Below are 243,793 nucleotides of genomic sequence, written 5' to 3' on the forward strand. Positions count from 1 at the left end.
TCCTGGGAATAAAGAAATAAAGAAGATCCAGTCCCTTCAGAGTTCATGATCCTTTTATGTTTTAGCTTTAATTCGATGCCTCATAAGCCTCTATTTCTCTCCCCACCGAGGAGATGTCTTCCTTTTCCCATTCTTTCCTGGTGGAACAGAACACAAAGGCACAGTTTCCTTGTGTAGCATGAGTATGGAAATTGCCCACGTTTCAGTCTGTGAGGAGCCTGACCATTCTTGTGGCAGATAAATTGGGTTGGAAGACAAATAGGAATTTGACCAGCAGCTACACTTGACGTTGTTCCTACATCATGAATGAGTGTTCTAAGGGTTCTAGTTACACAGACCATCAGAAAGTTTCCAAGGGAAGAGAAACTGAACCAATGAGGATATGAACCTCACCCAAAAGGAGCATTTTGTCTGGAACACTAAATGGCTCCTTTAATATTAAAATAGAGGAAAAGAAAACATTTATGCATTCTCAAAGGTTTAAGCTTTTTTTTTTTTTTTTTCACTGTGCCATCTCTGAAAATATTGCATTAACCCAAGGGTCATAATAACATTTTTTGGTTTGAGGACTATTTTGATTATAGGAAAGATGATCTTATACAGTGAACAGTGTGGGGTCATATAGCAGATGCATAATAAATTCAATGATGGAAACTCATGATTAATAGTGCTAAACACTTAAATAAGACTTTCAGCTTTCTCAAACCACATTCCTTTTAACCTTGTAAGAACCCTGTGGCTAAATAGAGAGCAGGTAGCCATGTGACAACTGGAGAAAACTAAAGCACAGACATCTCAGTAAATTGTTTTAAGTCTTGATAGCTATACTGGAATTAAAAGCCAAGTCTGTGAACTTCCAGACTGTATTTTTTCTATTAAATTATATTCATGGGGTAGAGTCAACAAAAGCACAAGCTCAGAACATGGGCAGATCTAGGTACAGTCCTTTTTGCATACCGATTTATTTGTACCTTTAATATTCAGTATCCTAGTAAAACAATAAAGTATAGAAAATTTTTTTTAAAGGAAATTTTATTTTATTTTTAAAGATTTTATTTATTTATTTGACAGACAGATCACAAGTAGGCAGAGAGGCAGGCAGAGAGAGAGGAGGAAGCAGGCTCCCTGCTGAGCAGAGAGCCCGATGCGGGGCTCGATCCCAGGACCCTGGGATCACGACCTGAGCTGAAGGCAGAGGCTTTAATCCACTGAGCCACCCAGGCGCCCCAAGTATAGAAAATTTTTTAAAAAATTAAAATCCTGGTGATTTTCTATAATCTGTATCTAAGTTCAGTCTTACTAGCTTTTGATTTGTGTTAAATGTTGCTTTTTTCTTTATCTGGGATAGAGAGCCAGAAATTTGGGGTCAGAGATTTTAGAATGATATTAATTCAACTTTTTAGATACGAACTCGAATTCATGTGACGAATGGAGGGACCACTCACATGTATCTTCGAGCTACACTGCAGTGATAGAGAAGTCCTAGAGAAGAGAGTCTTGAGTTCATGTCCTGACTCATTTTTCCTCTGTGAACTTGGTCAAGTGACTTAATATTTCCACACTTAAGTTTCCACATATATAAAAATTGTAAGTCTCTGCTGTGTGAGATTGCAAGGACTAACCAATAGAATATATGGAAGATGCTTGAGTAAGTGCCTATCATATACTTGATTCTCAATAAATGGCAGTTAATATTGTAAATATTGTATTTATATTAAAGTAGCTATTACCCTCACATGTGACATAGCCACATAACTCTAGTAACTGGAAGTTTTCTTTTAATTTTAATTATTTTTGTCATATTTAATTATTTCCCAAATAAAACCACACAATGGCAGCTAGTCCTCAGATAGTCCGTCTTCTATTTACCTATCCATATAACTACCCCTGCCTTATAGACTTTAGACAATTGACAATAGTAAAGTCAGTCGACTTTGTTTTAGGAAGTAATCTTCCTTTTTAAAACAAATTCAATTTCCTTGGACATTTTCGCTTTACTCTGTTATGAGAATACATCATGCCAAGGCCATACTTGGAAAATATTTATGCATGCTGAATTTTTCTTGATTCAGTTCATTCAATAAACAACAACTGAGCACCTGATGGTCCCTTCCCTAAAGAAATTAATAGTCCAACCGGGAGCAAAGCATATCAATAAATAATTCTAACATGTATTTCCCTCTTACAACTGACTTTGTGATAAAGCCTTGCATGCAAGTGGTTTGTGAATATGAACCAGGAAGTAGGGTGAAGGACAGAGGGACTGAACAGGGGAAGAGAAAAAAAAAATGAAGCATGTATTAGAAAGTTGGCCATTGCTTCACGCGCATCTTGCTTGATTTTGGGGATGGTCCAAAAAATTTTATGAAATAATGTCTCAGACTTATCTGCTCAGGAATCTAAAGGGAGATGCATTTTTGTCCATTAGCTCCTATATTACATTTGTCAAGAGTATCCCAGCAACCTCAGTGTCCTGCAGTTTTTAATTGTACACTGTGGGTGTAGAGCAAATATCCACGGACATTCCATACTCTGTGTCAGAGGAACCATGGAGCCAAATGCAGGAGGTACACATCATGAAGTCCAAAATGAGTCACTGTCAAATTTCACCTCCATGGAGCTTGCCAAAATCTATGCAAATCTGCTTGCCACTACAATGGCTGTTGTACAATGTGAGGCTTAGAATGTATGAAACTGTGCACGAGGGTTGTCTGATACAATCCACCTGTTGCATCCCTCCAATCTGCTCAAGCTCTTCATTTAATCCAGTGTGTCACAAGGTCTGCCAGCCACAATAGCTGCAAAGACTTAATACAAGGGAATTAGGTGGGAAAAAACTGAAGTCCTAGTTATTGCAACTGGCCCCAAGGCAATTCACTATCTCCCTCCTCCACTATTTGTTTTATATTTTTCTTGCCTTTGTCATCTCCCCCAGCTTATGTATATTTCCTGGAGAAGTGATCTAGATTAGCATCCTTGAGACATCTAAACCCTTGTCTTTCTCTTGTTAGTAAGTGAATGCTATCATCGCTCATTCATTTCTAATGCTGGGCAGAGAAAGAGCACAAGGGTCACCTGATGAGTGAGTTCCAGACATCCTCTTCTCTATCTACGTTTTGTAGAAACAACTAACTCTAACTCTCTCTAGAAATCAAGCTCACCACTGCCATCTTTTTAGTCATTTTGTTCTTTGCCTGCTGGTCTGATGGCATGTAGAACCAATGGAATTCTCATTCTGTCTTCTGGTAAAAGCCTCTCTCCCTTGGGAACTAGGGCTTCTGATCAAGCAGAAGTTAAGGTTTTAAAGGTAATACAAGTTCCACAAGTGGTATTCAAAAGTGAGAAGGGGACCAATCTTCTCCCATTTCTTGGTTATGTGACCTGTCTAGTCAACCTACTGAAGGATATAGCCCCCCATACACTTACTGTTGATTCAACACACATAATATATCCTAGAAGACAGCACTCCAACCCAATACCCAACACCTGGTAGCACCAAGCTGGCACCAAAGTTGAACTTTGAATTGGACATTCCACAATTCTGATATGCCGTTTGGTTCAGGATGATGAGATATATGGCTAGATAAGTAGTCCATTGCCATATACTAAGTATTGTACCTCTCTTACCATAAAAGAGGCCACTGGGTCTAAAACAACATGTGTGGGAGAGCATCTCGATGGATAACTTATTCTATAAGCTCTCATATGGTGGTGTTGGCCAAGCCACTATGAATAGAGAAGGAAAACCCAAATGCAGAATAGATCATTTTGTTGAGGATGAATCACTGCCATTTTATAGGGTAGAAGGGATCTGATATAATTAACTCATTTCAAATAGAAAGTTGATTGTACCATATTAAAAGCCTAGTATTGGCCTCTTTGCTGGCAGATTGGAAATGCCACCATGGCAATAGCTAAATCCATCCTGATTAGTGGGATCCCATGCTTCAGAACCATGCATAACCTCCATTACTGCCACCATAACTACCTTTATGGGTCCTCTGTGCAAAAGATGGGATGCCTGAGGATAGATACTGGCTGACATGCACTGTTAGTCTACCTGACATTTAATTGTTTTCTCAGTGGTAGATGCTCTTTATGGGTATTAATGTTAATATAAATTTCTCAGACTTTGTGCCCATTCACCAAAAAAAAAATTAAAACAAAAAAATATATACCTTCATGCTGCTTTCCCAGATTCCATGGCCTTGTATCTTGCTCCTTCTAATCTACTTTCCACCGGCCAGCATTCTTCTTCCATCTTTACCATGAGCTGCTTCTATAACCACACAAAGGAAATGCCAAGTGCACCTCTCAAAGGTTTACCCACATGATGGATGTCCCCACCACTGTCTTAGGATGTTACTGAGTGGGGCTTCAGTTATACAACATTCAAATTGCAACTGGAACATTTCCATAAACCTATCTGGGAACTAATCCCTAATTTCTCTCTCTTTCATTAATTGGCATTAGGAAGCCTTCCATGAGGCATACTGTGGGTTGACGAAGAAACATTTATTCCATAGATGTGGGTGTATGGGAATCTGGGATACCAATTCAAGGAACTTATTTGTGCATTCTGGACCTGCCTAGGTCCAATCTTAGATATGCACAATGCATGTTTCTATGCCCATCTGATTTTGTTACTTCATGAGTATCCAGTGCATGATAAGCATATTGGTGCCCCATGACCTGACATTCACTATTTCCATGGGTCTGGTATGGCACAAGGACCTGCTTTTCAAATGATGGGAATTCCCTACCAGAGAAAAGATAACCTTCCTTCTAATGCCTAAGGGTATAAACTCCAGGTTTCTTACCAGAACTTGCTAAAGACCCCACACTGTAACCCACCATAGGATACTGTATTAGTTATCTACTTGCCCCATATTGCTACATTACTAAATACTCCAAAATTTCATGGCTGCAATTATTTTATCTTCCAACTACCATTTATTTTAAATCAAATGTCCCTACCTCCCAGTAAGTCCATAGCATACCCATATTGCTGGAACCGATATAGTCTTAGTGCCTTCTCCCTCACCCATTCTCATTTACATGGAATGGGAATTGAAAGGTAAAGACACAGGACTCTCTCATCCACTATGGAGTAAATCATGTAGTAAGACATTTGCTACAATGTGGCTAAATTTAGCCAGGCGTGGTGGGTAGCTCCACTCTTCCTTGTGGATATGATATGTGCTCCTCCTTTAATCCAACACAACGGATTGGCTATTGATTCCTACTGTGAGGTTTTCATCTCTTCAAAAATGGCTATTAATTATAGTTCCTGTATTAACCCAAATATATTTTTCTCTCAGCGTGCTCAGCTATATCCAGAGCCAGGCATCCATACATGGATAACTAATTCTAAGTAAGAGTCTTAACAATGGCTCCCCAGGGAACTGCTTATACCCATCAATGAAGTAGTTCACTTGCTTAACTGTATATTCTCTAGTTTCCCATATTTATCCTGCCTTTGATAATTACAGGTCAAACAAGAGTAGCTTCATCTCTAAAATTTTATCTGCTTAAATTCCCTTGACTGGAGCTTCATTTGCTGGCCAAGCATGAAAAAAGTTAATCTAGGTAATCTCTCATCTGGCAGCAATGCAGTGACTAACAAAATTCACACTTGGCCATCAATCTACATATCCTTCTTAGTTCATTTTTTCTATTTCCCTAGGCTCCAAATGTATTATCTCTAAGTCCCATTAAGTTTTCCCCAACACAAAGCACAGTTTCTCCCTTTCAAACCAAGGATGACTTAGTAACCATTTCAGGCACAAAAAGCTCATTTTCATTTCTTCTCATCTGTATCAGTCTGCTCATGGTGCTAGAACAAAACAGCACGCTGAGCAGCTTAAACAACAGAAGTTTATTTCTCACAGTTTAGAAGACAGGAAATTCCAAGAGCAGGTGCAGCAGAGCTAGGGTCCACTGAAAGCATGCTCTTCTGGCTTGTAGGTGGCCACCTTCTTCCTGTGTGTTTACCTAGCCTTTCCTCAGTGTGTGCACATGGAGAGAGAGAGTGTGTGTGAGCAAGCTCTGGTCTCTCCATGTCTTATAAGGAAACTAATCCCAAACTGAGGGCCCTACTCTCAAGACCTCCTTTAAACTTAATTACCCCCTAAAAGTCTCACCTCCAAATACAATGACATTAGGAGTCAAGGTTTCAATATATGAATTTTGAGGGACACAAGCATTCAATCCATGACATCATCTTCATTCTTTTTCCCCCAAAACTGTCTTAGCTACTTCTCCATATAAAGTGAGTCAGGAATCTTTTTAGGCATTCTGCTTCTGACACCAACAGCACTAATTTATGTTCATGGCACCTTTTTCAATGAATTATTTATGCAAACATGTTCTAGCCATGTCACCAGCCTCAAACACTGAAACCCCCAGGTTCTACTGAAACCAGCTGCAAAGTCATAATTGGTAAATCCAATTACTATTACTAAACAATGTTAACGAGTAATTGCATTCCATCCCCAAACAACTTACAGATTCATGGTTATAAAATATAATTCATCTCAGTTAGCAAACTCTGAAGCTTTAGTCAAGGGACACAGTACCATTCTCCAGGCAACTCTGGGAATAAGTATGCAGTCTGGCTGAGATTACCCCAAGCTATATACTAGGAGCCGACCAACTTCCTCTGTAAGGGACAAGATAGTGAATATTTTAGGATGTGTGGGCCATATGTTCTCTGTTGCAACTACTAAACGCAGCTGTCGTAGCATAAAAACAGCCATAAACAATGCATAAATGAGTGTGCATGGCTGTGTTTCAATAAAACTTTATGTACCAAACTAGGCAATGGATCAGATTTAGCCCACAGTTGACAGTCAGCCAAGCCCTGCCTTACACCATCTCCTCCTCTGATTTTAACACAGGCAAGCATCTTAGGAACTGTAATGTTCTCTCTGGCCAGCAGTTATGGCCATCCTAGAGATCCCCAATGCACTTACCACTGACAATGCCATCTTTACTGTTCCTGACTGGTGAGGGAGCCAGCTCTATCATCCAATTCTGATCATTGGTTTTTAAGGACCAAGTCTATGCCAATTGTCTTAATTTGGGCTTCCTCAGAGCATTGTCTGAGACAGGGACTAGGATGAGGATAGTTTTTTGGGATACAAACCTAAGACAGAGGAGTGAGGTAGGGGAGGATGAGACAAGGAAGGAGGATCATTACCAAAGTCTCTGCAGTGGGCAATGAGGGCATCAAGAGAAGCCCGCAAGGTATTTCCTAGAATTGTCTCTCACTGGTATGAAGAATAGTTGGGTGTGGTCCTTATATACTAGCTCTCCGCCCACCTGTATTGACAAATACTAACTACCCTGGATTTCTGGACTGAGCTTGTGCCCAAGCCAAGCAGGATCTTACAGGCCCCTTCAGAGTGGGAGAAAGCCCTGGAACAGAAAGCGAAGAGACATGTGGTGTACTTGGAAATCGGATGCTGTCAGTTCAAGGGGACTTGAAGGTTGTGCTGAACTTCCACCACAATGAGGCCTGAAATCAGAGGCAGGCCAAGGCCAGTGACCCAGGTTGCCAGATATATAAAGTAGTGATATGGCCCATAAAGGAGAATCCACTTGTAGTACTAAGCAAAAACCATCTAAGGACACAGAAGCTTCAGAGGACTGAAGTCCTGGGTAAAGAAGAAGGGTAGCATCGCCCATGGAAGGGATGGGAAAGCCACTTCCCCCGGGGCAGCAGCCAAAGCTCAGACCAACTGTCTAAACTGGCTTTCACCTCCCAGAGCACAATTACGCCCAGTGATCTGACCCAATGTCTTAAGCCACTTTTCTTTTTTTAAAAGATTCTCTTTATTTGTCAGAGACGGAAAGAGAGAGGGCAAGCACAAGCAAGGGGAGCAGCAGGCAGAGGGAGAAGCAGGCTCCCCACTGAGCAGGGAGTCCAATGCGGGGCTCGATCCCAGGACCCTGGGCTCATGACCTGAGCCAAAGGCAGATGCTTAACGACTGAGCCACCCCAGCCTCCCATGCTACTTCAAAACAGACCAGATTCAGGGCAGTTTCTACCTCAGGGTTCACAATGAGGAGTGCCTATTTTCTTCTCAACTGTCTGCATGAAGCCAGAGATGCTCAGACCTGTCCTACTGCCCAGAGGGGCTGCTTGCCTTTCCCAAATGAGGCATCCCTGAGAGTCAACACCTTACAGCCTCTCTCCTGGAACCAATAAGAACCCACTTTGACATACAAACCCAAGATAAGGCCAAAAATAAACAAACCCCCAAACTCATTAAGAATAATATATTTAGTATAACTTTACGTTTAAAACTGAAAAAAAAAAAAACTGTAACAAATCTAAATGTCAAAATTTAAATGAATTGGCACACGCATTGTTGTGTCATCGGTCATGTTTTAAAATCTTACACACTATCCAACTCATATTTTTAAAAACAAGGATATTAAAAATGCTCAGTATAAACTCAAGTGTGAAAAGGGAGAGTATGAAAGTGTATATACGAGTATAGTGACTTCCTTTTCAGTGAAGAAGGTGGTGTAGACTCTTTTTATGATAGGCTTCTTACTGAGGGCCTTCCAAGAACACCATGATGAAGCAGAAGGAGATTGTTCACAGGAACGATCACCTAAAGAAGGTGGAGCCAAGGGACCTTACTGGTGGCTTCCTGGACTCATATGTCTCTGAGATTAAAGAACTGAAACATTTTTTCCTGGCCACTGACCACAAACCAGAGGGAGGTAAAGAAGGTACAAAGCCATAGATGACTCAGAACAAGGCACTTCAGAAATGTCCACTAAGCTTATCAAACTTTTTGTGGCACAGAATGGATGATCATACAGGAGCGTGATGACTTGTTGTCCTAAATAATGCTGAGAAAACTGGGACACTTTCGTAAATATAGTAACAGAAGTTATAAAAGTCTTTCATAGCATAGGAATGCAGCTAGCAGTGACTAATGTCTTGTGGTTCTTTCTAGGATAATAAAATGTAATGTCTATGGAGTTTGGCCTGAAAATGATTTCAGCTATTTCAAGACACAGTCTTGGACAATTTGTTGACACCCTGGCAAAAGAAGGATCATTAAACGGTCTTCAGAAGGTAAGGAATCTCGATTTCTTGAAATAAAGACAGCGTCACAGATCTGAAGGGAATCTAAGCCTGAACAAGGAGAAAGGGAAGACAAATCTGTAGGCTAGGATTTTGGAAAAATGACTGGATGGAAATTTTGTAATCAGAAGATCCTCATTTGTTGGGGGGGAAGGGAGCCGGGCAGGATTCAGTTGCATTTTGAATTCTTGGAGTGATCTAAACTGTCTCCCTCTTAATTTGACTTTTTCCAGCATCCTTCTTGGGGTTTCACGCAGTCTCAGGAGTACTGATAGTACCAGAGGGGCAAACAGCAGGCCTCAGGCCTCTGATGGAAATTCTCCTTTAGTTAGATCTGGCATCCCTTTAATTCAAGAAAAATTTGAGGCTTTGGTAGAATGTTTAACAATTATATTATTCCTGGCCTAGAATCATGGAATTTCTAGGTTCTGTGGGTGAAAAAAAAAAAAAAACCTGCATCCGAGACAATAAAAAGAAATCTATTTTTTAAAATACAAAGTTTGTCTTTTGAAATCATTGAAGTGTCAGGATAGACATGTTCTAAGTGAAGGAAAATTGAAATGACCATGTATTTGTATTACATTTTTAAAAAACTAATATTAAATTAAAATATTAATGTTTTGTTCATGTTCATAATGATTGAAAAGACCACGTCAATTTTTGTATGAGCAACATCTTTAGACAGCAGGACGTGGGAGTGTTATGTCCTTGAGCTGTCCTTAGAACCACTGAACCACCAGTAGTTCTCTGGTCAATGGCTAGCTCTCATCTTTCGACAGAGTGGCTATTTCATTTAGTGTGATTCTGTTTTGAGCTAATTTTCAGGGAAGGACAGGCACCATTATGAGTCTTCTCACTCAGAGCAAATGAGCTACAAGGGGAAAAAAGTGACATGTTATTAATATTATATAGAAACACTATAGTCTTATGAAGTCATCTACTTTCTTGGTGAAGAATGAAGAATCCAGTTTAACCACAAGCCATCACCAAATGGAAGAACTGCTACAATGGAACCAAAAAGCACCAGTCATAACAAGTTATCAAATTCACAATTTAGTTCCCTGAGAACTAAAGAAATGAGTGGCTGTCATATTTTACTGCCAAATGCTCAGAATTTTTGTTTATGCTCTATTCCAGAGAATACAGTCCTTCATTTATTATTTTCAGTGATATCTCTAAAATGTAACAGCAGCAACGACTCAAACATAAAATGTCAGAAGTAAGATGTTCATCACATATCACTTGGTGATGGTGCTTCAGGGGATTTGGGAAATTTTCCGATTGTTCAGGTCAGTGATTCCTCAAGGCACAGCATTACTCCATGTGTTCATTTATTCTGCATTTATCCACAAGGAGAGTGAAAAAGAGTAAAAATGAAACACATTTAAAAAAAAGTGGCTATAATGTGAGAGTTGTCCTGGGGGGTACTGCAGAGATGACTATCTGTCAGTCTCTGAGAAAAAGAAATTTAGGATTTAATATGGCTGGAACACTGTATCTACCATGCACCATACAAGCTAGCATATGGTTAGTGCCACAAAGAGAAACTCCAAATGATTTGTGCTAAGAGGGATAAACAAAGAAGGGAGTAATTTTCAATGGCAATGACCGATGAGCAAAATTTCAGTGAGGGCACTGTGGAGGGGGGCACACTCTGGGCAACGTTGTAGAAGCGGGAAAGTACACAGTACCTGGTAAGACTAGCCAAGAACGTCACATGGGTTTCTATAGGGAAGTAATAGGAGATAAGATGGAATGTGTATCGGTTGGTATTTACCCTTTTGGAAAAAACAAACAAACAAACAAACAAAACAAAACAAAAAAAAGCAAAACCAAAAAAGCAAAGAATCGAATTCAACTATTGCCTACTGGATGAATAGATAATATGTGAAATATGATGATGAGTTAAGTAAAAACTTTAGCTCTGGACCAAACTGTCGAGGGGATGAAATTCGTCGTTGGTTACCACACTCTTCCACCTTCAGGCCCAAATGCTTTCCTTAATCCTCTTAAAGATCTACCTGCAGCTCTGAATTTCATAGGTAATTGCAAAACGCTGGTTATCTTCCACTCTTATCTCAGAGATGCTCTGTATATGTTAACTAGAATAAAAGGGCTATTAAGGATGAAACAGGAAATTCGAGCATAAATTAGTGGATGAAGAAGAATTTGGGAAGATATTCATTAATCGTCCCAGATTCTTAAAACCAATTAGTACACGTAAGGTTGAAATCTGCTCTATCACCTGGGATCTTAACCTTTCAGGTAGAATTCATTTTTCTTCCACAGCTATGTAAATCCTCCTGGGAGGAAATTTCAGACTGTGCAGAAGACGAACAATCCATTTAAGGAAGAAATTCTTAAATACGTGGTAGGGGATACTGGAGTATTTACTGCTGTTTGGTTAGCTCATATCCATTATGAACTAACTTTGTCCCTTCCACAGAAGCTAAAGCTCATAAACTGATTTATCTAACCTCCCTTATAGCTACAGATGACTGTGTCACATCCTTCTGGCCAAAGAGACTGAAGTGGAAGTCTGCTGGGGAACAAGTGGGAAACTTGGGCCTCATTGATAAAGGGGACAAGGATAGCCAGCAAGGCCTCTTCAAGACTAAAGCATGAACCCAATGCCTAGAGCAGTGGCAGTAGTCTTGTTAAAAATGAAGATAAAGTCAAGAGAGCTTTGAATTGCTGAACCAACACCAGTTGCCACATACGTCTTGTTATGTGAGAAAAACATACTCTTTTTATTTTTTTAAGATTTTATTTATTTATTTATTTGACAGACAGAGATCACAAGTAGGCAGAGAGAAAGGCAGAGAGAGAGGAGGAAGCAGGATTCCTGCCTGGCAGAAAGCCTGATGCAGGGCTCGATCCCAAGACCCTGGGATCATGATCTGAGCCAAAGGCAGAGGCTTTAACCAGCTGAGCCACACAGGCACCCCCAAAACATACTCTTTTTATTTGAACCATTGCTAGCTGGATTTTTTGTTACCCAGAGCCAGAAGTACTCCTAACAATGAAAGGCCAACAGCAGAATCCACTGTGAACCTTTTACTGAGAACTTGTCTTTAAATATATTTATCTCAGGGTTGGGATCAGAAGGCATTAGAAATGAGGCATATTACACAAAAGCATGAACATACAATTCCAACTCATACAGCCCCTCACTTAATCATTCTATCTATAGATTAAATTTTGGCACAGAGAGGAGTATCCCAGTTTTTACCAAAATCTTATCAAAGGTTCCCATTCTAAGTTGTCCAGACCAGCTCAGAAATATCCCACTGTATTATGAAGCACATTTATAAACATCATTCGTAAGCACAATTGGGGGAGAGACAATTAATTATTGAATACCTCCTAGGTACAGATATTTTGCTATTAGTTTTATTTATATTATCCCATAGGTTTCATAGAGCTTTGTGAGATATCTTCACCATGCTCTCCTGCTCCTCTCCTGATGAAGATTCTGAGAGCCAAGGGGTTAAATGATTTGTCCTTATTTCTCAGGTCAGAGGCAGAATTCAGATGTGCTTATACTCTTTCCATTACCATAATGTCTCCTCCATCATTTTAAGATTTTATTTATTTGTATTTATTTGAAAGAGAGAGAGAGAGAAAGCAAGCAGGGGGAGGAGCAGAGGGAGAGAATCTTAAGCAGACACCATGCTGAGCACAGAGCCCACAGAGCACATAGAACCATGGGGTTCTATGTCAGGACCTTGAGACTGTGACCAAAGCCGAAACCAAGAGTTGGAGGCTTGACTGACTAAGCACCCCACTTCTCCAGTCACCCCACTCCTCCATAATTTTAAATCTTGATGCTTTAATTGTTCATAGCCTTTGAGTTATAAAATATTAGAAAATATAAAAATTTGCAAATCATAAGATCTTTTAAAAAGAAAATGAAAACAGTATACTAGATAAACTTAGCTTCCAAACTAACTCTTTTTGCTCCAACTTTCTTTCTTTCTTTCTTTCTTTTTTTTGAGGTTTTTTTTTTTTTAATTAACGTATAATGTATTATTTGCCTCAGGGGTACAGGTCTGTGAATCATCAGGCTTACACATTTCACAGCATTCACCATAGCACATACCCTCCCCAGTGTCCATAACCCAACCACCCTATCCTTACTCCCCCACCCCCCAGCAACCCTCAGTTTGTTTTGTGAGGTTAAGAGTCTTATGGTTTGTCTCCCTCCCGATCCCATCTTGTTTCATTTCTTCCTTCCCTACCCCTCACAACCCTCGACCCTACCTCTCAAATTCCTCATATCGGAGAGAGCATATAATAATTGTCTTTCTCTGATTGACTTATTTCACTCAGCATAATATCCTCTAGATCCAATCACGTCATTGCAATTGACAAGATTTCATTTCTTTCAATGTCTGTATAGTATTCCATTGTGCATATAAAGCACATCTTCTTTATCCATTCATCTGTTGATGGACATCTAGGTTCTTTCCATAGTTTGGCCATTGTGGACATTGCTGCTATAAACATTCGGGTACACGTGCCCCTTCGGATGACTACCTTTGTATCTTTAGGGTAAATCCCCAGTAGTGCGATTGCTGGGTCATAGGGTGGCTCTATTTTCAAAATTTTGAGGAGCCTCCATGCTGTTTTCCAGAGTGGCTGCACCAGCTTGCATTCCCACCAACAGTGTAGGAGGGTTCCCTTTTCTCCACATCTTCGCCAGCATCTGTCATTTCCTGACTTGTTAATTTTAGCCATTCTGACTGGTGTGAGGTGGTATCTCACTGTGGTTTAGATTTGTATTTCCCTGATGCCAAGTGATGTTGTTGCTCCAAGTTTCTTAAAATCAATATTCTAGTAGCTTTATGTTTCAATACAATTGATAATGCCATTCACTTTCTGATATTTCAGGTCACAAATGGCTCCTTAATCAATTCAATAAAAATTGGGGAAACATGATATGGCAATCTGTCTTTGACTGTAAAATTTGTGACCCATAGAGCTCTTTTTAGAGCTTAATTTTGAAAGGGAGAAACTGAGCTCCAGAGAGTTTCGGTGAATAGTTATAGGGCCCAGAGATATTTCGTAATATAACTAATTTATAACAAGTTTCTTGAGATCTAGATTAATACTATTTTTATTGTGTCATAATTCTGGATCTTCTACTTGTCTGTGTACTTTTGGCAAGCTAATTAACCTCTTAAACTTCCTTTTTTCCCCTTCTCTCAAAGGGGATGATAGTAATAATATTTTTTGTGGTATATATTGTGAGAGCTCTTCCTTTTCTCTCTCCAAAATAAACCTTTGATTTCAATTTCTTCCACATAGCTTTAGTAACAGCCCCACTCTCAGGAATGTAACCTTAACAATCTAAATCAAGCTTAGAGAACTATCCCATTTATATATGTAAATGTGTGTGCATAGGTATATATAGGATATATATGTACAATATTATACATAATGGTAAGATTAATTTTCTCCCTAAGATCAGGATTCCAATCTCATCACTATTCATTGAGTATTATAATGTGATTCCAAGCTTGTAATAAGAGAAGGAAAAGAAGGCAGGCATATAGATTACAAAAGAAGAGGCAAAACTGATGCTATTTTCAGATTAATGTCATTAGGTATATAGAAAATCCTGAGGAACCTATGAAACTACATATAGAACTAATAACTAAATTTAAAAGGTCATAGGATACAAGATTAAAATATAAAAAATTCAATTTCATTTTTAGATACCAAGAGAAATGATTGAAGATTAAATTAATATTCCATTTACAATAGTATCAAGTAACATAAAGCATTTAGGAATAAATTAAACAAAAGATATGTAAAATGTTGTCACTGAAAAGAACATGATATCGCTGAGAAAATACAAAGAAGACCCAAATAGATGGAGATACATACCATGTTCATAGATTAGAATACTCATTATTATAAGGATAAAAATTCTCATCAAATTATCTATAAATTCAACACAATCCAGGTCACAAATCTAGCAGGATTTTTTGGTAGAAACTCAAACACTGGTTATAAAACATGCACAGAACTGCAAAGAACCTAGACTACTCAAAGCCTGAAAAAGAACACATTTGTAGGATTTACATTATCTGATTTCAAGACTTACTGCAAATGTGCAGTAATAAAAAGAGTATGGTATTGGCCAAACCAGAGAAAAATAGATCAATGGGATAAAATAGAATGTTCCAAAATAAATCCACACTTACATAGACATTTGATTTTCCACAAAGGTGCCAAAACAATCCAAGGGGGGAAAGAATGGCTCTTTAAAACATAGTTCTGGAACAACTGAACATTCATATGGAAAAAGAATCTTGACTGTTTTTTTACACCACACTCACAGATTAATTAGAGATTAAAGGAAAACATAAGAGAGCATATTAGTTATTAGTTTGGTGTAAGCAACAGTTTCTCAGGAAAAACACAAAAGCAATGACCCAATAGTGCAAGACAATTTAGATTTTACCAAGAACATATGCATAACAAAAGATGCCATAACAAAAATGAGTAGGCTAGTCTAGAAAAACTATTCAAAAGGCTGACATTTACAGTATATAAAGAAACCGCACAACTTTATAATGAAAGGACAAACAAAAATTTTTTAATCAACAAAAATTTGAATATTTAACAAAGTAATATATACAAATAACCAATAAGTAAATTTTAAACACATTTGACATTATTAATGACTTGACATTATTAGCCTGGAAAGAAATGTAAATTAAAGTCACAATGAAGTAGATCCACCAGCAAAGACAACATTAAAAAATAAAAATAAAAAAAGGCACGAAGTGTTGGTGAAGCTGTAATGAAACTAGAATTTTCTCACATTCTTTCATTGTTACACAATTACTATAGAGGGAAAAGGAGGTCTGGAAGACTATTACAGAACTAAAGACACAGCTTTAACAGAATTAAAGACACAGCTGTGACCCTGTGATTCTACCCTTAAGTTTTACCAGAGATATCAAAGACAAATCTGTAGAAAGACTTGGATAAGACTGTTCGCAACAACTCTACTCATAGTGGCCAGAAATTAGGAATAGTTTGAGTGTTCATCAACAGAAGATTAAATCAACAAAAGGTGACTTATTTAAACAATGGAATGCTACTCAGAAATTTTAAAAAGGAATGAACTATTGATACAAGATGAATCTCAAAAACATCATTCTGAATAAAAACAAGAATACATATTGTATAATCCCATCCTTATGAAATCCTAAAATAGCCAAAGTGAACCTATTATAGAACAAAATCCAAGCAGAGGTTGGACATGGAACAGAGGTAGGAATTAGCTGGTAGGAGACATGAGAGAATTTTCTGGAAGGAGGGTAATATTCTGAGTCGTGACAGATGTTTGAGTTACATGGATATATTCCTTGGTCCAACCTTAAATGTTCCCTTAATATTTGCAAATTTGTTTGTTTATAAAGGATGTCATGGAAGTAAATAAACTGTTAAACAGATTTTGAACTCTAAAGAGAGTGTGCAGAAGTACTTAGGGAGAAGTATACTGATGTAGACTTTTTACCTGGACATGCATCCCCAAACCAGATGAACTGATGGATGAAGAGTAGAATGGATAGACAGATGAATAGGCAATAAGGGCTAGAAGGCTGATGATAGAATCTAGATGATGGGCAATAGCATCTCATGTGTCTAACCTGGATATAAGCCAGCATCAGAAAGCTTTGTTTAACTTGTCACTGAAACCTCTCTTTGAGCAGCACATCTTTTCAGGCTTCACAACCCGGAGATGCCTGTCACTGCTCAACATGTCAGAATCTCCATTTAAGCACAGAGTCATTTTTGGTGGCATCCAATGAGCAAGATATGATCCCAGACCTAGCACTAGTACACCACCCAGGACTATTCTATTCTAATAAGCAGGCTCATTGCTAAATGCCAGCTAAAGACAGAACCATCTGGAAAGCAGAGTGTAGAATGATCTCTATTTTTCCAAGCATCAAAGCAAGGTGGAACATTTCTGAATGAAACCATGGATGTTATTCATAAAATCTGGGCCACATGAGGTTAGAGGCATATTGATTTCCAGTCTAAGGATGAATTGGCCATCTTTGGCCTTTCCAGAAAATGACCACAGATTAAAATGATGAAGAACAGATGCTACTATTTGAAGCTTCAATTAGAAAGCCCTAAATGCGTTTAATTGGCATGACAGCCATAACAACTGTGTCCTGCCACAGATTGACGGAAGGATGACAAATGTTTTAATGTGGTAAAGACAAATCCTGGGTCTAGCTTCTTCTGAATAAACAATCCGGTCAGTTTGAAAAGGTTTGAAGGAATCAAACTTGCCAATACTTACCAAGTTCCAGGAAGGTCTTAGATTAGTGTAATTCCATGTTAGAATTGGGCTTGAGGGGGGAAAAAAACTATTTTTTTAAAAAAAGTGTTTTCTTAGAAGAGCCCCTTAATGAGAAAATCTGTATCTAGCAGAGCTTAGAGAGAGCATAGCCATAGATCCGCCCCTGGCTTGTCTGGAAGGCTTCTGCCTCCCTTTTCCTACCTCTTCCTATCTCTCAGTAACCCTCCCCTTTCCATTACCCAAAAGCCTCATCTTCTCACAAAGTCACAGAAAATATATATTATATAATATATGTATATATATTCACACTAAATGACAGCTAACTGACGAATGTCAGACTATTTGTCTTTGTGGAAAAGTCTACAGTGCTTAAGACAGTAAAATGTATCACTAATGATTAGATTGTGGGCATCGGTGACAAGTTGGAAAAATATTAGAGGCAAAAAGCATTCAATACATAGTCATTTATTCATAAACTAGGTATTAACATCCCCTCTTGGAACAGTTTTTGTAAGTTACGATGAGAAATACAGTGAACTAGAAATCAAATTTCCTTCCCTCCGAGAGTCTACAAATAGAGGAGTTCAGTACATAAATAAATATTTGATTGATGCCTGATATAAATTATGTGATTATTAAATATCATGTATTCTCTAGAAATTCAAGGAATGGAAGAGAACTTCTAAGTAAGGTGTTCACAGAGGGCATCAGGGAAGAGGTTCATAATGAGTTATCCATGAAGGGCTCAACTCATTCAGCTGAGAATAAGGAAGGTAGGCTGCATGGGGAGAGTAAGCAATGGTATGGAAGAAAGGCAGATTTGAGGAATGAGCATCACTAATTCTTAGGTGAGTGTTCATCCAAGGGTGTCGACTTACACCAGCCTTTACAGATCAAGGAAACTGCTATGGACTATTTCCTATTCTCTGAATTGGCAACTCTATCACAGGCTAAATGTCCCTGTATTGTTCTTCAAACTATTACTTTTCATATGAGACTCAACATTTATTGGGAGCCAAGGTCTAATTTATATATGCCACATTATATTTTAAAATAGCAAATACACTTGAGGCAAAGCAGTCCTTTGAAAGCCTCTTTTGCTTTGTTTTGTTTTCCTTCTTTTTGCCAAAATTAAATAAGTTCTATACATTCCCTCTGAAGTTACCAACCCTTTGTTTTATTTCTTTAATAAAGAGAAAAACATTATGCTTAACTGAAGCCTCAAGATGATCCCCAGAGATTATCCAATCAACACTTCTTTTTTTTTTTCCTTTTTTAAAAAAGATTTTATTTATTTATTTGACAGAGAGAGAGACTGCAAGTAGGCAGAGAGGCAGGCAGAGGGGTTGCGGTGGGGGGGGGGACAGGCTCCCCGCTGAGCAGAGAGCCTGATGTGGGGATCCATTCCAGGACCCTGAGATCATGACCTGAGCCAAAGGCAGAGGCTTAACCCACTGAGCTATCCCGGCACCCCCTATCGCCCTCGCCCCGCAAGGACGACAAGAAGCCCCAGTTCGGATGCATCTTCTCTCTCTTTATTTCCGCAAGTCTACACACTTACATACGCTTACATGACTAATCAGCGAGCAGGGTACAGGAGGAAGCGAATCAGGCTGTGCACCTAAATGAACAACTTCGCTAGCAACCAATGCTGTTTATTTCCTCTTTGGGCGTTCTGCTTAGTCTCATGAGGCAATCCTAACCTGGCAACTAGCCAGGCGCCATCTTTTAATGGCGGAGGCCGCTCTGGCCAGGGGCCTGCCTCCGACATCTCCCCCTTTTTTCTTTTATGGCAGGGATCGTGCCTGTCTTAGGTTGTCAGTGGCGGGGAATATCCTTACCCGTCATCAGATGGCAGATATCAATGATCTGCGTCCTGTCTTAGGTTGGTATATTTCCCCCACCAATCTTACCCGTCGTTGACTACCGATCCAGCATACTTAGCCACACTTGGGGGGATGTTCCAGCCTCGATGGCTAACAAGGCCTGCACCATGGCTTGCTGTTGCCTAGGTTGCTGTCGCCTCCAAATTTGCAGTTTCCTTACTAGCAGAATCAAGCCCACTACGAGGATTATCATCAGACCAATTGCACTAGCCCATTGTTTCATAAAGGTTAACACATCTTACAATGTTTTGATTATCTCTGGGAGGGTTGCAAGCTCAACTCTGGTGTTATTTATCCTTGTTATGCCTAGTAGCAGGTGCTGAGTGTAGTTTTGGAATTCTGCGGACTAATTCCCCCACAAGTATTGGGAGAGCTGTCGGGAGACATTGACTATCAGGATTTCTGCTTGCAGATGTGCATTGATCTGAGTCTATGTTTGAAGGGCAGCCACCGTTCCTTCTGCAAGGGTGTTCACAGCTTCCGCAGTGGGTATAGTTGCAGCAAGCGAGACTGCTGCTGCCGTGGCAGCTGCTGTAGATATAGCCAATGCTGTCACAACAGCAGCTGTGATAACTTGTCCTCTGGAATGGAAACTGGGATAGGAACATGGGTAGGGATATGCATAATCACAGCCAGCTTGAAGGCCGTGACATTCCAGCACTGGGAAAGATAGCAATTCTTAGTGCAATTCAACGTATCATTCAGCTCGCTAGCATTTGTTACGAGGAAAAGGAATGGTGGCCAGACGCATATAAGAACAGTTGAGGAATTTGCCACCATTTAACATGGACACTGCTGAGATATCAGTACATGTTCCTAGCAAGTTACAGACCTGCCATGCATCAAAGGGAGAGGAGGGAATATGAGAGAAGAGTTAGTCACTCTGGTAAAGGATATGGCCATGCTTTAACCACTGCTCACAGCTCTCTGCCTTGAGTCTGCCGCAGGAGGTGTAGCATCCCCAGAGTTATCATCAGCATCTTCAGCATCATGACTGGTGTTCAGAGGCAAGGCTGCACGCACCAGCCGCTCTGGGATCCAAATTGGAGCCTCCTTTTCCTGTGGAAAAACACATACAGACCCCCTACTCCATACTAACACTGGACCTGGTCCATTCCACTTTCCTGTGAGGATGTCCTTCCAAAGTACAAAAGGCTTAGGGGAAGCAGCAGCATCACTTGCATGTCTGTCTGCAGCTGATTTACCCATTTTGTCCAACGTTAAAAAATTCAAAATAAAGAGAATGGTGTTGAGCTAATCTTTAGGGGACCTGAAGGTGTCCCCTATTCCCCCTTTTTGTTTATAAAGCGCATTTTTTATTGTAAGATGCGCACGCTCCACAACACCTTGTCCTTGTGGGTTATAGGGTATTCCATGTATCGAGTCAATGTCAGGTTGTTGTAGGAAGGCTTTAAAGGGTTGTGGGCTATAGGCTGGACCATTATCTGTCTTTAATTGGCGTGGCTATCCCCATGCCGCAAAAGCCTGTAGGCAATGGGCAATAACATCTCTGGATTTTTCCCCCGTATGCACTGAGGCGAAAATTATTCCAGAGCAGGTATCTACAGACATGAACATATCTTAACTTTCCAAATTCTGAAACATGTGTGACATCCATTTGCCATATATGATTAGGTAACAAACCCTTAGGATTAACCCCCAAGGTCGGTGCAGGTAGTAAGATCATGCAATTTCTGCAGGAGACTACTATGTCCTGTGCCTGTGCTTTTGTTATGTTAAATTTGAGGCGAAGAGTTAAAGCATCCTGTTTCTTCAAATTCTCCCCTAAATGGTCCCATTGAGGTATGTTTAGCAAGCCTTCATCTAGGAACCATGGAGCCGCCTTTTCCACTGTATTCAAAAAGGCCCGAGCAGTTTTTGTTTTTAATGGCGTGCCATTGGCCTTTAGAAGGTCCTTTAGGGAACCCTCTAACCTCGACTTTGACAGTCCAGATCCCATAATTAGAATCCCAACCTAATGGCTGTTCCGCGTATACTCGCCGCTAAATCCCGGCTCTAAGGCCGCCCCGCTTCTTATTGCGGGCTTGTACAAGATTCCCACTACTTTGATCGTGGTCCCTTCCCCGCTTACCTGAGGTTTCGATAAGAAAATCCCGGCTCTATGGCCGCCCAGCTTCTTGTTGCGGCCTTGTACAAGTTTCCCACCACCTTTGTCGTGGTTTTACCCCGCTTACCTGCGGACTTCTCTCCCTTGCAAGGTTTTTCTATTTTTACTCCCCGCTTTACCGCGGAATTCCCACTTTTGAACGTGGCTAATGTCCCCGCTTACCCGCGGACCTTTACTCCCCGCTTTCCTGCGGATTACCTTGCAAGATTCCTTTATTTAGTTCCCGGGTGCCGGCGCCATTTATCGCCCTCGCCCCGCAAGGACGACAAGAAGCCCCAGTTCGGATGCATCTTCTCTCTCTTTATTTCCGCAAGTCTACACACTTACATACGCTTACATGACCAATCAGCGAGCAGGGTACAGGAGGGAGCGAATCAGGCTGTGCACCTAAACGAACAACTTCGCTAGCAACCAATGCTGTTTACTTCCTCTTTGGGCGTTCTGCTTAGTCTCCCGAGGCAATCCTAACCTGGCAACTAGCCAGGCGCCATCTTTTAATGGCGGAGGCCGCCCTGGCCAAGGGCCTGCCTCCGACAGCCCCCAATCAACACTTCTCTTCTTAGGCATTAGTGTACTTATTTCATTTCATAAACAAAACGAGTAATACTAGTGATAATTAATAATAGTCTTATGAATAAATAACAACTCTGAATAATCCTGTCTTAACATAATAAATAGGAAATTGATGGAGCTCATTATTCCAATTATTTAGATAAGGATTTTCAATTTGCATGACAAGGATTCAAAGGCTTTGTCCTCTGCACTAACACCAGAATATCAGGGGATCATTTTTGAGAGGATAATTATCATTGTTGGTATCATTCCCAGTTCTGAAGACTTGAGTAAATCACAGCCATCACAGGTAGGACCTCTACAAAGGGAATGTTCATTCAATGTGTAAAAGACAGTGCCTACTTAGTTTCAGCCTATTTGTACCTTCCTGACCTGCACACGTGAACACTTCAAGCCTGAAAGGGAGTGGGCTGTAGAGGAAGGAAAAAGCTTGGGCTTGGCATCAGGCTCTCACTAGCTGTTTGATCTTTGGCAACTGACCCAACTTTTCTGAGCTCCATTTTTTTGTTCAACCCACAGTAGAGATCCAAGTGCCTATGCCATATGTGTGTTGGGAAGATTGGGAGATATCAAGTGTATAAAGCAGCTGCAGAGAACCCACACAGGCAAGCATTTCTGGGAAACTATTTTCTGAAGTTGATGATCATCAATGCTTAAGTCTCTGAATTAGTAACTTACTCAAGGATCTATTTTGAGAGTTACAGATGTGCCTAGGTCTACCTCTACGATCCCTCAGCCATCAGCCAATGGGAAAAGGGCTGATATATTGACACCTCATCTCACCACTTGAAATACAGTATTCACTCTACTAGACAATGAAGCACAAACACCTTGCCCAATGACTGGATGATGTGTTTTACATAAAATTTAGATATGTCTTTCACTTTGGGGAAGAAGGGGAAAAAAAAGCCTGTGAAAATAATGCTGGTGAAAGGAAATTTTCATAATATTATCTTTTCATAATCTTTTTCATAATCTCAAGTCTCAGAAGACTTGAGAATGATGCAATGTTATTGACATCTGCCTAGTGTTGTTTATTACACCACCAAAGACAGCTAGCTTTATTTCTTCCTTTTTCTCACTGATGTAATATTTTTAAACCTGTGATAAACATTCATGAAATTTAAAATCAGAAACACAGGATTATAGGTTTCCAAAACCTTCTATCTTCGTCACATAAAGTTATGTTTTCTGACATAATGTGGTAAAAACTCAGACTTGGACTTCCCCTTAACCTGCTCACGAGATTTATCAGAGCTCTGTATTCCCAATATAAACACATGGAGCCTAATAACTGAGTCTTACCAAATGCCTGCTTAATAGCTCTGATCATTCCTGCACTTAAATACTATATATGTACCAACACACATTTGTGTGATCCCAGACTTGTTTGTGCCAGTTAAACTTATTATTTATTATTTCACAACTTAAATATTACAAAAGCTTATGAAACATGAGTGAAAAAAAATAAAGTTGATGTTTCTATGAAAGTTAAATAGAATGCTTTGGGAAGACCCAAAAATATAAATGACAATAAAAAACTCAGGTGGAGGTAGACAAATATAAACAAATTAAGGAGAAATGTAATAAAAATCTAGGATTCTGCACTTAGAATATTTTCCCCTTTTTAAAGTCCTTGCTTCACAACAAAGAAACAAAACCTGAACATTGAAAGTGATACACAATGGACGTTGTTAATGGACAGGAGACAACACTGAACTTCAAACAGTGGACCCGTACTCAAAGATTTTAGATTTACAAAAAGAAAAAACTGTATATGGAGAGCCATTTATATGTTTTAAGTGTATGTAAAATGCATATTAGGTGTGAATATTTCAGTTTAACCCACTTTACCTAATAATCAACTGCAGTTCTAATATATCTAATTTTAGAAGCTTCGGTTGTACTGAAATACTCCAGTATTCTTCAATGGATTTTTATATGGTGACAAATCAATCTTATTTGTTAGATACTTTTAGCAGGAAACTAAGAGCATGAGATCTTAAGCATAAAAATAAGCTTAACAAAACTAAAGAAGTTAACACCTGATTGACAATGAGGTGTTTTTGTTTGTTTTTGATTGCCTGTCTTTAATGATTCCCCATGACAATGGACCTCCCTTGCTCCAGTGCTCTTCCTCCCTCCAGACATTAGTCTCCCTCTTGTCATGTTGCTTGTCATTGTAGCTGAAGCTATCCAAGATTCCCTCATGACTTAAATGACCATACATCCTGGGTGACAGAGGACAGTCCTGGTTTGGCTGGTGTCCTGACATAACTACTAAAAGCACTCTGTTTCACTTCCATTGGTGTTCCAGGCTGGATGATAGGTTATATCAGCTTTCTATTCCTACGGTATCTCATGCCACCTCGTTCTCTGAATCTTTTACTTATCCCCTGTCTTATTCCCTCTTGTCCCCTTTCTCTCCATGTACTCTGTATTGGTGCAGGGGCGGGGGAATGTAGTTGCTCAGACATTTATTCTTGGCTTGTAGATCATTTTGCCGCAAGAAGTAGATCTTATTCAAGATTTGCAACAGGAAGAGTTTTTTGGAAGGATATACGGATATATCACAGAACTCCTATAGAAGACAGCATTTTCATTCCAAACAGAAACCATTAAGCCAAAGACCTGCAGGAGCCGAATCAGTCTGCTTTTTCTCCCTTTCTTGGTCCCTGCATGATCTCTTGTCTCATCCTCTCCTATGACTGATTTATTCTCCTCTTTCTCTGCCCACTAGCTTTTTCTGCTTTACTTTCACTTAACCCAAATGTGGCCATCTTAGTCCTGACTTTTTATCATTTACCAGCTCAATTATTCAACCCAGACAATTTCAACTAACACGGCCCTCCTTAAAATTCTCACAAGAACAAATGTAAACTCATTTTTATCCTTTATGTGGTGTATCACATTGTTTTACTTGCCTGTGTTGAAACATCCTTGTATCCCAGGAATAAATCCCACTTGTGTATGATCATATTAATGTGCTCTCAAATTAAGTTTGTTAGTATTTTCTTGAGGACTTTTGTATCTATGTTCATCAGGGATATTGACTTGTAATTTTCTATCCTTGTGGTGTCTTTATCTGTCTTTGGTATGAGGGTCATGCTGACCACATAAAATGATTTTGGAAGTGTTCCTTCCTCTTCAGTTTTTTGGAAGAGTTTGAAAAGGATTGGGGTTAACTTTTTAAGTGTTCAACAGAATTAACTTGTGAAGCCGTGTGGTCTTGAACTTTTCTTTGTTGAAAGGATGTGCTTATTGCTTTAATCTCCATATTTGCTATTGGTCTGTTTCTATCTCATCATAAGTCTTGGTTGGCTTTATGCTTCCAATAATGTATCCATTTCCTTTAGGCTGTCCTGTGTGTTGTCATATCATTGCTTATATTTCATATTTCTGTGGTATCACATGTCTTCCCTTTTATTACATGTTTCCTCTATTTATAATTTTATATATTTGTGTCCTATTGTATTTCCCTTGGTTAGCCTACCAAAAAGTTTGTTAATTTTGTTTATCTTTTCAAAAAATCAACTCTTAGGGGCGCCTGAGTGGCTCAGTGGGTATTGCCTCTGCCTTCCGCTCAGGTCATGATCCCAGGGTCCTGGGATCGAGCTCCACATCGGGCTCTCTGTTCAGTGGGGAGCCTGCTTCCCACCCCTCCCCTGCCTACTGTGATCTCTGTCTGTCAAATGAATAAATAAAATCTTTTTTTTAAAAAGTCAACTTTTAGTTGATCTTGTCTATTCTTTCTAGTCTCTATTTCATTTATTTTTGTTCTAATCTTTATTTTTCTTTCCTTCTGCTTTGGGCTTAGTTTGTTCTTTTTCTAGGAGAAAGAATAAAGTTAGGTTAAAATGGCATAAAGTTAGGTTGTTCACTTGAAACTTTTTTCTTAATGTAGACATTTACCACTCTAAAACTCTAAGAACAATTTTTGCTACACTGTATAAGTTTTAGTATGTTGTGTTTCCATATTCATTTGTTTCAAGACACTTTTGATTTTTCTTTTGATTTCCTCTTTGACCCATTGGTTGTTTAGAAGTGTATTGTTTAATTTCACATATTTGTTAATAGTCCCATTTCCCTCTTACAATTGATTTCTAGTTCCACATATCATTTTGCCCAGAAAAGATACTTGATATGATTTTAACCTTTTAAAATTTGTTAACACAAGCTCTGTGACCCAACATATAATATACTCTAGAGAAATTGCATGTAGACTTGAGAGTAATGTGTATTCTGCTGCTGTGGAATGGAATGTTCTGTATATATCTGTTAGGTCAACCAGGTCTATAGCATTATTCAAGTCTGCTCTTTCCTTATTGATTTTCTGCCTGGATATTTTATCCTGTTGTGGTATTGCTGTGTTTCTCTCCTTGTTTCTGTTAACATTTTCTTTATTTTGTTGCTCCAATGTTGGATATGTATATACATATACATATATATATATATATATATATATATTTGCAACTTTTACATCCTCTTACTGCATTGACTCCTGTATCATTATATAGTGACCTTCTTTGTCTCTTGTGATGGATTTTGATCAAAAGTCTACTTGTCTGATAGAAGTATAGTCAACCCTGCTCTCTTTTGATCATGATTTACATGAAATATCTTTCTCCATCGCTTCATTTTCAGCCCATATGAGTCCTTAAAACAAAACTAAGTCACTTGTAGGCAAAAGATAGTTGGATCTTGTTTCTTTATCCATTCAGCCACTCCATGTTCTTGAGTAGAAAAATGAATTCATTACATTCAAAGTAATTACAAATAGGTAAAGAGTTACTGTTACCATCTTTTTCATTGTCTTCTGGCTGTTCTGTAGTCGCTTTGTTCCTATCTTCCCCTCCTGCTGCCTTCCTGTGTAATTTGTTGATTTTTTTGCAGTGGTGTATTTTGATTCATTTTCCTTCATCTTTTATATATTTACTAAAGAGTTCTCTTTACAGTTATTAAGTTTACCTGAAACGTCTTATAATTGAATGTCTATTTTCAACTCATAGCAACTTCAACCACACTTCTACTTCTTCCCCTCTCCCACATGTAATGCTACGAATGTCACACTTTGCATCTTTTTATATTGTGTATTCATCAACAAATTCATTATTTTTAATAGTTTTGTCTTACAACTTTTATACTAGAGATAAGTGATTTCTAAACCATCCTTATAGTACTAGAGTATTACAATTTTGTCTATATATTTACTTTTAGTTGGGAATTTTATACTTTTATAAGCTTTTGTATTGTTACTTAGAATCATTTCATTTTAACTCAAAGATCTCCCTTCAGCATTTTTCATAAGGCAAGTCTAGTGGTGATAAGCTTTGTGTGCCTAGAATAGATTTGTTTTTAACATGTCCAGTACCCATTTATTGAAGTGACTTATTTATTCCATCATATTGCCTTTGCTCCTTTGTCAAAAATCTGTTGATGGTATTTATGCAGCATTTATAAGCATTTCTGGGCTCACTATTCTTTTCCATTGATCTATTTGTCTATTCTTTTAGCAATATCACACTGTCTTCATTACTGCAGCAAGCCTTGAAGTTGGTAGTGTCAGCCCTCCAACTTTGTTCTTCTCCAATATTGAGTTGCTCATCTGGGTCTTCTGCTTCTCCATATACTCTTTGGAATCAGTTTGTCAATACACACACGCACAAAAAAAAAAAAAAAAAAAAAAAAAACTTGCTGAGATTTTTATTGAAATTGCATTGCATCTATAGATCAAATAAATTGTGAAGAACTGAAATCTTTTAATACTGAAAATTCCTAATCATGAACTTGAAACATCTCTCCATTTTTTAGTTCTTCTTCAATGCTTTTCATCAGAGTTTTATAGTCTTCCTCCTATAGATCTTACATATTTTGTTAAATTTGTGCCTAAGTATTTCTTTCTCTTTCCTTGGTGCCAATGTACATGCTAATGTTCCTTTATTTTTTATTTTTTTTTATTAAATTGATTTATTTATTTTCAGAAAAACAGTTTTCATTATTTTTTTCAACACACCCAGTGCTCCATGCAGTCCGTGCCCTATATAATACCCACCACCTGGTACCCCAACCTCCCACCACCCCCCCGCCACTCCAAACCTCTCAGACACATGAAAAAATGTTCATCATCACTAGCCCTCAGGGAGATTCAAATTAAAACCACATTGAGATATCACTTTACACCAGTTAGAATGGCCAAAATTAACAAAACAGGAAACAACATGTGTTGGAGAGGTTGTGGAGAAAGGGGAACCCTCTTACATGTTGGTGGGAATGCAAGTTGGTGAAGCCTCTTTGGAGAACAGTGTGGAGATTCCTCAAGAAATTAAAAATAGAACTTCCCTATGACCCTGCAATTGCACTCCTGGGTTTTTACCCCAGAGATACAGATGTCGTGAAAAGAAGGGCCATCTGTACCCCAATATTTATAGCAGCAATGGCCACAGTCGCCAAACTATGGAAAGAACCAAGATGCCCTTCAACAGATGAATGGATAAGGAAGATGTGGTCCATATACACTATGGAGTATTATGCCTCCATCAGAAAGGATGAATACCCAACTTTTGTAGCAACATGGACGGGACTGGAAGAGATTATGCTGAGTGAAATAAGTCAAGCAGAGAGAATCAATTATCATATGGTTTCACTTATTTGTGGAGCATAACAAATATCATGGAGGACAAGGGGTGTTAGAGAGGAGAAGGGAGTTGGGGTAAATTCGAAGGGGAGGTGAATCATGAGAGGCTAATGTGCTTTTAATTTCAAATTCTACTTCTGGATTGCTAGCACAATATTTTTAAACATTTTGTCAATGCTGGTTAACAAAGCTACTGATATTTAGACTTTGTAGCAGCAAAAAAGCACACCTGCTTTCACTTCAGGTGCCATTATGTTCCATGCATATTTTCTATTCTATACTTATTCTTTAGATACTGAACTTTCAGAGCTCAATAGATGAATTTTTCAGATATTTTAACATGAATTGATACCTGTTAATGTTCAGATCACCATGAGTGAAAGAGTTGTATTGATTACTGATTAACAACTTTGGAAATGATTAAGAAGCTACAATGAAATTACAATTCATTTTTACCATAAACATAGTGGACCTGAGAAAGACTGAAGGAGACCACAAAGTTTATAGAATTTAGGGCAAGTGGGATCTTAACCTTATTGTACCTGTATATCACATATATATGAGTTTATATATAGAAATGCCTTTTAACAATCTTCACACTTATCCAAAACAATTTTAAAAGCTTCTAAACACAAACGTTCAATTCTTCTATGTACAGAATATTCACTCCCCATAAGCCAGCCAGGTTATTGCTCCTACTGCTCTCTCCATGGCAAGAGATTACAGCAGAGAATCATAGTATCTTGAAAAAACTATCAAACATTCTGGATTAAAATGATTCCTACCAATCTACCTTCTGCCTGACCAAGCAAACAGAATTTTAAAGTGAGGAAATTTAAAACAAAAAATTGTAGGGATGCCTGGGTGGCTCAGTTGGCTAAGCATCTGCCCTCAGCTCAGGTCATGATCCCAGGGTTCTGGTATCCAGCCCCATATTGGGCTCTTTGCTTGATGGGGAGCCTGCTTCTCCCTCTGCCTCTGCCTGCTGCTCCTGCTTGTGCTCTCTCTCTCTTTGACAAATAAATAAAATCTTTTTAAATGGTAATACATGTTTTATTTATAATGTTGCATGTGCAATCAATAGTATTTACACATTACAAATGGGGAGTTTTCTACAGTCAGTGATAAGTGGGTAAGCAAAAGCAGTAAGTTAGCCCCCACATTGTTTTCCACATTTATTCTTCCAGAATCCATTTCTAGACAGCCCACATGTCACTGCTATTGTGTAAACAAATTGTTTACACATGTACGTGAACTGATTTATTGCAGCTACTCATTTTACCTGCTGATAAATAATCCTGTAAATATATCCAAAATGGTGTATAGAAGCACACAACTGAGAGCCAGAAAAGATCATAGAGGTTACGTGGTCCAATATGCTTGTTGCATAGATGAGGAGATGGAAGCTAAATAATAGTTAGAGGCTCACCCAATGTCACATAGTTTGAAGATATGATTATTTTTCAAATATCTTAAAATACAGCTATAAGATCATTTAATGCAAAGAGCAGGTAGGTATGGTGTGTTGAGAAAATTAGCACTTCAATTTATGTTCTCATATATTATGTGGCTTCATTTTAGTGGTCCACTGCATATCTTGATCCCTCTGAAAAACTTTCTAAGTCTGGTAATCATCTTCCGAAACCCTATTCAGGTTAAATGTCTTTCTGATAGTTTCCTGGACCCCACCCCAACACATTTAGCCATTCCTTGATTATTTCTATACTTGGTATTTGCATTATCTCCTATGATTCATGAGATATCTCTTGTCACTTATTTTCCGTGGAGATCCCCTTACTCCAGCCACTGCTGTTGGGATCCCTGCCATGAATCATGGACTAGCTTTGCACAAGTGCAAACTGGTAGTGCCTCACTTCATGCCTTTGTTATATACCTGTCACTACTTATCCTGGGGTTTCTTTGACGCAATGCATGGGTCACCTGTGGGTATCCACTCAGTAATCACACACATCAACTCATGGAAGTTAACCTGTATGTAATTATTCTTTGACCACTTGGAGATAAGCACCAAAGAATACATTCTCACCTCTTCATGCAATGGGAAGCCAATTCTTAGATGCTTTTTTTTTTAACTTTTATTTTTTAACAACTACATTTTTTTACTTTTATAAAATATAATTTTTCAGTGACTCATCAGTCTCATCTAATGCTCAGTGCTCATTACATCACATACCCTCGTTAATGTCCATCAGATGAATTTCTAATGGCTCTTCAGACAGGCCTGCAGGATTGAACACAGTTACACATTGCACAGTCAACTTGATAATGCAACACCCACCTTGTACTACCCTCATCCCTTCCCTGTTTTACTCCCTTTATTTCCCACTATTGCTTCCTGTGTTCACTTCCCAATATAACTACCTACATGCAAGCCGTTTTCACAATAGAAAATTACAGCAACTCAATAAAGACTGGACTATGGTCTCAGACATTGCAGGAATGAAGGTTTGTGAACTGCACCTATTCAGCTAAAATCTGGTGGAGCGTAAAGGAAATGTGAACCCAACAGTGGAATAAAAATTTGTGATAGTAATCTTTGGACTAGCAACCAGATACAAAGCCATGGACTGTACCAATTTTGTATATTTCATGTTGATTGATTATTTTTCTCCCCTTTCCCTGCTACCCTAAATGAAATATTGTGATGATGGTAAATATTATGATTAAAGTTCTCCTTGAAATCATGACTGAATGACATCATGCCATCACTATATGGTAGTAGATGGAACTTAGTGTCTCCTCGATGTCAGGGATGATGATTTCTTCTCTAAATAAAGGGCAAAAATGGATGCTGTGGCAAAACTAGTGAACACATCACTGCTTGTCCATTTTCTTGCTCAGAAGCATTCTCATCCCTTTCTTGACTTTTCTGTGCCAAGAAGGCTGACCTCTATGAATTGTATCTATGAATTGTATCCCCCAATGACTGGTGTCTAGTAGGTTTTGCCCAAAGAGGAACGGACAAATGACTGGAAGACAGAAGAAGAGAAATGTGGGGTTTCTTCCCGGTTTTCTCCCTGCCTGGCACATTATTTCTAGTGGTTGCTGCTTCCCTCTCAAGCACAGCTTCACCCCAGGCCCTGGTCACACTATGTCCTCTTCATGTGTCAAAAGAATAATAGTTTCTTGTTGTTGCTAGTCTGAATGCCAATCCATGCCTTGTTTGTCTTCTTAAGTGTGCTAACCCTTGCCTATTGAACTCTCTCATTTAAACCATCTGAATGAATTCTGGATTTTTTCCAGGTCCCTGGCTGATGAACACACACTTGCTTCCACACACAAGCTTGTGCACATACACACACAGATGCCAAGACACAGAACATTTTCATTTCCATGTAAATGACTCATCTATGAAGAATGGCAATCAAATATTTTATGAGAATAAAAGAGGAGAATATAATGAGGCACTGGGACAATTTATTTAAGTAAAAACTGCTAAGCATTTTCAGTTGCGTTGTCTGCTCCATTAACAACATTTTTATAGTGATTTCAAGCACATTATTTTGAATTGTCACCTCTTTCTCTTCCCTGGGCCTCCTTTGGAGAGGGAATGAAGATTGCATGGTGGTCATAATGTGATTGAAAGTAGAAAGTATTGCAAGTAAGGACAATAAGCCCCTGGAAAATTCGAATAGACTGAAAAGCAATCACTCCTATATTCAATTCTTTCCCCTTAGCTCCCTCTCTCTCATGTAAATCCCTGTAGGGCTCTCTCTTCTTATACCTTCTGCCCTGCCCGCTGATGGCCATAATGCACTTTCTCTCGCTTTACATTCAGATCCCGCACCCCCAGGCCACATAATTCACATACACGGTAGGACACAAGAACACAACAGCTCTTAGGACAAGACTGAGAGATCAATTTATAAATAATTTAAAGATGCTTATTTCGTGACATGTCATAGACAGAGGGAAATAACCAGACACTAATGTGCCATTTTTCACCCCAAATGCTAAAGCCCATATGATTATGGTATTTAACATAATGTGGTATCTAAGTTTACCAAACTTCATTTTAAATAAAGAGGTCCTATCTTCAAATTGAATCATCCCATTCCTCCTCTAAGCATGATAGGAATTTTCAGATCTGTGTTCTGACCATTTGCCAAGTGTTGAAATAAACAACATAGTGTTTTAAATGGACAGACAGGACCTCTTTATTTATTTTATTTTTTTTTAATTTTATTTTATTTTTTCAGTGTTCCAAGATTCATTGTTTATGTATGGGCCACTTTATTTAAAATAAAGCTTGGTAAACTCAGAAAGGGGCATAACAGTAAATAATATGAGAGAAAAGTGACCTTTACAAGTGTAGGAAATTAATTCCTGATCAGATTAACATTTTTTCCTACTAAAGTAAGGTAAATTCTGTGTGACAGAATGCTCCTGTGTTTGTTTACGTTACCTGGAGGCTGGTGCTATTGTCTGAAAAGGAGGAATTAAAGAAGTCGCTCACAATGTTCATTATTGACTCAGTGACACACTTCTCCAAGAAGGTGCCTGCGTGTTTCCTGTCCGTGGTTGTGTTGCAAACATGAAGAGAAAAATTAAACAACTCAATACACTTTACCACATCTTTGAAATATAAATCAATACCAGAAGCTTCTAAAAATTGTCCTGAAATAGTTATTTATAGCATTCCTTCTGCTTTTTAAAGTTGCTTCGAATAGAAACATTTCTGCCTAAAAATCCATTAAAATGTTATCACTCTGAAAAAAAAAATTAAAATTAACATTAAAAATAAAACAAATGTTAATCTCATCCCAAAACACCCTCACAGAACCATCAGAATAATCTTTGACCACCTGGTACACTGCCCACGTCCTTCTTACTTTATTTAATACAGCGTTAGATACAAGCCATACCCAAAGTCGACTTGGATTTCCAGTAGACATGCAAGAAATACAGAGATCCACAGGATGTTTTTCTGAAAACATCTCAAGAGATCTGAGAGCAGAGTGGTCAGAGAAACATGGTTGAAAGAGCTGATGAGGTCTAATTCCATTCTAATCTTTATTCTGCCATATTATCTCTGCCTCTATTTCAGTGGTCCTATTCTATGTTCCTTGAAGACTCTAGATGAGAACGCCATCTTGGGTGGAGAGGGAGTTCAGGATAGACCAGAGCTCCTCTGAGTGGTTGAATCACAGGCACCCATTAGAAAGCCTAGAAACAGGAGCTTGCAGAGCAGAGGTGGTCTAGCCAAGGTGCTGGCAAGAAACAGGTGCACACAGTCTGTAGTTCATTTTAAAACAGTCATATAACTGATTAAATGTTGGACTGCTTTTTATTATTGCCATATGCTGGTAATTCTAAACAAAGTCAATGATATAATAGCTTTGCCCACCAAAAAAAATAATAATAATAATTCTACAACCCATCTCTCTCACCACTCCTAGGACAGAGGCTTTTAGACTATCTGTAAATATAGTATAACATCAGCATCCTATGTCAACCTCAACACGAGCAGATGGGAAATTCTATTCAATCATAGCATCTGTCTCCCACACATGAATCCCTGCACCTCATGGAGGGAGGAGGGGGAGGGGGAAGGGAAGCAGGGGCAGACTCCAATTCACTTTACTAAAAGCAAACTAAAGCTCCAGAAAAGACAAAAAGGCCACGAGGACAAAATTCACAGTGGGAAGTTAACTTTGTTTCCCTTACTGAAACACCTACATGGGAGCATTCAAGCCTGAATGTATATACACAGAATAACTGCAATTTGTATCAGGGAGGAACCAGTCTACAAAATCAGGTGATCATTCCCTTGTGAAAAATGTTGAAACATCTACACAGGCTGAGCACTCTTCTATTTTGGAGTCTTCAATTACAGCAGTATGTGATATAGAGAAGTATGAAATGCACACAGGCCCTACTTCTTTCACTACGGAACCTGTTAAACCAAACACGCACACTCTTATCCAGCAGAGATACAAATTTCCAGTGACAGAACCATGTAAACCTATACAAGGAAGGAAATGTTTTCCTTTATTGCCTAATAACTCTTTAATGTCCTCTTCCCTGGAAACATCCAGATCCATTACCATTACCGTGCAGAACAGTGTTCAATTCTGTTCTCTTCCACCCGAGGGCCTGTGAGAAAAACAGAGGAACCACATTATCTCTCAACAGCTGCTACCTTGGTAAACTCAAAAAGGACTTCAGTTTTGCAGTTCTAATACGGACACAGATTATTTTTTTTTCTTCCATCTTCCATGGGGAGGAGGCATAGGGGAGGAAACAGAGAAAGCAGTGGTAAGTGAAGAAAGCCAGTGGTGATTTCTTCCAGTGTTTCATATAAATACACACGTTTGCACTGAGGGAAGAGAAAAACAAAAGAATGTTTCCGGTATAATAGACACATATTCCAGTCATGGTCATTGAAACTTAACATTACAAGACCTTTTGTCACTTGAAAGGTTCATTCTTGATCATTTTATGACTTACAGAGAATAAAATGCTGCAGAGCATTGAAGGTTGGTTACTGACTTTTTCCTCCAAAGCCAGAAAGAATTTCTCTTAGTTTGATTCAATTGAGACACCAAAAAGCACAATTTTGAATTGCTCCAAAGGAAAAAAACAGATGCAAAATAAGAACACCATGTAAGTTCCTGACGCCAGTTAGCTAGACTGTGCAAAGGTGAGCTCTGTTGGCCATTCAGTCCTTCATTTCTCCAGGACTGAAATGCACTACAGAAAGGTGCCCTTGTGATTAAATGTGACAATGGTTGGGACCATTAGAAAGGCTTCTCCAGATTCTGCCTCATTAAGAGCCTCCCAAATTCTGACATAACTTGGATGGTTCTGGACCATGCAGAATCCAAACATGTGTGCTATGTTACACTCAACAATGTTTTTGCCATTTCACTCTTTCTGCTGCCTTCGAATGATTTAAGTTGCTCTCGCGAAATCCACGCAAGTTCAATATCAGAGTAACGTAACCCCAATGATTACACAAAACACAGATCAAATTCAAACCTAGTATAGAAAAAAAGAGAAGGGCGCCTAGGTGGCCCAGAGGTTAAGCCTCCAGCTCATGATCTCAGCCCAGGTCTTGAACTCAGGGTCATGAGTTCAAGCCCCTCACTGGGCTCTATGCTGGGTATGGAACCTACTTATAAGACAATGTTTAAAAAAGAGAATCAGGAGGAATGTGTACCCCTATTTGTCAGGGCATTCTAATGCCTCAAGAGACAGTAATAGCCCTTAAAAGTAAATATCAATGGCAAGTGACCATTTTAATTTAGTGGGCAATCAGAGATGACATCATCTGATGCCCTTCCACCATATAAAAAAAGCACAAGTTCCTCTATGTTGATTAAACAAATGACTTGTAGATTTGAGGCCAACCCATATTCAGTAAGAAGTAGGACTGCCAAGAAGGAGAAATACTGTGCACACACTGGAAACACAGATGAAGAATTCTTCAACAAGTATCATTTCTATTGTCCATTTCGGACAAGATACGATGAACCTTTGTAACATCAAGATTTGAGGAAAGAGAATAAACAGTCAGGGAATGTAACTCTTCCATGACACCCATGGTGGTTGATTTTATATGTCAACTTAAGTGGATCAAGGGGAGCCCAGATATTTGGTCAAACACCCTTCTGGATGTGCATGTGAAAGTGTTTTTGGGTGAGATTAACATTTAAATTGGTCTACTGAGTAAAGCAGATTCCTCTTCCAAATGTGAGTGGGCCTTGTTCAATCAGTTGAACATCTGAATAGAACAAAAAGGCTGACCCTTCCCTGAATAAAAGAGAATTGCTCCTTCCTGCTGTCTTTGAACTGGCACGTCGACCTTTCCTTCCCTTCTGACTTGAACTGGAACATCCGTTCTCCTGGGTCTCGAGCTTGCTGGTCTTCAGACTGGAACTACTCCATGAGTCTCCGGTTTCTTGGGCCTTTGAACAAGGACTAGAACCACACCGTGCGCTCCCATAGATCTCCACACTTCCAACCAATAGATCATCCATCCAGTAGATCATCCAACCAATAGATCATCCATCCAATAGATCATCCTGCAGATCCTGAGCCTCGCTAACCACCATAATTGTGGGCACTGCTCCTTATAATAAATAAATGAATAAGTGAATAAATAAGTGAATAAGTGAATACATAAATACATACATACATAAACAAACACATAGACATATATATACCTCCTATTGATTCTGATTCTTTTTGAACCCTGACTAATGCAATGCCCAAGGGTACTTTTCTCAAGCACGAGTTAACTTTCTCCTTCCCTCCTTCCTTTCCTCCTTCCCTCCTTTCCTTCCACCAAAGAATAAGGTATTTACAGTTATCCCAAAATAGTCACTGAGTAGTGGATTGGATTTCTGGTGACCATTTTATCTTTTATTAAATCTCTGTATGCATGTAGGTCTATTTCTGGGTTTTCTGTTCCATTTCATGAGTTTATTCACTCATGTGTCCATACCACTCTCTTTATAAAAACTGTTGATGTTTTTAATTGTAGTACCACTCTTTTTTAATTATTGAGATTTTATGAATTTTAATATAAGGCCTCCCCCCTCCACTTTTTTATCAACTTTCTACAGGATATTCTTTTGTAAATTATTTTTAAAATTGAGATATATTTCATATATAGTGAAATGCATAATCTTAAATATAAGTTTGGTGATCTTGAAAAATATATACAATCACACTAATTTCAATATACAAAGTTGTGTTTTGATTTGTTTCTTTTATTTTGTTTTCAGAAGTGGTATCTTTATGTTGTTGAATCTTCCTATCCAAACATAAAGTATTTTTTTCATGTGCTCAAATTTGTTTTTGTGTCATCATATGGAAGGTCACTAACTGAGCATTTGTTTTGAGAGTGCAAAATAAACTTCTACTATGTTTAGCCACTAAGAATTTGGAGGTGTTTGTTACAGCAGTTAACCTATGCTGACCAATACAGTTAGACTTAATGTACCAGGTTTGGTTTATACTTTGCTGTCTTATATTTGACTATAAGATAGGGGTATACTGAGTGCTATTAATATTTAAGTATACTATTTCTCAGCATAAATGAATTTCTAGGAAGCACCACTAGGTGTCCTCTACTAATAATTTTCACTGAGCTGATGAAGGATAGACTGAAACTATTTTTCCCTATTCATGCATTCCTTTAGCTGTGTTGGCTGAATTTGTTAAAAGTTGGACCAAGGAGCACCCAGGTGGCTCAGTCATTAAACATCTACCTTTGGCTCCAGTCATGATCTCAAGGTACTGGGATCAAGCCTCCACATTGGGCTCCCTGCTCAGAGGAAAGACTGTTTCTCCCTCTCCCACTTCCCCTGTTTGTATTTCCTCTCTCTCTCTCTCTCTCTCTCTCTCTCTCTCTGTTAAATAAATAAATAAAATCTTTTAAAAGAATAAAAAATAAAATAAAATTTTACAAGAACGTTACCCTTTTGCCATCACTGTTAAAACACGGACAAAATCCTTAGAAAAATAGAAACTGTTCATTATTTTTAAAAACATTGCTTAATAGCTCATTCTTCTCAGGAATAAAAGTATGGCCTTTGTTACATTATAAAGATTAAGCCATTACAGGAACTGGTTGGTGATTTATCTTAGAGTTGCTGAAGAACAAATTTGGAAAAGACAATTTATACTGTACAGCTTCTTCATCTCCAGACTTTTTTTTTTTCTAGCACCATAATGCAACAAGAAAGCAGATTAGCCTTGAAAGAAGAAGCAATTACAGAGTGGGTGCATCTGGAAAAGAATTGTTGAAGTCATACCTCTTCACTTTATGTATTTGCTTGGAGGAAGGCATTGGAATTGGTTGAAAATCGTCTTACAGGGTTCTTGGTTAAGCCACCCCATTTCCTACTGACTTCAATATTCCTATTTAAAAAGAGAATAAAAATGAAGAGAAGGAGATCAAAGGCTGTTGAGGTAGAATAGATAAGAACCAATGTTATCTAGAATACACGCAGTGGCAGTGATCACTGAGAAAAGGAAATATATTTGAGAGGTATCCAAGAGAAAAAATCCACAAGATCTGGCCTCCTTTAGGTGTTTGGGGTGAAAGGGAATGAGATGTCTATAAAATCTTCAGAGTTCCAGAGTCAAGACACCTGGAAATAATGGTGCCTCTTCCTGAGGTAGGAAAAACTAAAGAAGGAAAAAATTGCGGTACAAGAAAAGAAGGAATATGTTTTCACTTTTTAATGTGTTGATTTTGATGTGTCTAGGGGACATCCAAGCAAAAATATCAGATAGACTGAAATCATTCCAAAAAAGATTTTTGGTTAAAGAAAAGGGCGTAGCAAAATTTTTACTCTTCTCCACTCCCTTAAACTCCGCCAAAAACAAACAAACAAAAAAGAGCGAAAATAGTCTATCTTCAATGAAACCTGGAAAAGGACATAACTACAGGCCACAAACTAAGAAATGTATTTGCCAAGTACCTGAAGTCTAGACTAAGATGAGCAAAGAGAGCCCGGAGAGCCAACCTTTGCCTCCTAGGATTTAGACCAAGATAACTAACTTCCCCAAAGTTCATGTCATCACCATAAAAATTACTTTGATTAGTGTATTGAGCTCTGGGTGTATAAGGAGTCCACAAAAAGGAGGAATGTCTTTGCAGAGACCAGGATGACATCTCAGAAGGCAGGGAAGGTACAGTAGGAGAACAAATGTTGACCCAGCGTGTATATGCCATGAAGGGTGGGGGAAAGGTAGCTATGTTTCTGTGTGTGTGTGTGTGTGTGTGTGTGTGTGTGTGTGTATGTGAGAGAGAGAGAGAGAGAGAGAAGAGGAAAGCATAAAAGGGAAGGGCAGGGAAGGGAAAGGAAGGGAGAGGAAGGGAGGGGAAGGGAAAAGATTCACAATATACTATTCTAGCCAAGGATGACCTCTGGAGGTGAAGTGGGGTGAAGGAGGAAAAGCATTTATAGCCAGACTACAACAGAGCTTGTGACTTAAAAGACTTTGCTGTTATCCTCAACCACTGTTAACCACAGTATGTATGTATGTATGTATGTATGTATGTATGTATTTTTAGCTGGTTCCTGGCTGCCTTTGGAAAATGAGTAATAATTAAGTAGAAACCAGCATGGGCCAATACATAAAAGCTTTGCCAGAGAGAGAAAGAGAGAGAGAACACACACATATGCAAAAGGCAGATATTACCCAAGGAAATAGAGGAGTTACCCAAAAAAGTAAATAAAGTGTAGCTCCCCATATGATATAAAAATGTTGTGATCTCTGTTTAGAAGAGACATGAATGAGCTAGGATTTGTCATAAATATTTGCTGGTCTGTTGCCTGGCAGCCACTTCCTCTTCTCTTAGTAACAGTACCAACCCTGCCCTCATGCAACTAAAGTGTTTGAAAGGAAACGACCCCACCCTCCTGGCTAGGGGTAACTTTTCAGCCAAAGTGGTTGGTACAGGAATGGACCTGTGATCTAAATTGGTCATATAATGAAGCCATTATTTCTGTGCAACATTTGGGTTAGAAAAACCTTTCACTCTTTTATTTCCGTATGAATGAAAAATGTTCTAGAAGCTGCTGCTAGCCATTTTACTACCACAAGGGGAGCTCTTGTCTAAGAATTGAGCCACCACAAAAGGAGCTAATTTGAGGGGGAGAGAGAGAGAGGATAAATGTGAACATGTAGTTTTAACACTGGATAAATTCATTCCCTGCTCTCTTCAAGATCCAATCAATTTTCTTTTATTATTTAACATTTATTGAAACACAGAGATCAAGAAAAGAAATTTAGTAGTAATAGATAATATTCATTGAATGCTTGTTGCCAGGCATAGCCGTAAACACTTGATGTAAACATCAAGGCCAGCCTCTATAGTAGGTACTATTATTACCTCCACTCATAAATGAGAAAACTAAGTGACCGGATGAGATAAATAATGTTTCCATAGTCACCAAGCTAGTAACAAATTGAGCAATAATTTGAACCAAGTGAATCTAACTCCAAAGACATACCAACACAGAAGCAAAAGATCATTTAGACAGCTTATGAAATTAAGTAGATATACCTAAAATGGAACATTTACCTAAAATTGAGCATTGTAAACTATGTCTTTTTTCTATTTCATCTGCTTTTGGTTTGTTTCTTGAATACTTACATGAAAGTTAGATCTCCTAATCATCTTCCATACGTATCATCTTTTCTACAAAAATGTTCATATCCTTGTTTTTTCTTCCAATTAATTTTGTGAAACCTCTTTAAGATTCTTTAAAGTATCTTGGTGTTGTTTATTGGGTTTATTGAAATTTTGGCTGTTTTGCTGTTCTGTTTATCTTCCTGTTCTGGATTTTCATCTCATCTTCATTCACAGATGTCATGATTGCCCATGTACAAAATGCTATAAAATCTGTGAGAAAACTACTAGAATTAATAAGTAAGTTTACTAAAGTCGATGGATACAAGGTTGATATCAATTGTATTTCTATATACTAACAATCAGCATTTGGAGATTGAAATTTGAAAGACAATACCATTTGCAACAGCATCAAACAATATAAAATAGAGATAAATTAAACAAAATATGTGTAAAACGTGTATATTCAAGACTATAAAACATTGCTGAAAGAAATTAAGGTCTTGAATAAATATAGAGAAATGCTATGTTCATGGATAAGAAGATTCAATAGTGTAAAGAAATCAGTTCTCCCTAAATTAATGTGTATATTTAATGGAATTCCAATAAAAATTCCCAAAGGCTTTTGTACAGAAATTGTTCAAAAAAATTGGGAGACTAATATTAACTAATTTCAATATACTATAGCACTACAATAAATAACATAATGAGGTCTTGACATGTAGATATAAATCATGCAACAAAATAGAGTACAGAAATAAAACCACAAATGTATAATGAATTGATTTTCAACAAAAGTACCAAGAAATTCAATGAATAAAATGACAATCTTTATAGCAAATCATTGAGAATAATTACATATAGGGTGCCTGGGTGGCTTAGTTGGTTAAGCGACTCACTTTGGCTCAGGTCATGATCCCAGAGTCCCAGAATTGAGTCCAGGGTCGGACTCCCTGCTCCATGGGGAGTCTGCTTCTCCTTCTGACATTCTCCCCTCTCATACTCTCTCTCTACCTCAAATAAATAGAGAAAATCTTTTTTTTTTTTAATAATAATAATTACATGTGATACCTGGGTGGCTCAGTGTGTTAAAGCCTCTGCCTTTGGCTCATGTCATGATCCAAGGGTCCTGGGATCGAGCCCCACATCAGCTCTCTGTTCAGCAGGGAGCCTGCTTCCTCCTCTCTCTCTCTCTGCCTGCCTCTCTGTCTACTTGTGATCTCTGTCTGTCAGATAAATAAATAAAATCTTTAAAAAAAAAAAAAGAAGAAGAAGAAGAATTACATATACATATACAATCAAATGAATCTCAACTCTAACTTTACACTACATACAAAAATGAAGATGAATTAGCTTGCCTAACTATATGTAAGAGCTAGGACTATAAAACTTCTAAAAGAAAACACAGGGGGAAAATCTTTGTGAACCTGGTATAGTCAGGATCACCAATCTTGACACAAATTTTCCTTTTTGAGAGAAAGAGCACATGACCAAAGGGGAGGGGCAAAGGGAGAGAAAGAGAAAGAACCTTAAGCAGGCTCCATGCCCAGTGCAGAACCTAATATGGAGGGTTGATCTCCCCTTCCCCCTCCGTGACAGGGGGGATCATGACCTGAGCTGAAATCAAGAGTCAGTCACTTAGCCAACCGAGCCACCCAGGCACCCCATGTATAAATATCTTATACCATGTGCACATATACCAAATAAATCATAATTTGAATTAAAATGTGTATCCTTCAAAAAACAATGTTACAGAAATGAAGAGACAGCCCCAGATTAGGGGGGAAAAAATATTGCAAAGCATTTATCTGAAAATGGACTAGAATCCAAACCTCCCCCTCTGCCAAAACAATGTTCACAACTCAACCATAAAAAAACAAACAACCCAACTTTTTCAGGGAAATTCAAAGTAAAACCACAGTGAGCTATTACTCCATGTTCACTAAAATCTCAAAAACTAAACAGATTGATAACACCGAGCATCGGCAAGGATGTGGAGCAACTGAATCTACTTATACAACATCAATAGAAATGAAAAATGATAGACACTTTGGGAAACAGTTAGAAAGCTCCTGAAACTATATACATGCAATGCCAATAAAGCACAGAAATTCATACCTGAGTATTTCCCAGGAGGGAAAAAAATGCCCTGCCCACAAAATTTATATAAAAATGTGAAGGATAAAAACTGGAAGCAACCCAAATGTCAATCAACTAGTGAATACATAAGAAAAATGTGTTATGGTCATAAAATGAAACACCACTCCACAATAAAACAGATATGTACAGGGGTGCCTGGGTGGTGTGGTCGATTAAGTGTCTGACTCTTGATATTGGCTCGGGTCATGACCTCAGGTCCTGAGAACGAGCCCCATGTCAGGCTCCCCACTCAGCAAGGAACCTGCTTAAGATTTTCTCTCTCTCCCTCAGCCCCTCCTCCCCACTTTCATGCTCTCTAAATAAAAACATAAAATCTTTAAAAAAAAGAAAAAGAGGGGTGCCCAGGTGGCTCAGTGGGTTAAAGCCTCTGCCTTTGGCTCAGGTCATGATCCCAGGGTCCTGGGATCAAGCCCCACACTGGGCTCTCTGCTCTGTGGAGAGTCTGCTTCCCCCTCTCTCTCTGCCTGCCTCTCTGCCTACTTGTGACCTCTCACTGTCAAATAAATGAATAAAATCTTTAAAAAAAAAAAAAAGAAAAGAAAAGAAAAAGAAAAAGAATGTACAACTATATACACAACAACATGGAGGAATCTTAAAAGCATTATGTCACATCAAAGAAGCCAGACATAAAAGACTATACACTGTGAAATTTCATTTATGTGAAATATTATAAATATTGCAAAGGCAACCTCTATATTACTATATAGAGTGACAGAACAGTGATGGCCAGGCTGTAGAATGAGAAATGAGGACTCACTACAAAGCATGAGAAAACTTTTGGGTGGTAATAGAAATGTTCTGTATGTCATGATTAGTTACAGTTGTTAACACATAGCTCTATGTTTTTGTTAAGACTCATAGAATTTTATATTAAAAACCACGGGATTTTTTAATGTAAATTATCTTTAATAAGATTCATTTTAAAAGTTGAAAAGACTCTTATCCACATATCATACCCATTATACATGTAAAGATGGTGAATATTTTAAATGGCTGTTAAAATCTCCAAATGAACAACAAAAAAATATATTTTGTTAAAGAAAAATCACACAAATGGCCAAAAGGTATATAAATGGGTATTCAACGTCACTAATCTCCAGGGAAATGTAAGTCCAAACCACAGTGAGCTATCCCTTCCCACCTATTAGGGAGGGCTAGTGTCAAAAAGTCAAAGATAACAGGGGTTGGTGAGGATATGGAGAACAGGGAACCCTGTGCATTGTTGGTAGGAATGCAAATTGGTATGGTCATTATGGAACATAGTATGGTGGTTGCTCAAAAATTAAAAATAGAAATACTATATGATCCAGCAATCCCACTTCTGGGTATTTACCTAAAGGAAATAAAATTAATATCTCAAGGAGGTATCTCCACTCCCTTGTTCATTGCAGCATTATTCACAATAGTCAAATATAGAAACAACCTAAGTGTCTATCAACAGATGAATGGATAAAGAAAATGTGACTGATACATATACACAAAAACATATATTCAAATGGAGTATTATTCACATTTTAAAAACGGGACTATCCTGCCATTGGCAACAACACGGATGAACCTGGAGGATGTTATGCTAAGTGAAATAAGCCAGACACAGAAAAATATCCCATGATCTCACTTATATGTGGGATCTAAAAAAAAAAAAAAAAAAAAAAATAGTGAAACTTAGAGCAGTAACACAGAATAAAATGGTGGTTACCAGAAGCTGAGAAGTGGAGGAATATGCAAGGTATTAATCAAAGTATTCAAACTTTCAGTTATAAGATGACTGGGTCCTAAGACCTAAGGTACATCATGGTGACTATAGTTAATAATAATGTATTACATACTCAAAATTTGCTAAGAGAAGAGATCTCAAAATTTCTCACCACAAAATAAAAGTTGATTGTGTGAGGTGATGAATATGCTAATGGTTTGATTACGGTAATTATTTTCACAATTTGATTATTTCACAGCATATAAACATATGAAAATATCACCTTGTGTACCTTAAATATATGCAATTTTTATTTGTCAAGCATGCTTCAGTCAAGTTGAATGGCAAAGTCAAACCAACAAAAAGCTCAGGGATCAGGTTATTGCATAGCAGAAATTGCTGCCACAGGAAGGGAAGTTCGCAAAATAAAATTTTGTAAAACTTCGATAGGTTGGCGAAATTCAGGAAATGATGATTGCTGCAAGTGCTGCCCAAAACAAGCAAAGCCCAGCATATAGTGAATGTTTTGTCATCATATGCACATATCAAATAAAAAGTCTGTGCTGGTTTCATCTGTCTTGTAAAAAAAAATACAAAAATTTCAACTTCGTCACTACACATTTCTTTCTTCACAGAGGGATTCTGGGTTCAAATACTTTTTGGAGTGAGAACAAAAAACCACCTGGATGATGTTACATGTTTAGCTCTACTGAACAAACACCACTTTGCTCAAGAACAGACCACTGTGAAAATTTAGACATAGATTTCCTGCTCCATACAGAAACCTGATGGCTTCACTGATGAAGAGTTCTTAACGAGTCATTTGCATTAGAAGATAAAGTCCAAAAGCAATTTCAAGAAGCTAGTAGACTAGATGCTGCATGCTTTGAAGATCAAGAATGGCTGCAGAAAGTAGCCTCCTTACTTTTTCAGCTGATACATGCGATGATAATGGCTGCTGGGAAGTCTAGTTTCTAATAGTATACTCTGTGTTAACTATCTGGAATTTAAATGACAACTTTAAAAGAACCCAGCTGAACAAGTCTCTACAAAGCCTGAAGAAAATATTTTTGCTTCACATGACCTGATTCGTGAACTTTAAAGACTACTCCGTCTTTGGGAAAATCATGTTGCAATATAGAATCTTTAAAATGTCCCACCATTGCTTGGACGTGAGAGTGAGAGAAGATATGGTCAATTGCTTGGACGTGAGAGTGAGAGAAGATATGGTCAAGTTTGAAGTACCAAAACCAGTCTGGAGAACCAAGGATTGGAATTGAATGACATCTTCAGTCTCTTCTCTCTGACTTTGACAAAAGAAAAGATTTACTAATCTGCCCTAGATAAGTCCTGGATTTCAGGGTAAGAAGATGATCGTGCAAGTCGTGGGAAAATAGTGAACACTCTGCTGTAGGTTTTAACATCTTAACATGTGTATTCAGGTCTGCCTTGTTTAAACAAGCATTAAGAGCAAGAACAGAAATCTCATTTCAGTTAAAAAGGATATGTATGTGCCTATCTCAAGTTTAACACAAGTTTTGTGCAACAAAAATCAAAGGTTCGCAAAAAAGAGGTAAATTTCATTCTTCACTTTTTAGTGTCAAAAATAACACCTTTTTATACATAAATATTCTATAAAAATCAAGAATGCTGATATAAGAATGTTTAAACACCTACATCTATGAGCCTTATCATGCTTACTTGTAAGACACTGTTTTCCAAAGTATTGTGTAGTGTCTTAAATTGTGTTTTCATTCCTATCACTTCAGTTTATGGCTTGGTCATTTTACTGCTCAACAGTAAACAGTAAACTGTTCAACAGGATAGTGAGGATAATTGCACAACAGTGTGAAAGCACTTAATACCACTGAATTATTCACCTAAAAACTATTAAAATGTAAAGTTCATGATATGTTCATTTTATCACAGTAAGAAAAGCAAAAAGAGGAAAAACTTGTCTTTGTGTTATTTAGCTTTATCTGTGTTTCCAGTGATGTTAAGTATGACCAAGCTGAACAATTATTTGAATAATCCTCATACCCAAGGATTGTGGTTGGATCTGGCATAAGATTTGACAAATAAGTGGACTTTCTCTTTTTCTCAGTCTTTTTGTTCAAAGGCCTAAAATTCAATGTGAAATGTTTTCTGTCACTGGACAACCCATAAGTTTCCTGATATGCTTCCCATTAAAACTGGAAAATTCAAAAGAGAACATCCTGTATGACAGACTACAAGTTGGTCTTGGGAGAATTGAATCCACAGTAATATTTATAAGAGTAGGGATAAAATTATAGTAAATTATAGACAATATCTGTGATCCAATTTTCTTCAAACTAGAACTTTTCCCTTTGTTCTGACACACGAAAAAAATATTCATACATCCTTAAACAGTACAACTTATTGGAACATTAAAATGTATTAGCTAGCCCCCATTATCTTGAATTTCTAAAGTGTTAAATCATTAGTAAAATGGTATAGAAACTTTGCTGTATATTTGGTTTAAAAAAAATGCTTCCATCCAACAGAAGCAGCACACTTATTCTCAAGTACACATGGAACATTTACCACAATAGATCATATGTTAAGACACAAAACAAATCTTAATAAATTGAAGAAGTTTGACATTATACCAAGCATTATTTTCTGGGCACAGTGGTATGAAACTCGATGTAAATTACAAGAAGAAAACTGGAAAATCACAAATACGTGGAGATTAAGTGAAATTCCCTTCAACAACCAAAGGGTCAAAGAAGAATGAAAAGAGAAACAAATTTGGTTGAAACCACAAAGAAACTGGATAGCCAAAACAATCTTAAGAAGAACAAAGGTATCACACATCCTGATTAATATATCATAAAGCCATAGTAATCAAAACAGGATGGTATTAGCATAATGACACATAGATCAATGGAATAGAATTGAGAGCCCAGAAATAAACCCATGCATACATGAACACTAAATTTTCTGATAAAAACCAAGAATATATAACAGGGAAAATAATAACCTCCTCAATAGTGCTAGGAAATTGAAATTCACATGCAAAGAAGTTAAAAATAGAACTTCCATATGACAATTTCACTTCTGGCTATCTATCTGAAAGACACAAAGTCATTATCTCAAAGATATATTTGCACTCCCATGTTCATCGCAGCATTATTTATGGTAGCTGAATCTGGAACCAACCTGTGCCCATTGACAGAGAAAAGGATAAAGAAAATGTGGTGTAGGTACGTAATGAAATATTACTTAGCCTTAAAACAGAAGGAAATCCTGCTTTTGAGAACAACATAGAGAAACCTGGAAGGCATTTTGCTAAGTGAAATAAGTCACACAGAAAGACAAGTATTGTATGGCATCACATTTATGTGGAATCTAAAAAATAGTCAAACTAAAGAAGCAGAGGATAATGGTGGTTGTCAAGGGTTTGTGGGCATGGGGAAACAGAGAGGCTGCTAAAGGGTACAGATGTCCGGTTACAGATGAAAATGGTGTGAGGATCTAATGTATAACATGGCGACTATAGTTTAAAGTACCGTATTGTGTAATTGAAATTTACTGAACAAATAGAACTTAAATATTCTCAAAAATAGGGTAAATATGTGAGGTGATGTTGTATGTTAACTCGGTGGAAATCCTTTCACAGTGCATGTGTATTAAATCACCACACTGTATGCTTTAAATATATAACAATTTTATTTGTGAATTATATCTCAATAAAGCTGGAGGGAAAAAGAAATAGCACATTTTCTCCTTACAATAATCCTCTTAGGAAATATCACTGTGGACTTTTTCCAGGCAAAGAAATTGGAGCTTAAAGGATGTTAAGCAATTTGCTTGGGATCAGTAGGTAGTAAACAGCAGAGTGAAGAAATGAATCAGGATCTTACTTCAAAGCTCTCACTGTGAATCATTACAAGATTTGCAAATATATCCATTGCGGTCCATGTCACAACCGGGTATAACTCCTTCTACATATATTTTTGTTTTTAAATGAAAAGACATAATGAACAAATGAACGATGTGTGGTTTCCTCTAGTTCTTAGCTTTATATTTCCCTTTGCTTGCCCAGCATTAGTTCAATCTGATGCCTGAATTCTCTTGTATCCTGCTTTCCTCCCCTTAATTTATCTTTTCTGGTGGAGAAGTAGAGTATATATATATATATATATATGTATATATATATATATATACTCACAAATCTTTTATCCAGAGACAGAAGTGATAGAAGAGAAAGTCCTAGTGCTTCTGACTCACCGTCAACTCAGGAACATCCTCACCAGCATTTGTCGTTATCAGTGTTTTGGATTTTGGCCATTCCAATAGGTGTGGAGTGGTGTCTCATTATTTTACTCTGAAATTCCCTGATGACATGGGGTGTTGAGCATCTTTTCACATACTATTTAACATCTGTATTTCATCTTTGGTGAGGTGCAGTTCTTTGGCTCACTTTTTGATTACATTGTTTATTTCTGTATTGTTGCCTTTTAAGAGTTCTTAATATATATTTGCATAATGGTCCATTATTAGATCTTTTGCAGAAGTGTTTTCCCAAGACTGTGGCGTGTCTTTTCATTCTTTCAATAGTGCCTTTTGCAGAGCAGAATCTCTTCATTTTAATGAGGTCCAGTTTATCAACTTTTTTCTTTCAGAGATTGTGTTTTTGGTGTTGAATCTAGAAAATCATGACCAAACCAAAAGTCACCTAGACTTTCTATATTGCCTTCTAAGAGTTTGATAGGTTTGTGTTTAACCCTTCAGTTTTTAAAGTACTATTTCCTACTACATTTGTCCTAATAGCTGAAAACTCCCGGCGGAGGCGGGGGGCGGGGGCGGTGGTGTTCTGGCCTGGCTTTTCCAGCTAATTATTCTCTACTTTCTTTTATGGATTTAGATAGTTTCAGTCTATGAATCTGTGAAAAATGAGTATTTTTGCTTGCAATGGTTTTCTAGTTTCCTTCTGTTAATGGTGTGAGTTAAAAATAGAGTGCAGAGGAGTGATAGAATTAGAGAGAACTATTATCTTTATAATAATGATGATATGCTTCCTGGCAAAACTTGACCTATACTCTAGTCATCTTTAGCACAACTGAACGATTGACTCTACCAAGGAGTCTGTGTTTGTCCAGGTACCATTTTCAAGGCTAGGACAGACCGGGTTGGAGCAAAAGCACATGAAAGCAGAGCAAGTGGAGGGAAACCCACCGAGAGGAAGTTTCTGAGGACAGGATCATTTGATAGTGTTGTACCCAGGACAGACATAGAAGAGTATGAAGTTAGGCTTTGTGGAGAGATGTGTCATTACTTTCTTTGGATATCATTTTAAACTCTCAATAATGCTTTTTATATTTTGAAACATTTGGAAGTAGTTCTATTTTTAAATGCAGAAAAATAAATAAAATTACAAAATATAAATACATAAAAAGATTTAAAAACAGAAATATTAAATATGTAAAAAAATAGGTAGAATAAAATGAACTACTCACATCTGTACTTCTCTTCATTGTCATCAGACAGACAAGGAAGGATACTGTGGGATGTGACGAAGCCAGCCAGAAATAATGGAGATTTTATTCAACATCTCTTGGCAGAGAAGCCTTTCAAATGTTGATAGAATCAGAGGTTACTAAAGGTATCAAAAGTTTCTCATCATCAGTGAACACATGGCAGAAATACTGATGCCATTCTTTGACTTTTTCTATATCTAACTTAACACAAGCTCATGCCAACTCTACAGCTTTGCCTCTTGAAAACTAGGATGCGTGACAATAAGGCCAGAATTGTGTCCTTTGTAGAAAACACCTAACTTCCCTTTACTTTTTCCATTCTGAGGGAGGGTTTGCTGTTTTGTTTTGTTTTGTTTTGTTTTGCTTTGCTTTGCTTTCTGTATATTTGCTGGAATAAAGCCAATATTTATGGTTTTAGTTGGAAGAGTGGTTAGATTATCTGCAAACATCATTACTATTCCTCATTATGTCACCCGTTTTTCATTTTTCTCCTCACTATGTGATGATCCTTGCTAAGATTTATAGACGACTGTATTTTATCAGGCATCGTGCTATGCCTGATGTGCATTGATTTTCTTGCTTAATTTTCATAGGAACTGCTAAAAGATCTTTATTTTCATGCCCATGTTACACATGAAGAAATGAAGGTTGGAGATTAATAACTTCCCTGGGGTCCCACAGTGGTGGCCCAGAATTCACTTGCAGACCCTCTGGTTCCAGAGCCGGTGCTCTTTACCACCTCAGTGCAGTATCTCCTCCTGAGTGGCACAAAATTAAAACTGAGGGATTCTTTCCAGTACCTCCAGATGTCTCCAGATCTCTAACTGGTCTCTTGCTTTCAGGCTCGCTCCTCTCAAATCTATCCCATAAACCCTTCAAAGCTTCGGCATCCCCCATAGAATGAGATCTAGTGTCCCAGCAGCCGAGAGCCTCCATGTGAGCTGATCCAGGCTTCCTATCCCTCAGCGTTCCCTTCCCACAGTGACACACGACTGCATGGAATGCTTTGTTTCTCACACACATGTTCCCTTGTCTCTAATACCGTTTCTGAGACACACAGCTATTTTTCCTGCATGGGGGGTTCTCCCATGCGAGGCCTCCTTCCATCAGAGATACACTGCCTGTTTCCGGCTCATGAGGGAAACAAAGGCAAAGAAAGATGCTGCTTAAATTAAATCTCCCCAGAGTCGGCAGCCCAATGATAGATGTCTGAGACATGCAGAGCATGACCTTCCTCAAGGAAGCTGTGGCCGCCTTAGTGACTTTATGTTTTATTAAAGACTAAACGTAACCTTATCTTAACATCAGCTAACCCCTCAAGGTCCTGAAAACCTTGTTTCCAAATCCCTTAGAGACTGAAATGCCATCCCCAACCCCACGAATGAAGAAGTTTAATCAGCCACTCGTCACAACCTCCAGTACAGCTCTTTCTGCCTACAGGCCCTGTCCTCACGCTCTAAGAAAACCACCAAAAAGTCTCAAGAATTCTCTTAGCCATTCGCTGACACACCCCAAAAGTTCCAAATTTCATCATCACCAAGAACTCTTTCCGCAGCACACACCCCTCTGAACTCCACACTCTACTGGGCGATGCGCCCTCTTCTGCACTAGCAGACTGTCCCCTAGAATTGTGTTGATGTCGCTGCCGTGGTATAGACTTCCTACAGGGGTCATCCTACAGGTTCTCTGAGGGCAGGCTAGGGCGCATTCACTTTGAATCCCATCAAAACCTTGGATAGTGAGGGAATGAGACTGAAGCTGGCAGGTGGGAAAGCGACCCAGTGATCTGCCTGGTCCTTGAACCAGGTTCTGGGGCATTCAACCCAAGTCATTGCTTTAAGAGGGAAGATTGGGGGCACCCCAACTGCCCTGAGCCAAGACTGAGGTCTGCAACCTCCTAGGAGCTCACGGAGCCTCCTTTGTGTTACTGGGTCCGGAGCTGTTTGCTATAGGTGGGACCGATCCTTAAAAAGAGGCGCTTGATGTGTATTAAGGCGGAGCGTTCTGGTTTCAAGAGAGGTCAAGGGCTGGGAAACACACAGACCCTGGCACGGAGTCAGTGTTACTGAAACTCCTCAATTGCACTATGCCTTCTTCAGAAAATTTTTAACTGAAAATACCCATGTTTTATTTTACATCACGGCCTTGCACATAACTGCCAAGGCTTTAATCTTAAGGCAACGGGCTTCCTGTTTCAGTCCAAAGCTGTCAGGTTAAAAAAAAAAAACAAACAAAAAAAAAACTACACACACACAAAAGCCAGCCACATTTTGTGAGCTACGGAGTTATTTTTCTCTTCAGTTCTTTTTAGAATGAAGTGTTATCTAATGACGCTTTCTCCTTTTGTGCAAACCTAACACTGCTCATTTACTTCTTGGTCTTAATAAGTCACTTGCTTCAGTGTGTCAATTTTTCCAAAGAGAAGAACAGCCCATAATAGAACAGTCTTGATAACTTAAAAATAAAGGCCAAGAAAACAATCTTTCAAGGCAAAATCCTGCTATTTTAAGTTCTTTGGAGCTATTGATGTCACATCTTGGTATTGATATTAACCCAGATGACTTTAATTTCAATTCATTCCTTCAATAAGAAAAATTGAGTCCCTACGTTTATAATACTGCTCTAAAACAGATTGAAAGGCTTGTTGTCAAGGGACTTGCAAAATAATCTCCTCAACTTGAAGGCATGAATAGCTCCTGATTTGTACTGAATAAAGAGAATTTGTAGAACTGGAATGTTTACTCTTCCTTTTTATCAGTCAGGAGGGAAAAAAATCAACCCTCTAGAGATGGGAAAATAAGTCAGAGAATGGAAACAATAGAGCGAGAAGGAGAAATAAAGACCACAGTAACTGCTGCCCTCAAGATATAGTCTGGAACCCAGGTACTCCCTGACCTCATAGCGATGACCCCACAGGAACAAAAGGCCCGGCTGCTGAGTCAGCATTTTCGGGGTTTTTTGTTTGTTTGTTTGTTTGTTTTCACAATAAAGTCTCAAATGAGAAATGTCCTGTTCAAACACCAGTGGAAAAGATATTTAAGAGCTGAAAAGATCTTTTCAACAGATTTTTTTATTAATCCCTCTCTTCTCTTGTTTGTGAAATAAGAGTTGTTAGGTCATTTTCAAAGACGATAACTGTGACAAAACCATAAATGTAGAAATGCAGTTTTTCTCACGTTTACACAAACTAACACACACACACCATGCAACATTTCAGGCTATTGAAGACACTACTATCATCCTCCACTACCATCAGTTTGGGGTTTTCTATCCTAACTATAATTCACCCCAATTAATTTTTTCAGTTATTTCAACTGTAAAGTGGGGATAATGATAGGACTTATTTCCTGGGGTTGTTGCATGAATTAAATAACAAATACATGAAAAGCACATATGATAATGCGCCGCACACTAAGTGTTATTTAAGGGTTAGCAATTATTTTTGATCCAGGAACTTTACTATTTTTTGAAGCTGAACATTTCCCCTAGATTTATGTCCACAACACAAACGGCATAAAAGCATGGACTGTAGGAAACCAAACCAAACCTGTCAATAACAAATAAGAGTTTATATGCAACTAAAAAGCTCATTTTCATAAAAAGATGATTATACAAGGAAGCTAGGGATGTATGTCTAGGTTGAATCTTAAATGTGTGAGGAACAGTCTTCATTATTTTTGAAAGTGACAAAAACCCATTTGTGCTACTCTGAAAATAAAGATGCATACTATGAAGAAGGTATTCTAAAGCCCTAAGTGATTTAGATTCAGTTAGGCCAATTGGAGGCCTACAAAGAAACCGGAGGTTGGGGAATAGAAAAAGAACAGATGAAGTACAGAATTTTTTTAAAAAGGGGAAGGGAGGATGAGGGAGAGAGAGAAGAAGAGACTGGACCCAGCAGGCCATAGGAGATGTATAGATGTATAGAGAAGGAGCCATAGGAGAGGAAAAGCAGATTACCAAACAGGGGGAAAAGAGGTAGGAAACCGAAAACTGAGGGTAGGAGAGAGGACAGAACATGTGGACAGCAGGTAGAACGAAGACATGGGAAGTGGGAAATGGCAATCTGAACTCACACAAGCTAACAACAGGATGACAGCAGGCCCTACCTTAGAAGCAAAAGAAAGGGGAGAGCAGGAGGGATGGTTTAAATCAAAATATCTGAGTAATCATGGCCCCCACAATAGGATCATGGACTGCTTCCCAACATGGTGAAATTGCCTGACCTGTTTGAAACTTTAACATGTTAGATTCTCTTACTAGTACCTATTTTGCGCCACAATATTCACACATAAGAATAAAATGTAATTGTGCATCAGTACCATCGTTGGATCTTATTTAATGGAAGCTGGCAGAAACAGAGCTCAGCCGTGCTTGGGGCAGATTAAGGATTAAGGAGAACACAACGGAAACAGAGAAAGTAGGGGCTGAATTGATGTCATTTATAAGATGGGGGAAAGCTGAATGAGTATTGAAAATAATTCATCTAAAAATGTCTCTCCCTTCTCTACTAGAAGGATGGTGACCCTGTTGACCATGATAGGTCATATAGAAGAAAAATCAGGTCTGGGGAAAGATCATGGTGAGTTTGGTGTGAACAGAAAACACTTTAATACCTGAAACAAGAAGTGTGGCTAGTAGTATCATCAGAGGATTGTTACAATCCTATGGAGAGAATCCAAAAATCCATTAGAACAGTAGAGACCATATGGCCAGCACCAAACTTAGACCTTTGCCTAAGGCACCAGGCAGGCAATGAGATCAACATGAAGCTCTGGAAATCTGCATGGCAGGGGAGGCTGTTCCCCTCTGACTAACTTCCATGCCCGGAGCTCCCTTTGGAGAAAAGTTGCAGTAGGTGAATCTTTTGTTGGGGCTGTCGCAAAGCCTTCGCTAATGTGACTTAGTCATAACCAAAGTCAAGGTTACCAGGAGTTGGTGCCCCAGTCAAAAGCAGCAGCGGATACTGGTGTTTTGGTACCAAATTCCACTCTTGAGGTCCTTTTATATAAGAATGTGACAAAATGTCCTCAGTCCCATTACTAGAAGTAAACTGTATTCAGAAAAAGCAGCAAGGTTAAAAGTTGCCTGTTCTGAGGGAACAGTAAAATGACTGGAGTAGTTGGGGAGCTGTTGTATCTTGTTCAGCAATGAGCTGTTGCTTGTGTTCTCCTTGCTATCTGCTATATGCGCCATCTGGTTCCAGAAGCCCTAGGATTCAGCCGAAATCCATAGCAGCTAAAGTTGATGCTTCTCACTTTTTGGTGAACCTCAGAAGCCCCCAGCGTTTTATAGAACAGGGGCAGTTCATTCCATGCAACCTTACGTTACTATAGGTAACCTAAGGACGAATGCACTGGGGAAGCCAGAGAACCAAAGTCTGAGGGAAAGCTTGTGTCAGAAACCAGAAGCCCACAGCCAAGAATGTTAGCACAGAGCCAAATGACAGGGGAAAAAACCTGAGTCATTAGTCACAACGAATCAGACCATGAAGACTGATAATGGGGAACGTAAGAAGAAGCACCAACAAAATTCATTTAACAGTGATTTGGGCAAGTTGCTTCTCTGTGCCTCATTTTTCTAATCTTGAAAATGGGGACAAACGTAGTACCATCTGCATAGGTTTTTTTTTAATGTATTTTTTTTAAAGATTTTATTTATTTATTTGACAGACAGAGACCACAAGTAGGCAGAGAGGCAGGCAGAGAGAGAGGAAGGGAAGCAGACTCCCTGCCAAGCAGAGAGCCTGGTATGGGACTTAATCCCAGGACCCTGGGATCATGGCCTGAGCCAAAGGCAGAGGCCCCAACCCACTGAGCCAGCCAGGCGCCCTGCATAGGTTGTTATGAAGACTAAATATGTTAAATGTGTGATGTCTTTAGAGCTAGTAACACAGTAAACATTATGCAACTGGCTGTTAAAAAATTAACTGTTCACTTTAAAAGAAAATGACTTTGGGGCACCTGGATGGCTCAGTCATTAAGTGTCTGCTTTCAGCTCAGGTCATGATCCCAGGGTCCTGGAATGAAGCCCTGCATCAGGCTCCCTGCTCACTAGGGAAGCCTGCTTCTCCCTCTGCCCCTGCCTGTGTTCTCTATCTCACTCTATCTCTCTCTGTCAAATAAATAAATAAAAATTTTTTTAAAGATTTTTTATTTATTTATTTGACAGAGAGAAATCACAAGTAGGCAGAGAGGAGGCAGAGAGAGAGAGAAGAGGAAGCAGGCTCTCTGCTCAGCAGAGAGCCCGATGCGGGACTCGATTCCCGGGACCATGACCAGAGCCAAAGGCAGCGGCTTAGCCCACTGAGCCACCCAGGTGCCCAATAAATAAAATTTTTAAAAAAGAAAAAAAAACAAACAAAGAAAATGACTTGAATCAGCCCATTTCTCCCTCCAGAAGGGTTTTAGACTCTGTGTTGTTTCTGACACACATCTAACAAGGTTAACCAATTGCTAAATGCACACCAAGATTAGGACATTTCTCTATGGAACTTGTGGTTAAGCTTTCTCAATTTGGTTTATTTAACGACGGTACTCAGGCACATTCTTGGTTTGGAGAACCTGAGAAAATAGCAAGTTGTGCCGACACTGGACCTTTTGTTCTCAAGGTTTCGCGTTGGGAGAAAACTACCGTTCTGGTCTGACATTGTCCCTAAAAGAGACACCGATCAGCAGTGAAAGAATATATTCCGAAGCAAAGAAACAACTATTAATAAAATTAATTGCTATATATTTGTCATGTCTTTTAGTTCCATAGTCTAGTTTTATATTTGATAATAAGCATCTGCTTTGATATTTTTCTATATGCTATGCAATTTCTGGTTCTAAATTTATTCTTCTAATTAATATATATGCAATTCATCTGGTACTTTTTTTTTTTTAAGATTTATTTATTTATTTTAGGGAGGGAGCGAGAGAGAGAGAGAGAGTGAGTGCTTGGGATGGGGGAGGGGTAAAGGGAGAAGGAAAGAAAGTCTGAAACAGACTGTTCTGAGCTTTCCATCTCACCACCATGAGATCAGGACCTGAGCTGCAACCAAGAGTTGCACATTTAACCAACTGTGTCATGCAGGTACCCCTAATTTGATACAGTTTTTACTTGGCCAGAGGGAAAAAAAGGCAATTTCCATTGAGAAGCTACTAGAGTTTATGTACTATGCTGTTTGTAATTACATACGTATTTTCCCTATTTAAATTTTCATGGGGAGCTTATTGAGTTAATATTGTCATCCCCATTTTTACAGGTGAGAAAAGAAAGTGAGAGCAAAAACAAAAGCAAGCGAGTTATGAGGGGCCTGGGTGGCTCAGATGGTATCTGAGTGTCTGTCTTTGGCTCAGGTCATGATCCCAGGGTCGTAGGCTGAGCCAGGACTCCCTGTTTGTCGCGGGAGCCCACTTCTCCTTCTCCCTCTACTGCCTCCCCCTGCTTGTGCCCTTTGGCTCTCCCTGTCAAATTAAAAAAAAAAAAAAAAGCAAGCAAGAGAAAAAGAGAAAGAGACAAGTTGGAACTATTGACTTCTTTTGTAATATTGCATCCAGAAGATTATGTTATATTTTTAAAACTGTTTTGGCCCACATTTTTGTAAATGATAAATTCTACATTAACAATGAAATAATTGAAATAGCGTGGTGTTTTGTTTTGAATTTCATATTTATCTACTGATTTTAGGTCTTTGTCTTCTAAGAACCTTCCAGGGAGTATTTGCTCTGCTTAACCCTGGTAAATGCTCGATTTGTGACATTTTTTTCTTCCTGCTGGACTCTTAGAGTCTTCCAAGAATGAGGGCACAGAACTGCTCCAGAGCAAGGATTTAATGTTGCTTTTGAACGTGATTCAATTCGAACCAATTTGGAGCCTGTTGATTTAAGGTTTAACAGAGAATCATGTGGGACATGTGCCTTCTTGTTTAAAAACACTTAGGGCTTTACTAATGCCACTGTTCCATTATAACCAAATACTTAACTGAAGCAACAAAAGGAGGAAAAGTTATCTAATTTTTAACCTTTTTATTTAACTTTGCAGATTTAGTTGAGAGGTATCCTTGCTTTTTAAGGATCTAATATTTATTGAAAAACTTCTTTACCTAGTATACTCAACGAAACAGATTCAAACTTCTTTGTTCAACAAAGTAAAAATGGTGACTGGAAATATCAAAATTATGATCCTCTTAACTCATCTTTCTTTGATATTTGTTCTTTGGTTAAGCCACCTAGAAACAACAAAACATATCTACTGCAGAAAGTTATCACCTGATAAATTACATTAGTTAAGGGGTTTTTTTAATTAAAATAAATGAAATCTACCTAACTTGAGCAAAATAATAATAATAAATAACTTTATGGGAGTACTGTGACATTTCCTGCAATCCAGGAAAGAATAAACAGTCCTTACGAAGGACAAGAACTTAGGAAACTCTGGGACCGAATAGCAGAAATTCGTGGAATTTCTCGAATGCTGTCCGGAATTAGTAAGCTTCCAGAAACTTGCAAAATCTATTTCCAGGAATTTCAAATTCCTGGAAAGAAAAATCTGATTGGTCTAGCTAAGGTCAGGGGATCACCCTCGGATAAGTCAGTTCCAACCACAAAGTCAGGGTCTTAAAATCCTGCTTAAAACCCTTACATTGGCACTGTTGTACTTCCCATCAAGTGTAAATATCCTACCAGGACCTCCTGGGCTTTCTGTCTTTTGATGCCTATCCATTCTCCAGATTCATCTCAAACCACAGACCCACAGGCTGAATACACTCCCCTCCTGAAATCTTTACGTGTTCTCTTGCCTAGAACTTTCCCTATTACTCTTTCTCTTTCCTTAAGTATCAACCTAAATGTCACTTGACAGAGTTGGTTGAACCTCCATATTTAAACCAGGTCTCCTCTGTTATTCTCTCTCATAGAGTTCTCCTCTGTTCTTTCATAGTACTTAACAAAATTTGTAAATGGAGATTTACTTCAGAGTTTGTTAAATTTGTCTTCTACCATCATTAACTTACAAGGGAGCAGAGATTTTAATTCTTTTGTCCCAGTTTTGAAACTAAGACAGTATCTGATCCCTAGAAAATGATCCATGAGTAGTCATGAATGAATGAATGTTAACAAAGGATCACCTTTTGTTTCAGGGGCAGTTTTCAAAAAGAGAACCTGGGCATTGCCTTGCACACTATCTAGCACCTGAACGTAAAGACAACTGACTGATTAACTCGAACTTTGAAGGTGAATCAGGGCACAATGTTACCCAAAAATGACTCATATGTAATATTTCATGAAATCCAAGTAATTTTTTTTTACTTTGTAGAGCCAATTTTTCTTCTAAAGAAAAGCAATATTTGGCAATACTTATATGGGGGGAATGTAGATAGAAACAAGATTCCTTTTGACTTAGACGTGCCAAACACTACAGTTAGGTGGCTGGAATAATGCAAAAGAAGTGTGAAGGTGAAGAAAATTCTCAAAATAAAATGTGTCTTTAAGTATTTGAAATTCATAAAAGCATGAAACAGTAATCATTAAGCAAACAACTGAAAATTTGGCTTCCATTTTCCTGCTCAGAAAAGATAGTAAAGGGGAAAGAGTAGAAAATTGTGTGGCTACACATTTAATAGCCCATCTGGTCTAAAGACAGGAGGACAAAAGGTGATGATTTATATTGATGTCTACTTATCAACTGGAATTCTAGGCCTGAGAAATTCAGGCCCAGATCAGAATATATTCTCCATAGCCTGTCTCAACCTTTAATAAGACACACTGGTGGGGGACCAGCCTGTTTATCCTTCCTCCTCATGCCTATTTTCAAAGGCTGACATATTCTAGGAGGGTATCAGGAGTGGGCGTAAGCAGAGTTGGTGCTATGGAAGGAACCACAATATGTACCATCCAATATGTATGAGAATGAGCCCAGCGGTCTTCTTCCACCCAAACCTACATTAAACCATCATGGAAGAAAACTGCACTGCCTGTGACCACAGCAACGAGCAAAGCAAAACTTGTATTACTATTGAACCTATTCTTTTGATGTTATCAGTTACTGTACAATAAGCTGGGTCCAAAGTTTTGCCTAGATTCTATCTGACTAAGGGTTTTCTTTGAGCAGGATTCAAAGCCTGGTAAACACCACTCATCTTTACCTCTCCTTGTCCCATCTACCACTTCTCAGGTTCCCATTATCCCAAGATGATGATTTAAAATTCATGCCTTTTAAAAAAAAAAAAAAAGATTTTATTTGTTTATTTGACAGGCAGAGATCACAAGTAGACAGAGAGGCAGGCAGAGAAAGAGAGAGGGAAGCAGGCTCCTTGCTGAGCAGAGAGCCCAATGCGGGACTCGATCCCATGACCCTGGGATCATGACCCGAGCTGAAGGCAGCTGCTTAACCAACTGAGCCACCCTGGCGTCCCTGTCTTTCTTTTATAAAGGCACTTAACATTGGGTTTAGGGCCCACCTGGATGGATAATCAGGATGAATTACTCTCAAGATCTTTAACTTAATTACATATGTAGAGACCCTTTCTTCCAAATGTCGTAACATTCATGGGCTCCAGGGACATACATACCTTTTAAGAGTCACCATTCAATCTATTACACTGTCTCTTTTTATTTTTACCTGTTTTGGGTTGAATCCTGCCCTTCTCCACCCACCTCCCCTGTTATATATTGAAGTCCTGACCCTTGTTACCTCAGAGTGACCTTATTTGGGAATAGGTTGTTGCAGATGTAATAAATTAAGCTCAGACGAGGTCATTAGGAGGAGCCCTAATCCAGAATGACTGCTGTCCTTATGAAAAGGGGAAATTTGGGCATCAGGGAGAACACTGTGTGAACATGAAGGCAAAGATTATATTTCTATAAGCCAAGAAAAGCCAAAAATTACCAGCATACCGCCAGAAGCTAGGTGGGAGGCCTGAAACATTCTTCTCACAGCCCGCAGAAGGAAGAATCCTGCAGACACTTGTTCTTAGACTTCTAGCCTCCAGAACTATAAGACAATAAATTTCTGTTGTTTCAGCCACTCAGTCTGTGTACTTCATTCAATATTACAGCACTAGCGGACCAATACATTATCTATACGTAAATGTCATTTAAATGGTGATAATCCAATTACAATTTTGTAATCTACAATAGTGTTGCATTTTAGTTGCCAACATTCCATTGAAAGGGTGTTTATTTTCTACCTTATAAATAATTTATAATAAACCTGTAACTTTGTCCATAAGGCATTTCCTTTTTTTGGATTATTTCCTTTGGATATATTCTAAAAAATGGGAATTCTTCATCAAAAGGTTCAGAACAATAAACATTTTTGAGTGACTGAACATTTTATGCCTTGGAAATGTGTTGCTAAATTGCTTTCCAAAGAGTTGTAAAAATTTACCTTCTATCCAATGTGATGAGGGATTACAACATAGTCTAACCAACATTTGACAGTATCATTTCAAGTACTGTCACACACATTTTGAGAATATATTACGATTTATTCTTCAGTGGGGGAAGGGGTAACCAAAAAAGTGTATTTACTTGGTCCTAACTTTTTCTCTCCTTCTCTTGCTTCTGGACAGTCACCAGAGGAAACTAGCCACAGTGCCTTTAGGCTACACTTTGCTTGTTATATTTAACCAAAGAAAGCCCCATAGAAGAGAATCCAAGATGGGTATGAATTCTTCTTAATGCAAAAGAAAAAAAAAAAAAGCTCATTTCATTATCTCCATCCTTCATGAATTAAATTTTATTTATCTGTATGTCAGTTGTTGTAATGAGGACCGTGAAGACAGCTTCTAGGGCAATATCCATTTTGTTTTATCTTAACACACCGTATTTATTTGGGAATTTATCTTCCACCTTGTTCTAGGAAATGGGTTGGGCGTTGGCCCACATTCAGCACTTCCCGAGCTGAGGACTAGGACAGCTGCACCCCCCGCCTGTCCGCCCCTCTACAAGTCTTCCCTCACGACGGATCCAGTTTTTCCGTTTAAATATTAACAATGACCAAACCAAATCTGCAAAAGCGCTACCAGGCTAAGAAGCAAAACGTCTTATTATTATTTTTTCCTTTTCTTTTTAATCTGTCGAAGCGCTGCTGTTTCTGCAGCGCGCATCTCTGGTCCTTTCTAGTCTTCTCGCCACCTGCCCACTCCCACCCCGGGGCCGGACAGCGCCTCAGGTCTGCCCTCCAAACCCTGGGTCTGAGTAGAGCCTGTCCCCCACTCCACCCCTCCTCCACCCCCCCGGATTTTAAAAAGGACGTTGCGCTGGCCGGTCATTGCAGGGCGCCTCCGCAGACTGGAGCAGATACAAGAGCATCCCTCCCACGGGGTGTGTGGTGCCCACAAGCTCAGCCAACTCGGATTTTGAGGCTGTATTTTCTGTTAGGGTGGGTGGGGGGAAAGTGTGTCCTCCAAGCATTCAGACCAGAACCTTAGACTTTCTGCCTCTCTCTTCCCGCACCCCACCCCCCACTTTCCTCCTCTCTTTCTCTCTCAAGGTGTGGGAGAGTTTCTTTCTCAGACCAGAGAGGGGCGCCTTTCTAGTTCCCTTTCCCCTTGCCCAGCTTAAGGAGAAAAAAAAAAAAAAAAAAAAAAAAAAAAAAAAAAAAAAAAAAGACAGAAAGGAAAAAAAAAAAAAAAAAAAAAAAAAAAGCCCGGGAGTAATAGCGAGCATCTGTGCTGGGTGCTCAATGAATGGAAGCCGCCGGGCGGGCCTGCGCGCACCGTGCCGTCCCCCCGCGGCCTGTTAAGGGCCCTCGCCAGCCCCGCGCCCTCCTCCCGCCGCGGGCTGAGGCTGCCGCCGCCACTGCGCCCCACGCCGAGGCCGCGGCGGCGACGGGGAAGGTCGGAGGGAGGGTGGTTTCCTCCCGCCCCACACCCAGTCTCGGAGCCGGATATATAGAGTGTCACGTTTGGGGGCCGAAAGCCGCGAGCGCTTTTCCCTGCGGCGGGAGTAGTTGCCGGAGCCTCGGGGAAGGAGCGGGGTTCCCGGGACCACCAGTTGAACCCCACCCGCGCCGGAGGAGCAGGTATTCCGGGGGCCGCAGCCCAGAGCTCAGAGAGCCCACGCCTCGGAGGCCACGCGGGGCGGGGGCGGCCGGGGAGGCAGGCTCGGCCGGTGCGCGGGAGGGGCGGGTCCCCGCGGACCCCGAGGGAGGGTGGGCTCGCGGCCAGGAGGCGGGAGGGGAGCGGTTTGGGAGGCGCTGCCCCTCTGCGGCCGCCCCCCACCCCCAGCCGTCGGCCGGCGCTCTGGGCGCCTGCACTGCCCGCCGAGGTGGCGCGCGCCGCGGGTGGCAGCGGCGGCGGGCCGCGCCGGGCGCGAGAGGGTTAACGCGCGAGTCGCTCGGGGCAGCCAGGACGGAGGGAGGTAGGCGCCCGGCCGGGTCTGGCGGCCGCTGCCTGGGGCCCTGGGGCTATTCCTGAAGTGAGCGCGGCGATTCCGGGCCACGTGTGGAGCGGCGCCGGGTCCGCGGCCCTCCCTGCGCCGGAGAGAGTCGGCGCGCTTCCCGGCCCCGCGGCGCGTGCTCGCTCGCCCCGAGCCCCGCGCCCGGCCGCGCGCCGGGACCCTCCCACTCCCTCTCCATCCCGGCATCGCGCAGGCCCCATCCCCGGCTGAAGGGCGCAGGGCCGGCCCGGGTGGGGTCTGGGGCTGTCGGAAGTTTGCCACCTCTCCCTGTGGCCTGGGCGTGCTGGGAAGAGCCGGGGAGCAGGTACCAGCAGATGGCTTGCAGGAAGGCTGCGCACACCCGGGGAGAGGAAGATTGCCCGAGGGGGCAATTCCATTCAATTAAAAGGATTAATAGCCAACTTAATCCTAGAAACCAGAGGAAAGCTGCTGTCACCTACTACTCACCTGCCAGCCTCCTGTTTCACCTTGCGGGATGGGTAGAATTAATGAACGCTTACTCTTGGATGGATTAGGTACCTAGTGTGAGCAACCAGGTCCTCGAGGGATGGGTCTGCAGGAGCTTTGGAGGCTGGTTGAATCATGCGGAGTGCCCCAGTGTACCCTGAGCAAGGACAGAGCAGGGACAGCAGGGTGACCAAGAAGCTCGGGTTAATCGTACTTTTCTACTTGTTCGAAGTGCATCATGAGAAGTTTGACACTGGGAGAAAAGAGATTTGAGAATTACCCTCTGGTTTCAGTTACTCATCTCCTTACCCCCATTTATGTGAGCTGGAGATCTGGCTGAGAAGCAAGCCTATTTAGTCTGAAAGGGCAAAGAGACTAAGTAAAATTTTAAGGCAACCACTCTAATTGGCAAGAGCAGGCTTTTGGCACCGGGCACATTTAGGGATAGTTGTGTGTGAGACTTCCAGGAGATGGCTGTGAGGTTTTACCAGCCAACTCGGGTGCTGAAGTGTTTCACCTGTAGTGTTTCTCGGGATGCTGGTCTTCAGAGAACACTTTCTATTTCTGAGGGCATTTTCTGCACCTGCTTTTTAAACAAATTCCTACCTGACTCCTACACTACAAGTTGGTAAATCTTGCTGTGAGGTATTTCTCCTTTATCTGAAGGAGGGAATGTGATATCTAATTACAGAAGAGGGAGAAGTTTTCTTTAAGGGGGTAAAATTCAACAAAAGAGCTCATATTTGGGTATCCCGTTGGGGTTTATAAAGAATATATGGTCATCTTGAACATGTCACTATTTGCTTCCCTGTCATCTGAAGATGCGTTTTGAGTGTATTTCTGACAACATCTGGGCAACCTTAAGAATTCTTTGGTTTTTGCATTTACTCCCATGCAGTCATGAAAACCCACTCATTCACAAGCTCAGTCTCCAGAAGGATCATGCACAGGAGCCAGCATGCTCGTTCCTGGCATTGTGGGCTCCGTGAGAACATTTTTTACTCTTGAAGAGGCATTCTTCTTGTTTTATTTTGTTAACAGACCACTTCAAGAATCTGGGGGGGGGGGAAGCTATGGGATATGAAACACAAACACATGCACATTAAGAAAAAATTTTGCCTACATTTTTAGAGTTCACAGCCTCCCTGATACCAAACCAAATGTTAGACGTGCAGAGGCCCTGGGCAGGGCCAGCTTCACAGAAACGCAAACTGTGCAGGGACACGGGACTCTGAACTTAGAAGGCCCCCGCACTTGGTTTAAAGTTCTGCTGTCACTGTCAGCTCTCAATAATTTTCAAAGAAGGAGCTCCAAGTGTTCATTTTATACTAGATCCCGCAAATTCTTTAGCCAGGCCTGACCCCAGGTTAACAATCCTGTTCTAGAATTTACTGAATAACGGGGTTGTGATAATAGTGATCCTACATTTTAGGTGAATTCTACAACACAAACCTGGAAGTTAGCCAATTAGTACGTATATCATTAAGGCCCTCTTTCTCATGCTCAGTTTCCTTATTGACTGATTCAAGATACAATGTCTAGTACTCTGTTCACCTTAAAAGGTTGTTGTGAAGATACACTAGGTAAACAGATCATTGTGAAAACGTCTACTTTCCTTGAACAGTTCTATGCTAACAAATATCATACTGTTATAGACTTAACTTTCCTGTTCCATGTTTCAGAAGTAGCTTGAGGAAGGTTGGTGGCAGAACTTTCATAATAACCCTTATATTTTGGTGAGGAAGAAAATAAAGCAAAAAGTAGCTAAGGTATTTAGCATTTTAAATATTCCTTAACAGCTGTTATTTGGACAACATTGGAATTGGCAAGCAAAAGACAGACTAACTTCTTGGGTCCCAGAGATACTTCCTTAATTAGATGGGTGTTTGAATCTAATTCATCCAAAAATCGCTTGCAGGAAGGCTGACAAGAGACTGAGCTAATGATTGAAATTTTCTTGTTTCACTTAAGTTCTAAAAATCCATATTTCCAAGTCTTGAGCAAGTCATTCTTCTAAATATTCTAGGAGATCCCCTAGCAGTATAAAGGATGCCTAGTCCTTTACCAAGTTGTCTTTACCTCTTTCAACACTTGAGGAGGAGATGAGAAACTTCAAGCAAGTTCTCTGTTCCCACTCTCCTCCCTTAACTACTCTTTATCCCGGCTTTCATTTCCAGTATGATGGCAACACACTCCAAAATGTTGGGGAAGAAAGCAGTGAAAGAAAACGAGTCAAATCCCCAGACTTAAGTGTTAAAATGGGGGCGCTACAGGTGCCGGACAGAGACTCCTTTCGTACAACTATGGACAACTCTGTGGAAGCATGCTGTGCACTTTAGGTTGTGAAGTACCAGGTCCTGTACTCGACAGACGTATGACATCATTGGTCAGACAAGCTGTAAAGATAAGGTGTTCATTAACAATAGTAGATGAGTTGTTACAAGGCAATGTAAGAGTACACACCAAATGAATGGTACAGAATATAAGTACAGTGAGTTCCCAAGAAGAGAATAAACTGAAATGGCTAGTGAAGCTTAAGAGTACAGCTATAGGAGACGTCCCTTAGAGCTCTGCTCCCCCACAGAGGTGAACGCATGTGTCTTTTGGGTGATTAGTGTGCAAAAAACGAAAATCTGGGTGGTGCTAAAGTTTCATGTAAGGAAAAGGAAGCAGATAAAACTATCAGAGAACTTTCCAATGGTGAGCTTCATTCATATAAAAATAATTATTAAGCCTCTTCTGTGACCAGACACAGTGCCAATTTTTCCACAGTTAGTGCTGAATAAAGCAGATGCGTTCCCCATCTTGTGGAACTTACGGACATTTAAAAAATAAACATGTAATAACAAATTGTTGGAAGTAAAATGAATAACAGGGTGCTATTTAAAAAAGGCAGGGGGGCAAAGCAGGAAAGGTGCTTGTGTGGCTCCATTGGTTATCCTCCAACTCTTGATTTCCGTTCAGGTCATGATTGCAGGGTCGTGGGATTGAGTCCCTCATCAGGCTCCCAGCTCAGCAGGGGGTCTGCTTGAGACTCTCTTCCTCTGTACCTCCTCTCTGCTCGTGTGCATGCTCTATTTCTCTCAAATAAATAAATCTTCAAAACAAAACAATAGGAACTGATTCAGATTTGGTGTTTTGGGAAGGTCTCTCGGACAATGAAAGATTTAAATTGATAGTTGAAATAAGAATAGGGCTTAGCTTGGGAAAAAAGTAAGAAAAAGCAATCTGGGCAGAGGAAGTAGCAGACGGGAAGGCTGTAAGGAGAGAAGACTGGAAATATTCAGGGGTCAGAGAGGAAGCACGTGTGGCTAGAGTTTGGTGAGGAGATGGCTGAGAGGCTGGACCCTGATCATGCAAAACCTCACAGACCTTGAAAAAGATTCTGAATTTTATTTTGATGGGAAGCCATTGAGGACTTTGAAGCCAGGGACCATTAATTTATGTTTTGAGGAACTCTTTATGGATGCAATAAGAGCAAAAGACAAGAAGGATAAAGGGATGCAAGACGGAAGACCAGTTAGGGCAGAGTGCCAGTGACTGTTCGGACAGGGGAGGTGGACAGACGTGGCATGTATTTTGAAGGTAGAATTGCTAGAACTTATTGATAGATTTGATATAAGAGGTATATGAGGCAAAAAGAAGTGTAAGAATGAATTCTTTTGGTAGATACTGCTGAAAGTTTATAATCCAAAGCAATAGACTCATGCCTATGATTTAGAGTTGCTACAAAAACTGAAAAATGAAATGGAAGCTGGTAACCCTGCCTAGTACGTCTAGAGAATATACCAGACTATTGGTGTAGAGGCAAGAGAGTGGCAACACACCATCAGTTGCTTTTCACACCATCATGTGTACTGTTAGGATTATTTTTAAACCATCACGTCTTTTATCACTTCTTAAAAAGTTACCACAACAAATGTGGCTGTATTAATTGGCTTGAGCACATGACTAAAATATAGGGTCATTTCCTAAAAATGACAAAAATCAGGAAAGAAAGGTCTGCTCCTTACCAAAGTGGTTGGTTCTAAAACATAATTCACTTCCCTACTTAAAACCTTTCCATTCTTTCCTCTTGTTTATATCAATGTTTCCCAAAATGTCGTCTGGATCATTAGTATTTTGGCATACAAATAACTGTTAAGTGAAGGAAAGGAAAAAAAAAAAAGGTTTCCTAAGAAAGATTGAGAAACACTTGACTTAACCTAGGTAAGCGGTTTTATTGCAAGAATCCTCAGAGCCTTTAATTTACAAATGCATGCTAAGAATCAAGAAAGAAGGGATATTTTATGACACACTTCCTAAACTTATTTGACCTTGAAATGCTTTTTTTGGCAGAACATCTAACAGTCAGCGTTCAGCATACCACGCTTTGGGAAATGTTGCCCTATATTAATAGAGTAAACCTTTTAACATTGACAGCTCTCTATTATCCATCAGCTTCTCTCATCCCTTTCATGCTACTTAGCTGGAAGGAAACAGGAGATCAGAACTGCCTCTGTTAATAAGCTTTAAGTTCATGATGAACTTTTTTGCTATTTTGCTGTATGGATAAAAGATAAAGAGATATTCATAAGCAAGATCGACAGTCTGATGAAAACTGAGTTTTTATTTGTGTTTTGCTGTTGTTGTTTGATTTCTACCTTCATGGCAAGGCTACAGGCAGGCCCTCCCTGAGGTGCGTTTTGTCAAGTCTAGATTTACACATGAGGAGCCATAAGCACAGGCAGTGGGGAAGTCTTCACAGAGCCTATCTTGTTCCATGGTAGATCTGGGCCTTATTTGATGTTTGTAATGTATCTCTTACAGGGCAACACAATGTGAATGCACCGGGTATCTGTAGGAGCAATGATTTTGCAGTGAATTTCATATATCTTCTCTCCAGGACCCTAGTGCATTTGCATGGGGATGGGCTGGAGGCAGGAATGCAATCTATGACCAAAGAACAATACAACCAAAAGAATAATAGAGAAGAAGAAAATTCATACAACTGTGGACTCTGATCTTGTGCTCTAGCACGGGGTGGGCAAACTATGGCCTAAGGGCCAAATCTGGCCCCTGCCTGTTTTTTATATATTTCTTGAACTAAGAATGGTTTTTATACCTTTCAATGGTTGAAAAAAAAATCAAGAGAAGAATAATATTCTGTAGCACAAGCAAATTATATGAAAAACAAATTTCAGTGTCCATAAATAAAGCTTTATTGGAGGGGTGCCTGGGTGGCTCAATGGGTTAAAGCCTCTGCCTTCAGCTCAGGTCATGATCCCAGGGTCCTGGGATCCAGCCCTGCTTCGGGACCCCTGCTCAGCAGGGAGCCTGCTTCCCCCTCTCTCTCTGCCTGCCTCTCTGCCTGCTTGTGATCCTTCAGTCAAATAAATTAATTAATTAAATCTTTAAAAAAAAAAAAAGCTTTATTGGAAAACAGCCAGGATCATGTATCTATCTATTCATCACATTATCTATGAACTTGAGTGTTCTACCCAGTGAGTAGTTGTAACCAGCAAAGCCTAATGCATCTGACCCTTTACAGAAATGCCAACCCTTGATCTAGACTATTAAACTCACTGGCCATAATATTAATAGATTTTTTTTCATTTGTTTTCCATATTAAGGGGTAGTCTTAGATCATTCAGGCTACCATAACAAAGTACCATAGATTGGGTGGTTTATAAAAACAGAAATTTATTTCTAACAGTTAGGGTGGCTGGGAGAGCCCACTTCCTGGGCTCATAGATGTTGCTGAGGCTGAGGTCTATTTTTCTTCTAGGAGTTTTATGGTTTCAGGACAAGAGATGTTTAATCCATTTTGAGATTATTTTGTGTATGGTGTTAAGAAAGTGCTTCAGTTCCATTCTTATGCCTTCCCAATATCATTTATCAAATCTTTTCCCCATTGTATGTCCTTGCCTCTCTTGTCATAGATCAATTGACCATACAAACACAGGTTTATTTCGGGGCTCCCTGACCTATTCCATTGTTTGCAAGTGTCCATCTTTTCATTGTAACCTCACATGGCAGAAGGGGCGAGGGAGTTCTCTGGAGTCTCTCTCTCTCTCTCTCTTAAAAAAAAATGTTATTATTGAAGTATAGTTGACATGCAATATTATATTAGTTTCAGGTGTATGACTTAGTGATTCTACAGTTCTATACATTAAACAGTGTTCACCATAATAAATGTAGTTACCATCTGCCACCATACATTATTACAGTAATGACTATATTCCCTGTGACTTTTTTATTGTATAACTGTAAGATTGTACCTCTGAATACCTTTCCTCTACTTTGCCCATCCCCCACCTTCCTCCCCTTTGACAACCACCAGTTTGTTCTCTGTATTTATGAGCCTATTTCTGATTTTTGTTTTTTGTGTCTTAGATTCCACATATAAGTGAAATCATATGGTATTTGTCTTTCTTTGCCTGACTTATTTCACTTGGCATGATGTCCTCTAGATCTATGCATGTTGTTGCAAATGGCAGGATCTCATTCTTTTTCATGGTTGAGTAATATTCCATTGTGGGGACACACACACACACACAAACACACACCTTATATAGCCATTCATCTATCAATGGGTACTTGGGTTGCTTCTGAATCTTGGTTATTGTAAATAATGCTGCAATAAACATAGGTATATGTATCCTTTTGAATTAGTGTTTTCATTTTCTTTGGGTATGTACTCAGGAGTGGAATTACTGGATCATATGGTATTTCTATTTTTAATTTTATGAAAAATCTCCATACTCCATATTCCAAACAAGGGAGTTCTCTAGAGTCCCTTATATATGGGTACTAATTGATTCATAAGCGCTCCACCCTCACAACATCATTATCTCCTAGAGGTCCTATCTCCAAACCATCACACTGAGGAGTAGATTTCAACACATAACTTTTTGGGGAGACTCATACATTCAGTCTATAAATTATAAACTGACTTCCTAGAAGCTCCTTCATTATTATTGGCAATGCTATTTGTTGTCTGACTATGGTAACTTCTGTTACATGCCAGTATGAGGAGCAGAAGATAGTGTGGAAGGTAGTCACTTTTGAGGGTTACTCAAACATTTGAACTCTTGTATAAAGGATGGGCACTCAGATACACATAGTGACAGCCCCAAGAAGTAGGGAGGGGAATTACCTCTGTTGAACTCTACTACCTCTGAGCACAAATTTACTAGAGTAAATTTACTAGAGTATCACCTTCAATTTTTATTTCAACAATGAGGCAAATCTATTATTTATGTGCATTTTTATGGATATTGATGGTTTCGGGGTGATAGTCTTAGTTTAGGGGTAACAGAAATACACATTTTATTGTCCCTACCCTATACTTCCTGAATCAGGATTTTTGGTACAACAATCCCCTGAGGCTTCATATATAACCAGCACAGTTCAGATACAAAATGTGGGAACAACTGATCCAGGTATTTTCCATGGGACCTAGAACCAGAAGATCGGGGGTGCCTGGGTGGCTCAGGGGGTTAAAGCCTCTGCCCTGGGCTCAGGTCATGATCTCAGGGTTCTGGGTTCGGGCCCTGCATTGGGCTCTCTGCTTAGCAAGGAGCCTGCTTCCCTTCCTCTCTCTCTGCCTGCCACTCTGCCTATTTGTGATCACTGTCTGTCAAATAAATAAATAAATAAATATTTTTTTTAAAAAAAGAATACTTGAAGGCTGGTACTTGGGTTTATTACTACTATTATGAAATCCTTCCAGGTCAGTGTATTCAGTGCGCATCAAACAGTATGAAATATGGGCTCCTTGCCAGGCACACTGAGCAAGACATTTTTTTTTTTTTTAATGGCTAACTCAGAGGCTTACCTTTAAAAAAAAAATTGATTTCAGATAACATCTCAATTCAGTAGACTTTTTTTTTTTAACTTTAACACCTATACCAATGCAAAGAATATTATATATTTCTTTGTGTAGTCAACAATGTGATTAAATAGACAGTAAAAAAATTGTTCTCAGTATAATTATCAAACACTAAGAATAGCACATGTGTATTGTTTTCATCATGGTTTATTTTAAAAGTCCTAGATAAGTTTGTATCCTTAACGTCTGTAGTCCAGCGAAAGCATTTCCAAGCCGTCATTCACAACATGTGGTTCCTGTGGCTTTTGGACATACTATTTTTTGTTGTTGTTTTTGAGGTATTTTAACATCCTAGGCTCCTCCAGACATGGCCTCAAACCACTTGAGGCAAGGAAGGGAAAGCAAAGACTTCCCTATGAATCTGTGTGGAGAAAACAAGACTGTGGCCTCTCCCACCCTCTCTGTGTTCTCCTACCTCAGCTGAGGAGTTGTTGGGTCAGTAATATTTGCTGGTGAATAACAGGATGACTTCAGGAGGCAAGAATCCTATTTCCTGAGCCAAGAAATGAGAAAAAGTCATTGTGAAAACACTGCACATTTTAGATCATTAAAAAAAAAAAAAAGAAAGAAAAAGAAAACAAAACAATGCTTTATTTATCACAGGTCAGTGAGGACATATCCCATAAACATCACACAAACCCTGGTATCTGTGAGGTCAGGATAGATGGAAATTAGGAAGCCCGTTAAATTCTGTGTCTGGTCCCAACACCTTTGAAACCATTTAAGTCCTTCTAGTGGAGTTCTATCTGCCAAAGCACACCACTGCCCAGAACCTGGAGGAATCTGCTGGGAGAATTTAATAAACTGACCAAAAGAAGCTGTGTGTAACAATTCAGTAGGTGTGTATGTATTGGAGGTTTAGCTAATTATTTTCAAGAAAGGACATTTAATATTAGAAGATGTGTGGATAGTAACAGCATAGTTTTTTTTTTTCCCAATAAGAAAATCATCTTTAAGATGAACAATAGTCATTGAATAAAACTAGAGCCATTTATTGAAAACATAAGAGAAATTATCCCCTTAATTTCACACAAAACCTAAGTTTAACCAGATAAGTATTAATGAAATCAATTTCTGGTCAGTCTGTATATTTTTTATTTCTTTTACACCCTGGCTGTTGTTTCATTCCAAATTGAATCGTGTTTCCGTTGTGTTGTGTTTATGCAAGACCTTCAAGACATATGTGCCCTGAAGATGAGCAGATGAGCTAAACGATGGGACTCGTTTCCTTACTGAAAGACTCAGAGAACCTTGAGATCCACTCCTGAGACTGTTCTCGAGGTGGTGGGAATCTCTGATGGTCTGAAAGGGTTAACTTCTCTCATCCAAATGAGCAGTTGTACTTGTCAAAACCCTCTCCCTAGCAGAATTCTGACATTGCCTCTCTCTTCTTTTCCTCCTACTATTTTGGTCCAGTCCTGCCTGCAGCAATAACTACGCAAGTGCCACTGAGTGCATTACAGATCACAGGACCTCACGTTAGGTAAATGTAGGTATCACTTTCCGAAGGACAGAGCAAAGCTTTCCCAAATTAGACTTCCACAAACTCTTAGACTATATGTCCGTCACATACCATCCCATCTTACCTACTATACAGAGTGGGCACTGCAGATAGCTTTTCCTTAACTATTAACTAATACTCATTAGTTAACTTATTAGCTAATTAATAATTACTACTAATAATTAACTAATTAACTAATACCCCTAAGTGTAGATTGTCTGAGCACCTTCTCTATATGGAGTATGCATTTTGTAGAAATGAAAAGTCAGTCCCAAAGACAGAGTGATCTGTCACACATCTATTTAATGGATGAATGAATGTACACTAGTATCCAAATCTTATGAACTACAAATCCCATGACCATTTCACTCATTTATGCCTTCATTCATTCATTCATTCACACAATTTTTGGAGTGTCTGCCATGTGCCAGGAGGGGTGGTTAGCTCTGCAAATATGATGATGAGCAAATTATAGGTCCCGCCTTTACACTTGAGTGCCTCCAACTCTTTGAGCAATGTTTAGCCAGTTGTAGCTTTGGGGTTTGTGGTCTTTGCAATAAAGATCTTCAGTGTAAAATATAAAATACTTGCATGTTTTTATTTCCCCCTCTTCACCCTCCAAACCAACCCCAGTCAATGACTTAGCTTCTCATAGTCCTGCACAGGTAATGTCAACTTAATTATGCTGGCAAATGGAGTTGAAATGAAATACTAGAAATTCCACAGGGAAGAGAATGAGAATTTTCTCCAAGGAAATGATATTCTTTGTTGTTCACCACAGGTGAGCACTGATCAGTCTGTGCTTCTATCCTCACTATTATTCCCTCTTTCCCCAAACCTGGCTGTGGACTGAGTTCCTTCCTCAGGCCTCCCCTTTCCTTTGTGCCCCAGAAGAGAGACATACATTCTCTTTGCATTTTAAGTAATTAACTGCTAGTCACTGCAAAGAAAAGATAGGGGAAGAGAAAAACCAACCCATGGGGGAAAAGTTACAAAGTTTCCAGAATGATACCTTTGAGTCTTGGCAGAGGACAAGTTGTTGCTAACTTCCTCTGAGATGACAGGTGAAATTGTCTTTAGCCATTATCTGTCGCCATCCATCTTTATTTCTAGAAGAGAGATCAAAAACCAACCCTCTGCCTTAAAAATCCTTACCTATACTCTTAAATCTGGATGAATATGGGCATTTATCTGATGAAGGGACTTTTGGCTTTCAACGGATTCTCTAAGAGGTCCTGACTAAAGCATGATTGGAACCACTGCTTTAGGAATAATCCGGGGGACCATTTTACCTCTTGAAAGTACTTCAGACCCAGGCCACTGCCAGGTCAGAAAAATTCTCTCTGAGGATTCTTGCCAGGGTCTCCAGAACTGTTTGGGAGGCTTAGGTTCTCATGTTCCATCTTCAGTGCATCACATGACTCCAAGCATTACATTGCTTCAAAATAGGAAAAAGATCATTCCCTTGCATAACGCATTCCATTATTCTTCCTTCCCTAGAGCAGCCTTACCAAGTGAGTGAGGGGCTAGTGAAGCAGTGGTGGTGTCCCTAAGCAGAAGAGCCTTTAACACCACCACACTTCCTGTTATCTGGCTGGGTATCCAGAGGCACGTTGCTTCCCCTTTTGGTTTTCCCAGCGTATTAGTTCGCTTGGGTTGCTATAACTAATTACCACAAACTGAATGGTTCAAATAAAAGAAATGTATTGTCTCACAAATCTGGAGTCTAGAAATTCAAGATCCAAGATCAAGATGTCAGCAGGGTTGGTTCCCTCTGAAGGCTGTGAGGCAGGGAGCTGTTCCAGGCCTCTTCTGTTGGCTTGTATATAGCTATCCTCTCCCTGGGTCCTCATCTCCCCTCTGTACATGCATAACTGTGTCCAAATTTCCTCTTTTACAAGGACACCAAGCATACTGGAGTAGGGGCCCGGCCTACTCCGGTAACACTTCCCTTTGACTTAGTTACATCTACAACAACCCTATTTCCAAGTAAGATCACATTCTGAGATATTGGTGATTTAGGACTTCAATTTATGAGTCTGGAGAGGACCCAATTCAATCCCTAATACCCAGAAAACTGACACTGGTCTCTTACTTACAATTTACAAATATATTCTATGTTACTAAAAAAAAACACAAACCAATATGCATTTTTATGTATGAAGTGATAATGAACATAAGTAATGGTTGTTGCCCTTCACCAAGACTTTCTTCTCCATGTAATTTTTATTATTTTTATAACTTACATGTGGAAAAGTAAATATGTCTTCAATATAAGGTGAAGATGTTCAGGCATCTCTCAGATTCCAGCTTCCAGATCAGAAGAACAAAACATCACGGGCATCCGTACACCCTCTTGATGCTCCCATGCAGTCCTTTTACTCCACCCCCCCCAAACTAACCACTCTCCTGACTTCTAAGTTATAGATTAGCTTTGCCAGTTTTTGGAGTTACTAAAGGAAGTCCTATAGTACGCATTCTTCTGTGTCTGGCTTCACTCAACATTGTATCTCTGAGATTCACCCAAATTATGTGAATTTGTAGATTTTTCATTCTCATTTTTGCATGGTGCTCCATACCGTGGCTATCCACATTTAATTTTTTTGCTCCACAGTTGATGAACACACGTGTAGTTTCCACTACAGGGTTCTTAGCAATACTGATGCCAAGAACACTCTCACGAATGTCTTTTGTTGAATGTGTATATGCATTTCCACAGGGTATACCTAGGCATGGAACTGCTTTATGTAGAGCATGTTAATGAAATCCGCCGAAGAATTCTCTGAAGTGACTGTGCACTTTATACTCCCAGGGGCAATAGTCAGAGACCCCATTGTTCCAGATTCTTATCAACACTTTTTTTTTTTAAAGATTTATTTATTTGCAAGAGAGAGAGCATGAGAAGGAGTGGCAGAAGGAGAGGGAGAGAGAATCTCAAGATGATTCCATGCTGGGGGCACCTGGGTGGATCAGTGGGTTAAACCTCTGCCTTTGGCTCAGGTCGTGATCCTAGGGTTCTGGGATTGAGCCCCACGTCAGGTTCTTCTCCCTCTCTCTCTGCCTGCCTCTCTGTGCCTACTTGTGATCTCTCTCTCTTTGTCAAATAAACAAATAAAATCTTAAAAAAAAAAAAAGATTATATGCTGAGTGTGGAGCCCAAAGTGGGGCTTCATCTCAGGACTCTGAGATCATCCCTGAATCATGATCTGAGCTAAAACCAAAAGTCAGACACTTAACTGATCACATCATCCAGGTGTCCTCAACACTTCTTGTTTTTTGTCCTTTTCATTTTAGCCATTTTGGTGGGAGAGTAATTGTCTGGCATTGTGGATTTCTTTGTCTTTCTTTGGTGACTGACAAGACTGCAAATCTTTTTTGTAGACTTATTGGCCATTTGGATTTCTTCTCTTGAGAAGTACCTAAGTCCTTGCCCACTCATTTTTCTTTTTCTTAATTAAGTGTGCATATACTTTATATATTTTAGATATAATTCCTTTGTTGGATACATGTATTGTGAATGTCTTCTTCTGACTGAGATTTCCTTTCTTAGTCTCTTAATTTTTTTTCTTTTGATGAACACTGCTTCTTTTTTTTGTTTTGTTTTGTGTTTTTTTTTTTAAGATTTTATTTATTTATTTGACAGACAGAGATCACAAGTAGGCAGAGAGGCAGGCAGAGAGAGAGAGAGAGAGGGAAGCAGGCTTCCTGCGGAGCAGGGAGCCCGATGCGGGGCTCGATCTCAGGACCCTGAGATCATGACCCGAGCCGAAGGCAGCAGCCCAAACCACTGAGCCACCCAGGCACCCCTGAACACTGCTTCTTAATGGAGTCCAATATACTAGTATTATTCTTATATAGTTAGCGCTTTTTGTCTACCCACAGATCAGAAAGATGCTCTCTTCTAAGGGCTTTATTGTTTCACCTTTTGTACTAAGCTCTGGTATACATCTGGGATTAATTTTTATATGACATAGAGAAATAATGCATTTTCCAATTGGATGTTTAATTGACTTAGCACTATTTGTTAGAATTCTTAGTACTGTTGCAAATCAGAGGACACAGTAGCAGTTTGGACACCTCAGAATGAACACATTTAAATATAAAATCATTTAAAACACATCTCCCTCGGGCACCTGAGTGGCTCAGGTGGGTTAAAGCCTCTGCCTTTGGCTCAGGTCAAAATCCCAGGGTCCTGGGATTGAGCTTGGGCTCTCTGCTCAGCAGGGAGCCTGCTTCCTCCTCTCTCTCTGCCTGTCTCTGACTACTTGTGATCTCTGTCTGTCAAATAAATAAATAAAAATCTTAAAAAAAAAAATCTCGCTGTAATGACATCTGAAACCCATGTGACTATGAATATTTGAGAACCTGCAGTGTTAAGGTCAAAGTATTTATTTGACCTGCTTATTTAGACCTAATTTCTGGTGTAATGGGCTAGGTAAAATAACATAAATTTATTTATTTCACACTCAAAAGTCAAAGTATAAAATTTAAAACAAATTTATATCTCAGATATGGATGGGAAAAACTACTATATTAGTAGAATGACAAGTTTATAACCAAGAGTTTAAGGAACAAAAAATCAAAAGGCTTATCTTTAGTTATTAAGGCAGATAACAAAGGGCTCACCTGTCTTCATAGAACTTACACATTAAATGTCTTACGAGTTACCCAAACTCACCTCAAGATACAAGAGAGCTGGAATAATGAAAAATTGAAGGAAAGAAGATTAATTAGGTGACCATCCATTCTTCTATGTGTTCATTCAACAAATATTTATGTGGTGATTACTATTAGGTATTCTGTCTAGTCCTGTGAATATTATGAACAATAAAACACAGTCACTGTCCTCAGGATGTTTGCAATCCAGTGGAGAAAGACCAATAAGTCATCAAGTATATATGATTTGTTATAGAATGGGGGATCTGAGGTTTGGGCAGATGAGACTTTCAACTCAGCCCAGAGTCAGGGGAGAATTGGGAACTGCTTCCCAAAGGATTTAAAACTAAGCCTCGCCCAGTGAAGGGTAGGGCAGGATGAAGCTGTATGGTCACGGCATCTTGTCTACAAATGTGTATGGCATGGCCTCTGGTCCACAAGCTTAGTGATCTGAGACAAATGGCCTGATCTGTGCTTTAGTATCCAATTTGTAAAACAGGGTTTAAATAGAACATACCATTGAGTTCTTGCACTGATGCCCATATTAATGCATGTGAACCATCTGGAAGACTGTTGATACAGAGGGAGTGTTTGGTGAGCCCAGTTATTGTCCTGTGCAACAGTTAGAAAGTTAAAATGGGTTGTGAATCTCTGGAGAAACAAAGAGGTATTATCCATAGCATGAATCCAATGTGAAAGCTGAAGCAGAGAAAGAAAAGCACAGAACTGTGGAATACAGACTCTCATCTGATCCTGGTCTGAGCACTCAGTGACTATGTCTGCCTTAGAACATGACTAGATTACCTGTATAGTTCCTTTCAGCTCTCGTGGCCTATGATTTTGCAGCTCCTGCTGACAGAGACTCAATACATATTTTTTATTCTTGTGGACTAGAAATGAAGAAAAGAAATAAAATTTGATTCTGAGATTTCCAGCTGAGTGACTGAGTGAGCAGTGATAGCATTTCAAAAGAAGTAGGCATGTCATGAACAGATTGGTGTGTAGAGACTGGGAATGATTGGGCACCAATTCGTGGAGAGAATTTTTAGGAGAAATTTTAATTCATTGTGGTGGAGAGGCAGTGTATTTCAGGAGTTAATAACAACCACAGAAACAGGAGCCTGGTTGCCTGGCCTAAAAGTTTGACACTTTCTAGCAATTACTTAAGTGCTCTACATCTAAGTTCCTTCATCTATAAAATGCAGACAAAATGCAGGCTGCACCAAGCACCATTGCCATTTGTAGGTCAAAATGGTTGACTTTTGGCAATTCCATGTGGTTCAGCCTATAATAGATACTTTCTAAGGGGCTGTACTGAGACTTAAATGAGTTTGTGTGCGTCACCTGCAGGAGACCGTGCTCAACACAATAAGGTAACATAGAAGTATTTTCTTTATTATTAGTGCTCTTTGTCTGGTTCATAATCTCCTACACCAAGTTTCACTGAGCCGGGACAGTTAGGCAGTGCATGGTATGGCTGTGTATGTCTCTTTCCCGAGTATATGTTTAGGCAGTCATGAGGCCTTGGTTAGGCCACTCGTCCATAGGATATGATTGTGTGCACCCTCCTTGAGGGAACCCATTGCACTTTCCTTGGTTTCTACTTCACAGGGAAATTTAACACCAAAGTTCCCAGGTTCCTCTCCCTATTCTTTTATCCTCCAAACCCCACCAACCCTCCACAGCCCAGTCCTTGGCTTCCATGGACCTAGGGTCCATCTTCCTCTTGTGGCGTAGGTACCAGCCCTGCACCATCTGAGGGCCCTCTGCATTCCAGACATCATGCTGGTCCTGCACGGAGGGTGAGAAGAGGGGGGACACCCAGGAGCAATCTGGGTAGGAGAGCCAGAAGAGGGGATACCTGAGAGGGGGGTAAAAGGAGCCCAGCCAACCCTAAGCCATGAACTAGGGAGCGGACATGAGTCAGAGCCTGCCGGGGAGCCACGCTCTGACTGCATGATTTTTGACGGGTATTAGTGGGTCTCTCTGAAGAGGATCCAACAGAATGTGAATGGAGATGCAGAGAGATGTTAGATAAGTAGCAAAAAAAAAAAAAAACCAACCCTAGAAACATGCCTTTCCTGAGTAAAAGTGGTACTAGTACAGAATCTTACAAAATTGTTTACTGGCTATCATCCAGTGTCACCCGTATATTAAGCATGATTCACATTATTGGGTTGATCTATGTCCTGGTTTATGACTTGTCTTTTTACATTCTTTTTGGTGTTTTTTGAAGGACAGATATTCTTACTATTAATGTTGGGGAATTTACCAAATGTCTTCTCTTTGTGTTGAGATTTTTGTGTCTTTAAATAGATCCTTCCCTACCCACTTCTTTTGTGAAGCAATTAGCTTGCGAACACCTCCTCCATTAGACTGTGCTCTAGGACTCAGGGCTGTCATGATCTATTTCCTTTTGTTGGTGTCAGCGTGATGAATGGTGTATTCACACAAAGGAGGGAAACACTCAAATGATGAAATGCAGGTTAAGAAATAATGGCTGATTAAAATCACTTCTACTGTTACTGAATCTTTGACAAGTCAAGCTACTGTGCTAGGTAGCCAGTTTAACACTATTTCGTATCAGTCCTGGGGATTGCCGTTTACAGATGAAGCAAATAAGGCCCGCCCTGTTTAAAATATAGTCATTAGGCAAGCATTAACGTAAAAATACAGTCATCACTGAAGCATAACTCTAGTCAAGAGAGACACTTCCTACTAAAAAATCTATTTTGAAGGGTGCTTGGCTGGTTCAGTCAGGAGAACACACAGCTCTTCATCTCAGGGTCATGAGTTCAGGTCCCACTTGGCCATCAAGCTTACTTAAAAAAGAAAAAATCTATTTTGAGAGCGAGTCTGAGGAATGCTTTTGGTGTTGAAACACTTCCATTGGTTGGATGTAGTAGACACGCTTGTATTGCGTATCATCACATTTTCCTGAAAATCAACGAGAAATGATTCTCTATTCATTTTTGATCGGCCGTTTCTCAGGAACAGAATTATGGATTTGTCTTTATCCCCAAGAGACCATTTATAAAATAATTGTGCCAGTAGGTAAATATTTGAAGCCTTGGAGAGGAAATTGGCTGTTGAAGATAGTCTTCTTGCAAATTCAGTATCTGAGCTCCTAAAGTTCTAATATTCTAAATAGAGTGGTTGAGGAAAAAAAAATAGAACTGAGAGTTATCAGGTGTTTCTGTGTTCTAGATGTTGTTATATAGGAAAAGCAGGAACCAAATGAACACCTGGTGAAAAGTTTTGTGTTTTGTTTTTTTCCACTCGCAACAGGAGTTAAGAGACTACTGTTTATTTGATCAAAATTTAAGTCTTGGCTCTGGCACTGGAATTGGCCTTAGCCAAATCACTCCATATCTCAGTTCCTCAGCTCCTACCTCTCTGGGTAATAACATCTACACTATTTACCTCCCAGATGGTTGTGAAAAAATACTAAAATGTGCACATGAAGTGCTTCAAAAACTGTTAATATAAAGTGTAAGATCTGACGAGAGTTGCAACTGTTAATAGTAAAGTAGGACTGATAGCATGTAAGACTAGTAATTTTGTAGTGCTGTGTGTGTGCAGGTTCTGATGTCTGTATGTATAATTCTGTACACAAATAATGACAGTAAATAATAACAATAGTAACTCTTTCCATTTGAGTTCTATTTTACACTCCTTGGAAGGCTTCTACATCCAATACTTCAGGTGACCCTCAGAACCTCTGCAAGGTGGCCCAAGTATTGTCCCACATTTCCATTTTGCTCATATGGAACTCTACATTCTCACCAAAGGAAAGCCTCTCCTCTTTTGAAACTTTTGTCAGCCCCTGTTCTAGTACCTTTCACCTCCAGATCCTTATCTGGTATTTGTCAAATCTGTAACTCACATGTATCTATTCCTTTCCAACTTCTAAGAGTCTCCTTAAGTTCCATACCCATGTGGAGCCCATGCACACTCTAGCACCTTGACCTCATGTCTTCATCAGCTTTCATGTCAAGCACTAAACCCCATATTTTTATTTTTTTTAAGATTTTTTTTTTTTTTGACAGAGATCACAAGTAGGCAGAGAGAGAGAGAGAGAGGAGGAAGCAGGCTCCCTGCTGAGCAGACAGCCCAGGGCGGGGCTCTATCCCAGGACCCTGGGATCATGACCTGAGCTGAAGCAAAGACTTTAACCCACTGAGCCACCCAGGTACCCCAAACCCCATATTTTTAGAAACCTACTTCCAAGACCCATATTTGGGACTTTGGTATTGTTCCAGACTGATAGATCTAAATCTAATGGTTCACCCATGGGCACATATGGAGAGCAACATTCTTTCCTTCCAGCTCTCTTACTTTCTTTTTCCCACCAAAGCTCTGATTCTAATACAGGAAGACCTCGGTCATTTTTTGCCTCCTCCCTGCTACACACACACACACACTCTCTCTCTCTCTCTCTCTCTCTCTCTTTCTCTCTCGCTCTCTCATAGTACCTTAGCTTTCTCCTGGCTTCCTTTTTTCCCTGCGCAGCGTAGGTCCATGACTTTACTCTGTTTTCAGCTTCCTCTACCACCTACTTTCTCCATTTGTTTCCTCCTCAATTCATTGTTCATGCCCACAAATTTGGATCTTGCCAACAGTCCATTTTCCCTGCTCCAACCACAGGCAGTCAGCTGTTGCTAGAGAAAAGCAGGTATTTGTGTGAAATAGGGATAGGGCAAACTCATCTTTAACCTCAGCAGAACTGAACTGCTGCTTTTAGCTTCTTTGCTGCTTTCTGTTCTATTTTCTTTCCTATCTAAAGCAGTGGTTACAAACAGTTACTCCTTTCCAGGAGTACCTTCCTTTATTTGCAGTGCTTTGAATGGACAAAAGATGACCTTGGCTCATGGTCATTAGAGGAGAAAAGAAGTTACCAAAGATCTATCTCAAGTTATGCTCCAACCTCCAAATTCATGTACCTCCCCACCCATTCTTACCTCTTTTCTTCTTATTTATTTACTTAAACACAAATTTTTAAGGCAATCTCTACACCTGAGCATAGGGCTTGAACTCATGACCAGGAGATCAAAAATTGCATGTCCCTCCAACTGAGCCAATTGTGTTCCCTCTTAACTCCTCCGGAGCCCCAGTTCCACTTATTCTCATTCTCTCCTTTCCTGCCTAATTCCTCTAAGACTTAGATGTTGCTCAAACATCCTATTTCACCAACAAATGAAGTTCCCACACATACCTTTATTTTCTGTCCTTCTATTCTCTTTTCGCTCCCCTGCCACCTTGTATCACTTTTCCATGGTCAAACTTTTCGCGGAGGTAATTTACTCTTGCTGTTCTAACCAAGTAATCTGCCCATCGTTGTCATATAAGTACTGGACTCAAAAAAGAGTTCATGAATTATTCCAACAACTGGGTATTTTGTCACTCTCTTCTTCCATGTTGATAGTTCACCTTACTTAAGAAGAATGCTTGCTTTGGATGAGTATGTGAACTTGACTAACGACTGGAGATGCTATTAAAGCACTGTGAAGCCTCGTGTTGAAAATGAGAACTGTAAGGATAGTGCTGGGGACCATGAAAAAAAATTCTGATTATCAGTTGCTGATGTGAAATTCTTGGAGAAATGGTGCATCAAAAATTAAAAAAAAAAAAAAAAGTCAAAAGAAATACCTATATCCTCATAGATGAAACACAAGTAGTGTTTATACTCGGGAGACCAGACGGTACTTGAAGGTGAGTTCTCGATGTGTCAGGGAGGATTAAACACAGATGTCAGAGGAAGCCTTTCTTTACAGTTTATCCTGGCTTGAAACCAGAAGCCAAGTGGGAGTTGTTGAACTTTGGTTCTTGTTCTATGAAAGGAGAGCATACGATGGGATGAACCCTTACCTTGATTGACAGAAATTAGTGAGATTTGTGATTCCAGGAGGGGTTGGTGGGATCTTTTACTGTTAGCAAGTGTCAGGTTACCCTGAAAGTATTCCTAGTCACTTCATTGTAGAGGGTAGAGAGTGGCGTATTTGCTGATGGAGTAGGCCCCCTGGGGCATGTCTACATGCTGCCGGAGCTCATTTCTGAAGAACAATCTCAGAAAGAAATGACGAGAATGTAATGCAAACTATAAGTAATAATAATTTAGAATTCATCTCATAAAAGTGTTAGAGTAAAAATTGAAATATAAAACAAAATACTAGAATTTAATATCAAGGGCAAAAACTAGATGACCTTAGTTTATGAACCTTAAAAGAACCAAACGTTTAAATATTACACCCCTTCACTTTTAGAAGACTGTGTGCCTAATAAGTTTTCAAAAGCATTAAACATAGGAGGCCACTTTGTATGTCCATTGTCAAATTTTAATTTCAGACTCCCTAAACTGCCCTTGCCTCTAATGAAAAATTTTGGGGAAATGTTAAGCAACTTTGTTGAAAGAGAAAATTTAATTTCTGATAGATAAAAGCTCTTTGTTCTTCAGTAATTGCCAAAAGTGATCATTGCTACTAAAGCAAGGTGGTGTTTGTTTTTCTCAGTCATTTTACCACTGGGGTGTGCATCGTGTCATCATGGCCATTGGCCTGCCACCAAGCTCTGTGACAGAGTCCTCGCAATGCCAGCTGAGTTTAGATGAAAACAGCAAAAGCAGACAAGTGATTTGCCAGTGGCAGAGACAATATTTTGAACATTTTTATTTGGTTTGCATTATTTTCTTCAACCTAGAAGAGAATGAGCTCTTTAAAGGAAAAAAAAAAAAAAACAACCTCATTTCTGTTTGAAGGAAATAAAGTTTAGATGAAGCAGTCGAAACCCTAGAGAAGAACTAAATAATAAGTATGGCTCAAACTGTCACTCTTGTAGTAGCAATTACGATAACTGAACAGAAACTCCGAGCTGTGTAATTGTGTATGATGAAGACTGAAGAAACGGTACTACAGATATGATATGCACCAAATGTAGGTGTGTCATCTTTACCCTAGATCTCTAATCCAGCGTGGAATCATCTAGGCTGTTTTGATTCTCTCATAGCCTCTGTGTTCACATGGACTTTTTCCCACAATGGTGTCATAGCCAATGATAAAAGGGGAATGGTACATTAATCACCTAAATCCGTTTTCAGAGAAAAAGTGGTAGATTTGGTGGTAGGGAAGACAGAGACCATTGGTGAAATTATTCTTTAACCAACTACTGGTGAATTTCATGTAGCTGTGTTGATATCCCACCCTTTATGGTCATAGTTAAGCAAAACAGACCTTCACACAGTGCTTACATCATAACATGAAGCAATGGCCAACCTTATCTAGACCTTTCTGAAGTGCATTTAACTTTTTAAATAATCCTGGGTGAGAGCCTGAAGATGTTTATGGTGATGCAACAATGACCAGAGCTAAATCACTTAGAGATGACATTGTGTGCCCTCAGAGGGCATCTGGACATTCAGACATTAGAGCAAACTTCATCAGTCTTATTCCAGTCTTTTCTGGCTGCACTGAATCCAGGGTAGCAATACTGGTGGAGAATCTGTGGCATGAATTTCCCCTCATTGGCAAAGCAGACAACTCTTGGCAGCTGTCTTGATTAGAGATTTTTAAGGGTGACTCTTTTTTCTTCTAATTATGCTTTTACTAGAACATATCATTATACAAATGTTTCAATGGAAAAATGTGGATAGAATAAAGAGGCCATTGAGAACGATGCCAGAAACTCTGTTCACCATAACAGGGACATTTCTCCACACAAGAATTGTGATATGACCACACTTTCTGTGGCTAGCATAGAAAGGGCTATCTTTGGGTTTTTCTCCTATAAATGGATGAGTAAAGAGGTATTTGCAAATAATCAAAATGCATTGGATTGAAAAAGCATGGAAATGGCATCACTATGACACAGCAGCTGAACTGTCATCAACTTCACACATTCATAGACCTCACAGCCAGACAGAACCTCAACTGGACATTGGCTTTGGGATCTAAAAGATATCACTATCTTCATTTTACCGATACATCCCAAGATTTCCCCAAGAGGACAGGTAATCATCAACCTTACAACTAAATAACAATTGTAATGTAAGCCTAAAATATTCAGTAGTTATATTTCTGTCCAGAAGATGGATTGCTTTTTTGAACAAGAAGCATGAAAAAAGAAGGAAGAAAAATTGAATTTATCTATGCAGCTACTATGATGTAAAAACAGTGGTGACATAAAAACAGTGGATAATCTACACCTTGCTTCCAAAGTCTCAAAATAAAATCAGTAACATCTCCAATAAGACAGTTGCCCGTGGTCTGCTACATGGACACTAAACCAGTAATTTTCATCTGGTGGTCAGTGTAAAATTAATGGCCCTCAGAACTAGTGGTCTGAGTGGATGCAGGTCTAGTTTTTTTTTTTTTTTTAAGATTTTATTTATTTATTTGACAGACAGAAATCACAAGTAGACAGAGAGGTAGGCAGAGAGAGAGGGGAAGCAGGCTCCCCGCTGAGCAGAGAGCCCAGTGCGGGGCTCGATCCCACGACCCTGGGATCATGACCCGAGCTAAAGGCAGAGGCTTTAACCCACTGAGCCACCCAGGCACCCTGATGCAGGTCAAGTTTGACAATGACAACAGTAAAAATAACTATGGAAAAAATTCTCAATAAAATGGATTCCTAATACTGCCACTCTTTCGCGTTCTTAAAACTTACATAAAGGAAAAATAAATATTTCTCTTAGAATAAAAAGGGAGGACAGCTTTGTTTTCCCAGCATGGTGAGGCCCAGGTTCTTTCATATTGCTTCTTGGAATATAAGATAAAGCTAGAGAAACCCTATGCTGGACAACTTATTGAAAGATCGTCTTGGCTCTGTTGCAGATGGATAGCACACTGGACTTCTGAAAGCTTATCTTTCCTTGTAGACAATGTATTCCTTGCTTTATATGCTTACTGAATTTGCAGACATCACTTCAACTCTATGAATTTGCCAGGGTTGTCATAGAAAGTAGCACAGACCGGGTGGCTTAAACAACAGAAATGTATTTTCTCATGGTTCCATAGGCTAGATGTCTAGGATCAAGATGCTGGCAGAATCGCTTCTGTTCAAGGGCTGGGAGGGAAGGATCTGCCATGGGCCTTTCTCTGCGGCTTGTAGAGTCTCGTAGATTGCCTTCTCTCCCTGTCTTCACATCATCGTCCCTCTGAATGCATTTGTATCTAAACTCCCTCTTTTTTAAGGACACCAGTCATATTAGAGCCTACCCTAATGACCTTATTTTAACTTAGTTACCTTCGTAAAGACCCTGTTTCCAAGTGTGGCCACATTCTGATGTACTGGGGATTAGGAATTCAACATTCGATTTGGGGGTAAGGCTACAGTTCAGCCATATATTTGCCTGTTACAAGGGGAAAACTGAGACTCAGAGAGAACCAAACCCAGCCTGGCCCTTCTGTCTCCTCTATTTGGGTGATCTGTCATCTGAGTCCATTAATCAGTTATAGACTGTAGTTATATCGGTCAATTATGAAGGTTTGCAGTAGGAGCTTGTTGATGGGAATGAAACAGGCCATTGTCCACATAAAATTTAAAACTCTGCTAGGTCTACTGCCAAGAAGAGAAAAAGGGCTAATGGAAAATACCGTGCTTTTCAAAGTAGGTGGGCTGAAGAGTAATAATATTTTTTAAAAGGATTATTGGTTTATTTGAGGTGGGGAGGGGCAGAGGGAGAGAATCTGAAGCAGACTCTCCGCTGAGTGTGGAGCCCTACATGGGGCTCAATCCCAGGACCCTAAGATCATGACCAGAGCCAAAATCAAGAGTTGGTACTTAACAGACTGAACCACTCAGGCACCCCCTGAAGAGTAATAATAGTAAATATTATTAATATTATTTAGTAATAATATTAAAAATTGAAGAGATTATCTCATATTTGCAATGGAAAATTCTCTTTAAGAGGTACTTTGAAGGGGCGCCTGGGTGGCTCAGTGGGTTAAGCCGCTGCCTTTGGCTCAGGTCATGATCTCGGGGTCCTGGGATCGAGTCCCGCATCGGACTCTCTGCTCAGCAGGGAGTCTGCTTCCTCCTCTCTCTATCTCTCTCTCTGCCTCTCCATCTACTTGTGATCTCTGTCAAATAAATAAATAAAATCTTTAAAAAAAAAAAAGAGGTACTTTGAAACAGTTAAGTAGTTTACAAGATCAGTCATGAAAAAGTGAAATCATCCAGCTTCAGAAGAACCAAACAAGAACATTTCCTTCAAAGATTCAGTATTAGCAGCAGAAGGTGTGATGGGTGTAGCTCACCTAAAGGCAAATTCACTGTTGCTGAACTAATGAGAGAATTCTTATGTGACACTATAGATATCAGTTTTCTTGATCCAAAAAAAGGAATACAGGAAGTGATATTCATAATATCCTAAATGTTTTACCAAGTAATAAGGGCTAAATAAAGGTTAAGTAGGCTTCTCTGTGAAAGCCTAGTACCACCAATTGTACCCTAGCTCATAAAGACATTCGAAGGGTTCAGAGTACCTCTGAGCTCTTCTTTGCTTCTTTCAAGATGGCTTTCCAGTGCCCTCATACTGCAAAGGACCCAGCCTCCCAAATTATTCTATCTCCAGGAAGTCCTTCACTCTACATTTTTGCCCTTCAGGGAGTTCCTCCATTTAAATTTATCCATTCACTCATGACCCTACTAAATGGACTCTTATTAAACTAATTGCAAAATTGTTATAACCAGAGTGCATATATACAATTTAACCAGAGACTTCATTATCTTCAAATAGTACTTTCAGACCCCACGGATGACTTCCCGGGGAGAAATACTTGGTTTGGGGAATATTTCCTCTCTTTAAATCATGTGTCTTTTCTTAAGGTCATATGTATTATTCAGTGGGTTTATTACAAGTTAGCTAGTTAGCTAAAATATGAAAGACTAGAAAGTCTAGGATTTACTGAGAGACCATTGGCTTTCTCATCCATGAATCCTTACACGTGCGGAAAGAATAGCAGCTTGTGATATATCCTATTCCTACATTTTTGGTGGGGGTCAGAAGACAGCTCCTTTCACTATCTTTTTCAAACATATATATTTTTGCATAGCCAAGGCTCATTATGTTTAGTTTCGTTACCATTACATGTTCATTAATTCTTATGTACTTCTCCATAAAATATATAATTGCATTTTATTGACTTAATGACTAATGTTTATCTTGTCATTATGCTTACCATTTTTCAAATATACCATATAATAACTGGTAAACATTGAAGGATAGACTTTTAGATTAGTTTTCTTGAAGCTTATGCACAAAATTACCCATTAAAGATTGAATTTTCTCTAATTAACAGTAATCACAATTTATTTGAAAGGTACCTTTTGGAATATAGTATGTTTATGCTTTTTTTAGAAGCTAAATTGAAGAGTGAGGATTTGTTCCCTAGGGCATTCTCTAGTTGGAATTTTACATTGGTGGTGAATAGCACCCTAACTTATTTGATTATCATCCATTTAGAAGCATAAACATGTATCACTCATGTACTAAGTGGTTGTTTTAATGCCAAATGAAAATTTAATGGAACCCTTCAGATTTCCAGTCTCTGTACCACATCATTATTTTACTAGGAAACCTCACTAGGACCCCTAAAGATTGTCCTAATTGCAAATATCAACACAGACTTGGAACTTGGTAAAGGTGATGGTTTTGTTCCATTGTGATGTATTGAATGCTACTGAATTGTACATATTAAAATGGCTTACTTTATGTTATATGAATTGTACCCCAATTAAAAAAAAAAAAAAAACTTTTTGACACAGAGGTAGAAAATCTCTGAGAGGTTTATCTCCCTCCTCCATAAAAGGACCTTACATAACTCTACCAGGATAATGTCTATCCAGGCCACAAAAATAAATTTGAATCTGCAGTTCTGGGAGAGATTAGGTCAGGCTTTAAATAAAGAAGTTGTAGGCAAGTTAAATTGTCACTGAATTCTTAAATACTACTCAGAGTCCAAGAACTGTTCTTCTTTGGAATTATTTGTTCCCAGGAACCATTGTAAAGCTTGATCTTCACCTTTGTTCTTAAAGGCCCCTAGAGAGAGGTGTTTTGTTTTTTTAAAAAAACTTTTGTGGTATTTTCTAGAATTTTGCTCTGACCCTCAAAGTTTGTGAAGCTCAGTTAAATCTCTCCCTCAACTTTTTAAATTCATTTCTTCTCTTTTAAATTCTCAGTGGGGATAGATAACAGCTGACCTGAATGCAGCAGGCACCACTTCAAAAACTCCCAGGAGTGTTGCTGGTCTTCATTCTCCAACGTTCATAAGCTTTTCCTCAAAGGTTTTTTTAAACCATCTTGATTATTCATTTCTTGCCTCTTTTCAGTATTTCCATTTCACACATCATTTCATAGGATTCCAAACTAGATATGTAATTGTTACCCAGATGCGTAATGGAAAAATTAATTTCTTCCAGCATGCTGTCCTCTTGTTCTCTAGATGGATAATAACTTCATATCATCAAGCACTATTGGTGCAATGAATTAAAATGTGTATTCACACCCATCCCTCATTTGTTCTGTGTCAGTCCTATGCTCTTTACTTGCAATAATGACACTAGCGTTGCGTTATTGTGTTATACTCTGCTTTAGGATTCAGTCTGAATTCTAAATCTTTGGCTGTAACTGATCTCTCTGAAATGGTTTTAATTCCCTGTGTGTTTGCTATTAAAATCCATTCTATTCCCTTCTTTCCAGCTCTGCTGACTCTTTTGAATGCTGATGTGGTTACCAAAACATCTGTCCACCTGAGTCCTTGCTGGGAAGGGTTATCCTTAAATGTCTTATTCAGTTGGATGTAGATGTATTGCTGACTGTGCATAGCTGGGAGCAGTACTGGAACAGAACAGAACAGGGAGGGGGGCAGGAAGACAGGTGAGGACGATCCAGGTCAGGGTCCCAACCAGAGGCTTAAGCTTGACAAGGAGACCATGTGTCCAGAAGAGCCACAAATACAGAGGGTAAACTCAAGTACAGCTACACCAGCTTCTTCACGGCTGGGGAGGGAAAATTCTGAGGCATGGTATGTTGGTTTGCTATTGTTGTCATAACAAAACACCACAGCTTGTGTAGCCTTAGCCTAAACAACAGACATCTATTTTCTTACAGTTCTGGAGGCTAAAAGTTGAAGCCCAAGTTTTTGGCAGGTCTGATTTCTTTTCTTTTCTTTTCTTTTTTTTTTTAAAGATTTTATTTATTTATTTGAGAGAGAGACAGTGAGAGAGAACATGAGCGAGGAGAAGGTCAGAGGGAGAAGCAGACTCCCCATGGAGCTGGGAGCCCGATGCGGGACTTGATCCCGGGACTCCAAGATCATGACCTGAGCCGAAGGCAGTCGTCCAACCAACTGAGCCACCCAGGCGCCCCGGCAAGTCTGATTTCTATGGGCCTCTTTCCTTGGCTTAAAGATGGCCATCTTCTCATTGCTATTCATGTGGTCTTTCCTCTGTGTGTGCACATTGCTGGTGTATCTTTGTCCACATTTTCTCGTCTTATAGAGACCTGAGTCACATTAGATTAGAGTCTAATGCCCTCATTTTAGCTTCATCACCTCTTTCAAGACCCTATCTCCAAATATAGTCATATTCTGAGGTACTGGGGTTAAAGTTTCAACATAGGAATTTTGAGAAGATACACATCAGCACATAACTGTTGGCTTTTATGGCATTTCCAGTGTTCTCCTGAGAAATTAAGGCCTGTTTGCATATAGTGGTAACTGGCTTGCTGTTATCCCTTAGTGGATGCTTTCCCATCCCTATATCACATCTCTATTCCCCTTCAGATGTTCTGTGTACCTCCCCAAGTTTCCACCCAAATCCTTCCCTTGGGGTCAACTTCTGTGGGAACCCCAAGTGGGACAGATACAAAGGAAGAGACATTACAGTGCTATAAAGTGACACAGAAACCATCAGTCCAGTGTCAGATGACCTGACTTCAAAATCTTCAAAAAAAAAAAAAAAAAAAGTACCTCTCAGTTTGAACTCACCTGTATCTGGTAGCTCCCACCTTGCAGTTCTAGGAGAGTCTGTGTCTTTTTCTACACCATCTTTGTCTTTCATACAAGATGCATCTGATAAGCAGCTGATTGGAAGACCTCAGTTGACTCCCGTCAACTATCCCTGTCACTGTAACATAGAAAGAAATGAGATTGGTCTGACTTCAGTGTTTTTCAGAAGGCCACAAGCGTGTTGGTTATTATTTTGTATTTTGTATCTTCTGAATCTTGTAAGCAGTTGAAAATTGATTTCTTGATGAGTCACTTGGGTATTTTTTTTAAAAAGGTATGAAGCTAAATTGACCATTTTATAATTCCAGCCTTGACTTTTTTTTCTGAAAATATGCAGTCCTTTGCTATTTGCCATAATTGCTTTCATTATTTGGGATATTACCCGAACACAAGTTTCCAGATTTCTTGTCATAATTTTACACAGCTTAGTTGTCCTTATGGCTTTGTTTTTTATAGTATTTTGTCTGAATTTCTCTTGCTGAAACTTCCAAAAGTATTACCACATTTCCTTCAGCTAGTGCAACTATTTCTTATTTTTTTCAACAAAATGAATTTAATGTATCACTAAGTTCCTTCTGGCATTCTTTCATGCTAAATTTGATATAGCCATTTGTCCCTTCTTCCTCATTTCTCTAAAGCTTGGTTATTAAATGATAAACATTTTGCTTGGGTGGCATATAATTATTTTTTGCAAATGTTTTATCTCTACTTGACTTTAAGAATATTCCTAAAGTAAAAAACACAAATATGCTTTTTAATATTTGGATTTCAAGTATAGGACATTTGAACTTTAAATCCAGTAAGATATAGATTTTAAAATGCATTGAACCTATACATCTGTGGCTTGGATTACTAGATAGAGGAAAATCCTATCAGCTTTTTCGAAAATTTTTTTTCTGAAAAATTTTAAGGGAATAACTTATCCACATTATAGTTGGAATTTGGAAACTCTATGGCCTAAAAGCAAACAAAAATAAGTGAATGGTTCTAGTCCAAGTTTTTTGTGTATTTTTTTTAATTGTCCATTTCCCAGTGAATATAGAGAGTTTATATTCCAGGCAATAGATCTATGTCTGCTTTTATTTAAGCTTTTTGGCTGAATTTTCTGTAAAGGTTCAGATCATAAATATTTTAGGTTTTGCCAACCCAGTGGTTTCTGTCATAACTATTCCATCTGCCCGTCACTCTAGCATGAAAGCAACCCTGGACAATATTTAAAGGTATTGGGGGTTTATTTACTTACAAAAGCAGACTTCATACTCTATTTGGCCCATGGACTATGGTCTGTTGGCCCTTGTTCTAGTTCTAGAATCATCCACTTCACTTTGACTGTATAGACTGGCTATTTGGTCTTCTATTATGATTCTGGCATCATGCTGAGTTGTTTTACTGAGCTTTGAATACAAAGTTCAGAGGTCACTAATTCTTGTCTGAATATGAAAATATATTTATTGTCTTTCTAGTTTTCCTGCTACATGTATTTAAAAATCATTTGTACCTCTGCTTTTAAAGTGAAATCTATCCAATGTTTATATTATTGGGGTTTTTTCCATAGTTCCCATAAAACCGCGCTCAGCTTTGTATCCATCACTTCCTGTCTTTCGGTCCTTAATTTTTATATATTTTCCACTTTGAGTCCATTTGCTGCATGGTGAATATTCCTAAATTTTCTGACTTACATCTTAGTGTACAAAAGCCTCCCAGTTTACCAGAGAGGATTTATCATAAGTGTTTCTCTATTAAAGTTAAGGACACATTAAAATGCTATTGGCTGAAAAGGGCAATAGCAAGATACATGTGGCTGAACCCATCATCACTTAAAGAGCGGGACCAATTTGAAGAGCTTTCAGAAAGTCAATAATCATATGGTTTCACTTATTTGTGGAACATAAGGAATAGCATGGAGGACAGTAGGAGAATGAAAAGAAAAATGTGAAGGGGTAGGGGGGCGGAGATCAGAGCTGGAGACGAACCACGAGAGACTATGGACTCCAGGAAACAAGCTGAGAGTTTTGGAGGGAGGGTGTTGGGAGGATGGGTGAGCTCCCTGATGGGTATTAAGGAGGGCATGGATTGCTTGGAGCACAGGGTGTTATACACAAACAATCAACCATGGACCACTACATCAAAAACTAATGATGTACTGTATGGTCACTAACATAACATAATTTCTAAAAGAAAAAGAAGAGCTCTCAGTAGTAGAACCTAAACACGATGCTTATGAAATACGTATATGAGTAAACCCAGCAAAAACAAATGCAACATAATAACCCAGACTTTTCAGTGACGGAAAGTCCCAGAGCTGCAGCAGAAATGTTTTCTCCAGCTATGGATACTCAGGTTGTTACTGTTGAAGTGGTGAGTGGCCAAGTTACAATTACTATAGGAACTGTAACTGAAACTTGACCTTTGATACATTTATATGTTCAACCATAACATTGTATCAACAGGCTCTTGCATTTCCTTGTGTTTATAAGTGACTTTGTTTCAGGCTCATAGAAATTAACTAGAAAAAAAATTGGGGGGAGGAAGAAAGCAGAAAGCTTGATTTTTATTTATTTTATTTATTCATTTATTTATTTTCCAGAATCTTACCCACTGCCAGCATCAGAGTTTCCTCCTGTAGAATCAGTTTGCGACAGTGCTTTCTGAGGCTAGGTAGTGAATTCCCCTAGAGGACTACTCCTTCAAAGTAAATAGTGGACTCTTTATTTATCAGAAAGGCAGTTGCCTGGTCCTTTGTGTTGGTTGATGAGAACATTGCTTCTGTCCTGTAAGCATGTAGATTTCCTGTGGCTTGTCAGAAAGCATGAGCAGAAAAGCAGAGGCCCCCATGAGGATCCATGAATGAGAAATATATTACAATCAATAATTCTTTCTGCTTGCTCTTTACATCAAATTAAAAAATGGGTGAGTCAACACACTAACTACCAGGTAGTAATTCTTCCTGGTTGTTTTGCTAGTGTATTTCCACAAATTAAACCAAAGAAACTGTCCTTTCTGGGTATGCCAATTTGAATGTTCTGAATAACTATGAATAATGAGGCTCCCGGAGACCTACAGCATTTCAAAAGTACCAAAACCCAAAGGACCAGACTAACTCAGAGATAAAAAGCAGTTAGTTTATTAAGCACTTCCCAGTGCCCAGTACTGTGATGGATACTTACCTATGAAATCTCATTTAACCCTTACAACATTCTTTGTGGATAGCTGAGTTGAACGAACTTTCCACAGTCACACAGTGATGGAGCCAACGCTTGAAACTTGGGAGTTCTGGATAACTCCCAAGTCCTAGAGTTCTTTAAAGACCACCCTTGTTTTTGCAAATTTCTAGTTCAGCAAAAAATATTTGTTATGCGTTTTCAGATAGCTCAAAGGTTCCATAAAATATGGCCCTTGTGCATGCAATACCATAGTCAACTAATATATCTAAATCTAAAGAGAGAGACCCACTTATTGAATGTCAACTTTTATAACAATGCCACGTAAGAGTCTGGTCAACATGAAATAAAAATGAAAATGGAATATAAAACAAGGGAGCATTGAAAGAAGTCCTTGGTTCCTTCAGTGGCACTCTCTTCTCATTTATATGTATAAACCTGTAAATTAGTATCTACATTGTGGATATCAAGAATTTTTTAAATTTAATTTGATAACAATGGGAATAAAATACTGGTGTTTCTAGTTATGCAGCATTTGAACCTTAGCATTTACAGCAGCAGCTCAGAAGCTTGCCATGTGTTATCTTTTAAAGGACAGTAAAGGATTTTTTAATAGACAGTGTTACAGAGCCAGGCTCTCCTGGGTTGTGATACAAAAGTTTAACCCATCTATTTCTCTTGCCTGCTCCGGTTAAGTTAACTACTGCCCCCCTGCAGGCATTCTAGTCTCCCTCCCATAAAGTAGAACTGTTCCTTCATAAGGAGTGTGTATTAGTTCTTACACATCATGTTTCTTACAATTGTGCTTCCATGCGATAGATGAAAGCAAAAAGAGAAGATATATTGAATGGTCCATTGGAGGTGTTACCATTCCCAAGACGAGTCTGCAACTTCTCAGTTTTTGACATTTAGTCTTGGCATCATGTTAGCATTGATTAGGTTTAATAGAATGGATTCCCAGTATATGAACTCATAAGAAATTGATGTTTTTAGGTTTTTCTTGGAGGCAGATTTCTTTCTCAGATTAGTACTAAGATGATTATGTCCTCATTGAAAGGGACCCTCCGTCCAGTATCATGGTGACTGGGTCTTGTGGCCATTCCACAGACTTGGGATGGATCATGACCCAAAATGTGGTTTGGATTTCCAAATCCGTGATGCTACAAACACACACACACACCCTCCCACCCACTATGAAAAGGTCTTTTATTCCCAGAATGAAGCTTTCTGGGGAGAGCAGGACAGGTCTCTCAAGTTGATCTGAAAATAGCTTGAAAGAACTGTTAAAGAAAAGAGACTGGCTCTAAGTTTTCATGGTAGTTAGGGGCTGGAACTGGAGTGAGGGTTTTAGTGCATGGTTTGAACTTACTGCTAGTGGCAAAGCACTTGAGCTTTCTTACCAGCTTGCCCAGATCTGAGGCAGAATGGGTAGAGGGCGGGATAAGTTTTGAAAAATACCTGTAATCAAACATCAAATAATGGAGAGAGACTCTTAATTACATTGTGTCCTCAGACTTTAAGAAAAAGATCATTTAGTTAACCTAGAATTAGTGCAGGGCACCTGGGTGGCTCAGTGGATTAAGTGGCTGCCTTCAGCTCAGATCATGATCTTGGGGTCCTGGGATTGAGCCCCACATTGGGCTCCCTGCCCAGTGGGGTGTCTGCTTCTCCCTCTCACTTTCCCTCTGTACTCTCTCTCTCTCAAATAAATAAATAAATAAAATCTAAAACCAACAACAAAACCATAATTAGTGCAACATGCAGTGAATATGCTTTAAATGGTTCAGACAGAGAAGTCTAAGCTGAAGCCCCCTGGGCTTCCAGTACATCGGGTTTTTATGTCTCTATCTTTTTACCACTGTTGGGGGAAAAAATCTAAATTCTTGTTCCTTACTTCTATTCATGAGATTTTGGTGAACACATTCTTTGTTATTAAAGAATTCAGTAAATTTTCTGACCCAGTCTTTCCTGCTTTTTAGCCAGTGAATTAACATATCTTTTTTGGTGATTTCTTCAGATTGGCAAAGCTCATGTGTTGTAGGCATAATTGCATTATTTTAATTCACAATATTCTAAGAAATTGTACTGTCACCACTTACAACCACTTTTTTTTTTCTTCCCTAAACTGGGTGATAGTGAATTTTCCTTCTATTGTTTATGAAGGCTCACCTTGCATGTTATTTCAAGAATGCTGACCTTATTCTCCGTATCATCATTTCTCTGCTGTTACCAAGATTGTGGAATCTTGGTAACAGCAGAGAAAACTCCTACAACTATTTAATGCATGCAGAGTAAAGCAACAACATTGAGATCAATTCTAAATGATAGTTACCAACTGTTCTGTACCTCCACTGAGAAGGGAACAAAAGAATATACTCAAAACTAGAAAAGATGCAGAGTACACTTATATCTGTAGAAACAAGGCAGATTCAGAGAAAACCCTCTTCTAAAGGGCTTTCTTTTAAAAATGTATTTTAAAATCTGTGTATAAGAAATAAAATAGATCATGTGACTATAATAGTCTAGAGCAGTGGTCCTTTTCTTAAATCTTTTTTTTTAATTCAAATTCAACTAGCCAATATAGAGTACATCATTAGTTTCAGATGTAGTGTTCAATAATTCATTGGTTGCATATAACACCCAGTACTCATCACATCATGTGCGCTCCATAATGCCTATCTCTCAGTTACCCCCATCCCCCTGACCCCCTCCCCTTCAGGGACCCTCAGTTTGTTTCCTAGATTTAAGAGTCTCTCATGGTTTGTCTCCCTTTCTGATTTCTTCCCATTCAGTTTTCCTTCCCTTCCCTAATGATTCTCTGCCCTATTTCTTATATTCCACGTATGAGTGAAACCATATGATAATTGTCTTTCTCCGATTGACTATTTTCACTCAGCGTCATCCCCTCCAGTTCTATCCATGCTGATTAAGTGGTAGCTGTTCGTCCTTTCTTATGGCTGAGTAATATTCCATTTTACATATGAGTCACATCTTCTTTATCCACTCATCTATTGATGGACATCTGAGCTCTTTCCATATTTTAACTTGTGGACATTGCTGCTATGAACATTGGGGTGCGTTTGTTTTGCTATATCTGTGTCTTTGGGATAAATACTAAGTAATGCAATTTTGGGGTTGTAGGGTAGCTCTATTTTTAACTCTTTGAGGACCCTCCACACTATTTCCAGAGTGGCTGCACAAGCTCACATTCCCATCAACAGTGTAAGAGTTCTCCTTTCTCCGCATCCTCGCCAGTATTCATTGTTTCCTGTCTTGTTATTTTTAGAGCAATGGTTCTTGATCTGTTTGGAGTCTTAGGCCTCAGGAAGAATTGCTGAAAGTCCTTGCTGGAGAGAAAATTCAGATGAAGCAGCATTTGACCTATAAGGTACATCATGTTATTCAGAAATAACTAAATGCTTTGTGACAAATAAAAATCATTCCAAAGAGCAAGAACTTATTTCATAAACTATTTGTCCCTTGCTGGAGCTGTTTCTCTTAATTGCCTGGCTGTATTCATTTACAATTTCCAGTGTGTCTCTAAACCTGTCTTTGTATTTTGTTACTGAACTCTTAACCCGTTTTTGAAACTGAAATATAAAATGTATAGTTTTGCGTTTCTGTGAACATGTTGAAGATCCAAAGACCCTGTAACCGGGCTGACAAGGATCAGATATGCAAGCAATACTAACAGTCTTGGATTGAATGGTTACCGTGTACCAGCCAGAGTATAAAGCACTATCCTACTCAATTCTCCAACAACGCTATGATGCAGTTCTTAGTCTCATTCACTGATGAGTGAACCGAGGCCTAGAGTCAGTGATTTGCTCAAGTATTCACTGAGCACCTCCCGACTGTCTGACGCTGTAGAGGAAGATGCAAATGAAAGAAAACATGGACTCTGTAAGCTTTTAAAACGCAAAGTTTCTGTTTAATTTTTAAAATTCTAGTTTCACCTAGAGTGTTGCTGGTTTCAGGTGTGCAGTGCAGTGATTCGGCAGTTCTGTCCGTCACCCAGCGCTCTTCGCAGCAAGTGCACTCTTGATGCTCTTTACCTGTTTCACCCATCCCCCACCCCCTCCCCTCTGGCATAAAAAGCTGAGTTGTTTTTTCTTATAACTGTATTTTCAAAATGCCTATGTTTGAAACTATGAAATGCAGCTTCCAGCTTTGTGGTTTAATGATACCCAAACTAATGAAATGGAGAGTTGTCGTCTTGGAAAACTCTACAGGTGTTCATTTGGGAAGTGTTGTCCTCTGTCACAGGCTCTTTTAATAGTGGCAGCCCACCAAACAGACATACCCCAGATATTTCAATTCAAAACAAAGCAAAATCTCAGACTTAATGCAAGACAATTTTTATGAAGCAAAATTCATCTCCCTCGTCTGTACATACATGAAATAATTGATATAGCTTAATGGTGACATTAAATGTACTTCAAATCGATGTGACATTGCCAACTCATTTATAGCTGTGAACAGCTGTGTACTTTCAAAATAACAAACTTTTTTTTTTTCAACAACAACAAAAGAATAGAAGGGAAAGGGAAAATATCCCTGGAGAGCTTCTTTTTGTGCTTACTGTTTTGAAATAATTTTATATAAAGGCAATTTATATCCTCTCCCATTATTCTTTTATATTGAAATATTTTGAGGCTTTTAAGGTTTATCACTAATATCCACAACTTTGTCATAAAGGACAAAGACTTTAGAGTATTAATCCTTTGAATGCTTTCCCTTTTGTAAATTAAAATTTTAAAAAACAAGCATAAAAACATTAGGTGTCCCCATGAAACAGTGATGCTCTCAATACTGCACTTCCCATCTATAAAGGTAGAAAAAGCAGCGTGATTTTTTTAATCTAAAGATACTTTCTGCATCACAGTCACTATTTTCTTTCCTTCCCCAGCTCTTCACACTCCTCACTTTTCCTGAAATTCCAGAAGTGTTTCAAGTTCATTAATTTCCTCTCCTTTCTTTCATTTTGACCTATGCATTCATCCATCTACTTGCCAAACATTTATCCTAAAGTAGAAGATGGTAGGCAGGTGCTAGAGATGTAAAAATAAAACCATATTCCTATTCTCAAGATACTTAAAGTCTAAAGAGAAAGGCAGATTTGGAAACTCTTGCAATGTGCCCTGGTAAATACCACTAGAGTTCTAGGAAGAGCCACTAACCAGTCTGAGGATTACCCTGTGTCTAGTAAGAAAGCCAAATGTAGTGCACGTGGCTCAAGCGCAGGCATATATTTAGAGAGATAGAGGTTGAAAATGGAAAAACACGCAGGGACCAGCTCATGTATACCTTGTTGTATGCCACTATTGGGAATTCAGACTTTATCATGACTCATATTAACAAGGCATGAAAACTGAAGTAGCTTTAGCAAGAGATGACATAATAATATATGCAATTTAGAAAGACCCCACTAGAGGCTATGTCGGGGGTGCAATGGACCACATTGAAGGAAAGATGGCTACTAGGGGGGAGTGTGGAAAGGTCCCAAGCAGCTGCAGCAAGGAGGTAACAGGCATGTACACAGAAGGGGTTAATTGTGGCAGAATCTCCAAGATTCATAGATTGAAGTTATGTGGGGAGTAAGATAGAGATACTTCTCACATGCTGGCTTGAGTTACCAGGTGGATGGTGGTGGTGTTAATTGGGATTGGGGATCAATTCTTTTAATATGTTGTGTTTTTGATGCCACTGAAACATCAGAATAGAACTGTTTAAAACCCAATTAGATCTGAATCTAGGGCTCAGGAGAGAAATCTGGGCTTTGGGTAATAGAATGATGCAAGAGCCATATAGATGGCATGTAAGTGGTGGTTGAAACAATGTGTATGAAGAAGGTTATCAGTAGCTAATTAAAAATGAAAACAACAAAGATGGGCGCCTGGGTGGCTCAGTTGGTTGAGCACCTGCTTTCAGCTCAGGTCATGATCCCAGGGTCCTGGAATTGAGTCCCCCACTGGCCTCCCTACTCAGTGGGGAGTCTGCTATCCCTCTGCCTGTCCCCCACCCCGGCTTATGCTCTCACTTAAATAAATAAAATCTAAGAAAGAAAGAAAACAAAACAAAACAAAATGAAACAACAAAGGGCCCAGGGCGGCACCTAAGGGAAGTATTATTGCCTTCCTTGGGGCCAAATTAGGGAATGTCTAGGCCATAGGATGCCTTTGTGTGAATTAGAGAACAGCTTTACCGCCTTCATCCAGAGTTGTTGTCATCTGTTGACACATTTATGAGGTCTACATTGTGTATGGTGCCCTGTGGAGCCGAGCAGTAAAATGTCAGTTGTGAGGCTCATGAAGCCACCACCAAGCAGATAAGAAGACATCAAGTGGTACTAGAAACTATAGGAACAGAGTTCCTCAAGGCAGAAGAAAGGTCAACACCACCCCATCCACAGTGATTCAGGAGTCAGAGATATGGGGTGTGAAAGTTGTCCACAAATTGCCAGTTGGTCTTAGGGGAAGTGGTCTCAGACTAGAGCTCAGCTCGGGGTTCCTCCCTGCCGGAAGTTGGGATGTTCTCCTTCTCCTGCTGCTCACAGGTGCTTTGACCCCAGCGGCAGTTCTGCTTCCACCCTTATTACCATTTGACTCTCTACCCATTATCTTTCTGTCTTACTTTTGCTTTAAGAGTTTTCTCTTCTATTTTGCATCTTGATACATTTTGCTGCCCCCTCATTCCTTTGGTTATATACATCATCCCCTGACCCAGCACACCCAGTTTCCTGTTAGGGCTTTTAAAAACGTATCATTTCAGTCACAATTCCTAGAGACATCAATGGCCCTTCAGATGTACGTATGAGCATACATTTATATTTGAATACAGAGACCTTCTGAACAAGGGATAAAAGGGAGAGTGGGGTCTTCCTAATATTCACTCTCATCTTTTTGGATAAGGAAAGTTTTATCAGGCCCATTTTAGACAATCATATCAAATCAGCTGGCCCCTCTTAACTCAAATGAGATTTCTGCCTTCTTCATCTAACATAGGAGTGAAGGGTGTAGAGAAAGGTCAAGAAGTAGACTCATCAAAGAAAAGGACTTCACTTTCTAATGTATATAACAGTGAGATTTGTGATAAGATAAATTGGTGAGTCATAAGTTACATGTATAATGCTGTCATTCATCTTCTTAATTGTGAATGCTGATTTTGATATATATAGGTCTAACCTGAGCTCCTTATTTCCCTGGAACAGCACTGTCCAATACAGTAGCAACATCTGGATATGTAAAATTAAAATTTAATTATTTTAAATTACACTAAAGTTCCATTCTTGCGCCATACCAGCCACATTTCAGGGGTATAGTAGCCACCTACAGCTATAGTGGCTACCATATTGGACAGCACAGTTATAGAACATTTCCCTATCATAGAAAGTTCTGTTGGGAGAGCATGACTCCAAAATAGTGTTGATTATTCCTGTTGGTTCTCCATTGCTGATGATTACTTTGAGGAAATAAGTTAGTCTGTCAGCAAGAATTCACAAATTATGTTCTACTACATAGAATTGTGGGGTTTTGCTCTTTTTAAAGATGTTATTTATTAGAGAGCACAAGCAGGGAGAAGGAGAAGCAGGCTCCCAGCCGAGCAGGGAGCCCAATGTGGGGTTCAATCCTAGGACTCCAGGATCATGATCTGATCCGAAGGCAGATGCTTGACTGACTGAGCCACCCAGATGCTCCTTTTTACTTCTTTTTTATTTGATCTAGTAATAACATATTTCCAGTCAGCATCTATAAGTATTCTAAATATTTTGTGCTCACCATCTTAACTAATCTCCAGTAATCCTATGTTATCATTGCCATTTTACAAATGAGGAGAATAAGGTTAAGAGAGGACAAATGGTAGAATCAAAATGCAAAGTCACACCTATCTGGTCCAAAGTCTGCTATTTAGTGGCTCACAGAAATCCCCATACAATGATTACATTTTTATTTTTCCAAGTAAAATACAGATGTGTCCTGGGGTATACTCAAAAGATAATGGCAGAACCTTCTAGACCTTTCAAGGAACTAGTCATATTATCAAATGAATATTTATTTAAATGATGAACATGTTGGTAGTGAGGTACTCACACTCTTGTAAGAACTCACTGAGAGATTCATTCATTTCCTTACCAACAAAAAACAGATTCTGGCATTCAAGTAACATTCTTGTAAAGCAATAGTCCCAAATCCATTCTACCTATATCTTCATGGAAAGTCTGAGAAACAAGAAAGAAATCTCAGTAATATTTTTCCAGATTAAGCTCTTCTGGTTAAATTGTCCATTCAAACCTGAAAATTCATGGAGACAAGGTACTACAAGTGATTTTGTAATTCGTTTTACAGATGACTTCTGAAGAAACAACAGATACTTGATGTATCGTATTCTACAGAGAAGAGAAGCACTTTCTAAAATTTAATTTTGCTAAAGTTTTGACTTTAAAACTGTGGTCTTTGTTTTGTGTGACATTATAACAAGCAAGGACTCTTCTCCTTAAGCCACAAAAAAATAAATGAAAATATAGTAACTCTCCCACCATCATGTAAGTATTTTTCCGTTATCATTGTTGCAGGAAAGCAACTCATGCTGCACATCTACCCTTCTTTGCAGAGAATAAATAGAGAGGTTTCTTTGGTCCTTAGGTTTCCACTGGAGAACCCCCAAGAGTGAAGTTCCCAGTATAAATCAGTGGGAGGTGTCTACATACTTCTACTTGGGCGTCAAGGAAATCTTGAAAGCCATGGCAGTTGTATGGCCATCCATCTCTGAGGTTATTAAAGACTATTTCCCACAATCTTGTTTGGTCTGCATGAAAACTATGTGTGTATGTGTGTGTTAGTGCAGGAATGAAGGCTGTAAAGGGGTGGGGCCTTGATCACCACCAACACCTTACAACCAGCAGAAGACTTTGAGTTAGACAATATGTCAGAGGTATAATGTAATCTTTCAGTAGGATTTAGAGGGCTAAGACCCAACCTGATTTCATAATCCATAACTGGACAAATACCACAGTCAACTGACAGCAACTTGTTTCTTGGGCATAGCAGCAAATGAGAAACAGATCTGTGTCTTAAGAAGAACTAAATTTGTTCTTCATATAAGTACAGATCATTAGCTTTTTTCTTAAGGGTCTGCACTAAGTCAGCACTAGGCCTGTGCTGGAAAGACTATGGAGACATGGACCCTGTCTTTGTTGACCTGATTTTCTTATGGAATGGCTGCCAAAAGTACATACAAGATAACACAATTTAAAATGCCATACATTCCTTTTATGAAGGAAATTAACATGCATCTGAGAGAAGCAAGGACAAAGACTCATTTACTATACATAGGGCGTTCAGGAGGGCTTCTCTGGGCTTGTGGCATTTAATCTGAAATCTGATAGATAGAGCAGGAACTAACTTTGTGAAATGTGTTCCCCACAGAGGGGCACCCTGAACAAAGGCCCTGACATCATGTACCTACACAGCTGCCACAGGCTTGGACAAGGTCTATTTTTCTTGACAGAATCACCTGATGATTCTTTGTAATATTGTTAAATATTACATTGTTGCTTTCATGGAGACCTTTGAGGCTTTCCATCGAATTATTGTTATATAGTGAGACCTCTCATTTGGAAGTATTCATTCATTCCTTTCAGTCTATAAACCTCACCCCATATACCTGTGAGTGGGCATGTAGCAGAAGTTCATGCATTTTATTGTGTTCGGAAAATTGTTCATCAGGTCCCTACCACACCTGAATCATTGCAGAGATTTTGGGGGGTTGTAGAGAGAAAGATCTGTCAAAGAGGAATAAAATGTTTATTTTCTCTGGTCTCAGCAAAGAACAGGCCTGGAAATTTTCAGTGTACCGATATGTTATACAAACCTTTGCTCTCTGACTCTATTCTGCTAATCTGAAAGCCCCAAATTTCCATTTCACAGTGTTTGTTGAATGATTAAAGGGGAAAAGGGAGGGAGGGAAGGAAGGAAGGAGAAAAGAGAGAAAGAACCTATGTGATATTTGAGCTCTTGCTGTTTTGGTAAGTATGTAGCAAAAGAACAGTCAGTGCAGGGCAGGCTCTGAAGAAACAGAGACCAGTGAAATGGAGGAAAAGCTACAGATGAGCTTTTAAATATGAATGAAATCATGGTACTGGCCAAACCCAAAGAATTTCACATAAAGGGAAGAACAAAGGCATCCTTAGAGCTTGAAAGGCTCTCAGAGACCAGTGGCATTCTCAGAAGTCTCATTCTCTAGGATATAGCTACTATGTCCTGTAGCTGAGCATCGAAGGAAGGTATAAGCAGGGAGTTCGTGGTCTAGAGATTATTGATTTTTACTTTCATTTGTCTTTAAGGAAGACTGTATTTTATTTTTTCTGACTTGTGCCTACCAGCTGTCCATTATGAAAAGATTTTTTTTTTTAATCAATTTCTTCTGCCCTGATGAGAGCCTAGAGACTGTGTCTTTAATGATTACACTTCCCAGAAGTAGAAGTATAACAAAGATGCCCTTTCTTAAACGGTACTTCCCTCGGATATACTCTCCAATACTTGGCTCTGCTCCAAGTGTGTTCCACGAGAACACATCCTCATCCAATTAGAATGGTCTTGCACCACTGGTTTGTCTGCCTTTTTTCTGGAGAACAGGGTGCAAATCACCAGAAGGTCTGGAAATTCTCACCTTTGTTTACAGTGGGACCTAGCACTTATCTTTCATCAGGTTTTGAGTCTCAGAAGACGTGACATTCATACCTCACTTGAACTCTCTCAGATTGTTGCAATGTTCCTACAAAGTTCAGGACTCAGAACAACTAAGGTATATACTAGAAGTGACACCCAGATTTACCTAACACAGATTCTTGCCTCATCCAATTTGAGACTGATTGAGAAATTGTGCCAAATTTCCTAGACCTTGGCTTGTATTCCACTTGACACAAGGATGCAGACCCTGAAAGCTATACCCACAACCCTGCGGGGTATGCGTCTTTCCCACTAAGCTCGGGATGTCATGGATAAAATCGTGTTTGACTCTGCTTCAGTCCCTTTGACCCTTTTCAGGCAATCAAAAATACTTATTGACCCCTCACTAAATGGAAGTCACAGCGGGATTCAACTCTGTTTCCACCTCTAGTTGGAGGATGAAGATACACAGACATTTAAGGAAGGGAAAGAACAGTGAACACGCTAATAACCATGATGTGAAACGACAGGAAATCCCTTAGCATAGGCCAGAGGATTGACCTAAAGTGTGGCTGAGGTGGGATTGGCAGACCGGCCTGGATCCCGGAAGAACCCAGGCAGGTATCATGGATAAAGCAGGATCTGATTTGGGCCTTGGATAGGCCAGCAGTTCTCAACTCTCCCTGGACAGGAGGGCCATCTGGGGAGGCTTAAAGAATGCCAAAAATGCCTGCACAGGCAGAAAAGAGGAGTGGGGGTGCCATGAGAAGGAAAAGAAGTTTAAAAAACAAAGCTTGTTTGGGCACAGTAAAAAGTGAGTGTAGGAGGAGAAAAAGCAAGAAGGCAGAAAAGTCAGATTTCATCTGATTTTTGAATAGCCTCGTGTGCCAGACCAAGGAATTTGGGAAACATATTTGGGTCGGGATCATGGGGTATATTTAGCCATTAACACCTGATTTTTACAGCTGGAGAAGGATATCAGAATTCCTCTCTAGCTCATAACTCCTCACTTCCCACTTCCACCCCCTGCTTGAAAGCCTATGTCTGACAGACATTAAGTGTAGACACGTGCTAATACTATATACCTCATTCTCTCAGATATAGGATTCCCACTGTTACTGGGGAGGGGGGGGATGGTGTGGTGATTCATGCCAAAGTACAACCACTTGTATAGAAGAACTCCCTTGAGTGATAGCCAGAAGGGGGAACCACTGAGACAGCAAAGCTGGTATCTCCTGTAGGTTAAGGATCACAGATAAAGCTCTCCTCCCTTCGCCCAGGATGAGGGGACTCAGCGCTGGTACTTCCTGAATCTCTCAGATGCTTGCACCATGGCTTCAATCTGCTTGCTCCCTTGATTTTGTTGTCTCTCTGTCTCTTTCTCTTTTTCCATGTTTGAAGGGTAGGCCTGAGTAAAATTCCTATCCTATTACTGCAGATCCTGGGCTGAGAGAGGTTGGATGGATGGAGGGAAGGATGGACAGATGAGTAATTTTTCTGACGTCCACCCAGCTAGAAGGAAATGGGGCTTGCAGCGGGCCTTTCTTAAGATCCTTTGCAGATAAAAGTCTGTCAGATCTCAAAGGAGGTAGATTCCACACCACTGCATTGAATTTAGAACTGGAACGCAGCACATTACCCATCAGACTCTGCTTATTCATATAAGAACTTGCAAAGACTGTTTCAAGTACGTCTGTGTTTTAGCATCAGATGTATTTCCTCCCTACTGAGCTAGAACCTTAGCATTTCCTGGCTGAGCAAGAGCGTTAAGCAGTAACCCAACCTGGGGCGCGGGGGCGAGGAGTGGCGGGGACAAACAAGCCACCACAGTTTGAAAGCAACTGAAGTCCTCTTCCTGTGCTTCTTCCTCTAAATTGAAATGTGAAGACTCTGGATACTTCTTGTGAACTCCACGGAATGCTTTGGTTTCTGCCATCTGTTCACACTCATCTACTCATTACTGAGTAGCTGCAGACCAGACAGGGCAGTTTTGGGCCCAAATGTCAGTAACACAGGGACTTGAGCCTGCCACTCAGTCCATTGAAACAGGACAAATAGGCCTTATCAGAGGCCAAGAGTCAAAGCATGTTCTTTTAATTTTTCTGTGTAGCCTTTCTTGACAGGATGTGACATGTGGCTAGACAAGTTTCACACTCGTTTTCTCCTTCATTCTTCATTTACACTTCTACAATCAGATTTTACCAAAAGGTTTATTATGGTTACTTACCTAGGAAGAAATGCAATTGTCTGATCTTCAGCTCTTCAGAGGTCGTTATTGAGAACTCGGGTCTGGAGCTGATTGCACAAGAGAAGAAAGACAAAAGGTTGTTTTTTTTGTTTGTTTGTTTTTTGTTTTTTTTTGGCGGGTATCACTCTGGAAACAAAATTATAAAACATGAGCCAATTAGAGAATAAATACTACCAAAATGAGAGATACTTACAACAGCTGCAGTCCACATTTTGAAAAGGAAATGATCGTGTGCACTGGCGTGTTTATCTTAAATATGAGATTGGGCTAATGAGGGGGATTTAATTCCCGAGTAGTTGGAGGAACAGGAACGAAATCACTGGAGGGTGTTCCAGTGGCAAATGCAAGAAACTAATAGGACCTAATGTGGGAAAAGCAATCTGCACTAGGAGCACTAGGTGGATTAATCTAGAGAAGATGAACAGAGCGGGCAGACCAGTTAGGTGACTGTTGTAAAAGTCAAGCCAGCAGGTTATCTGGCCCTGAGCTAAGGTCAGAGCCCTGCACAAGCAAAAAAGGACACAATCCAAGAGCAATTCCACTGGAATTAAAAAGGAACGTTGGAGACCACAGAGTTTAATGAATGACAAGATGTTTTCCTCTGGAATCGGTGCTTTCTGCAAAGATTTTTGCCTTTAGAACTGCTTTTGTCTTTACACGTGTGTGCCTCTCAAGTCTTCTCTGTTTGTTTGTTTGTTTGTTTGTTTGTTTGATGGATGGGGTGGGTTAGGTCAGTCATCAGTGTATTGATTTTACAGTCAGATGAGCTTGCGGGGCTCCGGGTCATGTAGAGCTGAACGTGTGCAGCTCAGACAGTGAGGCCTTCCTTTAGAACAAGTATGTCTTCATGGTTTCTGAAGGCCATTTGGATCCGCTGTGGGAGCGGTGATTTCGCCACCTCAGATTCTGGAAAGAAGTCCTCCCTGTTGCTGAATTCCAGTCAGTCCTACTGGTAGAAAACTGAATAGTGGATTCAGTCTTGCATTGAGATAGCCTCCTTGCCACTAGTTAAAAACTGTATTAAGACTTTTCAGCTCTAAGAAAGGACACACACACATACACACACACACGTAAGCAAAAGTACAATGGGCTCAAAATCAAATGAGCTGATTTCAAACTCAGCCCTGTCTCCTCCACACTCACTCATAGACACTCATAGTGTGACCTTGATAAGCCACTTAATTTCTTCTTATTTCTTATGTACTTCCCTTGCTTCAGCTCACCAGTATCACAGCAGTTGTTATTGTGGGTAAGACAGCTGATAAGTGTTTCTATAAAACAGACAAGGAGACAGAACCTTAAAAAGTTGTCCAAAGTCGGGTACTTATAAGTGGAGCCCAGGACTGATTTCCGAGCCTAGACTCCTGTGCTACCTCAAGCCAGGGGCGCCTGTGGTCAGGTAGAGCTTACGGTCATGAAAGGCCAGCTCTCCAGCTGGCAGTAGTTTGACTTTATTAGTTATACAAATAAAAAATGTTCAAGTCTGGATGCTTTAGTGAAGGCAATAGGAATGGTTGAGTCTTCCACAGCTTCTTAGACTTTTTACTAAATGTTTGTTTTGATCCTAAATTGTCAGAGGAGTGTGCTAGTTAGCCCAGATTTGATTTTTTGAATTTTACTCTTATAAAAGTGCTGTCATTTATATGGGAAGGGAAAGTGATTAATGATTAATCAATCACTAATTAATCACTAATGATTCATTAGTCTGACTTTCAGACTACTTTCAAGTCTGAGATATATATGCATATATAAGTTTTCATTTACCAGACTGCCCTTCGTGGAACTAATCTTTCATCTGGGTTCTGTTGAGTCACATTCTTCTTACTGATATTTTTAAACAACCCAGGCAAAGTTAGATAAGCTCCTCCTAGCCTCTTTCTCAGACTTTTACAAAGTGCTTTACATTTACAAAGTTTACACACATCATTGTGTGTCATTGACAACAATTGTCATGTAAGTGTGTAATAGCAACTTGTAGAGAAAAGGAGGAGGTAAGGAGGGCCTGCTGTCTAATGTGCAGCTGGCCCTGGTTCCATGGCTATTGCACTGGTTGGGCTATCACAATCAAGGGACTCCTAGCTGTAATGGTGACTTACCTGATGGTCAACTTCTTTGGAGCTTCCCTAATCATAGCTTTAGGAAGTTAGTTTGATAAAGATGGTGCTGTGTAAGCATTGTGAGCTGAATTTTGTCCCTCCAAAATTCACATGTCGAAGTCCTAACCCAGTGCCTTGGAATATGACTATATATGACTATAAATAAGGTTATTGCAGATGTAATTAGTTAAGAGGAGGTCATACTGAAGAGGGGTGGGCCCATAGTCCAACATGACTGCTGTCCTTAAAAAGAGAGGGAAATCTGGGGGCAGCTGGGTGGTTCAGTTGGTTAAAGTGTCTAACTCTCGGTCTTGCCTCTGGTCCTGGTCTCAGGGTCATGGGACTGAGCCCTACATGGGGCTCATGCTCAGTGTGGAGTCTGCTTGAGATTCTCTCCTTCTTCTTCTCTCTCCCTCCTCCCTCTCCCCCCACACACTCAGGATCTCTCAAATAAATAAATAAAATCTTATTTTAAAAAAGGGGGAAATTTGGAAACAGAGACAAACATACAAGGAGAAAACCACGTGAAGATTGGAACTATGCTGTCACCAGCCAAGTCTCTACCAGGAGCTAGGAGAGAGGCCTGGAACAGACCCTCCCCCAGCATCTTGAGGGGGAGCATGGCCTTGCCAATACCTTGATTTGGGACTTGTGGCTTCCAGGACTGTGAGACAATCGATTTCTGTTGTGCTAAGCCAACCAGTCCACAGTACTTGGTTAATAACAGCCCTAGGTAACTAATTCAGTGAGTTGCAAAGAATGCAACAAGATAGCGTAAACCAGAGCATAGAAGAAACTTAAGGTCTTTCTCTGAGCAGCAACACTGAGATCATTCAGAAAGTAAATCTTTGGATAGAATCAAACGGTTTGAAACACTAAAGAAATTGTTGTCCTGATACACCCTAATTTGCTTCATGGATTAATAGACTTTCATGTTTGGAAGGAATGATAAGGTCACCCGGGTCAGCCATCCATCAGATAATTATGGATCTCCAGCAATGTACCAGCAAAGTAGTTTTTCAGCCTTTGCTTGGATACATCTGCTAACTCCTGAGGCAAACCACTCTATCTTTAGCATGTCTGATGATTAAAATATGATTTCTTTTATAAAATGGAACTATACCTATCCACAGCTTTCAACCATTTATTATCATTTAGTTTCTTAAAACAAGAAAGAACAGCTGTAATTCTTTTTATGTGTCAATCCTTTCGATGTTTGACAGCTATCATGTCCTCTGTAAGTAATTTGTTCCCTAAACTTGCCCTTAAGTTCTTTCAACTATTGCACATATGACACAGTTTTTAATGTTTTAACCTTTATGTTCAGCTTCATGAAATGTGTTCCAGTTTATCATATGGTTTTTAGAATGGAACATCCGAACTCTGGTTATAATCAAAATAGTGCAGATTAGAATTAAATACACTATTATTCTAGATGCTGGGGTTTGTTTGTTTGTTTGTTTGTTTGTTTGTTTTAGAGAGGAGGGTGGGACAGAGGGAGAGAGGGAGGAAGAATCTGAGGCAAGCATGCCCAGCCCAGAGCCTGTTGCGGGACTCCATCTCACAATTCTGAGATCATGACCTGAGCGGAAATCAAGACTCCAATTTGTAACTGACTGAGCCACCCAGGCGCCCCCTAGAGGCTGTTCTTAAATGCAACTAAGATCACATTCATTGGGGTTGGATCATCACTGTGTTCAGTAATATTGCACTGAAATTAACTAAAATTCCTTAATCATCTTTCCCACTACGCAAGCTGCATAATGATAAGCTCTGGCCTGATCATCAAGTACCATAAGTGGCCTGGCAGAAAATAGGAGTTGACATGTCATCGAATGAATGAATGAATGAATGATAGATAGATAGATAGATAGACAGATGGACTAATACAAAACCATGCATTCCCCTGAACTTGCCCAGGTGTTTTTTTTTTTTTAAATTCAAAGGAGGGAAACTTACTGATTGTACTTTGTTTTGTTAAATTCAGGCAGAGAATAAATACTGTCTAGCCAATCAAGAATCCTACCATTCATCACATATCATCCAGACAGCAAAGATCTTCCTTCTGTTTACAAATTGTTTCCTCTGCACACTGCACACACACAATAGCATTGAGAAAGAAATACTTGACTTCTATTTGTTCTTCAGCTAAGACTTGTTTTATATTCTGGAATAGTATTTAAGCCCTCTGTTCTCTCCATCTATAAAATGGTGCTAATATAATACAGAGTGTATGTGTATGAATTTAGTAGATTATGCATATGCATATGCATATTTATAGATGACTACATATCAGGATTTTGACACTAATAAAAAAAGGCTGTGTTGAGTCTTTTGTTAGTAGTTATAATGTGGTGACTTACGAGATCAGTTTTGTGCCTATATGTATATAACAAGCCAAAACTATAACTTTTATGTAAAGGAGAAAAGAGTGTGAGTTACATTCTATTTCCATTTTCCCAATGAATTATTCAGTCTTCTAAAATAATTGAGTCGATCCCTTGTGCTAGATTTTCTATGTGTTAAATGAAGAAAATTCTTCTCCTTGACCCTCAGTGATATTAGAGGGCCGATGGGATATATTCATAAAGCACTATATGAATTAGAGGAAAACGAAGTCTGATAGTGTCTTGATAGAGACACGAACCCTCTATACACAGGAAAAATCAATGTTTCAGGTTCTTTTTTTAAATAAGTAATTTTTCACAAGTAATATTTTGAATAGCTTGAATTCTCTACTTGAAATGCTTTGGCTGTCTTAGTTGCCTTGTTATCAAATTAATTAAATTATAGTCCTCTTAATAAGGAAATGTTTTGTGTTAGCTTTTTTTTTTAAAAAATGAAACGTGAATATATCTTCAGTTTTCCATCTAAATGTCAATCAGAAATTCTAAAACAACATTAAAACAGATGTTCCAGAGGTTTTATTTTAGTGGCATAAAATGAAACCACATTAATCAACTAAGAGTACAGCCCATAAATGGTAATGAGCACCAACTCAATGGGCTCCCGTTTTGTCTTTGTCGGAAGAGCTACTAAACTAAGGAAAGATGCCAGTGTGCTTTTTTTTTTTTTTTTTTTAATCTAATGGAGAAGTCAAACTTTGCAGTGGGATATGACATTCTCTATAAATCACTTAGAGAACATAGAAATGAAGAGTGACCCATATACAGCTCTTTGGTAGCCCAGTACTACATATTGTTTAAATCATTGTCTATTTTGGAATAATGTGGGACTCCCTAGCCCAAACTACTTGACATTTTGCTCATGGTCATTTGTTATTTTCAGGTAAATCCAGCTGCAAATATTCTATTATTTCTGCAAGTATATCCTTATTTTATGAACCAGAATGCATATCAGACATATTTTTCACTTAGTATATTGACTTTTTTCCATATTATTAAGTATGTCTAAAAATAACCTCATAGTATTCCATTACATGGCTAAGCTTACTTCTTGATTTTCCTATTGCCAGGTATTTATTTCAGTATTTCTCCCTACTAGAAGCAATGCAATGATGAATGAGGACAAAAGTCTATTAGAGGAGATAGAAAATTAGAGAGCATGGTACCAGCCTTGTCAGGTCTTGGGAAATAGTAAAGGATAAAAAACCTAAGTGATATTGGGGGAAGCCTTGGAGGTATGATAATGAAAACAAGTGGACACCAGGAGAGAGAGAAGATGTCAAGGATATAATTTACTGGCCAATAAAGTCCTTCCCAAATCCTCCTTCTATTTGTTGGGAGGGTGCCCTGGCTCTACCAGAACTCTGGGGACCTATCAACAAGACTTCACTTGACCTGAATAGAAAATATATCCATATCTGTGGTTGACATGTCCTTTGTTTGTAGTAGTAATATTTGGCTAACCACTTTTTTAAAATGGTAGCTAGAAATTCCCAAAGTATGTTTAGAAAAATTTTATGTTTTCTGAAATATACATTCAAGATACAATAAAAATATGAGTCTGCACCTGAAACAATATAAAGCAAATACATAAAAATCTGGCTTCTACTTCTACCTCTGCCCTAAAAACAAAACAAATGTGTTCTCTTGAGAAAAAAAAAATTGTTATATCTGGTGATCCATTTCCAGTCTTTATTCTGGCCTATTCCATTTACCACTGCTCACTACTATCCTTGATAGGTCCTCTTCATGATTGTGACCTCTACTCTTGGTTTCTATTTTACTCCTGTCACTGTTCTTTCTCTGACCCATTTTTCATCTTTATACTTAGGGTTACTCAGGATGCTATATCTTCTCTTGTTTCGTCTTTTGCCGTCACTTGATAAAGTTATCTATTTATACTCTGTTCCATATGCACATGACCCCAAATTTGTGTCCAGCCCTCACTTGTTGCCAGATCACCAAAAAGGAACTCAATTAAAAAAAAAAATTAGAGGGGTGCCTGGGTGGCTCAATGGGTTAAGCCTCTGCCTTCAGCTCAGGTCATGATCTTGGGGTCCTGGGATGGAGCCCTGCATCAGGGAGCCTGCTTCCTCCTCTCTCTCTCTGCCTGTCTCTCTGCCTACTTGTGATCTCTCTCTGTGAAATAAATAAATAAAATCTTTAAAAAAAAATTAGACACCTAGAAAATGCTATAAAACAAAGATAAAGAGAAAAATCTTAAAAGTAGCTGGAAAGGTCGGGGGGGAGTTATATTCAGGAAAACTACAGTAAGAACAAGGACTGACTTTTCTGCAACAAGATAAGTCAGAAGATAATGGAATGATATCTTTAAAATGTTGAAAATAAAAATCTACCAACTTAAAATTCTGTATCTGAGGTAGGTACTATTATTACCTAGGGCTTCTATAAGAATTACATGGCTTAATCTTATAAAATCACTTGGAACAGGACCTGGCCCATAATAAACTCTAAGTAAGTGTTTATGACATAAAAACTACATGGTAATTGGGACTGCAAATTGCTGCAATCTTTCTAGGAAAAAAATGTTTGAAAAAAATGGGACCTCAAACATTCTAACATAGGTGGTATTTATTTTCTTCTTCATACTTTTCTCCAATCATGAACTAATACTATTAAACGGCCAATTCTGATGGAAGGTATGCTTCATGAGAACAGGGTCTTTTTAGTTTGCTGCATGCTTCATCACCTAGAACAATACCTAATGTTCAATAAATTACTTCACACCATGGATATGAGAAAATCTTTTCTTGAAAATGATTTAAAATATTACATTGCAACTGAGTAGAAAAAAAAAGGAAGAACAATTAAAATTTAGATCAATTTAAGTCCTTAAAAATGATTTGCATAATGAGTAATTTTGCAAATGATTATATTCATAGTGCATATATCATCTCTCTCATTTTCAAAGTACTTTGGGGATGAATAATGGCATCATTTGTTTCCCTTTCTCAAAAAGCATTGGCGTTTTTTAAAATTTAGATGCAGACAACTTTTTTTTTCTTTTGGGGGGATTGAAAAATTGAATGAATAAAGGAAGCATTCAAGCTAGATTTAAAACCTAGAAGTCTGACATGTTTAGGACCAAATCTCTTACTATGGTGCTTACTCATTATAAATCAAGAGTTTTAGAGCTCGTGGGGTACTTAGAAATCACCATCCATACACATTACACGTGAGCAAACTGAGCTCAGTAAGTTATAGTGCTTATTAGAAACAGAGCAGGGCTAGAACCTGAGCTTTTCATTGACATTCAAGGTGAATTCTTTGTTTTTATTATTATTATTATGTTCAGTTAGCCACTGTATGATACATTATTAGTTTTTGGTGTAGTGTTCAATGATTCAGTAGTTGCATATAACACCCAGTGTTCATCACAACATGTGGCCTCCTCAATACCCATCACCCTGCTACCCCATCCCCGCAAACCCCCTCCCCTCGGAAACCCTCAGTTTGTATCCTGGAGTCCATAGTCTCTCATGGTTCATCTCTGTCTCTGATTTCTCCCCATGCAGCTTTCCCTCCCTTCCCCTGTGGTCCTACAGGCTATTCCTCACGTTCCACAAATGAGTGAAACTATGTGATGATCATCTTTCTCTGATTAACTTATTTCACTTAGCCTAATTCCCTCCAGTTCCATCCATGTTGATGCAAATGGTGGGTACTCCTCCTTTGTGATGGCTAAGGAATATTCCATTGCATATATGGACCACATCAAGGTGAATTCTTAATGGACTCTGGCCTTGGCAGTTTTTCCTTAAAGGCCTCGCTCACTTTCTCCATGCAGCCCCTTCTCTATTAGCTTTTTCTTGCTAATGAAAGATAGATAAATTACAGTATCAAACCTTTTTCTGGGAATACAGGGGGAGGTTTAGACTGGTTTCTTCCCGTGAAGCGACAGTGATAGGAATCCTAGGGATATTTTTTTCGAGTATTAGGGAAAGATTTTTAATTTGCAGTAATACTAAAGGGAGGTAGAATTTAGTCTCATAAATGAGTGGCTGTTCTAATAGATGGCTTTGATAAGATAGAGAAATCTAAAATTTGAACTTAAAATCAAACTTTTTACTATTTATAAGTACTTCAGGAAAATTGTGATTTACCTCTAGAAACGTAAAAAATCATTCATGATGACTACTGTAAGTATGCATTATTTTCTCTGCTCATCAATGTTTCTTCTCACCTCTTTCTCATCTCCAATTTAAGATTTCTGAAGACTAATATATTTTGAAAACTGTGTTCACATAGAAAAATACAACTATCATAGCTACTTTTCAATTCCTTCCTCTCTTCAGAATACATTCAACTTGAGCTCAAATTTAATATTTTCAATCCCATCTGTTAAATATATATTTTTTCTTTCTGAAGTATCAAATTATTTTTGACACTTTATTTCTTGATAAATGATCTAACTTGCAGCCAGTTTTTTTCCCGATTTAATCCTGGCATCAGGCATGCTGCTATGTGCCTAAAAAGGTTATAACTTATTACCAGCAGTATCAGAAAATCAGTTTGAGGGTTAACACAAGTAATTATCTTTTATTTTAGATGGGAAAAACATCTACAGTTGATTCCTGGGAAGTAATCTAAGTTATCTATACTTGTTTTCATAATCTGCCCCTCTTCAACTTCATCATGCTACTGTCATAAGGCAGTCTGTCTCCAAGCATTATAAACTCTTCCAGTCTATTTAATATTTTTCCCACTGGTGTATGTAGAGATTGAATCATATTTCAATAATCATCATATTTCCTTATTTCCGTTGTTAAAGATAAATTATCCTGGCACTTCTGGAAAATGGTAAGGAAGACTTTATGCAAGACTATTGGGATAGGACCCAAGACTGTTGCTGTTGGGGAGGGATATTGAACTCAACTCCGCAAATAAATAAGAGTGAGTGGGGATTTCTAGCCGGTAAACAGCAGGAGGGAGAGGATGGCAGCTTAATGAGGAACTTCTTTAGATAGTCAGTGGGGGTGGATTAGGAATCAAACGTGGTTGGAAATCAAAGGTGGAGGAAGAAGAGTTTGATTGGACTGAGAGTGGGGAGGATTCTTAATAAACTGGCCTGGCAGGATTTTCTGCTAAAACTGGGTTCAGCACCTCAAGATCAAGACCTGGTCGAGAAGGCGGCTCAGAGGAGTCTGACTAAAGTTTGGTTAAGTAGGGATTCTTTGTCACCATAACATATCTGAGTTTAGATTCACCCACTAATAAGGCCTAATTTAGAAGGCTAGTGGTACCGTCGTAGCTCTTGAAAATAAGTGCCGTCGTCATTCATCATGCTGCTCAGTGGGAAGTCTGCTTCTCCTTCTCCCCCCTCAAATAAATAAAGTCTTTAAAAAAAAAAAAGAAAGAAAAAGAACTGTACACACACATTCATAATGCTAGTTTAGAGTGACACCAACTGTCCTCATCAGAACAAAATCTTTTAGTAGAACTGTACGTACTGTGGGGCACCTGGGTGGCTCAGTCAGTTAAGCGTCTTCCTTCAGCTCAGGTCATAGTCTCAGGGTCCGGGGATTGAGTCCTGCATTGGGCTCCCTGCTCAGTGGGAAATCTACTTCTCCTTCCCCTCTCTCAAATAAATGAAGTCTTAAAAAAATAAGAAGAAGAAGAAAGAAGAAAGAAAAAGAACTGTATACACACTGACAATTTGTTCCAAATGAAATGTAGGAAATCTGATCAGCCAGAGAGGATGATGGGAGTATTTGTAATAATTACATTGTGCTATTTGCCAGGCTCTCTCCTGAATCATCTCTGTAAATTAATTCTTTTAAACCTTGCTATAACCTTCTGACGGAAGTACTGTTAGTCTTATCATCCCAGGATTATAGACAGGGAAACTGAATCACATAGCAGTTACGAAACTGATCCAAAGTTACTTAATTGAAATATATGAGGGTTGTGATTGGAACTTAAACTTCATGACCTTGAGATGCTGCTCTGAACCACTGTGCATTCCTGCCTCTAAAAAACCCCTTTCCATATCCCCAAGCACACTCGTAAAACTGGGGAACGGGTGAGGGAGAAGTGAATGGACATGTATTTATAGAAGTCCATAGCTTTTGTAGCCTTCTTCATGTCAGTGCCCTCTGCTTCTGCCACCTATCACAGTGCTTAATACGTAAGAAGTCATTAATAGTCTTTTTTTTTCCAGATGAATAGTGATTAAATGAATTACAAGATGATGTTCAGTTTCTGATTGTCAAAGAGATTACCAGGTTAGGTTTCTCAAACTCTGGCTTAAAAGGCCTGCAGTGGCAACATTTTAGGACAGAAGGCATCGTCTGCATTTCACAACACACAGGCGGTTGCAGATGTGCGTGGAAGCCCAGCCCACAGAACCTTCCAATACCAGCTTGCGGTGAGCTGGGCCTCAGGCACAAGGATATAATAGTGCAGTGAGCCTTTCTTCCTGAGCTCCTAAATCTCCTTGCATGAAAGGCTGCTGGTCGTGAGATATTCTGGGAGCCCCTTCCATAGCTCTTCAGACCTCGTTTAAATTTTTCAGCCATATTTCCTGCTCGGCTCTTATCCATATCTTCTTCTGGTCCTGGGGACATCAGAAGTGAGAGAAATAGGACGAGAAGGTAAGAGAAAAATAAGCAATGAATGAAGTCCCAGATGTTGCTAAAGCTAATAGTAGGAGTGACAAGCTAAATGAGTGCTGGAGTGAGAGACCTCATTTTCACTTTGGCTTGGTTTCCCCTGTAGCTCACCAGAACTCATTTATCCTAAGAAATCGATGACTAATTTCCTGTGAAGTAGAATCAATGAGTCTGCAATGTTCTATGTTGGTTAAAAATGATTTCTTGGTTTACTTTGGGCCGTGAGGTACAAGCCAAATGGTTGTTGCAAGTTACTTAGATGTTTGGATGAAGAAAGTGTTTTTTTACTGCAACTGCATGACATGAATGGCTGACCTTTCTGTGGGGCTGGAGGTGGGGGTGGGTGTATGAGGGAAGAGATGGAGACAGTTGTTCCCTGTCTCCAAAACTCAGTTCTGCCCTGAGTATGTGCCTGACCAAGTGTCACATTGGCACATATGGTGCAGATTTAAAGGCTAAGGGTTTTCATATGGGATTCAAACATGGATTATAGCAGAAAGAAACTTGAGAGCGCTGGGGAAGAATTCGATATTTCAATTGTATTTGATCATTTTATTAAATTTGCCTGGAAAAGTCAATTAAAAAACAGAATTTAATTTTCATACTCAGAGCAGAGGTTATTCATTCCAGCTCATGCCTAACAATAGATGTGGGGCCTGGGGGGGGGGCGGTGCTTAAATAATCAACCCCAAAGTGCAGAAGGCTGCCTGTTCTATTCTCATTGGGTATGAGATTGGAATTGGATTGAATTGGAATGGGACCTTCATTCTATAAACACTTCACCTCCTTTTTTGCTTCAGCTGGCTTCTCCATAGAACATAGTCAAATCATATACATCCCAAAGTAGTGATTTATTAGACCGAAACAGTGTTTTTAAAAGTTATTAATAGTATATTGAAATTGCAAAGTGGAATTAATGCTCTTGTATGAAAGACGTGTGGTTATATAAATTAACAGAAGGGTCAGCAAGTGAGTGAATTGCTTTGTATTCTTTTTTGAGCAAAGGGATATAAAAATAATGTAAGTTAACAAGTAATTAGTTAACTTTATAAATAAAATCTCTCAGGCAAGTTACTTACCTTTTTTGAGCCTCAGCTCTCTCATCTGTAATAATCATGTCTGCCTCACAGAATTATCATGGGGTTAAATGAGATACTATTTGTGAGGCCCTTAGCAGAAGGCTTGATATGAAGTGTCTTAGCTACTGATGTTATTGTTATTATGGATCAAAGTTTACAGTTATAGGATACCTCTAGATACATCATGCTCGAAACAATTAGCATCTAATTTTCCTGGTGGGAAAATTAGATGAAGGGGCTTTTGGAATGCTCTAGAATAATAATGTTAGTGGGGAGGGGAGGATGTCTCACGGAAGGATCAGAACTCATGTAGGTCACAGGCCTTTCTGGCTACCCAGTAAGACCATTGTTGGGGCACCTGGGTGGCTCAGTGGGTTAAAGCCCAATAAGACCATTGTTGATGTGGAATGTTGGACAAATGTTGATGTGGAAATTTGGAATTAAGCAGCCAATGACAGCAGTGATAGTCTCCCTGGACCAGTTTTGCTCAACATTGTCAATTAGTACACCTTTGAGCACCTCAGGCCTCCCCTTATTTCGGCGTCCCAAATGATTGCAACTTGCCTGATTTCCAAACTAAATACCATGTGGAGGAGAAGGTGCATGCTCTCTACCCTAGATAAGACTGAGCCAAGGTCATCTTACCGGCTTCCTGTAGAAGGAAACAGGCTCTGGAGACAGGGTTCCCGGGTTCAGATTCCCACTCCTCCTCCTTCAATAGTCAGACACAACTGTGTCAACTTGCACAAGTCCCTTAAGCTTCCGGGCTGAGAGTTGCCATTTGTCACCTCCTAGACTTATTGCAAGGATTGTATGAGAAAATAAATATATTACCCTTGGGATATTTGTCCGTACCATGGTAAGTGCTGCATAAATATTAGTGATCATTTTATTTATTTTGTTGGATGCTATTTGCCCTTTGAAGTGTTGAGAGATGAACGGAAGCATATTAAATATGTTAAGAGTTTATCTGAGCAAAACTCAGAACTGGGCAGTGCTAAACCAGAACCAAAGCCAGGAAATTATTTGATTAGCTCTAGCTTATATGGTTGCATTATATGGAAAAGCTGAGTTGGTCTTTTGTGATTAGTTGTCCTTAGGTTTCAATTTCTTAACTTTGAGGCATTATAGGCTTAGGTTTTGTGTGCTTGTATAGGATAGGAAGGCATTAAAGCCACCTCAGTCTAATGGCCTCTTGTTTAACTATTATTTTTTTTAAGATTTTATTTATTTATTTGACAGAGATCACAAGTAGGCAGAGAGGCAGGCAGAGGGAGAGGGGGAAGCCGGCTCCCTGCGGAGCAGAGAGCCCGATGCGGGGCTGGATCCCAGGACCCCGGGATCACGACCTGAGCCGAAGGCAGAGGCTTTAGCCCACTGAGCCACCCAGGCGCCCCTTGTTTAATTATTTTAACAGAAGTCAGATATCGTTCTGGTTTTACTACTTCGTTTCCTCCATGAATTAAGTTGACTCAGAGCAAAGAAATTGAGAGAAAGGAAAATTAGAGATCTTGTTCCCCAAACCCATAGCCAAGCCTCTATACTTGCTCCCTCTACCAATTTAATAGCACAGGATCTGAAAATTGCCTTGAGTTTTAAACACTTGCTCTTTTCACTTCTAATAGTGAAGGCTCACGAAATACCGGAGCAAGATCTTTATCACTAAAGTAACTGTAAGGAGTTAATTAGGGAAGGTTCCTATGTAAATTCTCCTCTGGAGAAGCTTGAACCCTAAGTCCCTTTTCCAAACTATTTTGGAAACACAAACTTATTTATAATGGTGAGTTTCTTTTAAAATAAAATTCGATTGCATCCCAAATCATTTCGATGTGGTAGTGTAGAGTAGGCTTGTATCTTCCACCCCTCTTCTCAAAGGGTTTGGATATATATCCAGTTTTCACACTGTTTCTCATTCCACCTTGAAATCGTTTTAGTTCTAGTCTCATCCTGGCCTGGAGTTAGTGTGTGGAGCCTCTGAATCCCACTGACCAGATATTTTGAGTAATGATGTTGGAGACTACAACATTCTTTTAGAACTAAATTGGGGCAATGGTGGAACTACCCTGGGGAAGCACCAAACGAAAGCCTGGTGAGACAGTATATTTGAAAGAACATAGAACACAATTAATGTCTTTGTCTTACTTAGAGCTTGAAAAAATATGGTTCAAACATAAAATTCAAAGCAAATGTCATTTTTCTTCTCTGCCTTCGGCTCGGGTCGTGCCCTCCAACTTTTTCTGTCCTGGTAAAGAAGGGGAGATTCCCTTAGAGTACAGAGGTGCCCTGATCTCTGTGCTGTAATTGTTAGATTTCTGACTTCTGGTGTTTGTCAACAGATTTGGCTCCTTGGCGGCTAAGAGCCATGGAAACCTGTTGTTCAAGGCATTTGGACTGGCAATATTTAAAAGAACCTGTTAGGAAACTTTGAGAAGGGAATTTAAAGAAAATAGAAACATCACAATAAAGCTATATGAAACAACTGTCAATACAATCAGATAGGGCTCATCCATTATCCCTGGTAAAGTGGTTTCCTATTATCTATTTAACTCCTGACAGCTGACATGAATTTTCCCCTTTTATCTTTCTTAGGGTTAATGAACAATGAATGGGCAATTTTAAATTACACATAAGAAGCGGGTTCCTTTTCCTTCACAGTTTGCCTCTCTATTGAGCAGATACTCTGTGTATTTACAGAATTTGACCCAGAGCTTTCCATATCACCCTTCTGGCCATTTGCCTTTTATACGGGGATATTACGATTGACTGTCTCTAAGTGATTACGTCGGGGCAGATTACTTTTTTAAGCCATCAATTTTTCAAGAATGCTATGAAATAAGAAACTATAGTGTCAGCCAAGGAAATATCTAAAAAGCAACATGCTTTTAACTGCAGAGAAAAAGCATGTTTTTCCTAAGAATTTCTACATTGCATTTTGTTTTCCAGGACAATTAATCCCTGCCCCATTCTAGACTTAACAACAGGGCAGAATAACAGCCCCAAACTGTATATATTGCACTGGTACTTTGCTAAGACCAATATAATTGACTTCCACTTTGTTTTCTTTTAAAGAGTGGGTTTTTTTTTAATTTAAATTATATTTTGTTTTTTCACTGTTCCAAGATTCATTGTTTATGCATCACACCCAGTGCTCCATGCAATAGGTGCCCTCCTTAATATCCACCACCAGGCTCACCCATACCCCTATTCCCTTCCCCTCCAAAATCCTCAGTGTGTTTCTCAGAGTCACAGTCTTTCATGGTTTGTCTCCCCCTCTGATTTCCCCCAACTCACTTTTCTCCATCTCCCCATGTCCTCCGTGATTTCTTATGCTCCACAAGTAAGTGAAACCATATGATAATTGACTTTCTCTCTGCTTGACTTAGTTCATTCAGCATAATCTCCTCTAGTCCCGTCCATACTGATACAAAAGTTGGGTATTCATCCTTTCTGATGGAGGCATAATTCTCCATTGTATATATGGACCACATCTTCTTTATCCATTCGTCTGTTGAAGGGCATCTTGGCTCTTTCTACAGTTTGGCGACTGTGGCCATTGTGCTATGAACATTGGGGTACAGATGGCCCTTCTTTTCACTACATCTGTATCTTTGTGGTAAATACCCAGCAGTGCAATTGCAGGGTCATAAGGTAGATTAGGTTAGTAAAGGTAAAGAGTGGGTTTTTTAAGCCTTATTACCTTTACTAACATAATCTACCTTTTCCTCAGCAAAATATCCTAATAGTCTGACCTTTGATATAGATTATTTTGTTTCCAAGTGAAACAAAAATATCACCAGGCTTTTTATTATAAAATATTCAAGCATTGTCTCTGTTTTCTCTTCTGAAAAATGGTACCTCCTCTTTTAGGGCTTCATTTACTTTAAAGGTTTAAATGTTGAACAAGTTATTATTTTTAAGTCAGGTACTCCCAAAAAACCTATTTGAGAAACTTGCTATACAATTGATTATTTTTGGAGTGATTAGTCCAAATTTTTTCCCCTCATATTCTCATAAAAAATCCGAATCTTCCCTGAAGAGTAGCTATCCTGATTGGCATCTGTAACCACTTAGTGTGAAACTCGTTAAAGAGTGTCTTTGTTTCCAGTACAAAGGGAGAACCCCAGGAATGAACTAATAGTTTGCAGTTCTAGGCTAAGACTTCTTTAAAGACAGCCTTTCCTGAACTTTCTCCTCCAAAACTAAAGCAAAGGACTCAGCCTGTGCATGTCCTCAAGTTTCCAGCACTCCAGACCTCTGTACTGACCCTAAACCAGTTTCAGGCTGGTCTCATCCTTTCCACCCTGGCCAATATCCAAATTTCAAACATCCCTAGTCATCTGTCCTCCTCCACATTCTCATAACCACATCATTCCTTTGTGTTTTTTTTCCCTTTTCTTGTTTTTTTTTTTTTCTTCCTACTACATCCTTCCTTCATACCCTTTCCATTATCTTTACATCTTTTACTTGCTTACATTAAGTGTAATTTGAATATCCTTTAGGGACAATCTCAAGTAGTTCATTCTCTCCTTCCTAAGATCAGGAGAATGTTCAGCATCTTCTTATGGCCTAAGCACTGTCTCTTCAGACATCTTTTCTGTAGGCCATACCATCTGATTAGTGTTCTACCTCGTAGTACCTCTGCCATCTGTCAACATCACAGTTATTCCTCCATACTCTTTCATAGCTTTGGCATCTGAGTCCCCATCTCCCTCCTCACTCCAGATTCTGATATGTCAATGTGGATGACCCAAAAATTATACCCATCCTCCTCCAATGTCCTTGGCCTGTTCATTTCCAATGTTCGTCAGGTGAACTCCTCAGGGACATTTATTCCCATGGCCACAGGATGGACCTTGTCATCCACAGCTGCTTCAACTCGAGAATCCTGAATTCTGGCAACTCTCTCGAAAAACAATCTATCCCTGAAAAGTTGAAGCCTTCGGTGCTATCTTCACTATACCTATCATTGACCTCCAGGAGCGCTCTAGTCCCTTGACCATCCCCCCTCCGTTTTCTCCCAGTTGATCAGTCCTAGCCCCACCTTAGCTTCATTTTCACTCCTAACTGGCCTAGACTATATAAGTTTTAATCATTCTCCTAAACTGTTTTCTTAATCATACACTCATTTTTCTAACTACTTTCCATACATCTCCTCCAGAATCCAAATCCTGGAAAGACTCCCACATCCAGCCTCATTGTACCAATTCATGTCCCACCAAGCTCAGCTGCAAAAAATTGCACATGCGTGTGGACTGATGTTACTGTCTCCAATTCTGACTAGGCCCTCAACCTTGCTCAGCAATCTTTCTGCCTGCCCTAGTCACCTTCCTTCCGAAGGAGCGTTCACAATAGCTCCTTCGCTCCTTCACGGTCCCCCTCAAGCCCTCCACCCTGTTATTTCCCATGCTCTTCTCAGCACCTGACTTCTTTTCCCCTTTCCAAGGAAAATAGAAGCCTCAAGATAGGAACTCTGTCAGTTTATCCTCTCAAGGAGAAACCGCACAGTTCATCATCGCCCTTCTTTTCACCCCTTGCCCTCCATGAACCTGCATGAGTTTATCACTATTTGCACCGAATTAATCAATGTCTCTCTTCTTGTCAAGAGTTAATTTGTGAACTCAGTTTGCATTGCATTTGCATTTCTCTCTTCTCTTTTGGGGGCCTCTCTCCATCCACGCTTTATAGTATTTAGGCAGTAGGAAAGATGATCATAAAGAAGCTGGGTAGGATTACTAGACTAGGATGAAAATAAAGATTCTGAGTCAGGATGACAGAATAAGCAGTGGTTGGAATTTTTTCAGTGCAAGTTCAAAAATCTCATCATATTTTCCCTGTAGTACATGCTGGGAATGCAAGTTTAGGAGCTTTGTGTGTTGTGGAAATGTACCTTTGTGCATCTTTCAGTACTTTTCCACAAGTCATTCATCAGAAAATTGACTATTGCTGAGCCACTTCCTGTAAGAAGTCTTGAACCGTGTGGTCAAATAAGAGATAAACTGTGGAGTCTGGTCTGGTAAATCTGTAGTCAATATACATTTACTAGTGGTTGGGCTTTCCTTCTCTTAGAATAAACCTGGAAGCCATACCAGAATCTGTTACCACCACACATTACCTTTTCTGAATGCACCCTGGCCCATGTACCAGGCGTTCCTGGGCATCGACAATGCACAAAGCATCATTGATAGAAGGTACTATACACTGCTCTCGGGGGAAAAATGTGGTAGGTGATGGGAGCAAATGAGACAAGAGTTATATTTTTGTCAAGAAATAAAGGGCTGCTAGTCAATACCATGTTGCTTATCCAATAATTCCAGTGAATTCTAGGTTGAACTTCAAAACAGGAAATCTTCTTTTTTGGATTCAGAGTATTGGGACACACAGCTGGTAGACCAGAGGTGCTTTTTTATTAAAACTTTAACATTCAGAAAGAATTTTCTGTAACCTTTTGACATGCTGAATTATACTCTGAACCAGAGAGGGGCTCAGGACACAGCCAAGAAAAAAGGAACAGATGGATCCTTTGGTAACTTTGTGCCTTCCTTTCTGGTTTGGGGAACAACAAATTCAAAATGTCCACACCTCTGAAAAAGGAGAACCAGAGCAACAGAATATCAACCATGTTAAACTGCTGATACATTTTAGTTAAAGCTAGTTAGGTTGATCATAAGAATGTATTTCTGACCCTTGCTAATTACTAGCCCAATCTGAAATATAAAGAATTCTTTTTCCTGCCTTGTTTTAATACATTTGTGTAATAAGTTAAAGTTAAGGACTTTTGTGCTCATGAATATTACCAGTAATTCTTTTCCACTTGAAAATACCTAAAGAGTTCTAAGAAAACCCAAACTGAAAAGTATTATTAAATCCATCTTGAGCTAAGTGCAAAAATGGTTGGAGTAGGGCCTCACATAATAGTTTAGATCAGTGGTTCTCAAAGTGTAGTCTACAGTGGGACACCTGGGTGGTTCAGTCAGTTAAATATCTGACCCTTGATCTTGGCTCAGGTCGTGGTCTCAGAGTCAAGAGTTCAATCCCCACACTGGGCTTTATGCTGACCATAGAGCCTACTTAAAAAAAAAAAAAAAAGTGTGGTCTGCATATCTCTGTATCTCTAGGATACTTTCAGGAATCCACAGGATCAAACCTACTTTCATAAAAATATTAAGATGTTTTACTGTGTTGACATTTGCACTAATGTTGCAAAAGTGATGAGGGGTAAAACAAGCATGGATCAAGGCAGTGACCCCAACTTGTACTAATATTTATTGTATTCTTGATTATCAGGCTCTCACAGCTTAAAAAAATCACCAGTTTCATTTAAGAATGTCCTTGAAGAAGCAGTTAAAATAGTTGTATTTCAACCCTTGCTTACATGTCTATAATATTTCATGTGATGTCATGAAAAGTACATATAAAGAACTTCTGCTTCATCCCAAAGGCTGGTTATCTCAAAGAAAAGCACTTGGGGGTGCCTGGGTGGCTCAGTGGGTTAAAGTCTCTGCCTTTGGCTCAGGTCATGATCTCAGGGTTCTGGGATCAAGCCCCAGGTTGGGCTCTCTGCTCAGCGGGGAGCCTGCTTCCCTTCCTCTCTCTCTGCCTGCCTCTCTGCCTACTTGTGATCTCTGTCTGTCAAATAAATAAATAAGAATCTTTAAAAAAAAAAAAAAAAGAAAGAAAGAAAGAAAGAAAGAAAGAAAATCACCTGTGTGATGGGGTTGAGAACTGAACCAACTGACCGTTTCACAGAACACCATTTAACTGCAAGAATGACTCATGGGCAAACTATGGTTATTCAGATTTGGGTATTTGGCAGACATTTCATCAAAATAAACTAAGTAAACCTGTTGGGCGCCTGGGTGGCTCAGTGGGTTAAGCCGCTGCCTTCGGCTCAGGTCATGATCTCAGGGTCCTGGGATCGAGTCCTGCATCGGGCTCCCTGCTCGGCGGGGGGGCCTGCTTCCCTTCCTCTCTCTCTGCCTACTTGTGATTTCTCTCTGTCAAATAAATAAATAAAATCTTAAAAAAAAAAAAAAAAACTAAGTAAACCTGTCACTTGGGTAAATAATTGGCTGTATTTTTCACAATGACAAACTTTGAGCCTTCAAATAAAGATTAGAGTTTTGGAAGATTTGTGTCAGTCACTATGAGTCTGACAACTTCCCAATACTTAAAAACTTCTCTGATGTGATTGGTGATGATATTAACCAATATGATTTTTTGGTATTACATAATGAAATGTGTCAACATTTGGAACATCTGCATAACTCTGAATTATTTTCCAAGTGACCAATGCATAATGTTGTAAAATTATGCATATGAGTAAAAGATCCATCTAAATATTGAGATAGACTAATAGATCTTAAAGTAACATTATGAAATGTTCACAGGGTTTTAGACTCCCCATTGTACTAAACTTTAAGAAACTACAATTTGCCAAGTTTCTAGTATAATATAAAAATCCACAATTATTTGGAAAGGATTTTAAAGTACTCTTCCCTTTTCCAACTATATATCTGTGTGAAGCCAGATTTTCTTCATATATCCAACCAAAACAATAGCAACAGATTGGATACAGAAACAGATACGAAAAGCTAGTTGCTAAGGCATATATTAAAGAGTTTTGCAAAAATGTAAAACAGTGCCAATCCTCTGAATGTTGATTTTTTTCATTATGGAAAATATAGTCACTTTTCAAAAAAAATGCATTATTTCTGTTAGCATTTAATAGGTTGTTGCCATTGTTTTATATGATAAGTAAATATTTTTTAAATCTCAGTTTTATTTTCAAATATGCTGAATATTGGTGGATATAACAACATACAAGCTCTTTGGGATACTCAAGAATATTTAGGAGTATAAGGAGATCCGGAGACAAAAAAAAAAGTTTGATAAAGCTGGTTTAGTGGTCATAATGAGAGAAGGACTGCTTTACTCATGCTAAAACTGCAGGTACATAGAAGACAACATATTTTGTGACATTTAATCCCAAGAGAAATAGAAGCAGTTTTGTTCTTTTTTGATTGAAATCTGCTTCGCAGATTTCAACCAAGGAATTTTTAAAATGAGCCAGCACTTTATCAGTCTGAATTCTTTAGTTGAAAGCAACAAGTTGGTAGGTTTCTGCCTCCGGCTTAGGTCATGATCCTGGAGTCCCAAGATGGAGCCCCTCCTTGGGCTCCCTGTTCAGTGGGGAGTCAGCGTCTCCCTCTGCCCCTCATCCTGCTCTTGCTCTCTCTCAAATAAACAGGTAAAATCTTGAAAAAAAAAAAAGAAACGAGCAAGGGTAACTGGATTAGTCTTCCATTATGTAACAAATTACCCATAATTTACCAGTTTAAAACAACACGTAATTATTATCTCACAGTTTCCATGCAGTTTTAGAATTCAGGAAAGCTTTTTCTTCAAACCCAGGAAAAAGATCTCTCTCTCTTATGAAGACAGTCACTCATATGAGTAGATCAGTTGGTTAAGGACCTCAATTACATCTCTAAAATCCCTTCGCCTTTGCCATATGAGGTAACGTAATCATGGGAGTGAGAGCCCATCACCTTTGCCATATTCTGTTGGTTAGAAGCAAATTACAAGTCCTGCCTATTCCCAAGGGGAGGGGATTATACAGTATAGAAGGTGTGGTCATAGGGGGAGGGGGGTTGGTGTCATTTAAGAATTCTGCCTACCATAGCGATGTAAACAAATAAGAAAGTTACTGAAAGTAAATGAAGTAGTCACACAATGAAAGGAATGGCTGAAAAACCAGCCTTAGAATGGGCAAGAAGCCCTTTTCCATTTCCTATGAGCTATCAGAGACTTACCTTTGGTATCAAGAAGACAACTACTAATTGACTAGTTAACATGCCACCACTAGATGAATCAACTCCATATATTTTTATGTTTATATATTTTCTATTCTAGGTATCAGGTTTTTTTATATCAATACGTATATATTTTTTTAATGTTGTGTTCCTTTATGCAAAGTTAAAAACCTACCCTTTGGCTAAGTGGAACAGAATATCTTGAGTAACAGCCTCATAAGGACTGCTCACGGTGGGGAGAGAGGTGCTACCCCAAAAGGAGGTTTTGACTAGTTGAAGCAGAAAGGGATGCTGGCAGGCTAATACAAAGTTGTCTACCAAAGTCATCGTCATCACCAAAAATATCATAACTTTTCAAAAAGCAAAGTCAGAAATATTATCCTTCAACAATATATACTTATAATGTAAAATTTTCAAATCTTTTATACTTATGAGCTGAGGCCATGAAAATTCTTTCAAATAGATAATTATAATATATCTCCCTTGACTTGCTTTTGGATGACACAAAGTTTTGCTGTTGCATTTTGAATATTTCATTTATTATTTCTATGAAAGAGGGACAGTCAGCTTTTTGTGTTAAAAAGATAATTTAAGAATTATTTATTCAGTATGTTCTTCTCAATGATTATTCAGTCATCTTGGTATTAATCTCAGTGTTACTTTTATTCTATATTTGAGATGGTGTCTCCTGCCCTAATTTTCTAGCCTTATCTTTTCCATTATTCCAAGAACTTCCAAAATTATCCTTCCAAGATCAAGAAGACAAATGTTCATATTCTTCTAACTCCATCCTCCAACCGGGAATCACTGGATTTACCGTTGCTTACACAAAGTATCTTTTCAGGTATTTTTAAATTTTTTTTTTTAAACAGATTTTATTTATTTATTTGACAGAGAGATCACAAGTAGGCAGAGAGAGAGAGAGAGAGAGAGAGGAAGCAGGCTCCCACGGAGCAGAGAGCCCGATGTGGGGCTCGATCCCAGGACCCTGAGATCATGACCTGAGCTGATGGCAGAGGCTTAACCCACTGAGCCACCCAGGTGTCTGGTTGGAGTCCCCCTTTCCTTTAGTATGCAAATAACATAGATTAGAGCCCCTTTCCATATTCTGTGAAATCAGAATTTGCACCCAAATTCCTCCCAAGGACTGCTGGCAAGCCGGCTGACATTCTCCTGCTCCCTTCTCATTCTGACTTCCTGCCCCACAGAATGCTTCACGTCTCTGCTACTTCCTCACCACAAGTGCCTTGATGCTCCTTCCAGACACTTTCCCCACAGGGTTCCACTAAATGAATAGCAGACTTTTCTAAGGTTATAGGGTAACAGAGAGAGATTATAGCACATAGTGGTTTGGGGTTTTTTTGTGTGTGTTTTTGGTTTTTTTTGCTTGTTTGGTTTTTCACTTAATTGTTCATCCCTCATTGTGTACAGGACAGAAGGACAGATTTTGTTCAGTTCTCTTTCCTTCTCCCACCATCATACTCAGGCTCCTTCTCTCCCCTCTGGAATTTGTCCTGCTTTTGCTCCCTTCTCCCCCTCGCCCGCCCTTCCTCCTCATCTCTCTCTCTCTCTTTCATAGAGTGGGTGAGAGGTGATGGTTCTCATGACTTAACTTGCCTATACTTTCCTGGAAAAAAATTGACCTCCCTAGAAGTTTCCTGCCTTTCTCTTTCCTCTGAATTAGAATTCTCTATGTGTAATTTATTAGCATTATTTTTTCTTCTCCTTATAAGCTTTTATTGAGAAAAGACTATTATCTTTTTAAAAAGTTTCAGAGAGGGTTGCCTGGGTGACTCAGTCTGGTAAGCATCTGCCTTTGGCTCAGGTGATGATCTCAGGTGATGATCTCAGGTGATGATCTCAGGGTCCTGGGGTGGAGCACGCGCTGGGCTCCTTGCTCATGGAGAAGCCTGCTTCTTCTGCCCTTCCCCCTGTTTGTGCTCTCACTCTCCCTCTTTCTCTCTGAAATAAATAAAATCTTAAAAAAAAAAAAAAAGCTTCTGAGAACATCTAGGCCAACACCAATTCCAGACATGGTTTTTTGATGACAGGAGGGAAATCCTATGTCGTTGGAAAGGGTAACTGAACTATGTCATTATTCACAGACAAGCGTGTACTTTCTCTAAAGAACTAGGAATCTCATTGAATTTTTAAAGGCTAGTTTTGAAAATGCCATTTTGAATTTGTACTAAAGAAAAATCAAGTTGTTTACGTATTACGTTTATAAAGCTTATGTACATGGGTACAGATATACTGTGATGTTTACGTACGTTTGTAAACATGCTAAAATGCATCTCCCCATTTCTTTTTTCTTCCTCTAGTAGTATGTGATTTTTTTTACTGTAATATTTGACAGAAATCCAAAAATACATTCTCAAAAACATGAAGGAGAAATTTCTGCAAATTTTAGATTTGTCTTACCTAGATAATGTGCAAAACTGTGGTTCTTATTTGTGTTTATATACTCCTCAGTTTCTGTCCTCTTCAAGGAAAAAAAAGATTGTTGTCCCCCACCCCCTAGTCTCTAGCTCAATCCTTTTATTTTTTTTTTAATTTTCACATTTCATGTTTCTGCAGACTTCATCACAACCTGATAATATTCCCAACATTTGCTCTAACGTTATATTCCGAATTACTTCTCAAAGAAAAAAAAGTTTGAATTGTAAAATCATTTCTTGAAAAGTAAACTGTCTCCTCTTTCTTGTTGCAAATTCCAGCTGCAGGCCAGTGGCAGCTTCCTGCCTTTCATCCCGCAGGATTACCTTAGCCCCAGGAAGTGGGTTGATTTCCCTGAGGGCAAAGTCGCTGGGTGTGGCCAAGTGCCCTAGGGCGTGTGCTCTTGCTCAGAGTCCTGAGAAAACTCCCCTCCCTCTCCAGCCCCCAGAGAAATCTCTGAAGTCAGTGTACTCAGTGACAGAGAAGCATGGCGAATGTGGCAGGGGCCGGGTTGGGGGGTGCGGTCTGCTTCTGTTCTTGGCCTGCTGGGTGTGAAGGCCCAGCATGGACTTGCCTCGGGATATCTTTGTGCTTCGGTGGCAATGCAGAACATTTCATGTTGCACAAAAGGATTCACACAGATTTGGACACAGAACTTGAGGGATTTCTGTGCACTGGAGAGGAAAGTCTGTGTGAGTTTGAGACCTTACTTAACCTTGGAACCTTTACTCCTTTAGAACTAGGTGGCTTAAAATGACAAAAGGTAGTGACTAAAAGGGAAACTTCTTTTCCTTAGAACTGTATTATCATTAATCAACTGTCTCTCTTGCTCTCAAACACCATTTTACTAGGATGTTTGCCCAGTACTCTAAACTGATAATTTACACAGGTGCTAAAATGATGCATTCGAGAGCTAGCCTCTTATTTTTAAATGCTTTTAAAGTTACACAGTGGTTCACATTCGAATAATTGCCCTCAGTCAGTCAGATGCACCAAGGTGGCCACTCTGTGGTCCCAAGGATGGGTGACAGCACCGTCAGAGGACTTTTCCCCCCACAAACAACTCATCTCTCTCCACCCATTGGGGTCTAGACCTGTTCATATATTCAAATCATGGTAATGAAATTCGGACACCATTACAACCCTGGATATCTCCTTAAACTCTGCATCTGACTTGAACTTTCGTGTTTAACTACCAGGCCGGTAGACTGATACTCATTAAACTTGGATCACTTTCTTTGAAGAAAAAATAAAAGGACTCCAAAAGTACAAATTAAGTTTAGCAGAGGACAGTGGAGGAGAAGCTTCTCTCATCTTTTCTACATTTGAGTAACAGTGAATAGAATCACTTTGGAATTAGTGAGATCAGTTTCAGTACTTTGCTCTGCCACTTGGACAGCTCCATTCCAAAGGGAATCTCTAACTTCCCTTATCTGTGAAATGAGTATAATGGTTGTGTGGAAATAAAGGAAGACTAACCAAATGAAAACACTCACAGGCTATTTATTCTGAGCTTGCTAGAGCAAAGGAGTTTGGAAGGCACCAGCCCTTGCATTTTGGCACAGACTCAGAAGCAGGTGAAGGAGCTGGAAAGCTTCCTGGTAGAAGAAGGGAAGGCTTTAGGTGCCCCCTGATTGGGAGCTGTTGGCACAGAGAAGGTGTAGGTGGGCTCATAAGAAGCAGGGCATCCTGTGGGATTGGCTAGTGACACGTATCTGGCTTTTGCTGGTTGATGCTAAGTTGGAAATGGGGACAAACATTAGAGAAGTGGCCAGTTATTCATCACATCCTGGCTGTTTTGGACCAACCATCCCAGAGGTTAGAGTTTAGCTGGGTAGATGGTTACTAGAGATAGCAATTTGACTTCCTGCAAATCTGACATATAGCAGGTTGGCTTTCTAGGGTGTTTACTGTAGATAAGGGTTTGGGTTCACGGGCGGGTGCAGCAGGTTGTAGGTCAAAGCTCTATTCTGATACATGCTCTGGCCGTTGCCCGTTGGTTTAGTCAGTCTTGCAGCTGCACCCATGAAAAGCATCATCACAGTGCACATCACATCACACCACACAGCACTTGCCCAATAAATAGAAGTATAGTCTCCACGGGTGTTTGAAACCACTACTCTTCAGTGCATTTTTCATGGTATCACTGCTGGAGTTTGGATTAGAACTGGGTGGATGTGGGGGAAGCCAGCTTGTGCTGGTGTAAGTAGGCCCTTCCCTGGGGAATTATGTCAGGGTTGAAATGGCATATCAGTTGAAGGCAAATCCCCTGTGAATTCATTAGCAGAATCTGAAATTGTCCATCCCATTCATTTCACTTCTGGGAACTGTCCAAGCCCTAAAGAAGCTCCAGGGTCTTGATGGGTCTCTAAATTCATCTGAGTTTTAGGACATATTCTGGGGATACAAATGAGCTTAAAACCATTGCAGGTGTTAGAAGGTCTATAACACCTAGTATAATGCCTGCAACATAGTACGTACTTTCAACCAGCAGTTGAATGAATGAGTAAGTGAATGAATGGGTGAATTTCCCAACTTACATCAAGTAGCTACTGTGAAAATAAGAGGTGTCACCTTGCCTGCTACTTTCTACATAATTTAGATATTTCTGTACATTCTTTTTTTCACCACAACTCCTAAAATAGGATTGAACTAAATATAATCGAATGATCACTCACAGAATTTATAATGATAGGCAGAGTCAAGAGTGAGTATTTTGGCCACCTCCCCCCCCCTTCCAAATGCTGAATTCTGGAAATGAACACATTAAATGGAATTTTAAAGCACTGTTCAATGAACAGGAAAGATGATTCAAAGTAACTTCTTATTAGCACCCTTGTGAAGTGGTACCAAATTTGAACTTTAAAGATGTTACAGCTATGCAAATGACTTCACAGAACTAATCCCAAGCCAGTTGGTTCACACAGGCTTTTAGAGACCATACACATCAACATGACCGGCAGAGCTTCTTGCCTTTTGTACGGCCGAGTCCCCGGGGACAAGGAGTTCAGAGACCTGAGACATGGCTTAGCATCTAGTGTGCCCTTCATCCTCACACATCGTTCATCCATTCAGTCCCTTACATAACATTGATTGGCCTTGTAAAGTTTCTCAGCCGAAGGGATAACAAGTGAGCCTACCATTCCTGCCCTGGAAGAGCTCAGGGTTAGGAGGTGAGCTCCGTGATGAACACGCGTGCAGCTGGAGACGGGGTCCAGCAGAACTTTTGCGTTCAGTGATAATGTCTGAGGCACAAAATGATGATTAAGGTCTCTGTCCTTAAAGGACTTCAACTCTTGTACAGCAGAGAACTTGTGTACACGGATATTCAAGATAGAACGTGTTACGTAGAGGCAGGCCCTTAGAAGGTAGGCAGGAATTCAGACTCGGGGATTCTCAGAACTTCCCTTTCATTCACCCACGTCCTTTGTAGAACTTGGGGTAGGGTACATAGAAACAGAAACCAAGGAATCGAAATTTGTTTTTGACTGAGCAAGAGACGTAGGTGTTCGCTGTAGATATGAGCAATAAATTGCATTGGCTTATACATTCTGAAATAATGGCTCAGATTTAGAACTAGAGAGCAGAATTCACATTGTGAAATGGCAGCTTTAATAACGTGAAAGATATTCTAGCCCTGCCCACAGTAAAATGAACAGAGTGGGTTTAATATTCCACTAAGACTAAAAAGCATGTGAAACGTAGGTGACTGGATCGGCGAGCACGCAGTCATGAACATTGTCAAAGAGTGTACGATGGAGTCCGTGTCCATTTAAATAGCATAGTTACTGGAGGAGAGAACAGAGTGCTTCTCTCACCTGTGAAAGTGATATTAAACAATTAGGCCAAGGACCTTGTCCCCCATGCAGCTCTGATGGATGACGACTTTCTGATGGCCTGCACTTTTGGTGGACCAAACCTGTTCTTTTTCTTCTTGTCTTGTGTAGCCACTACTCACAGTTTCATTTGGACATGAAGTAATTTTTTCAGACTTCTAAGAACCTTCATTTTACAGACTAATGTCTGAAATTTTTGATGAGTTTAGTAGTAGACATTGTACATTATCAGAGAAGAGTGGGTGCTGTTTGTGCCTTGCTGCACTTCTGATGCAGAGTAAGAGCCTATGGAGAGAACTGGAAAGGGAAAGCATCAGCCTTAATTCAGAATTAATCTCCTATAAAGGCCTAACTGCATATTTCCAAATAGTATATTTATATTTATTCAGATATTCCCTGAGAGACTGTTAATTTATTGGCATAGGTTATAATCCGTAAATTCCATCAGAAAATAAGGATTTCCAGTTCACCATATGGATTCATATATAAATAACTGACCTTCATATTAATCTTTTTAAAAAAATATAATTTCCCATGTGGTTCAAGAATAATTAGTTGGTATGTGGCAATGACTAATGACTAAACTCCTGGAATCTCACTATAGGAAGTGACTAGTGCTTGCTGTTCTTTTCTTCGGATGGATACAGTTAGTAAGTACCGCATCTAACTATTGACAGTAGCAAATATCGCTAACTCACATGTTTGGAAAACGGTCACGTATACTAGTATGATATTTGGGAGCAGACAATAATTTGCGTTATGGTTTTGCGGCCATTTCTCAATGTTATTCTGTGACTCAGTTGTCTTTTTCATGGATTGAGCTCATGATGTTCAGTTGATTTCCATTTAATCAGGTCTTGCCGTCAAAGGTTTTTATATATTACAACCATTTTGTTTCCATGTTGTTTCCCTGGTTCAACAAACATGTTGAGATATGGTTGTCTGGACTGAGAGATAGGAATCTCCAGCCTCATTTGAAAACTCTGCTTGAATGAGTCTGAATAAGTCTTTCAACCCATATAAATGGTGGACTGTGTCTTACTAGGAAATTAGGATCCCTTGATATATAACCTTTCTCCCGCTGGGGTAATGCAATATGCTTATTAATCATTGGTATACTGTTCTACTATCTGTGCATATAATTGAATGATAATTTTAAAATTCCTTTAAATAGTTATTTTTTTCAACTTTTAGTTGAAGCCAGAATACAGAGGAAAAAATAATGTTTTAAAGGTTTGGTTAATGGGGCAGCTGGGTGGCTCAGTGGGTTAAACCTCTGCCTTCGGCTCAGGTCGTGATCTCAGGGTCCTGGGATCGAGCCCTGCATCCGGCTCTCTGCTCAGCAGGGAGCCTGCTTCTCTCTCTCTCTCTCTCTCTCTGTCTATCAAATAAATAAATAAAGGTTTGGTTATTTATTTGAAAAGATGTGTCCCCATCCCACCTCTTACGATGCATGTGTCATTATGGGTTTCACCTGTGAACTCAGATCTGGTAGTAAATGTGTAGAAAGTCTCTCATCAAAATTACCTTAGCGCAAGCAGGGGGGAAGACTAAGTTCAGACAAAGGCCCTGGCTGGAGAGTAGCCATGCTCCGCAGCATTCTAACTCTGTTCGCCCCCTCCCACTCTTATTAGAAATAAGAATTCTCAAGTAAGCAGGTTATTTTATGTACTGTTTTAAGGAGAAAAATGAGTCAGAGGGACAACATAGGCTTACATTAAAGATAAAGGCTAAGGTACAAGATATGATCTGGAATCCCAGAACACACTTAGTTAAATTCCCTACACCCGTATCTCTCTTCTCCCTGACATCTGAAACTGTGGACTAGTCATTAAAATCCTTCTACTTGGGCCCTACCTCTGACTTCCTCAATCAGAATCTCAGAAAATGGGATCTGGTAAAAGAGCCATTTTAGTAAGCTTTCAGATGAATCAAATACCCACGAGGCTTTGTGAACCACCCTCTGATTTTTTATTCATTGATTAAAGGAATCAGGCCTTCAGTTCTGAGTCATTCATTCATTGATTTTTCATGGCACAGTACTATATATACATACATCTGTGTCAAGTGTTTCACTATCTAATTAAGGTGACAAGATGTATCCTCAACATCTATTAATAAAGAAGCATGAGGTATTTGGACTCAGCGTCAGGGTAGCATTAAGAGTATAGCATGTAACATACAGAGCAAAAGCAACATCATTCTGTTCTGGTCAGAAGACACTTGGAGTAATAATCTCACTTGTTCATTACTTTATTTGATTATTAAGATGTCTCGGAAGTAGATAGAATATTATTTGACAGAAGAGGAAGTTGAGTCCTAGAACGGCCAAGATTCAAGATTCCAAGTCACATGACCAATTAGAAAATCTAGAAATAAAATCCGCTCTGCTGCTAATTCCTAAACCAGTGTTCTTCTCACTGTGCCTGTATCATACCTCGCATAATTTTTCATTGTTGTAACTTAAGCTGAGTCTGTTTAGAGGTAAAAAATTTACCAGTAATGAACAATTTGGTTGAAAAACAGAGAAAAAAAATAATTCCAAATAACTAAAACTTCCTTCCTGTCAATATGTATTTTATGTTCAACCACCAAGCCATCCAGCAAGGATTCTATTCATTAAAATTTGTGACAGAAGTCCTGCATATGGTGAATGTGTTAGGAGAAAATGTAATGGTTGTGATGGTTCATTTTATGTGTTAATTTGGCTGGGCCACAGAAATAAATTTGTGAGGGGAGCCCAAGCATCCCTGAAGAGCTCAGTGATCATTCTTTTCTGTATGCCAGAACTTACAGTGGGAACTGCTGTCATTAAATTGGGAAACCTAAATGCAGTGAGGATCCTGGTGTGGCAGGAGCTAAATGATGACCCTCGAATGCCAAAGTCAAGGTGGTCATGGTTCCATAATGGACAGCAGGATAAAGTAGAAATCAGAATATTCTGACTTGTAGAGAGCTTGGTCATTGACTGGTTGATGATGGTGTTCCTCAAAGTGAAGTATTTGGGAAGCCCACCAAATTTTTGCTTAATTTGTATAAGCAGAAAAGTTCTAGGTCAACTGAACAAAATTTAACTTGAATCATAAAAACAGAGTTATGACCCCCTTCATCAATCCCCAGATATGAGCCAGTTTATAGACCGAATGAAGGGGAAGCCAAGTCCCCTTGAAACTCCTGAATATTGCTAAAAATTTACTCCATTAAGCTTTTTCCCAGCCATCCCCAAAGGGACCTGCAGTCTTTAACCAGGGTAACTGTACCTTGGGGAAAGAGAAAATCATGAGAGCTTTCAGGGATTACTGAACACTGGCTCTTAACTGACACTAATTCTAGGAAACCCAAAATGTCTCTGTGGTCCATTGGTCAAAATAGGAGTTTATGGAGGTCAGGTGATCAGTGAAGTTTTTTTTTTTTTTTTTTAATATTTTATTTATTTATTTTTTTTGACAGAGATCACAAGTAGGCAGAGAGGCAGGCAGAGAGAGAGGAAGGGAAGCAGGCCCCCTGCTGAGCAGAGAGCCTGATGTGGGACTCGATCCCAGGACCCTGAGATCATGACCTGAGCCGAAGGCAGCAGCTTAACCCACTGAGCCACCAGGTGCCCGATCAATGAAGTTTTAGGTTAGAACCATCTCACAGTGGGCTCAGTAGGTGTCTGAACCCATTCTGTCATCATTTCCTCAGTTCAAAAAGGCATAATTGAGGGGCACCTGGGTGACTCAGTCAGGTAAGTGTCTAACTCTTGATTTTAGCTTTGATCATGATCTCAGAGTGGTGAGATAGAGCTCTACATTGCTCTCGGTGCTGGACGTGGAGCCTGCTTTAGATTCTCTCTTTCTGTCTCCCTCTGCTCCTCCCCTCCACTCTGCTCACATTCTGTTTCTCTTGAAAGATGCAGAGGTAGTGATTTTCACCATATTCCCCTTCAACTTGCCTATTTGGCTTGTGCAGAGGACAAATGGATTTTGTAGAATAACAGTGGATAGTCATAAGCTTAATGCAGTGGGGACTCTGATTGCAGCTGCTCTAACAGATGTGATTTCATTGCTTGAGAAAAATGGTGCCTGGTGCCTGGTATGTGGCTGTTGATCTGGCAAATGCTTTTTTCTCCATCCTTATTGATAAAGACTACAAGAAGCAGTTTGCTTTCAGGGGGCAGGGCCAGCAAGACACCTTCACTGTTCTACCTCAGGGGTCTATCAGCTCTGCAGCTCTCTGCCAGAATTCAATTTGCAGGAATCTTGATCACCTTGCCCTTCCATAAGATATCATTTTGACCCATTACATTTCTGGCATAATGTATTGTATATATCTGATCAGACCCAAAAAAGCCCTCAAGACACCAGTAATTTATACAAAGAAGTGGCCCAAATGCCTATCATCCCCACTGGTACTACACGACCTTTTCTCCCTTAGCCTGCATCTATGGCCTCATGAGGAAGCCCCTATAATCTGTTGACAGAAGAGATGATCTGTAGGGATGAACAACTGCTTCTCTCTGGGACATACTCTGAAGGATAGTGGTAGAAGGGAAAACCTTTCTGTGAACAGAATGTCAAGCAAGGCACCTGGTTATTCACTTTGCTTGCAAAGAGAAATGGCCCAATGTGCAACTGTATACTGATTTATGGCCTGTGGCCAGTGGCTTGACTGGGTGGTCAGGGACTTTGAAAGAACATGATTGGAAAATTGATGACAAGTGAGTCTAGGGAAGGGGTATATGGAATGGGCAAAGACATGAAGATACTTGTGTACCACATAATGTTTACCAAAGAGTGACCTCATCAAAGTAATATTTTAATAATCAAGTGGATAGGAAAGGATGACCTGTTCTGTGAATACCTAACTATCCCTATTATGCACCGATAGCTCATAAACCAAGTGGCCATAGAGGCAGGGATAAAGGTTGGGCTCAGCACATGGACTTTGGCTCACCAAGGCCAACTTGTCTACAAATAGACTGGTGACTGCCCAATTTCCCAGCATCAAAGACCAACACGGAGTCCTTAGGGTATAAGCCAGCTACCTAGAGGCAGATTGTACTTCTATCGTGGGTCGGTGTTTTGTTCTTACTAGAATAGAGGATGTGGATTTGCCTCCCTGCAAGTAGTGCTTTTACCAAAATGACCATGAGTGGATTTCTAGAATGCCTCTTCACCATCATGGTATTCTGCACAGCATTGCTTTTGATCACGGAACTCACTTCAAAGCACATGAAATGTGGCGATGGGCTCATGCTCATAGAATTCACTGGCCTTACCATGTTCTGTACTATCCCAAAGCAGCTGGTTTAATAGAAGGGTGAAATGACTTGTAGGAGACTTGTGTATAGTGCCAGCCGGGTGGCACAACAGTGAAGGGCTGAGGCAAGCATGTCTAGAAGGCTGTATATGCTGTGGATCAGCATCCAGTAGATGGTGCTATTTTCTCCCATACCCCCGCTTCAGGAGTCTAGGAGTTCAGGGGTGGAAAGGAGAGTGTCACCACTCATTATTACCCAGGTGGCCCAATTGCAAATAAGTTCTCCTTCTCCCCATGACCCTATGTTCTGCTGGCCTAGAGATCTCGGTTCCAAAGAGAAGAATGGTTCCACCCAGAAACACAGCACTAATTCCAACTAACGGGAAGTTAAGATGGCGGCCTGACCGCTTTGCACTCCTCATGTTTCTGAATCAACAGGCAAAGAGCGGGGGGGTTCTCTGCGTGGGCTGGGGTGACTGATCCGGACTACCAAGGGAAAATTGGACTGTTACTTCACAATGGAGGTAAGGAAGAGTATGTCTGAAATAACAGAAGAGCCCTCAGGGCATTTCTGAGTATTACCATGTCCTGTGATTAAGGTCAATGGAAAACTGATGACCAGACCCTTTACCCCACCAGGTAAAGAATCATGGTCAGCTGATGTGCTTATGGAGGGCAAAGAAGATACAAAATACAGTATTTAAGTAATCCATTAAGTAATATAAGAAGAGTAAACATTACCCCAAAGCTTTGCATCCTTTTCTGCAGAAAGTGTTAGTATGTTTTACTTGTATGCCAGGATAGTTGTTAATGTGGGGCAGAAGTTATGAGTTTGTTATTATCTTTATTTGGAAATTATGGTTTTAAACAGTTGTGCATGGGGGCACATGGGTGGCTCAGTGGGTTAAACAGTTGTGCATGGGTGCCAAGTTGACAAGAGTGGACTAATGATGTTTATTTTTATATGTCACGGTGGCTAGGTTACAGTCCTAGATATCAGTCAAACATTCTTCTGGATGTTTCTGTGAAAGTGTTCTTTGAATGAGATTAACATGTAAATCAGTGGACTTTCGGTAAAGCAGATTATCCTCCATAATGTGAGTGGGCCTTATCCCATTAGTTGAAGGCCTTAAGGGAGCTAACACTGACCTCCCCCCACGAAAAAAAAATTCTGCGTTTGATCTTAAACTACAGCACTTCCTTGAGTCTCCAGCTTGCAGATTTTGGATTTACCAAGCCTCCGTAATCTCACCAGCCAATTTCTTAAATCTACTCCCCATTTCTATCCCCATCTTCCTCTCTCCCCCACGCCTTCTCTCTGCCCCATCTCCCTCTTTCCCTCTCTCCACCTCTTTCTCTTTCCTCCCTTTCTATCTCTCTTTGTCTCCCTCTGTCTCATAGGTAGGTAGATAGATAGATGATAGATGATAGATATTCTAGGTCATGTCATCTTAAAAAAAAATCATCTTTAGTTCTAAGTGGAGCATGGAAAATGTAGGTTAGCTGACTCTCCATTCATTTGGGTTCCTTTGGTCATTGTGTTAATAAATCAACCATTCTTTTATTTATACCATGACCCAATTTATAATTCATCAAGTCAAAATAGGAAACCTCAATATTTTCATTTGATTGTAATTCTCTTGATACCATTTTAGAATCTTCACATGCTGCCTGTTGTTTGACTTAACCTGTAATCTCTAACAATGATACCATGTATTTTCATAATGCCTTACTCTTTAGCGAAAATATTTACATATTAATGATCCACATCTAACATTACGTGTTGCTCATAGTAGGCAGACTGTACATCTATTTAATCAGTCATGGTGAAATGATGAATTTAGCTTGTATCTTTTCCTTTTTCGTTTTTTTTTTTAAGATTTGTTTATTTGAGAGAGAGAGTATGTGCGAGTAGGGGGAAGAGCAGAAGGAGAGAGATTCTCAAGAAGATGCCCCACTAAGCACAGAGGCAGACAGGGGGCTGGATCTTACTACCCTGAGATCATGACCTGAGCCAAAAGCAAGAGTTGGATGCTCAACCAACTGAGCCACCCAGGAATCCCTCCTTTTTAATTTTTGTTAGATTTGGAGGGTTTTTTTTTTTTTTTTGAAGACTTACTAATGAGCTAAGCAAAAGGAAACTAGGAAGACTGTTATTAGGTATGTTGAAGTAATTAGTAAATTTTGTGTTCCTAAAGCCCCCCTGGGCTGTCCTTACCCCTGCCCAGAACACTTTCCTAATTGGTTTTTCTTGATTAAGGCTATTGCTAATCTGATTAGTGAGAGCTGTGCCCCCCCCACCCTACCAAGAGTTGCCTACAATACCCCTGAGGGTCAGTATTCCCCCATCAAGAACTTAAACGTTCTCACAGAGAGACTTTGTTTAACAGACCCACACAGAAAGGTATCTAAGTTTATTGCTGAATTGTATAATTTGGAAACTAAAGCTAAATAAAAAGAAAGAACTCTCTGATGAAAACTTCTTTTTTTCACTAAGTGCCTGACAAAGAGATATGTGACTTATATACATATACATACAGATTTTTAAAGCTTGGATTAATGAAGTCTCTGTAGTTTATTGTCAACGGCCTGTCCATATTTTCACAAACATGAGAATAGCAAGAATCAATATCCTACCCTTATCTGCAAAGATGGGAAAATGACACAGGTTTTCCCGAATTAAGAAATATTGTCAAGTTATTTTACTCATCCAGAAATGTTCATGTCTCTGTTCATGTGTACTTGTGTGTGCATTAGTCTTCTCAAGCTGCTATAATAAAATATTGCAGACAGGGTCTCTTTAACTTCCATTTATTACTTACAGTTTTGGAGGCTCCAAGTCCATGATTAAGGTGCCAGCAAATTCAGGTTCTGGTGGGAGCTCTCTTCTTGGCATAGTAGACAACTGCCTTCTCTCTCCGTACTCACATAGCCTCTCCTCCGTGTCTGTTCGAGGAGAGACTTTTCTCTGGTGTCTCTCCTTATTAGGACACCAGTCCTGTCAGATTTGTGCCCTACCCGGGTGACATCATATAACCCAAAGGCCTCATATTCAAATACCGTTACCTGAGGGGGTAGGGTTTCAACATATGCATTCGGAAGGGACATAATTCAGTCCACTACATTGTGTAATGTCAGTTGAGCCACACTTTTATAAACAATTTAAATACATTTTAAACTAAGGTTTGTTTTATAATGTCTTTGTACTTTCAGTACCCATAGCAAAAGAAGAGATTATAAAAATATTGGCAGCCATTACTTTCTGAGAACTCCTTTTGTAATGTATTATTAAATTACCTTTTAAATCATGGAAAGAAATTATAGACATGAAATGAGGCTCATTCCCTTGAATGCTGTCACTCAGTCATACAGTTAACCTCACTTATTTCATACCCCTCCACCCCAGTCTTTCCCATAGGGATTTTTAATGGACATAATGTTTTCACAAGTTTGTGGTCTCCTTTTATGCATTGAAAAATATTTTATAAATGCATTTATGCAATTAATTCAGCACACTTATTGAAAGAATTTCAACTGTTCAATTTTGATGAAGCAGAACAACTTTCATTTGCTGAATTTTCCAAAATAGCATCAGTTTTCTTCAATAGATCAGCCCATATTACTGTGTCCATTGCCAACCAACACTCCATTTGCCAATGTAACTTATCTCTTAAGACACAGCATCTTTGAATCTTCAGAAAAAAGGCACAGAATTACATATAGATGATATTGCCTCAATTATCCATTGAATTATTAATATACAGCAACCGATACTAATGGTTTTTCCTCAGCTGGTCTCTCATGCTTGTCCAATTGCCATTCTTTCCTAAATTTGCCTGTAATCGGTTTTGATGGATAAAATTGAGAGGTTCAGTCTGTGTGGAAGGTGGGGTTCATAGCCTAACTTAAAGCACAGAGACCAAAAGAAATTTGGTTAAATAAAAAGTGGGACATCTTTCTCTGAAGAAGTCTTCCTTCATCTCCACATTGAGCACAATCAGGATATGCCACACATGTAATTTGCTTGGTAAATGTACGTACCTATGAAGGATTAAGCATAGGTAGTACCTATCCTATCTATCATATCTAGTACCTAGTTTGACAAGCAGAAATTTAAGCCTTGAATCTTGACATTTTAATGTGGTGTGCTGAATATTATAAAATGAGCACTGAAGAAGGTCTAAGAACAACGTTTCTCTGAAGAAGAGGCAATTTTTCCCAAGAGCACATTTAGCAAATTCTAGACATTTTGGATTGTCACACCTTACTGGGGAAGAGGGATATTATTACCGTCTAGTGAGTCGAGGCCAGGGATACAGCTTAGCACCTTGCATTGCACTGGACAGTGCCCCAACCCCGACCCCCGCCGCCTGTCCACCAAGATTTATCCCTCCCACAATATTGATAGAACCAAGACGAAGAAACCCTGGTTAAGTAAGTTTCCCGAGGGGCAGAGCACCTTGTTTCTTTTTTAAAAAATGTTTTTCTCTAAAAAGCTATCATGAAATACTGGTAGGGCGCCTGGGTGACTCAGTGGGTTAAAGCCTCTGCCTTGGGCTCAGGTCGTGATCCCAGGGTCCTGGGATCAAGCCCTGCATCGGGCTCTCTGCTCAGTGGGGAGCCTGCTCCCCCCGCCCCCCCGCCAGCTCTGCCTGCCTCTGCCTACTTGTGATCTCTCTCTCTGTCAAATAAATAAATAAAATCTTAAAAAAAAAAAAAAAAAGAAGTACCGGTAAACTTGTCTCCCTTAAGTATTTGAATCTCAATTTTTTGTTTTTCGGAAGAACTACTCAAAGAAAAATTTCCATATGCTGAAAACTGCAAAAGATGTATAACTTGGCACAACAATCCTGATTCAGTATTTTAACATCTGTTCTCTAGAAACAAGAACAGCTTCATTTTACTACCAAAAGAAGAGTAAAAACCAGCTATTTCTACTCATGACCATGAGGAATGATCTTAAGAGGGAAAAAAATGCTCCAGAAAAGAAAGGAAAAATCTAAGTTGCTGCCTACAGCCTATGCACTACTATTCCCAGTGTCTAGACAGTATCTGGTGCATAGCAGACATTCAATAAAAATGCACTGGCTAGAGGTGCCTGGGTGGCTCAATGGGTTAAGCCTCTGCCTTCAGCTCAGGTCATGATCTCAGGGTCCTGGGATTGAGTCCTGCGTTGGGCTCTCTGCTTGGCAGGGAGCCCGCTTCCTCCTCTCTCTCTGCCTGCCTCTCTGCCTACTTGTGATCTCTCTCTGTCAAATAAATAAAATTAAAAAAAAAAAACTTTATAAAAAAAAAACGATTTTCATAGACCCCCTCCTTTTTCATTCAAGCATCATATATCCTACCTTATACAGGATGATTCTGAAAATTGTCAAAGTGGCTGAGGCTTCTCACAAGCCATATCATGAACGTGAGGAACAGCAAATTGTCCTTTGTTCTCTGCAGTGGCAATCCAAAGATATGAAAGGCAAACCAGGACTAGTCAGCTGGTCCTAAATATATTCCTCCTTCTAGAGTTTGTATTGTCCATGACTGAATGTGAGTTTACTGTAATTGTTAAAATAATTAGCTGAATTATTTTAATGAATTATGTTCAGGGTTAGTAATTCCTGGACCTTGCAAGTTTAATATATGGAACAGAATTCAGAGAGCCATTTTTTTTTAAGATTTTATTTATTTATTTGACAGAGTGAGAGAGAGAGAGACCCCCTGCTGAGCAGAGAACCCAATGAGGGACTCGATCCCAGGATCCTGGGATCATGACGTGAGCTGAAGGCAGACACTTAACCCACTGAGTCACACAGGCACCCTGGGTGCCAAATTTTACATAAGAGTTTCTGCGGCCAGGAACTAAGCCATCTGTGGAGAGTGGAGGCAAGAAGTAGAAGAAACATCTCTGATACAGCTTTGATCTGAGGATGAGGAATTCTCAGACATTTTTCAGAATCACTGGCCTTGCTTACAGCCTTGGCCACACTCTTCTGCCACCTGCTCTTGACAGTCAGATAATGAGGGCCACGAAATGCTGGTTTGTTTTGTTTTCCTGTCTGAGAACTCCGTGTACTCTGCCATGGCTTGGTTTTGCTTGAGAATTATCCGGACTCCCCACTGAGCTGGCAAATTCAATTCTTTGGGGACACATCAAGTCTTCGTCCCACGAGAAATGGGCTCATTAGAAATACATGACCTGCTTCCTAAAATTTTTTATCACAGGTTACAAAACTGTATCTGGGATCAAAATATCTGAACAGTATGTTCACATTCTAGAAAATATGACTCCACTAAAGCATAGAAGAGTGCAAAACAGGGAGTGCCTGGGCAGCTCAGTCAGTTAAGCCTCTGCCTTCAGCTTGGGTCATGATCTCAGGGTCCTAGAATCGCCCGCATCTGGCTCCCCGCTTGGTTGGAGGTCTGCTTGTCCCTCTCCCACTCCCCCTGCTTGTGTTCCTTCTCTCACTGTCTCTATTTATGTCAAATGGGTAAAATCTTTGAAGATAATTAAAAAAGAGTGCAAAACAAGCTTCTGATATCTTTAGAACAAGTGAGGTTGGGAAATAACCTTATCCAAACTCAGTTTCTCTTCTGTATTTTCCTGCCAACCATGCTTATTTATACCTAATATACTAAAGGAGTATGGTGCGGGAAAAGGAACTGGCAAGGTTCATCATCAAGTAGAGTTGCATTTGGGGAAAGCAGTTTACTTGGCGTGATGACTGACTGAGTTGTAAATCACCTCCTATTTCCAAAAGAGGGTGTATAAAATGCATAAGACAGAGCACTTAAAATAAATGTCAAAAGAAAAAACCAGGAACTATTAAGAGGAAAATGTATAACCAGTGACTATATTAACAGCTAATACTTACTGAGTATATAGTATGGGTAACAAATATTTCCAAGAGTTTTCTTTTTTAATTGATAAATGATTAACATACAGTGTTCTGTTAGTTTCGGATGCAACTCTTACATTGTTCAGTGCTTATCATGATAAGCGTACCCTCAATCCCCTTTTTCTGTTTTGCTCATCCCCCCCCCCAATCTGCCCTCCTGCAATCCTCCTGGATTTTTTGTCTCTTTTTTCTTTGTTTGCTTTGTTTCTAAATTCCATATATGAGTGAAATCATATAGTATTTGGCTTTGTCTGACTTATTTCATTTAGCATTATACCTTCTAGGCCCATCCATATTGTTGCAAATGGCAAGATTTCATTCTTTTTTTGTATCTGAGTAATATTCCATATGCCACATCTTCTTTATCCATCCACCTGTTGATGGACACTTAGCTTACTTCCCTATCTTGGCTATTATAAATAATGTTTCAATAAACATAGGGGTACATATATCTTTACAAATGAGTGTTTTTGTTTTCTTTGGGTAAATACCTAGTAGTGGAATTGCTGGATCATATGGTAATTCCATTTTTGATTTTCTGAGAAATCTTTATACTGTTTTCCACAGGAGTGGCACCAAATTGCATTCCCACACTTCCCAGAAGCGTACAAGAGTTCCATTTTCTCCACATCCTCAACAACTCTTGTTATTTTTTTTGTCTTTTTGATTCTACCCATTCTGACAAGTATTAAGGTGAAAACACTGTGGTTTTGATTTGCATTTCCCTGATGATGAGTGATGTTGAGCATCTTTTCCTGTGTCTGTTAGACATTTATATGTCCTCTTTGGAAAAATGTCTATTCAGATCCTTGGCACATTTTTATTCAGATTATTTGGCATTTTTTTTAGTGTTTACTAGTATGAGTTCTTTATATATTTTGGATATTAATCTCTTATTGGATATATCATTTGCAAATATCTCCTCCCATTCAGTAGGCTGCTTTGTTGTTTTGTTTTGATGGTTTCCTTTGCTGTGCAAAAGCTTTTTATTTTGGTGTGGTTTCAATAGTTTATTTTTGCATTTGTTTCCCTGGTCTGAGGAGATACATCTAGAAAAATGTTTCAGTGGCTGATAGCAAAAACATCACCAGTGTTTTCTTCTAGGAGTTAATGGTTTCAGGTCTCAGATTTAGGTCTTTAATCCATGTTGAGTTTATTTTTGTGTATGGTGTAAGAAAGTGGCCCAGTTTCATTCTTTTGCATGTAGCTGTCCAGTTTTCTCAACACCACTTAATCAGTAGACTATCTTTTCCTCATTGTATGCTTTTGCCTCCTTTATTGTAGATTAATTGGTCATATAAGCGTGGTTTATTTCTGGGCTCTCTGATCTACTCTCTCAACCTATGTGTGTATTTTTTTGTGCCAGTCAAATACTGTGTTGATTACTAAGAGTTTTAGTAATATACTGAGTCATATAATTCTTACCACAGCATTATTATGTGGATACTTTTGTTATCCGCATTTACTAATGAGCAAGCTACAGCACAGAGAGAATAATAATGTGCCTGACGTCACAGTGCTAATAAGTGGCAGAACTTGGATTGGATTTCAGATAGTCTTGCTTAGAACCTGTGTGCTCAACTAGGATGTTGAACTGCTTTCCACACTTTTCTGAGCTTCCAGGCAGGCAAGGCAAGACTCTTCAGTACTATTCCCAAGGGATAAAATCTTTAGAAAATGATTGGGTAGATTGCAATATGAGTAACATTTTGCAACATGGTGAAAAAAAAACTATGATTAGTTGCTGTTTTGCACAAGATCCAAATGTGTTCTTCAGGGGCGCCTGGGTGGCTCAGTGGGTTGAAGCCTCTGCCTTCAGCTCGGGTCATGATCCCAGTATCCTGGGATGGAGCCCCGCTGGGGCTTTCCGCTCAGTGGGGGGGCCTGCTTCCCTCTCTCTCTCTCTCTCTGCCTGCTTGTTATCTCTGTCAAATGAATAAATAAAATCTTAAAAAAAAAAGATCCAAATGTGTTCTTCAAAGATATTTTTCACATCAGCCTTCAATAAAGTATTTTTTTTAAAAGATTTATTTACTTTAGAGAGAGAGAGAGAGCACATAAGTGGGGGGAGGGATGGAGGGAGAGAATCTTCGAGTAGTCTCTCCATTGAGCACAGAGCCCAACATGGGGCTCCATCTCACAACCCTGAGATCATGACCTGAGCTGAAACAAGAGTCAGATGCTAAATTGACTTAACCACACAACTGCCCCTAATAAAAGGGTTTACATAGTAACTCAGTGGCTATAACTAACATGATTTGAAATCCAGATTTCCTAAACTGAAAAGGGTTGATGATCAGATGTGATTTCTGTCATTGATCCTTATTTTATTTGCATCTGTACAGTCTGTCATCTCGTTTTCGTATTTACCAACCTTTGTATTGCTGGCCTTTTCTGCCAGAGGGAGCACAAAGATCTGTTTGCCTCATTCATCTGCTTATCTTCAGAACTCAGCACAGTCTGTCAGGGCAGGAACTCAAAATTATTTCTTGAGTAAATTCATGGGTGAATGAATCCTTCAAAGGCAAAGAGTTCTGCCCAAGACCAGCCACAAGATCCTTACAGTCTAAATTATGACTATTATTACGATCTGTAAATTATGACTGTTGAGGAGATAAGGAGTTTTAAGGAGTTACTGGCAGGGGAACCTTCACTGGAGGTGACAAGGCAGGGTGCTAACTCTCATAGTTGGTTTTTTTTTTTCCTTCTTCTTCATGACCTCTGATGTCAGGGTCGGTCCCTGGAGTTGTGTTCTGCTCAATCTACCCACCGCCATCCAGCAGGTCTCAGGGGACCTATTATGACAGAAAGGAAGTCTGCACCCAGTCCACTGCACTGTTTCATTCAAAGCTCTCCGCTGCTGCTTCCCATGGACCATTTTTTTTTATTTCTGTCTTTTTTTTTAATTTATTTTTTATTTTCAGCATAACAGTACTCATTATTTTTGCACCACACCCAGTGCTCGATCCCATGGACCATTTTGAACCCAAGCTTAGAGATAGACACTTCACGTGGCATGTCAATAGCACGTGGTGACTTTTCTGGGAGGCCCAGGACCTAAAGGCCGCACCTGGCTTCCCACTCCCAGATCTGCTCTTTCTCTCTGGCAACGGCCTTAAATGGACAGAGCCCCTACAGTCACCTGGTGGTATCTTGGAGCTTCACAAAGCCTCCAGTCCTGGCTTTGCTTGTTCAACCTTCTCTTTCCTTTGTCTTTTGCAGTGTTTCAGCCCTGAGAGGAACACATGGGGAAAGGGTGGCCCTAGACACCTTTTCAGCCAAAGGAAGAGAAAAATGTATTTACTCGGAAATGGCTGGGTAGACCAGGGCCTGTGAATTCAAGTGAAACCAGAAGTTATTTGCTCCAATATTTTTTCTAAAAAAAACTGCAACTGAAATACTAATTCTATCATAATTGAAAAAGAATGTGATGGCTGTTCTAAACTTTGTTTTCATGGGTTATAGGGCCACTCCTAGCCTTATCACTGATGTTCCCGTCTCACTGACTTCCTTCTGTTTCCTCCAGGCTGTATGACCTGCCACACCTTGCACCTTTGCTCTTGCTATCTGGGCTGGAAACACCTTCCCCCACCACCCCTGCCCTCCCTTCACAGTTTATCTCACCTTCACCCATCCCGGCAGACGGGTGGGCCTTTCGGAAATTTCTAAATCATGCTGTCCACCGTGTATCTGCAATCCCTTTGTTGTAGCACTCACGTATTATATTTGGTGATCTATTTAGACATCTGTCTCCTCTGTTAGTCTATGAGCAGTTTCTTGAGAGTAGGAACCATGTCTTATTTTTCTTTTTTCTTTTTCTTTCTTTCTTTCTTTTTTTTTTTTTTTTTTTTTGGCCTGCAATTCCTGGCATAAAATCTGGCATGCAAAGCGGGCTCAGTAAATATTGATTAAAATGAATCGTGTTGTCAGTAAAGTATGATGCTCTCACTCTGACCTTTTCCTGCATCCAGAACTCCTGGAAGTGCCAGAAACATTTTTAATTGACTGCATTTTAGAACTTCTGAGAATGTAATGTTTTGTTATTCCTCTTCCTTTTCAGGAACCTCTTTCCAGAGCTATAAAACACCAAGAGAAGAATCATGTCCATGATTGCAGCTTTCTATAGTGGCAAGTCCATTCTCATTACTGGGGCCACAGGCTTCATGGGCAAAGTGTTGATGGAGAAGCTATTTCGCACCAGTCCTGACCTGAAAGTCATTTACATCCTTGTGAGACCCAAGGCTGGCCAGACAACGCAACAGAGGGTTTTCCAGATCCTAAATAGTCAGGTATGCCATAGGGGAAGAGCCTTGGGACAGGATGACTCACTATAATGTTTCCTGACTTCCACAGACCTGAAGGTGGGGGCCAGGATGCCTGGGCAGGTAGAGGCGGGGAGACAGGACAAGATGGCAACCCACAGCTCATAGAAATCTGTGATTTTGTCCTGTAAAAGAAGGAGGAGTGCCTAGGCCCTGTCCAGGGCAGGTGAGCAGATACTCTGTGTTCTGGAAATTACTGAGGAAGAATCAAAATGCTAAACCCCCCAGAGTGGACTCTTCAGGCTCGAGATCTATCACCGTTCAACGGAACCCTTTCCAACCTTTCTCCTCCTCCTCTTCCTCCTTCTTCTGCTTCTCCTGCTTCTCCTTCTTCTTCTTCCTCTTCTTCTTCTCTTTTAAAAGATTTACTTCTTTCTTTGAGAAAGGGTGCTCGCCCAAGCAGGGGCAGAGGGAGAGGGAGAGACAGACTCCCTGCTAAGCAAAGAGCACAATGCAGGGCTTGGTCCCAGGACGTGGGACAATGACTTGAGCCGAAGGCAGACTAAGCCACACAGGTGCCCCCACCTTTCTTCTAAATTCAAGGTAGTTCCAGTTTTTGGATATTCTGTTCTTTTCCCTGATACAATTAGTATACAAGATACAATTCGTAAGTAGCCATGTGATAATACTTCCTATTGCCCAAACTCCACAAGGTTTGATCTGGGTAGCTTGGTATTTCTGTTGCTAAAGGTTCCTCTAAAGGGAAGACATGTAAAATGAAATCTATGTATAAATGACCATTTGGGCATCAAACCCTCTCAGTCCTTAAAAAAGGATTATGCATAGCCTCCCATGTTTTACAAATTTGAAGGTAGTATTGGCTTTGGTCTCAAGCATGTCTGAGCTCAAATTCTGGCTTCTCGATTCACTGCCACTTTACCTTATATGTTCCAGTTTGCAGTGTTCAACATGGGAACAACCACAGAGACCTCCCAGGATTGCCACGGGAGCTGAATAAAAAAAGACACATGTCTGGTTTTAGAGTTCTGTATGGAATATATTTGGGCATTTAGGGTTGACAAAAGAAAAATTTAAATAAGGTTTTTTTTGTTTTTGTTTTTGTTTTTTTACAAAGTCTCCTTTCCCATGTGTACAAAGGCTCCCATCTAATGGAGCTGTGTCCGCTAGCCCAGCACACCATGGACGCCCAGCAGCCCCACTGACCACATTTACCTGTAGACACCTGGATGCAATTTGGGTACGAGCGATCAGCAAGAGAATCAGGAAAGTTCTCCTGTGTCACATGGCCTGACACCGCAGTGGGAAAATAACAGTAGCTGACTGCTGCTGAGTGCTGAGGACATGCAGACCCTATTCAGAGGCTTTTTTGTGCCTTACCTCATTGACTTTTGCAAGAATGATTTGTATCCTCAGTTTTCATTTTATAGATGGAAAGAGCAAGACCTGAAGTGTTAACTTCCAGAGGTCACCCAGCTCGTAAATGAGAGTGGCAGACTTTAGATTGGTCCCTGAACCAGTACGCTTGCTTCTACCCTATGCTAGCAGGTTAACCCCACATCGTAACTAGTAGCTCTTAATAAGACCAAAAGGCTAAGTGGCACCAAGCAGAAATCTAGAATAAACTCTCAGATCCCTCTTCGGACAGCTTCACTCCATTGCGTATCGCTAACAGATTTTGTTTTTATCACACAGCAGATGTGTTTAGCTTTGTAGCCAGCTTATAGATTTCTAGATAAAATTGTGGCAGGGAGTCTTGTGGTCAGCACGAGCTTTACCTACTGTTCTTTTCCACGAGCTTTACCTACTGTTCTTTTCGATGACATAGCAACATTGTTTTTGTTCTGGAAGTCTTAACTATTATAACTTCTCCGAAGGCTGGCTTGGGAAATCTCTACACCTGTTTCCACTCTTGCTGTTGACCTTTGTAAATAGTGGTTCTCAATCTGCAGTCTCCAGACCAGCAGTATCCATATCCTCCAGGAACTGTCATTATCAGATGGTCCCTACAGAGCGTGGGCTTCAAGGCAGACTGACCTGGGTTTGAATCTTAGCCCGACCCATTATTAGCTGTGGGGCCAGGAGCAAGACACATACTTTACTGAGGCTTAGTTTCATTACTTGTAAAACAGGGTCCTACTACCTTGCTCACTCAGGAGTGTCTATTTGGCTTGTTTATCCACCTCTCTCTCTCTCTCTTTTTCCACCCACTCAAGTCTTTCTGGATTCACATCCAAATCTGATGTTATGAGGTGTGGTATGCCTTTAACTGCTATCTCCTATAGCCTCACATTTTACTGTTAGGCTAATCAGAGTTTATTCTATGGATTTCTTTTCTCTGTAAATTTTCCCTGAAAGAATTATGGGAGGAAAGAAATCTGTTGTGCCTTATATGGCTGAAAAACTTAATATCTGTGGTTAAACATCATGTCTGCGTGGCCCTTTTGTGGGTTTGTTTTTCCCCTTTTTCTAGTACTTTTATTCCTTGAGTGCCTTGGACACCTAAAAAATTTTGAGAAAGTTGCACACTATGTCTGATTTCTTCTTAAGGCAACATCAGCCTCCATTCCGTGTTGTCATTTGTAACAGAAAGGTTTATTGCTAAAAAGAGCAGATTCCATCTAGAGCCTATCTAGTCTTTGGTTAGACAAATACCCGCTATCTTGGCACAATATGGAACTTGATATCCACAAAAAGATACTCCATGGGAAGAAAAAAAGGATGTGCTTTATTTCAGGGTCCTCCAAAACTGAAAATCTTCCACTACACAAATCATGAATAATGGCCTCGGACCGTGGAGACACGGTGCTGATCGCTACCCATGAAGCTGGTTGGGGATCAGGGTAGCACAGTCCTTAGTTTCTGACTCTCTGTGATACACAAGGTATTACTGCTCATAATCCTTGTGAACCTAAAAATTCAAAATGCAGACAGACCTTCAGATTATGTTTTGAAACCAGGTGAACGGAGGACTTTGGAATGGTAAACAAAACAAACAGAAAACTTTCCAGATTATTTTACTTTTCTTCCTTAGAGCATGTGGTTATTTAAATGCAAACGAATGATAATAATGAACTTGAAAATGCAGTTTTTCAGACACACCAGCCGTATTTCCAAGCTCAGTGGTTCCCACATGCTGCCAGCTGCCTCAGTGCACAGGGCAGGTACAGAACACTCCTGTCATCACGGAGGGTTTCAGACAGCATCCATCTAGATGATCGAGGGTACTGTGCAGGAAGACCATACCGTGCTCCAGATTTCCTTCCAGCCCCTCATTTCTACCAATCCCACACTTACTGAAGTGCTTACTTGGGTGTCAAATGCTGAGCACTGAGGATACGAAGATAAAAATGAGATAAAAAAAAAAAAAAGTGACAGAGATAGTCCCATAAAACATGCTTGAAGTGCAGCACGAGCTCTCCAGGGAGAGGAGACCAAAGGGCAGTCTGAGGAGAAAGAAACCACACTTGCAAACAGGTGACAGGTTTGGTGTATTTGCGAACCTCTGGGTGACTTCCTTGGCCCCAAACAATTTAGTTTTTAAGAACTAGAAAGGGATCCTGAGACCAGATCCGGGAAGACTACAGACAATTGTGTTAGGTGATTTTCCTTTGGGAAAAACAAAACAAAATAAAACAAAAAACTCATTGAAACTGGCTTGCACGACAAAGGATAACATGCTGATTGCACAGTGGAAAACTCCAAGAGCTTGGTGATGAGCTGTTGCCCGGAGCGGTGGCTGCACTGGTCCGGGAATCCTCGGCTCCGCCATTTTGTTCTGGCTTTCTCCCAGTTACGATAAGATGGTTGGCTTTTTGTTTTGTTTTTGTTTTGTTTTGTTTTGTTTTGTTTTGATAAGAGCATTGCAGCCACTGGATAAATAGAGGCTGATTCCCTGAAGCTCTCTCTCAAAATGGATGAAACCTCTGTTTTGGAAATCCTCAACAAATTTCCCCTTACATGTCATCAGCCTGGGTTAGGTCACATGTCCATTTCTGGACCAACCCCTGTGGCATGAGGTATGCCATCTACTGAATTAGTCAAAAGCTCCAGATCTAAGCTAACCGTTGGGCAGAGGATAACAGAGCACTTAGATCAAGAAGTCTTTCCCTGGGGCTGGGATAAAACCATCTTCTCCTGAGGCACAGAGACTACATGGAGAAGGGAGAACATCTGAATGACTTATCAAGACACAAAAGGATAGATGTTAGGAAGAATCTGCCTGCCAACTCTTGGAATAGAGGACCAGAAAAATGCCTCCTGATATTGAATACCTAAACATGGTGGAAAAAATATCTGTTTGTAAAATAATCTTAATACATCACTGAGCTAGAGAAAAAACAAGAACAGAGGCAACCTTGAAAAATTAGCTACCAGGGAATTCTGAATGATCTTGGGAAGGATCTTGCGTTGGGAGTGTAATAATCAGTCGTAACTCAATTAAGGTGCAGAGAGACCAAAGCGGACATTTGGGTTAAAAACACAAAATAGAATTTCTTTATGGGTTTTGTTAATGGAAAACACAAAATAATCAGTGTTTTACTTTGACTAATCCTAAACATAGCCATTGATTGGTCATCTCCAATGTAGAGATAACTAAACTAGAGCTTGATTGTAACTCAAAACCAACAAAAACCAACGATTTGGCAAATCCCTGAATGCTTAGGACTCTCCATTTCTTTCCCCATAGGTACATTCCTGGTACCATTTTTAAACCTTTTCTCTATATCTTTCAAGATACTCCCAACGGTTTGGGGTCCAGCACACAGGAAGCCTTCTGTAAATGCTCAGGCTCACATACCCACTCTCTGCTAAGCCTTTCTTCACACATTTAGCCTCCTAAATTCACTCTCAGAATAAAAGTATCTTTCTTTCTTTAATTAAAAGTCTGTCCTCTCCCTAAAGAAGATTTTACTGTTTATAGTGAAACTATTGGAGATTCACAGTTTTAATAGGAAATAATTACTAGAGCATCAAAATGCTCAAGAGATTAAAATATGGAAATGTCTTATATTTCTAGATATTTCTGTTTTTGTAGCAAAGGCATTCATTATTCTTTCATAAATGTTTGACTTATGCTGTTGGATAGAGAATGGACAGAATGGACAGACCTTGGGCTTCTACCTAAAAGCAAAATAATGTAGTTTAACATTTTTGTAACCTCTTTTTTTTTTTTTTTTTTTAGATTTTCTTTTTATTTATTTGACAGACAGAAATCAGAAGTAGGTAGACAGGCAGGCAAAGAGAGAAGAGGAAGCAGGCTCCCTGCTGAGCAGAGAGCCCAATGCAGGGCTCGATCCCAGGACCCTGGGATCATGACCCAAGCCAAAGGCAGAGGCTTTAACCCACTGAGCTACCCAGGCACCCCGTAATCTCTTTTTTTAAAATGTGAGACTATTCCATATGAATTCTAATGTTCCTCTATTCAGTTAGAATTTGGGGAGAAAGTTACAAGTCAATTATTCCAAATATGTGGGCTGCCACAATCAACTTTCCAAGACAGCGTTCTACTTCAGGGAATACACCCATAAAACTTTGATTTTCTAGTAATTCTATCTGCATTTATGCTCCCCTAATGTCAGATCCAGTGAGAGTAAGAGAGTCTTAGGTTTGGCAGATAATACACCATTTTCTCAAGTGTATTAGATTGGCCAAAACCAATAATACATTTAGTATGCCAGTGTTTTCCCTTTCACTTTTAAGTCTAAGACCTTTCTATTGTCATTACTCTCATGTGTTACCATTGTCCACTCCACCAAATTTGGACATGTGTTACCACTGTCCACTCAAACCACAGGTCATGAACCAAATTTGTTGAATGAAGAAGTTTAGTGTGTTCCAGTTTTCCAGTGGCCTTATCTGGGCCCAGGCCAAGCCTTACTTCCATTATCTGGCCACTCTCCCCTCTGGTTTCCTGTCTGGGTTAGTGTTACTGTCAAGATTAGTATTACTTTCTGTCTGGGTTAGGATTACTTCCAGTAAGCCTCTAATTCTGCAGATATTTATTAAATATCCACAAATCAAGACCCAGCTTAGAGTCTGTCATTTAACTTTTTTTTGATGCAGCCATCCCTTATTCCTAAGTAGGGCCCAGTGTCACCTTTAAGCAATATTTCTCTTCAGTCGCACAGAGTAATGTGTGACTTCTAACCCATTTTAAAGTAATTCAGTGTTCTTAAAGTTAGCTTAATCATAGCGGGTTTGTGAGGCTTCGAAGTATTTCTTTAAAACATGATAAAGTAAAATGTTTTCAGTTTGCCTTGATTCCCACTAAGTGCCCAGGAAATACGGTCAAGAGAACATCTGTTGTATCTATCAAAATTTAAGCATCTGATTCATTGCTTTCCTTTCACGGTATAGAGAGCTACCCCCTCTCGCTTCCGGGCTTCCTGTTTCCGTGCTTTCAGAGGGAGACAATTAAGTGGGAGATGCTTTGGAAAAAAAGGTTCTTTTAAATCTTTGGGCCACAGGGAACTGGGGCTTGAGAATCAGAACAGATCAGTTTTCTCATATATAAGTAAGTTTCCTAAGTATGTTCAGGTCCCTTAAAGGAACTTATCAATAGAGGGAAAAATATCTGAATTAACGACAGATTCTTGAGGACTTCCTCACAAAGATAATTAAGCAAGCAATCTAAGAAAACAACCAGAGACACACGAATATTGTACAGATACCTTATTGTGGTATTATTTATGGTAGCAAAAAACTGGAACCAACCTGAATATTGTATAATATAGGAGAGATAAAATAAGAAATAATACACGTGTTAAACTAGTATAAGGACATTAAAGCTCATATTTTATAAACTATTAAATGACATGAGAAAGTACTTATATTCAGTGCAAAAATAAAACCCCAAAACCATATTCAGTATAATCTCAACTAATGTCTTTAAATGCTGCTAGGATCTTGAATTAATTTTATTGATTTTTTTTTTTTTGGCACTTCCAAGTTTTCAAATTACAATTATAATGAAGATGTTTATTTTTATGGTGAGAAAAAAGGTGCCGTAGTGAAAAAATAAGAGCAGTAATCTTAACCTTTTCCAAAGTTTTGAAAATATAGTGAAAATGAACATTTCACAAGTAGAGTGGGGGAAGAAAAACCCACTTTTTCTAAAGTAAATAAATAAGGCAGCAAAGCAATCATGAATTTCCAAAACTATGTCCTCAGCTATAAGTCCAGTTGATTTTGAGTTTTGAAACTGATTATCAAAATTAAATAATTTAGCTCTATTTTTATTAGAAATATGATTCCAGGTATTCAACATGATTCTTTTCTTAATCTTTTAGTATCTTTCCTAAAATCTGAGAAACTTCTAAGGAAAATAAGATTTCATGTGCCAAAATGTCAACATGCTCATCCCAGGTCCATGCTATTCAACTTGTGGGTCCCCGGGGCCCCTGAGCTGGCTGCATAATCTCTTAGTTATGAAGAATGTGTTCATTTCATTATGCATCAACCAGCTTTTCATTGTAGCAAAAAAATTTTAGAGAAAGAGATCAATGCTTTATCTATTTTGCTGTATTGCATATGGCCTTGCTTAACAAGATATGGCTGTTCCCCACGACAACAGATAATGAGTTGCCAATAAATCATTCAGCTGTCAAGTTCAAAGAATTGTTGAGAGGTTCTTCAGTGCCTTAAAGCTGTGTTTCTTTTTCCAACAACCACATCCCCTTTATACCCATTTAGTATGTTAAATTGGTCATAATTACTCCTAACAACTGTTTAAGAAAACATCAAGGAGATAGTATCCATATTTGAAAAAGAAAACACCAGGTCCTTGAAATTATATGAAGAGTGAGGTTGTTAATGAGAGTAACTGAGAAATCAGTATCTAAAAAATATTTTATTGAGAGAATCCTGAAAAAAGTTGGACAGTTTCTGCTGAACTGTAGTAATCAAATAAGGGTTACAGTGAGATTAGGCTGGATTTAGAATTAATCATCTGAGAAGACCAGGCAAAATTCAAGGTTTCCAGGGTGGGAGTACCTTGTATGGTGTCACCAGGAAGTGGATTTATAAACAAAGACAGAGCTTGGCAGGTTGTGCTGGATACTTCAAGTTAACTTTTCTGGAAAAATGGGAATTACTCAATAAGCTCTCATTTGTCCATGAGATAAATCTACTTTGAAATACCCTGGAGAGCGGTGGTTAATGAATCATGCCGGGTCACACACTGGGCTCTCAGTTCACAGAACTAATCGGGTTTAAGACAATAGAAGATAGTAACATTTTATGAAATACTTAGTGACTCCTTTCACAAGGCTGTCTCTGTGAGGTAATTTCTAGAAGGCATTAGATAAATTAATCCCTGAGAAGAAAAATAATGCACTTAGATGAACTTCGAGCCAAATAACACCTGCAAAGGGAAGGTCAGCAGTCTGATGTTATTGAGTACTAAGAAGCATCCAACAGAAATGTTCATGTCATTTTCCGTACACGTTCCTGGTTAATTTCCAAAGAGTTTTTCATAAGGAGAAAACCATTTTCCTGTTTGGTTCAAGGCTATGGTGTAAAAGAGCTGCTTGTTACCAACCAACTTCCAAAATGAAATTCTGATTGATGTTGATTCTGTTATGTCTGTACAGAAGGCAAAGGCAATTAGAAACAGAAGTTTGTATTTTAAATTCCCAAGCCAGTTTTGCTCCATTACTATTTTTTAATTTTTCCTAAGAAACGAGGCTACAAAAAAACGAGAGGCTTCTATGAACTCAGGACCCCTAGGAAGATATCATCTTGCCGGAATTTACATTTCCTCGTGATTAACAAACACACTTTGAAGCGAGTGTAGCTGGCCTTCAGTTTGACAGGTTTTCAACTCAGAATAGTTGAAGCCTGTTAAGCCTCTCCACTGTGGGCCATTTTCTTCCTCTTAAAAGAAAGAAAGAAAGAAAGAAAGAAAGAAAGAAAGAAAGAAAGAAAGAAAGAGAAAGAAATTGATTTAGTCCTGGGGATATAATAACAATCCCAGAAACAGAAGCAATTTATTTTCTCAATCTCTTACTTTCTTTTACAATACAATCTACTAGGTAATTCGATCACTGGCATGATTTCCCACACCCAGCTTCTTGCCTTCCTTTTCAATTTCTTCCAGTCACATCAAGTCTTTTCCTTAAAAGCTTCAAATTGCCTACACTCCTTTCACTCAAAAAGTCACCTCACCACAGGATTCAGCCTGACTCTGAAAGACAATTTGCAGAGATAGCTGCATCACGTGGTATCATCAGAAACCTTGCAATGCACGCGCGCGCACACACACACACACACACACACACGAACGCACAGCTGTCTGGTGAGCAGCTTTTGCAAACTGAGCACTGCTGTATATACCGAGTTTTCCTGTGCTCTAGAACGTACTAAGCAGCAGGCACTCTGCTAGGCATCTGACTTTCATTAGCCTATTCACCCTCACAAACCTCTGGGCCATGCACGCTTGCTACCTTACGGAGGAGAAACTCAGCCAGGAAAGTTGTTGCCTCTCCCAGGAAATGCCGAGGAAGTGACAAGGAATTTACAGGCAATTCTCTTACCTCTAAAGCTCACGCTGTCCCCACCACCTTGCATGGCCTTCCCTGAGAAACCACATCCTGTAAGCTCTGATTCTTATGCCCTGCTCGCCAGGTGGTCCGTTTGCCAGTGACAATGACCACCTCCTTAGGAAGGGAAGATGATGGCCGCTTCTGGACTAGGACCATGGCCTTTCCCATCCTTTCCCGTGGATAATGCAGGGATACCATCAATTGTGCTAGAGAGTTGGGAATCCTCTCCAGATTGGTTTCCATCTTCCTGGCCACCCTTGCTCCTTTTGGGCCCCAGGAGCTTAGTTTCTAAGAACTCTGTGAAAAGGACGTTGGGGACACAAAACGCAAGACAGTGAGCTGAGCACCATGTAGCGTTTGTTACAGATTTTTATGCAAAGTGTTCTAAGACTTTTTAATGCAAAATTGTTTTTAGGAATAGCAGATTATCTGCTGAAACATGAGTTCTCAGAGAACACAGAATGAGATAGTTTAGCGATTAGTGTTTTAGATAAATATGCAAATGAAAACACCAAAGCCCCTAGAGGTGAGTAACTATGCCCCAGTCACACCGCTAATAAACAGCAGAACTGGGATTCAAACCTGGGCCTCCCTGACTCCAAAGAGCCTGAGATCTTTCTCAGTGGCTCTCACATAGTGTGTATCAGGCTCACTGGAGAGCTTGTTCAAGGTACAGATGCCCAAGCTTCCACTCAGAACTGAGTTAGAATCTCCAGGGTCAGGACATCTGGGTTTTTGTTTGTTTGTTTGTTTGTTTGTTTTTAATGACTTTCTAGTTTACCCTTCTACGTACCAAAGTTCGATAATCACACTGCTACCCTTACTGCTTTATGGTCCTATAGAAATGGTCCTCATGGAGTAATAACAACTTCTAGGTTGATCCTGTCTAGCTTATGAGAGTTACTAGGGAATGAGCAAAACTTTAACATTTTGTAAGTTTTCATGAATCTTTATATTGGGTATGATAGTTTCTGCCTTAATTTACTTGCACTTATTTGATATATAATGATTCTCAACTTAGATTACGCATCTACCTTGCTAATTCCTTGCAGAATCTGTTCATATGCTTTCACTCGGCACTCCCTAATTTCTCTGACAAATGTTACAGGTTCTCTTCTGCTGTAGGACACCTGGTACTCCACAGAGATCACCCTTTAGCTTAAGAGAATTTACCTTCTGGGCACCTGGGTGGCTCAGTGGGTTAAGCCGCTGCCTTCAGCTCAGGTCATGATCTCAGGGTCCTGGGATCGAGTCCCGCATCGGGCTCTCTGCTCAGAAGGGGGCCTGCTTCCCTCTCTCTCTCTCTCTCTGCCTGCCTCTCCATCTACTTGTGATCTCTCTCTGTCAAATAAATAAATAAAAGCTTTAAAAATAAAAAAAGAGAACTTACCTTCTGTTTCCCAATTAAAAATATGAGGCAAACTTTGATAGGCTACTGGAACTAGAGAATGTAGTTATATTCAAAGAGAGGAACTCAATATATTGAAGATCAAAGACTCTCAAGATTATTAAATATACAATGACTTTGGAGCTCCTGGGTGGCTCAGTCTGTTAAGGGTCTGCCTTTGGCTCAGGTCATGCTCCCTGGGTCCTGGGTCTGCTCTCTCTCTCAAGTAAATTTTAAAAAACAAAACAAAACAACAACAAAAAACAATGACTTTCACTGGTCTGTCTGTGGGGGCTGAACCCTCTGTGGGTATCTCCAAAGTGAGATCATGTGGATGGCTCGGTCTGAAAGTGTCTGCCTTCAGCTCAGGTGATGATCCCAGGGCCCTGTGCCAAGCTCCCTGCTTGGCAGAGTCCGTTTCTCCCTCTCTCTCTGCCCCTCGCCCTGCTCATGCTCACGTGGGCATAATCAAATAAATAAGTACAAAATCTTTTTTAAAAAAAAAACAAAAACAAAGTGAAGTCATGTGGATAACAAGATAGTTGTAGAAATCCAAGTTCAGGACCTCTACGTTGTTTCAAAAGCATAATTTAAATGTCATACCCCAACCCCTTGCCCAATTCCTGCTTCTAATAAAACTGCAATCATAGTGTCTGGCTACAAAAGTCATACCCAAGGAGTTTATTGAATCCAGAAAATTTCTCTTCCTGGTCTTCTTTCTGCTGAATTTTCTCACTTAAGATATGTAAAGTTTCTCTCTGTGTCTGGGTTATCAGTAACTATTACCATATATGGAATGGTCTCTTGTGTTTAAAACAAGTTACGGAAGGGAAATCCTTCCTGTGTAATGTCAAATCAATAGAACAGTCCTAGACTTCCCAAGAGAAATGTATAGTTTTGTTACCAGTTTGAAATATTTATTTTTTTTAAATTTATTTACTTGAGAGAGATTGAGAAAGTGAGGAGGAGGAGGGGCATAGGGAGAGGGAGAGAGAGAATCTTAAGCAGGGCTCAAGGGCTCAATCTCACCACCCTAACATCATGACCTAAGCTGAAATCGAGTCGGATGTTTAACTGACTGAGCCACCCAGGCACCCCAAGCTTGAAATGTTTAGAGAGCCTCTTAGCTGTGATCTTTCAGTGACCACAGATAAGCATCCTGCCTCTGTCAAGAACAGGGTTTCAGGAAATGGGAACACAGCAGTCCTTCCTTGAGTCTTCATCAATGGCAGGAGCCATTACTGTACTCTTAACCTTCTCAGTCTGATGCCGTTACATAAAGATTTATGAAAGGAATATGATGAACTCTTAGAATCTAAAATAACTATATCAAGTTCTTTATTGGTGGACCTTAAATGACATTTTTGAAATTATATATTTTTTCTTCATTCATGTCTGTTCCATCTGTTTTCTTCTTACTCTTAATGAAAGTCTCACATCAACAAAGGGACTTTTCTGAGAGCTGGTGTCCACAGAGGACTCATTTGCAGCATTTCTTCTGTCCTTTGGTTGTGTCATTATTACAAAAGCAAAGGTTCTGCTCTGAGCCTTTTCGGCTTCCATTTGCAATCATGCAGAGACCCAAGGGGACACTTTGTTTCTTCTACCTGTGGTAGTGATCTGCTGTCTTTTATCCCACCAACACAAAAGAGCCAGGGAACAATTTCAGGAATCAAGCTCCCACTCCTGGTTCTGCCACTGTTCTTACAGTAATTAATTTCAGTGTAACAAGCAACATTTGAGTCTTTTCAATGAAGTGGGTGCTGTCCAGCATAAAATGGTAAACAAGAACCAAGGAGTTTACCAACCAGAGGGGGACATTTAAGCCCTGACTTAAAAAATGAACATTAATTTTCCAAATTAATGTTTCACCAAGTTTTTTGAAATTATATTTCTTTCACCAAGTATGGTACCCGGACTGGAAGACCTATCCGTTGAGCTGGTTAAGATGTACAAACTTGTTACTTGCCAAACATACTGAGTCAAGGTCTCAGAGGGTAGAGTAAGGAAGTCATTTTTAATTGGTTCCTAGATCTTTCTTATGCCTACACAGTTTGAAAACTACTGACGTCCTGTAAAGAGAAATGAGCCAAACACTATTGTTCATGAACAATTAGTCCACGTTAACACTCCAGCTGGAGAAGTTCTCATCTTGGGACCAGTTAAAAACGACCAGGGAACCTGATGTGTGAAATGCAAACTCCTGGGTGTTCCCCAGTCATTTCTTCTTTAGTGGGTGGGGCCAGGGGCTGGAAATATACACTTTTAAAGTGCATCTTAGTGATTCCGATCCAGTTCACTTGGTGGGTAACACTTTGAAAAGCACTGACCTATTGGATGATGGTTGGCTGTAATCTCAGCGGTCTATTTAGGATGTGGCAACATTTAAGAGGTATTATTTTGTTAGAGGCTGGAGCAAAATGGTGAGATGCCAGATGAGGCAAGTCGTATTAGTGGGCATGGAGAGCATAGTAAAATGTGACCCTCACTTAGTCCTGTGGTTTGAATTGCTGCAGCCAATTCTCCGATTTATTTCAATTGACCATAATAAATCCCATCTGGATTAGAAAACTTAAACTTTAAAAAGAATTATACCATGTGCACTCAGCTATGCCCTGTCATTGGAAAATATAATCAATAAATAGAATATAGCTCAGAACACTTATTTCCTAAAATGGTAATTATCTCCATTGATCACATTTGCATAGGTGGGCTGGAGGTATAATATGGTGTAATGGGGTTCTCTGCCTTTTAAAGTCGTAAAAACCAAAGGCAAAAGAAAATCTGTACGGTAGCTTACATCATGTGGGAGGAACTCCACTGCTGGAAGGATGGACACTGAAGTCATTTTCCACGTATTACTCTAATGTAGCCAGAAATCATCACAGGTCAAAGACTCCACAGAACCCGAAATAAATTTCTTGTGAATAAAATCTGTCATGCAGACTCAAAACAGAACCTTCTACAAATCAAATTATTAAAAACAGGGGAAATTGTGCAAATTTTAGACAAATTTATCCAAAAAGATCCAATTTGTCACATGACTAACATGGACTATGAGAAGGAAAAGCTTTGATGGAGAAAACCAATATTTAGCTTGCTCATGATTTATCCAGATTACAAAAGCTGATAAATATCTTTCTGGAAGAGCCAGAATCATCTTTGTTGAGAATGTCCCTCAGACACTGGATCCACCGCATCAGTCCCAAATGTCTCAAAACCTTTGAGGGTTGACCTAACCTCCAAACGCTTTTCAGAACTCTAGTCCCATTGCTACTGCAAGGCTGCTCCTGCAGAGAAAAAAAAAAAATGGTAGCTCAAAGTGTAGTAGCTCACCAGGTCAATATGTGGACTTGACCTCCTTCTCTGATCATCTTCACTAGATTCCCACAAGGGCCTCTAACATGGTCTTCTCTGATTCAGATGAGACATGGTTTCTTTTACTACCTTAGATTGATTATTTATTAGCCAATAAAAGAGCCTAGGATAGATCTCCAGTGGAGGGAAGAAGCCTGCTATTCAGGATCAAGGAAGACATGCAAACTGTCTTCGGGGGCAGAAGGGGTAAAGGGAATAGGCTCAGCTACTCTACTATGATTAAAACCACAGGGATGCCTGGGTGGCTCAGTTGGTTAAGCAGCTGCCTTCGGCTCAGGTCATGATCCCAGTGTCCTGGGATCGAGTCCCATATCGGGCTCCTTGCTTGGCAGGGAGCCTGCTTCTCCTTCTGCTTCTGTCTGCCTGTGCTCGCTCTCTCTCCCTCTCTCTGACAAATAAATAAAATCTTAAAAGCAAACAAACAAACAAACAAACAAAAAAAACCACAGACTAATTTTCTCCGCTCCAAACCTTCCTAAACATTTAGCTTTATTTTTTCTCACTGCTATTAGCCCATGCCAATACTACAGTAGAATTTCCTTTTGTCAAAACAGGTTAAAACCAAGAACATTTTTTTTTAAATTACATTCTTTGAGAAAATGGAAAATACCAGTTGAATCTAAGAACTTGTGTGTGGAGGGGAAAGTAGAGACTGTTCCATCTGAACAAGGGTAATAAAAGCTAAAACTGCCAAGGCTCTTTCCTTTTCCTTTATAAAGAAGTTAGAATATTAAGAAATCAATTAATATCCCATAAAACGTACATGAGCTCATGTAATTATCTTACTAGACAATAACTGCCATTGATATTGGAATGAGATTATATAAAAGTTGTATTTGTTTTACCCATTACAGATTCACCAAATTTGTTATTTTCTAATTATGTTTGTGCTGCTAAGACCTAATACTGTTCCTCTGGGCCAGTTAACTAAGTTGTTTCGAATTTGCATCCATGAGACCTCCCTTGTAAAAGCTGGTGGCTTTGCTGGTAATTTGCAAAGGCTGGTAATTTTGCACTGAAAGCCCTATTTCCCAGCCAAAAATGGAAACAATCACCATATATAAACATGGGGAAAAGAGGAGGGGCAGAATATGGACGGCTCACTGTCATTCTTTCAACCCTGCAGGAAAGGCTCAAAATACACTCCTTACTGGTTATTAGAAATGACTTTTTTGAATGTTTATCAAATTAAGAGGAGTGGAAATTATACCAAGCTGACCAAATTGCAGGCGGTAAAACAAATGGCTCTTGAGTAAATGCCTTCTTTGAGTGGTATTACAGATAAAACCAGTTTTTGCGAATTGCGATGTGACACATCAACAAAAACAAGAGCAATGGGATGGTGATGACGCTGTCTGCATATTGATTTCTATTTATGTTTTAGCTGTTTCAAAAAGTCAAAGAAGTTTGTCCAAACGTGCATGAGAAGATCCGAGCTATCTACGCGGACCTCAATCATAATGACTTTGCTATCAGCAAGGAGGACATGCAAGAGCTTCTCTCCTGTACAAACATTATCTTCCACTGTGCGGCCACCGTGCGCTTCGATGATCATCTGAGGTATGTGCCCACTTCCTGCTCATGGCGCACACAGGTGCATGTGTGCGCGTGTACATATGCATGTCAGTTTCCTTGCGGTTTCTGTTAAAAAAGAAAAAAGATGTACGCAAGCGATGAATCACTAAATTCTACCCCTGAAACTAATAAGACGCTCCATGTTAACTAAATTGAATTTAAATTAAAAAATAAATTTAAAGGTATATTCTCCATGAAAATAAATTCAAAGGACTCAAACTCCAAAAATCTCGCCACCCGGAGACTACCACTTAATATCATAGAGAGCATCTGTTCCAGCTTTTCTTTACACATCCATAATAAAATAGACTTATGTTCAACTTCACCAAAAAATGGCATCATACTGATAATTTTTTAGCAACTTGCTTGGTTATATCTTTGGGTATCTTTCCTTGTGAATAGATATTCTCTATAATTTCTAATGACTGTATGACATTCCATTTTACGTGTCTATAGTATACTCCACCAGTTCTATATTGGTGGATATTTTTGGATTGTTTGAATTTTCCAGTATTATAAACAATGCTTCAGTGAACATCTCTGTGCTTGCATTTTTTTTTTTTATACCATTGTGTGCTTTACTTTGGGTAAATGTCCAGAAGTAAAATTGTTAGAGATGTACCAGATGTGCCCAGGTTAGAAACGGTTTACATTTTGACATATAATGCTACATGGCTTTCCACATGGGCAGTATTGATTTCCGTTGTCCCAGTGCACATGAATCCTCATTTCTGACACCCACAGGCATACTGGATTATCGTTTTTACTTTTAATGTTGGCAATATAATGGGAATGCCAATCCATATTTTGATTTTGATTTTGTTGATAATGAGAAAAGTTGAGGGCATGGAAATGCTGATTGGCATCTTATTCTTTTTTTTTTTTAATAAACATATAATATATTTTTATCCCCCGGGGTACAGGTCTGTGAATCGGCAGGTTGACACACTTCACAGCACTCACCACAGCACATACCCTCCCCAATGTCCATAACCCCCCCCCCCCGAAACTCCGCCAGCAGCCCTCAGTTTGTTTTGTGAGATTAAGAGTCTTTTATGGTTTGTCTCCCTCCCCATCCCATCTTGTTTCATTTATTCTTTTCTTACCCCCCAAACCCCCCACGTTGCATCTCCACTTCCTCATATCAGGGACATCATATGTTAGTTGTCTTTCTCTGCTTGACTTATTTCACTAAGCGTAATACCCTCTAGTTCCATTCATGTCGCAAATGGCAAGATTTCATTTCTTTTGATGGCTGCATAGTATTGGCATCTTACTCTTTTGTGAAATGCCTATTCATGTTCTTTGCCTGTTTTTCTACTGAAACATTTTTTTCTTGTCAATCTTAAGACTTGTTGGAATAGTCAGCATATTGATTTTTGGTCTTTTACAAAGCTCAAAATACTTTATCATTTGTCCTCAACTATTTTTATTATTTATGCATTATTCATAATTTCTTCAATTTTTATTGCTTAATTTTCTCCTTTACATCTCTGACCCATTTAGAGGTGTGTTTGTTTTTTTTTTTTTTTTGCCTATAAATAGAAATAGGGGGGCGCCTGGGTGGCTCAGCAGGTTAAAGCCTCTGCTTTCGGCTCAGGTCATGATCCCAGGGTCCTGGGATCGAGCCCCACATCAGTCTCTCTGCTCAGCGGGGAGCCTGCTTCCTCCTTTCTCTCTGGCTGCCTCTCAGTCTACTTGTGATTTCTCTCTGTCAAATAAATAAATAAAATCTTTAAAAAAAAAATAGAAATAGGAAAATTCTATAAAAAGGAAAGTGATGTGGGTGTAAATATAGAGTAGCTTTTGAGAAATTTCTAACAGATGACTACTTCTTAAGAAACATTTATTAAATGATTTGTTTTTTTCTTTATTTAATGAAGCTCTTATAATATACTGAATTTCCAATGTTGGACTCTTTATTTTTGTTCCATTACTTAGGCTTTCTCTCCCAACACCACAGTATTTTATTACAGTAATTTTTTACTTTATTAGGCAAGTATACGCACATCATTCTCTTTTTATAGAATTTTCCTGACTATTCTCATCTGCTTAAGATAATTTTTCCAGCTTCTTTGAAAGCTGGGAATTTGATTAGGATTACTGAATATGAACATGTCAACTACTTTAGAAAAACAACATATTTAAAACATTGGCTCTTCCTATCAAAGAACAATATATTGTTTATTCAATTTTTCTATAACCCTTAGTGAAGTTTTATTTTTGTATATAGTCTGTTCCTTTTTTCTTAACTGGATATATTTTTTAAATGTTCAGTTTTGAATATATGCCTTTCTTCCACCGTATTCTCCAGTTTTTTCCTTTAACATGACTTTTATAAATGGACACTTTACTGAATGAATCATTGCATGTCTCAGGGTAGGTTTTTTTCATTGTTGGTTTTTTTTTTTAGCTCCTTTGTTTGTTTCCGAGATACAAAATTATGTAATCTGATGGGATTTTTGTGACTGCCTTTACAACAGTTACATCTGCTAATTCTTTATGTTTTCCTCTTTAATTACCAGGTGGAAGTTCAGAGCAATATTAAGTAGTAGTAGTAATTGCAGCCATTCTTCTTGGCCCTGACTTTTTTTTTTTTTTAAGTTTTTATTTATTTATTTGACAGAGAGAGAGAGAGAGAATGCACAAGTAGGCAGATCAGCAGGCAGAGGGAGAGGGAGAAGCAGACTCTCTGCCTAGCAAGGAGTCCAACGCAGGGCTCCATCCCAGGACCTCGAGATCATGACTTGAGCTGAAGGCAGATGCTTAATCGACTGGGCGACCCAGGAACCCCTTGGTTCCCCTGACTTTAAAAGCAGTGCTCCTAACTTTTCACCATTAAACATGATACAGGCTAGCAAAGGGAAAGGAGTATATTTTAATCATTTATTCTTCTTTTAATGATTTTTAAAAAATTAAAATGGAATTGGATACTGAACATCATTTTAAAATTTTCAAAATACATATCGAGGATCATTTAGTTTCTCTCTTTTTTATTATCTTTTTTGGTTAGATTAATAGGGTTCCTGATATTGTATAAACCTTGTGTTTCTAGAATGAACCATTTTATTGTCATCTCATATTATACTTGTATAACTTGGTATTCTATTAGCAAAAATTGGGGATTTTGACATTGATTTTTAGGTCTGACCTGGACCTTTGCAATAGAAATTTCTTTCTTTTTTTATTGTTTTTTAAGATTTTTAAAATTTATTTATTTGACAGACAGGGATCACAAGTAGGCAGGGAAGCAGGCTCCCTGCTGAGGAGAGAGCTTGATGCAGGGCTTGATCCCAGGACCCTGAGAGCGTGACCTGAGCCGAAGGCAGAGGCTTAACCCCCTGAGCCACCCAGGTGCCCCTGCAATAGAAATTTCTATTTCTCATTCTCTATCCACTGCTACTCTCCTACAATTCACTTGAATTTTTACAGCTTCTTGAGTTAGATGCTCAATTTATGTATCTTTATATTTTTAGTGGCTGCTTAAGAAACCCCTTTAAACATCCAGAAGATTGTGATTTTTTTTTTCCTTCCAGTTGATTTAGGACCAAGCTATCTCTAAATGCAATACGAATAATGTTTTCAATGACTAGGATTTATGTGCACAGAACACGGCATCAACTATAACACATTCCAGGCATCACACAACTGTGTAGCTATGATCTGTGCTCTTCTTCCTGGGCCTTTGGTGCAGCCAAAGAAATGAGCACATACTCAATGAGCAGAAATGAGACGTACGTGCCCATTATTGGAGTAGGTGACGTTCTAGCAAAGCAGAACATCGAGTTGCCTCATTGTACTTCTTCTGCTTTTCCTCCTGCAGACACGCCGTGCAACTCAACGTCACTGCCACCCAGCAGCTCTTGCTCATGGCCAGTCAGATGCCAAAGCTTGAGGCCTTCATTCATATCTCCACTGCCTTTTCAAATTGTAACCTGAAGCACATCGATGAGGTCATCTACCCGTGCCCTGTGGAGCCAAAAAAAATCATCGACTCCATGGAGTAAGTTGGGTCACATGAGGGGGTCAGGAGGTGGGCAGATCCTGGTTCTCTTTGATTCTTTGTAGGCATCAATTAATGAGGTAGCAAAGCAAGGCACTCTTGAAGTAGCGTGCTCTGCAAAGGTGCTAGCTTTCGCTGTCTGATCCCTGCTGTTCCCTTCATCCCAGCGTGGGGAGTCCAGTGCTTGGTGATGGGGAAGGACGGGCATGGATAAATGCCACAGGGCGGTGGGTATCAAGGAGGGCACGAGTGGTGATGAGCACTGGGTGAATGCGACGTCAGAAACTGATGGTGTATTCTATGGTGGCTAACTGAACATCACAACACCAAAAATGCCAAGGAGTTTTGTGAAATAGTTTAGGATTATAATGGGCTCATGGGAATGCTTCTGTCACTCCGTACTCAGCGTGGTCACTGAAGGAAGTAGAGTGTACAGTGTAAAAGTGAAGGAACAAGCCTTCTGCGTCCGTGCAGCTTCCTGTCTGTGTGACCTTGAGTGAGTTCCTTGGCCTCTCTGCGCCTCACTTCCTTCATTTGTGAAATGGGGGTGATAACAGTGCTCATCTTGTAGTGATGATGAGTGATAGAAAGCAGTTGTTGTGCTTGGGAGTGTTTAATGGCAGCTGATCCAAAGGTTAATAAAGAAGAACTCAGATGTGGGACATCTGGGTGGCTCAGTCGGTTGAGCGTCTGCCTTCAGCTCAGGTCATGATCCCCGGGGTCCTGGCATGGAGCCCTGTGTCGGGCTCCCTGCTTGGCAGAGAGCCTGCTTCTCCCTCTCCCTCTGCCTGCCGCTCTGTCTACTTGAGTTCTCCTATCTCTCTTCAAATAAATGAATAAAATCTTTAAAAAATTAATAATAATAAGAAGAAGAAGAAGAACTCCTAGGTAAGTGGAAATCCTCCCAGCTCTGGCAGAAAGTGCAAGTCTCTTGGGCTAGGAGGCTGAGATACGCTTTCCTTATTGTCTTGTGGTGGAGGAAAAATAACTAGCATTTTTCTCTTCCTGCCTACTAACAGGAGCCACTTTGTTCTTAAGTCAGGCCCTAGTCTCAGAATAAGTGTTTTTGTTTTCTGGGTCTTCATTCTCCTGTTCAATTTAACAAGTTTATCTTGTTTAGAAAAAACAACAACAACTGTAAAAAGGTATTCCGGCTGAGAAAATAGACTACTTCACCATGAAATTTGTCAGATTTTAATTTCATGTAATACTGTATCTCTATTTAAGATAGACTCTTTAAAATGAAGCTTAGCTAAATCAAGAGTTCACTCCCTTCAGGGCAAACATTTTTATCTCCTACAGTCCTGAGAATAGATATTTTTACCTGTCATTTAAAAATATCCAGGACAAAGAAGAATGAAAGTCATCCAAAGGACCCGGAGGTTACCTCACGTAGCTCATAAGTGGTGACTTGCTTAAGTTGTGCAAAGGGACCTTCCGAGCGCAGAGCTTGTCAGGAGAGTTGGAGATAAGAGACTCTGATGCCCCACGTCAGTACAGGAGAGTGGATGTGGAAGGCCTCAGGGTGTTTTGGGGTGGAATCGATTTCTTTTCGGTTAGCTGCCCTCTCACAGTGTTGTCTCTTGGTCTGTGTGGTGTGTCCATATTTGCTGTGCCCAGGAAAGGGGCAGAGCTGTTTGAGTGCAGACTCTGCTGAGATCCCAGAGCCTTCCTCCACTGTTGACCCGTCTAGCAGCTGACACATGACAGCACGATGTGAGGCAGGACAGAGTCTTGCAGAGACTGCCAGAGAAAGGGGACAGGAGTTGCAGCTTCAGTTCTGCCCCAGCGAGGGGCTTCTCCCGGTCCTCCGCAGCACTTCCTCCCTCCCAGACTGTGTCCTCTCAGGATCCCCAGGTCTCCAAGAAGAATAAACTCACCTCCCAGAAGAGGAGTTGGTTTCTCTTCGGGTGCCCAGCGCTTGCCATCCTCGCCCACTCCATGTCCCCTGGGGAAACCCAGGGATAGCTACATGATTGATGATCAAACCGGAATTGACATTTGTACAAAATTCGAGTCTCTCATTTACTGCTCCCCAAGGAATATAATTATTCTGAAAAATATACAGCCAAACAAGTAAAAATGAAATAAATTTTGTCTCAACAGAACCCATTTTGCATATAATTAAGAAACCAAGGTTTTCTTCTTTTTTAAAAACAAGGAAAAGTCATAACCACAACTTACTAATTCAGAATTTTATATTCAGGACCAGCTGTCCAGCGTCATCTCCGCCAACCCTCCCTTTACGTCTGTGCGGTGGTCACACTGAAGTCATTACTCCTCTCCCTCATGCCGCTCTGCCTTGGCTTATGACAGTTCTGTTTCTAGAAACTACCTCCACCTCTGCTTCCCTGGTTAATTCCTCCTCGGACATCAGGGCTCTCCTCTGGAAGCCTTTGAACCTGAGGCCAGACCCAATTAGGAGTTAATGCTTCTTATTGGTATGACAATTGTGGCCATGAATCAGCATTAGGAAAACAGACCTCTCCAGCTCTCACACCTGCACGTGTCCGGCCCTCGTCCCAATCATCACAGGCATTTTATCATGGAATTATGTCACTATTCTTCCCCATCTCCCTGTCTTCTTATTTCTAGCTTCTGCAGTTGGGGGTGGGTACCTTTAGGAGCTCCTATGCATAAATGGATGAGGAACTACCAATGAAATTCCAGTTTTCCGGAATAATGACTCATGTAGAATGTTTATTTTTTAAAGTGCACATAACAGACCGGGAAAGATTGCTGCTTTCTTTCCCTCTTTTTCAGGCCAAGTTAACTCCTCTTAGGAGAGACAGAAGGAAAAGATTTTTGTAGCTATATAAAAACTGGAAATAACTATAGCCCGAAACTAGAAAAATGGATCCATAAATCTTTACTGCTTTAGTTAGCATCCTTAAATCAATCTAGTAAGTACGCATTAAGAAGGGAAGGACAGCTCTCATCATCACCGAGCAATTATTGTGAGTAAAGACACTTTCACAGACATCGGTTCCTTACGGTAATATTGTGGGGCTGGTGGTATGTGTTGTTGCTACTGGGCTAATAAAGGAACAGAAGCTCCAAAAGGCCGAGGAAGGCTTCAGAATTCTCCCAGCTACTAAGTTACAGGGACACCGTTTTTCTCCGTAGCCCCATGATTTGGTCACGCAGCCAGGGGAGCAGGAAGGCTGGAGGCATGCTGAGGATGCGGCCCTGGGCAGCGCAGTTGTTATTTGTAGGAAAGTGGGGCTGGGGCTGCCCTGAGAGTTTTGAATGCCGTGGGGAAGACTGTATTTAATTCTAGAGGCAATAGGGATCCACGGCAGGAGGGTCACGCATGTGTATGTATGGGGGGGGGGGTTTTGTTTGGTTGGTGCTTCCATTTTGTTTTCATCAAAAAAAGACTTGGATGAAAGCGGGCTTTAGGAATGTTAGTGGTCACAAAGGAAGGGGGTAGATCTGCCTGGGCAGTTGTCAGAGGCAGGGACAGTTGTGACCTGCCATGTTGTGGGGTGAGACCAAGAACTGGGGAGTGACAACAGATACCAAAAAACACCTCCGTGTTCGGGGACAGGAGACTGAATGGGATGTGGCCACTGCTTTGCATGTGGGCTTGCACATACCTTCTAATCAACCCTCAGATTCCATCTCTAGTGTCCAGGATTGAAATCCTTTAAAGTTCAAGTCCACTGAAAGTTTTACTCCAAGAAGTGGAGTAAAGTAAAGCTCTCTCAGAGCTAATCCCAATTTGTTCAAGGCTAACATTTGTGGGGTGGCGTCCTTTGATACTGGTGATTCCTCAGTTTGCCTGACCACAACAAGCACCACTCCACTGGCTACAAATCAAGGTGATCAAGCTGTTGCCCCTGAAGACTGGTTTGGAGGTTCTAAGATGATGCCCAGGGAGCTGAACTTTTGTCATAGGCCCGACATAAGTCTTACTGACGAGCAGGCAAGTTTGGGGGAAACTGCCTCAAAGTGCTTTTTCGTGTAATGTCTCTCATTTGACACGAGGTTCATTCGTATTCCAGTCACCCACGCACCCCAGCCTCCCCACTCTCTTTGCTTGTCACCCCACCATTCCTAGAGGCTTTCCCCAAAAGATTTGTACCTACTCAAAATCATGCTCTTGCAGCTACCTGGCCTCCAGAAGCACAGTTAATCTGCCATGTGAAAAAAGGTGTTTTTGATCAAACGTGGGCAACTGTCAGCTATAGCAGAGATATGAAAGGAAGTCAGATGTTGGAAAGTAGTCTTGTCTGGGTGCTGAAGAACACGTTGTTAACACTAAGACAGTGTATCTACTCCAGGGGAAAGGAAAACACTCATTTTGATTTTGTCCATTTACTGTCAGAATTGTATAGGCTTAAGATGGCATCTACGCAGCAAACCAAAACAACCCAGAAAATTCTGTGTACTTTTAGTGTTATCCGGTTTTAAATACAAATCAGAGCTGGGTTACACTGCTTCCTAGACAGACTGAATAATTTTCATATTATCAGGCCACTGGAGGCCAGAATAGGTGCTTAGTAGAAGTCAAGGGGGAAATGCAGAGGCCAGCTCACAGCCAGCACCAGGCACAGGAATCCCCTTGACCCCAGTAAAAAGTGTAAATTTGCTCTGAAGCCAACTCTGCCACGTTGAAACTGACACAGGAACCTACGGCAGGATCCCTGCAGGAATCAAGGGAAAAACCTAACTCAGACAGGAGACGGAGAGAGCAAACATGACCATGGCCGCGTGTCCGGTACTTGCTCCGCAGAAAACTTCATCCGAAGTACCACTAGTCTTGTTGCCTAAGGAAACTAGGAGGAAAAATTTATATTCCTCTTACTATTTCATTTAAAAAGTACCTAAATTATGAAATCATTAATGATACTAAGTTGATGCATAAGTTTCAAAAAGATAGTAATATTTATAGGAAATAGTATGTACATTGCTTTCTGAAATCTTCACTAACTTTTTGCTTCTTTTTAAGCAATGTAAGTAGAAGTTTAGAATCTGGGACCTATGGGTTCGAAACATCTCAGGTACCCTGAAGAGCATTTGGTTAATTTTAGAAATGTACTTTTATTTATAGAATGTCTTTTTCCATGCCAACCTCACTGTTTTAAAAACAAACTGAGAAGGGGCACCTGGGTGGCTTAGTCAGGTAAGCATCAGCCTTCAGTTCAGGGCATGATTCCAGGGTCTGGGATTGAACCCGGCATTGGGCTCCCTGCTCAGCCGAGAGCCTGCTTCTCTCCCTCTGCCTCTCCCCCTGCTCGCGTTCTCTCTCTCTCTCTTTCTTCCTCAAATCAATACATTTTTTTAAATTGTTCATCAAAAAAATTGAGAACAAATAGCAAATCAGACTTTGGTAAAGAAGAGCATTAACTGAATATAGGTCTCTTAAAGGGTATCACCACTTAACCAGTGGGTCTGTGTGCTGCTTATACCAACGTCCTCTTTGAACCCAGGATGAGATGGGCTAAGGACTGTTTGCTTGCATCAGAAAAGATAATTTAAAACTGTTACATTTGTAGATACATGCCCCTTTGTTCTTTTACCAAACATCAAAAATTCCTTCAGTTTATTGGCTCATTTGGCTTTATCAAAGAGCTTTAAGTGCAGTTGTGAAAATTCCTGTTTGTTCTCATGATGAATTGAAAATTAGAACAGCTATAATGATTGCCATTTTTCACCAATAAAAACTGAGGAATCAAGAAGCTAATTCAGTGGGATACAGAAAGAGCCACAAATATAAGAGGCAACCATTCACAGGGCATGGCAACTTCTTTTACAATTGTGTTCTTAGTAATCTATGAAACCAGGATTTTCTTAAAAAAAAAAAAAAAAAAGATTTATTTATTTATTTTAGAGAGAGAGTATGAGCATAAGCTGGGGGAGAGAGACCCTTAAGCAGACTCTTTGCTGACTGTGGATCCCAAACTGGGACTCATCTTCTGACCCTGAGATCATGACCTGAGCTGAAACCAGAAGTCAGATGCTCAAACAACTGAGCCACCCAGGTACCCTGAAACCAACATTTTCTAAGATAGGCGAACTCCCTTTCCATGCACACCAACATCAATGACCACAGCTGGTCCCAGCCCTGTGACGTATCATCTTAGTGCCTGGTTATGTTCTCATGTATTCTTAAGAATTTGTTTCTTTACAGCCTGATCAGGCTGTATTTTTCCTGACCTGGTTTTTGCAGTCTGTGTGAGTTTGCACGTGAAAGAAAATGGTCTTAGGTCAGTTAATCCACTGTGGACCATCAGATAAAATGAGGTAATGATAACACCATCATGAAATGGAGAGGTGCCTACATTATCCCACATGCTTTATCCCTAACCTCAGGGGGCCATATAATTAGAAAATCTTCCATTTTTCTAAGTATGTGGAATTGCTTTTGTTCTAGGAACTTCTTGACCTTTTTTCCCTATTCAATTTAAATCAAACGGTATTTGAGTATCTAGAAAACACTCAGCACTAATAGCAGCAAAGTAAGGAAAACCAAAACGTTACAGACAGTGCTCATGTCCCACTCCAACATCAAATGAGTGTTCTCAAACCTGAGGGTTGTGTCTCTGAGTAAGTATTGGCATAAGCACATCGTAAATGTCCAATAATTTGTCATGAGAGCAAAGCAATAACAGCTAAGATTCTTCTATAATCAAAATAGTATGACTGAGCTCAGCCCTTGAAGGTAGGAACAAATGTACCAAGCCCATCGATTATAAAAATCACACTAACATATTTAGGTAGCCTGGTTTTTGAAAAATTCTATTGTAACAAATGGTTAACCAAATAGGTCTGTCAACTAAGAGAAACATTAAATATTTAATCAACGATTTTATTGCTTTCTTTGAGAAGGGCAGATAGACTTTGGGATTATCAAAAGGGTGCTGACATCTTTAAAAAAGAGATTAGGCGGCTGTCATGGTAACTCAGTTTCTCATGATACATGTCCTTTTGTAAGGAGAGGTGTTCACCAGTCACTATGAGAGCTGCTTCAGAGTAGTACAATCCTGCCTCCTGACAGACTATTAATAGCTACTAGAGAATCTCAGAATTCAAGAGAAATCTCTGGGAAAAATTACTGAGTTATTACTATGACTGTAAATATAGCTTCAAAATGCATTCCATAGATTTGCTAAAACAGAATGTAGCTCTGCTAAATGTCGTTGCTTTTCTTTGATGAGAACTGAATGGAATTTTAAAAGTAAAAAGCGAAAGGTTGCAAGATAGGTGCGCTAGGTGTGAACAGGACAACCCCGGATGAACAGGGGTTCATCCCAGAACCCTGGGAAGCCTGGGGTGGGAGCCTCTAAGCTCCACGAACACAGCACATGGCATGCTCTGAGCATGGCTGGCACCCACAGGTGTCCTCATGGGTGTACTCCTGAGCCAGTCGAAGAGGAAATAACTGAGGATAATTAGAGATCGTGCATAATAAAGTAGTAGATTGCATGGCTGTTGAATTTACCAGTCTAGGTGGGAGGAAGCTGGACTCAACTGGTAAGAGCGGGCCTCATGGTGCAGAGCCAAGAGCTCATCCAGCAGTCGGGGTTTGGACGGGTGCCCATTCAGCCTTGGTATCCTATGACTGTTCTGAATTCCAGAACTCAAGCGAGAAAGGGGAAGTCTTGTTTGATTGTGTTTCGTTTGGAGGTTCCTTCCTCCCTTCTTCCCTTCCTTCCTGTCTATTGTCTAACATATGTTACTAGAATTCTTTTTGACTCTGACTACCCACAGGTGGTTAGATGATGCTATTATTGATGAGATCACCCCCAAGCTGATCGGTGATCGGCCCAATACTTACACGTATACCAAGGCCTTGGGTGAGATGGTGGTGCAGCAGGAGAGCGGGAACCTAAACATTGCCATCATAAGGCCCTCCATTGTGGGAGCAACCTGGCAGGAGCCTTTCCCGGTAAGTCCACTTGTCTGGATTCCTTGCTTTGCTTCCAAACCATCATCCTTCTCACCCTGTTACTTTCCGAAGATGTCCTTTTCTCTCTCTCTCTTCTCAGAACGTATAGTTGAGTGCAGCAAATCAAATACAAACCCATTATATTAGGACAAAATTCCACATTTGGTTCAGGGTTTATCCAGCATGAGGTTCCTCTGGAGATTCTACTGTCTGTCCCAGAGTTGGATGGAGGTCTTACATTAGACTCTCATTCACTGGAGTCTGAAAATTGTTGTAGCAGATAGTTTTAGTTCTTGGCTTACCCACTATAGTTTAAATATACCAGAATGTTCTTGGTGGCCATTTTGGTAGTTTTATAACTGTCAGGGTAAATAAAAACCACAGGGTTCTCAGTTTAGGAATAATTAATTTTTGCATCTGTGTATTTCTGTATCCTTTTGAAAGTACACCGAATTATACTATCTTTTTTGAAGCAATTCTGTGAAGCTTTAGGGCCAAAGAAAATTGAGCTCTATCACTTACTGAAAATTCAGGCTTTTGAGCAGTCTCATCTATAAACCTGGGCTTAAGCTATTTTAGCCCAATACTGGACCCACATGTGGGGAGCCAATCAAATGAGACCATGTACAAGGAGTGTTTAGTGTAGTGCCTGGTCCCTAGTTAAATAAACATTAGGTCTTCCCTCTTCTCTATTCTCCCTCCTGCCCTATTTAAACACACATTTTAACTTTCACGGATGAAGAAATAGACATAATAAGGTCAACTGACTTGCTTAGGGCTTAGGAGACAAGCTCAAGAAGACGTTTTTCCTCCAACAGCTCCATAACATATTCTTCCCGTGAACATCTCTGAGCAAGCTAATGCAAATAGAGTATGGGTGCTCGGCTTTTCAGATTTTCCAGAAATGGATCATTCCTACAAATCATGTTTGATATGTAGTGTTCCTCTGGAGTTAAGATCAGGCCGGAGGTAAAGAAAAGTGATGGCTAGTGACTTGGTTAACAAGTTACGATATTAAGTCAAGGTTCAGTTTAACCTCTAAGATGTCATAAAACAAACTGAAACTCCCCATGACTCCTCCCCCCCTATAAAAAAAGATGCTGGCAGAATTTTCATTCTTGCACAAGTGCAGAAATATCCAGTGCTTTGCCAGCGATCTTTGTTTGTGATCTTAGATATATTGGATGAGACCGTTCTATCAGCTGGGATCTCAGTGCTCTTGTTTGAAACTTACTAAAATCAGACTGCAGACATTGCATAGACGTATAATGATTTCCTGACATGTGTAACTAATAGAGATCTTTTTCTTTTAGGGCTGGGTTGATAACCTAAATGGACCTAGTGGGCTCATTATTGCGGTACGTATAATAATGTAGAAATAACTCCTTGGAAGGTGGTGGAGGAATGGTAATAAAATGCCTAGTGTTGGTTTAGCTTCATTGATCCAAATCCCTAAGTGTTACTTTAGTAACTACAATTGAAGCCACTTAATCTCAATTCTGCTGGTTGGGAAATAGAGGCAGGATGAAATTACTTTTATTATTTGTAGATTTTATTATCAGGAAAGCAGAAGCACTGTGATATCATCAGTTACTCTTGAGGAGTTTTATTTTTGGGAAGTCTGAGCATCAAGGACCATGTCTGCATTTCCCTTTAATTACCACAAGAGGGGAGTGTTTCCTCCTTTTCGCTATTTATTAATAGCTCGAATTAATACAGTAAATTGGGGAGGCAACAAAAAATCACATTCTCAAAGATTATTCTTCGTTATAATACACATTCAAGAGTTAATGTGTATGGATAGAAATTTTATGTATAATAAAAATACATGACTAATAGTCCTCAACAGATACAAGAAAGAGAACCACCAATTAGAGCAAATTTTTCTCCTATTAAAAATGAATGAATAGAGAAAACGCTTTTCACCAATACTCCTCTCCCAAACAAGGAGAAACATCAGCGGTGCCTCTAGGTCCCTGCGGTGAAGGCTGATCTAGGTGATGGGAGGTGTGCGCCAGCACACAATTCAGGAGGAAGCACTATAGGACATGAACGGCCTCTCTGCTCTTTAGGATGATGAATAGGAATTCACTTCTCTCCCTGAGTGTAAATCTTGTTAGAAATGCCGTGCTTCAGAGCTAGGTCCCACGTGAACTAACATACAAACATAAGAGTGAATTATGACTATTTGTCAAAGACAGCAGCAGAGAACTTCTGATTTCTTTCTAGCAGCCCCTCTCTTTTTGTTTCTCCACCTGTCTTCAACTCTTTCATTTTTTTTTATTTTAAAAAATATTTTTATTTATTTATTTATTTGATGATGGAAGGGGGGAGAAGAGAGAGCACAAGCAAGGGGAGCAGCAGACAGAGGGAGAAAGAGAAGCAGGCTCCTCGCTGAGCAGAGAGCCCTATGTAGGACTTGATTCCAGGACTCTGGGATCATGACCTGAGCCGAAGGCAGATGCTTAACTGACTGAGCCACCCAGGCACCCCAACTCTTTCATCTTAAGATCTTAGTTGGGGTGAACATTTGGTAACTTAGAACATAATTATTTTTACATGATCCTAGAGTGAGGTTTATTATATTATTTACAAAGCTGCACAGGGATGCAGATTTTCTAAAATCTTTCAGACTGATTTCTTACATCAAAAGGAAGGGGAATCAGTCACAAGAAAATAGAGATTAGGAATATAGGAAAGTGCTAACCACTGCAAATCAATGCTGGAAATATGCAGGGTATCAATAACTTCATAAGGTCAGTGAACATGACTATAACCTATATATTTATTGGTATGACTTATTTATTAATGTGAATAATTCCCAATTCTTACATTTATATAACATCTTTGAAGTGAACAAAGTTACTTAACAAAAAATGGTGGCCTTTCCTTAAGTAATAAAAAGTATTTATGGAACGGTAGAAGTCTATTAACTTTTTAAAATGTCTCTTAGACCTCTAGAGGCTACTGTTGTTTGTTAAGTTAGTGAGAACTAGCAGAAAATGGTGTCACTTAAGAAATGCTAACCTGAAAGGTGCCTGGATGACTCAGTGAAGTGTGTGCCTTGGGCTCAGGTCCTGAGATTGAGCCTTGTGTCTGGGCTCCCTGTTCAGCAGAAGGCCTGATTCTCTCTCTGCCTCTCCTCCCCATTTGTTATCTTTCTCGCTCTCTCTTTAGGCTAAATAAATTTTTAAAAATGGTAAACGAATCTTAATGGAAAATTTGGGAACCTTAGTTCTTAAGTTATCTTATGAATTAATTTTTAAATGTGAAAAACTGTTCTTGGTCTTTGTTCATCAGCTGAACATACTAACCTCTTACAAATTGGAGGAACTCCACCCCTAAAGGAACCTGAGGACCTCTATGGAAATTGGCATTTGAGATGGACTTGGCCGGGAGTTGGTTGTAGGTAGGGGTGGGTTGGATAGGCCGAGAGAAGTCAGCCTTAGCGTGTTAACCTGTAAGCCCTGAGTCAGTGTTAACTGTTGTTAACTAGCAGCATTACTTTAGTATTAGTCCCAGCTGTTACTTAAAACTTGGTTCAGTACTTACTGTTCTTTTTCCTATGCAGGCTGGGAAAGGGTTTCTTCGGTCCATAAGAGCTACTCCGATGGCTGTGGCAGATTTAATTCCCGTTGATACAGTCGTCAATCTCACTTTGGCTGTGGGATGGTACACAGCCGTTCACAGGTGCGCATGTGGAAGCCGGCTTTCAAACATTTGATGAGGAGGAGGGTGAATATGTTAGGCTTAGTTTCAAAATATGTGCGTTTGATTGTAGTAGACCCCAAATGTCAGAAAGGATCAGTCTCAATATTTTACATAGTTCCAAATATGCCATCACATATGCATGGAAATATTTTATAAATACTGCTTCATATTTTGGATAAAGTAGCAAACTCTAAATTGTTTAACCATAAAATTCTCATAACCCCAAAAGGCTTTCCTTTCTAATCAGTAGTCTAAAATACAGCTCCCCTTTTTAAGGCAAAGGAGATAAAAGTGGGTGAAATAAGGGCAACTTTTATATTTTATACAACTGCTCATGTCCTGCTACATGCCAAAAGTTCAGATAACCATGGGAGGGGCTGTTTCCTAGCACAGGGGGAAGAAAAAAAAAAAAAAAAGGTTGTTTGTATATTTGACTCTGATAGCAAATGGCAAACAGAATTAAATTTTTATTTGAAGTCAGCCATTTAGATATTTTCCAATACAACAGGGCTTAACTGAACTTAGAAGAAAAATAGCCTATATTTTGCCCAATAAACATGTCCAGAATTAGTGATATTATCTGCTTTCTCATTGTCATGGTACCTCCATCTGCTCCCTAAATACATCAACTTATTTGAGATCTCGTTCACATGCACACGCACAAACATACATATTCCTCGTCTTCTTCCATTTTGCATTTTTACCCAAAGAAGGAACAAAAGCTGGAAGTGTTGCCCTGGTTATGGGAATTATTGAAACATCCTTGCCTACATGTTGTTTTTCCTTATCTTTCTTTCATTCGTCCTCCATTTTGTTGTATTTATTTAATTTTTATTTCATTTTCCAGACCTAAGTCAACATTAATCTACCACTGTACATCTGGTAACCTCAATCCTTGTAATTGGGGCAAAATGGGTAAGTGCCTGTAGAGATATAACTACATAACTATTAGCATCTGCCCACACAGTAGTAGTGTCTACCACGGGGGAAAAATGTGGCAAAATGTGTCTTGGAGCTTTGAGTCTAATGGGAGAAAAAGACAAAAAATAAGTACAAGATAAAAGAATTAATAATTATCAATGTGTAAGAGTTAACTAGAATGTGCTGTGGAATATCAAAGAAGGGGTCAGCAGGAATAATGTACATGACTGCAAGCAATAAGGGGTCCGTTGGCTATGAAGATTTTTAAAAATACATAAAACCGAGTGAAAGTGAAAGTTAGCACTTGTAAATAACGTCAGAGAGGAAATGCCCCGCCTGCTGAGGCGGGGGCTGCTCCCACGCCCACATCCCTTGTCCCCTGGCTGCACCATCAAGACTGTGGGATCATCAATAACAAGTAGATGTAGGTTACTGAGTCAGTAATACTCTTCACTGATTTATACAGCGAGCCATAAGTGTCACTTTGAAAGTATCTTATTGAATGGAAGTAATCAACCCTGCATTAATAGAAAATTAGTTAATCAATGTTGTGCTCCATCAATTTAGTTGATTTCTGCAAATATCTGAAAATTGTAGATCATCTAGTCTTATTTAGATACTAGATATAGAAAAAAATCACTTGTACTTAATTTGTTAGAATCTGATTTTCATTTCAGAGCACTCTCCTATGCTATTCTATTCATAAAGTTATTTCAGAAAAAATGAAATTATCTACTGACATCAAAGCTCTTTAGATCATATATCCAGTTACTTAGATCATATATCTGAGTAATTCTGAAAACATTTGGAATTAAAAATACATCTCCTCTACCTCAGTAACAGGATTAAGGTATTAAGGTATTTTTTAATTACTCATAAAAAGTGGCATTAAAGAAGCAAACAAGTTATGTTAAGCTTGTCAATAAAAAGATGCTACATGTAAACTACATTTCTGATGGAGTTCAAGTCTTCTTCTGTGCTGAAACCTCTTATTTTCTGTTTATCAAAGTATACAATATCATAGTTGAAAGTAATCTTAGAAATAATCTAGTGGCCTTTTTTTATTTTATATATGAGACCCCAAGAGAGGAAGAGATCTATTCAAATTCAGGTGGAGGGCTGGTACCTCAAATATGAGTAGAGGACAGGTCTCTGTGCAGTCCCATTCTGGGAGGAAAAAGAGTCCAGATTCCTGGATCAGATATTTCTTGAGAATCTCTTCTGTACAAGGTATATATATTTTATACAGATTTCCAAGTAACACACTTTAACGAGGATAATAATTTTATTACCATGATAACTGATATAGTTATCATAATTGAATAATGAACTTAGGTATATTCTTTGAAAATTTTACATTGGTAAAATCAGTATTTAATTGGAATTAATATCTTTTGAAAAGAATTATTTTATAAATATACATCAAGAGTCTTTTAACTTTTATCTAGGTTTTATCTACTTAATCATTAAAAAAAAATATTGTGGAAAAAACAATCTGGAGACAAAAGTAAATGGGCAGTGGAGTCTGGGGTATCCCCAGAGAAGCAGAAATAACAAAGAAGTAAAAAGTTTAAAATATGAAGAAACTTTCCTGATGGTTCTACAATCAATGAGCCTACTTAGGAAATGTCTTGGGGCTTTCGGAATAGACTAAATAACCTGGGAATCAAATGATGGATTTATGTTCTTCTGAACAATACTTTACTGTATTGACTGAAACTATTTCCCTCAAGAAGTTGTTTTAGATAAAGTTTTCAGGAAAAGGACCCACTTTGTAACCCATTCTCATTATTTGATTTTGTAGGTGACCTCTTGCCTCGCATAAATATCTTAACATTGTTCTTAGAGATTGATTCTAGACTCTTCACAGCAATCACTAGTCTTTATCATTTTGACGCATTGCAAATGCCCTCCACTACAGTGGGCTTATATGCTTCTAGACTTAGTACTCTGTTTTCTTCCCCAGGATTCCAAGTCTTGGCAACCTTTGAAAAAGCCCCATTTGAGAAGGCTTTTAGGAGGCCAAATGCAGACTTCACAAGCAACCTCATCACAAGCCAGTACTGGAATGCTGTCAGCCACCGGGCCCCTGCCATCATCTATGACTTCTATCTGCGGCTCACAGGAAGGAAGCCCAGGTGAGAAGCCAAGTCATTGGCTTTAAGAGTGTTGTTGCATGGAAGATTGAGGCCCCAGAGTACAGCCCTCCTTTCATCTGGGGGTTGAAGATGACAACTGAATCTTGTGTAAATTTAGGGCCAACTGAAGCAGTAGTAATGAGAAGTCCCAAAGGGATCCCTACCTTAAAAATCCTCTATCATAATAAAGGAAAGTAAATGTTGAGAAACTTGTTTGGTCAATTCAGCAAGTATTCATCCAAAAAGCAAAGCAAATGAGACTGTAAGTCTGGAGTTTTCTAAACTGTTAGGTAATCTTAAAATTGTGCAATGATGGTAACACACACACACGCACCCAATAACGTGGGATGATCTCGTTTTCATTCGCACAACAATCCAGAGAGGATGTACTCATAACACCAATTTTACAAATAGGAAATAGAAGCTAAGGGAAGAATTTAAAGTAGTGTAGAAGTGGAAAAGGGGAGAGATCTGGAAAAACCTGAACTAGAATTACTGCCATCTAGAGGCAAGTAAAGAAATTAAAGGGAACAAGGTAGAATGAAATGTGCTGTCGCTGAGGCCGCTCTGTCGCCATCTAGCTGTGAGACTTAGGACCTAACCCTTTCTTTCTGTCTCCCTTGAATTTTGTATTTGTCTGAAGAGCCATCATTATTATAATTACCAAATGCAATTCCTATGAGCAAGCGTGGGAAGCATGAATAACATTGCTTTCCATGCTAGTCTCTTTATAGGAGGCAGTCTCTCGTCATGTTTAATTTCCATCCTTATTAGTAGTGCAAATGGCTAAAGCTTAGGCAATGTTACATTTATCCAAATTTGCAAAGACCTTATTTAGAGCTCATAACTCAGTAATCATCAGGTTCTTCTTGAGCAAGGTGAAAAGGAGACACTGTAAATATTTGTATGGGGCTTATTAAATAAAGGTGGGGAAATAAGGAATACCAAACATTATAGGCAGAAACATGGAAGTCTTTAAAATTTATCAGGGCTGGAGGAAGACCTGGATAAAGAGCAAAGTTCTGCAAGTAGAAAAGAAAAAAGGTGAAAGGGAGCCAATAAAAAATTTTATGGCAAAAATCCTAGAAATCAATGCAAAAAATCCTAGAATCCTTTTAGACTCTTTCCCTTTCCAAGTACGTTTGTGTGTAATCTATGCATTTACAACCATATATAGATATATATAGTTTTGCTTTGAGGTGTGTGTGTGTGTACGTGTGTGTGTAATTCAAGCCTACATATTTTCCAACTTTTTCCCACTAATGTTCCTTGAAAATCTAAGTCCTTCTGCCTAGTGTTGTTTTTTCCTATTATGGTGGGGTGATGAATATCAGTGCACCTGCATTTTTTTAGAATGTACCACTGGGTCTGGGGTGGAGGCTATCTGAATTTTGTCACTACCTAGGTTGCCCTAAAGAAAGCCTCTGTCAGTTTGCACATCAGCACAGAAGGGTAAAAAATGTGTTTTTAATTACCCTCATCAGTAGTTGACCCCCCTCCAAAAAAAGTGTTTTGAATTGTCAGACTAATGGCACTGAATGGCATCTCTTTGTTACTTTGATTTGCCTTCCCAATTGCTGGAGGGGCTGGGCTTTCATTTTTTCATTGGACATTCAAGGTTTCTCCTCTGTGAGTTGTCTGCCTCTGCTTCCCACCTATTTTTCCACTGGATTGACCATATTAATTTATAGAAACTCATTTATGTGCATAAATACATACTTCATGTATTTTCTCCAACTCAATTTCTTATCTCGTAGCTTTATGAATGAATCTTTTTCTAATACAACAGGACTACATACAATGTAGGTCTTAAGAGCATGGAGTGTAGAGTCTGACTTACACATTTAAATCCTGGCTTCACCAAGTCAAGGGCCATGTGAGCCCTAAATTACAGTCTGTAATACCTAACTGCCTCACCTGTAAAAAGGGATAGTAATCATACCTATTTTATGAGGTTTTATGTAACAGGGCATAGAATATAGTAATCACTGTTATTACTAAAGTTTTAGGGATGACTGGGTGGTACAATAGGTTAAGCATCTGTCTTCATCTCAGGCCATGATTCCAGAGTCCCGGGATCGAGTCCCATGTCAGGCTCCTTGCTCAGCAGGGCCTACTTCTCTGCCTACCGTTCTCCCTGCTTATGCATGCTCTCATTATTTAAAAAAAGAAGAAGAGAAAAAATCTTAAAAAATATAGTAGTTCTACGTTTTTATGTGATAAAATGAATAAAGGAAAAGAGTCCTTTATAGCTTTTACATTTTGTGTGTTAAGAATACCTTCTGTGCCTGAAAGTCATAAATATATTCTAAGAAAAAATACTATTATGCTGATATATTCTGTACATAGGATATCATTCTACAATGCTTATTTTTAAAAATTAAATTTATTGAAATCACATCAATGAAATGAAATCACATCATCTCTTTACCCCAGGATGACAGAGTTGTAGAAGGGAAAAAGATTGCCATTATCCATTTGGGCTGCTAGCATGGGTGGTTCAGTGGTAGAATTCTCGCCTGCCATTTGGGCTGCTATAACAGACTATCATAGATTGGGTGGGTTATGAACAACAGAAGCTGTTTCTCATGGTTGCAGAGACTGGGCAGTCTAAGATCACAGTGCTGGTAGATTCGGCATCTGCTGAAGACCTGCTTCCCGGTTCCTAGACAGCCATCTGTGTCCTCACATACTGAAAAGGCTGAGAGATTTCTGGGGTTTCTTTTTATTTTATTTATTTGACAGATGGAGGTCTCAAGCAGGCAGAGAGGTAGGCAGAGAAAGAGAGGAGGAAGCAGGTTCCCTGCTGAACAGAGAGCCTGATGCGGGGGCTCAATTCCAGGACCCTGAGACCATGACATGAGCCGAAGGCAGAGGCTTAACCCAATGACCACCCAGGCGCCCCTGGGGTTTCTTTTATAAAGGGCACTAATCACCTCCCAAAGTCTTCTCCATATACTATCACATTGCTTAGAATAGGTCTAAATATGTGCACTTGGAGAGGAGGAAGGGAGATATATCGTCAATAGCAAAAATGTAAGATGATATTAGCCAAATGTAACCCTTTTATGATGCTTATATCAGGGAATAATGAGTATACCTTCTGCCTAGGAATTTCCCATGATACAATGAGAGAAGTCCCGCAGAAGACATTAGGTAAATGGATTATTAGGATTTGACCAGAAATAAGACCAAATTCCCAAAATAGCATCACAAGTCATTATTGGGTCGACTACAGTAATCACTACTGCTAACCTGGCCTAAAGTAAATGTTCTATGGGCTAAAGTGATCCATAGCCAGAAGATCTAGGTTGCTGCATTTGCTGTGTGACCTTGAACCTGTTAATCCTTCTTTAAGATGAAGAGTACATATCTTTACGACCTGTGAGGATCGAATAAGAGCATCAAATATGAAAGTTTTCCATAAATTGTTGTAAATTTGGCAAGTTCACACAGCAGAGCTGGTCCCCGTCCTGACCACAGGGCGGGCAGATGCCAGCCATCAGAAGAAATGGGACACAAGAGTGGTGAGATTACAAAAGCGAGGCTTTTTTAGGTCGGTCAAAACTGGTTTGGAATTTTCCTTTTGTTGCTTGTATTATCATGGCCACTTAATCTATCTTAAGCTCACTTTGCCCATTCATAAAATGTAGATGCGAAGCTACTTAGCAGAGATGCTATGAGAACTAGGTGAGAGAATTTTTTGAAACATCAGCACAGTGCCAGACAGTGGGGTTATCACCTAGTAAGTTCTTTTCTGGTATCAGGCTGCACTTTTAAAATGTTTGCTCATTTTTTTTGTTTTGTTAAGATTTTACTTATTTACTTGAGAGAGAGGGAGAGTGAGCACGAGAGGGGAGAGGGTCAGAGGGAGAAGCAGACTCCCTGCTGAGCAGAGAGCCCAATGTGGGACTCAATCCCAGGATTCCAGGATCATGACCTGAGCTGAAGGCAGTCACTTAACCACCTGAACCACCCTGGTGCCCCAAAATACTTGCTACTCTTGAGAAAGAGAAGGTAGTAGAGAGGAAGAGGAGTTCGATGGTATTAAATGACTAATCAAACTCCCTTAGATTCAATATTCCTTCATTAAACAATTAACGTGTACAGAGAAAAAAAGAATACGTGTTTTAATGAGGAAGTGGGGGAAAGAGGTAAATTTTTTATAGTTTCTGATAAGTAATTTGTCACACATCCTAAAAAGTAGTAACGGGAAAGCAGCCAGCAGTGGTGTGCTGGTATTTGATATCTGATATCTCTTTACCCCAGGATGACAAAGGTCATGAATCGGCTTTTAAGAACAGTTTCCATGCTGGAGTATTTTGTCAACCGGAGTTGGGAATGGAGCACATACAATACAGAAATGCTGATGTCTGAGCTGAGTCCTGAAGACCAGAGAGTAAGTAGAGTGCTGACAACCAACAGGAAAATCTTGCTCATTTGCAACTTAGAATTATTTGACCTGGAAATCTGACAAAGGAAGTTTTAGTTATATACACAGAATCTTTTTTTTTTTTTTTTTTTTTTTTTTTGGCTAAGAAAACCAATCCGTGCAATTGATATAACTACAGGATATAAGTTAATGTAGATAAGAGACCTGGGTTCTTGACTGGGTAGATCCTCACTGCTATCCTGTAGTCACATTTCACATACTTTGCTTCAATCCCTGTTTGCCTTTGGAGGCTGTTTTCAACAAACCTCTCTATTTTCCCTAATCTCACAACATAGGACTTCAATGACAAAAAAAATCATAATTTTACTACTCATAAATGTATCCATTCTTCTTGTTAAATCAAAATTGTTCTGCATCTCCAAAGCTACAGTTCTTTCTTTCTTTTTAAAGCTAAACCCTCCTCACATGTGCATCCCACTAAGACCTCTCTCCCTCCTCTAGCACACTGACACCTAGACAGCTTCTCTCCCTCTAATGACCTGTTTTCAACAATTCAAGCATCTCTCAAGACATGCCTTCACTCTAATTGCTTAGCATCATTGCCATTTCTTTCTTTACATTAGCTTCTTGGCAGTTGCAGACATTAAGTCCTGAGATCTTTCCATATTCTGAAATTCACATAGAAATCTTTCATACTTTGTACATGTTCCTAGCATTTTTCTTCTCAAGAAGTCATGTGTTCCCTGAGCAAAGACTTAGTTTTCAATTAAACTTTAAAGTTTTCACTCTTGATTGACATTATCTAATTTTTTAAAGAAAAAAGCATTTTTTAAAGATTTTATTTATTCATTTGAGAGAGAACGCACAAGCAGGAGGAACAGCAGAGGAAGAAGGAGAAACAGAGTCCCTAAGGAGCAGGGATCCCAACACGGGATCAGTCTCAGGACCCTGAGACCATGACCTGAGCCAAAGGCAGTCACTTAATTGACTGAGCCCACCAGGTGCCCCCCCCCAAAAGCATTTCTTGAGTTACCTAGTACTTGGCAGCATGTAAAAGAGACCAAGTCACACCGAGAGGGAATCATTAGAAGGCCATAGCTCACCTCACTTGCCAGGTATATAACGTGATTCAAATCCAAGCTCTAGAATTACTTTGGGTCATGGAACCTAAGAGTTACTTGCAAATCAAACACTGTTACAGTAAATACACCAGGTGAGATTTTTGAGGGATGTTTTAACTGAAATAATTGCTGATCCTCTCTAAACCGGACATGAAATAGAGCTATTTTCAGCAACGTTTACGTACCTTGTATAGACAAAGATTATTCTAAGCACGTGTTTAAAATGTAGAGCTAATGATCAAATTAGCTTATTTTTTAAAAAGCTACCATAGATTATGTTTAAAATTAGCTTCAAGTTTTAGGTAGGCTTATTTTTATTTTATTTACTCCATGGAATATATCCATCTAAAGAATTCAAAAGGTAATAAGCATAGAGTTCCATTTTTTGACATACTACTATTTTAACCTAAAATAACCAAAAATTTTGTGGAAAAAAACAAATCTGCTATGGATTTAACATATGCTTTCAAAATATCTTAGCAAAGGTAATAGTCCTGAATAACTGGATATAATTGCCAAACTCTGGCTTAGAATTGAGTTTGACTCACCCTATGGGATGAGAATTCTAAACTTTATGGCTTCATTGAAATCTAACTTAGAAATGTGAAATAGTATAAAATAAAAGCCTCTATTTATACAGATGAATAAGTTATATTTAGTGCTACGATTGAAAACAAACCTATCCAAAGTAATAAAAAAAATTACCTTTGAAAAGCATTTCAGCTGTTGGACAAGTCTATGAAGCGCTCTCGAACTTGTTAATCTCATCTATTTGTTAATACTCCATATTATTTCACAAAGATTTGGGATAACTTGCAATAAGCATATATAATTAAAGAACAAAATAGAAATAAAATATCAAACTAGGGAAAATTTTAAAACATGAACTCAAGGATAAGAAAAATAGAATGTTCATCCATGTCTAGTCTACGAGATCTTATCCAAGTCAGTGCAGTTAAGCAGGGACTTTGTTCTGAACCTTCTGGTGGCGAAGTGAAAGGGAAAAATATAGTTCCATGGCATTCTGTGTCCAAGAGGAGGAAATGTACTAGTGTTCCAAGAGAAGCAAGCACTTCACTCATATCACTTAGCTCTAAATGTTTTTGAAGGACTTCATTTAACAGCACACACAGTATGATAACACCTCTAAAACAAATACAGAATATAAATTCTGCTAAACTTTTCCTTAAGGCTTTGCTTATCCAGTTTACCTTAATCTGCAAAATGAAGTAGGAAAGGATGGTAGGCCAAGGGACCACCACCAAAATTCAAGAATGGGAAAGAAAAGCACTCTTAGTTTTGTTCCCTAACCAAAGTTATTCCAACACTTTTAAAAATAATTAACCTCCATTTACTTGAAATTAGCTTTCACCCAATTAATGCCAGTTCCTTTAAATTCCCCTCACAAGACTTCCCAAAAGTTAAATATTTGTGCTTGATCTATGCTTAAATATTTGTGTAATAGTAACCCATAGAGTCAGTGTCTTTGAAATAACAGCTCTAATAATCTCCTTTGGAGGGGTCCAACCTAAGTCTTTCAAACCGAACGTCACTCATTTATGTAAAAGAAACTTCATCAAAAAAGACAAGGTGATTGTCTCCATCAGTGAAAATCGGGCAGCCCCCATAATCTCTTCTTGCCTTTCAGGTATTCAACTTTGATGTGCGCCAGTTGAACTGGTTGGAATACATTGAAAATTATGTTTTAGGAGTTAAGAAGTACTTACTGAAAGAGGATATGGCTGGGATCCCAGAAGCAAAACAACATTTGAAAAGGTAAGCATAATCAGTCAGTTAATATTTACCAAGCACTTACCACAAATACCTGATTTTATACCAGACATGAAATTTGAGCAGGGGAGAGGAGGAATTAACATTTCCCGAGCATTTACTACATTACAGGTCCTTCCTTGTATATTCTCCCCCTTGTAATACACTGTTTCAGCTAGATATCACCACACCTGTATGAGGGAGATGTTATTTTGTTATCCCATTTTTCTTTTTTTTTAATCAACTATTTAGACTCAAAGGTTAAGTAACTTGTCCATGGTAAGACATGGGAAGTAGAGGAACCAGATTTGAATCCAAGTTTCTCTGTTTCTTCTACCACAACCTATCATAATGTGAAATAAAGAATACCAAAAAGTAGGTAACTTGACTGTGCTCTTTAACATGAGCAGTCACTCAACCACTCTTGAAATCCTTAAACTGCCTTAAATTCCTTTCAGTCCTTATTCCACAAGGGGCAAAGAACCAGAACAGTCTGATATAATTCTCATAGAAACAAAGGGCTTTTAATGCAGAGATTATAAGCTTGGAAAAGTAAATTGCAAACAGAGGAACCTTGAAGCAGGCTGAGAACTTTAGAACTTACCTTCTACTGAACAAGAACCAGGGAAGATTTGTGATATGATCAAAGTATATTTAAGAAAGATTAGGTTAGTCATGTTTTAAGATTCGTCCAAGTAGGGAGAGGTTTGGGAAAAAGAAACTAGTCAGGGGAATACTATGGAAATCTGATTATTCAGAAGGCATGTTGTGGAATAAGAGCTATAAAAATCAAAAGGTCATAAGGTCATGCCACATACCTGTGGGCACGTAACAATTTGCTGGTCACAACCAGAAACAATACACTTTGGCTTCAGATAACACATTTGGGTCTTTGGTGTTTTAACTTTGGTTCTATGTGTCTGTCCCCAGGCTCCGAAATATTCACTACCTCTTTAACACTGCCCTCTTCCTCATCGCGTGGCGCCTTCTCATTGCAAGATCTCAGATGGCTCGGAATGTCTGGTTCTTCATTGTGAGCTTCTGTTATAAATTCCTCTCCTACTTTAGGGCACCCAGCACGCTTAAGGTGTAAGAACATTCAGCAAGCTCCTTTTATCTGGAACCTTTTGGATACCTCTAAAACAGCGAACTGTGGTTCTCAAGATTAGGAAGTAACAAAGAATATGCCCAAGCTCGTTACCTGTCAAAGTGTTGTCATGTCTTCACCTCTGTTTCTTACCTCTATATTTTATTTCAGTGAGAGAAGGAAAGTCATATCCTAGCCTATAATCATACATATCTTAGGAAAAATTATTTCCAGATTGCTTCCTAATACTCCATTCTGTGCCCTTGAATATAAAACACCAAAGTACATTTATCTGTCCATATTTAGGTTTTTTTCTCTTCAGAGGACTAATTTTTGACTCAATGTACATGGAAGAACACATGATATAAGCTGAAATATGCTAAAGAAAGGCAGTTCTAACCTTGGAATCATTCTGGGGTACCCAGTATAAAGGTTTAAAGTCAAGATTAAGTTGAGGAAGAATGATCTTTGCATCCTCAGAAATACTGTAAAAGAGATAATTCTCTGAAATCTCAGTGTCCTTTTTCTGTTATACCATGAAGACCTGTTGAAGGCTGGGAGAACTGGAAAAGTGGATTCACATCTAGCACTTCCCTCAACTATTTCTGAAATCTAAAAAACAAAACAAACAAAAAATAGGTGTAAATAATTATGTATAGAAGGAGAGCTCAAGCATAGTTGCATTGGTACCGATTATGCTTGTAAGTAAAATTAGTTTCATTATTTGAATCTGACAACTTTTATTTCTAAATCTTTTGAGTCATCATTTTCCTGAAAACCTTCTCTCAGGAGCTTCCTTTCTGTTCACTGAAGTCACCAAACCCCTTATATTTGTTTATTTTGCTCAGTCCTCAGAGCTGGAGTGACTGATGGAAGGTCCTAGGCTAGAATCTTGAAGAAAAAAAAAACCAAAAAAACACATAACACAAAAATTCAGTCCCTTGATCTTTGCCAGTGAGAAAGGCAAAATTTTAAATATAAATGTAAATGTTAGTTTTTCTGGGAAGTAGGGAGGATTACCCTTCTATGACCACCAGGACTTGCTAGTATCTTGATCATTCCAGTTACACAATGCTAACTGTGCAAAGTACAGCAGAAGAGACTTCACTAACAGACTGTCACTTTAGAGAGTAAGTGTTGTTTTATTTAAAAATATTTTATGTATAATACCAATGAATTAGTAAAAACTACTTATTCTCAAATCCCTATATTAATAATATAACTGTTATCCTGACTTTCCTTGCATTTGAGAAATCAGTGTATGTTGGATTGCAGCATTTCATGTTAAAAATATGGAATATTATCCAAATATAGTATGTGAGGCCTCAGCAACTAAAAAAAACCCCACAACCACTAGAAAATTACATGAGCATAAACTGGCAAGGAAGGCAGTGATATGTATACTCACTTTCCCGATTAATTGGTAATACTCAGAAAGCACGTGCACATAGTTGTAGTGTATAAGGCTTGAAGGGCAGCTTCAAGTCCAGTATTACCTGAGATTTTTCTGAACACCATAAAGGGCATTTGGGGGGGAACTCTTCTGGGCAGTATCTTTTCTCGAATCTCATCTAAAGGTCTGGGAACTCCTTTCCACACAACCCAGCTCTGAAACAAAGCACTTGGTGATTTTTAATTTGAGAGGTCTAGATGATACTTCTGAGCTATACTGATTGAGATACAAACTATAGATATGATAAAAAGAAATCAAGTTATAATTCAATGAGATGGGATAAAACATAATTATTCTAAGAATTTACTATCTTTTGATTGTTTCACCAATTCCATGAATTCCACTGATCAAGTATTCATTTTGACTTTTGATTAAATGAAAGTTTCAATTAAAAAAATGTTTTCCTCTTCTAGTGTTGTATCTTTAACTGCTGACTACTACAGATTTCCTCCCTCCCCTGAGGAAAAAAGAATTTTCCAAAGAAACTACCAGATGAGTATAAATTTTAACACACAGATACTAATGCTTAAACATTTTCTGATACCATTAAGAGTGTTACATTTACACGCTGAAGCATGTTTTATCTGTGGCATTAAAGAAATTACACAAATAAAGTTCTGTGATGATTAAGCAGTAAAAATAGGTATCTGTATGAAAGAAAATCCCTAATTATTTTCTATCAAGACCAATTAACCATTATTTGAATGCCTAATATATACAATTATTACAATGTAATACGAAGAACCTTCTACTTTTGGGGAAAAGAGGATGGACGGTAAGTGCAAAGAAAAGGTATCTATGTTTAAAAAGAAGTTTTGGTAATCCTTATATTCTTTACCCACAACATACCTGATACAGTAATGACTATTTCAGAGTTAAAAACAGTCACCACCTAAAGCAATTAATACAACTCAGAAAAAATACTTAAGATAACTTACTAACTTTATACTCATCCAACCCATCACCTCCAGTTAACATCTCATTCAAACAGCTGATTTAGAATCACTCATTCACTTTTTAATATGAAAATACAAAAGAAATCCAATCTCATACAGTAATTTGGCTCTATCTGGAGCAAAAGCAATATAACAGAGTGATATTTAAAGACTGCCAGTTTTCCTATGAGGAAAAAAGCTTATATATGAGGGACTGAGTCTTATTTGGGGGTACACGATAATAAGAGGACAAAGAAATTTATATTTGTCATTTTACTTACAGTCCAATTGTTAAGGATTGAGACTCTAAAATTGTGTATCCTCTTTTCTCTTAAAAACAAAAAACAAAAAAATCCAAGGCAGTTTGTTTCCTACTGTTACGACAATGCAAGGTGATTTTATCACTAACAAATATTTCAAAAGTGGGGAAAAACTACAATAAGGAAATAGTGGGACATTAACCCAGGCATCATACCATAATGTAGTGAATACATGGTGATCAAGTTTGGATAGTGCTGACAAAGGGTGGCTCACTTTAGCTTGCAGAAGGTTTGCAATAGAGCTCCAAACAGAAGTGGAGGGACTTAAGCACTACATTAAAGGGCATGATGAAATTTTAAAGATCATCTGGCTCAGGCATAAGTATTTTTAAACAATGAAAATATGCATCTTGAACTTGAGTTCAAGATTCAAAGTTTTAAATTTTGAAGCAGACAAGATGCATATAAAATTTCCTTTCTGGTACCTGAATCATTAACCCAGAACATAAAAAGGATGCATAAAATATCCCTACAGATACCATTAAAAAATTAGACCTTAAGTCATTCCTTTACAAATTCCAAAGTTAGGTTTAAAAACTGCAAACCTTGCTTGCATTAGTAATTTTTCTATGAAAATTCAGTGCTATCATAAAACATATGTGAGAAAAATGTGGTATTAATCATCTAAACTGAGAATTAAAAGTGATTTTGTAATTCTAATACTGCGTTAAGCTTTTCCCAAGAGGTCATCTGTACTGTACAAATACCACAGCAGAGAATTATTCACCTAAATATTCATCTCCTTTTCTAGACCAAAGTATACAAAACACAGTTTTTTAAAAAGCCTATTTCATATAAGCTGAAATCTCTAAACTTTTAAAATATTTAGTCTGGAATATATAAATATTATGAATAAATAAAAAGGATTGAGTAATAAAGTTGGGTACCCTACTGAGGACACCCTCCCCCAAGCCCAAGCCAAAGCTCCATAAGAAGTAGGTCAGCACAGTGTTCTCTGCAATGGAAAAGAAACACTTGGTGAGGTCAAAAACTCCTAACAAATCCCAATATGCAGGTATACTTCGTCATTCACCATCCAGAAGGCTGATCAGAATCTTACTACTTTGATGGCCAAAAACCTGACTTTTAGTATTTGAGGAGAGTCAGGTAGCAAGTTTTCTTAACTATTAAAGTGTAAATCAATGGCAAAGCAAGATTTTGCTTTAAAGAAATGGCTTTTATAGTCAGCTTTAATGGGACAGGTTAGTTACATTAAAATTTTAATAAGGTATTTGGAAAACATGGGAACAATTAAAAATCATATGTAAGCACCAAAACAATTTTAAAATCCTTTTTAAAGACACTTAACTACTAAAATCCTAACTGAAAGAAAGTAATTTTAAATCATTAGTTTTACCTCCCTAAAAAAAAAAAAAAAAAAAAAAAAATACAAGACTCTGAAACTTGAATGAACTTTCTGGAAAGCAGATTCACAGAACCAAGATTCAGTCTAAAATTGCTAAAATTCTAAATAAAATTTCTTTTGAGAGATGTTCTATAGTTCCTTGTCTAACTTCACTGGAAATACTATCTTAAAAAAAAAAAAAATCAACAGAGAAGGCGCATTCATTATTTAGAATTTTCTGGAACAAAAAAAATCTTTCAGAGCACGTTATGTCACCTGTGTTAATAGTCAACTTAATGGCTCTTAGTAGTAAAGTGTGTATTTTAAACAATAATGCTTTTACTTCCTGCAGTGCCATTTAACGTAAGCTTTACTTCAGAGCAGTTCCAACAGTATCTCTCCTCTCCACTCACATCATCTGTACCAACTACTTTCAAGAAAACATTTATCTTTTAAAAAAAAAAACAAAAAAATCCATTTGTAAAACTGTAATCTGTGACATCCTATGTCCCAAACCACCATTTTAAAACTAGTCTTTTAGTCTTGTCCTTCCTACTTACCTGGAATTTTATTTCCCCATTTCTCTGAAGTACTTCAACTGTTGGGGATTGGTATAGTTGACTCTATCATTAAGTATTAAAAAAGGAAAAACTGATGTTGGCACACATATTCCAAATACAGTATTTAATGGCACCTGAGTGAAATCTCCCTCATTATTTTTAGTCTTTCATAATCTGCAAATTTAAAAGCAATCCTTAAATAATAAGGAAGCTAGAACAACACACTCTAATAACAAAATCAGTAACATTCAGGACACTCTGAATGCAGACACTCATAATCCAGTTTACAGCTTACCAGACACTGTTTAATGATAATATCTTAAATCTGACACGATCTTGCCTCATGTTTCTACTTTATTTGCCTCATGTTTCTACTTTAAAGTTACCCTGTTGCCTCTCACCCAAACATGTAGAAAATAGTCTATTTTTCCATTTAATAATTTACAAGCTGAGAGGTTTCCTCACCAGCAATGGACCTTTGTATTAGTCACCACCTGCTCCCAAAGTATACCAATAATGCAAGTATCAGATTAGAAAATTGAGCATCTTTCTAAAAAATGTGCTTTGTTCTGCCTGTATAAGTAAGTGCCCACTATACAGTATGTGAATGATATCTGTTACATATTATAGCACCTATGCACCTGCCTCCATAAGAATTCACCTTAGTCTTCCACAACCCTGCCTTGAACAGTCAGAAAAAGCCAACAGCCAGAGTTTAAAGAAAAGCAGTGACCTTCCTCAGACCAAATTATTGGATAAATGGCCTTGTCATTATGGCTTAACATTGATATGGCTATAACATAGGGACCCATCCCTGTTTTCCTTTATTACCTGACCACAACTTTTTAAAGTCTAGACTAGTTTTCCATATGTTTTACATATTTTATTCTGATATATCTTTTAAAAACAGAAGGATGCAAACATTTGCATTTATAATCCCTTTTTCTTTAGATGTGGTTTGACTTCTTTACTTCAGGCTCTTTCACCAAGAAGCAAGCTCTGATTTCGATACTGCCCATTTCTATGAAAATATCAGAAGGGGTCATCTTCAAAGCAATACTTCAGTTAGGCTTATTCACTGATTAGCTGCATAATTTCTTCTAGGACATTTGTAACAGACACAACATATATAAGATTTCAGTTTGGGTTTTTCTTTTTTTTTTTCCCCTAGGTATGATTCCCACTTCTCATTCATATTTTCTTTTCTTTGAATATATTGCACAATATTTTATTATTAAAAAAGGTTTTATGTCTCAGGCAAAAAGTTTTTCTCCTTCACTCAGGAGGTGCTAATGTGTATTATTCTCTAAAAGAGGTAAGTGGTTGTCTGTGTGGCCATCCTCAAAGGGGACCTAGGGAGAAGAAAAGACCAAAGCATTAGTTTTATTCCTTACACATCCCCTCTAAACACAATGCTTTATTTTGGGCAATTTCTTTCTGAGCACCAAAAGCTACTGTTTAGGTTTAACAATGGTACTATGAGTTAGAGGTCAGCACCATTTCTACTATAGCACTTACAGAACTGACAGGTTTGTAGGATCCAAGTCTGAAACGACAGTAAATTATTTCAACTATAAATTTCCCAAATCCATGTAACATGCCTGCAATAAAAAATAAGTTTATGTTTTTAATTAAATGATGCTTTTATTGAAATTACTTCCTAAATTATTTCCTAAATTATTACATAAGAATAAAAAAACTCCACTAATTATAATGGAATAGATTAAGAAAGGAAACAAGACAGTTTGCTTTATTCATTTCAACGGTTAAAAACAGCTGAATTTTAAAACAAATAGATTTCAAAATCACAAGGCCACATAATTCATGAACTTGACAAAGCAATCTTATCAAGGGTGCTTTATATGTCTTACATTCATATCTTTTTGAAAAAATAATATCAGCACTCCAAATTTAAACAAAGTAGCAACAAAGTCTTTCATAAGAAAACCTATTCATTCATTTAAAAAATAAAATTCAAAGTATAAGTAATACAGCTCCATGTAATACTGAAAAGGGTTGGGGATAAAGAAGGAACAGTTTCCTTTCTTTATCTATTGTACTTAATACTCAAATTTTCATGATTACAATTCTGCAAGTTATCTTTAAGAGAATCTCATAAGTTTAGGACAAAAAAGCCCCAAATCATAAAAACAGTATGACTGAACATTCTGGTTGCACATATTACATGGTTCAAAGTAGGTAAGATTTGATTTTACATATTCTACAGTTAAAAATACCTTACCTGAAAAAGAAAATTTACATTCAAGTGTCTACTATTTCTAGGCATTTTCTCATCTAATCCTACAACACACTTATGTTAGACACTTATGATTATTCCCATTTTTATAGATGAAAAAACAATTTCAGAAAGGTAGCTGTCCTATATTACAAGGCTACTACCATGTAAACAGCAGAACTTGAATTTTAGGATCTCTCTAGGACACTAATCTCCCTAAAATTACTGAATGCAGTGAACTTAGTTATGTTTAATGTGTAATCAATGTAATTTTGGAAGTTTGGAATTAAATCTTAGAAAAAATTCTTTAAATACCAAAACATGGGAATAAATACATTTCTTGCTCCTTCTAAGGGAAAGCATCTTAATTTCAGTAACACTTTTAGAAATTAGACAAGGAATGAATTTTAACCTGTTGTTGAAAAGATTCCTCCAACAATACCACAGAGTCTTACAAAAAACTGCCAGAAAGGCATATGCTCCTCAGTAACTGTTACCATAAGAGAACTGAGATCATATTTCATAAATATCCCAGAGACTCCATGGCTGCCTGCAGCATGGTTAATTACACGTTCCTAAAAGGAAGGGGAGAGACAAGAGAAGCAGAAAAATGGGATTCACATCATCTGGTTACTTGCACAGTTAATATGAAGCCCTGCAGCCCAAATGTACAAGAGGGATCTCCAAAACTCTTTATGAATTGTCCTACTAGACTAAGCTCTTCAGAGACAATCAAATTATTCTGTATTCTTTGTGTGATCAGCTTCTACAGAAATCAAGAGCAGAGACATTCTTTCCTATTTTCTCAAAAAGGTCACTCAAGTGTTCTACTTACTGAGCTCAAGAGCTTACAACTATATGGCATCTTCACCGACCAAATCCATAAAAGCCAGGCTCATATTTTGACATACGTTTTGTTACAATTCTTTGCGAAGAATTTACAAAATAATTATATTTCTTGTCATTTCAATTATCAGATTTAGAAACAATTTCACTTTCTGTTGTTCATTTTATTTAAACTGTATGAAATACAATACAAGAAGAAAAGAGAATGCCCTCATTTGAAAGATATCAAAATTTAAGCTACTGGCTTAGTTTTTAAAAGTTTTCTCGGGGCGCCTGGATGGCTCAGTGGGTTAAAGCCTCTGCCTTCGGCTCAGGTCATGATCTCAGGGTCCTGGGATCGAGCCCTGCATCAGGTTCTCTGCTCAGCAGGGAGCCTGCTTCCTCCTCTCTCTCTCTCTCTGCCTGCCTCTCTACTTGTGATCTCTGTATGTCAAATTAATAAATAAAATCTTTAAAAAAAATTTTTTAAAAAGAAGTTTTCTCTTGAAAGGAATGCAACTAAAATCAAAGACCTACCATACTGTGTTCACCAGCAAGAAAATACTCTATTTCATTCCATCCTGTTTACACTTCAAAATCAAGTTTGCAAAACTTGGAACTCTTCAGGATATTAATATTTGGATATTTACCATTCTTAAACAATAGTAAGAAAACATGACCCCAGAATATATGAGAAGTCTGTTAAACTGTCCAATTCCAAAACTCTGCTCCTATTTAAAAGGCCACTCCACCCTGAGATTGCAAAACGTTTGTCCTCTTAGATGAATAAAAAGCACTAACATAGGAAGGCAAACCCTCTAAGTCTTCTATCTGAGACACAAGAATCATGCACAGCCCAGGATAGGAACAATAATTAAAAACTAACACTAAGAAATCAGAGTCCAATGGCAGATAAGAACTAATTATACCAATACAAGAGGAAACATTGCAAAATTAAGATATAAAGAATAAAGTCATTAATACCATCCTAGTTTAATGTTTTGTTTAAAACCATATAGAAGATGTTCCAGATTTTTAAAATCTTCCTCTTTTCTTGCTCTAAAGCATACTAATATCCATTTTTATTGGCTTAAAATATTAATGCATTTCAAAACTTCCACAAATTTTAAATGGGAGAGGATACCAACTCTAACTTTATTTTGTAGCTGGACTATTAAATGCTTAAAAAAAAAAAAATCAAATCACTTTATCAGTTGGATTCAACTTACCCTTTCTGTCACAGAAAACTGATGGGTATCTGCTGAAATTTTATATGTATGTAATTTTGTTGGCACAACTGTAATAAAATACTGGAACATCTGGTTGTCTAGAATAAAAACAAAATGTTTTCTTTTCATCAAAATAGCAACAACTCTACTGCCAAATCCACCCTCCTTCTATTAAATACACTTACCTTGATACATAATGCTACTTATGACTTAGTGTTTAACAACAACAACAAGAACAAAAAAGTTTTAAAGCATAATGAAATCAATATACTCATACTTGGTAAACAACCTTTCAATAAGCATAAATAGTCACATATACACATTAGAAGAGGTTAAAAAATGTAGTCATTAGATATCCTTTATAACATTATTATCCTTTTACCAAATGTGAAAAATAAAAGTAGCATTTCATTATAGTACAGAAATTAGTAGGAATAAAGTTATGATAGTATAATCACCATAGGACATTTTCAGTTTTTACTAATATCTTAAGATATACAGATAAAGCAAAATTGAATTAGCCAGCCTTTGGATATATACAAAGACTTGATACGGCAGGAGGAAGATAACTAACAAACCTACTCACTGATGGTCTGAGGCTACTGCATAATCCAAAGGATCCTATTTATAGTCTTTAGGCATTTCCAGGTTTAATACAAGTCATAAACACCAGTTTATTACCAATTGTTAATCTTAGATAACAGTTCACATAATACAAAACATGTTAATTTTCAAGGTCTATATTCTAGAAAATTTAGAACTAGATATATCTATCTGTAGTGAGAATTAGGTAATAGGCTTCATTACATTTGACATGAAACCATGTGATTCACACCACATAACTGTCTATGGAAACTGTGTACAGAAATAAAATATATCAACTTTAAATGTATGGTCTGATAAATTTTGACAATCGTATTCACCCAGGTCATCACCACCACACTCAAAATATAAAATATTTTCACCACCTCAAAAAGTTCCTCCATACCGCTTTACAGTCATTTCCCTGTATCTCCGACCCTAGGTTAACCACTAACCTTCTCTCAGCACAGATTAGTTTTGCCTATTCTAAAATTTTATATAGAAAGTACATAGAAGGTACTTTTGTGTGTCTACGTTCTTTTGCTCAATCTTAGTGAATTTTTATTTCAATCAATCCAATGTCTCCGTCTCTTATCTTAGTGTAATTCAGAACAGAGAAGGGAAAGGTAAACAAGACAGGAGGGAGAGGCTGAGAGCAATGGTGTCTTCAAACACTAACATTAAACAAGTTTCTAACAAAATAAAACAAAACCTGTTTCTACTTCACAACTTACTTCACCTACCACTTGTACCAATATAACTTTCAAAAATATGAATAGTATTTGACTAGTTCTTTTATTATTAGGCTCAACTGAATAGCATACATACTATCTCAGATATTGGGGCAGAAAAGTGTCAACTTTGTCTCCCAAAAATAGATGGCTTTTAATTATAGATGGTCTTCAGTTTCATCCTTTGAGTCATTCTTTGCTCAGGTGAATTGCTCTATCTATGCTTAGTTTTGAGGTGTTTTACAATAAACTCTACTATGTCATAAACAGAGGGAGTGAGCTGGAAGTGCTAGTAGAAAAAGGTGTTTAAGTCTTAAAAAGTAATGAAAAGCAGATGAAATTAAGAGTGGCAAGACAATAATCTACATTGTATGCATAGGTGGGATAATCAGTTGGGGGAAACGTGAAGGGCAAAGAGAATCTTGTCACATGTGAGGAGTGAAGTGCAATGAATAACCCAAACAGTCAAAGACACATGACAGGAAAAACTGAAAAACATTTAAGCTGTGGCCAGAGAACTACTAAGACCTTTATGTCAATGTTAATTCAAAGAAAGACTATAAAGCTGTCAGATAATTTAATGGCCAAGTTGGGGAAAGCTGGAGGTGGGGAGTGGGGGGTGGGGGAGGGGGGGCGCAGACCCTGTTGAATGAAATTTTGTTGCAAGGCACAAATTGTTCCAAAGGTGCTAGTTTGTCCAAACTGGTACAGCATTCAAGATGTAAACACTAAGTAATTCCCTAAACTTCTGGGGAACATCAAGGAGGGAGTGGTTACCTGATACAACAGATTAGTAATGCTGATTTTCCTTTTTCTTTTTGCGAAAAAAAAATTACAAAGCCCAATAAAACATCTAGTAGTAAGGAGAAGAGTACACCTGCTTTAAAGCTTTGAATAACCTGACATTCATCTGGTGGCATTTTATAATAGAACTCTAAATACCTCTTAGTCTTTGTGAATTTAGGAAAAAGTAAACTCAAAAAGAGCCTTTTGAAAACTAATCTGTTTATATTTAGAACTGTTTCTGTACAAAAATTTAAGGTCATCTTAGCATCTTGAAATAAAGTATTAACATGTTTTCAATGATCATCTCATAAGTAACATCTAGTATATATCTGTATACAATGAACATGAACATACACATAAAGATAAGATTTCATACTGAATAGAGCTTATGGTTCTAGAATTTCCAAGTTTCCTTAAGCGAAGCATTCCCACACAAACATAAAATACTTAGGAATGTAACTCAGTACTCTAAGTAAAACATCTTTGATGTATCTGATTACAATACCATGATAAGAGTAAAATACTGGGGCGCCTGATTGGCTCAGTCGGTTAAGTGTCTGTCTTTGGCTCAGGTCATGTCCAGAGTCCTGGGATCAAGTCCCACATCGGGCTCTCTGCTCAGTGGGGAGCCTGCTTCTCCCTCTCCCTCTGCTGCTTCCCCTGCTTGTTCTGTCAGATAAATAAAATACTTAAAAAAAAATAATGCTGAGAAGAATATTAATAAATCTGTTTTAGTTAATAAAAAATGAAATCCTTATTTATAGTTTTGCAAAGACTCGAATTCCTAGCAGCACATGACGCTTGACATGTCCTTAAAATGTCCTTAAAAGGTGGGGCATGTCACACAGTAGGACTATTTCAGTAGAGGAAAGGTAACCAAAAACCTTCAAGAAACACAAGATACATGCCTTGTTATAAAATTAAGAAAATAATCCATTCACATTTGGATAAACTGGAATTTTAAATGGAACAGAAGGTTAAAATAGTAACAGAAGGTATCTACCTATGCTATAATGTACTACTTCTGAGTTAATAACCAAGCTATTCTAGAATAACTCTAGGTTTCTGATATTTGTAAACTCCCCAAAGAAGTTTCTAAAATGGTAAATATGCATTTTAGAACTTTAAACCTAAAAAAACAAACAAACAAAAAAAAAAACTTTACGTCTATACAAAGAAAACAATTCTTCTTTAATGTTGAAACTTTAGTTCTTACTCTTTCTTTAGTGCATATGGAAAAGCAGTTAAGGCCTAATAACACATTAACCTTTCATTTAGAGAGCTTTTAAATTCTACTGTTTCCTGCTTACTTATTTTTTTTTGTTTTCCTGCTTACTTCTTACTTTAATTTGTTTTGTTCTTATGGCTCATTTCTTAAGATAAGAGTAGGAAATTCTCTCTACATACATTTCCACATAAAATTATTAACCCCGTTAATCTACTTAAAGATTTATCTATGTGTCACAAGAGGATTATTAAAAATGTGTAAGTATTAAAGTTATAAAGGCAATTGCCTGCATGCAAATTCCGATAGTAATTACTAAATACTTACGATCTACAGCAATTTTTTCAGTTCCATCCAAAGGATTAATAATTCCTGGAACAAGCTCTCCAAAAGACAAATGATCTATTCTGTGAGAAAAGTTGTAGGCTAAGAGGAATAAAATAAAACAAATTAAGTATAGAAACTAAATTATTCAAAACTATAGGTTATTTATTGGTTCATATTCTTATCTAATCTCAAATGAAACTATTTCAAATATGTAAGTATAATATAGTATAATATGTATCTAAAACTAAATCTAATATAGTCTAATATAGTCTAATCTAATATAGTATCTAAAACTAAATTATTTTGAGAAAAATGCATATAAATGTGTGGAATTAAGTGTGTAATAAGTACATACAAATAAAATGCTATATCTCAAATTTTATAATTATAAATTATCTTTTACAAAATAGTACATCTAATCCTGATAACTAAAAATAGTAGGCTTTCCTTGTCCAAATCATTATATAGTAACAGAACTGTCAGCACTAGAATGATGTCCATGCAGCCAAATAATGAAACCGATCAGATATATTTTTAATGCAAATCATTGCTAAATATGACAACCTGATTTTTTTTAATGGGTTCTATTTCTTGTTTTTGTTCTCTAAAGAAGCCTTTGTTGCTGTTGTTTTTAAGATTTATTTATTTATTTATTTGAGAGAGAGTGCAAGAGAGCACAAGCAGGAAGAGCAGCAGAGGCAGAGGGAGAAGGAGGCTCCCTGCTGACAGAAGCCCCAGCCAGACATGGGGCTTCATCCCAGGACCCCAGGATCATGACCTGAGCCAAAGACAGACGCTTAATCAAACAAGCCACACAGGCACCCTCTAAAGAAGAATTTAAAAACTAAGTTTTATGACAATCATTACCTAAAACCAACTTGTATATTTGCTATGTATGCATGTGCCCAGATGTCCACTTACAAACTGAAATAAACTTCGAATAATGCTCTTCATTATCCATAAAAATTAGCAGAAATGTGTACAAAGTGATATAAAGCTCACCAAGGCTCTGTTCCCTAACCCTAGCAGCTTCTGAGCTATGAATCAATAGAAACACAGGTAGTTTAAAGATAAGAGAAAATGGATTAGAGTCAACATATTTTCTCCTTTGGATATCCGTTTTGACAACAGCCCACAAAACCCTACCTTGCATATGCACTCAAAACAAAACAAAAACCCATACATAACACTTTTTTCAATGACATCTTCCTGGAAAAAATTTCAGAAACTGCTTACAGTCATGGTTGACAAGTGCTGCCAAATGTGCATGACCTCGGGGATGTGGAATTGCCCTGAAAAGAGGAAAAAAGATTAAAGTACTAATACTTAAATATATAACTAATTAAAACCAGAAAGGAAATCTTTCCTAAGTTACATAATTGTCTTAATATAAAGTAAAAACACAGTTGTCCTATGATTTACATAGGTAAGTCTACTCATCTCAGCCCTGCAATGAACTGGGGGCTGCCAAAGTGTTTCTGTGAAGTGTCAGACAGTGAGTATTTTAGGCTTTGTGGGCCAAGATGCAAAACTAAAGATATTATATAGTTCGTTACATAAGAAGAAAATTTTTCACAAACTTCTCTTAATGACGTTCAAAATATAATAGTAATAACAGAGTACTTTTTTGTAATTCAGGTATTTTTGCGGGGAGATAAGATTTTCCTTAACTAGGGTTTAGAGTTAGTGTTCCCTACTTTCAAAACTAATCACAGAGATTTATCTGCTATGAAAATCTAGAATGAAATTTTACATATTTTGTCTTTGGAAATATTAAGCCAGTTATCTTTTAACTGAGTATATGCATTGCTTGGGTAGAACCCTATGAAGTTCTTCTCGGTATTTCCTTTTGGAGCGTTATTAACATAATACACTGACGGACTGCTTGCAATTTAAGGCAGAATTTCCTCAAGGGCACAGTTAAATACATTTTGAAACGTGGAAATTTCCTTTGTTCCAGCATCAAGGTAGGAAAACACTTCAGGAACTATAGTTTGCGGTTGGAAAATAAATACAAGTATAAGAATGGAGATCTTCCTTCTTGTTTTAACTTTTGACAGTCAGGCATGGGAAGCATCAGTTGACAATACTTTTCATTGAAATAACCTTACCACAATATAAGTTTCATAAATTAACCTGTTTTTCTTATAATTTCAGGCTAGATTCATTAAGAAACATGACCCAGTCAGCATAAAACTTAACTTTTAAAGTTTGTTCAATAAAAACAGCTGACATTAGTTTTTGTATTCAGAAAAATTTTAATCTCAGCCCTAAGCGCATCCCCCCAAATCACACAAAAACAGGGCTAGACCACTACTAAGCTGTTAAGCTGTTATGTAATAGGGCAAGTTGGAATATTCAGCTTTTCTTTCTGACAAATGTTCATGGAAATGATAATGTTTAAGTCCATGAGAGTAAATGAGGTTCACCATCAATATTACCAGTTCATTAATACATGACAGATTCAAATATTTTCTGCAAAGTACTGCCAATGATACTAATGGATAGCCACAGGCTATAAACAATTTACATTTTCACAAGCCTTGAAAATTTATCCACATTAAGCCTTTTTTTTTTTTTGCTTCATATCTATTTACCACCAGCAACACACTGATGTTCTATTTCTTTAAAAAATATTTTTGTGTGTAGTTGTTCCAATTACAATTGAATTTGATCAATTCAAACTCACACTGACTCCTCAAAACTAAAACAAACAGTATTGGTAACCTCTGTTCATTCAGCAAAAGCTAAGGAAATCCACTCACTATCACCTGCCTTGCTTTTGAACTATTGGGACACTGCTCTCAGTGTCTTCATCTGCTAGAGCACTTTTCCCACCAAAAAGCTAATCCTCCAAAGCAAACTTACTTTTCCCTGGATGCATTTCTTTGGAGGGTGCAAACACAAGCAATCTCATCAAGCTGCTAGGAAGGGGCTTTCCTTCCTCAGCTAACCAATGAGTCACATGTCAACCTACTGGGTTGCAATCTCACTTTCATTTTTATTTTTACAAAGAAATTCTGCTTGTGCTTATTCCCTTTTAAATTTTTTAATTTTCCTGAGAGTTAGTAATGTTGTGATGCGTGCTTAGTCCAGTAATAATTACATATCCCATATCCTTTTAGCACAGCTATGGAGTCACTGCATAATAAACATGATGTTCTGAAGTCAAATTTGATAAAATAATCCATACTCCACCCTGCCTTAAAGTACATCTGAAACCCATATTTCTTTTTCTTTTCTGACCAAGTAATACAATAAAGAAATCAGATGTTGCGGTACAGTAATACGCAAGGCATTTGTAATGCTATCAAGCTGTAACTGCTACAACCTGTTCTAATTTGTAGTGCACCAAGTAGCAGCACAAAGCAATGAGTCATATACAGCCTCTGTCACTATCATGGTTACTCAAATCCTGGTTCTGTAGTGCACAAGAAGCCATATGTAAAAAATACCCATGACTATGTTCCAGTAAAACTTTATTTTTAGTTACTGAAATTTGAATTTCATATAGTTTTCATGGGTTGTGATACATTGTTCCACATGATTTTCAGTAAATGAAAGACTGTTTTGAAAACTGGAGGGTCGGGAGGAGGCATTTTGGGTTTTCACAATTACTGGGGAGAATAGTCAGCATTTTGTGGACAGCAGCTAGGGAAGGCATCCTGCAATGCAGTGATGCTCTCACACACAAAAATATTGTATGACATCTTGCATGACTTCCAAACACTCTAAGTGGCATTCATGTAGGTGAAAAACCTATGAATAATGACCTGAGTCTAGGACTTAACTCCATTTGGCGACATGAAGTACTTTGTTGTCGTTTCAATATATATTAAATGCCCTAGGAAATGGAGGGAATATTTTACTTTTTTTGGTTTGCAGTATCACAAAGATTTCAGAATCAACAGAAATACCATCATGATATTTGAATGACCATTACATGTGTTTCATTCTGCATGTGCTATCGATGTATACCTACTGATTCTACGTGTGTGCAGCAAGTTATCTGCCTACACCATTACCTTACCTAAGGTACTCCTGCTCAAACATTTGATTTTTGAAATATATATTATTGTTGTAAATCGTGTTCTTTTTATTTCTTCTTTTCATTACAGTTGAGGATGATATTATATCTTGGAGGTAACATGAGATCTTCAAAAAGATCAATACTGAACTCGGTAAACATAATACCGAAAAACAGGAGTGGGTTAATAAGATATCCCAGAGATAAGGGTAAGATACAAACTGAAAACTTTTCTATCTGGCCTCTCTTATTCATGGCAGGAGTTATCACACAGAGAGAGAACTGAAATTGGGAATAAAGGCCTTAATATAGACGCTCATGAAATATTAGTCAAAGTTTCCTTCTTTTTGTTTGGGAGTAGGATATCATTTGTATCCACAAGTACAATAAACCTGTCTAAATTTTGTTGAGCCAACTATAACCTATTGTTGCATGAAACCAAGAAATTCTAAGCTATAGAACCAATCCTGGCAACAGCAAGGAAACAACAAAACATGAATGTTAAGAAGAATGGGACAACAAAGACAAATGTTTGATCTGATCACTGTAAACACTGAAATAATTCTGCATAAAAGACTTAAGCTATTTATCTCTCTATAAATATGAAGAAAAAAAATCTCCAGCAATGCTTAATGGCCTTTCCCTCAGCATGACTGCCCTGTCTCCTTTATATATAAAATTCCAAATTATTCACTAGCTCTCAAAGGTTTCCTCAATAAAGCCTCTGCTGATGTACAGGGTAAGTCAGGTAACCTATTACAGTTTCTTATCAGCCATACTTTTCCTATACAGCTTCAATACAACTATAATTAAATAATTAGTGTAATTCACCATTCAAAGTTTGGATTGTCTCACAGAATATCAGCACCATAACGCAAAAACCCTTCCCTTTGTTTCACAGTTTTGTTTCATTTTATAATTTGAACTACATATATTTTAATACATAATTAAGATGGATATTATATACAAAAAAGTAAAACGGTGGTTTCCCTTAAAATCTTCCCCTTAAATCCCTTATGTAGGTGTGCCATGGTTTCATCCTTAGTATCTGGCATGGCACATGCCCTAGCCAAGTTCTCAAAAAATGTCTTTTACAATGAAGAATTGCTTAGCACTGTGACTCAAGATGGATGGAAGGAAAGAAGGGAATAAAAGAAGCAGAAAGAAAGGGAGAGGTCAAAGAATCTACTTATTTATTCAGAAATTTACCAAGTGTTATATCCTATGTCAGCAGCTATGCTGGATGCCGCTCTTGAAAGTAGGTGATCTGACATTTTTCCTTAACTTTCAGCAACTTTGTCTCAGGCACTACTCATTTCTAACTACATCAAAACACTTGTCTCACATTAGCCAGGGATTACATTTTGGTGATAACTATCAAAAGAGAAAAACAAAACAAAATCCTAACACCATCCACAACATGAACAAATTAATGAAATGGCTAGGTAAGAGCTTCCTGGCTATCAAAACTTGGCAAGTAGGTTTTCATTCATATCTACCTATAGCTCATGTACTTTACTTATAAACTAAGACATAAGTTTTCCTTTTGTTTTGAAGCAGCTATTAAAGTTAATAGTCTTCTCTATCCTGAGATTAAAGCCCTAAGTACAAATCTCAAGACATCAAAAATATAGATACACAACACTTTAATCAGCCCTTTAGTAATTACATATTATCTGATTAGGAAAGAATTTACTTTTAAACCAAGCTACCAACTTGTCTAAAGGATTTTCAGTAAGTAAAAAGAACATACTTGCCCACAGTTATGTGAAAATTCCCTGCTACTTTATTGACATAGAGATGACCACGAATTCTGCAAGCATCAGGAGGCTGTGATGAATCGTCTTCCCTGTTACAACATGAGAGGAAGGATTACTGACAGCACACTCAACACAGTCACCATTTTATGGTGGGAAAATTTTATAGAAGGGAAAAAGAAACATTGCTAGAAGTATTTTATATATATATACTATGAAAGAGAAAAAAAGGAAATAAAAACAAAATTCCTAACCAAAATTCACACATCCTTATAAAATAATGACAAATGTAATCAATTTGTTCTTAAAGCCTAATTTTATACCGAATTTACCATATACACATAGGAGGAAATTTAATGAATATTATTTGTGATGATCCTGATCAATATCACAGGCTATAAAATAAAGAGTAACAAGAAATCTTCATCATACAGAATGATTACATTTTCTCTAAGAAATAGGAGATTCAGAGAATAAACCAATACTAAATACTAAATACTAAATAAACCAATACTAAAACTATGTCATAGTAAATTCATAATAAATAGTTACACATTTAAAAATTACAGCTCACCTTGGTGGAAGTGCTGTTGATGCACTCTTAAAAGCACTTTTAAATATCACGTCTTGAAGTGAATGTTCTTCTTGCAGTCTACTCTGAATCAGCTGCAGCATTCTAAATACAACATAAATAAGCAATAGTTAGAAATACAGTAAGGTACGCAAGAAAGCCAACACTTTTTTAAAACTAACAATGGTTAGGTGACTTAGTTAACCCTTACATTTATTATTATAGGTCTTGATTCTAAAATAAAGGACCAAGTTTTTTATTGCCATTTCCTTAAAAAAAGGAAAAAGGAGGTAGGGTGGCTAAAGGTTGAACAGCTGAGGTCCCTAAGCATGTCTGACCGAATTGATGATGGATGTGCAGTCAAGGTCACTAAGAAGGAGATTCTGCTCACCTGAGTATCTAAACTCATGCCTGCATGCAGCTATGACAAAATTCTTACTTTTTCCCAGGTACTGAATAAAGTGTGATTGATACAAAGAATAAGAAAAGTACAACAGATCTGGTAGACGGAAGTAGAAGATTTACTGGGGTTTATAAACCCATACCACAACATTTGATCCTCATTACAAAAGAGGCCATAGTGCCATTTAATATCACCTGGTGTCTCCTTTTAAAAAGAAATCTAAATGTTATTCTATGACAAGACCATTCTAAACAAAATATTATACTCTACCTATACTTTTTCAAAAGACTATCAACATCTTCAGATTTACACATCTAAAGACAAAATCTTTGGATCTCATGTTAGCACACATTGTAAGTTTCTATTTGTTGTGTGTCTTTTATCTCCAGAATCCAATTTCAGTGCTGGGCCGTGGAAAATGAGGCTAAATGACATCAAACTCTATGTGCATGCACGTGCGCGCGTGTGTGTGTGTGTAACTTCTGCCTCAAATATACCAATATCCAAGCTTATATTCCATATATGAAGATATGTTAAAAAAAAAAACAAAACTCTATGATGGAAAACAGCCATTATTTTAATAATAAAAACACAATCTCTGCTCCCACTTCTTACTAGTCTTGAACACTGAATAAAATTCCAGATGAAAGGAGGCTTCTCACTTTAATATCTCTGGATTAAAGTAATGTATTTCATCTCTGAATGGCTTTCTACTCTAAGTTCTAGAAGCCCAGAGATCCAGAGATACCTAATATTCAGTTCTTTTGTTTAACTACATTTGATTTCTACCTTAATTTAAAAATCTCCCCAAATAGTGAAACTGGAAATTAAAAGAGAAAGGCCTTTGAAATGTACTTGGGACAAGAAAGGGGAGGGGGAGAAAGATGGTTAAATTTTTTTTTGCAATAATCTTAAATTAGGTAAAGCCTTTGTAAGCACAAAGACATAGGCTGGAAATCAAAGAGAAAAAAAAAAAAGCAGTATATGGGAGCAGGGATAGGGGAACCATTTTTAAGAAAGGACTACCTTCTATAAGAACCAAAGGATTATTTAAAACTATTTTTTTAAATGCGGCGCCTGGGTGGCTCAGTGGGTTAAAGTCTCTGCCTTCGGCTCAGGTCATGATCTCAGGGTCCTGGGATGGAGCCCTGCATGGGGCTCCCTGCTCAGCAGGAAGCCCAGCTTCCTCCTCTCCCTCTGCCTGCCTCTCTGCCTACTTGTGATCTCTGTCAAATAAACAAATAACATATTTTTAAATAAATAAATAAATAACCCCAACAACCAAGCAAAATGGGCATACAGCATAGTTTCAAAAGAAATGCAAACAAGGAAAAAAAGTCCACAAAGATATACAACTGACTCATAAAGAAATGCTAATTAAACAAGTGTAATACCATTTTTCACCCTCAGAATTGGCAACAATAAAAAAGTCTGGTTATACCCACTGTTGGTGAGGTTATATGGAAACAGGTACTCTCATACAGTTTGAGTACAAGTGAAGATATTTTGGCATCATCAAAATGTCTCTTCTTGGCTTTATTGAGATTTAATTGACATATCACATTATAGAAGTTTAAAGTGCACAACAAATGATTAGAAATCTGTATATACTGCAAAATGATTACCATAGTAAGTTAACAACCATCACTTCACAGTTAAAATTTTGTTTGTTTCTTGTGTCAAAATGTTAAATATCCTCTGAAAGAGAAGTTCCATTTCTAGAAACCATACACACACACACACACACACACACACACACTCATATCAGTATGGAAGAAATTAGGTTCAAGAATTTTCATTAAGCATTGTTTTTAATATTAGAATCCTGCCAACAATCTAAATGCCCACTGATAAGGATCCTACTTAATAACTATAGTTTATCCATAAAATGAATACTCTCTATAGTGAAATGGGAAGGTATCCAAAATATCAGGTTAAGTGGAAAAAAGCAAATTCTAGAACAAAATGATCCTATTTGGATTAGGAAAAGATAACATAAGGAAATATGCAAATATATAGAAAATCATAAATGAAAAGAAAATTCTAGAAGGTGACACAAGAAATTTAGCTCTGGTTATTACTGCTAGTCAGTGGCACTAACAGTAATAATGAAGAGGCTTTTATTTATTTTTTATAAACATGTAATGTATTTTTAGCCCCAGGGGTACAGGTCTGTGAATCACCAGGTTTACACACTTCATAGCACTCACCACAGCACACACCCCCCAACTCATGTCCATATCCCCACCACCCTCTCCTGACCCCCCTCCCCGCAGCAACCCTGTTTGTTCTGCGAGATTAAGAGTCTCTTATGGTTTATCTCCCTCCCGATCCCATCTTGTTTCATTTATTCATCTCCTACCCCCAAACCCCCCATGTTGCATCTCCATTTCCTCCTATCAGGGAGAATATATGATAGTTGTCTTTCTCCCAACTGACTTAGAAGAGGCTTTTACTTTTAATTTATATCCTTTACTTCATATCCTTTCTATTCAAAGTGAATTTTAAATGATCATATATTGTTGTATAAGCTTTTAAATAGTTAATAAGATTTTAAATGAAAACTAAAATAAGTTTATGAATGCATTAGAGAAAAGATTATACATGACTTTAAGATCTGATAAAACTTTTGAAATGGCAGATTATATTAATTACTATATTCTGCTAATATTTCATCCCAAAAACTGCCCAGAGAAATATGTTAATCTATGAATAATTCACAATAGACAAAATAGAGAAAACACGATCTAGATTTCAATGGACCACAATACTTTGTTAACTTATTACCTCTGCCACTCTTTTTGCTGTGGTGAAAGATCAAATATTGCCTAAAATAAAGGAAAACATAATTACTAGTACTGTCAATTTCCCTCAGCTTTTATATCATAATTTAAAAAATTTTTCTTTGAAAAAGAAACAAATTTATAGTGTTGGCAGAAACAAATATTCATGATTTATATTTAATCTTCTGTAAGCAAGCTTTAAAAATGTAATACATATTATGCTTACCTACAACCAATGTAAAGAAATTTTACTCATCACAAATATATTCCTTTTACAGTTATCCATAAAAATGATTGCAACTTGGTAATCTGCATATGTACAAAATGGTATTTTAGGACTTAAAATCATTTAAATAATACATGCATGAGTGTTTGAAAAAAAAAAAGAAAAACATAAAGCTCAACTATAATATCTAAGCATCCAAAACCCACAGTCTTGCCAGGAAAAATACCAGATGAAATCAACATTTTTTTTTTTAAGTTTTATTTACTTAAGTAATCTCTACACCCCATGTGGGCCTCAAACTCATGACCCCAAGATCAAGAGTCGCATGCTCTTCCAATTGAGCCCGTCAGGTGTCCCAGAATCAACAATTTTTGGAACAAGCCAAACAATGGCATTGGAAATCCCAAATGTACTAATCAACAAAGAATAATTCAAGATATTTAAGCACTATCTTCAATTCAGTCAGACGAGGGTACTTCAGAATCAGAGGAAATATGCAAGCTTTTCAGGGTTTGTGGCAATATCCACAATTTAAGTTTACAATAACAAAGACCACTTTTGATTTTTATAAAGGCAATTCATAACAAAGCATATCGATTCTATTTTTAAATTTAGCAATATTAATTATCCTTCCTACTACTCTATATCCTTCCTAACCTACTACTCTCTCTATGAAATCCTCAGTTCTTTAATCAATGCAGAAGAATCCCTCATTTTGTCAAACAGTTCTACCTCTCTGCCTTTGGTAATTTAATTAAACCACCCTGGAAAAACTCTCCTGTAACTGTGACCCTCACATCTATCTAAATCCTATAAACCATATCCTCCAGGTTAAACTGCCCCCATCTTTCTGATTACTCCTCCTGTAACCTTATCTACAGCATGCTTCCCAAACTTTTTTCCACCATAGTGCACAAGGAAAATGCTAACATCTGTGAAACACACCATGGTAAATGGAGGAGGCTGCATGCAACTGCCTCCCAGTTACCTTATAAACAAAACTTTTAACAGTAGGGGATATGATTCTTCTTTTGAATTCCTGAAACTGAGTAAAGGAACTACTGAGCAGCCGACTTCATGCTAGGTACTCTGCTACTTATTTTCTTCTCTCACTTAGCCTTCAGAACAACCTGTGGGTTTATTACCATTCTTGCCTTTTTCATAAGCAGCAGCAGCTCAAAAGGTTCAAAACTTTTCCAACATCACAAATCTTAAGAGCAGAGTATACAAACCCAGCTCTGTCAGATTCCTCACTTTTACACAGTTTTTAAATTCTTCTAAGTAAAGAAACAGTAATGAAATATAGTAGTAAATAGCAAAATAGTAACTCTCACAGCATATTGTATAATCATGACTTGGAAACTAGTAAAGTTATTAGGGCTAAGCTTTTAATATTCAGAGTGCATATTAGGACAGTAAGTTTGAAAACATAAAAACAAGTAAAAAAATCTCAAATAATTTTACATTAATAATTCTTATTTAATAGGACAAAGGAACTTACTTATTAGGACAAAGGAACAGAGAAATACTGTTGAACACTTTAGAAATTACTAATAAATTACTAAGAAATACTAATAAAAAGTATACAATTGAATATCTTTAAGTTCCTAACTGGTCAAGATATAACTTCTAATTATATGACAGTTAATTTAAATACAACGTTCCTATTCCACAAATGACTGGAAGAGATGGCAAAAACTGTTTACAATGGAATAATCAACAATCTTGTTACAATTACATAATTCTAAGATATTCCTTAGTGCCTAATCCCTAAGAAGGCACTATACTTCACATTCTGTGAAACACCGAAGAATGAAGTTAATACTTCTCAGAGGCTTAAAATCTAGCTAGAGACAAGCTCTCCAGAAAAACAGATATAAACAAAAGATTTAACAAATATGAAGAAAAAAAAAAGAGTAGGAATGGGAAACACTCGGAATATGGAGACAATGCTAAAGAAAAAGCATGAGTAAATTTTAGAGGTTAAGTTCAAGATAATGATTAAGTCTCCTTATAACCATGTTTTCACAGTGTTCAAAGAAACAGCAATTGAAGACACACTCTATATTATCATTTTAAATCAGCATCCACATGCTGCAAATCTTCAAAAACTTATGCAAGACTGCATACAAGGGAGACTAAATTGAGAAAAGAGCCCAACACGTAATTCATTTCATGGCACAGAGATCTCTATGCAGGAAACAAGGGGAAGTCCATAACTCAGAGAAAAAGAAAAATAGGTGCTAAGACAATAAAACACCTGAGAAAGAGTTAGTCCCCCATCCTAGGAGCACTTTCAGGAGTTCAGTCAAGTGCTAGAAACCACATGGTGAGCACACTGCACAGCAGTGTTATTCCTATTACACGTGGCCTGGAGAGTGTTCTAAATTAAGCAAGACTACTACCACAGCTGGCTGCTAATGAGGACAGTCATGCCAGCTAAAGAAAAGAGGGGTTAGCCTAGCGAAATGTAGCCTGTCAAAACAAGCACAGAAAAGGAAATTCTGGAGTGCCTTAGTTAATCACTCTGCCATCCTGGACCCAATACTGACTTCTCCCTTCCTCTTCAAAAAGCACCTGAAGCTCTAATAGGACTTAAAAGAAGCACAGTATATCTAAACTTATACCCTTTTCTCCTTTCATCTAGGCCTGAAAAAAAAAAAAAAAGCATGAGTGCACAAGTGCATGTGTGTGTGTGTGTGTACGTGCTTGTTAGAGAAGGGGGTTAAGATAAAAACTGACATAACTCAACAGTCTATGTCAACACTCAACAGGGCACTTATATCCTCATCCTAATGATGAATAATAAATAAATGAATGTATAAAAAGATTCATTAACTTGAAAAAAGTGATCAATCTCAAATATGAGGGCTAATTTTCCTCTATGATACCATTCCTAGAAATAAGATGTTAAGTTTTTCTAATTATTTCTCAATAAAATGTAGCATCATAAGAGAAAAAAATGGAATGATTTGTAATATATTAAAGATATAAAATATAATCATTTAATTTTAAAATGTCATGAAAGCGAGGCACCTGGGTGGCTCAGTGGGTTGAGCCTCTGCCTTCCACTCAGGTCATGATCTCAAGGTCCTGGGATTGTGTCCCACATGGGGCTCTCTGCTCAGCGGGGAGCCTGCTTCCCCTGCTCTCTCTGCCTGCCTGCTTGTGATCTCTCTCTGTTGAATGAATAAATAAAATCTTTAAAAAAATAAAATAAAATAAAATAAATAAAATGTCATGAAGGCACTAAAAAGATTGGCCCTGCTGGATCAAGGTAATCTCTCAGAACACAAAGGTGAAGTTTGAAATATGCATCTAAAATAAGAATTGATAAGGATATTGAGAATCACTCCATGAAACTCAACATCACATGGTAACTATTTTAAAAAGCAGAAGTAAGGACACCTGGTGGCTCAGTTGGTTAAGCACCAACTCTTGATTTCAGCTCAGGTCATAATTTCAGGGTTTTGAGACTGAACCCTGAATTGGGGAGCCTGCTTATGATTCTCCCTCTCCCGCTGCCCCTTCCCCTGCTATCCCCCCTCTGCTTTCTCTCTCTGAAAATAAATAAATAAAGGTAAAAATGTTGCTTTAAACAAAGTAAAACAAATAAGCCAAACAAAACAAAACAAAACAAAAAACAAAAACCACTCTAAAATTCAGATCATGAAGTGCTCACTTCAGCAGCACATAAACTAAAATTCAGATCACCAAGATCAAAACCAAAATACAAAAAAAAAACAAAAAAGGAAAAACCCTAAACCCAAAGCTGATCCATACCTGGATATATGGGATAAATATTTGAATTATAAAAGTAAAAGGAAAAAAGCATTCAAGTAAATATGTTACCTACAAAAGAAAAAATAATTGCATCAGGAGACAATGAAGGAATGTCTATAAAGTTGTGAATGCAAAACATCATAAAGCAAGAATTATCTCCTGAGCCAAATTTACATGTATGAAGAACATACATAGTCATGCTAGCATCTATAAAATATAACCCACATACCCCACGTATTCTACTGACAAAGAAGTCTCAAAAAGTCCTTCCACAAAATGATAAAGAATGGTAGAAAATAAAAGCAATAAAACAGAGTTCAAACGCAATAATTATTCTGAAAATAGTCTGAAATGTAATGCATATGTTAACATACCTAATAATTATCTAGATCTAAATTTCTAGACAACAGTTTAAAATATGATAACATGGTACCTGAATCTGTAAGGTACCTAGCCTCATAAGAAATTACAGGGAAATCAATTATTTTGGTTTGTTTTTTTTTTGAGTGGGAATACAGGAGTTAGGGAGCAGAGATATTCAGAATGACAATAACAAAGTTACCTTTTCTTTAGAAATTTATACTTAAAAGTGTGCATTAAAAGGCATAGATATATTTTATTGCTATAAGCTAAAAATAATTTGGTAAGCAAACCAGACCTAAAGGATTCCTTTTTTCCTATGACATATTCAACTACCTCTAATCCTCCTCCATCACCTTTAGTCTTCACTTTGCAATTTGCTTAAAGAAGGGTTCACAACTGTCAATTAAAAACCAAAGAACTAAAAAAATGCATGGGTAAACATAAGTACCACAATGCCAACTAAATAGAGAGCAACTCAGAGTAGCAGGGAGTTCCCTTCCTTATTCTCTAAAGTTTCTTTAGAGCTAGTTACCATCACTTGTCATCACCTGCTCCTGCAATGTGATGGTGTTATCTGACAAACTGGTTAGATTATATACAATCTGTATTACTGAAAATGCTAACAATAGTTATCTCAAGATTTTGGTATTAGAAATCTCCACAGGGCTCAGTCATTAAGCGTCTGCCTTCGGCTCTGGTCATGATCCCAGGGCCCTAGAATCAAGCCCAACATGAGGCTCCCTGCTCCACAGGAAGCCTACTTCTCCCTCTCCCACTTTCCCTGCTTGTGTTCCCTCTCTCGCTGTGTCTCCCTCTGTCAATAAATAAAATCTTAAAGGAAAAAAAAAAAAAAAAGAAATCTTCACAAAGAATATGGGTTACTTTTAAATTAAAAAATATATAGGTTTATACATATATAAAACCCACATATATATTTTAAAAGCTAGCTCAGACAAAACTAAAAGTATCAAAACTGTCTCCAAGAAACAACATGTCATAGGAAATTATTTAAAAATACATGTCCATTAAACTTACTGGTTCATAAACTAGACCATCTGCAGATGCAACCATTGTTTCTGCTAAATCCAATACATCTGCTCCAACATCTGCATAAAAAAAATTAGAAGTTGACATTCTATGTTCAGAGCCAAACTATATCTTACATAAACTCACAAACTGAAATGACTAATAGAAAGTTCAAATATATGAACATAATATAATAAAATAAATTCAAATACATAAAATCACTTTCCTACACCAATTATTTGTTCAAAAGTTAAGAGTCACATTTTTTTAAGTATTCAAAAAAAATCAATTAATCCTTTTTCTAATTCTTGTTCAGTAAAAAAGAAGACTCAAAATCTCATGGTAAAAAGCATAAATTTCAGTCAACTGCAGAGCTTTGCAGAAACTGTCAACAACCTAATCACATGTACTAAATTAAATGGCTGCCAAATAAAATATTAAATACAAAAATTACTTTTAGAAATTTTAAGAGAAAGTCACTGATGACTTTTAAAAAAAATCAACAAATAGGAAAAGTTTATTTGGAAAAGGTGAAAATATTAATGGTCTTCAAATATCTAAAATAAGGCAAAAACATGACATATTTAGTAGTACCAAATTCATAGTTTAAATACAGAGTGCTTCTTTACTCTTAAAACCACTACCATAAAGAAAAAATAAATGAAAAGGGAAAGAGATTAAAAATTTTTCTGAGATTAAATCTCCCAGAAATTAACTCCTTAATTAAACTATCTTACACTTTAAAATATTTTGTCTCAATTTTGTCTCAAGACCAATTTGTGGTCTCCACAAATTCAGTAATTTAAAAGATACCTTCGGTAATTTAAAAGATATTTCATGCAAAAAATCCTCACTTTTGAGAGCAATACTGATTCAAACATTATTTATCTAGCATAGTAACATTTTTCACTTCTACCAGTATAATCAAGTGAAGCCAGGGAAGAAAACAGAAAAGGGTAACACATTATTTAGTTAAAAGACTTGGATCCATATCTTTATACGCAACAGTACAAGTTAAGAGCGACAAACCAAAACAGTGAAATAGGGTATGTTGTAGAGCATGAGTATAAAACAGGTAACACCAAACAAGAAAGAAAGAAATGATACATCTAAATCAGAACTCTGACTCATGAATATTTCTTCCAATTTTCTTTTAATTATACTAATGTGAAAATTAAATATCTTCTCTTCGTGGAAAAGAAATCTGAAGAATATAAGCTGGGGAGCAAAGCAATTTGCATTATTAAATAACATTACCATAGCATTTTAAGATATCATAAAGGAAAAAATAGAGTTAAAACACCACCAGTGATTTTACTTTTTACTAACAATTATTTAAACCATAAACATTACATGGACCAACAAGTTAAAGGTATACTCACATTGACACTTCATAGCAACAGTAATATCTATATTGATTCTCAATTTGCTAAAAGACAAAAAGGAAATATTAGTACCTATCAAGTAATCAAGAAAACACGAGACATACAAATCAACTGATCTATGAAAACTTGGATTTCAAACAGAATAAAATATATTGATTAGAACTTGGATAGTATTTCTTATGGCCAAAACAAAGGCACTTTAAAAGTAAAAATTCTGTACTTTGCAATTATTCTAAAAACCTTTCTAATTTAACAGGTTTTTGATACAGTATCCTTTAATTATGGTAACTCAACAATAACTCCAAGCAACTCAGAAAAGTCTACCTCTGTTTACATAAACCCTAAATGGACTATTCTTTGAAGAACTTAAAATTTTCAAAATCAAGAGTTAGGAATTACAAGTCTTTCTCTTCTATTTATCAGATAAATATCATATATCAGGCATTATGCCTGATGCCTTACAATTATTATCTTTTTTATTGTTTTTTTAAAAGATTTTATTTATTTGAGAACAGAGAGAGAGAGTGTGTGTGAAGTCGAGAGAGAGTGCCACAAGGGAGGGAGTAGCAGAAGGAGAAGCAGACTCCCCGCTGAGCAGGGAACCAGATGAGGCGCTCTATCTCAGGACCCTGAGATCATGACCCAAGCCAAAGGCAGACGCTTAACCAACTGAGCCACCCAGGCACCCCTATCATACCCAGGCGCCCCTATCATTTCTATTCTTTATCGTGGACCTATAAAGTAGATAGCTCTCCAGTTTTTCAGATAAGCAAATCGTGTTCAGAGCAGAGTACATGCCTGGCTGAAGATCCCATAACCATTGAAGCGGCATATTGGAAACTAAGTCTGAGTGTCTCAGGGTAAATGCACCGAAATGCCAGGAAAAAACACTTCTGATGCTTGAAGTTTTGGGTAGCCATTTTAAAAAGTTCAGCCAATGCTGTATTTTCAAAGGATCAGTTCAAATAACAGAATGAATTAAGCACCATAATAACAGAATGAGTACAACCAAAATCAGTCCCATCCTGTGCTTTCAATCAAAACTTTCTCCCTCTAATAATTTTTCTCTGGTTTCATTAGGAACTACAAATTTTTGGAGCTTCGTATGGTCTTAAAATTGTCTAGAATTCAAACTGTATTCCAGGCTTAGGAGATGCTGCAGGAACCACAGAATGAGGCCAAGTGGCCAGGCTTCTGGGAATCTCCACTATGTTTATGAGGTAAGCTATGTAATACTTCATTTGGAAAAAAGCAAAAAGAGATTCATTGGTGCTAAAAATGACAAAATTAAAAAAAAAATTCTTTGAAAACTACTCGTATCTAGAATAATACTCATATTACAGATGAAGAAACTGAGGTCCAAAAGTCAGTTGTGTGATTTGCCAAAAGTTACACTGCAATTTACCAATATAGAATTACTTAATTCCCATTAACCCCATGAGGAAGATACTACAATTATTACCCCCATTTTATGAAAAAGGAGACTGAAGCACATGCAAACATAGATTTACTAACTTCCCTAAAGTCATATAGCTAGTAAATGGCAGGGCTAGAATTAAAGTTGAGAAATAAAGTACACCTCCCTCCATCTAGTGCAATCTTAACATTATAAACCTGTTATCTCCAATCATTAAAAAATCCAAATTCAAATAAAGTATATATTTTCAAAGGGTTAGTGATGGTATTTATAGTAAAATTGTATTTAGATATAATTTATAAAAATCGAGTTATAAGCATATACAATGTAGCTTTAGACAATTTATTTTCCAGCACACACAAATCAGTAGATATTTCAAAATCTAAAGAGTAAACAGTTTCAAAACAAACAATTTCTATCATTTCAACACCTTTAAAAAAAATAAATTATGTTCTCTTAACTTTTTTATACAAGTGCATATTAAATCAAGAAGATCTCTCTTTTAAAATTTAACCAGTACTGAAATGATTCTAAAATGTTTCACCTAATGCATGCAATTAAGGAGAAATTTTTTAGGATGACTACTTCAAAAATAAAATAAACCAAGTATAAAAGGTTAGAAAAAAATTTTAAAAAGATATGCTGACTTTAAAACAATTTGAAAACAGAGGTATTTCAAGAAAAAAAAAGTTACCTAGAAAAATCCTTATCTACTTCATATTCATACTTCATCCATGTATCTTGATATACTGAAAATTCCATTATGGTTAATAAAGCCATCGTGGTAAATGCTATTAGAGAAACTGAGAAATCAAACAAACAGAAAACCAGAATTAAAACAATTTTTTAAAAGTAAACAGCGGGAAACTATTTTAAGTGAGATTAAAATTAGCAAAGAAAGCCCTTATATGATTGCCATGTGAATGGATACTACTATAAGGTTTTTCTTAAAGTGTTCATTACATATTCCTTTATAAAACAGCTCAAAATTGAAGATTTAATGAGCACAACAATGAACACAAACATTTCTACTACTGAGAAGCATTTTATCTCATCAATTTTAAGGGTATCTCAGTAACAGATCTGCCAAATTTTATAAGACACAAAAAAAACTTTTCCCTTCTTATATATAGCAATGCCACAGATATGATAAATGATGAAAGTAAGCATAAGTCTTACAAAGCAGTCCCCTCATAATTAAAAACTCATCCATGCCTCTAGCCCAATCTATAAACAACTAGACAAAGTTGTAGCTCCTGAGAAGCCACGATAATCTGTGTACCAGAAACTCAAATAACATCTCCAAATCTCTAATAAAATTCTCATCTACTTTGGAATCTCCTAAATATACTACCTCATTTACAAAAGCAAGTAAAAGATCTGACCAAAAAAAAAAAAATATATATATATATATATATGTGACAAAATGCATTTAAAATGTATTGTGAAACAATACATTTGTTTCTGACAAAAAAAAAATATATATATATATATGTGACAAAATACCACATTTAAAATGTATTGTGAAACAAGAACTTCCACTATTTTCATTTAAAAAACTTAATCACAGATTAGAAATGGCAAGCAATTTAATTACACATTTTACCAAATGAAATGTCAGGGTTTTTTTTTTAAGATTTTATTTCTTTATTTGACATACAGAGATCACAAGTAGGCAGAGAGGCAGACAGAGAGAGAGGAAGGGAAGCAGGCTCCCTGCTGAGCAGGGAGCCCGAAGTGAGGCTGGATCCCAGGACCCTGGGATCATGACCTGAGCCGAAGGCAGAGGCTTTAACCCACTGAGCCACCCAGGAGCCCCTGAAATGTCAATCTTATGTGAAATATTTTATAAGCTCTTCATGGGGGAAGAAAATACTAAATACTGTCATAGTTGCATATTTTTCTTATATATTTCATATTTATTTTATTTAATGAACACTTCTATCTGTACCAGGTACTGAGTTAAGCATTTTATAAATATTACTTTACTTAATCACTAGAGTAACATTACTAGGTAAATGCTGATATTATCCCCATTTCATGGAATAAGAAACTAAAACAGAAGGATCAACTTCCTTAAGTTAGAAGGAGTAACTTCCTTAAGGTCAAGTAGTTACGAAGGGGTAGAGGTGAGATTTAAATCCAGAGTCTGGTTCCAGAATCTAAGCCTTTTAACAATTACATCAGGCTGCCTCTCTCCAGTAATGTGAAATCTAAGCATTTCTATTATAATGTCTAACTTATTTATTCTTAACCAAAACAGGACTGAAGCAGTTCAAGTTTGTTAAATAACTTCTTGCAAGTTCAATTTTATTTATACGTAATTATACATAACTCAAGAGCACCAAAGCAGTAAAATTGGATTAATTTGTTCAGTAATGTTCTCATAAATGCTGCTAAATGCATAGACTGCACTGGGTTGGATACACGTGACAATAAAATTAGGGCAAAGAGAGGACAGATGAGTCACAAAGTTATTGTGCAATTCATTGATGAGTTCTTCATGACTACATTTCTGTGTGTTGTTGACTGGCTCCCTAAGAAGCTGCACTCGGGGAAGCTGTTTTAATTGGAACCATACTCACCTGTACCCCCACTGGCTGAAGTCTCTACATAGCTCTCAGGAACCTTTGGAAAGGCATCCAACTCTTTCACCAAACTTAAGGTTTTTTTCCGATTCAGTCGCCTCATCTTCAGGAAAACCTTCTTCTTTCATATAGTCATGCTAAGAAATAAATAATGAATACATGAATACTCTAAAAAAGATACAAAGCTTTCTTTTAATTTTAGATAACTGACAAATGTTTTTGGAACAACTTAACATTTTCATACCTCTTTGAGGAATAAAACTTAATACTTATCTGCACCTCTACTTTCTCCACCCCACCCTGGCAAAAAATACTAATGAAAGGCAATTTACACACACAAATACATTAAACAGCAAAAAAGTGAAAAGCAATTCACATTCAAAGTATTTAAATATACAAAAGAAAATAAATAATTTTTCTGGGGCGTCTAGGTGGCTCAGTTGGTTGAGCCACTGCCTCCGGCTCAGGTCATGATCCTTGAGTCCCAGGATTGAGAACAGAGTCCTGCATCAGGCTCCCTGCTCAACAGGGAATCTGCTTTTCCGTCTGACCCTCCCTCTTCTCATGCTCACACTCTCTCTCTCTCTCTCTCTCATAAATAAAATCTTAAAAAAAAAAAAAAAGAATCTTTCTTCTATTAAATTAACAAATAATAAAATACATTCCCACCAACAGATGACAATGAAATAAATTAAACAGGCATGCTAATCCACTGCTAGCCAGAATATAAATAATCACCATTCTCCTTTTGACTAAGTAAATTCCATTTTTAGGAAACTATCCTAAGGTAATAATCTTTTTGCCACCAAAACTTTTTGATTATGAGGATAATTCTCATTATGAGGGTAATTCTCACAGTTATTTTTAAATATCAAAGAAAGAAACACTGGGTAACCAATACAAACTATGTTGAATTAAAATCTCTGAATGTATGTAAACACTTAAAACCTTATAAAAGAAAACAGGTAATGATATAGGAAAGTACTCATAATACATTAGGAAAAGACTAGAGGGTTGTATAAGTCCAGTTTTATGGGAAACAGGAAAGATATACAAGAAACCGATTAGAAGTCTATAGGCAAAAATGTTAAAAGTAGATCATGGAAGGATTTTAGTTGTCTTTTTAACAGAATTTTTGACTTTCTAAATTATCTATTTTTATAATAAAAATACTGTTTAAAAATTGACTGGTATTCCTTTTTTGACCAATATGCCAACTATACCTAAAATATGTTACACAGCCATAAACACAACTGAATTCTCAAATATTCATATAATTTTTATAAGACTGATTTATATAAATAATACCATAATTGATACTACAAAGCATTACTAGAAATCAAAATTGTATTAATAAAATCAACACCTAATGGAATAAATCAAATGGTTGCAGGAGCCGCTAAAAGAAAAAGTGTCTCTAGAAGACAGCAGAAAAGCTCATCTGAAATCCTGAGGGTAGGATTAATATGGAAAGAAAAGGCCATAGAAAGAGCATCTGTGAACAAAAAGTCAGAGAAGTAAAAACCGCGCAGAGATCATGAGCACTGTCCATGAGACCAGTCCCTAACCCGGGGCACTACTAATCATGAGGGGCCGACTGCTCCAAAGTGAAACTGGATGCAATAATATGTTAATTTCGTTTGCTATTAGAAAGACCCAACAGGGCGCCTGGGTGGCTCAGGGGGTTAGGCCGCTGCCTTAGGCTCGGGTCATGATCTCAGGGTCCTGGGATCGAGTTCCACATCAGGCTCTCTGCTCAGCAGGGGGCCTGCTTCCCTTCCTCCCTCTCTGCCTGCTTCTCTGCCTACTTTTGATCTCTGTCTGTCAAATAAATAGAATCTTTAAAAAAAAAAAAAAAAAGACCTAACAAACTTCTCTTTCCTATTCCATATGCACACTGTTGCCTTTAGATTATAATTTTGCTTTTTATGTGCATGTTTTACTTAAAGAAAAAGGAAGACATCTAGACGTGACAGATGAGTTTCTGATCCCCATGACAATTACAAAACTGGTATTTGCATTTGTAAATTAAGCTTCTGAGTGTTTGTAGGCATAGGTTGTGCTCCCTAAGTTTGTTCAAATCAGGGTAATCAAATTTGTTTTCTGTACCTGTTTAGTGGTAACTACACCAAGATTGATTCTTCTTCAATCTTTCAATTTCTACTCATTCCTACTGGAATTAAATATTAAACATGTTCAAACTTCTCATCTTTAGAACAAAACACTACATTAAATCAAGACCTGGCTGGCTCGGTCAATAGGGCATGTGACTCTTGATCTCAGGGTGGTCAAAGTTTCTGGGGGCAGACTTTACTTTAAAAAAGGGGGGGGGCACCTGGGTGGCTCAGTGGGATAAAGCCTCTGCCTCCGGCTCAGGTCATGATCCCAGGGTCCTGGGATCGAGCCTCACATCGGGCTCTCCGCTCAGCAGAGAGCCTGCTTCCCTTCCTCTCTCTCTGCCTGCCTCTCTGCCTACTTGTTATCTGTCAAATAAATAAGTAAAATCTTTAAAAACAAAAGAACTGTTCCCATTTGTACACTGTGACTACTTCCTCACTACACATTCACCCCTTACCTATATTTGATCTGAGCTAGGTCATTAACAACTTCTTTTTTTTTTTTTTAAAGATTTTATTTATTTATTTATTTGACAGAGAGAAATCACAAGTAGGCAGAGAGGCAGGCAGAGAGAGAGAGAGGGAACAGGCTCCCTGCTGAGCAGAGAGCCCGATGTGGGACTCGATCCCAGGATCCTGAGATCATGACCTGAGCCAAAGGCAGCGGCTTAACCCACTGAGCCACCCAGGCACCCCTTAACAACTTCTTTAGTATGAAATACTATGAATACTTTTTAGTCCTTATATAATTTTGTCTCTGAAAAAATAGTTTATCACTTCTTTTTCTTCTCAAAACAGCATCTTACCTTGGCTTAAGCGATACTATACTCCTGATTTTCATTCTACCTCAAAGACCTTCTTCAGCATACTGTACAGATTCTTCCTCCTTCTGGATTCTGTACTTGGGTGTTCCTCTCAACCCCAACATTTTCCCCCAGTGGTCTCCCATCCCTACAATTTTCATCCACATGCTGATTCCTCTCAAATCTTTATTCCCAGTACAAATCTCTTTGCAGACATGTATGCATTTTTCTTTCTATGACATTTTCATTGGGTCATTCCAAAGACTATTCAGATTCAACTGCTTTTTTGATTTTCTGTTTTCTCCACTGTGATGTCTGAGCAGGAACCTGTCTCCCTTGATCTGTATATCTCGAATGCCTGGCACAATGGTATCTAATAAATATAAAGGGGAAAAAAAGAAGGAAGGAAGGAAGGAAGGGAAGGAGGGAGGGGAGAAGGGACATTCTGCAAAAAAGGAAGGAAGGAAATTTCCCCAGAAATACCTATGACAGCACAGCTTTGAATTAAAACAGTTATATAAGTAAATATATAAGTATATAAGATCCACAAGGAGAGCAATTTTTGCTTTTTTCACTCTAGTAGTCCTAGGACTTAGAACAGTGATTGGCACATAACAGGTATAGATAGCATTGTTAAGCAAATGAATAAAACGTGAATTTTACTCCTAAACTTTATTTTTAGAAGCTTTATGAATGCTTTCTTTTAAATCATATATAAAGACAGGACAGCAACTGGTTTTACAAACCTAACAATTCAAACAGCTTATTCAGCACCCCTCCCACCTAGCTACTTCCCAGCCTCTATCTAGTAGCCTCCATTCTTATTTTCCACGATCACTCTTCTAGACTGGAGCACCTAGCCACTCTGCCACTCCTGTCCCATTCCCGTTAGATCAGCACTAACCTACATCTAAGAAACTCATTCTGTCCCCAATACTTGCCACTCTATTCCACAGAGGCACTGTTCTGATCAATGAACCAATTATCCAATAACTTCTAGTTTTTCTAAAAGCATCCTTTTACCTGCTTTCTTCATGAAACTTGACATTTTCATGGTGGTAATTCCCTTCAACTCCTCTCTTCACTTCTGAGACTCATAGGGTTTTATATATGCAGCACATGTTTTATATATCATATTATGACTTCTCAATCACCTCTTCCCTTCTACTTCTAATAATAAACACATATACTATACAGAATTATAGCCCTCATACAATGTGTTGGGTATTATTTGAAGGATTGTATATATTTATTCATTTACCTCTATAAACGACTCTATGAAGTAGATACTATTTTTGCTCATTTATAAAGAAACTGAGGTGCAGAACAGTCAAGTAATTTTTGCAGGGCTACACAGCAAGTGATAGAACCTGGATTCGATCCCAAGCAGCTAGTCTCCAGAGTCCATGCTCCAAACCACAGTGTACACTGACAGTTGAGTACTTATGATCATCTTCTACTAACATCTGGATATATTTAAAATCTCCTTAATGACTCTAGCACCTGGATCATTCAATATGCTTCTCTTCTTCCCCATTCCATCACAATCCTTTGTAAGTCATAACCCTATGACACTCATCCTCCACAGGATGTGAATGAATAGCATTCATTCACAATGACAATGCTTTTGCCATATAAGTGTGACAGATCTTCAATGCCAGTGACTTAGATCTATGCAAACCCACATACAGCAAGACCATGTTTTGGCTCCTCTTAACTTCTAGAACTGCTTGATTTCTAAAATCTAAAACACTAATTTTCCTCTCTGAGCAGAATCAATTATCCTTCAGGCTCTTTAATTTCCTAACTAGGACAGAATTTGTTCTTCATTATCCCCGTGTTTCCAACCCCTTGGACTTCTCCCAGTTATCCAGTTCCACTGCTCCCATTCTCAATTTATATGCTTCTCCATCTAGCTTGGTCAGTCATTTAAAGAAATGCATTTAGAAATACCCTAGATTAGGCCACCTGGGTGGCTCAGTTAGTTAAGCATCCAACTCTTGGTTTCATCTCAGCTCATGATGTCAGGGTCATGAGATCAAGCCCCACACTGGGCTCTGTTCTCAGGGAAGAGTAGGCTTAAGATTCCTTCCCTCTCCCTCTGCCCACACCCCTCAACCCTGCCTGTGCTCTTTCTCTCTCAAATAAATAAATTTAAAAAAGAAAGAAAGGAAGGAAGGAAGGAAGGAGGAAAATTTCCTAGATCACTGGTTTCCAGAAGTCACTGCCATTCTGTTATAATTTTTCTTTTTTGAACCTTAATGAAAAAAACAAGGATGATACAGGAAACTTTCAAAGCTAAATATAGTCAATTTAAAAATCTTATATCCAAGATAATTTCCTTCCTATTTTTTTTCTTTTTTAATGTGTCAAAATGTCCTTTCTTTTATGAAATGATAAAGGTAGATAACAGACGCTTTGGTTTGTTTTGATTTTTGGATTAAAAGCTGCAATTCTACATCAGTCCTCAAATGCAGCCCCTTTCCCTGTTTTGTGTACTGGTCCACAAAAATAATCATTTACAAGCCACTGCATTTTGATTCATTTGCCCACTGGTTGGTGTTGCTCTTCATACTTTCCATTCTCCAGTAACATACCCATTTTCTTCAATTTCTCCCCTAAACCGCCATGTATATTAAGAAGCAAAACAAACGAAGTCCAGGGAGTCACTGATAACACCGGAGACTAAGACAATGCTTTGAAAAACTGCCTAAAGAAATAAGAAACCACCTTTCGTGCTGGAACACAGACACATACAATCATTACTCCATCTAAGTAATGTCATACAGCCCATATTTAATCATTGCATCCATTTGAATAAGAGACTATGAGATGCTTACCAAAAATAAAACACAAAATTCATGACACCTTTTAGTCTGCTTAAGTTTAACTACGTCTCCAAATAAAAATGGAGAAATAATTTTACTCCTGCTACCCACATTTTATGAGCTAACTTCTATTTTTAATACATATTTGGCAATATGAGAAATATTTAATTGGTTAACACATATGACCATGTTGCAGGCTGAAGTGTGTTCCCTAAAAGGATACAATGAAGTCTTAATCCTGGTACTTGTGAATGGGCCTTATTTAGAAATACCTGGGTCTTCGAAGATGTAATTAGTTGAGATGAGATCATACTGGATTAGGGTGGCCCAAAATCCAGTAACTGGTGTTCTTCTAAGAAGGCCAGGTAAAGACACATAACCAGGAGAGAAAGCCATGTGAAGACAGAGGCAGAGATTAGAGGGATGTACCCAAAAACCAAGAAGAGCCAAGAATTAACCAGATGCTACAAGAGGCAAGAAAGGATTATTTCCCAGAGCTTTCAGAGGGAACACCAGGGCCCTGCTGAGACCTTAATTTCAGTCAGCTAGGCTCCAGAACTCAGAGAATACATGTTGAGGTTTTTAAGCCAACCAGTTCATGGTACTTTGCTACAGCAGTCCTATGAAACTCACACAAGCCATTAGTAAGAATGAGAAAGGACACAGGACAGATATTATTCAGGCTATCAGTGAACTTCAGAAATAAAAAGCAAAACAACTTATCTGTAACTTTAAATTACTTGATTATACTGCATTAAAATACTTTACACTAAAATTTTATTATGAAAGGTAACTTAGTTTCACTTGACAAATACTAGATATCCCTCCAAAAGTACTTCTTTTCACTTTAAAACATAGACTTTTTACAATAATGTTCATGTTGTCTTTAAAACTATCTATCCCAACATAATTCAAATAAATATAGTAACATTCTAAATGATTTAAAAAAAAAAAGGTATACTTAGAAGCTGAGTAAGATGGTAAAAATACAACTTTTTTGTGACCCCAAAAAAACCTGGGTTAATATCTAGTCACTTACTAGCCATGTCACAAATTTGGAAAGATCCTCAACATCCCAGAATCTATTATATTTTACTTTTAAAGGAGGTAGGGAGGCATAATGGCTACCTCACAGTTTCTAACAAAGATAAAAATGAGTCATTTGGTAAATGTTTCTAATTCTCAAAAGAAATGCAAAGATTTGTAGGATATTTGAAATTTATCTTAAAGTCCTTGAGGAAAGTGGTATAGTATCTGAGATTATTTAATAGTATCATGAATAGGCTGAGGCTGATATAAACTGATAGAAAAGCTAAGAGAAGAGGCTATAGAGTGATGGCAACACAACAATTTGGAAGTGCCTGGTAGCAATGTAAAGCAAAGATAAATATAATCCTCCTCAAATAACAGCTTGACTATACTAACTACTCAATTAAAGTGTACAAAAGTGAAGTGAAAAAGGTCAGGTCAGGGACACATGAAATACATTTATAACAGAATGAATGTCTCCATAATACAAGAATGAGTTTACAAGGCACCAAGAGCAGAACTGACCTAGACTATAATAAGACTGTATGGAGTAGTAGAAAGAAGGAATTTGTACCTTAGTAACTGAAAGGAGAACAGCTTAAGAATGCAAGCCATTGGAAGATGGAGTTTACAGACATACTAACTATATAGAAGAAGAGTGTTTAATTTCTTTTGGGATCAGAAAGAAATTATATTAGAAAGCACCTTCTTCAGTCTATATGTTGTCTAAGTACCAAGGAAATACCTTTTTTTTTTTTTAAGATTTTATTTATTTATTTATTTGACAGACAGAGCTCACAAGTAGGCAGAGAGGCAGGTGGGGGGAGCGGGGGGAGTGGGGAAGCAGGCTCCCTGTTGAGCAGAGAGCCCAATGCGGAGCTCCATCCCAGGACCCTGAGATCATGACCTGAGCTGAAGGCAGAGGCTTTAACTCACTGAGCCACCCAGGTGCCCCCCAAGGATTTATCTTGTGAGTAACTACAAAGTTAGGAAACAAAAATTTTTAAATAACAAGAGTGAATAATGAATGAATGTTAACTGTATGCAGGCATTGATCTAAGCGCATGTGTTCACTCATTTAATCCTCACCAACAATCCTATGAGTTAGATGTTATTATTCCAATTTTGCAGACAAGGAAACTAAAACACAAAGAGGTTAATTTGCCCATCATGACATTATGGCAGAATCAGAATAAATACTGAAAAACTTGTTAAATAGTATTTGTTAGCTGGCAGACTGCCTAAATGTAACCATCATTAAAAATAAGTTTCACTATTTCTTCTAGTTAAACCATTAATCCCTAAATAAAATAAATATATATTTTTTCTAATTCTTTCTTTTTCTTTTGATGTTCCAGATTAGGCCTGATTTCCTTTGAGAGATCTTTCAAGCTTGATATATTTTTTAAAGATCTGTACCCTCAACCCACTTCCACTCAGTTGTGTACTAAAGTTTATTATCAAAAAAACAAAACAAAACAAAACTCCTCTCTTCCCCATTCCCCCCAAACCAGGAAATTTATTTTTTTCATGTTTTTCCTCTAGGACAACTGGAATAACTGCATCAATTTAAAGACAGCGATAAACAAAACAAGCATCTCCTGAATTCTTCACTGAACAGTCTGACTCATTTCTTTTAACGGCTATATACCAGAGTTTAAAGTATCAGGCTAGGCAACAACTTAAATACAACTTCAACAAATGAACAAATATTGTTTTTAAATGTATCTTTAACTGCTTCTGGAAGCCAGTCTTGAAACATTTTAACAGATACTATGTAACTTTGCGTTGAGGCCACTAAATTCTAAATATAAAACTTACTTAAATAAGTTTTCTCAATAAACTATCAACTCCATATACTACTATACCTAAGGCTATTTTCTACCTTGAAGTGAAAAGTTACCTTCCGAAGTTTTCTTAACCTTAGAAGGTTATAAGTAAAGTAGTAACACTCAAACCTCTCTCCTATAGCATCTCGCCAGCCCTGCCCCTTTCTCATTTCTCCAAGCGGCGTGGGAAACTCTTTCGAGGCGAGGCCAAGACCTAGGTCTAGGTCTTTCTTAAAGTGAGCAACCTGCTGCCAAGAATTTGGTATTTGCTGAACGGGGGTGGGGAGCCAGACACCCGGGAGAATGGGTCCACGATCTGGCTGGTCTTCACAACACGGGACCCTTCTCCCTGAGGACCAGAGGACCACTGGGGCACCGGACACTGCGAGAAGCAATGGGTCAGGGTCAGCAGCTATCGGGGAAGCACTTAAACTCCTTCAAGTTGCAAGATAGCGCAGAGACACAGGACTGGGGAGATGGGGGCTCCCAGGCGCAGCGCTACCCAGGGTCCTGCCAGCAACGCCCCCGGCGGAGGTGGAGCGGCAACCTAGTCCGGCCCTCTTCCCAAAGGAGGGTGATGAAGTCAGGGAGCCAATCTCGTGACAGATTCTCAGCCCCCTTAACCACATTCACGCCCTGAACAGCCTTGGAACAATCGGGAAAACAGCACCCAACGGGGTTTCAGTATTTTACCTTGTGTTACGGAATCAGCCGACCGCCATGTTTCACAGAAGCCCGGGTCGCCCGGGCTCCCGTTTACCCGAAAATATCGCGAGAATAAAAGCAACAACCACCGCTGAAAACGTCAAATGGGAGGCAATGTAGACTTCTCGCGATATTTCCTTTGCTGACGAAGAGCTTCGTGAATCAAGAGGTGTGGTTAAGATGAAAGGGTGTGGCTAAACAGAACGCAGGTTGAAACGTAGTTTAGGTGTAACCACGTGGCCAATAAGCAATCAGCTTCTCCGGCAAGGGCTGGGTTACCTTCGGAACAGTAGCTACGGGCCGCAGAAGGAACCTCAACTCCTCACACGTTACTTCGTTGCTAATGTGAAACTTGGGAGCAAGATTTGTCGTTTGCAACCCTAATGAGTATCACGTCTCCAATCTGCACCACGTTTTGTGCCTTCTGTTTTAGCCTCCTCATTTTCTTCCCGTCAAGAACGTTTAGACCTAGGTAATGCTTTTAATTACTCAGTGTTTCTCTTGACTTCTAGATAGTAAGTTCCCTAAGAAACCACATCTGTCTTCATCACCTTTATATCGCCAGTACCTCCTACGCACTCAAATATTTGTTAATACTTCATCTTTTCCTAACCCTTTGTAGTATAAGAGATAATAAAGAGGAATATGGAAAGAAAGGATAAATGGAAACTGCGATAGAGTAAGCCCAGCTGTAATCAGATTTTCCAATAAAACATTGAAATTTTAGTTTTGTGATTTATTGACCAAAAAAGTCTTAATAACAAAAAAGTCATAATAACTAATGTTTATACAACAAGCACTGCTTCCCCCCTCTCCCCCCGTAAGCACTGTTTTAAAGCTTTACTTGCCTGTGTTCGCTTCGGCAGCACATATACTAAAGCTTTACTTGCCTAATCCTATTTAATCCTTAAAAGTGTATAAAGATTGTTGGTAAACCATTATTTACCAATAATACAGAAATTGAGTCAAGTAGCAATTAAATGATTTACCCATCGTCAGAAAGCTGGGAGAGGCAGAGAAATCTTGACATTACTAAACTGCCCTTGGAAGGAGCAAGTCACGCCGTTTTATTTAGTGAATTAACTTTTATTGAAATACAAAATTTCACTGAATTGAAACTATCCCGGAAAATAAAAGTAGATCAAGCGTTTCCACTGATGCAGTTTCATTTCCAGATTTTTCATGTCAGCATTAGGACTTCCCATATTTAAGAAGTTTATTGTAGTGGGTAAGAGGGTAGACACTGGGGCTGGAATTTCCTGGGTTAAAATTCCAGTTGAACCATTTACTAGCATGTGACCCTGGGCACATTATTTCATCCTGCTTCCTCACCTGCAAAATGGCAGGTGAGGAATTATATCTCATATAATTGTTATGAGGACCAAGTGAGTTAATAAATATCTAAAGTGCTTCTTTACCTTTGCCCAAAGGTACCAGCAGCCCTTTCTTCTTTGTGGGTCTAAGATAATGTGTGTTCTTGCTTAGATGGAAGCTGGCTGTTGTTCACTTAGTTACACCTGATTGCTGGTCTCCAGAGTTATCTACTTTCAGAGTAATAACTCTCCTGTAAGAGTTGGATTTCCCTGTATTGCAAAACTGACTAATTTGATCCTGCTTATTTAAAAAACAACTCACCATCTTCCAAGCTACTAAATGAAGACAAAAATTAATTTCTCCTGAAGATTGAACCTCGGCTTAACTTTAAAGATGGGTGAATACTTAATCCCATGCTGTCGGTGTTGGGTTTACATCTGGAAAATAATTTGCTTCCAAAAGAAAAAAAATCCATTCTATTATATATTACCTGAGGAAGAGAACCACGAGATAGGTTTTATTTTTTTCCTCTTTTTTTTATTATTATTATTTTTTTAATAAACATGTATTTTTATCCCCAGGGGTACAGGTCTGTGAATCGCCAGGTTTACACACTTCACAGCAACGAGATAGGTTTTAATTTGGAATTTAAACTGGTGCTAAACAACCTGTATTTTTATAAAGATGCTAAAAAGTTATTTTCATGCTGGTTTTTTTATTATAGTTTGAGTAAAAGTTTTAGCAAGTTAGCAGCAAAATTAAGATTATATATATATATATATACACATATAAATATACTATATGTATATATTTCCATACAAATGCCCCACATACACCTCAAATTCAGTGTATTCCCAAGCAGATCTTATTATTTATCCCCAAATCTATTTCTTCTCTTCTGTGCCTAGGAAAGTCAAAGGCACCACTAACCTCCAATTCAATCAGGTTAGATTCCTCTGTGTCTCCTCCTACTTCTCGCTAGCTACTAATCCTCATGACCAGACAGTTCCTTTTATAAGACTATTCTGTTTCATGGTATACATCAAACCTTCATTTTTACTTGCTTTGATTTTAGGTCATTATCAATGTTAATTCAAATGTTGTATTTACATTTTTAAACATTTTGCTTTACACTTTTTTTTTTTTTAAAGAGACAGAGCACGCACGTTAGTGGTGGAGGAGCAGCAGAGGAAGAGGGAGAGAGAGGATCCCAAGCAGGCACAGAGCCCTTCATAAGGCTCAATCTCACAATCTTGAGAATCATGACCTGAGCTGAAATTAAGAGTCGATTGCTTACCCAACTGAGCCACCCAGGTGTTCTGTGCTTTACACTCTTAAATAATTTTTTCATCTGCCAAGTTAGGACTTAAAAACCTGAAATCACTTTTCATGTGCCAAATTTCCATTTTGTATATCAGCTAATGGATAAATATCTTAAGTCTTTCTATAGGGGCAGCATATGCCACTTAATATGCCTATTTCAATAGTTTCCATCAAGATCTGTATTGTGCAATATTTCAGAATGACTAATAACAGATCGAAGGGACCACAGATCACTCAACTGAACCTGTGACTTGGCCATTCATGGAACAAATGTTCACTGAGGACCTTCTATGTGACAATAGGTGTGTTAAGTACAGAATATGACCTAGTGACAAAGCAGACAGCCCAGCCCTCATGGAATTTGTACTATATTGGGGTACACAGGTACCAAATAATAAACCCCCAAACAAATATGTGATTGTGGCTTAACAGTTTTTAGAAGTCATTAGCTGTTATTAACACATTATCTTAATAGTTATTAGTAAACTATTTTATTAGTTACTAATAATGTATTATGTATATTCAACATGTTTTATTACAGTCTCCCATAAATCTCAACATAAAAATAATCTAGCTGAAATTTGTATTTTATACAATATCATTCTCTACATTGATTATAACATCTGAATCTGTTGTTTTAGTTTTCATTTCCAAATATTCTTTACTAATATTTTTTACCTTTGTATCATAGATACATTGTCTCATATGTTTGATTAGCTATTTTTGTGAATTTCCGATATTTTAAAATAAATTGTAGCTCTTTCATATTTCTTAAGACTTCTAAACATATTACTAATTTCATGTTAACAATGGATGAAATTATTTAATTGCCTAGGACTAAGTATTATTAATACTTTCACGCACTGTATTAAAAAGAGGCAGCATACTTAATTCACATACTGTAGATAGTCAAACTATGATTTCAATAATATGACATAAACAGAAATGTCTGCCAGCTTCATCGCCTATCAAGCTCAAATACCTTCAGGCAGATAACATGTGTATTTCATTCCAAAAGCTTTGAAAATCAAACTTCTTTAAAACACTGTGCTGGCCTCTGTGGGGTGCCTGGGAGGCTTAGTGGGTTAAACCTCTGCCTTTGGCTCAGGTCATGATTTCAGGATTTTGGGATCAAGCCCCCTATCTCATCAGGCTCTCTGCTCAGCAGGGAGCCTGCTTCCCGCTCTGTCTCTGCCTGCCTGTCTGCCTACTTTTGATCTCTGTCTGTCAAATAATTAAAATCTTAAAAAAACAAAACAAAACAAAAAACAAAAAACAAACACTGTGCTGGCCTCTAAAAACACAAATGTAGCCCCCAGACCAAATGGCTGATAACACATAAAACAGTCATTACCTCATTTTCCTCTATTAATGTTTATAAATTCATAAACCCAGGTGAAGCTCAGAAGATAATATCTAAGAACAAGCACATTTGTGTGTGTGTGTGTTTATGTTTGCAAAATTTTTATGTACATGGCAAACTGTCACAATTAGAAAAAAAAAAAAACAGGATGCTATGAGAGAAAACATGAACTTTCAACGGAGTAGAGCAGAAGATATTTTCCTTTTTCTAATACGGTTATCTAACATTGATGTTGAGCTAAAAAGATGAAATAATTTCCATCCCATATATGAGATATGTCCCTACAGGTAATTTTTGTATCATGTAAAAATACACATAAACAACTAAATATATAAATATGGTCAGGATTCAGATGCTTTGACTAAAAATTCTGAATATATTTAGTATTATTATTCAAAAGGACCTCACTTGACAAATACTTTTATTAAACTTGTTTTTCTTTTCCTTTTTTATTTTTAAAAGGTTTTATTTATTTATTTGAGAGAGAGAGAGAGAGCACAAACTGGGAAGAGAGGCAGAGGGAGAGGGAGAAACAGACTCCCCTCTGAGCAGGGTACCTGATGCAGGGCTCCATTCCAGGACCCAGAGATCATGACCTGAGCCAAAGGCAGATGCTTAACCTACCAAGCCATACACGTGCCCCAATTAAACTTGTTTGTTGTTTGTTTGTTTGTTATTAAGAATTTTTATTTATTTGGGGTGCCTGGGTGGCTCAGTGGGTTAAGCCGCTGCCTTCGGCTCAGGTCATAATCCCAGGGTCCTGGGATCGAGCTCCGCATCTGCTCAGCAGGGAGCCTGCTTCCCTTTCTCTCTCTGCCTACCTCTCTGTCTACTTGTGACCTCTGTCAAATAAATAAATAAAATCTTTAAAAATTAAAAAAAAAAGAATTTTTATTTATTTATAACAGAGAGAGATAGCGAGGGGCAACACAAGCATGGGGGAGCTGGAAAGGGAGAAGCAGGCTCTAGGCTGAGCAGGGAGCCAAATATAGGGCTCGATCCCAGGAGTCAGGGATCACAACCCAAGCTAAAGGCAGATGCTTTACAACTGAGCCACGAGATGCCCCAAACTTGTTTTTCTAAGTAAAGGATAGTTGAGCCAAAACAGTAAGGTCCCCTCACCTCTCGGTCTTAGAAGGAAAGAAGCCAGTGGGACATCAGCATTCCCCCTTGCCCTTAAACATACTTTCTCCTGAACTAGGCTTTGAAGGAGTAAACTTGGTCAGAAGTTTATTTTCCTCTAATGGAAGGTAGTTAGGTTGGGGGAACCCCATGAAAGAGATCTGAGTCTTTTACACAGATTGGGGCTGCTGCTTGCATCCTTTAAGGGTGAAGTTCCGTAACACATTGATCCCCTTTGGCGCTCCCATAAGAGTAGTGATGGGGATCGCTGAACCTGAGTTAGGAGAAGCCATTAACATCATATCTATCATAAGTCAAGTCCATGCTGAAAGAACACAGAGGAATCCATTAGATTCCTCTAATGGGAGGAGATTGGGAGGCAGAAGGTAGAAAAATATCCTGGGAGATTAGTACTATCCATGTATATATATAAAATATTTTCCATACACAGAACAAATAGGCTTGATTCAGTTAAACTATGAGATTTATCAGGGCAAAACTGAAAGGACTTAATTGTGGTAAAGTTTAAAATGTGCTAGCAAAGCCCTTAATGGATAGTGTGGCTTCGTCTTTGCTCACTTGGATCAGTCTTTGCATGAATGCAGCTGTTCTGTGACGAACATACTGAAGAAATCCAGTGGAAAAGGTCCACATGAAAACATTTGCTTTACATATTCCTGATGAGGAGTCTAAAGCCACTCAGATCTCTGATCCATTGTATGAGACCTGTTTTTGTCTGAAATCTTACATCATTTTCTTGTCTGTGCTACTC

At 38.6% G+C, this 243,793-nt stretch overlaps 2 protein-coding genes and 2 long non-coding RNA genes across 6 annotated transcripts; 2 read left to right on the plus strand and 2 right to left on the minus strand.

Annotated features, from left to right (window-relative positions):
* Positions 1 to 62,780: 62,780 nt before the first annotated feature.
* FAR2 (fatty acyl-CoA reductase 2) lies at positions 62,781 to 196,600 on the plus strand. Of its 2 annotated transcripts, XM_045073253.1 has the most exons (13): positions 62,781 to 63,145; positions 98,450 to 98,551; positions 152,563 to 152,791; positions 168,477 to 168,652; positions 172,491 to 172,670; positions 180,387 to 180,564; positions 181,878 to 181,922; positions 184,136 to 184,254; positions 185,123 to 185,190; positions 187,163 to 187,334; positions 191,604 to 191,733; positions 194,497 to 194,624; positions 195,549 to 196,600. In XM_045073253.1, the coding sequence occupies exons 3-13, from the start codon at positions 152,603 to 152,605 to the stop codon at positions 195,709 to 195,711; spliced, it is 1,548 nt and encodes a 515-aa protein (XP_044929188.1). In that variant the 5' UTR covers positions 62,781 to 63,145; positions 98,450 to 98,551; positions 152,563 to 152,602; the 3' UTR covers positions 195,712 to 196,600. The 2 variants fall into 2 exon arrangements, with proteins under 2 accessions (XP_044929188.1, XP_044929187.1); XM_045073252.1 differs by lacking the exon at positions 98,450 to 98,551 and having other exon boundaries at positions 62,782 to 63,145.
* LOC106006120 lies at positions 167,552 to 184,242 on the minus strand. The gene is made up of 5 exons (XR_001179998.2): positions 184,117 to 184,242; positions 180,454 to 180,923; positions 174,551 to 174,723; positions 173,995 to 174,413; positions 167,552 to 168,733 (listed from the first exon to the last, which is right to left on the minus strand). It is a non-coding gene; the product is annotated as an uncharacterized LOC106006120 (long non-coding RNA).
* A 3,827-nt stretch (positions 196,601 to 200,427) lies between the features above and the next one.
* On the minus strand, positions 200,428 to 238,015 carry ERGIC2 (ERGIC and golgi 2). The gene is made up of 14 exons (XM_004755701.3): positions 237,888 to 238,015; positions 228,586 to 228,725; positions 226,695 to 226,803; positions 224,581 to 224,627; positions 223,208 to 223,278; positions 217,805 to 217,845; positions 214,618 to 214,719; positions 214,040 to 214,135; positions 209,496 to 209,551; positions 208,260 to 208,358; positions 204,609 to 204,706; positions 202,967 to 203,129; positions 201,837 to 201,919; positions 200,428 to 201,670 (listed from the first exon to the last, which is right to left on the minus strand). Exons 2-14 carry the CDS (start codon positions 228,689 to 228,691, stop codon positions 201,608 to 201,610), a joined length of 1,134 nt encoding a protein of 377 aa, XP_004755758.1. The 5' UTR covers positions 228,692 to 228,725; positions 237,888 to 238,015; the 3' UTR covers positions 200,428 to 201,607.
* On the plus strand, positions 209,032 to 237,194 carry LOC123390030. 2 transcript variants are annotated; one of them, XR_006604682.1, is made up of 4 exons: positions 209,032 to 212,294; positions 212,378 to 212,495; positions 225,664 to 225,803; positions 236,911 to 237,194. It is a non-coding gene; the product is annotated as an uncharacterized LOC123390030 (long non-coding RNA). The 2 variants fall into 2 exon arrangements; XR_006604681.1 differs by having other exon boundaries at positions 209,032 to 212,495.
* Positions 238,016 to 243,793: the final 5,778 nt, after the last annotated feature.

The sequence above is a fragment of the Mustela putorius genome, unplaced genomic scaffold (assembly GCF_011764305.1).
Source record: "Mustela putorius furo isolate JIRA1106 unplaced genomic scaffold, ASM1176430v1.1 tig00537227_pilon_pilon_pilon, whole genome shotgun sequence".
In the NCBI taxonomy this organism is placed as follows: Eukaryota; Metazoa; Chordata; class Mammalia; order Carnivora; family Mustelidae; genus Mustela; species Mustela putorius.

What these genes read in the sequence shown, in the direction of transcription:
- FAR2 (XM_045073253.1), top strand. Translation starts at nt 152,603, where the DNA reads ATGTCCATGATTGCAGCTTTCTATAGTGGCAAGTCCATTCTCATTACT. An exon ending in CGCTTCGATGATCATCTGAG is followed by an intron (nt 168,653 to 172,490) that starts GTATGTGCCCAC and finishes TTCCTCCTGCAG; the next exon opens with ACACGCCGTGCAACTCAACG. An exon ending in TTGTAATTGGGGCAAAATGG is followed by an intron (nt 185,191 to 187,162) that starts GTAAGTGCCTGT and finishes TTTCTTCCCCAG; the next exon opens with GATTCCAAGTCTTGGCAACC.
- ERGIC2 (XM_004755701.3), bottom strand. Translation starts at nt 228,691, where the DNA reads ATGAGGCGACTGAATCGGAAAAAAACCTTAAGTTTGGTGAAAGAGTTG. An exon ending in TGTTGCTATGAAGTGTCAAT is followed by an intron (nt 223,279 to 224,580) that starts GTGAGTATACCT and finishes TTTTTTATGCAG; the next exon opens with ATGTTGGAGCAGATGTATTG. An exon ending in CAGCAAAAAGAGTGGCAGAG is followed by an intron (nt 214,720 to 217,804) that starts GTAATAAGTTAA and finishes TGTTGTATTTAG; the next exon opens with AATGCTGCAGCTGATTCAGA.